This window comes from Hippoglossus hippoglossus, chromosome 17 (genome assembly GCF_009819705.1).
Source record: "Hippoglossus hippoglossus isolate fHipHip1 chromosome 17, fHipHip1.pri, whole genome shotgun sequence".
NCBI lineage: Eukaryota > Metazoa > Chordata > Actinopteri > Pleuronectiformes > Pleuronectidae > Hippoglossus > Hippoglossus hippoglossus.
This window is the reverse complement of record NC_047167.1, coordinates 5993361-6281718: the sequence shown is the minus strand read 5'-3', so window position 1 is coordinate 6281718 and position 288358 is coordinate 5993361. Positions and strand designations below refer to the sequence as shown.

General features: G+C 42.2%; 10 protein-coding genes and 1 long non-coding RNA gene across 16 annotated transcripts in view; 5 read left to right on the top strand and 6 right to left on the bottom strand.

The window, feature by feature from the left end:
• homeza (homeobox and leucine zipper encoding a) overlaps positions 1 to 4341 on the top strand; it is a 5099-nt gene extending 758 nt beyond the window's left edge. Inside the window, exons 2-3 of the mRNA XM_034614818.1 lie at positions 503 to 594; positions 986 to 4341. Coding sequence (XP_034470709.1) covers positions 1011 to 3011 — 2001 coding nt within the window. The 5' untranslated portion in view covers positions 503 to 594; positions 986 to 1010 and the 3' untranslated portion in view covers positions 3012 to 4341. The remainder of the gene's footprint in view (positions 1 to 502; positions 595 to 985) is intronic.
• LOC117778941 (RING finger protein 212B-like) overlaps positions 1 to 9689 on the bottom strand; it is a 10623-nt gene extending 934 nt beyond the window's left edge. The window contains exons 1-13 of one of the 2 annotated variants that reach the window (XM_034614868.1): positions 9580 to 9689; positions 8170 to 8277; positions 8032 to 8084; positions 7843 to 7917; positions 7567 to 7673; positions 7375 to 7477; positions 6780 to 6808; positions 6639 to 6679; positions 6537 to 6561; positions 6373 to 6439; positions 5828 to 5885; positions 5664 to 5694; positions 5241 to 5581 (exon numbers count right to left, since the gene is read on the bottom strand). In XM_034614868.1, coding sequence (XP_034470759.1) covers positions 5509 to 5581; positions 5664 to 5694; positions 5828 to 5885; positions 6373 to 6439; positions 6537 to 6561; positions 6639 to 6679; positions 6780 to 6808; positions 7375 to 7477; positions 7567 to 7673; positions 7843 to 7917; positions 8032 to 8084; positions 8170 to 8269 — 762 coding nt within the window. In that variant the 5' untranslated portion in view covers positions 8270 to 8277; positions 9580 to 9689 and the 3' untranslated portion in view covers positions 5241 to 5508. Of the gene's footprint in view, positions 1 to 5240; positions 5582 to 5663; positions 5695 to 5827; positions 5886 to 6372; positions 6440 to 6536; positions 6562 to 6638; positions 6680 to 6779; positions 6809 to 7374; positions 7478 to 7566; positions 7674 to 7842; positions 7918 to 8031; positions 8085 to 8169; positions 8278 to 9579 lie in introns of those variants that run through there. The other variant, XM_034614869.1, reaches the window with a different exon arrangement.
• Positions 9690 to 15180: 5491 nt separating this feature from the next.
• Positions 15181 to 17450, bottom strand: zp3f.2 (zona pellucida glycoprotein 3f, tandem duplicate 2). Its single transcript, XM_034614859.1, has 9 exons — positions 17256 to 17450; positions 16989 to 17173; positions 16802 to 16905; positions 16630 to 16721; positions 16362 to 16542; positions 16178 to 16283; positions 16008 to 16096; positions 15631 to 15722; positions 15181 to 15530 (listed from the first exon to the last, which is right to left on the bottom strand). Exons 1-9 carry the CDS (start codon positions 17332 to 17334, stop codon positions 15439 to 15441), a joined length of 1020 nt encoding a protein of 339 aa, XP_034470750.1. The 5' UTR covers positions 17335 to 17450; the 3' UTR covers positions 15181 to 15438.
• Positions 17451 to 18031: 581 nt separating this feature from the next.
• nedd8l (NEDD8 ubiquitin like modifier, like) lies at positions 18032 to 19457 on the top strand. The gene is made up of 4 exons (XM_034614874.1): positions 18032 to 18188; positions 18680 to 18727; positions 18836 to 18918; positions 19041 to 19457. The coding sequence occupies exons 1-4, from the start codon at positions 18171 to 18173 to the stop codon at positions 19165 to 19167; spliced, it is 276 nt and encodes a 91-aa protein (XP_034470765.1). The 5' UTR covers positions 18032 to 18170; the 3' UTR covers positions 19168 to 19457.
• Positions 19458 to 19528: 71 nt separating this feature from the next.
• Positions 19529 to 35215, bottom strand: ap1g2 (adaptor related protein complex 1 subunit gamma 2). The gene is made up of 22 exons (XM_034614809.1): positions 35049 to 35215; positions 34153 to 34355; positions 33552 to 33676; positions 32634 to 32775; positions 32186 to 32282; positions 32014 to 32090; positions 31821 to 31916; positions 31386 to 31466; positions 30521 to 30619; positions 30366 to 30421; positions 29605 to 29718; positions 28155 to 28295; positions 27682 to 27736; positions 27027 to 27149; positions 25786 to 25875; positions 24562 to 24689; positions 23927 to 24031; positions 23630 to 23777; positions 23056 to 23218; positions 22262 to 22413; positions 21047 to 21145; positions 19529 to 20911 (listed from the first exon to the last, which is right to left on the bottom strand). The coding sequence occupies exons 2-22, from the start codon at positions 34351 to 34353 to the stop codon at positions 20819 to 20821; spliced, it is 2385 nt and encodes a 794-aa protein (XP_034470700.1). The 5' UTR covers positions 34354 to 34355; positions 35049 to 35215; the 3' UTR covers positions 19529 to 20818.
• A 1885-nt stretch (positions 35216 to 37100) lies between these two features.
• slc7a8b (solute carrier family 7 member 8b) lies at positions 37101 to 49753 on the bottom strand. 2 transcript variants are annotated; one of them, XM_034614840.1, is made up of 12 exons: positions 49627 to 49753; positions 49015 to 49262; positions 45719 to 45923; positions 44252 to 44403; positions 42486 to 42611; positions 41165 to 41318; positions 40248 to 40371; positions 39940 to 40043; positions 39326 to 39422; positions 39081 to 39230; positions 37942 to 38119; positions 37101 to 37286 (listed from the first exon to the last, which is right to left on the bottom strand). In XM_034614840.1, the coding sequence occupies exons 2-12, from the start codon at positions 49196 to 49198 to the stop codon at positions 37177 to 37179; spliced, it is 1584 nt and encodes a 527-aa protein (XP_034470731.1). In that variant the 5' UTR covers positions 49199 to 49262; positions 49627 to 49753; the 3' UTR covers positions 37101 to 37176. The 2 variants fall into 2 exon arrangements, with proteins under 2 accessions (XP_034470731.1, XP_034470730.1); XM_034614839.1 differs by having other exon boundaries at positions 49520 to 49745.
• Positions 49754 to 50688: 935 nt separating this feature from the next.
• On the bottom strand, positions 50689 to 58788 carry prmt5 (protein arginine methyltransferase 5). 2 transcript variants are annotated; one of them, XM_034614822.1, is made up of 16 exons: positions 58615 to 58788; positions 58201 to 58322; positions 56080 to 56165; positions 55795 to 55929; positions 55560 to 55672; positions 55388 to 55437; positions 55108 to 55271; positions 54854 to 55015; positions 54694 to 54771; positions 53614 to 53672; positions 53378 to 53500; positions 52904 to 53079; positions 52466 to 52669; positions 51743 to 51853; positions 51595 to 51659; positions 50689 to 51435 (listed from the first exon to the last, which is right to left on the bottom strand). In XM_034614822.1, the coding sequence occupies exons 1-16, from the start codon at positions 58710 to 58712 to the stop codon at positions 51283 to 51285; spliced, it is 1899 nt and encodes a 632-aa protein (XP_034470713.1). In that variant the 5' UTR covers positions 58713 to 58788; the 3' UTR covers positions 50689 to 51282. The 2 variants fall into 2 exon arrangements, with proteins under 2 accessions (XP_034470713.1, XP_034470714.1); XM_034614823.1 differs by having other exon boundaries at positions 58201 to 58319.
• A 1166-nt stretch (positions 58789 to 59954) lies between these two features.
• On the top strand, positions 59955 to 60980 carry psmb11a (proteasome 20S subunit beta 11a). Its single transcript, XM_034613830.1, has 2 exons — positions 59955 to 60026; positions 60180 to 60980. The coding sequence occupies exons 1-2, from the start codon at positions 59955 to 59957 to the stop codon at positions 60978 to 60980; spliced, it is 873 nt and encodes a 290-aa protein (XP_034469721.1).
• Positions 60981 to 61212: 232 nt separating this feature from the next.
• Positions 61213 to 67790, top strand: psmb5 (proteasome 20S subunit beta 5). Its single transcript, XM_034614867.1, has 3 exons — positions 61213 to 61467; positions 63486 to 63792; positions 67144 to 67790. Exons 1-3 carry the CDS (start codon positions 61243 to 61245, stop codon positions 67425 to 67427), a joined length of 816 nt encoding a protein of 271 aa, XP_034470758.1. The 5' UTR covers positions 61213 to 61242; the 3' UTR covers positions 67428 to 67790.
• Positions 67791 to 111274: 43484 nt separating this feature from the next.
• Positions 111275 to 259860, top strand: LOC117778903. Of its 3 annotated transcripts, none has more exons than XM_034614794.1 (14): positions 111275 to 111412; positions 163456 to 165260; positions 183138 to 183432; positions 194605 to 194724; positions 199347 to 199514; positions 221826 to 222007; positions 235021 to 235277; positions 237698 to 237834; positions 241079 to 241200; positions 244903 to 245020; positions 249413 to 249733; positions 252562 to 252769; positions 254818 to 255298; positions 257277 to 259860. In XM_034614794.1, the coding sequence occupies exons 2-14, from the start codon at positions 163749 to 163751 to the stop codon at positions 258255 to 258257; spliced, it is 4902 nt and encodes a 1633-aa protein (XP_034470685.1). In that variant the 5' UTR covers positions 111275 to 111412; positions 163456 to 163748; the 3' UTR covers positions 258258 to 259860. The 3 variants fall into 3 exon arrangements, with proteins under 3 accessions (XP_034470685.1, XP_034470687.1, XP_034470686.1); XM_034614796.1 differs by lacking the exon at positions 257277 to 259860 and adding an exon at positions 256954 to 257255; XM_034614795.1 differs by lacking the exon at positions 111275 to 111412 and adding an exon at positions 133612 to 133730.
• LOC117778951 lies at positions 250202 to 262906 on the bottom strand. Its single transcript, XR_004616865.1, has 3 exons — positions 261308 to 262906; positions 256723 to 256728; positions 250202 to 250212 (listed from the first exon to the last, which is right to left on the bottom strand). It is a non-coding gene; the product is annotated as an uncharacterized LOC117778951 (long non-coding RNA).
• Between the last annotated feature and the right edge of the window lie 25452 nt (positions 262907 to 288358).

Here is a 288358-nt window from a genome sequence, read left to right as displayed (position 1 = left end):
ACAGTGATCTCAGAACTGTTAGCTGTGTTTGTGATGCACTTGAACATTTCTTGCGTGGCTCATGCGACCTTAATCGTCGGCCATGGTACAAACCTCCTGACTAAATACGCAATATTTCCTCTGCTACCACAAGTTAAGAAAAACAAACTCCAATATGTGGTACATAGTGGTTTGTAAAACTGAATTCAGTCCGTATTTACAATTAACTGACTCATATATTACCTCACGATTGTAATTGGACAAACATGTCAACAAAAATTGGTCAACAAAGTTAGTCTGAATCATAATTCCTTGTGTTTTGCCTTCTAACTGCTAAACTGACGATCTGTTGTCATATGATGAAGTGTTGGATAAACACCTGTTGCCTGAGAAAAAATGTTTTCATTTAGTTTCCAAACAACGCGTCTTAAGAAATATCTAATGCTAAATACTGATTAAGTTTGTAGATTGTCTCGACCTAGATTCGAGTATGACTAATGCAAATCATTTCCCCCTTCCACAGGTTTTTGTTGCCGTATCTGCCTTTGTGAAGAGGCTACACTTATCTTTTGGGGCCGAGTACTTGGAAGTGGAACAAAGCCCAACTGGGAAAGGGTGAGAAAGTAGACTGTGATGGATTTCTCGTAGATGCCCATTCCACACGCTCCCACCCTTTGTGACCAATTCCCCACTCCCACAAGACAAAAGTCAGTCACCACACTTTGGGGGAGGGGAACCCAGTCTGGACAGGGTATACGACTAGTTTCATTGGGAGTTCAGAATAGGAGTGCAAAGTAGGATGGGGGAGGGGAAACAGCTGTCAGATAATTGACTTTGAGAATGAATTAGAACAGAAAGTTCTAAAAACATCATAGTCTGTACTCTTGGTTCTAATCTTCAGAAGACTTTTTTTCTCCTTTCAGTTATCTGTGAGGTTAATACAGTTCAGACAAGCGAGAAAACATCAACAGCTAAATCAGTGTGTTTGTGTGTGTTGTTTTCGTAGGTGAGAGCCCGTTTTGATATCCCAGATGGCAACCTACAGTGAACATAATGGCAGAAATGGACTAATTGTGAGCATGAAGGAGTCTTTTGAAGGAAAAGTAACAAAGAAAGAATGTGAAGGAAAGTTTGAAGCTAAACGGGCTTCCAAGGATTTGTGCCACTCTGCCAGCTCAGCGGAAAGCAACACAAGTGGTGTGGCAAGTTTCACCACTAACCACAACTCTGTTGTGTGCCTGCCTCTGGTGTCGGAGGGACTAAAATTGGTATGGACACAGTCTGATCAGACCCGTGAACTTGACACAATCCCAGAGTTGGTCCAAGCCTTTAACTTATTTCCATATCCATCCTCCCATGAGGTTAACACACTGGCCCGGGTATGTGCCCTGCCACTGGACAAAGTCAAGGTGTGGTTTATGGTGCAGAGAATTAAATATGGTATCAGCTGGTCATCAGAGGAGATAGAAGAGACGCGGCGGAAGCTAGCAGTGCCTGAGCTTCATGATGATTCTACTGAAACAAACGAGGAAGCCAAAATAAAGAGCAAGAACAAGATAAGTGAGGAATTGGTAATTGAGGATAAGGATAGCGAAGAAGTGGAGGTTGCTCTCTCCAGCGCTACCCCCAAGAAGACAAAACCAAAGTGTGAGTCACCAGATTCATATAAACCAGCTAAACCCACCACCCCATGTTTCAGTTCCACCCTCCCCCCTCCTCAGGATTCATACTTCTATCGCTCACCAGCAGACCCGCCAGCAAGCACAGCAACTGACGTCTCCCTTGACCTTTCAGAGTCATCATCAAGACAGCACCGTCACGGCCGCTACAAAAAGTCCAAAGCTCAGCTCGCTGCTCTTCGAAAGAGCTTTCTGAGAGAGAACTGGCCTGCAGAGGCAGAGCTAAGACGTTTGCAGGAAGAAACTGGGCTGACCCGTAATGACATTCGTAAATGGTTCAGTGACAGCCGTTATCAGCTTAGAGTTGGCCGTGGAAGCCTGGCAGCAGCCCAGAGCTATTCTCAACACACTGCTGTGGGAGGTAAACATGATCAACAAACTCAACCTCTTCCACTTATTACTCAAAAGACTCCTCAGCCTAACAGCGTGAAGGTCAACGAGGCAACCCGTAACAGTGGAACAAGAAATGCACATTTCTTCCAGACCTTTTTGACAAACAGCCTGGAAGCATTTGGGGATAGAGGACCTGAGACAGAAGAGTGTGATGTTATGGAGGAGCTGTCTGGTGACGGGGACAGTGTCAAAGACGAGGGGCAAAGTGAAGAACAGCCCTTACAATTGACCAAGACCTGCAAGATTGAGACAGATATTCCACAGGAACCATCTGATGTATTAAAATCATCTCCCCACTCTTCCCCTTCTAGCAGCCCACCACCAACTAATAAACAACTTTCAAACAGTAGCAGCACATCAAAGAAGTCATCCCACCCAGCCAAAGCCAGTCCCTCACAAACACCCATGCACATCTCAGGGGCTTCTTCAACTACATCTTCGTCTCCTGCTCTCACTCCTGGTGGACGACCAAGAAAGACCAAGGAGCAATTGGATGTTTTAAAGCAGCACTTCTTGCGCTGCCAGTGGCCCAAGAGTGATGATTACACTGAACTTGTTAAGCTTACAGGTTTACCCCGAGCAGATGTAATTCAGTGGTTTGGTGACACACGGTATGCTGTTAAAAATGGCCAGCTGCGCTGGGTAAAGGGGGTCCGTGACCAGTTCTTGGCTGAACTTGCTGTCCAGCAGAGTGGCAGTGGTTTGACTAATGGAAGCAGCTCTGGGACATCTAATCGGGTTGGCGGTAGCCGCAAACGAAAATCTCAGGCAAATGTACCAAGTACAGGTACTCCTGATATCCAGCCATTGCTAGCATATTACCTTTCAACAGGCCCCCTACATGAAAAAGACCTTGACACACTATGCAAGAAATCAAGAATGAGCTACCAGCAAGTGCGAGATTGGTTTGCATCTCAGGATGCGGGGGAGACTGACCAGGAACAAAGTATTACTGATTGAGACACTGGAACCAGACATAAGAATCGGGCTGTGCGATATGACCAAAATCTCATGTCCCCATACGCATCTTTTCATATTCAGATAATATAACCCAGTAATGCAAATTTTAGATAAATGTAAAATAAATAGATTTTCTCCTCTTTGTACTTTGGCCCAACACTCGACCCGGGTGTTTTCGATTTGGCATTGTGTACCTTGGGTCAAGTTTTCGCACCAACTTTCAAAACCTGCTGCTTAAGCATATAAGTGTAGGCCATGTCTTTACAGATATAAGTTTTAACAGCAGTCCTAAGCTTCCATCTTTGCCATGTGGTGCATCATGGGTAAAAGCCTCTTGAGTCTGGGGTTTGTTTTAAGCACCCAACTGTACTTTTTCTCATCCGTAATTTCCTAGTGCTGTTGGACATTATTTTTGCGCAGGTGGTAAAAGAGGTTGTTGGTGTTGGAGTCTGTTTGTAAAGTTCTCTTTTCTGGTCTGTGTCAGACTTTTTATCCTTGTACAACTTTCATGCAACAGAAGTAGCACCTCTTTTAGGTATGAGCTCCTGGTTTTGTGGGTCTTTTCAGAATTGCTGTATTCTGTGCCACGTTCACATGTCCTGCCTGCATCCGTGCCATGTGAAAAAAAACAACATCCAAATAACAAAAAAAATACTGCTGTAAAGAGTGAATTACGGTGGAACGAAATAAACAATACTGGATAATGCAAAGAGACTTTTCTATTGTGACAGGTTATAAATCATCATATCACACAGCCCTACTTCAAAACATTTCTAAAAGTAGGTGGAGTGCTCCTCATGTCCTTTGCACCAACAAGCATAGTTATTACTTTGGTTTAAATTGCTTTAATTGGGGCAGTTTTGTAACATCCAGTCTTCCCAGTACAAGCCCTTGATGAGGTTTGTGTTTTTTATATATCCTGCATTTCCTGCTTATCCTAATATATTTGGACTGGAATTATAATTGCGCTGCCTGTGTTACTGTAAATAAGACAGTAAATTGTACACTGGTTTGCAATATTTTTTTAGCTTATCATTTTTGTTTAGATCTCACTACTTAAGATTTTTCTTAGTATGATATTGTAGCAGTATAATTTAAACTGGTTGTACTCTCGGTACCTGACTATAGCAGATAAGTAACTGCTCCAGAAATTGTCTGTGTTCATGAATTTGTTGACTGATCATTGTGTGTCATAATTCCTTCACAGCAGATAATTCCTTTTCTTTGAAAGCACACTGGACATGTACACTTTAAATCGATATCTTGCACTTTGGTTTCAGAGCCTGCTGCCATTATTTCCATTAAACTCAATTATTTCACAAAAGAATAATTCCTAACTTGAAAGTGTCATTTCTGATCCCTAAACAGGGAGAACTCTGATCATGTCTTAAAAATAACATTTCATCTAATTCTACTTAGGTCAACAGCATATTTTTGAAGAACATTCCTGATTCTCCCCTAGTCTGCTGTAATATTTGATTTACTAGTAGAATACTTTGCTTGTCATTTACATTTAGCAGTACTGAGAAAGAGGCAATTGCATTAATATCATACAGATAGAGTTGCCAACTTAATTATGATGTGCATTCACTGAGTCAGTCAGTATTTTTATATATCTTGTCTTAATAGGTCTAGGGCATGACTTTTAAAATAGACAAAGTAGATAACTCATGAGGGTCCACATACTTTGTAAGTAGCAAAAAGGCTTTAAATGCATATCTATTTCTGTCAACTCTGATTATGAATAACAGTACAAGCAAAATATATTTGGGGTATCAGTTCATGTATTTATTAGTTATTTCATACATTGCTGTGTGTTGCAAGAAGAAAAAACTCCCCACTCTTTAGTACTTCGGCTCACAAGTACGAGTCAGAGTTTAGTTCCATATAAAATGTCTCGACAGATGTTAGATGACCAGAATGTTGACAAAGCTGTGCATCATTGTATTGGTCGTGAAACGTTAACACAAGTGTTGTGGGGAAATGTCCATAACACTTAGTGTTTACCATGTATTTTGTACTGTTTAAAAAATCTCATTTGCACAATTGTGTCACTGGAAACCAGTAAAGGATTTGCCTTTATAATCATGTGTGTCAGCAATGTTTTTGTGTGTGTATTTGTGTGCTGTAGAGAATCCAATTGATTTATGACGGAGCAAAAATGTATGGGTGTATATTATGAGATGTGAGCAAAAAAAAGCGCTGAAATGATCTGCAGAGATGCCACTGAGAAAAATTGCTGCTTAAATTCACTGACAGAAAAAACAGATGAGAATGAATCAACGGACAAAATAAACATGGTTGTTTAATTCCTCAACAGAAGAGCCACCCATGTAAACATAATTATTAAATACATTCAACAGTGTCCAAGACATTGAATCACTTGTGCAGACAAGTTCTGGTCGAACACAAATCTCCGAACAAGACGTGAGAGTCCTGATGAACACAACAGCTAATGACTCCTAAACGGACACATGTTTGTCATAGTGACGTTTCATTAACGCCTGGGAGACTGTAATGAAAATCCATTCATAAACTGGAACTGGAAAACAGGAGTCTGGTGCAGAGTTCTGAGGAGGACAGAAAGTGACTCGTGACTCAGAAAATTCATGAGAAAAGTGTGCCACAAGTTCTTTGGAAAGTATTTCTTACCGTGTGGAAGTGCTGAAGGATGTAGGTGTTCCTATTTAAAATGGATAAGGGGGGGGATTTTGATTCAGGACAGAAGGCATTTAGTTGTGCATTCTATTATGCAAAGTGTATTTAGTTCAAACAAAGAGCTAAAGACACATAAGTGAGGGTATGACCACACTTACTGTGTACATGTTCATGAAGAGAACTGTTGCTGGAAATAGAAGTAGCTGATCCAGGAGTCTTACAAAAACAGAGAGAGGGACAGTTTTTAACTTGATTTTATATAAAAAAAGTTCTGCTCTAAAAGTCTGTATAATAGCTTTATATTCTATAATGTATTAAATAAATGCTCACAATGATCTCATCTATGAATGTATAATATAATAAGTGAATAATAACGAGTTCATTTCACTGACTTCATCAGAGGATGGAGTTCACTGTCTCTTTAGTTTCCTTTGATGTCAGACATCTTCATAACAACCAAGCAAACGTTATCCACTGAGGAAGACAGTGAGATGAGGTTGAAAGCTTTGATGAAAGCTACTAAGAGAACCTTGAGTGAGCTTTTGTCAAACTGTAACTATTATGTCCACAAGGGACTTCAAATGTTGCGTGGGAATTAAACATATACATTTACAAAATTGTTCTGTTGTCACTGTTTGAAAGCATGACATTTATTTACACCAATAAGAAATCACACAAGAGCCGATGTAAGTGGGAGGCTCACAGTGAGAGAGGAGAGACTGGGACCTCGGCCTCTGGTCCACCCCTGAGACTCTGCTGAGCCAAAGTGACTAAGAACCAGAAAACATGTTTGAGTTTAATAAGTCTCGTTCAATTCTCCTCTATAATGCAGAAATGTGATGAGCCAATAAAGAAAGAAATGCATACCTGTTGGCTCTTGACCGAGGTGTAACTAGTAAAAGAAAACTACATATGAAATTGACCAGTAGTAAAAACTGCTGAAACAATTTAAATTAAATCTTGGATTACCTGGGGAGGTGACAGCCACAGGGAGTGTCATCCTTTGAGTGCTGTATAAGAAGAGAATGAGTGAACTGTAATTTAAAATACTTCAACGCTATAATGCTTATTATCAAATATGACCATTCTGAAAGGTAAATTAGCCTTTACCCATCTGTATGAAATTGTCCTGGAGAAACCTGTGGCAAGCAGAAAGTATACAGTATAAATAAATCTGAGGTAACACCTTAACATTGACATTGTAAAGCTGCTTTCAGACATGCACTGAACTCCGGATAATCTCTGGACATTCTCTGGAGGTATGTTAGATAACAAATGTCGGAGTAAGAAGCTCGGGACTTTCTCTACAGCTCCTCCGACCAGCCCTCTAGAACAAAACTCAGCAGAATCTCCAAATTAGCCCACGTGAGAACACAGCAGGGTATCCTCCGCAGGATTCACAGTGAGCGAGTAGGCGTGTTGATAATGTTTCTAACATGGGAAAGATGCAAAACAAAACAATAAAAAATAAAGAATACAAATACATCAGGATGAAAAAAAGGAGCCATGCACTTAGAGGATACTGACGAAGATGTCAAGAGAGCTTTTGGTGATAAGGGCCAAGGCTGTAAAGTAAACACATGATCTCCGCAAACCCCAGAGAATGTCCGGACCCAATAGTGTTGCGAGATTTCATGTTCAAGTTCATTTCTGAAAACTGCCTAAGAAACATGAACTTTAATAAGTAGGATTATGGAACACTTACCCTCCTCTGAGAAAGTGGCTTCTTTAATTCGGCAGTTTCTCTTTTCAGCTCAGAAAGCTGCTTTTTCAAGGCAGCGTTCTCTCTTTTCAGCTCGGTCAGTTGCCTTGAGACAACAGACGTGGGATGGAAAGCGTTGTAATCTGAGTTTTATTTACACAGCAACAGAGGAACAGTAAGATATTTTGAAGTCACCTGTAGCCCTGCTCAGTGACCTCCTTCAGGCGCCTCTCCAATTCAACAGACTTGTGCTTGAAGTGCGTCGTGACTCTTTCCATCTGTGTCCACTGGAAATGAACAATCTGAGGAAGAAGAGGTCACTATCAACTCTTCTTTCATTTCTAAGGAATTACTGTAAATTGAATATAGCTAGTGGGTTATACTGTAAGATTCCCAAATGATCTTCAACATTTTGATGCGATATTGACATTTAAAGTGTAGCAATTCAAAAGTGGCACAGAGGAGACACACCTGTGATATGTGCTGCAGTCGTGACTGGATCAGCTTCGTTGGGTCCTTGAAAAACACCTTTTCCTGTGGCTTCATCTGAAATAGAAAGGTGTGCAGAGATACAGCGATGTGTCGGCTGTGTGGAATAAGATAATCCTCTGCTGGCAGCATTAGACAGTGACCTGCAGTGAATGTGTCAATCTCACCAACCTCATCAGTGATGGGCAGATAACTGCAGCTGGCCCCGCACACACTGCACTGCTCTGAGAGAAAAGAGGAACAAGAGATGATGTTAGATAATTATATATCATAAAATGTGGAAGAGCAGATGGAATATAACTGACTTACTAGATTTGATGCATGCCTCACAGGAGATGTGGCCACAGCTGGACACAGCAAACGACGACCCTTTCCTTGTGAAGCACTGGTTACAGTGGAACCAGTCCATTTTAAGCCCTGTGTGTTCAAAGGTCACAACACGCAAATGTCATTTTATTATATTAAAGATTTCACTATATGATGATACATGTGTGGACAAACCTGATTACATACTGTACTATTGTGTACTTATGGTCTAGGGTAACTTCCTGGTTTGTGATAATGCTATTGAAAAACCACATTTAAGATTATGGTCTGCTTCCAATTCCATGGGAACAGTTTAAGATAAGAAAAGAAAAAATAAGCCTTTATTAGCCCCACAAAAGTGAAGTTTTCCATATTTCAGCAGCAATGTGGATGAGAGTAGGTAACATCAGTAATAAAGTAATACATAAACATGCCATTAAAGTATAAGGACATATAAAATAGAGAATATATACAATGTAAACAGGATGGCACATAGAAGATATTAATATAGCACTTATTGAGTTATTGACTTATTGAAATTGCACAAATGTGTTGCTAGTTGAAATGAAATTAAACCCGAGTGAGTTTGTGCTGAAGACCCGTTCATACCATGAATTCCCCTCTACCCAAAGCCAGGTTCATAAGAAAATGTTTTTTCCCAGTTTAGTGTTTCAAGAGCTTGACTGGCCTGCACAGAGCACTGACCCTGTACAACACATTTTAGATTAACTAGGGCCCAGAACACGGCCTTGATCGAGCCTCATCAGCCAGGATCCGGACCCGACTTCACAAACGCTGCTGCGGGCGGATGAGTGGTGAGTGATAAATCTCCTGCCAGGTTCTAAACTCTTGTGCAAGCCTTGATCAGAAACCTTGAAGCTGTTGTATCAGCATACAAACCGTCTCCTATCACGAGACTTTCACTTGTCGTGGAAGGATCAGGTCAGATTCAGACTTCCACAGCGACGTCTCAGTTCCTTCAAAGGTCAGATCGAGCTTTAGCAGTGAGAGTGAACCTCATGTACATCACCACGGACCCTGGAAGCAGCTCCGCTCCATGTAAGGCTGTCATCAGATACTCAGACTGTGTTTCCTGCTATAATGTCAAACCAATGAATGATATATTCATCATATATAGACATAATGGTAGAGTGTGTGTGGAGTCTAGTTAAGTTATACTATGAGTTTATCACTGGAGAACACCCCCCCCCCCCCCCAGCAGTGAGACGTGATGACGTAGTCCATGACGCTACAGAAACTATTAGCCGCTAACTGTTAGCTAGCTAGCTAATTAGCTAAAGCTGCGTCAAAGTGGGGTCAGTGTCTGGATACTGACACACTGAAGGTAACGAGAGACGCTACACTTCAACATGGTGGCTGCTAAATGTCCGTTTCTCCTTCTTGTTACTTTACCTGCGACCTGCTCACAAAATATATTCAGCTGGTTCAGCTCTGCTCCCCTTTCTGCTCTGACCACAGACTGACGGGCAGAGGGCCGTCTGTGGGGGTTTGAACAAGTTACCGACAATACTCCACTAGATACACACGTTTAAAGAATGTGACTATTTAAAAACCCTACTATACCAAAGACAAGTCCACTATTAGAGACTATTCATAAGACTTATTTTAAAAAAGCCTACTAGTACTATATAAATAAACATACAAGATAAGCCTATACTATTGAAAATATAACACCACTTTTGAAAAGACAAGCCTACCATTTAAATACTGTAATATAAATGTACAATTGAAGAACTGAAAGCCTACCACTAAGATAACCAGTTAAGCCATCAAAATATAAGCTGCTGTTAAACAAATTAGGCTTTCAAAATTATGCTCACCATTACAGAAAGCCAATTTTTTTATTTATAAATTGATAAGTTTATTTTATTAATTTCAGCACTGGGAACTCATGAAACTCATTTCAACCCAGATCAATGTTCCTGGTTTTCACTTTAAAAAGATACTTTGATAGTTTATCCCTGAACATTTGATTGCATGCTCGCCATTTGTTTACTGCTCACAAATAAATTTAAAAAAAAAAAAAAAAAAAAAAAACTGTTTTAGGACACATGCTGCACAACAAGTCATGACCTGCACTTCAGGAGTTAAAGCTCCATTTCTTTGCCTCATCCACATTGTCAAAATATACTTTACATTAGTGGATGGATCAATCAAACTGGCAATTGAATGAGTTACACTGAGAGCCGGTGACATTTCACAGAGTGCATGTGTAGAAACTAATGAAGGCAGTATACAATTGTCCACTAGATTTAGTCCAGCCAATAAATTTATTGACTTTGTGGAAACAGAATAACCTTTGACTCTGTACTATTTGTTAGCCTTGGAAGAAATTACATTAAAAAAAGTGTAATATTTGATGACGATGTTTGTCAAGATTTACTGCAAATTGTGTAAAGGATACCAAATAGCTCACTAACAAGAACCAGTCCACCATGTAAACCACAGCCCTGGAATTAAGGTTAATTATTTGTTGAATGAAATGTCAATAAGGGTTTTAGAAAACTGAGGTCCTGGAACAATCTGTGCAACACAAGTAGTAAGTCAGTGCTTTTTAGGAAGTCAAAGTAGAGTGTATTTTGCCATTTGTCTGACACCATTATGGTGTTCCAACTCAAGTTTCCACACAGTTTCAAGAATTGTTGAGAAACTCTTAATAAATCTGTACCATTACACCCTGTAATGACAGCTTCAGTTTTACCCAGTGACAAACTTAACAGACATCAATACCCTTGGTTTGAGTGATAAATGATTTGAGCCTTGTTCAAGTTGAGTGGATAAATCTTTAATGGCAACAAATCTGAAATGCAAAGAGGCAACCAGGCAACAAGCTTTTCAAAGCTTGAAACAATAAAAACCAAGTCAGATTGTTGGAGCCAGTCCTTCAGATGGATTCATTTCTGGAGAAGGGAACAACAACAAAAAGTCTATGAATGCAGTCGTTGAGCACAAATACAGAATTTTGTATAGTAAAATAAAGTAGTGTCTCACAATGATGCCTCAGGGGTTCTCAGTGATGGTGAAAGGCCCGAGGACAGCTTTCTTTACCAGCCCACGCTTCCCTGTAACACAAACACCTTTGGACCATCAGTAAAATGAGACCAGTTTAAGCCAAACACTGCACAGATGGTTTACATACCAGAGGCTGTACTCCTCATCCTCCTGGACTTGCAGGTTGAGTCGCAGCAGTCACATAGGTTGCTATATGCAGGGTCATCCACAAGCTCCCAGCTGAACGGGGGAAAGTGTCTGGGATTAGTTACAATTTGACTTAAAGCCATCTAGTTTTAGGACTAGTTATACAAGTTTTACCCATGATTTTTTATGTAGTTGCAGGCCTTCTTTGTGTTGTCAAGCCCAACAGGATCCCAAGCCACAAGTTGGCAGTGCAGATACACCTGTTGAGTGCAGAGGAATGCATAAAGTGTATGTTCCAGTATTTACAGATTAAGCTAATATGTGAACGACCATGCACAGATATAGAATGAAGGTTTACCTCTTTTCCAATGGCAAACCTAAAGGCTTGAAGGGAAAGGTGGATCTCAGATGACCTTTGCCTTGGCTCGAATTTTGAACGGGAAGTCTTGCTGTCCACAAGACATCTGTATGGTTTAAAAAATATATATATATAAAAAATACATTGCTTCCAGTGTGTGAGCAGAAGAAGTCAGTAGGTCTGTGTTCATATTCAATACAACAAGTATTACCCCTTATTTGTGATTATTGGGTATAAATCACTTCCAGGATTCAGCTCTGGTGTGGCGGCTGCAACACATTCATCAAGAAGCAGCAGCAAGGGCTGATGGGAGTGTAGCTCCACGCTCGCCATGATGGGTATGAAGGAGCCCAGAGGAAAACTGGTGGATTCAGCAGGGCCTGAGAAATCGTCTAAAAGCATAAGGTAGAGGTGAGACAGAGTTAAAATGCTGCCGTTTCAAGTTGAGGTGATGAACTCACACCTACCATTCATTAGACCAATATGAAAAACCATCTCTCCTTCACCATATGTATTAAACACAGGTTCGTAGATGGGGGGATACCAGTCTTTAGGCCTGCACAAAATACACATTTATTGCATGAATCAGTTGAACGAAAGTAAAAAAAGTGATCAAATAGAGTCTTGATATTTAACACCCTGTGTGGAAGTTGCATGAATACACACCTCTCATATGAGCACACAACTGGGTGAGTGAAGGGGAGTATGTGGGAGTCCGGAGAGGAGATGTACATCAGGTCATTGCTGTAGATTAGATGATCCCCAGACACCTATGAGGAAGACATGTTACTTAAACTGCCAAAAGCATTTACTTAAAAAGCCCAGATTGAAATTTTCTACCCACCAGTCTCCTGAAGTTACAGTCATTGAAGCCCACATTGAAAACGGCCTCCCAGCCAGATAAGCTGGTGGGAATACAGTTACCGAGACGCAAGAGCGAGGGGTCGACCGGGTTTCTGCCCTCTCCCCACACCAGCATCACATAATCAGGCCTGCAGTCCAGCTTCATGTCTGTCGGGGAGACAAGAGAACAAATACAATCAGGTTTGTACACAAACAGCAAAGAAAGCTTCAATTATTTGTGATGCTATGTTACCTGCAGTAACCGGCATGGCAGCTACCAGGACGGCGAGCAGCACCCCTTGCCAAAATGAAGCCATCATGACTGAACACAGAGGATGGGTACTGTGGAAGCTTTTATTGGTTGTACTGGGAGACGCTCATCTAGTTTAACTTCTCTCACCTGGTGTGTGTTCACTACCTCAGGTGCAACCGCCTCACTCTCATTACAACAAGTCCCATTCATCGTGTTGTAGCTATTTACTTTCTATTAGGAACCAGAGAGCCTGACAGAACATTCTACAGCTACAGTAGATATAAGAATATAAACTGTATGACAATGCCCGTCATTTGTTGGAATTATCATCAATTAATTAATCAAATTTTATTTGTATAGCCCATATTCACAGTTTGTCTCATAGGACTTAACAAGGTGTGACATCCTCTGTCTTTAATTCTCAACAAGAGATAGGAAAAACTACCAAGAAAACACCTATTAAGAGGAGAAAAAACATAGAAACCTCAGAGAGTCACATGTGAGGGATCCCTCTCCCAGGACGGACAGACAGTAGAGGCTGCATGTAACTGAGAATATCAACAAAATTACAACATTGATTTGAAGAAAAAAATATTTGCATAATGGAAGTGTATTAATGTTTGAAGTATTTATACATGAGAAAATGTCTTAAAAACATGAAGGGAGCAGCAGTGACAATTGGAGTAATTGTCAGTAATGGTAGAATATGGGAGTAGGCACATTGTATATCAAGCAGTCTTGCTGTGATCAGTCCATGATCAGCTGCCACCACGATCATGATCCACCATCACAATTCATCACCACCATCCATGATCAGGATCCAGGATCATTATAGAAAAGTGTTAACCTACTCACACTTATCACCTTTCCTAACCACTATGCCTTGACCCCGATGGAAAACCTCATTCATTCAAGAAAGTTATTTTTTAAAGCACTTCATTAATGACGAAGATACCGACAGACTTTCAGTTGAAGTTTTTGTTAAACTGAATGACACGTCCTTAGAACAGATATTGTCAGTTTATACAGAGGAAACATTTAACCATCAGTAACAGGAGAAAATAATTGATTTTATTGGAATTAAAAACAAAACAAACAGGACTGAAATGTTAAAATAATATGAGTAATATACATGGAGAAAACAAGTGGAGAATTATTTCATTGCATTGCACAATGTGGGGTTGATGATACTTTATATTGATATATATTTGTACTAAAATCTTGTTCCGATGATGATACTGTGAACTATAAGTTTAACGTGCTTGCTGTTTAGCATGACCCATGTGACAGAGAAGAAATCAAGAGGTCAGATGTTCATGTGGGGATTCATATCAGTTCTGGATCATGTCGTGAGAATAAAACAGCTGTTATTTTCCCAAAATATATTAACGTGGCTCTGCCCAGGTGCGACTACAAGGTTGGTTCCCTTTGGTGTGGGTTGGTACTTTCTCCTTTCCTTTCCAAAAGGAAAGGTCGGTGTTTCCTCTGCTTAAGGAGATAAGATTCAAATTCAAACAGCTCTTATTATGGCAGCTGCTGAAATAATTCCAGGTCATTTCATCCAGTCGGGAAACTTCCTAAGCAAAATTTACTATTCTTCTGCACCTTCAGGCTCCCTACAAATTATAATTCTGACATGTTGAATTTTAAATTTAAAGTGCTTTTACGGAAGTTGCCTATTGCCTTTAGCTCTGTCTCCATTTACCCATGGTACTCGACTGCTGTTTTAATTCCTGTCTGAAACCTGATGAGTGTGAGCTGTGACAGTGCAGATGATAATCAGTCATACAAGGACTCATATCCTGTCCCAGAGCTAGTGAAAAAACAGATCAATTGCTCAACTTAAGTCTATATTGTGCATCATTCATCTTGAAATGGTGTGAACACTGTCAGCTTATCTTAAGTTTACAAGCTGTGACTTCTAACAGCACCATATTAACAACTTGTAATAGTGCAGCATGATACAAGGTTACATCTTAGGCAGACATGTGCAGCTATATGTCTTTATGGCTGGCATTTTATTTCAGCCAATTTCCCTGGAATTGTGTAACGACATTATGCATAACCTCTCATTAACCATCTCAGAACGTAAATCCACATCCTAAAGTGATCATTAAAACTCAAATTATAATCTGTTTAAAGTGTAAAGTGATGAAAAGCAGCAGTTTCCAGTGCATTGTACTGGTCTGGGCATCAGACCCCATGTATTAGCCAGAGATATTTGTAATTTTAGGTCAGGTTGCTTTTAAGGAACTGACCAGGACAACAGATGAAAATTATCTTATATAACTCAGTACAATTACAGCATTCTGTCCATTGATCAATGAGCCCTGTCAATATAAGAAATAAAAGTAGAATTTGCTGGTTTTGAATGGATAATGATGTGGCTGAAAAGATTGAATAAACAGCAGAATCAGGAGCTTAAACCAGTTTTATTGGACATCAGATGATGATCTATAAGATTTTGGAAAGTACTTCTGTAATTATTAGCAATTCTGAAAACATAAGTCAGGCCCATGTAAAGCTGATGACCTCATGCATGTCAGGAAGGAGGTCATCTGGTCTTGGCCTCCATTTTGTGCATAACCAGAGTCTTAGTTAATACTCATGTCCAGTGTTCATCAGTTTCAGGATCAAGACATGTGGGACACAGTTGGTTTTAATCCTTTACACCAAAGTCTTCCGACGATGGGTTTTGCTCCACGATGATCAGGGGTCCCAACACAGAATTGTGACTCTGGCTGTGTGATTCTGCAAAAAGAGAAAGAAAAAAAAAGGATGGCGGGTGGAATTAATGACTTCATGCAAGAAAGTTCTGTCTAAAAATAACTGAGCTGACATAAGACTATACCCCATTTACCTCCTCTTTTGGAACGGGACTTGCAGGTTGAATCGCAGCAGCTACAGAGGGAGCTCTGAAGCGGGTCATCGAGCAGCTCCCAGCTGAGGAAGGAGTAATCAGAGTGGGGTTTTCAAAATATAGGTGTTGATACAAGACAGAGACTAGAACCACCACTAGCCAAGGGTTAGGGTGCAGTGACTTAGTAGTTAAAGCACACAACTCCTCGTATTGCTTTTACATTTCTTTTGGTGTACACTTTAATAAAGGACAGTGGACAAAATAAGCTCATTTGTTCAGCTTTAGAGGCACCATTAGTTATTTTAAAGATTGGACAGGGAAGCTCCATAATAACCACAAACATAAGTGATAATTGATTTGATCATTACCTTTCACTGTCTTTTACATAATGACAGGTCTTCTTGGTCTCATTCAGATCTGCAGGGTCCCATACAACCAGTTTACAGTGGATGTACACCTGGGGAACACACAAGGAGTCGATAAGTTCTCGTTTATCAAACAAATATTCCCGACATAAGCTCCCAATTTACCCTCTCACCTCCTCTCCAAGACCAAACTTGAAGGACTGCAGGTAGAGGAGGAGAGCAGACGAGTGGTATCGAGGGAGGAACACAGAGTTTCCCCTCACGCTCCCCAAGAGACACCTGAGGAAATTTTAAATCTCAGATTAAAAACATAACTCATGTGATCACTGTGAACTCTAACTCGTATCTGCGTCCTACCCCTTGTTGGCAATGATTGGGTAAACCTGGCTGCCAGGGTGCAACTCTGGTGTAGTGGCTGCCACACACTCCTCCATTAGCAGCAGCAGAGGTTGATGGGACTTCTGCTCCACTGCTGCCCATATTGGCATGAAAGAGCCCAGAGGGATGACATTTGTCTTGGCTACACCTGTTAATTGCTCTGTTGGGTAAGGTAAAAAAAAACAAAAAATGCTCAAAATGCAGCTTTGAATGTGCTCGTGTTGTGTTTGGCAGTGTGAGAAGTCACCATTGAGGAGCGACATGTGGACGACCAGCTCGCCTTGACCTTCAGAAACACCTGATCCAGGCTGCAGGAATGTGGGAACCCACGACTTAGGTCTGAAACATAAGAGTAAAATTCCTCAGACAGTTCAGCATTAAAATGGATTTTAACCACCACCCCTTTTAAAGAAAACTACCTTTTATAAACACATTCGATGGGATATATCAAAGACGGAGTATATTTCTTCGCCTGTGGCCTGTAAGTCAGTTCATTTTTATAAATGAGGCGTTTTCCTTTCATCTGCAGAGAAAGAAAACTGGTTATATAAATTACAAAGAAGTGGCTATAAGTTTTGTTTTGTTAAAAGATCACATTTACTTTACCAGTTTCTTAAACTTGCAGTCAGCCAACTTATAGTTGAAGTGAACGTCCCCCTCCCCAGTGGGCAGAACATTGAGCTTAGAAGGCATGCAGCTCCCCAGGAAGAAACGAATGGCGTTCGGCACCAGCTCTGCACCGATCCTCCATGTGATTTTTACAGAGTCCTTTTCACAGACTACTTTGACATCTGCAAACAAATCCTTAAACTGTCAGTTCCCATCAATTAAACACTTGTACATACGGTTGGTAAATTTACGTCTGAAAAATACCTGCATTAGCGGCAGTGGCAAAAGCGGCAGTGGCAAAAGCAGCCACGATTATCACACCTAGGTACAGATGAGTCACCATGACTGAATGATCAGACGTAAAGTGGAACCAACACTGTTATATTGACTTCCTGTCTCATCAGCTGAATGCGCAACATCTGTGTAGTATCAGGACAACGCCTCCACTCATGCTGGACTGTCTGTGCATTGCGGAAATGTATTATATACTCTGACATTTATTTTGACAAGTCTCAAATGCACTTGTAAACAACATTTGTATTAAGTACATTTCCATTAAGTGCATCAAGTGCAGTTTGGATCTATTTGTACGTAAATGCTATTTTATATGTTTTAGAAGAAATTGTTGTACTTTTCACTCCACATTCAAAACAAAGTTCGATATTTAACTATTTAACAAAACATGATGCACCAGTCTGACTGCAACCTTAACATGCTGCTTGATAACTTATAATGAATGCATCGCTGCAAAAATCCGCTAAAGTCAGTCATTATTTGAACTCTCTGAAAGGGGCTGGTCTGATTGGAGCTGTTTTCTTATTCATCCAGTGACTTGGTAAGACAGAGATTTGAAATTGATACCAATCGTGTTTTTTTAAGTTTTGTATTAAACTGAATCTACTCACAGCTTATTTTTCCACTGCATGTATTATACTTTAAAAAAAATATATAATTTAATAATTTCTTTTATTAAATGGTATTTTGTTTTTGTTGTTTTTTTAGAATCTGAGCGGAACGTTTTTTCCTTGTTCCGCCGTGACGTCCGGAGCGTTCAGCGTGATACACAGGAAGTAAACTCGAGCCAGCCAGACAAGCGGGTTGTAATTCGCTAGTTCACGAAGTATTGTGATCGCGAAACTGTTCATATAATTTGGAATTGAAGTATATAACTTAATCAACATGCTGATCAAAGTAAAGGTGAGATAACGGGTTTATTTAATGTTGTACTTTTCGCACTGCTTTTGTTGAGTCGCTCGCTAACATCACTCACCGGTTCGCTAATTTACCTCAGGCCAGTTCTCCTCGTATTCCAGCTGCATCTTGTAAAATGTCAGCGAGTTTTATTTTCCAATGGTTTTTAGCTCTTACTTGCCGTCGTGTGTGTCGTTTGATATCTTGCTAATTTAAAAGTAAACCTCAGCAGGTCAGTTTATTCATGGGCCGGTGTTACAATCAAATCCCTTAACATTGTGTAAAGCTACAAGACAAAGCCTAACGGGCAGTTCTCCTGCCGACTGATGTTAGCACTGTAGGAAATACATCCATGAAGTGTTTGATCGACTGGAATAGAAACCTTCGAGTCGTTTGGGACAATGGACACCGCTCTAATCCCCATTTGGCTCACTTGAACGAGTGGATTGTTGTCTTTTGGACTCTTGTGTTGATGTGATCGTGTTGTTGTGTTTCAGACTCTCACTGGAAAAGAAATAGAGATCGACATTGAGCCCACAGACAAGGTGACATCATGGAATGCATTGTCTCCATAAGATAAACAGAAATCGGAATAATCTTAACCCGCACAGGTTTGCATCATGTGTAAATATCCTGTGTTTGTTTACGTCAAGGTGGAGAGAATTAAAGAAAGGGTAGAGGAGAAGGAAGGGATCCCCCCGCAGCAACAGAGACTTATCTACAGTGGAAAACAGATGTGAGCTCCTCCACTGTTTAATACATGGATCTTCCTTCGTAATGGATATCATCTTCTTTTTCATCCTCATATCTTCTCCTCTAAACAATCTCTTCCTCTCCCTTGTGTCATTTTGCCCTCAGGAACGATGAGAAGACGGCGGCAGACTACAAGATCCAGGGCGGCTCAGTGCTCCATCTCGTGCTGGCGCTAAGAGGAGGGTCGGCGGTCCACAGTCCCGGCTGCATACACCCATCCTCCTCGTCATGAGCCGCTGTTGTCACGGGGCCAGCCGAGGGCCAACAGTCGAGGTGTCCGTCTTAAACTGTGCTACGGCACAGAGATTTGAAATCCCACGTTCCCTGGCCGACGCAAACAAATAATCAAAAGAAGAAGAAGAAAAAACAACAACAAAAGACGTTCTAATCTCACTGAAAATGTTTTTTGTCAACCCACATTGGCTTTCTGAGTTTGACCCATTGATGCAGGCACCCATGCAGTACAAGAGACAGTGTGAGAACCCTGTGGTCTTTTTGCTTGTGAATAAATGTTGAAGTTAATTTAAGCTTTGTCATCGAATACACACACACACACACACACACACATTGACAAAGACACAGACACGGGTCACTGAGGATTCTGAAAACTTGTTTTCTTTTATAGAAAATGACATGAGACTGAAAATTCAAAGACAAATATAAACAGTTGATAGTATACTCCCGTACATTTTAGTTAAGGTAGATTGTGCTTAAATCACATTACAGCACCACTGCTTGTATCCAGTCTCCAGAGTGTTTTCAGAAGTTCTGTGATTGAGATGATTTATTTCAAATAACTCAGATAATACACTTTATCCATCTTATGTTTGACAGCTCAATTTTTTTTTTACTTCCACATCAAAGTATCATGTTAGAGATTTCCAATGTACATTTCTAATTGTACTTACACGCTTATCATCTCAAATATACATCTTATAAACCACATCATGACTGTTTCTCTTCTTGTATCACTTTACATAGTCTCCAGAAAATCAAACAATTCAATAAGGAGCCTCTGTAAACAATTGACAAGGAAACAATGGTCAGTAAAAACAAGTGTTGCTTGTGGGAATGATAGAAATGTTTATTTGACAATACTTCTTTTAAAACCATGTCTTAGCCTTCAAAATTAAATATGACATTTTATTTTTAGAAAACTTCCTTTCTTGAGAGGGCTCAAGGCACAGAGGAGAAAGGAAGAGGACACTCTGACACTGAGCAGTTCAGCTGAATAACACAAGACAAGTGAATTCCAAGACACATGGCTGTTTAAAGTCTTCAACCCTTCAGATTCAAATTCATGTCCCTGCATTTTCCAAATAAAATCAAGCGTTCTGGATAAAATAATTTCATATAAGTCGTAGTGGCTCGTTAGTTAGTGCTCAGCTGCTTTTCAGTTGCGTAAAGAAGGTCGAGGCAAATGAAGAAAAAGTGAGATCGCTTTGTAGTGGAGTATTAATGCAGTGATGTATGAGTAGAGTTGATCTAGTGGCTTAAACTGACAGAAGCCACATTAAAATAAAACCCTGGTTGAAACTTAAGTGGATATTTGTTTGGACAGTCACATAAAACTTCTTAGAAAATACTATAATTTTGTCATTTCCATGTTTTACCTGCATATTCCACAGCTCGTGTTAATAATCACATTTACACTTCAGCTCCAGGCGAGAGGAGAACTATGTGTTAACACGAGGCTGATTTCCTGTGAGAGAAAAAGTGTTTTTCAGCGCTAAAAACACCAGAAATAAAAAAGGTGGGTATTTGAGGAACAGCAGGTTGGACTGTGGAGTGGAGGGTTTTTACAGCAGACTGTCAGTGAGGCTGACGCCTGCTGACTCATCCACAGTCTGCTGTCATAGGCCAGTAGGACTGACTAACAGCTGTCAGAGGCCTGGGAAGGTGTCGACCTGGACGGTGTCCTGGAAGGCTGATCCGTGTCTGGTGTAAGATACGCGGATCCTCATCTTCAGGCTCACCTGGAGGAGGAAAGAAGGATTTGGATTCCATTATGTGAATGGGAGGCGAAGGTTCACCACTACTTCATTTGTGTATGTGTGACAGTGCCCTTAATGCGAGTTCTCCACTTGCGTCATCAACCACCACAGACCCACCTTGTTTGGGTTGTTGAGGATCACCAGCTGGGTCACCTTAGCTGCGCCTCGTGCAGGGAGAGAGTCCCCACTGGGGGCCTTCATGTGTAACTGGACACTCTGCAGGGAGATCAAATACAACTTTGAAGTCTAAAGCAGTGGACATGTTGTTGTTGTCCCCTCGACCACTGAGAACATGACACACAACAGGGCCGAGGCCAAGATGTGACACATGCTGAGCTCATGAGCTCAAATTCCCCTGAACAGTCCCACCCCATGAAGAAATGTTCGGCTTCACACCAAAACACTGCCCATTTAGTTGTTCAGTTATTATTTACCTTAATGTCATAAACCTACACAGAGATCTAAATGTAGATTCTCCCAGCTGCCAGAAATATATGGTGTTAAAGTACAAAATAATTTGAGCATATAATAATAATATAATTTCGATGTGTATTTCATATTCTTTTTAGTTTGAAAAGGTTTTTTGATGTAAAGAAACAGTAGGTTTCTATATTACACATATTATGGGGGCTCAGGAGGTGGGGCGGGTCCTCCACTAACCAGAGGGTTGGTGGTTCAATCCCAGTCCTGCCTATTCCACGTGCCAAAGTGTCCTTGGGAAAGATACTGAAGCTCAAATTACTCCTGAAGGCTGTGCCCCTAGTGTGTGTTTTACGTGTGATAGAGAAAGTGCTGCACATAGATGCACTGTATGAATGAGTGTGTGTGAATGGCTGAATGACAAAACTGTACTGTGAAGAGCAGTGAGTGGCCATCAAGACTAGAAGAGAACGCTATAAAAACCATAAAAAAGAATAGACAAAATATTCATTTATATTTTTGTTATTTGACATTTATATAGAGTGATTTGGTAAATGTTAGTCCCAGATACTCTATGTTCTCACTGGTAGCTACATCCCTGCCACAGAGCTTAAACTGGGGGCGACGGGAGAGGATGGAGTTGGAGTAAAAGCGTGTTGAAGGTTAGAGCTGTTTTTTTTTCCATCCACCAGACCAAACCATAAAAACCTGACCAGCCAACACAAATCTGTCAGCGCTCCCACTCACAATTGCCCAATACATTTTTCAGTCTGGTTATTTTGAGACTTTGCCTCTGCAGACGTTAATAGAAATCTTGCCTTTTTTCAGAATGACGTGTGGCTTCTTCATGATGAATACATGGTCTGACAGAGGATGTTTACTGAGCTGAGTGTCACTGGTGCTGAAACCAACCTTGGGTACAGCAGCTTGCAGGGTGAAGCTGCTGATGTCCGAGTCAGTGGAGTTGGAGGCTATGAGTGTGACTGTCAGACCTGACTCGGACTGTTTCTCACAATTGAGTGTCAAAGCGACGCCTTCTTTGTCATACACCGTCACTGTGGGAGCTGTGGGAATAAAAGACTGCATTTACTTTACTTGAATTTGAACAAAGAAAACACCAATAGAGAAATAGAGGGATATGATTTGAAGCAATACAATTTCAGTTTCTCTAGTTTAGTTTCCAAAATAACTTCCTCTTTCTCTCTTGAGCTACTTTCAGTCCAGATAGTTTCCTGACATTTGAGAGGGGCCAAAACTTTTCCTGCCAGCGCCCACGTAAAATGTCCGGAAAATGTTAGAGGGAGATCATGTGAGAATACAGCAGGAAAATATCCAGAACATTCACAGTGAGTGAGCGGGTGTGTCCATGACGTTTGTAAAATGTGACAGATGCAAAAACTGGAAGAATGCAAATATCCAAGAATGAAAGAGGAACCATAACAGATGACGATGTCAACTTGGAAAGACAACTCGAACGCCCATGTCAATGTGCTGTCATGACCTTACTCCTACATGCTCTACCCAGACGCCACCCCTTGCCTGAATTTTCCAGAAATCTTCCTGTTGCTGTGAACGCGTCTGACTCGAACAATCTCCTGCTGTGTTCTTCACATGTGAAGGGCAAACTACGTAAAATGTTGAGTTCATGTCTGAAAACAGCTTTTCATTCTCTAGCAACGTGTGTGGTGTTTGTGTGTCTATCGGACCTGGTGCCAGGGGCGTTGGCTCTAACCCTCCCAGTAGATCCAGCAGGTCTCCTCCTGCAGTGCTGGCGGTGTTGATGGACAGACCTGGTGCTGTGCTGCCCTGTGCTGGACTGGGCTGCAGAGGCTCCTCGGAGCCACCCAGCAGGTCCAAGAGATCACACACCTGAAGGGAGACACAGACAGAAAGAGAAATGAGTTTCTTCATCGGAGTCTCAACCAAAACAAGTTTGTAGAGAATAATATTGAAGTATAAATGTTAAGTAAAACTTAAATACGTCATTTACATTTCAACAATTATTCTCATAAAACCAGTGAAAATAAAGCTTTACACTGAACAGACCATCAACAGAATGGCCATTTGTATATACAGCCTGTGATACATACAACTCTAAAAACTAGAATGGCACTCAGTGGAGCACATACCTCCACCAAGGCCCAACAGTCACAGACAACTCAACCAAGCCAACCAACAACCAACCAAAGTCAAATACAGAGAAACAGGACTGGAAAGACTTTTCGCAAGCTCATCAGTAAAAATTGGACCAAATATGCATCTTTACTTATGGTGATGTACCTGGTTAGCAGGTTGTTGTTGCAGCAGTGGCTCTGCCTTCTTGACTGTAGCTGTCTGGATCTCCTTCATGGTTTCCCCCGCTGACTCTCCATTGGTATCACCCAAGGAGTTCTTTTCGATCACGGGCATCCTCTCCAGCACCGCTGCCCTGTGGAGAGACAAAGCATCTCAGCTTTTTACTGGTCAGAAAAGAACAACACCTGTAACCACAACATGCAGGAAGTCAAAACAACTCTACTTCAAGATTTGCTTTTAAAGAGTTGAAAAAGTGAATGTCTTCATGGAACCGTTGCATACCTCATGTGGTCATATTTTTTGAACAGAGCGTTGTATTCAACTGCCCTCTGCTGGAGCTCCACGTCTAAACAGCTGCCGTAGATGCTGACAATGCTTCTGATCCGACTGGAGAGGGTGGAGCGATAAAAAGAGAGAGAGGGAGTTAGGAGATGATTTTGAAATTGCTGCAGCTATTTAGAAGTCACGTCACAACTCACTGCTCAAGTTTTAAACCTAAGGCTCCTCAGAACTCTTCACTATCAATATCTGTTGGCGACCAGATGTCGATCAACATTATACATGGCACATTAGAGACACAGATGCACAAGAGCCTGAGAATGAGACTTCATAGAAACAATAAGCTAAAACTTAAGATATCAAAACGTAAAGTCTTGTACTATTAATATTGTACTAGTGCAGCATTTAGCCTTCACTGAAATGTTGTGCGATGTTGAAATGCAGGTTGACAAAATTGGAAAATATCAGTACTTAGGTTTTTTTTTTTCCTCCTCAATAATTGACCAGTGATTTTTTGAGTCTTTGCTTTTGACCAACAGAACTTTCTGTTTCTATTTCTTGTAAATAGCGACCTAAGTGGCCATGCTTTCAGTCGCATGCGTTCACTGTGTGTGTTGAGGGACACCAGTGTTTCTTACTCCACGTTGTCAGTGATGCGTGTGCTCAGTTTCATGGTGGCGGTGAGAGCAAAGCCTCTGGTTGCTGGGGAGGACATGTGGGACTGTAGAACTGTTTCCAAGGCATCCAGGGCATCGTCTTCAGTGACCTGATGAAGAGACGCGTCATGACTGGGTTTTGAAGCGGCTGTCACAATTTTATAAAACGGAAAATGATTACACAGATTATTTGCCAGTATTCATGCGGTAGCTACAAAGTACTACAGTAACACAATTCACTACACTTCCTGTATGATACCCAACACTTGTTTTTAGGGTTAAAAATTTAAAAGGGATTAAGAATTAATAAAGATTCTTGGGTAATTTCCCTGACTGATTTTTATTTGCTATTAAGAAAATGTCAGATGCTAAATTAAAGAAGACCAGCAGGGAGCTTGGGCTTGACTATACTTCTGTTATGTGTACAATTTTAAAAGTGAAAGAAAGGCTGTTTAACATTACTGGGTTAATAATCCTTTACTAATAAATACTAAAGGATTAATAATTCTTATCTTTATTCAAGAGCCTGGTCTTTCAGTTTGAGAGACTTATGATTTCTACTTTCAGATTTTGTAATGCTCTCACTCAGAACCCTGCGCTCTCAATCAAATATAACCTGCTTGTGCTTAGATTTCCTGCTCTCCAGCTTCAGCTCTTCTGCCCGTGCTCACGCTGCTTTTGTGCACGAGTCAAAATTCTAAAACCGAAAGATTCCGTGAGCAGACCATTCACGTCTGCACATTAGCGGTGTGAGCGTTAGGAGAAGAGCTGAATCGCAGGATATCTAAGCACAAGCTGTTATGTTTGAGTGCGGGCGCAGGGTTTTGGGTGAATCTGGGTGCAAAATCAATCAAAGTTCTGCTATCAAAGTGAGACACCATGCCATTGAATAAAGATAGGAAAAAAGAAACATAAACTTTCTGTTCCGTAATGGCAGTGTGGAAAAAGAACCAATATCATTGTGATCATTTATCTGCACTACACTTCCCAGAATTCACCTATAAATCAGACACTGCCACTGAAATGTGAGATCCTGCAATAATTGCAAACACAGCACTTTCTTTGTGCTGCATTGTGCTTTGTTTTGCATGGAGAAAACCTACAGTGATAACAACACCAGATACAAGATACAAATATAATGCTATCATGATTTAGCAATACAGTGGATCATTTGTGGATGAAGATAAATCATTTATATGGGCGTACCTGTACAGCCTCAGTCTCCTGACACTCTCCTTTCATCAGCAGGTCTCCATACTCTCCTATACACCAGCAGGCCACCTGCACCAGGGATGGCTGCACAGACCCACAGAGCAAACATGACTCACTACAGTCTATAGTTTTTGTATTACAGTCACAGTAAAATGTAAACATAAAATAATTGGTCAGGTTCCTGGTAAACTGGCTCACTGGTCAGCAGAGCAGTGTGCTGAATTGTCACTTTTGCCTGAACTCACAGGAGGTTAATGTTGGAAATGGTGTTAAAACTGCACCACACTGCACAGTCAGTACACGGCTCCTCGTCTGACTCGAGTCCAAAAATAAACCTCACTGCATCAGGCTTTTTTTTTGTTGAAAAGCTGAAAGCCAAGCTATTCTCACTGCCACAGAACCACAGCAGCTCTGTCTGCTCCAGGACTGACACACTTTTCTCTATGATGAAAATCTTCATGCATCACTTGAGTTTCTCTCTGATATTGACAATGGTAATTCTATTAAAATAATTGTGTGTGTGTGTGTGTGTGTGTGTGTGTGTGTGTGTGTGTGTGTGTGTGTGTGTGTGTGTGTGTGTGTGTGTGTGTGTGTGTGTGTGTGTGTGTGTATATAAACAATGGATGCAAATCCTGGACTAATTGTCCAAAATCTGTTCTGATGCTTCCTCTTGTGTCAGTTGTAGTCTCAAAAAATTTGGTCTGACAAATACCACAAGGTTCCTGTATTTTCTTTCTTAATTTTTTTCTATTATGCAGTTGTATTTCCTGTGGTTTGCTTTGTTTATTTTGCTTTCAAATCATTTCATAGTATGAGTTTTGTCAATTTTGTCATTTTACAGTTGGGTCCAAAGGCATGAGACCACATTACAATTCACATGAAAAGGAATGTCATTTTTTCAGTAGTTTATTCCACTTTGTTAAATATACAGATGTATTAAGTATGAGATAAAATAAAAACCTATTTTAATGGTTGATTTAAAGTTTCTTTTAAGCCTTGTAATCTTCTGTTAATGTTTTGCAGTTAACAGTACAGTTAAAATATTATATAATGAATCATTCTCATATTCATATTCATAATCATTCTCAAATGAATATCTCAAATATAGTGTATTATTTGTATGGATAGGATCAGTATGGAGTAACCCACAGACTTTATTCTTCAGTTACACTGGATGAATAAGCTGACCGATGCACAGATCTGTAAATTACTAATGGTCACACATGCACACACACCTGAGAGATGTCAGTGAGCAGGGCGCGGTAGAGCTTGTGGACAGTGTAACAGTGCAGCTCAGAGGTGTTGGTGATGAGCTGGATCAGGTTGGGCACAGTTTCATCTCTCACGTCGCCCCCTGCCTGACAGAGTGAGGAATCAGAGTTAAACACATGCACACAAACATGCACAATAAGTCCATTAGCTAGACAGCTGGAACAAGTATCAGGGTCGCCCTATATTTCCACCCAGACCCTATGACCTCACTTAGAGGGATATTTCCATAATACCACATCCCCAATATATATCTTTGTGCACAATTTACTCTCCATCATTTAGAGAGACCACTGAAAAGGATTAGTGTGAGCATTAGCTTGTACAGCAGTCATTAGCGTTTCATTTATTCTCTCTACTAGACGGAGGGTAAAATGAAAAGTAAGGATTTTAACATTGTGTAAAATGAGAAGCATTAGAAGAGGATAAAAAGCCTTTTCAGAACAGTGGGCGGTATATGTGAATGTTTGTACAGAAGGTGGAGGCCCCTGGTATCTGCACTGAGGCGTGACTTGTGACTTGTGACTGAGGCGTGACTTGACAGCAGCGGACAACGATAAAATAGTTGTGAGTGTTAGGCCCATGTCAGAGGCAGCAGGGTGAGTCTCAGTCTGTATTTACCGTGGTGAGGACATGCAGGATGGTGTCAATGTGCCAGCGCTGGGAGGGTGCATACCTGACAGAGACACACACACACAGCTAACTCAGTGGTGCTTGAGGGTGACTCAGAAACAAACACACACAATTGCATCTAGACCATACCACCGCTTGCACGCGCATACACACAAACAGGGAGGTGCATTAAGTGGTGGAGTGATATACAGCAGAAACACTGGAGGCTATTGATCATCACAGTGGCAGCTAAATGGACAGGGACCTCATTGAGAGTGGAGACAGACACAGTCAGATTTCCAGCCACACACACACTGTACATTTCAAGCACAGAGACTTTTTGTTGCAGCTTTTACACTTCACATTTATTATTAAATGCATCCACATGCACATGAATGTCTGTGTGCACGCATGCACAGATACAGTATGTGTACGTACTACAACCATGTATGTGCACATTTTTGTGTCGGGCAGTGTGTCACCTTTCAGCGGCGTTGAATATGCCGCTGGCAGCATGAGATTTTAGCTCTGGGGGACAGGAGGAGAGGAAGAGGAGCAGCTCCTTCATCATGGTGCGGATGTTGGTGGCTGACACAAGAGCTAAGGAGAGCTCCAATGCGCGGCTGGAGGGATGAGACGAGAGAAACAATCATGGAAATACAATGAATAAAAACTTGCCCCTTTTAAAATGACACCTGTAACTGTGAGTGTTGACAATTGAGACTGCTGTTTATTCTGTGTAGATACAGCAGAGGTCAGTGTGTTCTCTACTGACCAGGTGTGGGCATAACTGAGGAGCTCAGTGGGTACAGAACATAAGAGTGAGCATAAAGATGGACGACATGACAGCTCTCAGAAAGTGAAGCCAAAACACCTGGATCTCCGCCTGGTGGCTGACTGCAGTATAGGTCAGAAACCCTTCCCCCTACATGTTAGCAGAGGGGACATGGACAAAACTAAAAAAAAGATTGTTTCTTCTTATCACATTGATGTTTATTCAAGCATTTATTTTCCCATTAAATTTGCTTTTAATTAGTTATTTGATGCTATAAAAATGGGCTGAAATGTCACGATTGACAGCTGAGATTGACTCCTGATTGGTCAACTGCGTGTTTTGGCGGGACCTTGATACCGTGGCACTACTGCACAGACTCTGGCTCCCAATTACAACACCAGCGCAAGATGGCAGCGCCCATATCCGGGATATTTTGGTCATAAAGCATCAAATTGTCTCTTTTAGTCGGAGCATCAGACAATGTCCCAAACTGAAAATTACATACTTTTCCAGAGGTTCCCTACATTTAAAAAATGTAATGATGTCCACTTAAAGAAAATAACTGATCCCTGACCAGCTGTTAAATCTATATACTAATTCCAGACATCTCAGTCTGTATGTGAAACACATATCTCGAGAACTGTTCATCTTATGGGCTTCACACTTGGCATGTGTATTGTTAAGGGCCCAGGGAAGTGCAGTGACAAATTTGGTGCAAACAGGCAACCAGCGCTCTGTAGCAGCGTCACTTACCACGAAAGTGACGTTGTTGATCACGACAACAGCCCGTTCATGACGACAATGACTGATTCTCCAGTTCTTGGTTCTGAGTCAAGCTTCACTAAACTCGGAATAAACAGGTGAACAGCTCTTTGCGCAGCTGAGGTGGTGCAGCTTCCTGGTTCTGTCGACTGAGTCAGGCAGTCAGTCTTTACTTGCTACTTCTCAATTACTGCAGGTCACCTTTCCAGTTTCAAAGATAAAGCTGCAACCAGCATTACTACAGGCCCAGCAAACAGCCCATTCCAAACAGACATGATTAGAGCTGGCACTGCATCTATACAAATCTAAATCGTGTTAGAAGACCCACATTAGGTTATGACATTTGAAAAGCAGGACCTCAGAGAGTCATGTTTACTGAACGAGGTGAAAGTTACCGTTTTACAGAAGCGTCCTGGTCCTTCAGACAGTCCACTATGGTTCCTCTGTGGCGCTGCACAGCATTGTGATCTGTGCAAACGATCTTTTGAAGGGAGGTCATGGCGATGTACCTGGACACACATAATCAACAATGAAAATTACGATATTATATTTTGAATCTTCATGCTCTTCATCGGCTAACAATCGAGATTAATTCGCAGTGCTGTGCAGACTTATCTTCCTCAGCATTACCACATGAATTATTTATCCGACCACTTGAAAGGTCTCATGAGCTGATCAAGTATTTATGTGAGCACAGGAGAGATAGGATCTAGTGGAGCGGTTTGCAGGAATAACCCAGTCCTATTACTGCCACACAGAAACAGGGAGATTCAAGCTGACAGCAGGTAAAGACCAGATAGGCCCGACACATGGAGACAAACCTAAAGAAAATAGGAACATAATAAAACCCAAAGGAGCCGTAACAGTCCTCCTCACTGCCTGATGAAAACTGAAATGTCTCCAAGTTGAGAGATCAGCATAAAGGGACAGACAGCAGCCGCCTGCTCAGCTCTAGAGGAATGAGCTTGGATTGATGGCAGGAGGTTTCTCTCTGTGGCTGCAGAGAGTTTGGGGAGTTAGATGATTGGCCTTGAGCAAGAGAAAAGGTAAAATGACCACAAGCAATAAGAGAGGAAGGAGGGAGGGAAGGAGGAAGAGATGGAAAGGAGGAAGGAAAGGAGGAAGGAACGGAGGAAGGAAAGGAGGCGGCGCTGACCGAATGTTCCTGTCGTTGTTCAGGAGGAATCTTCCCAGGATGTTCACAGCCAGAACCTGTGACAAAACAGAATTGAAGCACAGGTTCATTAGATAACACTGTTCTCTGTGTATTAATGTGGTTAAACACGGTGAAAAGATTTGCTGGTGTCTCACCCTGAGGCCGCTCTCTGACTTGATGTCCAGCACAGTGAGAACAGTCTCATACAGCACAGCGTTGCCCACTGTCTTAGTGCTGTCAGTGTTGGTCGCCACCTGTACGACAAGTCACACACACGTCAATACAACAGTCGCCCAGTGTCTGTAACAGACCATTAAAGACCAGTGATACATTCATAACAACACATTTTTGCTTCTTGCAACCATCAACTGACAGAGGAGATTTTTTAATTTACTTTTTTTTTTTACTTTGTATAAATTCCACACAATTCATGATAAACCTTTTCAATAAAAAAAATACCATGTAACTGAGGAAGTGATTCAATTTATTTATTTATTTATTATTATTTTTTTTTTTTTTTTTATTTTTTAAAAAGGTCCAGTGTGTACCATTTAGATGTTTTCCCGAGTGTGTTTAATCTAAATTGTACGAATAGTTGTTTTCTTTACCCTAGAATGAACCCTTTATATTTACTTTGGGAGCCGGTCCTCTCTACGGTGGCCACCATGTTTTTTTACAGTAACCCAAAATGCATTTTGAGTTTTTATGACAACTGAAGGTTACCACAGGTTCTCTGTCATGTTTGGAAGGGGAGGGTGAAGTAAGGGAGTCTTCAGCTGCAACATGCAACTTCACCACGAGATGTCACTAAATTATACACACTGAACCTTTAACTTAGTGCTGGATAGTCAGCATGAGAATCATTACCATGGCTGACACCACACAAAAGCAACTACATAAATAGAAAGTTCAAAAAATATATTATAGTTCTTTGTTAGTGTTTTGGAGATTTTTTTTATCAGAATGTAAAGGTGTTGCAGGGCACACAGTTTAATTACAGACTCTGAGTGAATTATGGACCTGAGCGAGTAGGTCGTTCATGGCGTCACTGGCTACTTCATTGTTGCGTCCGAGGATTCTCAGCAACCTCAAGATTCGTACCTGAGGATGGAAGCCGGTGAGAGTCAACAGCTGGACTAAATTTTTTTCTAATCAACTTCAAATCAGCAAGAAAAGGAGGCAATAAGTGTGTATGTTTATAGCTGCTTTCAGACCGGCACTGAACTCTGGATAATCTCTTTATCCAAATCAGAGGCTTTGAAAATTTCTCAAGACAGCCCCCTGGTAAAAAGTCTAGATAATGTCAGAGTGAGCCCATGTGGGAATACACACATATTAGACAAATTAAACAAGAAAAGAAAATAGATAATACAAAATTATCATAATAATTTATGTCAGTAAATCCAACTCCGGACAGATATGATACTGTCTAAGAAATGAGTGAAAGTAACTGACCTGTAGGAAGGGATCACTGATTCCTGCCACATCGTGCTCCGGAGAGTAACCGGAAATGACCAGACCTTTCATGATCTGAACTAGATCTGGTACTATCTGAGAAACACACAGCAAAAAACTCATTGCAACACAGTGCACACTGAACTCAACAGATCTGTGTGTGAATGTGCGCGCACGTGTGTGTCCCGCGTACCTTCCTGAAGCGCTCGAGTGTCTCTTGATTGCGCTCACACAGCTCAGTGATGAGCACCACAGCACCATGTAACACACCTAGAGATACAGGAGGGAAAAAGTAAGAGAATACTTAGAGCTATACGTGTGTGACGGGGTTACTGATACGTCATATTTCATTAAGATCAACTGACCGTGGTTCTTCTCGACTAAGAGGGAGCGAGCGGCTGGAGCAAAAAGCTCCCCGAGTTCGTGGACTTTTCTCACGATGTGAACCGCACACAGAGCAGCCTGGAAGAAGAGGAGTGGAGCAAGTTATCAACACAAATATTTCTACAACACAGAGCAGATGACAATGGGGTCCAATTAGTTTTACTGCTGAATACAGACTAAAATCCATGTAAGACAGCATTTTTTTTAATACTATTAAAACGGACTGGAAACGTGGCACTATAGCTTTAAAAATAATTTCAGTTTTTCATTTCATGGTATTCATTTTTCAAAGAAAGTATCATTCATGCTAGGAAACATGTACTAATGAGAATATCACATCATTGGTTTGCTTAGTCATTCACAATAATGCTAGAGGTAATAATGAATAATTAATAAATAAACAGCAATTATCCCTGTCCAGGTCTCCACCTTCTTCTTGATATAGGAGTTGGAGGCTCGGAGCAGCCTTTCGATCTCTGGTGCCAGATCTCTGCACATCTCAGCAGAACCCATACAGGCCAGAGTGCACAGAGCCAGAGACTGTACGTACTGGTTACTGTGAGACAGGTCACTGGAACACACACACACACAAAAATGGGTTCAGCATTTTATGGAAATCACATGAGAATAGCCTCCATTTGATGTAGCATGTGACGTCCATTCGATCTTTTTTCTGATATACTGTGCCCCCATTGGACCTTCCCCTTTGTTAGATTACTGCATGTATATGCAATTACTGCATATAGTTATACATGATAATATATATCTTATACTATCAGTTGATAAATCAATATCATAAATTTAAAATCCCTAAAATCCACTATCGGTCTAAAATTTAAACCAAGTGCCCACCCACCGAGACATCACCCATTGGTTTATGAACTGGTGTTTTCAATAATATGGTATTCATGTGCTATTGCACCAAGTATCAGAGTTATTTTAGTTTTATTCCTCACATTGTTCTTCCTTATCAGAACCTGGTGCCTACATTGCCCACAATGATCGGAGTGTGTTGTGCTTGTATTGGCTGATGTAGCCTCAAACCAGGATGAGGAGCAGGTTATAGAGGTCTGACGTAAAACTCACTTTTCTTCATTTTTTAAAACTCAAATCGTCAGTCAAACAGACCCTGCCTCAGGTGATGTCACATGAGACTATTTGTCAGACTTTAAAAAGCTCCCTCTAGAGCTACAAAAGGTTGATACAGTTATGTCACCACATGTGCAGCAGTATTCCCCAGGATCTGTACATAAACTCTCAAATGCAGATGTAAAAATTAAGTGTTCCCTGAATTTTAAATGAGTAATAATCATTTGTTTAGACTTGTCCAGTTAGAGCCGTCCTTACTTCTTGATGGAGTTGGTGATGAGCAGGCTGGCGTCCTGCTTTTCGTCCAGCAGCATCATGGCTCCCAGGTACCCCACCCGCTTCTCACTGTAGCGGGGGCTGGCGATCATCCGAACGCACTCCATCTAACAAGGAGAGCAACAACGCCTTTACATGTGAAGCTACTAGAAAAAACAATAGTACCGATGTCCCTGAGGGGAATTCTCAGTCTGAGGTTAGCCTCAGCTCCAAAGCCGCAGCCTCGGAGATGGGAGCGAGTCAGTGACCCAGTTCCAGTGTCCGTCCCTGTGGACTCACAGACTTTGACATCAACTCCTAGAGCTGAAACTTAACCACAGTTCAGAGTGTTCTGATGACAGAGGAAAGACTGAGGCCGAAAGTACGTGTTTGAATGCACAGCGGCAACATTACTAGTGTAGTATGATTTTGCACGTGACATCCATTGTATACATTTTTGCTGAGCACACAGATGATGTCTGTAAGGGATCAACACTCAGGACATAGTCGGTTGTTGAACCCAGTCCCTCCAGCTGCCATGATGGTTTCTCGCCCTGCTAAACCCCATTAAACCCATGACGGGCATTAGAGAAAATCCCCTCACCTGACCAAAGTGAGCTGGGTAGCCCAGCATGTGCACGTAGAGCAGCTTGGCCAGGTTGTGCGATCGCGCCCCGCTGTCTGTCTGCCTGAACTGGGCCCGGATAGCGGCACACTCCCTCTGGATCACTCCCCGCTCCTCGCACTGGGTCCTGGCCGACCTGATGGCCCGGATCATCTCTTGGAGGGGTATGGATGGAGACATGGCTGCATGTGTGTGTGTGTGTGTGTGTGTGTGTGTGTGTGTGTGTGTGTGTGGGAGGAGGGGTGTATTTGGTGTGTGTGTGTGTGGGAGGAGGGGTGTATTTGGTGTGTGTGTGTGTGTGTGTGTGTGTGTGTGTGTGTGTGTGTGTGTGTGTGTGTGTGTGCGTATGGGAGGAGGAGTGTGTTTGGTATGTGTGTATGTGGTGTTGTGTGAGGAAATGTTAAAATATAACAACATATTAACAGAGAGGAACATACTGTATTGAGTCATACAGTGTTGTTGTTTCAGGCTCTAACGGTTAATACAATGTTGTTACTACACTGTAATAAAAACTGTCACTAAAACACACTACATGACAGTTTATATCTTTACAGCCACTAAAACTACATTTGCAGTCGTGTTAACAATGGCTGCTAATGGTGATTTACAGGGATCCAGCTGCCTTTATAGAGAGTTTACAACATATATATCCCTGTATACATCACCCACTGACACTACTGACACACTCACAGTGAGGAGCTGGCTAACAGGTTAGCAGGACACTCCCACACTGCGGGTCAGTGAGTGGAGCCAGAGGCTAACTGCTGGAGCCCGGCTAACCCTGCCGCTGCTGACACACCGGAGCTAATGAGCTAGCTGAGTTAGCACCGCACTGGGTTCACGGTGAGCGGTTCAATGTGAGAAATAAAACGTACCTATGTCGCTGAACAGAGTTCGTACAGTGTTTACAGAATCCGACCGGTTCTACCGACCCTCCTCCTCCTCACGACAGCAGTCAGTCCGCTGGAAACCACGATCCTGTGCTCACCGTCCATGTAGGGACCAAGCTTCCGTAAATAATCACACCACTTCCTGGTTGGATTTTCAAAATACAACCTGGTTCAAAAAATACTGCATTTGAAACATTTTGTATATTATTTGGATTACAATTACAATCTTTGAGGGATTTGGCATTATTGTTAATTGTTACATTTCCTTATTTTTTTGGGAAAACTACAAAGGTTATCAGACTAAATTCCTACAACAAAGCACCTAAGAAATGTTTTCATACATTATTTACACTTTACTATATAGATATGTAATGTACATTTCTTATTTTTCAACATTCTATTTATGTGTTATATGCCTGATACCTTGCTGCTGTAACACAGAAATGTCCCAGTGTGGGATCAATAAACTCCATCCATCCAACTACCCACCTACACACCTACCTACACACCTATTAGATCCATCCATCCATTCATCCACCTACCTACTTACCCACCTACCCATCCACATTAAAAAATAAATGTAATTGTTCAACTACATTTTCTCTGATATAAATTGTCCTACACAAATATTTGAATGCCGTTTTAAATTTTCCACACTGTGCGGACTAGAAGAGGCTTGAAATAATTTTTCAAACGCATTATGGGTCGTTAATGGTCCATCTAGTCAAAACGTAAGTAATGTCTCATGCATATGCTTCTACAAGGAATTGACTGGTTTAGGTATTTACACATAATTATGCAATTAAGAGGCAAAACTCAAAACATTTGAATGGACTAGAGTATTATTGGCCTTTATTTTGAAAGCATGATCCCCTTGTTTCCTCTCATATCAGCGTTACTGTGACGTGTTAACCCACCTAGACCTGTCATTCCTTCCTCTGACTTCCGCAATTTGATCGCTCACTTGTTCCTGTGCACCCACCCTTTCTACGTCGGGTGATCCAACAGGTGGATGAAACATTGATGAGGTGCAGCAGATACCACTGCATTGTGTAAACCCTGCAACACAACACTGTGGCACACGAAGACAACAGTGCACCACAATATTTAGAGTTACTTACTGTATATCAAAAATATGAGATAATCATACGATTGAAGAGAATAGATATGTTGTCACTATATGCTAAATATACATCAGCGATGCACTGCGGAGAAGTTTTGATAGAAAGAGCTTGAAAATAATCAACCGTCTTGTTATTCGTCTTAACACATGTGGCTTGTTTTCTTAATACTTAAGAAGAGCTGCAGGACTTTGGAAACACCAAGAACGTATTTTCACAGAACAACATTTATTTCAAACGAGTAAATGTAAAATAAACAGCCAGTGATCAGTCAGTAATAAACCTTCTCTCCCTAAAGCAAAACCTGTTTTCTGAGTCCAGATGTTTTATATTCATCGTTACCCAAATGGATTAAATGAATTGTTCTGATAAAAACAGTGAACATTTTGAAAAGAATCCTGGGTTTCACACCAAATTTGACTGGGTTCCTCCTTGACCGACACCACATCCTGCCACCAAGTTTCATTTCCATGTAATCTTACAGATATACAATCCAACCAACAAACAACTGAATGAGGGTCAAAATAACCGTACTGGCGGTAATAAAAACTATTATACCATCTCGAAATTTTCATTCGTGTTTCTGTAATGACTTGACAGCATAAACAACAGATAAGAGGAAGAATGACATGTGTACAACTTTGATCATGATGGGTTTATGAAGACACATTGAAATATTGGCTTTCTCTGGATCCCAGACTCACAAATCACAAACAGTACATCATTCAACACAAACAGAGGGGAAATTATTTAAATAAGACTATGAAAACAAAAGTTATTTCTGTTCTATGTGATATTTCATCGATGACGGGGTAATAAAGTCCAGTGCTGTAGAACATATTCAGTGTTAACATTTCCATTAAGTGACAAAGTACACTCGTCCTCCTAGGACTCTTCTTCCAGGCGTCTTGTTCCCCCCAACTTTAATCCACATATGAGTACAGAGAGGAAGTGTCTGTGCACATGTTCAATTAAGACATTTGAGGGTCTTATCAATCTTCCCCAACCCCGGCTTTATTTGGCGCTACATGGGGTTCCGGGTTCCCCCCCATGTCTGGATAGACCACTGAGCAGAGCTTTTGGCACAGAAGAGTCATTTTACCTGAAAACAAATGAGAGAACAGGGAAATCATTTTTAGATAAGATAATGGTTCTGTATCAAACAGGGACATTTTATTAATAGAGAAACGTTATTTAATGCCCAGTTGTATAAATATAGTATTCGTTTTGTTTTTCATTTTTGTGTCTGTCGCGTTTTAGAAACATTTACATGCCCACTCGCTCACAGTAAATTCTGCGAATGATCTACTGTTGTGTTTTCACAACGGCTCCTTGGGACATTCTCCGGAATTGGGCCCTTGACAGAGAAACTCCAGAGAAAGGAGCTTGTCACACGGACATTTTTGTTCTCATATACAGCCCCCCCAGGAGAATGTCAGGAGGTTCTCCGTAGTTCAGTTCCGTCTAGGACACAACAGTTAAACTGTAGGAACATAACAATTTCTGGTTGGCGTTTATTGCAATTGCTTCCGAAACTATCTCAGCCTAGTTAATTTCTGAAACGTTAAAGTGAAGTGTGAGCGCAGGCCAATAGGGGAGTGTGGAGGGAGGACAATACTCTGGCACATTACAAGGCAACTTGGCCTAGTGTGTCAATGTACATAACATCTATTACTACAACATTTGTTTGAATACACTCTGACAGAACTGCAGTTTCATAACCAAGTCACAAAAATACCATCATGATGCTGCCTTACCAATAATAGTATCAAAACACTGAGGCTTGTTTTCCCAGTAGACTCCAAAGAAATACACTGGGATGCCGGTCATCATGATGGCCAGTCCGATACCACAGACCAGAGGCTCAGAGTAGAGGGAGAAGACCAGCAGGAAGGCCCAGAACAGCAGGTAGATCACCGGCCAGACCAGGCTCACCTAGAAGAGGAGGAGGAGGAGGAGGAGGGATCAAACATTCATTCATCAGTTAAAATGCAGTTCAGTCAAATCAGATGTCAAGTTAAATTGATTCCTGTAGAGACACCAGGCTTAACATTGAACTCTAATGAATAATGTGGCATATTTTGCACCCTCTGTCTGTGCAGCCTGGTTGTCAACATTGACCCATAAGTAAAGAGCAATTATCCAATTAAAGGATTTGTGAAAATAAATTGCTCATAAAATCAAAGTTTAACCAGATCAGGTTTGGCCAAAATGAATAATCTTACACCCCGTTCAGACCTGGTATTACCAGACGTCCCGAATGATCCAATCACAAGAGGTCGGCACCAAGAGCACGTCACTCAAATCACATCCGGAGTCTGGGACACATTTGGCCAAATTTATCTTTGCTGTGTGAACGGAAATGCATCTTGGGCCTCATATGAATGACCAATTACTCAGCTGATGACATTTGACCCGCTACAGTTTCACAATGAATCAAAGTATTTTTAACCCTCTCAGCACCCACATGTTTGTTGCCTCAATATCAACGCATTTTTTGTTCCCCTTTTTGAATTGTTAAAATCTTTCTTCATAGCAGATCTACAGGTCATTGACTCACTCAGCCCCTTCTGACTTGATGGAAGTTAATACTTGGTTGGTACACAGCCTTAGAGCCTTTCTTTGCTGACAAGATCACATCACTTCTGCAGATTTGTCAGTTGCACTTTCAGAAATACTCAAGTTGGTCATTGCTCATTTTTTCTCATTTCATGTGTGAACATTAACTGAAGCCCCTGACCTGTGTCTGCATGGTTTTATACACTGCAGCCACATGATTGGTTGATTGTATAATTAGATGAATAAGCAGGCGTTCCTCACAGAGTGGTTGTAGTCCTCGTGAAAATGGTGTGCTGCCAATATGTCAGATTTAACCTGAGTTGTCAAAAGACTTTACCTTGATGGGTCGATACATGTCAGGCTGTTTGACGCGCAGCACAATCTGCCCAGCAACAGTGACGCCATAGAAGAGGTAGTTGATGAAGCCCACGTAGTTAATGAGTGTGTAAATGTCACTGGTGCACAACATCAGCAGAGATGAGGCCACCTGCATGTGGTGAGAGGAGGTGCATATTATTATGTGGTGCAAGGGCAAAGGTCACATAATGTAGTTTTGTCTAAAGCCAGTGCGGCAAGACTCACAGTGAACACCAAGGCTGGAATAGGAGTGCAGCGTGTGACATGAATCATGGCCAACAGACGTGGGAGATGGCCTTCCCTCGCTCCTGCAAAAAACAGCCTGGGAGACAGAACCGAAGACAATTAGATCCTGAGAGCAGAGCCAGATGGTGCTCGTGTAGCGTGCGCTCTCCCAAGCTGAGGGGCAAACTCCTCCACTGGCAGTGGGAAAGGGGTCAACAAGAGTTTCAGCTGCTCATACTGAACAAAAGGAGGTCTAGAAATGTAATAAAATATACTGTGTGGATACACCCCTAAGCAGGACTGCATACCACAAAAATCCCATCACAGTGCATTATGGTCTAAAGGCTCATATCTATGGTTTTTAGTGGTTTACTATATCGGTCAGGCTCTACCTTCTAGAGACAAACAATTTCCCACTCAGCCACTTTCCCTATAATCTGAAATCCAGCTTGTGACCCAAGAGATTACATGGCTGAAGCATTGTACTCCCGTTCAGCTCATTGTTCCCAACCTGCTTAACAGGTTTCACTGTGTGCATCTGAACTATATCAGCATTGGAATGAACCCACAAAGAGGCTCAGTGGTCACAGAAGCTGAAACAAGAAGTAACTGACCGCGACGACGTGAAGAGCGAGCCATTGACTCCCCCGAAGGTGGAGAGTGCCACGGAGATGGGCATGATCCATGACATCACTCCTAGCAATTTGTCTCCAAATGTCTGGGAGAAATATAAGGAGTAGAGAGAGAGAAGGGGAGGAGCATAAAACAGGTTCACAGTTAAAACACACTTAGTAACAGCGACCTATTGATTTCCAGACCAAGTGGAAAAGAATGAGAGTTAGAGGCATTATGCTAATACATGCAAACATGATCTACATGTGTAACAGCACGTTCACTCAGAGTAGAGTGACAGTTTTCTCACCACTGCTACAGCATTGGAGGCCAGCAGCTCCTGGGGGCTCATGGCTGTGATGTACGCTATGTTGGCAAAGACATAAACAAAAGTGACCACAGGGATAGAGATGAAGATGGCACGAGGCAGATTCCTGAGGAGAACACACAGGATAATGGTTAATGTACCATGAACCTTTATTTCTGCGACAGAAGTTTGAGGTTTCTATAGAAAAACATAATAACAAACCTTTGATTCAACATGTCAAACACAATTGGAAATAATTTGTTAAAATAGATGAATTTAAAAAAAAAAATGTAATAACTTGTAGTGACCTCTGTTATGATACTAGCTAAAAGTGGACAAAGTTTTAAAATGTTTTATCTTTAACACAACTTTCATCTAAATGTTGATGAATCAAATTGGTCAATCTAATTCTCACAATGTTTTAAATAATAAAATCCTGTATAAACTTCCACACATTTCCAACCTAATTAGGATCCTTTCTTTATAAAGATATTCAAAGTACATTTAGTAGTCAGATCCATGAACTCAGTCCCACTGCTTTTTTTTTTACCTTTATGCATCTGATGTAACAGTGGACCTTTTCACACATTCAGTGATCTACATGCACAGTTTAGAACAACTCAGACACAGGGAATCTTAGTGAGGGAATAAGCACAATCATTGAAACACAATTTTCCCCTCAAAGGTTAATGAGCTTTAACGTGTATTTGATGAGCTTTGATTGTGAATATTGTGACCCTCTCCCTGTATTTAGTACCTGTGAGCAGATTAGACATCAAATGTTTACTCCATCATTGCTTTCCTTGTTCTGCATGTTGTGTTAATGCGACTTACACTCCTCCCCCCATCATATTTTGTGCAAATAAATAAAACTTAATGATATGGGAAGCAAGGCAGCGTTTAAGAAGTGCTTGTGTTACTTGTATGGGTCGATCAGCTCCTCTGTGACGTAGTTGAGGAAGTTCCAGCCTCCATATGCAAACGAGCCTTGCAGGAAGGACAGAGCTATCAGACCGACATCGTAGTCACGGAAGGTCTCAAAGGCGTGAACTGGCTCCAACCAGTGATAGTGACCTGTCAATCAAAAAACAAGACAACAGATTCACTGAATTAAATCCGACTCGATGTGAACTGCTCTGCACCACCACAATCTGAGCAGCAGAGGGCACCAAACAATATCCAATGTTTGTTGTACAATAAATTTGCATAAAGTACTTACTAGTTATGAAAGGCTTTATTTTTTTATCCTAATAGAATTAGGTTGCAGTAAATTAGATAATGCATTTTTAAAGATATCTCATTCCTGTCAACTCTTATGCAAACATCATCCCGCTGCAGAGTGCAATTTAAACATTTTAAACCATATTTTCATTCAACATGATTTGAAAACCGTTCAGACCAGCAAATATTCTAACATTGTCACATAATAATATTAATATTAACATAGTAATACCAGATTTGGAAAAAGTCAAATCTCTGTAGAAGACATATTAATTAAACTACATTTCCAGCCTCAGTCCCGAAGGGATTGATGGGGCTAAGTGAGTGTGTGTGTGTGGATTATGAGTGGAGTGAAGCAGTACGTGGGACTGTAATCGCTTTCATGTTGGGATCATTAATCCTGTGAAAGCCACAAGGGGACTAAACTGTGATGGTAGCTGGAGCGTGGCTGCTTCAAAAACTGTTTTTCCCTCTTTTCTCTCTCATCATGTCTCAAGAGCTTTTTCCAATATGGAGTCAAGACAAGAAAAGAGGGATGATGAGAAGATGATTAACAAGAAATAAGATGAAAAAATTACATATTTATTATTAAATGCAAAATGGCTTCACCTTTTATTCAATGTAAATACTTTGATGATGCAGTCACCTACAGCAGTCGACTCTACTATCAGCGGTAAAGTTGTGAACATTTAGTAAAAGACACCGTATCGTCAATCAAATAAAAAAAAAAGTCACTGCTCTTACTTCTCATGCCTGTTGTCTCTTGTTCATAGTATTATGTGTAAGTAAGCAACTGGCTGCCTTTGGTTTAGATGAATGGTCACATGAGGTGCGTTTTCAGGTGTTATTATGGACAGAGATTGATACTGACACAGAGCTTAGACATTCGTGGGGACAGAGATCATTTTAGTTCTAAAACGCCGTTTTAAAATGAAAACGTATTAGTGTGGATGTAGATAAGAGAGCAAGATGGACAATGGACAGATGTTCAAAGAGCCACCAAAGAGGGAGGAATCCTACCTTTGCAAATTTGGACGATGCCCATTATGATGATGAGGCCCAGGGCCAGGAGCTTGCCAGTGGTGAAGACATCTTGTACACATGTGGCCCAGCGCACACTGTAGCAGTTCACCCAGGTCAAAAACACTGACAGCAGCAAGATACAATATAACATCAGGTTTTGAGGATGATATTTGTTTTCTAGTTCTTCCATTTACTTATGTTTAGTGTGCATCAGATTTTTTTGTCTGTATCATCCCCACATAACAAAGACGTGACCCTTAGATAAAGTGCAACAAAAAAAAGGTTAAAAGTTTGAGTATGTAGAGATTTCCAGAAAACATTAAAGAAAAAGAACACAATAAGCAAGAGTGTAGGCTTTAAGATAATGTAGCACGTAAAGGAAAATATTGGCAAATTAATAATATAAACGGGCTCATTTTTAAGAAAGAAATTTAGTTTTTGTCTCAAAACATCAAAATAGTTGTCCCTTAATGACAAATCTTAAGATAAAACTGATTTTTGAAGAGAGGATGTGATTTCAGTTTAAAATGAACGTGACTACGTGCTTAGTTCTGTCACACTCAAGATTAGTTTTGCCCTAGATATTTAAAATACCTTAAGCCATCTGGGCTCACTGGCAGATTATTTTAAGCCTTTGAGATCAACTTATGTTGAAGATCAGTTACAGAAATGTCAAACTGATCAGAAAAGCTCATATTTTGGTTGATATAAGAAAAAAAAAAAAAAAAAGTGTCCAGATTACACATTATCCAAAGATCAATAAAAGCCCCGACGTGAAGGATTTAGAATCTTCTCACTTAAAGTGTGTTGAACTTTTCATAGCAAGGTGGCAACAAGGCCAGTATTTGTATTGTGACCCTTTCTCTGGAATTCCTCTGAAACCTACCACAAATATTGCTTCGGCTGTTAGATTGTAACTTGTACATACACCAGCACCACTCACACAGCAGAGTTTTCACCAGCTCCTTCACTACCCATAATGCAACTCTGTGTGAAATTCACTGGCTTGTATATTTAGCTGAAATTATTTCATTTCAAACTGCAAAATTTTTTCCAAAATCTCAAGTTCAAGACAAATTATGTTATTTTTTAGCCTTGACAAAACTCCTCCACAAACACAAAAGACCTCTTATAAAACAGCTTAGGTTTGTGGTGAGTGCTGCGTTTGATGTAAACTCACCAAGCAACGTTGTTTTTACCACCTAACAATTAAATCTTAAACCTGTAAGTGTTTCTCCAACAAACTTGAGTGGTTTTCTATTAAATAACTGTGTGAAAATGGTTACAAACTAGAATGACACTAAGAGCAAATACTTCTGCCAAGGCCCAGGCCTAAATATCAGTCCCCTAAATATGCCAGGATTTTTTCATCAAAATCAAGGATATTTCATGGGAAATTGGTGAAAAGGTCAAACTTCTCTCACAATATTAAAGTAAATGAAAAATAGTTCATGGTAGATCTGATAATTTGTCCAGATCGGGCCAATGTCAAACAGCCAAGTTTCATGAAAACCCATTCAGTAGAGCTTGGGTAATCCTGCTAACAAGCCAACCAACCAACAGACAGGGGTGAAAACATAACCTCCTTGGAGGTAAAAAAAACAACAACAAAAAACTCTGGAAAATAAGCCTTAAATCTCTTAAATACGATGCCTGACATTATCTTTCAAAGGAAGTGCCTCAATGTTACTTCACGATCTGTCTCTGTCAGTGCACTGCCTCAACCAACAGCAGTTCAATCTTGAGTTTTATTTATCACTCACAGAGGCAGACTGCAGCCAGCAGACGGAGGCCGCTCTCTGGAGGGAGGCAGGAGGAGAAGAGAGGCTGCAGGATGTAGTTGGAGAAGGTGAGAGCGATCACGGCCTGGTTACTGGGGTAAATAACCAACACCGCAATCCACAGACGCAGAAACCTGAGCGACAACAAAGGGAGTCGGGGTTAATGGGACATGGAAACACATTTCTGTCACACACCAGTAAGCAAATACAACTGCACACACACCCCACAAGCAAAGCATTGTGTAAGACAAGAACTGCCCTCGTTATTGAACATGAAATGGAAAACAAAAGGGTATTCAGCATATCAGCTTAGTACATGACAGAAGTGCACTGGAGCATTGTTGTGACAGACAAGAGAAATGAGTGGATCTGGGTCAACGATGAAGCTGGACGCTTTAATGATATGGTGGGCATGACGGTGAGGGGTGGGAATGTGACAGGAGTTTACAGTAAAACTCTCATGAATTACAATAGGCTTGCTAAAACCTTGTAATCTGATAGATCACTCAGCATTTTACATACTTCCCTATTTTGAGAAAGTATACAAAAGCATGCACATCAAAACTTCATAAACACGGTGCTGGACTGAAGTGACAAAAACAATTTAAAATCAGAAGACAAAAATGACCTGAAGTCTGAAGAAGGGCCTGTGCCCGAAATGTCACCTATACCTGGGAGGTTAAATAAATTCGTTTGTGCGAGCATTAACTGGTGTGGTGATCTTCTGATTCCAGTTAATTATTTAAACCATCAACTTTTGGAGCAGATTCAAATCTGATGTGTTTAAGGGAGCAGATCCAGGGATTTATTTCTCTTTATCATTGCTAGAAGAGAGGGCATTTTCAACTTTATTGGGATCTACAGGAATGCTTTTTATGTTCATGTGAAATTTAGTGTGGCTTGATCGAATTTAAGGGAACTGTCGGGCTCTGGAGAGTAGAGAGTATGTGCTCTTCACTGTTTTTTGGTGTTATTCCCTTGGCAAAGGAGGTGATGATTTCACCCGTCATTTTTTGTTGGTTGGTTTACATGTTTGTTTTTAGCAAGAAAACATTAAAAAAAACAATTTGACTGATTTCCATGAAACAATTTTGGTGTGGATCTGGGTCAGGAGGCGGATCCAAGAATTTCTTTGTTCACCACTTTCTTCACCAACATTGGGACATTTTCACTAGAATCTGGTGCAGCTAGATTTGATACAAGGGGATTGCTGGGCCTTAGTGGAGGTTTTATTGTTAAGTACTTTGTTACTGTTTTGAAGTGTTGTAAAAAATTTAGAATAGCTTCTGAAGCAGATAAATATGAATCCCAGGTTAAAGTATGAGTTATATGATGCTTCAACGTCATATCTTTGCTGCAGTTATGCTTAGAGTCACCAAAGCCGAATTTTGTAAATCCTGCATATAAGAGCTTTGATCTTATCCTGATAATTAGACAGTTTCTTCTCACCCAGCCAGTCCTCCAAATATGTCTTTAACATAGGAGTAGTCTCCCCCAGACTTGGGGATGGTCACGCCTAATTCTGCATAGCAGAGAGCACCAATAGCTGTGATGACTCCAGTGGAGACCCACACGATCAGGGCAACACCCACTGAGCTGGCATTCTCCAGGACGCCCTTAGGACTCACAAAGATCCCAGATCCAATGATGTTTCCTGGGTGAGTCAAACAGACAGAGACAGATAAAGAACAACTCAGTAAGATACAGAAGCTCTGGAGATTGGTCAAAATCAGCATTTCAACTAACAAACAATAATGTGAGAACAAACCATCATTATCTATAAAGATAAACAGAAGATGTGTATTGTGTTCATGATACGCTCACCAACAGTGGGAGAAAAAAAATGAAAAGAATCCTTAGACCACTGAGGCTGAATGTAGACCATAAAATAAAAGCTGCAATTCTCAGTCACATGATGAAACATATCCTGTGATTCATGTTTGAAATTGGAAAACACAGGTTTTGTGAAGCACCCACACCATAATATGGGTGTTTGAGCAGTCAGAGCCTGCACTTTAACTGGCCAAACAAATCTCCCTTACAAGTTCACTTTAAAGAATGAAATGATAACCCCAGTTTATTCCCAGTATGTGCCCACCATGTCATGGCAGACATGGGCTGTGTTGAGGTCCCGATGTCTTGTTTTCTGAAGCCCCATAATAAGGAGACAAACATTAGATTTTGAGACAACGCAAAAATTGATTTAAGGGAGTGAATTTCTGATAAATATATTGACCAATATAAAAAAACTAATCCATCAGAGGTGGGGGACATTTTTCAACTGAGGGCCATTTCAATTTTTCAAACATCCTTGGAGGGCCACACTAAATGATTGAATAAACATCAAGGTTTATTCATCAAGGTTACCAAGGTTTATCTCCTTGCAATGAGTCCGTTTAAAAAGTTCTCACAGCAGTAGGTTTGGAAAATCCCCAGAACGCACACACAGTTCAATGACCTCAAGCAGAGTGGGGGTCGTTGTACGTAGCTTTGAGCTTGAAGTTGCTTTGCAGCTTCGGGATTTTGTGTTAAAAGTTGTCAGACACATCAGCTGCTTCTACATTAAAACGTCCTAAATATGTTCTCTTCCTTTTATTTAACTGTCATGACCTGAAATGGCTAAAGGAATTTCACAAACTCATCACATTCAGACGAAAAATGCTCCACAACAGCAACAAGGCATCTCCTTCAAATTCTTATCTGAATGATGTTTCAACTTCTTAGCCTGTAACTCAGTGGCCATAAAACTTGCCTGAAAACATTGCCTCTGTCAGAATATGGTCTTTTGAAAGCTACTTATTATGCACATAAACGCGACAGAGGATTGTCCACTTAATCCAAGATCATTTGTTCTCGTAACTCGTCCAGTTTCTTCTGCATGTTTCCAGGTGCAATGGTGCTAATGCTGATGAATTTGGCCTTTAAAAAGATAATCCATTATTCAATACATCGCAATGGGAGCCAACACCAAAATTAGTGTACAGCCGTTTCTTCTCAGTGATGCAGCACCACACTTAACCATTGTTTCTGATGGTGATGGAAATTGCAGTCTCAACAATGTTGGACACCCATTAGTGGGATTACTTTTTATTGAGTTTTTTTTCCTGCATGTGTAGGAGGCGGTAGGGACTGAGGAGGATTCATGACTGCCAACATTTGCCTGGAAACATGGTGGCGGCGTCTATGAAAGAGCACATGCAAGACGCAGGCTCAGCAATTCACGGAGAGAATGAGGATGAATGGAAAGTCGATAGGGGAGAGATTTCAGTCCGTACCACTTGGACTGCAGTACAAACAACTGATTTACAGCTAGATTCAGCTGCATTTTCTTTGAACACATGAAAATTCTTCTGCGTGTGTCACAATGGCAAACATTACTAGAAAGTGGACGGCATCTTAAATTAGACCTCGTTTTTGACATGTCACAAGGAAAAGCACAGGTGTGAACTATGGCCCAGAACTCCTCTTAAATTCAAACAAGCTGCACCAAATTTCCACCACATAGATAACAGTACCCTAAAATGCCTGTTTATTTGAATCAAGATTCATGAATTATTCTCTTGGAAAAACAAAAAATGTTGAAGAAAGTGAAAATAATGTTGGGGATCTGGCCCCTGATCTGGATTACGCTATAATTGAATGGGTTCTTCTCTGGCCCATACTGCATCCTTCCACAAAGTTTCGTGTAATCATGCTTACAAACAAACAAACATTCGAACCGACCAATAAACAAACAATGATGGCTGAATTCCATTCCTTCATTTTAGGGTCCCGGTGGTTAACATGCTAGGACACTTGAGCTGTGTCTCAGTTCAGGGGCTGCATCCTTCCGAGGACACGGCTTACAAAAGGAGACCTCATTCGTGCGCCGCCTAGACCACAAAGGCTGAATCGAATTGAGACAGTCTGGTCTCTAGAGGATTTCCGTGATCTTCGTCACCAGCTTTCCAAGCAACAGAGCTGAAGTTGGACACGACAATTACGTTATTTTCCCAACATGTGTACCGTGATGGGCATCTTGTCGCTCAACTCGTTGCTGGAGCCATTAACTCTTTGAAAAACGGTTCGTCACTAGAACGCAATGAATCCTGGAATAGGTTGGTCCAAGAAGGATCCACCTGTTGGAGTCTTTGTTTCTCAGGGGTGGAAGGACGAACTTGTCTGACGGATTTGAGGGAGCTTTCGAAATGGGACAGTCTAATCATGCTGCTGTGACGCAAGTCACGCAATTGGTCTTCAAATGCAGCCTCTGAAGGATGTGGCCCCTGAATTGGGACACAGCTTTGAACTGAATAGAGCCATCATTAATGTTCATCGGTGACACCTGAGCTTTTCCTACAAGGACTTGTCAACGTGTCTGCTAGGAGAGAAACATATTACTCTAAATAAAACACTTCTGAAAAAAACCAGCTTTCAAAAAACTGTTACAAACATTAGATTTGTTCTGGGTTATTTTTGATGCAATGACTCAAACATGACATGTAGGATAACAAGGTGTTCGTTGTTGACAGGAGCTTCTTAGGTTTAAGAGATGTGGTGGAGGAGAGAAGATGATTTCACCACAATAAATAAACCCATTAATAATTATGAGATTAATTGAATTAATCAAGTGCTACCAGTACATAGATCAAAAATTAAATGGGTTCTTAATACTATTTTCTTTTCTTAGATAAACTTGAGTTGAACTTGAAGTAGTGGTTGCTTCACTGCCATGGGGCGAACAGTTCATATATCGATGGACTTACCCACTATGATGCCACAGGCGCTGACCAGGCCGATCTGTTTCTTCAGAGCCACCCCCGAGCTTTCACCTGTGTCGTTGCCCTCAGCACACTGAGACCCGGACGGCTCCGGGTCAGCTGCTGCTCCTCCACCTCCTCCACCTCCTCCGCTGCTGCTGCTGCTCCTTTTCCTCGGATCCTCGCTCATCCTGCCCGGTGTGTCCCCCCCTCTGTGCTGCAGGGAACCGGGGCCGCGCCTCCTCTCCTGTTACCTACCGATACACGTGCCATTGTTTACAGAAAAATACAAGATTAAACAGCTGGAGGCGGTTTGCATCTTTCCACTCGGCTACAGTGAAGCTAAACCGAGCATCAACTCAGAGCGCACCTGCAGTTTTATATAGTGACCACACACACTTTAAAACCACTGTTAACACAACATAACACAATCATATCAAAAACACTAAATGTTAAAGTTTAGACTCACTGATTTAACTGGGAATTAAAGCCAGTTGTTGTGTAAACTTACCGACACGAACTTCTAATTAACTCATCACCGGCGGGAGCCTCGTGCATGCGCTTAGTTTCCCTGAATGAAACTTTATTGATAAAGTGCTCTGGAGCGGACCGACGCACCTCGTGAGCAGCAGCTGTGACTCGGTGGGAAGAGAAGCTCGCTGTTATGTGACGGTGGGTTTCATGTTGTGCCCTGACGCTCCTCTCCCGTGGCCCCGGCGAGCGAGACAACAAGAGAGCCACCAGCTGACCGGCGAGATATAGAAAAGATGGTTGTTTTCCACCAATCAGCGCAGCACGCCCGAGGGCCCCGCCCCCTGCAGCGAGGAGCAGACGTCTCTTTCATTGATAAATTAAAGGTACACATTGTGTGTGAGAGCAAGTTCACACTGGCCTCAATGGTAACACATTTTAAAATATATATAAAAAACTATACACGTCTTTTTATGAGGATATTAAACTTGAATACTGTATTTAAAATGATTTTTATATATACACTGATATATATATCCTATTTGGTTAGGTTAAATGTGATTTTAATGAGAATAACATATCTATTAGGTTGAATGTAGGTAGTGTGACATCACCTAATCCCCTTCACTCCTGCGTTCAGTGTGTATTGGACTTCAACATAACGTCCATGGCTAGCATCCCATTTTTAGTTCTAACAAATATTCTCCTCACAATGTCAACTAAACTACAACTAAAATTAAAACTAAACTTATAACAGCAGTATAAGCTTTAATACGGGAACTCCCCTACTCCCTGTGTGATCAGATTACTTTTGGACACTTATTTGACATTAAAATATCAAGAAAACAATAATTCATCCTTAAAAGTGTTACTGAAATGTCATGTATTGCACAAGCACTGGTTGTGTCTATCAACTGCAGTTTGACACATGCTAACAACTGGTCTTATCATGCTTAGCACGATGCCTGGTCTTATCATGTTTAACATAAGACCAGACAGGGTGTGTTTGATGGTAAACAGCGGTACAGAGTAGCTGAGAAGCACAGGTGAAGTGTGTCAAAGGGCGACATCTACTGGACAAAATACAACCCCAACTATTTAGGTTGTACTTCCATTTTAACAATATAATCTTGCTGTGTTGTCATTGGAAAATTATTCACAATTTTCTACTATTCCCGTTCCCATCCCAAGAACTTTCAGAGAGTTTCAAGAACATTACAGTGCTTTCTTTATTGACATGGTTCAAACATCAAGAAATAACAAAATAAAAAGGTATGAAGAGACAGTCCCGGAACAATGTGATGCGTGACCTGAATGGCAACCTTCTTCTGACCCAAGTGATGACAAAAAGGGTGTTTCTGATGCAGTATGGAATGTGAGTTGGATAAGGCATAGATAGGTTTGGATGGACTGAGAGTGTATGAGTGCATACACAGAACAGGAGAGGGGGGGGGAAAAAACACAGCATAACAAACCTCTGGCGGGGTGTTTAACCTAATTTCAACAAGCCACAGCAACAACTTTGTGTACAGGTGATAAGACGTGTCAGCTGAAGATAGCAATACTCAGAGAACACAGAAATAAAAATGTATGGTTTACCCAATCATTTATTTTCATTTCTAGCTCAAAGGTGCTACCAATGGTTGTTTTATGACCCAGACCAAACTGACTGAGGGCTCTCAGCTCAGGTCCAGGTTTTAACCGTGTGTATAAAAAGAACCAGGCCGACCAACTTAAACTGCCACAGAGTTGTACAGAAACACAAATGAGTATACGCTTGGTGAGGATGCTCGTTTGTCATCTTTACAGGCCGATGGTGTAGGAGCGTCCTGATGGGTTGTGGATGGCAGAGCAGGAGGGTTCAGTCACGGCCCATTCGTACCACACCTTCTTCCCGTTGTTGCAGCGCCAGAATCTCACTGTAACATCATCATCCCGGGCTACGGCGATGGGTTGCTATTGAAAGGAGAGGAGTACAGGAAAAATATTTCATTAACCTTTAAACATGTTTATCAGATTGTGCAGAAGACCTTCAAACATACAAGGGATATTTAGCATATTGTCCTATATTCTAAAATGAAATAAAAGTAAATGAATTAAGTGGCTGTAACTCACTTTGAGGGGGAAGAGGATGGGGAACCAGGAGAACATTCCAGGTGAATGAGTTTCTGGTTTTATACCTGAAACAAACAAAAATGAACAATATTATAATAAAAACCAATTGTAAACACAGAAGCCCTTCCTCTTTTTTAAGACGACTTACTGAGTGTGACATCTTTGTACAGTGTGGTTTCAAAGTAGCCAGCAAAGCCGTGAAGCACTGAGTTACACCCCACAGAGAATCTGAGGCACTGATACCGGTTATTGTTCATATCTGAAAGAAAGACAGGGGTCAACATATTCATATTGTATTATGGTCATGTGTGAAGTCTATACGTTTCTAAAGCTGTTTTCAGACATGGACAGACAACTCTGGAAAATGTCTCGAAAATTGGGTCTTGAATTTGCCTTTCACAGATGAAAGGCAACAGGAGATGGCTGTTTCAGACACTTTCAAAACAGCAAGAACATTTCTGGAACATTCAAACCGGGGGTGGCGCCTGGGAAGAGCATGCAGGAGGCAGAACATGATGTATAAATTCTGTTGTGGAAATCAACAGGTTTTGTTTACAGCTCATCAACTTCAGTGTTGGCCCTCATCTCCAAAAGCTCTCAAATCTGTTTGGACAAGTCTGTCCAATTTCAGTTTTGCATCCGTCGCATGTTAGAAACATCGCCCACTCACTCCCTGTGAATTTTCCGGACATTTTCCTGCAGTATTTTCACATGGACTCACATGTGATTAGGGGGTTGGCATGAAAAGTTCCGGAAAATGTCCTCAACAACTGACTTTACCTTCTCACATACAGCACGTCTGGAAAAGTCTTCAGTGCATGTCTGAAAGCAGCTAAAGTGAAAAATATAAGTGTGGTGTGTTTCTATCTACCTGATGTGGGGTGTCTGAAGGTGAAGCACGGTTTGGGTTCAGCCAACTGGTGGAAGTTATGGAGGCGCACTACGTAGGGCGTCTCAAAGTGGCACTCGGGGTCCTTGTCACGTTCCCGGCAGCTGCGTACTTCATTGTAAAGCTTGGAGGAGGACAGGGGAGCCAGGAAGGACGTGTAGGAGCAGGGGATGCTGACACCGCCGTCTGAAGGTGACATGAGGAGGTGAGCGTAAGGGGGAAAGAGATAGAGATTTGAGATGGAAGCGAGCATGGAAGGTAATGGAGGATGACAAATGCTATCAACATTGTTTGATGTGGCAAATATCCAAATGTGCTCTGCGTTCGATGACTCTGCAGCTACAACATATACATGGTTGATTTTCTATTAAAAAAAAAAACACACGTCAAGAGTCATATTAAACCACAACAGTGAATTACCTTTGAGAAAGTGCTGCGCTCCATCTAAGCACTCAGGGGAGAGTTCATTGTCGCCAAACGATCCAAGCAGCTCGCTGACAATGATGTCCGCTTTCTCAGGTGCTGCCCAATCTCGCATGTCACATGACACCACGGTCACCTGTTCACCCCACTCCTCAAAGCGCCAGTTCTCTAGCCTGAACAAGTAACAGTGAAAACTTTACGTTAAAACTGCAGGAAATTCCGTGAGGATTTAAAATGACAATCCACAAAATGGTATATAATCATATTTCTTTTTTTCCTTCCATGGCAGCTCATCAATCAATCACAAATGGATGTTTTTACACCATCATATTATTATCTGATCACAACATAATCCATTGCCATGCACAGCTGGTAAAAGTGTTTGTGTGTTATATTTTTCCTATGTAGGTGGTATACTTCCGTATTCAAAGACGTGTATATGGACATTAAGAGCAGTAATATTTTACTCACGTGACTACAGCGTTGGGATTTTTCTCCACAGCATACACCTTCAGCTTCCTGTCTGCCTGTCTGGCAGCTCGCAGGGACGCATTGACCAGCGGACCCCGACCTGCTCCTAATACCATCAAAACCCTGTGTGAAAAAGACAACATTAGAGAACACTGCGGCATGACATCTCTCACTATTGAAGCAAAAAGTTGTGGCACTTCACAAAATCATAGAAAGAGTTGCTTCTTTCCACTCACTGGATATTTGTGTCTTTCTGCTCCTCTGGAACTCTGTCAAGAAGACATTTATACACAGCCTGCAAAGACAAAGCAGATAGATCAATATGTTGCATGTCTATAAAGACAAAATTAATTATATACTCATTTTATCCTTTAAACTAAGTGGTGTGTATACTTTGCATTATATTGTCCTATACCATTTTATTTCCCCCATATCTAACCTGATTTAACACAAAAACATGTAAATGCAAATTCTAAAAGCAATATTCTAAAGCATTTATGCTGACTCCCTGTTCAGTGAAAAACTTAAACAATGACTGGCTGCAACTGCCATAAATCAAGAATGGTTAAATAAAGTAATGCTTCTGGGATTTTGTTCGGTTGCATATTTTTTTTGTAGTTTAATTATTTGGTGATTCTCCATCAGCAGTAGCTGAGAAGTGTCCGAAGCCTGTCAAACAATCTTCAATAAACCGACGGTCAGGACAGAAAACCAATCTGCCTTACGATGTTAAGATTTTCCCAAAGCTACACAGCAAGTTCGAAAGATTTTCTCTCGGTGAATGAACAAGCAGTGGTATTAAATGACTGCTGTAGATGCTGTATAAGTTCACCATATATGGAGGATTGTAGGTATATGGAATATAAATGGATGCTTTTGTGGTTCATAGTTTACTTAACCCAAGGAGGAAATAAACTCTGCTTCATCTCCAAGTATGTAGAGTACAGCATTAATTTGATGAACTGGAAGCATTTCATCAAACAATGTGAGATGAGACCTTGTAAACAGCAAATGTTCGTGTGAACTGGTCATAACATACAAAGAAAATTCATGGAGATCCTATGTAGCTCAATGACCAACACTGCTCTAAGTGTGGGTCTAAATCAGAGAGTATTCTACCTCAATGACAAGTTTAGGTTACTTCTGACTGAACACCGAGGATGTGCTACTTTAAGTGTATAGATGAAACAGTACTCTGGATATATGACGCTTGCATGACACAAACTCTTTGTGGATTGTCACTTTATCCTCTACAGATTTCCCAAACTGATAACATTTTCAGTAGGTGCCGTTACCCCATTGTCTAATAGTCTTACCTGTTGGTATTGGGAGTATTTAATAGGATCCTTCTCAAACACTTCATATGTCTGAGACTCCAGGTTGTCCATGAGGGGCTACAGGGAAGAGAAAAAAAACTCTATCATCATCTGTGTCAAAAAATTAAAATATTTCAGTTATATGAACACACTTGCTTACCTGGAGAGGAGACTGCAGGTAATCTTCGTAGCCCTTGGCGAAGAGCTCATACGCATTTGGTGCGGGTCGGTTCTGGTTGAGGAATTCCAGGTACTGCAGGTAAGATCTGAAATCCTTGTCAGTGTGCCGACTGGTGCCGGTGAAGATGAACTGGGCCTCCAACTGTGCAAAGAGATTGTTTTTATGAAAAACACTTCCACATTGGGCTGGTGATTCGTTTATTTTCTAAAAGACAACTTGTAATCATTATTTGCCTTGAAAAGACGGAAGATTATTCTCTGATGGGCTTTGGACAGAACAGGGAAGCCCTTCTTGTTAGTCAGGAAGATGCTGGTGGGAAGTATGGCAGCTTTGATGGGTTCCCCGAGCCACTTATCGACCACAGCCTCTGACGGCATGTCTGCTCCAACTTCAATAGCTTCAAGAATAGAATAAAGTCAAATTTCAGCAGCAGACATTACCACGGTTATTTTTGTGTTTTTTTTAATGCACCGACTTTGCCCTGGGCAGCTACTTCCCAGTGCACTCTCTTACCGAGACAGATCCTCTTGTTGTAATCACAAAGGGTTCTGATCGAGTGCCACCTAAAAAGAGCAGAGACGAGTAAACAAAAAGAATCAGGACAGGAATCAGGAAATCAATGACGGCTGTTTGAGCATGCAGAGGACACTCGGCTGCTCTGGAAATCGACTTTCGGGAAACTCACCAGCTCCAGGTCTTCTCATCAACACTTGACTCATCGGTGCAAGTGGTCGGTTCGTTCTCAATCAGGTCTTCCCGCATGTCCTCAGATGCCATTAGCGGCACACGTATCCAGAACTACTCAGACACAGAGGAAAGCAGTGGTTAACTGATGGCTTCAGCTTCCTGTCTTGCCTCTCTGTCACCTTAAGAGCATTCTACATGCGCATATGGAGTTTTGTTTAAACGGTGTGTCTTACATTTGAGGTGTGGTGTCCAGTTTGGATGTGGTTTAGCAGCAGACGGGCTAGGTTGGCATTACGAGGGCCCTTCAGAGGAATCATGAAGACAGGCAGACCCAGATAGGCTGAGAAGTTGAGCTCCTGTGTCAGAGCCTGGAGAGAAAACGTAGGAAAAAGACTGATGAGAGCATGAAGAGTATTAATTAAGAAGGACAAGAGACTGACTACCTCCAGTTCACTAGTACCACAATCTTCAAATCAGTAAAAAGGAAGAAAAAAAATTGTGCAAAGTGAGAGACTTACTGCCTCCGAGTTTCTGCGTTCTGTCTCGATTTCTGCATCTACGTCGATCCATTGAGAAAGCTTCCCAACAATAAGAGTGTTCCAATCTAGACAAAGCAGGGAGGGTATTTTTAAAAAGCACATTAACTGTCATAAGAGCATTTATTGTCAATCCCTTGAGTCAAAGATCTCACCTCATTATCTATTTTACTGGTCTCATATTTGACAAAATATGAAAATTTTTTGACATTTTGACTATAAGCTGAAATTGATTGGGGAATCCTTTAATAGTGATGTTTTTTATGAATCCCAAATGGGGAAAATACAGTGTTACAGCAGCCAAGTCACATCAATCATAAGAAATTAACTAAACCTGTCATTCATGCGATTGGCTGTTATCATGCGATTCCATTTTGGGGGGGTGGCTATGATACCTTCAAATTGATTGATTACTTGCACCCATGATCTTTTCTATGTAGCATAGGCCATTTACAAGAATGTACCAGAAAACGATGTGATTATATGAGCAAAGTTTTTAGCTTTTGATTTCTCATTTTGTAGGATTCTAGACATCACACATTAAATGTCTGTAAGTCTTGATAAATGTTGAAGTGTGTGCAGGACACCAGCAGGTTCGATGGGATTGGCTCCAGATTTTATCCAGCAGGAGGAAATAGAATATAGTCTTGAATAAATATATTAGAATGTTTTTGAATAAACTAAACCAAAACAACAATGTTGACTCGCTCAGACGCGTTCACAACAACACAATCTACAAAGCGTTGAGGTGAGCGATGGTGAAGCCGGCAGAAGGAGAATGTGACAGAAGCTGTTTTCAGACATGACCTGCTTTCAGTCAGCTTTTCAGTGTGGAGAATTGGGCCCGGACTTTACCCTCAGTTTGCTTTCCACACATGCACAACACAGCGGGAGGTTTTCTGCACCGACATGTTCACAACAGCAACAAATCCTCTACATTATTAAGGCAAGAGGTGGAGCAGCTGGGTGCAGCAGGCAGAGGCAGGAAATGACGTTTTAATTCTGCTGGGGAGATCACGTGATTTTCTTGACAACAAACAGACACTGGTGTCGGCTCTGATCACCACAAACTCTCTAGACAGCTTCGTTGGTGTCTTCTACATGACTGACACCGTTCTCCTTTTTGTGTCAGTTGCGTGCTAGAAGCGTCATCAACCCCCCCACTCGCTCGCTCTCGGTGTGGCCAACGGGGATCTCCGGCTGTGTTCTCACATGCGATTCTCCTGACTTTCTGCAGACTTTATACTAGGGGGCCAGGTGGAGAAAGTCTGCAGATAATCCAGGGGCTCCAACTGTGACATTTGCATTCACACATGCACCTCCTCCAGAGTGCGGAGAATCTCCAGAGTTCAGCGCATGTCTGAAAGCAGCAATATTAATTCTGCTGCAGAAATCACATGTTTCTCTTTACAGCGTTTTACCACCAGTGTTGGCCCTTATCACCAAAAACTATCTTCACATCTTCGGCTGTGTCTTCTACATGTGTGGCTGTGATTTTTCCACCTGAGATATTTGCATTCTCTTTTTTCCCCCCAGTTTGGCATCTGTTGCATGTTAGAACCATCAACACACCCACTCCCTCTCCGTGAATCCTCCAACAGATCTGCTGCTGAGTTCTCACATCGGCTCATTCTCCGGAGATTTTACTCGAGGGCTGAGAAACTCTGGATGAAGTCCAGGGCCTCTCAGAGTTCAGTGCAGGTCGGAAAGCATCTAGTCAACTGGTTCATTCCCTGACTGGGAAGACGCATCTAGGTGCTCTGTACCTCGGGACAGCAAGGCACTGAGGATTATATGTCCACATATACCGAACATGATGGAAAAAATGATCAGGCATAGAAAACAGGTGTATGTAAAACTGGTGCACGTGCTTATATGAGAGGGGAGTTAATCTGGGTCATTCAACAAGATCTGGAATCCAGGAGTAAATACTTATCACCTGACTTAATAACATTTTGAATATGATTATCATTGAGGCAACGTGATCAAACATCAATCCATGGTGCTACATGGGGCCTTTTGCAGCATGGAGGTGTGTGGAGTCTAGGCAGCGGGTAAAACAAGCTCAGGTCCCATTAGAGGATTGAGTGAGGACGGACTCACCTCTTCCACACAGCAACAGATCTGAGCGGGTCGGAGCACCGGCTCGGGATTTCGCGGGTTCGAGCTCATACTCTCTCCTGAACCTCGGGTGGAACAGGGGCATGCACAGGAAGTCAAACCTGCTCAAGATAGAAAAGAAAGCACGGGTTCTAATATAAATATGATTTGTAGCGTTAGCCGGGAAGGAGACATTCACATGTTAGCATTAGCTGTCCCCTCAGCTAGCTAGTTAGCTTTAGCAGAGTAGAGACACGGCACATCGGGGTCCAGCATCGTTGTGCTTGGGCACGTGTTGGTAATTCACCGGCTAGCTTAGCATCACCACACGCAGACATGGTGCTAACAAAGCTGCGCCTCGTCTCCTAACCTCACTTTCACCGCACGGCAACACACAGGCTGCATCACAATCCTCACCCAAGTTTGGCGACCACGGCTAAAGTGTCAGCTACCTCCGGCACACAGTTCAGATCTCTCCCGCAGGACAGCCTGCCTCCCGTGCTCCCGGACGCCATGATTGTAGCTGAATGACCGGGACCAACTAGTTGCGCCGCCTTTCGAGGAAACCTACGCCATCTTGGATCTGCGCAGACTAACGTATACCATTGGGTAGCAGAATGATTTAGAGCCAAAATGGCTTCACGAGAACGACAGTTACAGTGCCCTTGAATTATCGCGACAATTGATTATTTTCTATATCAATGTTTTTCAATTATTGTACAAAATATTCCTGAACAAACTTGTAATGGAGCATTTCAATAATGAAACAATAAATGACTGGTCAACAATATCTTCGGCTTGTAAATATTGAACTCAGCAGTGGATGACTTCATGTACTACTACTACTGCTACCACTAATACTACTATTATTAATATTAATAATAATAATAATAATTAAGCATTCTTCTTCTTCTTCTGTTCGGTTTATTGGCGGCTGGCGACCAACGACAAGGTGCATTCAAAAACGTTTACAAAGGATAAAAGTGATTAATGTCTAATGTCCAAAAGACTCACTAAAGATAAAAACTTTCATGGTCACATTAAAGAAAGTGAGAAATAAAACCTTTTCGAAACAATTTGAAAAATTGTTTGTGCTGTTTCCTCGCATGAATCATTTCCTCGGTCTCTCTGTGAAACTTTAGACATGTCTGCAGTGTGGAAAGCAGCTTCATTAGAAAATGAAAATCCTGCTGTTGGAGGCTGGTACCTTTCTTTGATAACTGATTGAAAATGATGGGAACGTGTATTTGTGCAGAAAGGTTTTTAAAAAAAAATAAATATATATATATATATATATATATGCTCGCCACTGCAAGACTTTAGACGTCGCTGCTGTGGGAATACACTGGAATGTGGAAAGCAGCTTCATCAGAAAATGAGAGCGCTGCTGATGGTTGTTAAACAACAAACTGAAAACGATGTGAAACATGTGCTTGCTCACAAAATTCACAAATTTGGCAGTAAGCATAAAATGGCGTCTGTGGATATCACTTTCACAGCAGGAAGGAGGATAAAATATCACTTATGTCGACCCAAATACTTATGGACACAGGCCTGCACATGTGTATATTTGTGCAAGCTGTGATATTTGGGAGGGATATAAAAGGGTCAGAACATCAATGTCTTTAAAGTTGACAGTAGATGAGAGGGGGAGAAGTTTTTCCAGGCCGGACTCTGGTTTAATCTGTGTTTAAAGAATACTTTTTGCCTGGCGATCACTCTACTTTTCTTAACAAGGAATCTCTCTGTATGCCATCATGGCTTTAGAAGATATTTGCAGTATCCAGGACAATCGCAAGTGGTTTTCGGCTTCTTCTGTGGAAGGTGCGGTCCATTCTTTTCATATGACTGACTATAACAGCTTCGGATTGAGGAGACTTGGGAATTGTGAGACAACATCTGAAACATCTGAGGCCCCACTACATTTTTTTATACCAAACTCTGCCCCTTTCAATCCCAGATCTTTGTTCCCGTCCAACCAGTCAGTGACCATCCGCAGGCCTTTCCCTCTGGCTCATGGAACAACGACCCTTGGTTTCATTTTCCAAGATGGCGTCATAGCTGCTGCAGACACACGTGCCAGTGCCGGGGGGCTTGTTGCAAGCCCGACTGTTAATAAGATTACCCCCATTCACTCCCACTTGGTGGCCACCTCCTCTGGTAGTGGCGCAGACTGCATGTTGTGGGAGCGACTTTTGACCAGAGAGCTCAGACTGTACCAGCTGCGGAACAGACGGCGCCTGTCGATACGTGGCACTGCTAAACTCTTATCATTCATGCTGCATCCCTTTAAAGGGACTGAAGTGTGTGTGGCCCTGACACTGTGTGGCTGGGACACGGGAGCAGGCAGCACTGACTGTGCCAGGAGGTCACAAGACTCATCCTGTCTGATGGATGACAGCTCCTCGGTTGCCGTTAGTAGCCAAGGTGATACTAACAGTGGCCCAAAGGTGATATATGTGTGCAGCGATGGAGCCCGACTGCAGGCGGATGTCATCTCTGTGGGCTCAGGTTCTCCGTATGCTTATGGAATCCTGGACAGCGGACTCAGGGGGAGCCTGAGCAAAGACGAGGCCATCTCCCTGGCAAGAGAGGCTGTGTTCAGAGCCACACACAGGGACGCCTACTCAGGAAACAACGTGGATCTCTTCCACATCACAGAGCAGGGATGGAAGCAGAGAGAGAGGGAGGAACTGAAAGATGAATATTATAGAGACATGAAAAGGAAGGCATTGACGGTGGAGGAAAGAAAGAGAGTGACAGGATTCAAAGTTCCTACATGAAACACAGTGTTGTGCGGGTGCAGAGGTGGGGGTCAGGGTAAAATTTGTAAATAATAGTGATGTATTTAGAGATAACATTACCGTCTTAAACTTCCATCTATCTATCTATCTATCTATCTATCTATCTATCTATCTATCTATCTATGATAAAGCTACAGTCCTCCACGGCTAGAGGGGGCGCTGTGTTCCTTTGACACCATGACTCGATAAGTCTTCCTTTCCTGACACGGCGGAAGCTGCTTGCTCACCAGACTTTTCAAAGATGGCTCTTGCTAGTGTGTTGAACAGTGATTGTGCGGATTTTTCTTTTGACAATGGTCAGCCTTTCGCGTTTGGATGTGGACCCGGATTCAGCGGCCCGGGTTGTGAGGCCCCTGCGGGAGACAGCCTGAGTTTTTCCGTCAGAAACCCGCTGTGCTCCGTGGAGGACGATGACGTCGAGAGGAAAATAGAGTTTCTGCATGGAACCACCACCTTAGCATTTAAAGTAAGTGAATGAGAACACAGCTGTAGCTGGGCCTACACGACTCTGACGAACCGAGGAGTCGTCAACGTAAACATCGGAAATAATTCCGACTTTAAACACCACGCTTATTTCGAGCTAACACGGGACCCGTCTGAAAGGTTAGCATGCTAGCATGGCTACAAACCGCTTTCTCATGTTCACATGTTCGCTTGGTGACGTCTGTGTTGGACGTTTCTGGTTCTCGGTGGGTGCAGCAGGTCATCACTGTTTGGGGCTCACAGCAATGGCAGCACTTAATCTGTACGAGCAACAAGTCCGCTGCTGTCGCGGTTCTGTCACTTTCTTTAGTTCCTGTTCAGTGCATGAGTGGGGACCAACAAGCTGTTAGTTAAGTCAACCCCCAGGTGCACACACGTCAACACAAAGGTTGACTTATGCTCCTCAAACTTAACACACTGATGGACAATATGCCCTCAATTTGTTTTTTACTACTTAATGCTTTATCAGTTTGAACTTTTACTGCTACAGGTGCTTCATGTTTTGCGGGATTACAATTAGATATGGTACAAAGGTGTCAAGCTTATCATATATCTGTAGAGACAGGCGACTGAGACATGTACATACATGTTTATTGATCAAATTTGTCATTTGGATCAAACCCTCATAAGGCTGTGTAATGTTTTTCACATGAGGAACTATTAGGTCAGATGTAAGTTCATATATTTAAGGATGATATTTCCTGGCAGGCTTTTAAAGCATATATGTTAGAAGGAGAATAGCCAATACAATTTCTAGTTATAATGTATTATGTTATGTGCTATTTGTTAATGTATTCACCTTATTATTATTTCAGATAACGTAGATGTAAAGTGTGAGTGCTCATATATGATGTTCTCAGTGTATTTAATGAACCAGACATGACATTTTGATGGAGAAAGACTGAATGTGTAGTTTCTTTAAAAACGGTTACATTTCAAGATCTTAACGCTTTCAAACCCCAGAAACCAATCAGTCATCTTAACTGTAACATACAGCAGTTAATTACACGCACACACAATGTGTGCTCCTTGAATAAAGTAGAAGACACTGAAGCTCTGATTAAAAATTAAAAGCAGAGAATTGGATCTCTGAAAATTTCAAGGTAAACCTCTTACTTGTGCCACATACGTATATTTGGAGAAGGGTTGATTTAAGGGAGTCCATGTGTGTTTACATTCTGTTAAACTGCATACTGTTATTTTACAACTTTCAAGAAGTCCCAGGAAAACACCAAAACCAACAATAGAATTCATGCCACAGACAAGATTGTGTAATGGCGTGATTTAACTTGTGCCTCTGTGCTATAGGACCGCATTGTTTTGAAAATGCACAAGAGTCATAATATTAATTTTGGGTGACACATCTAGTCTTTTATAATGAAAACAGCCATTCTAGCTGTCTCCTCTCAGTTTGTCACACTGAGCTGTGTAAACACTGAACACTGCTCCTGCTTTTTGTAATCATTTTGTTCTCTTCAGGGGATTTGTTGATTTAAAGAAAGGAAAAGATAAATAACGCCAACCTTATCCCTTAATCCCTGCGTGGGGTGGAGGCTGGTTCAATTTCCCCCTGCAGACATCTCCCTCGGACTCACTAAATCTGTTGTCTTCACTTTAGTAACGTACTGCTGAGGTGAATCCACTGAAAATCCACTGACAGAAGGTTTTGGAGGGAATAATACAAGTGTACTGTCTAACAGAAGTCTAATAGAAGTATCACCTCCTAACCAGTATCGCTCTGACAGAGATAACCTAATATTGCTTTCTGACAGTTGTACAGCAGCCGCACATCTGTTTTCTTTAAGGGAAGCGAACAGAGGCAGTAATTGCATCATGCAGACTTGCATTGATTTTTCAGTGACCCTAGGGTGTTAAAATAAAAAACTGTGCTTCCATATTTGGAAGACATGATCAGGTAATAACTTCTCAGTTGTATTGTGTTCCCCTCTTACTGTAATGAGCTCCACTAACGTCTTCCTCGCCTGCTTTCTCCTCTCTCAGTTCCAGCATGGTGTTATTGTTGCGGTGGATTCTCGGGCCACTGCGGGCGCTTACATCGCATCACAAACAGTGAAGAAGGTGATCGAGATCAACCCTTACCTGCTGGGCACCATGGCCGGAGGAGCCGCAGACTGTAGCTTCTGGGAACGTCTGCTTGCCCGCCAGTGCCGCATTTACGAGCTTCGCAACAAGGAGCGCATCTCGGTGGCAGCAGCCTCCAAGCTGCTCGCTAACATGGTGTACCAGTACAAGGGCATGGGACTCAGCATGGGAACCATGGTGTGTGGTTGGGACAAGAGAGGCCCAGGTAAATGCAACAGCTGACATGCATATCCAACCAACAGTTCTCAGTATGTACTAGGTATTTGTGTATTGTTCCAAATTGAGATTTCTATAAGGCATTACCTCGGATAACTTATACAGGATGATGACTATTCAGCTGTTTTTTCTTTCTTTATAAATGTTATTCTTATTTTCAAACTCAATAGGATCCTTTTTGTTTTTTCTTTTCTTAACAATACATCTATTCAGGGTTTGTTGTAGCATACTGGATTGGATTTGGAACATAAGACAACAGGGCTGCAATGATTAATCAATCTGTTTTGATAATTGATTAAACATTATAGCATTTTTTCAACTTATGATGGAATTTTCTAGGTCAAGCTTCTCAACATGAAGATTTTCTGCTTTTTAATTTTATTTGAGTGACATATAACTTCGATTTTGCGGTTCTGGTCATTCACAAGCAATGAACAAGTTTATCACCTAAAATCACTGCTGCTTAATCAACGGTGGAAATCATTGGCTGCAGCCCTGTTCTGCAATCAAACTTTTTGGATTGTCTTTTATGTTAAATATTTATGTATTTATTTATTGTATCGGTCAAGCTCTGTTTTTGTTGCAATGTAGCAACAGTCATTCTTTCCTTATTTGATGAATAATTTAAATACATTTTACAGCATTTAAATAAAATGTAATTATATTTTATGCATAGACCTAAATAATCCTGTGGATTTCCAGTTACATGTGCGGTATAGAAGTGGACCCACACTAGTAGCTCCCAGATTTGTCCACTAGGTGGTAGTGCAGCCTCTCTTATTTAAAGCTGTGGCTTTTGATGCCGTGCAGTGTGAGGCCGTACATCACAGAAGGTGTGCTTAAAGAGGCTGCCACAGTGACACAGTAATGGGAAATCGATGAGGCTGGGACTGCGGGCCAGCAACAGCACGGTGGGATGATGGACGTTGGGTCTCAGCCCTGGACAATTGGGTCGCATGCATAATGCCTGTACATCTACTGAGATCGATGCCTGCTTTGTCTGGAAAACAGAGAGGCCTGTGTGAACAATGATGGCCCTCTCTGTATGCCAACAAACGTAAATGACACGTGTTAAATCCTGGGAAATCAATTTGGGGAAATAATGATCCTTTTATAAGCTCAAGAGGTGTGGGAGCTTAGCCGTGGCCCCCACAATGCCAGTGATTGAATGGAGAGGTAAATGTCATGTAAATTAAATCAATCGTGATTAGGCGGGAAGCTCATTAGTCGGCTACAATCATGTCAGGAACGCTTATTCCCCTGATGGAGCGTCTTAAGCTGCGTGCACAATAAATCAAATAAAAGCCATGTTGAGGAGCTTGACAATATCATGTTATAACTTAAAATGTTGTGACACTTGTCATTAGGGTGCAGTTGATGCTAGATAGCTTTGAATTAGCTTTACATTGACTGAGAGAAGTGGCTGTATTCTGGGAAGCCCCCTCTGCCGCTCCCTGTAAGGACATGAAGTCTCCATAATAAAGAAATGGGATTAAATGAGATGTGGCCTCATGATAAAACAGTAAATTAATGTATGATATGACACCATGTGGCTTTACAGCCACTCCCAAGAGGATGGTGTGATGCGTGTCCCCCCCCTTCTGTTTAGCCTCTGTTTTTTTTATTTTTTCTATTCCCTCTTGATCCAGTGGTGATTTCTACTGGGAGGGACAGATGACGGACAGACACTGACCTGTTTGATGCTAACCACCCATCCGTCGCTTTGCTCCTCACTGAACCCTGAACGCTGTCAGTGGAGCCAGCTGCACAGGCTGCTGTTATAAAAAATAAAAGCCTCTTTAAGCACCTGTCATTTGATTGATGGAGTGGAAGGAGTCTGTCTTGGCTGCCACTGTTCCAACGCGCCTCCAGTCATTGAGCGTGCCCCCACTTATGCATCAGTAGTGCATCAGCCTTATGAATTTCCCGCCCCCCCTCCTCTTTTTTTGAATTGAAGCCTGCATATTTTTTGCATCTGCATTTGGCGCCGAGACCGTTAAGCGATATCACATTGGGCTCTACAAAAAGCCCAGGTGTGTTTGGAAAGGAATGGATGTGGGATGTGTTCTTTGGTTGCAGCTCCGCTTCTATACTTGGACCTCCTAAAGAGTCCTCATCCACCTCCGTCAACTGAGCTACTCGACACAAGAGGCTGCCTTTACAACTCTCTCTCCCTGCCTATTATATTTTTAACGAGTCCCCCAGTTTTCAAGAGGAACAGGCAGGTCTCAGAATGGCAAATTACCCCCGTGCATAGGCAAGGACTGGATGATTATCATGGCAAGCTAACGACAGGCTGAGGAAGCTGCAATTTGCCAGTTGAAAGTGATGGTGAGCTTCTCTTCTTTTCCAGAAAAGCAAGTGGCTCTCCATCCCTAATAGACCGTCACTAGTTTAGCAGAGGATCTGTGCACGCGGGGATGTGCAATCTGAGGGCATTTTGAAGTGTTTTTTAATGTGCGAGATGAGCGATGGCAGTGGATATTAGACAATTTTGTATGCATGTGTTCCTGTGTTTCTCAGCGCGAGTATCATTTTCACAGGTTTTCGCTTTGTGAGGCACTGTGAAAAACAGGCCTTTTCGCAGGCGTTCTTTTTTTTTTACCATCTGCAGGCTGGCTGTGGGCGAGCTCACACACAGGCTGGTGCTTGTCACCCGTTCCACGTCACTCTGGGATCAGGCCTCGCAAGTGTGTCATGGCGCGGAACAAAATGTCTCGCATGTGTCCATGAAGCGTGGTGTGGAGCAAACTGTCCCTCACAGGTCCGTCAGAGCATCGTGGGTCGGCAGTGCACATGGGATTACTTTGTGTGTGTGTGTGAGAGAAAGTGCTGTACTTGTCTGATGTCCACATGATGTGAGCACGCTGTAGTTTTTTCACCCTTACTCTGGAGGTGCGGTTACCTGCGTAGCTGGGATTGCAGGTCGATAGTTCATTTTTGGCGTATTTACAGGGATCAATAAGGTCTGGAGTTAGGCCCCTGGGCAGACACTGATGTGGCCCGTGCCTCGTCAGCAGGTTCCGTGGCCGGCTGTTTTACTTGAAGAGGATGCAGCTGTTCCGATCTGCCAGCCTTACTTCACTTGGAGAGGTTGCAGCTGTTCATATTCTCTCTCTTGAGGATGCGGTGTGCGTGTGTACTTGCTTAGAAGTTTGTTTGTGCGAGAGTGGCGATGTTAGATCCACCCACTCATCTCAGTTATCCTGACAAAGCTCAACACCTAAGTCAAGAGATCGAAGGATGCTTTCTGCAGCGACAATTCTCTTTACACATTTCTTCCTTCCTTCCTCCCCTTACCTTTCCACTCTCTGAAACAGCTTTCGTCCTTTCTCCTCAGGGCTGTACTACGTCGACTCAGAGGGAAACCGGGTGTGTGGCGACCTGTTCGCCGTGGGCTCGGGCTCCATGTACGCCTATGGCGTGATCGACAGCGGCCTCCGGCAAGACCTGACCGTGGAAGAGGCCTGCGAGCTAGGTCGCCGCGCCATTTACCAGGCCACGTATCGCGACGCCTACAGCGGAGGGCAGGTCAACCTGTACCACGTTCACAGCGAGGGCTGGACCAGGGTCTCCCAAGAAGACGTGCTCATGCTGCACCAGCAGTACAAAGACCAGAAATAATCAGGAATAGGGAGGGTTAGATAATTCTAGTGTCTACTGTTAAAGATGTTCTGAAATGTCAGTAGGGTTAACACATGAATAAAACGGTCTCATCTTCGGATTGATTTCAACTTGTATCACTTCTGCGACCTATTTTGACTTGTTGCTAGCTCAAAGCTTTATTTTGTACATTTTTAATTCTTTCAGTGAGCTCATTCCACGCCTAGTATGATTTGAGGGTCTGCAGAGAGGTGGCCGATGACTCAAACATGCTTTAATTCAGTGTGGGTGTAGTGTGGTGCTTGCCCTACATACATTTAATTTGGATCATACCCTGGGAAACTACATCTTTCTCAATAAACCTGTGATGTTCTTTTTCCAAGAGCCTTGTTTTTGTTATCTTATTATGAGCGCTGACTTTACCTTGAGGTCACATGATGGTGAATCACTGTATTTCTCTGAATTTACACTTTATGTAAATGCATGTACTCAACGCCTCATCCTGCTTTTGATGTAGTCGCTTTGCCTCTGTTGGTGTTTACATTTCAGTCAGCTGTTCCGCCAGCTGTTGGGATTTGGAGGTAGATGCAAAGCCTGTTTTGTCTCCTATATGTTCTGCGTTTATTAGCTGAGAGGAGCACTGTCTAAATAGCACTATTTAATTGCATAGCCCCAGCCTCAGTAATTGTGCCTCCTGAGTTGTAACAGTGTGTTTTCTTCCCCTCATTGATAATGTTCCCTTCCTCTGCTCGCATCGCACAAATTCGTCTTTTAATTGGAAGGAGAAATTTATTCTTTAATTCCTCCCGACACACTTAGCTCCCTCAATGCACACTGTTGTGTGCCACCCTGCCACGGTGTTTTACAATGTAACGACCCACGCTGGCAGTCTGCGCCCCTCCACTGGGCTTTATGGTTGGGAATAAACACTAATAAAGGGGATGGGGTAGACATCCGCAGCCAGCGCACCTTCAAACAATGGTTAAAAACTAGTTTCACAGGTGACTAGTTAGCAGATGGAATAGAAATAGGATTTCGATAAATGGAAATGAGCGGGTTTCTTCAGTGATGCTGGTAAATGAAGTGATGGGAATTACAGCATCAATAGAAGCAGATCCTGGTAGAGTGACTGTACATGTGCCTATAGACATACTAGATGTGGATAAAAGCATAAACAATTGAAAGGAACTTTAAAAAAAAAAAACACGTACCATCGTCCAGAGATTAAGGGGTTAAAAGGATTTATTTTTCACAGATGGATGGACTGTCTTACATCTTCAGAATAGTGGATAAAGGCTGCGTCCATTAAACATCCAACACACTACAGTGTCACTAAACCACAGTGGCGGAAAGGCACGTCTTGATTAAAATAAAGGCTGCTTTTAGAGCCTGCAATTTTACTCCATAATTGCTCAACTTAATATTTGAGCAGAAGCATAGCGGCGAATGTGTGAACATGGGGCAGATGTGTCCAGCTTAAAATTTGTACCACAACCAGAGACATACTGATTACACAGAGAGATCCATTGGCTGGGAAATGGATTGGCATCGTTTGTCTTTTAGTTTGTCGTTGGACTGGAGACCTGGCTTAAGTAATAATTATAATACATTTTAAATATGGTCTTGTCTCTGTGTTCCTTTTAAAACCCTGGCAGCTTGCATTTGAATGAAAAAAAAATATACCAACAACAGCTGATAAAGACATCAGAAACTCTTTTGAGGTGAAAGGCTCTAAATTGGACATGTTCCTTAAATGCAGAAAACAGGATTGAACCATATCTGCTGAAGCTCCGGCTGTGATCAAAGGATGGCACAGGGTGACTCATAATTTGTGTGGAGGTCAGAGGATGAGAGAGTGACTGAAGAATTTCAGAACACAGTAATTGTTCTGTCTGCACAGATGATAAGTATCTCGTTCTTATCACTTTAGTTGTGGGAGAAATTGTAAGGCAACCAGTCGTGGAGACGGTCTCGGAAGGATTTTTTTCTTCTCAGGAGATGCTTCAGGGTCACAGCCCGGACAAAGTTGTGTATCATCTTGGTGGGGTTTGTATATCCAATAACTTTCCCACTAAAATCATCCTCCAGACCAGGTCTCGTAATTCTTTCTCTCTAGCTACACCATGGGTTTTGACATCCATGGTGAAATGTGCTAAAACCACAGACTTTATGTAAAGATTGATGAATTTATAGTTCTGAATCACCCTCTGGTGGCTGGTTGTGGTTTCGGTCATAAACCATGGCCCGTCCATGTTAGATGTGACGTGAAAGAAACTAAAAAGTACATGTGAAATACATTATTTCCAAAGATGTTTTCTGTCATTTTAGGTAGTCCTTATCACACTGATGTATTCATTGCCTCCGCCAAAGAGGTTATGTTTTTATCTACCTTTGTCAGCAGTTACGCAAAAACTACTCAACCAATATCCGTGAATGTTTTTGACTTTAACATTGGGAGATAGGGTGTGTTTCACGATTTTTGTTGATTCTCAGTGAAAAATTCACAGATCTTGATGATGAAAATCTGACATGTTTAGTGGACTGATATTTATGAGTCTGTAAAAGTTGCTGCAGATACATACAAAAATATGGATCCAGTAAATTGAAATGGGGACTGGTGGACTTTGGTGGAGGTATGAACTCTACAGTGCCATTTTCACTAAGTGTGATTGTAACGAGTTAATTGATGATACGGACGCCATGATTGTAAGCAGAGACTGATTAATAATTGGTGGAGCTGCATTTGTGGGAGGGGCCTTGATTACGCGGCTCCACCCCTCGATCACCACAGTGCAGACTGAAGCTTTCCAAATAAATATGGCGGCGCCCTCAACCAGGAGACTTTGGCTTCATATTTGGGAAAAAACTAGAACATGGATGAGCATTTAGTCAGGTACGGACATTCATGTACTTTGCTGGATCGACTGAACCCCTCTGATGATCTTCTGCCATTATTTACCTCTGCTATTCTCACCTGTGAAAGTTGGTTGAGGGATTTGACTCGGACCAGGTAAGAACCCATTACATTTTGTCCTTCCAAGGCTTAGCTTTTTATCTTATATCTTAGTGTAAAAATATCCAACACATTCATGTTTATACAGTTGTGTGTACGGTTTTCTTTTTTTTTTTTCAAGACCTAGACAGACATGTAGGATTGTTTGGGCTTGGTGGGGCCGTGTGTTCTACGCTAGTTTAGCAAATATGCTAACATGCCAAACCGAGACAGTTGACATGCTAACATCATACTTTCTTAACCTCTACATGATATCCTGGTCATTGTGAGCATGTTAGCGTGCTGGTGTTAGCATTTAGCTCAAAGCTGCTTATACTCCGATTACTTTGACTTGCATGAAGCCAGTGTAACATCATGGCTGCTCTGAAGAGGGACTGTCTGAATGTCTGCACCTTTATCAGGTGTAGGATTCATCATGTGTTGCTTCTCTTTATGACAGCAGGCGTTTTAGTGTGGCTGTGCAGACACCTTTTTTACCTGGAGACGTGCTCAGAATACACAGAATTCTTTTGAAGCAGGTTGAATTCTTAAGCAGACCACGTTTGTAGAAATGATTTTGTTTATCGCTTTAGGTTTATAAAGCTGTAGTTGTTTGTATGAATGTACCTGTCTGCCCTTTTGGCCTGTGTAGTCATGTAGAGTAGAAACACTGTGTGTGTGTGTGTGTGTGTGTGTGTGAGTGTGAGAGAGACCTTGGCGTTGGACCAGCAGTCTGCGGGCAGTGCGGTGGACACAGTGGTCGGCCTGGTGCTGAGATTACAGGTTGTCAACAGGTATTTTCAGAGTAGATATTATTATCAGTAGCGGCCTTCAGAATATTTTCACAAAGCTTTATAATCAGGACAAGATGACACTAATGGGAGACATGACAAAAACGAAGAAGAAAATAGCTTTCTTTTTTTTGGGGGGGGTTCCTAAATTAGATGGAACGCTATGAAAAAGACCAGCTGGCGATATTTAAAGGTGCCAGCACAATGATTTTCACACTGTGAGAAAATAACCCTTGTGCCCACATGATGCCATCTGTCAGGTGATGTGATTTCCCTCCCAGACACCAGATCTTATCTGAACAGAGGTGCCCTGGCAATTATTTTTTTTGATTCTCACATATGAGGCGCTATTTCTCTCGATTTGATGCTCGGACTTTGTAATCACATCTTGAAAAGGAAAACGACACCCATGCACGTCTTTGGTGATTAAGTATCCAGCATCCATTGTTTATCACTGTTGATGCTTTAGCCCGACGGAAAAACAAATGAGAAGTCTATTTGGCCTGGGTAATGACTCCCGGCTGACTGCCTCTTGTCCACCCCGAAGGCTCTTCGGGTGTCATATAATCAGTACGCCCAAGTCTTAAAATGCGTGCCAGTTGTGAAAAACAACAAAGCTGGCGTGTAGATAATTGCCTTTGTGGGCCCTGCGCATCCCCGTCCTCGCTAGCGCAGGAGGCAGCTGCTGCCTCGCCTCGTTCCGGAGGTGCTGTTTTTCATCCCTCACGCTGACAGCCACACTCTTGTCATTCCCGCCGCGTGCTGGCCACGGCCGCCTCGCTCTACTCGAGACTGTTCTTTTTTTCTTTGCCCTCCGCCCCTTCTCCAGTAATGTTTTTGGCAATTGCCTTTTTTTTCTGACTCGATTAATTCAGTGACACGAATGACTACAACCCAGTAAAGTAAACAGTGCAGCCCTTGAGTTCTGTCCAATGTGAGTCAGTACTTGTCCGTTTCCCAGCAGGCACTTATAGGAGCTTCTGCCAACATTGCTATTGCACGCTTGATGATGATGATCATGAGGGTGATGGTAAGGATGAGGAGGATGATAGTCCCTTCTATTAGTGCAGACTGTGCCACAAGAGGCCTGAAGCAGTCGGCTGTTTATCCCTTGTCATGACACCTGACTGTATAAATGGGGCTTGTCTGTTTGTTTTATCGTCAACAGTGCCAGGCCTTGCCTCCCAGGCAAACAGAGACAGGGTCAGAGAGACTACAGCTAAAGATGTGGCAGTTAGAGCGATGGTGGCTGCCATGGTCACTCCACTTACTCCATGTGGCTTCTGGCTTTTTTTTATATTGCACTGCGTCCTTTAATACGTGGTGACTAAGTCCCTCGGGGTAGAGAAAAGTGAATTGCGGATCCTGTTGTTTCACAGTATCAATGGCCCTTTTTTCCGTCTTCTTGCTATTTTAGTGGCAGTTCAGTTCTGGTTATGTGAGCAGTTACATTTGTTTATGTGACGCACCATTACATGGTGTGTTTCTTCTTCTGACTGACCTTGTGTGAAAGCTGATATCCTATACCCTGCTTCTGTAGTCATTATCTGTTGAAATTTTGAATTGGAGATATGTGTGGACTTGGAAGCTGTCTTTCTTTTATGAATCATTGACGAGAACAGCATCTACTGTGTAAAACGCAGCTTTGGAATCCACATTATTTTCCCTCTGGATGTCTCTGCTTTACAATTCTGATAGAAGAGTACAGAACTACAGTGTGTTCTTTATTGGTTTGAAGTGTCACTCAGAGCTGCAGGCTCTCTGACAGAGTAGCCGGCCCCAGCGGAAGACCCGTCTCTAGAGGGACAACTCTGCCAGGCTTGAAGCCCCAACCACCTCCCACCAATCCATCCTGCTCTTGCACCTCACCACCTGCATGCGCCTTTTTGTGTTCCACACATTGACTCAATCCCCCCTACGGTGACCTCGGCCCGTCGTCCACTCCCCTCCGGCATGATCCTGCTCGGAACAATGCCACGTCCCTCCCTCTGACAGTACCGGCAGGGGAAATGGAGGCATTAATTACCCACCCCAGAGCTTGTTACCCAGGCTCAGCCCTCTCAGCTTTCTGGCTCTTCACTTACTACACAATTGTAATTCCGCCAGGGGGCAGGACGTGAGGGTAATAACAGAGGGTACCCATCCAAACGGACGATCACTCACTGATAGATGATCTGCTGGGCCGGACGTGACAGAACTGACGCGAAAGGAGGTTGGGAGTGACTCTGAAAGTGATTGACACGCAGCTTTGGCACCGGGATTATGTGTGAGAGAAATAATTTATGACTTTCTGTTCTGGAGCCGAGACAAATGCCAGAAATGAGTAATGACCTCTAAGAAGTTCGGCTTCTCTGATCGCAAACAATAGCCCAGTTTGTCACTGCTGTGGAAATGACAGAATTGATGGCATTATGAGAATGAGAAGCTAATGGACTAAATCATGGCAATGGCTGTTTAATTAAATATCAGGACCCTGCTATGAACAACATCTTAACATTTGAGACATTCTCACACTTAACAATGTCGTTCCTGTGGTACAAAGAAAAATAGGGTCCATTGTTCTTTCTTATGTTAACTGCCTCTTTCTTTGTATCCTTCACGATCTTGTCATCCTCTCCCCGTCCCTTTGTGTCGGTTTGAGTGCCAGGGTCTTGAGTGCCCAGCACTTGCGTCTTTGTGTTATTCAGTCTCTGATGTTTTCATCAGAGGAAAAATAATTGTTTATTTGTCTCTCCTCAAGCATTTACCCCTATTCATCATTTTTACCATAGCCCTCGGTTTCCCAACCATCCCTCTATCAGCAACTTTTCCTCACCCCCACCACCATGCATCTGCTTCCCTTCCATTTTCTCTTTCTCTCTGCCCCACCGCCTTCTGCCATCCACCCTCTCCTCCCGCTTCCTCTTTTCACCATTGTACACCCCCCATCTCACCCATTCCCCTCTTCCCTTTCTCAATATTCCCCCTCCTTGCCTTCCTTTGCTCAGGACCGATCTGCTCTCATTACACTGATGGCCCCTATGACTCAGTTGAATGGTGCACTCTCTCCCCGGTGCCTCTCCAAGGCCTTTCTCAGCAGCTTGGCTCTTTCTCTGTGGGCACAATGTCTGTGTGACACTTTCTCCTCAGCCTTCTGACCTCTCGAAGGCTGAGTAGAAATTGATCATCATATAGGTCGCAGGGAGATTTATGGACTGATGCACTCTCCAGGTGTAAATGTAGATGTAAGAGGTTAATGCGAACACTGAGAGTGAAGACTAATCAGGGGGGAGTATATGTTTACAGGCTGACATGTATGGGCGGATGTGGGAGTATTTAATACAGTGGATGGGTATTTTTGCTCATGTTTCTCACATCGAAATAGTCTATTTCAGATCTCAGACACAACACCTCCCCTTTGAACCTATCGCTCGAGCCAGCATTGAACACTGCCTGAACCACTACCACCTTCTTTTATTCATCCCTAATGGCGCATGTTTCACTCCCTCAGAATTACCTGCAGTACCTCTCTCTGGTCTACCTCCACTCTGACTGACTTTCACAACCACCACTGCATTTTGCTGAAATGCAAATGGTGCAGGCTCACTGTGATGCCGTGTCCCATTTCTTCCCTGTGCCCTCACCCTCGATACTTCCCCACGAATATATAGCAATACTGTGAGGTAACTGTACACCCCTCCCCCTCTTCTTTGAAACAATGTTTTATTCACAGGATAATTTCACCCCTTTACATTCACTGTTGCCCTCTTAGCTCCCCTCAAGTCACTCCTCTGATTTAGCATGGCACTCCTAGAACATTGTCTTGACTTGTGAGTGACAGTTGTAAACTAGAAGGGCTCTGAGTATGCACACGTGAAGGCTAATGCCCAGTCAAAGCAGTGTTTCCCATTCATTATCTACACTGTGGCGGCCCAAGGAATTCTTATTTGTCCTGCCACAGTTTCATCATGAACCAAACCTTTTTTTATACTTCTCATAATAACATAAGAGAACTTTCACTTGGTGTTTTGCTCCTTAGCTGCATTGTATAGCTGTGTGCAGCGCTATTTGCTGTGTGCTCGCTTGCGCTATTGTCCATAAAGTTTTTATCGCCCATGCAGGACATCAGATGCAGTTCTCTTTCTCTTTCACTCTTTAGTCTGTGTACCTGTTACTCACAATCTGTTGGGCGTGAGAGCGACCTTCGTGTGTGGGCAAGTACACCCCCGCTACCAACATAGATTAAATTAATTCTGTGGGAAATGCTGCAAAGAAAGTGAAAAGAATTCCTGGATCCAGACGTAATTGCAGTAGTTTTTGCGTGGTCCTGCTAAATAACAAATGCTAACACATTTTGAAAACACAACCTCCTTGGCGGAAGTAATCAAGTATCAAAACCAATTCAGCAGAAATGTTTTATTCCATATGTCCATTCCACTTCCCGGGGCCTACATTATCCACAACTCTACCGCAGATGGTCTGGTTTGTGTGTGAGCATGTTCTGCTTGTCACAGCTAATGAGGACTGATGAGGAGCGGACTGCAGAGACCTGGTGGGCTCACTTTCCTCTAACCCCACACCCTCAGATTTTAGTTTTTTTTAAACGTATTGTCTTCAGCCTCAGTGCTGACTCAAGTGACATCACATTTGTGAACCTCCCTCTGGAGCAATGACTGTATACAAAGATGCACGATGCGTCTGCCCTTCCCCCAGTTATCCAGAAAAGGCAAAATATCCTAGATGTTCTATTTGAAGCCAGAGTCTGTACCGTAGTTGTCATGGGATGGAGCTGAGGTCGCGAGGTCCTGCTGATCCACATGCTCGACAAATTCTGAGTTAATCTCAGCTGAAATTGAATGCTGTTTTTATAGCATCAAATAACTAATTAATACCAAACTTATAAAAATATTAACACCTGAACATACATCATTGTGATAAAATGCAGAAACCGTCTTTTAGAAAAATACTTTTTAGATGCCCCACCCATTAGCACGGAGGGGGCAGAAATTGTGACCTATACTCCAGCCAGGCAGCAGGTGGCGATAGAGAAGCTTCGGCTTCAATTTTTGAAGCTGTCATTTAATCCATCTTGCAGTCTATGCTGTAAAGTTAATGTATTCAGTGTTTTTCCGCATTTGCAGTAGTACTTTCCCATACCTGTATTCATACACTGATATATGAATTCATTGTAGAAAAAAGAATCCTCCACACTTCCTGACCCTATCATATACAGTATATTCAGTGTTGGCTTGTTCAAACTGAGTTAAATATTCAAACTCCAAGTTGTTATGCAATGTTCAATCAAATGGAATTATTCAAAATGTCTTGTGCGTCATTTTAAACACATCTCTTCAAAAGTCAAGCCTGTCATATTCAGTATATTTTAGTAGTTTGGTTTTCAAAGCAAGAATTTAAATTTGAACGATGCTTGTCTGCACACAGTGAATTTCTGAAGAGGTGGGTCAGGGGAGTTTTAAAGGTTAAGAGGGAAAAGCAAGAGTTGATTTTGGTTATGAATGATTCAATTTAATGTCATGTACTATTACGGGGTCAGCGAAAACAAAAAATCTCTACTAACTTAATCCTAGTGGTAGCTATGGAAGCAGATGCAGACGTTTTTCTGCTTACATTTTGAGAAATACCCTGTGGAATCTTATACTGCCAACCAACCATAACAAAGATGAATAAAATGTTGGTTGTTCAACTTGAAGCAATAAGAAAATGGTCCATCTCAGTTCTATTGAATTACCTGTTAACCTTACCCTGAAAAGCTCGCTTTGGAACTGTTTTCACTGAAGAAACAGTCCCAGTGAAAATACTGTATGCGTAGAAGAGGTAAAGTGGTCCATTGTACAGTTCAATAGGTGAACTGCCCACAGAGTCAAGGCTGGGGCAAACAAGATTACTTAAAACACAAAAGGCATCAAGACAAGTTGTAAAAGGAACATAAGATTATATAAAAACATTTAGATAGAAAAAAAAGATTATATGATTTAACAAAAGGCAGTGAAATAGAAACATCTTCAGCCTTGAGTTCTAGCCTGGTTCCTGACTGGTAGTAATTTGTCCTTATATCCAAAGACAATCACTTAAGTTTTACCTTTGTTGAACTGAAGACATTTCTGTCACTCAATGCACTTCCTCAGAGCTTCTTTTATTTATCATGGTCCCTTGGTGATATGGTCATGTATGTATAAAAGATTGTGTCATCAGCATCATTATTGTAACATTTTAGTTTTTCCATAATCTGAGTTTGTGGAAACATATTGAGCAGAAGAGGCCCAGAAATGGATCCTTGGGGAACTCCACATATCATTTTGTCCACTCAGATGTGTAATAATTACCTAAATACACAAAATTGCTCTGGTCCTAAAGATCTAAACCAGTTAAGTGCTCTACCTGAAAGTCCCACCCGGTTTCCAGTCACTCACCTAATATGCTGTGGTAGACTTTGTCTAATGCAGCACTAAGATCCAGTAACACTAAAGCCATTTTCAGACATGAACTCTGGAGGATGTCTGCAGAATTAGGTGTGGACTTTCTCCAGAGTTTGCCTTTCACACATGAAGAATGCCGCAGGAGATTCTCCTAGTGTTCAGGTGAGGGCTGCTGCAGCAGACAGAAGCAGTAGTATTTATTCTGCTGGGGATTACATTTTATTTTTACAATTTACAATTATTTTACGATTACAATCACCGTTGCCGGCTTTTATCAACAAAACCTCTCTTGACATCTCCGTCAGTGTCTTGTATGGCAAAGCTTTTTTTTATATCTTGAGTTTTGTGTTAGAAACGTCAACACACCCACGTACGATCTTGGTGAATCCTGTGGAAGATCTCATGCTGTTTTCTCACACCAAACTCCATTCACAAGTCTCTGGATTAAAAATGTCCCTTCTCAATGCACTTTTGTCGATCATAGTTCTGGTCGGAGCCTTTGAACTGTATTCACTTTTGTCAGTCTCTCCGTCCGTCTTGGAGGATGTTCAGCTGGGTGCGGCCGGGTTTATTGGGCTCAGCACAGCTGTGTTATCTATGGGGCCATTATTGTAGTGAGGTTTCGGCAAACAAAGGCTCTGCGCTCCGGCTGCGTTTATCGCTTTTCCGACCTAACTGCCCTCTGTGGTCTGACAAGCCGTAAATTTATCAAGCTCAGTGCCGCATAAATACCACTATTTTCCTGGTTTTATCCAAAGCAGGCTGAAAAAGCCACAGACACCCGGACACATCATCAAACTTAAAATCACTAGGTGCTACAGCCAGTGATATGAAGGCTACAGCTCCTGAAGACGTAGACAAATCTCCTCACATATTTGTAGATCGTAATGTCAATAGTTTTGCTACAATAATGGCCCCATACTCAGGTCAGCGGGGGAGTGAGGAGGGAGGACATCTGGCAGGGTAATACGGCACGGTACAAGGACACCGGACATGAAATGTGCGGCGAAGCAGCTGTGACAACCATCCTGCAGTGGCGGGTCAGTATGTTCGGTATCTCTGGTACTATACCTGATACATAGGTTCTGACTGCTCCCCTAGTTTTCTCAATTGTTTCTGAAAACTTTTTGCAGGTCCAGATGGATACAAATTGAGAGGCTACTGACGCAAGAAGATTTGTTAGCTTTTCAACTGTCGCAAAAAAGCTAGTGTGTAATTATTGCTTATAGTGATTACATCAGAGAAAAAGGTCACATTTATTATTTTTGAATTAAAATGTTTAGCATGCGGGTGAATCACAGCAAGATGGTTCTTAGTTCAAACCAGATGGCCAACTGGAGTCTTTCTGTGGAGTTTGCATACATGCGTGGGTTTTCTCTAGGTACTTCAGCTTTCTCCCACAGTAAAAAAACATGCAGCTTAGGTTAACTGGAGACTCTCAATTGCCCAAAGGTGAGAATGTTGTGTGAGTGGTTGATTTTCTTAATATGTTGGCCGTGCGAGATGCTGGCGACCTGGATAGAGCCTCTTGCTCAATGTCAGCTGGGATTGGCTCGTCAAAATTGCCCTTGTGGACCTGAAATAAATCCCCAGAATGCATCATAAAAGCAGTGAGAATTTGCATCGTTAAAAGCAGTAAGATTAGACTGGAAGTGACATTGCTACATTTCCTCTTCTACACCACCAACCTATCTTCAATATGAAATCAACAATGCAGAGCTTCCACAGTGAGAAAAAGAAGTAGCATAATAATAACAACAATAAAAACATATTTTGAAAGAGTTAAACCTCTCTATTTATAAGTAGAGTTTTTCTTATGAAAACAATATGCTTGTTGCATGATTTATTCACAGTTTGAAAGAGAATTGGGGACTGAGAAACTGGCTGTTATTTCGGCGAATGAACAAAAGATGTAAGAACTGTTCCATAAGGAATAATGCAATATCTTGAATAGGTCTTTTGGTTTGCTAAGGTAGATCAATTGGACAGAAGAAAAAAAAACTCCCACAACGAAGCAGCAGATAAGAGAGAATTCAATTAAATGACCCCTCACTAATGACATCTCTCATGTAAATTTTGCTGAACAAGAGCATCATTTCATGGTGTTTTCTTTTGTAAAATGAGGACTTTAGCAGTTACAGTATTTCAGCACTTGTTCATTTCTGTAATCGTGGCAACATTTGATATTTTTCTCATATGGGTAAACTGGGTTGACAATCTGGGATGTTGGCAGCTCTATGGTGTTGTTTAAAGAACACATGCAAGCAACTAAATTAACAGGTAAGTCTCATTCAGGCCTTGTCAACACTACTGCAGATTTATTTTTTTTTTTTAAATAATCTCCATCCACACGACCTTCGGTTTACAAATGACCTCTGTCTTGATGACAACACAAAACAAACACGCAAACAAGCATGTGGGGCCAGTAGGTGGCGATAAGGTCTACATCAACGATCTGTCAAATAACAGAGAAGAACATTGTGAGCACGGTCATTGGGCTTATTCGTTTGGCAACTGATATTTAGCTGCCATTTTTGGGGCATGCCCACTTCATCCTCTAGCACCTGGACTCCCCAGGAACGTATGCCAGGACACTGTTTATGGACTTCAGCTCTGCATTCAACACCATACTCCCTAATCTGCTCCAGGACAAGCTCTCACAGCTGAGCGTGCCTGACTCCATCTGCAGGTGGATCACCGACTTCCTGTCTGATACGAGGCAGCGTGACCAAAACCTCACGCCACAAAGTCACAGTTTCTTCCCGGCTGCTGCTGGCCTCATCAATAAGGCCTGGGACCGTTTAACTGAACTGCACTGATGTCCCTGCCTGTGACTGTGACGCTTAGACACCTTACAAACAACAATAACTGTACATTTTGCACAATCCCTCTTGCTTATAGTATTTAAAAAAATAATTGTATATAAAATTTGTTTCCTATTTTTATACTTTCTATATTTATACTGGCACAAATACACCACAGCGAATTCCTTGTATGTGTAAACTTTCTTGGCAATAAAACACGATTCTGATTCAGATTCTCTGTTTTACCGGAGATCTTAAAAATCTCGAGGGAGTTTGTACAAATCTCTCTTTTTGTAACTTAAATCACATTTTGCTTGTGAACTAGTATGTGTTTCTACGTATCTTTATTCAAGAGCATGATATATCAGTTTGAGAGCAGGACTTTTTGATTTCATGTTCAGATTTTGTCATGCTCTCACTCAAAACCCTGCGCTCTCACTCAAATATAGCCTGCATGTGCTTAGTTTTCCTACGCTCCAGCTTCAGCTCTTCTCACAATCATGCTGCATCTGTACGCATGTGAAATGTCTACTCTCTGATTTTTCCTCTGCTCTCTGATGTTTTTTCTCTGCACTTGGATTTGTTGTGCAACAAGTCTGTCGAAATTCCCCGGCCAATAGAATGCCAGGTGTAGTGATTTCAAGTGAAAATGTCCCCCTGGAGCTGCAGCGCAGGAAATCTAAGCACAAGCAGGGTATATTTGAGTAAGAGTAATGAAATGTAAGAAGACCCAGGGCTATGATGATAATATATATGCAAGCAAACTTAATTGTGATAGCTGCTACTGTGTTTTCAATAATTTGACAGCGCCCAAGGTGAACTTCAGGAAGCAAATGTGAGCTGCACAATTTGTATCTGTAATTCATCAATAATTTTTGTAACTACCTAACTCTTGGAGGACGCTGTAGATCACAAGAAACTGCAACATACTGTAGCTCTCTTTAGTGGCAGCCACTGTAAACCAGGGTGACTTTGAAATGAGGGGGGGTATTGGTACATATCCCATTACAGACTGATACCATACAGTGAAATGTACAATAACAGGGGCGGCCAACCATATGCCACGGAGAGCCAAACTTCTGCAGGTTTTCATTCCACCAGATCAACTCAGCATGCAACTTCACTGATGAGCTCTTCCCCTCCACCTAAAGGCTTCCTAATTAGTGTGTCTTTTGGATGCAATACAAACCTTCAGAGTGTTTTTGGCTAAACTTGTATGGCCTCAAATTGGGGTAAAGAAGAATTTGGGTTTGTAAAATGATGTTGACAGATAATCTCATATTTCGGGATCTTGGTCACTGAAAGTTTTCTACTCGTATACAAAGTTAAACTTGCCATGCAGATTCATTTAACAGGTTCACAAAGGTTAAGTTACAACAACAAACTTCAAAATCACTTTGGAAGATCACTTTCAGTTTTCCCGCAATTTGGGATTAACCCTGTGAGATATTGTCTCGTTGTTGAAGGGGTAAACGATCTGTATTTATATAGCAAAGATAAAAGTTACAACCTTAGACCAGACACCATCAAACGAGAAAAAAGTGAATCTATAAACAAATAAGAAATAAAGGCAATACAAGAAATCAATCAAATTTAAGATCATACATTTGTGCCACAATGTTTGGCAGTGTTGGAAATCATTTATTGTTTGTTTACTGTGATTCTCCTGGAGCTCGGCATCATCTCCAATATGTTTTTTTCTGCTGTGAGCAGCTCCCCCATTTCCTATCTATATGCATTTCATTGTGGAACTTTGTGGCCATTAGCAGCACCCTCAGAATGCGTGAGTGCAGATTTAATACTGTATGCATACTGATAAATTCCAATATAAATAATTTAGCCTTTTAGTGAGAAAGCAGAACAAACTCAAAACCGAACAGACAGAAAGAAGTGCTAAGTGTTATAGAATTGGGACACAGCTTATGACACAAATCATTCATTGATGTCTGTCCACTTCACAGCTTTAGAAACACAGCACTGTCATATTATCACTTTCAAGTCAATACATCAAACATGCTGGTTATTGATCAGAATTCATTAGTAGCACATTTACCTTGGATGACCCTGACCTGGATGACAGACAATCTCTGCAGGCATGCAACATTCTCTGTATATTTATCTGCGTTTTGATCACTAACGCCTGAGGGGAATCCTCTGCTGTAGGCTGCTTAATGCTCTGCTACAGTATGTTCACCAGCTTGTTCTCGACATTTTCTCTTTGCCATTTGGTGCTGGGCTATGACTTAAGATGACACTGAGCTGGGTCATGATTATCTGTTGGTTCCACACATTACACTGAGACATCTGAACCATTGTTAAAGTAAAAATATTGATTAGGGCGTCTTAAAGGTCCTTCATACAACATCTTTAGTTAAACACACCTTTCTAACAGTGGACATTTTAGCCTACACAGTCGTTTCAATTCCACTCGAGTGGCAACCCACCGTGATGTTGTCCATTAATTTGTGAACTGACACTTTGAAGCCTTGAGTGGGGTATTTTGTTCAGCGTCATCTTAGTTTTTTGAAAACAGAAGTAACCATATTTGGAGGAGCCGGGTGTGAGCCTGACTTCACTCCCACCTACACACTGACGTTATGAATCAAGTGAGAAGTCATTTTCTCATCGATTTCTACAGAAATTTACTTTTTTTTGCAACCGGTGGAGTCGCCCTCTGCTGGTCATTCAAGAGCACTTCCACATTGGCTTCACTTTCTGGACTTAGTGTCTACGTCTATTTTTATATTTAGTTTGATTCCACTGTAGAATGTGGTATAAGAGGTACAAACACAGCAAGGGGGAGTTATTCAGCAGCACAGATATTTATAGAGCTGAATCAATGTCTGTTTGCGTGGGTGCGTAGGAACAATTGGAAAGATGTTGACGCTGTTACACATCACGTCCAGGAACACAGCAAGCTTACGTCCTTTGCATGATGCCGGCTTCTTTGGTTCAGTGTAACCATGCCAAGGTAGCAGTAGTAGGGTTGTTTTTATAGGTTGGTGCTAGAGCTGGAACATCCAAAGCAGCAGCCATTCATGTTATTTCTTATGCCTCTGTACGACTCAACATGTCCACTGTAAAACGAGTCTGTCTGGGAAATCGCAGGTGAATTTATTACATTTATAGTAGCTGCATTCCAGTCAGGTGCACCAGCTCCAGGGTCCCAATACTGTACATGTTGACTCACTGCCAGAGGCTCCTTGTAACACATGACTGGAACTGAGCTGCCAATAATGTAATTAGTTCCACCTGTGATTCTCCGTGCGAGGACAAGTCAAATTATCAGCTCATGGATAACATTATCTTAGGAGAGGCCTGTAAACAATGTTCTTTGATATGTGGGTTTATTTCTTTTTTTTTCTCACCAGTCGACTGGAAATAAAGATAGATGACACAAAAGCTCCCTTAAAGGAAAGCCAAAGCATCTTTATTGCCACCTAGTGGCTAGCTGCAGTCATGGTTGTAACCCAGGTTATTTGTGGTAATATACACAGTCACAGATGTTCCTTAAATGCATCACCTCAAGCCATTGGTAGTCTCCGTAGCTTAGCAAAGTTCCTTAAATGCATCACCTGCAAACTATCAGCAGGTGCTGCAAAGCGGCTACACACAGGTAGCACACAGCTACAGAAACCCGCATGGTTCAAACATACATGGAAAAGTGAGGTTTGATCAGGAGAAGAGCAAATTAACTAATAATTTGCATAAAAGTTGAAGTAGGGCTGGCACTGGCGGTGTCGCCAGAGAGCTGAGAGTTATCGTCGGGGGAAATTCTGAATGACTAGGATTATCCTGGCTGGTTTTGTTAAAAAAACTATTTCTTTGTTCTTTGGTGACCCTCTTCATCTGCTGCCACTTCACCATCATGTTCGTGGATGCCTTGTTCCACGTGGATGCTAATGTGGACGTCAGTTCAAAGGGCGGTAGGAGGAACAATCACATGGAATTGCACTGAGGAGAATTACATTTTATTTGCTTTTTTTTATGGGTAATCTTGAAGCCCATCGGCTATCGTCAGATGATGAATTAGCCTCTGGGGTCAGCGGCCAATATTTTGGGGATTCTGGTGTAGACAGCAGATACTCGGGCCAAGAGTCAGTCTTCTGTTCCCTGTACACAACAACAGTCCGACCAGTTTCTTTTATCACGCAAGTCAAACACAAACACAAACACAAAACACAAACAGTAATACTTTTGTAGGTGTTTAAGGTCCAGACGACATTTTGGCTAATCTCTATTAACAGCTATCTGCATATGAATGCAGATAAATGTTGTATGTCCAAGTGTTCATCTTCCCAGTAAGTTTGGTGAGTTATTTCATTCTATGAAAAATCGGGTGAAATGTCATGATTGACAGCTTAGTCTGACACACGATTGATGTGTCTGCGGGACCTCGATACCACGGCTCCATCCCCTGAATGCTACTGAGCATACTCTGTCTTGGATGGCAAGATGGAAGTGTTTGTTTCTGGGATATTTTGGCTTCATTTCTGGATATTGGGAGGAAGTGGAGAAGCGTTGTCCATCTTAATTAACAATCTATGATATTGGACATGTTGACTCACTGCCAGTGGCTCATTGTAACACATGATGGACCTGAGCTGTCGTTAATGTGATTAGTTCCCTCAGTGCTTCTCTGCGTGAGAACAACGTTAGCTGTGAGCAGAGGCCTTTGATATCCTTTGATATGTGGGTTTATTGATTTTTTCCATGTAGTATTTTTATAGTTGCTGTTGCTTTATGGTCAAACTGAGAACACAACACAAAATTTATAGCTGTCCGAGACATCATAGGGAAATATCTGCTGTGGGTGTCTATTTCTCGGAACCATAGTACAGGCCCCTCTTTAGACTCAGCATCTTTCAGTGACGTTTACACAGGGAGAGACCTGTCATTAAGGACACAGAGATACCAATTACTCCACCAACAGTGGCCTCAGACTAGACTGTAAGAATCGGCATCAGCAAAAATCGTATGTAGTGTTTTGAGTAGTGGACTACGTCTCTGATGTTTCTTAAAAGCAGAAACTCTTGCTCTGGCAACACGTCATTATGAAATATCACGGGGCATTGCTTGATATTAGTATTACATTTTAATCTGAGGGTATCTAATTGGGGATTTTCCCTTCAGAGGGCAGATGTTAAAAGTCTTACTGTGCACTCTTTCCTCCACTTCCCGTCTGCTATTTCCTTGCCTTTTTTCTCCTGTTAAAACATATCAGAGTAAGCCCAGTCTTTGCTTTGCCTTTGCCTGTAATCCCTACAGTGCTTGTTACTACAATACCCTTCATCTAACTATTCAGTAGTGGGGTTTCTTATTACTTTGGGAGGGTCCTCCGGTACTGATGCGTGTTGTGGATATTTACCACTGCGTCTCTCTGCTGCTGTGCATTGTTGTGATTCAACACAACCTTGTAAAACTGTTCAGGTATATTTATACAGTGTCTCTTACGCAGTAAGCAGCACTGCTGCTGTCCTGGAACATAAAACATTAAAGTGTTTTTCTCACCTCTGAGTGTGGCAACACTTCTCTTTGTATACTTTTCCTTTCATAAATATATATATATATATATATATATATATATATATATATAAATATATATATATATATATAAATACAAACATTTTCTGTACTCATTATCCATTGTCAAATCATAGCCCTTTTATCTTCTCATTCTTTATCTTAATCTTTTGCTTGCTATTGAACCGTAAATGTAAGCTCTGTTGAAATAGAAAGGAGAGGGGAAAAAAGCTCACTCCACTTCTCATTGTCTGTCCCTCCTCTCGAGCTGCTAATGATATCAGTGATTTGCAGCTTTAAATTAAATTTGTTTGTTTGCTTGTTTTGCTTCTCACCTGAGTCTCGATAATCTCTCCTCCTCTGCCTGTGATATGGCGGCCCAGTTTCCACGCAGGCTTTCATCTTGGCTAATTGCCTCTGATGGCCTCTGTGGGGAATTTCAAGCGAGAGATGCTGCGGCACTCGCTAGACGCAGACGACGAGGAGTTAAACCGCGCCAGCGTGGGATTAATGAAGGGTTAAAGCAGCAGATGAGGAGAGGGGAAAAGGGCAGGAGGTTTGACAGGCTGTCGCCACGACCCAAGGCACTATCCCAGGCAACCGAGAGGGGTTGGTGGCAAACGCAGGGTTTACCATGGAGCATTATGATGCTTGTTAACATGTGGGATGTCTTTTGCTCACTTGTCTTCGCCTGTGGTGGTCGCTGTAATTTGTTTGTATCTGTTGGATGTTGTGCGAGGGTGTACATGTGCGGGGTAGCATCTGTGCATGCTGCCTTTGTACAAGTTGGACGGCATCTAGACCGCCGTTCCCTATTTTCCATGTGGTTACATCTTGTCTGTCAGGGGACGCGAGCTTCCACTTGAATACAGTTGGCCTGGTGCCCATAGCAACCCCTGTGACCTCTTTGTTCTTCTTCCTCACTCCCTCCCTTTCTTCATCCTCTGCATTGTTCAGCCACACCTGAAGTCTCCGAGGCGCAGGCCTCTTCTGCCAGGTGTGTCCTTAATACCAGCTGAGAGACATACAGATTTAAAGTGTGTGTGCCATCCACACAAACTCACATATATACAGGGAGTGAATGATTCTCATGCTATGCGTTGTTTTCTGTCCTTTATTGAATATTTGAACAAGCAGAACATCTAAGAACGTGTCCTGTCACTGCACCCTCTATTCCCTCTCCTCTGCCTCAGAAGTCTGTGATCACATTTGTGACACAACAGTTCTATCCCCAAACCAAATATCATTGTCTCCACATCTGACACCGGTGAAGGTTATGTAGGTGTATGAGGTTTTTTTGAAAATGTCAAAATTCTGTTTGTTTTCAAATTTGATGGCTTTTTTCTGTGCTTCTGCTTAGATATTCATATCAGGGCAAGGCAGCAGTGGTTTGCATGGTAAAATATCAGGCTGCCAGCTTGCCTCTCTGTCTGTCTGTCATTTTGCCCATCTGTGCGTCTGTGTCACTGTCCAGCATGCCTGTCAGACTGTCTACTTTGCCCTTTTTTCCCCCTTCTGTCGTTCTCTTAGTTGACTCTTGCCGCGTGTCTGAAGCAATCGCTCCCCTCCTCCTGCTCACGCTATTTGTCTCATGGATCGTTCGTGTGTGCTTACATGCGTTTGCTCCTCTCCGCTCGCATGGCGGGTTAGGATGTGTGTGTCTGCATGTTTGCACGTCAGTGTGTGTGTTTGTGTAAGGCTACGGCTCGTCCACCCGTCAGTCAAACGTCTCTTGACAGGGTATTAGCTATCTGTAAAGGCAAGGTCACGGTGACTCAGACATGCAGAGGCAGGTAGAGCTACCACTGAGCCTTCAAGGCAGCAGCGTGATGGAGGTAGGATTATGGGAGATGTCCTTTTTATTTCAACTTGAATCTGATATTTTTTTTTATTATTTATTGGCTTAGTAAATTTTTCAAGCTTGGGAAAATATCAGTAAAGGATTTCAAGTATGGCAAGAAACCAACAGTCAGACAATCAGACTGAGAAAACAAAGCTTGGGGTTTACATTCATGAGAGTTTACATGGTTCCATTGTACTTACTGTGTTTGAGTGCGAACATGTTTTCTATGCAATGACAGATAATTGCTTACACCTCTTGAAATGATGCTCACAACCATAGACTGTAAATAAAGACGGATGTCGTGCCTTCTCTTCTCCCACTATCCAGAAATGAACCCAAAATATCAGGGATACAAATGCTGCCATCTCGTGCTGATCATGTCCTTTGGAGCCAGAGTCTGGGGAGAAGCCATCAGGGAATTGAGTCGCAGTGTCGAGGTCCCATGATGTTAGCGCTCCACCAGTCGCAAGGCAGTCTCAGCTGTCAATTATTGATGAACTTAAACCAAACTTATTTGAACCATGAACACCTAAACATACATAATTGTTGTAAAAAGTACCTAAAATGACAGTAACTATCTTTGTGAAAAGATTATTGAAGGTTTTAGTTTGTGCCTTGTCACATCCACTAACATGGAAGGCAGGGTTTATGACCTATACTGCATCCCGCCATCAAAGGGGAATCAAGATGCTTTGGCTTCACTTTTGGGGAACAGGCATGTCGTCCATCTTTATATACTGTCTATGCTCGCAACCTGTCTGACCTTCTGCCACAGATGTTAGAGATGTTGCTGCATTCCCAGATCCCAGCATTATCAAATGGATTGAAACGATTTGAAAACCTATTTAAAAAATCCTTAAAATCAAGTAATCAATAGTCGATCAAAAGTTGGTGTAAACCCTGTATTCATGTTAACTGATGTTTTGATTGACTTGGACATAATTGCTAAAATATGTATAACAAGATCGTGTTAATTAATCAGAGGTGGAGAGCTGATTTTGTTACCTTTGGGCAGATCTATGCTAGCTGTTTCCCCAGGCTTTAAATCTTGATGCTAAGCTAAGCTAATCTGTGCTTGTCTCTAGCTCCGTTATCATTATCATCAATCTTTATTCATTAAACTCTAAACAAGAACTAGAAGACAAACTATTTTGCAGCGGCATACAGATAGCGTAGCCAATGCTATCCCACACATCACATGCAGATTTTTAACCAAGGAGGCAAAACACATTTTAGTCTGTAGTCAGACAAACACCTTCCGAATGCAGAGATTCTGTAACAGATGGTTGGTGTGTCGCAAACGCACCCAGACAAATTTGGCTACCTAAGCAGATGTGTGCACAAACACTAATGCACACACTCAAGGAAACACACTTTAAGAAGTGCCGTCTGAAATGGGTTTAAAACGTGCACAGAAACTGGCAACCAAGCAGATGCGGGCAAACACACGCAATCAGTGCAGGAGGGGAGCGAGTCACTCCCATGAGCGCACAGCGTCAGAGGGAAGTGAGGGTCCCTGTGTGTGTAGAACTTGGATCTCAACCACATGAAGCATAGAGCAGCGGGGGAGAGGGAGAGAGAGAGGGACGGAGGTGGAGAGTGTGGGAAAGGGAGGGGGAGCAGATGGGTCAGCCATCTGGTGGATGGAGGAAAAGCGACAGAGATGAAAAGAAGAGAGAGGGTGCACTGGAGAGAGAGAGAGATGGAGGGATGCTTGTGGAGGGGGGGGTTCATGGGAAATGTGTGTGTAAATGGAGAAGGAGTGTGTGTGTGTGTTGTGTTTGCGTGGGACTGTTTATGTGTGCAGCCGGGCTGGTTCAGATGAGACTCAGGTGCCAGTGGACAGTGCAGTTGAGTCGCTCTGGTTGCTGAATACATGACACACACACACACACACACACACACACACACACACACACACACACACACACACACACACACACACACACACACACACACACACACGGATGGTAAGTCAGAGCCTAAATTGACACCTAAATCTTACTTTCAAGTTGTCAATTACTTAACCCTCAGTAGTCACCAATCACGCCGAAGTGATCCAATCACATGACTGATTCAAGACGTGCTGTTTTGAACTACAGTCAAAAGTGCTGTTTCTAGCTGCTTTCAGACATGCACTGAAATCCTGATAATCTCCTGACAGTGTCCAGAGGGGCTGTTTGTGAGAAACACAAATGTCTCCAGAGATTCTACGGAGTTTCTCCTGCCAGCCACCTAGTGAAAACTCTGGGAAATGTCTGAATGAGCAGATCTTCTAAAACAGCAGGAGATCCTCCGCAGGATTCATGGCGAGCAAGTGGCCCTGTTGAATATCTCAGGGTGAGAAAGCGGAGCCACACGAGTAGAAGACAACAGAGAAGATGTCAAGTAATGTTGTAGAAAAATAACGAGATTCAAGAGCTTGTGCTGATCAGGGCTGACGCCGGAGTCAATGTGCTGTAAACAAAAACCTGTGATCTCTGCAATATAATTAAAATGTTGGGCCACTCCTCACCTGAACTCTCCAGATACGCTTCTGTTGTTGTGAAAGCGTCTGACCCTAAAATCTCCTGCTGCGTTGTTTAAATGTGAAAGGAAACCTCAAGACCCAATTTTCCATATATTTACAGAGTTCATGTCTGAAAATAGCTTCAGAAACAAGCACACCACACACATAACCATAATACAATATAAATATGTTGACCACTGTTTCTTTCTTTCAGATATGAACAATAACCCTTGTCAGTTCATTTTCTGAAAACAGCTTGTGCTTGTTGTGGTTTGGTGTTGATTGGCCAAGGAAAAGAGAAACGATAGTATAAATACAACAAATACTACAAAGAAACATTTTTAATCAGCTTTTCATGTGAAATAGGTGTATATATTACTAAATATTTAAGTTTTACAATTATATCTTCACATTTGCCTCCTGTATTTAAACCTTCCTTAAGCATTTTTGTGGTTTTCATAAGACGTAAAAACAAACTGCATTATTTCACCAATCAAATTTTATTTCTTGTGAGTTTTTGGGTCTAAGAGGTTGATTGTCTGTTCATACAGGCAATGTTTTGCTAAGAAAAGAAACCCAAACGATTGCATGGTAAACCTTTTTATTTGGAATATAAATGAAATATCAAAAGCATTAAAAAAACTGGCAAATAGCCCAGGACTTCTATTTCTTAGTTACATTACTTTCTATTATTGCATTCTATTCTTCCTACAGTTACCTCATAGCCTATTATATGTTATTTCTCTGTGTCACAGCTACATGGATGAGCCACACTGTTACGCTGGGTGACACATTCTTCATTACCGTGAACATGGGCACTGTAGTTTGGTATGAGTCAATCCCACATACACTGTCCTGCTGGGAACCAAATGTGTATTAATACACAAGCTGAAAATAGTTCCTAACAAATGCAGTACTTGCTTCTATTTGTGAGATATTGCAGTCACGAGCAGAGCCACGCACTGTAGTAAACCACCCACATTATCACATAATGTGCTGTGAATAAAACGGTATTAATTCTTAAACAGCAGTTCACTGTGGTTAGCCAAGGTTAATGTAGCTTAATGCTCCAGAAAAATAATTTATTTGAGTATATAATTGAAAGAAAATCCACAAGCATCAACTGACTTCAATAACCTCTTAGATTGATGGTGTTTTTTTCTCTGGCATAAACAGATATAAACAGCTTGATGAGATATAAATATAAAATCTTTTTTCATTCCCTACTAAGATTACATTTCATTTGAGCACACGGACTCATAAATACACACATTCAAATAAGCAGACACACGAGTAGATAATTAAACAGTTGCCTTGTGCTCCCTGTTTTTTCTACATTGCTAACACTTGACGTGTTTAAGTTTTAAACGTGACAAAGTGACAGTCCAAACATTTTCTCTAAGCATCACCAGGTGAGGAAGGTACTCATGATACAAATTGCTATTACTTGTGCCTTGCTGCTGCAGCTCCATCCCCTGATCACTGCTGCACAGACTCCCAATGCACAAGATGGCAGCGTGTGTACCCAGGAGGTTTTGGCTTCATGTCTGGATAGTGGTAGCAAGTTGTGATGCATCGTCCAACTTTATACTCAGTCTGTGTTTTGAACCAGCAAGGAGGTTCCCCACAAAACCCCAGAAGCCACTCTGCCCAGACTCTTTGAGGATTTCAGTGGCCACACACAGGTGAAGTGGCAAAAACTTACTGTACTTTTTGTAGTAATGATTTATGAGTAGGTTAGAAGGTTCAGCCTTATATCTGTGAAGAAACCTTGACAGAAAAAGTCCCCCCCCCCCAACAAAATGAAGTAAACACATTTTGTGCATAAATCTAAAAGGACTAAAATCTGCTCTGTTTTGTCCCAAGTGAGAAAAACAGCCAAAACCTAGATGTGGGTAGAATAAAATCCAGGAATTTACTCTTAAAAACAACACTCATTGCATCACTTCCCCAGATGATGCATTTTCATGGGAATTGAAAATAATTCCATTTTGACTTTGTGTAACATGTGTAAAATGAATTGAAACTGACCAGCAGAAGTGAGTAAAATGTGCCCCATCTGGCCCTGGAGTTAGCTCCTTCCAGAGAGGCACAGAGACCAGCAGATTGATGAAATCAGGCGGCCCACAGCTTGTGTCCAGGATCTTACACATAATGAGTATTCTGGATCAAGCCTCAACCCCAAATAAAGGAATAATAGTCATTTGAATCTTACTGTTTAAGTATTAAAGCTAGGGCTGGGCAATTAACAGAAAATGTATCAAAACTGACATTTATAACCTCTGACGGACTTAATCTTGCTCATCTCGGTTAATACTTTGCCCAATGTGTGCGTTTATTAACTGTCGGGGTTTCAGCTATGTTCATTTTGCAGCGGTGGCTTGTACCGTGCTGTATGACCCTGCTGCATGTCCTCTCTCCTCACTCCTCCACTGATCTGTGCTCACTTTACACGTTGATTTGCTGTAGGGCTTATGAGACACGTATTTAAACACAATCATAATCGAGTTTGAAATAATAATGATAGTGATTTTAAGTCATATCACCCCTGGACTGTCAAAGTTAGAAAAATGTGTCTCAAAGATGATTTCTATCATTTTAGATAGGTCATATCACACTGATTTGATGTGAAGTTTATTTTTATTTAGTATTTGAAGCTGTAAAAACTGGTGAAACAGCTGAGACTGACTCGCAATTGGTGAATTGGTTGGACCTCAATACCATGGCTACACACCACGATCGCTTCTGCACAGACTCTAGCTTCAAATAACGTCAAGAATGCAAGATGGGGGCAACCATAAACGGGATAGGAAGTGGAGACGCGTCATCCACCTTTATTTGCATTCTATGCTTTATACCAGCCTTGCTCCTTGCTCCCAGTGTCTGTACCTGTGGAGGCTGTGTTGCTGCCCCAATCATTTTCATATATCCATTTTACGATATTTAGAAAATTGTCAAAATAGACTGAAGTTATCCTGCCACCTGTTTGAGGCACTTCAGTCCAATATTGTTATTCATCATGCAACTCAATTTGCAGGGTTTCGCACACACATTTAATGATGAAACATTTATTGTTCAAATTTGCATCCCTGTAGAAGTGGGCCTGCTTAGCATTCTTTTCACTGTCTAAACACCTATAGAGCAGACAGACGGATATATAAGTGGTTGATTAGGGTCCTTTCATGGTTGACGTTTTTGAATACAAATCAGGATTCTGGACATGCTTATGTACAGCTCTCCAATCCTCTTGAAAAGCGTGTATATGGATTATCTGACCTTCCACAACGACTGCACCTTCGTCCTAGTGACATGCATATAAAACACTTGAAGTCCTGTCCTTTCTGTGAAACCCAGATGATTCCTAAATGTGAGCTAACTAATTTGGACATGACACAGCAGGTATATAAGGGAACTGGAAGGAGATTTTCTCCTCTTTTGAAGGAGGCTTTTCACTTTGTCAATCCCAAGCCCCAGCACCAATTAAGCATCCACATCCTGGACCAGTCTGCCCACTGAGCGCACAAGACAAAAATTTTGTAAATTAACTCCAGCAACCAGCTCCTGGCAAGACGACAAACAAGCTAACCTCTCAAACTGTCAAAGGAACGCAGCATTAACAGAATAGCACCTGTGTAGAATTACTGAATTTAAATTTTGTATCTGTCATATTACTTACAAAAGTAATCACTTTATTGACGCACATGACTCAAAGATGTGTGACTGTGTGTTATGTACAGAGCTAGAGGTGTTTGTGTGGAGATTAGACACATAAGATTGATTTTAAGCTTTAGAGGAAGGTGTAATTTTGAAAGTCAGGACCTCAATACAAATTTGACATGCCTTTTAAAGGATGTAGTTGCATATGCTTAATTATATGCAGACAAAAATACAAGCAAAAGGCATGACATGGAATGTTACACTGGCAGCATCAACTGTATAGTCAGATAAAGAACAGATAAGTGACGGGGCTGAAAAAAAACAACATAAAGGGGGAAGAAGATGGTTTGATGAGACAGAGAGAGAGCCAGACAGGACAAAAAGAAAGAGAGTCGAGGTGATGATGTAAAATACCAGAAAATGTCTGGTAGAGCTGAAAAGATCAAAGAAATCACACTCCCAAAAGCCTAGATGTCAGAAAATGGAGACCAATTTATTGTGGATGGCAGGAAGCCCGACTCCACCTGTAAATTACAGTCTGTCTGCCGGAGCAGTGCCGAAACAACACCGGCCGCTGATGAAAGAGAGCGCGAACATGATGGGAAATGACATTACACGGAGGAGCGACACCGATTCCACATTCCGTCCGCAACTCGGCACTGTGCTCGAGGACTTCGCTTTCATCACTGTATGAAATACACTAATGCTTTAATTATTGTTAATATGATCGCAGGTATATGGACAATTTATCATTGTTAGCTGTTCAGCCACTGCCAACTCAATTCTCTCGGTGGGCTGGGTGGGGTGAAAATTAACCACCATATAATTTGTTCAAACTTTATTTTCTCTCTGCTTGGATGCTTGATGATTACCATCATTACTGTGATTATCACTCACTTGGCTCTTGTTGTGTTTGTTATTCATGAGCACATATTTCCTTGCATTCACATCCCAAGTGATTGTGCAGATGTATAAAGGCTTTTTTCCTCTTTTTTATATTACAAGTCCTGTGATATTTATGCAGGTGTGTGTGTATGCTTTGTTGGATTGGATTTCCAGAGTGGTCGTTTTCCCTTTAGGGACGGATTGATGAAAAATCTTTATTTAACGCAGATCAGAAAGGGGAACACACAAAAGCCTTCTGTTGGCTGGCAGCTTGACATTGAGCCTGTACTTCTGAAGATGAAATGTGACAATGGATGTCGACATGTACACACACAGACACACACACACACTCAGATCATACATTTCCAGACATTTTCTGCATTAACAATGCATAGTGAGATATACTACAAAATTCACTTTGAAATTCTGATGAACTGTTCTTTTATTTAAAGTGGATGAAAAGAGATGCGGCTCTCAAGGTACTCAATATCCTTGTTTTGCTTAAATTGTATTTATCAGGGGTTTCTTTTGTCTCATGAAGTAGTCAGACAAGGATGATGTTTTATGTTTGTATTATATCTGTAATTTTAATTACCTCTTATTTTTAAATGGAAACATAACATAAGTCTTTTCAGATTGTTTTTCCCCTGCAAATTGAATCAAAACCAATAACTGAAATCTCTCATTAACAAAGGTGCTCAGACCCGTCAGTGCTTTGTTGAAGCACCTTTGGCAGCAATGTCAGCTGTGAGTCTGCGTGTTAATTTTAAAAATTAAAAATATGAGGAAAAAACAAGAATAAAATGATATATAAACGTAATGTTTGAAAGAATGTTTGTCAGTGAATGAGAACTAAACAATTTGAAAGACGAGCTAATGAATCATTGCTGAGTCTTTAACAACCTTCATCAGTTGAATCAGACACTGTTGCTAATTAATTTCCTACATTATTTATCTATATTTATTTATAAGAAAGACCTTGCAAACTTATGTGCACGTCACTGCTGATAAGCTGTTCTTGGAAGAAACTAAATTAATCTACAATCTACTGAGAATTAGACAAAGGCCCTTTCCCAGTTCCTCTCCCAGACCCCTAGATATGAAGATCCCTTCACTGGGAGTGTCCCCCTCTGAACGGAGCCACAAGGGAGAGGGCTAGAACATCTTCCCCCAAGAATTGGACACCACTCGCTACGTCATCAGCAGCCAACCAACGTTATTACAGTGACAAACAATATCAACTAACATTACTATATTAACAACCGCTATCAACCAACCTTATAATAGTGAGACATCTGAAAACTGCAGGACAGATGGGACAGATTGATCTATTGATCAATTTACAGCCAGTCGGTACGTTTACATCGTTTATTTCAATGTAACGTTAACTTCCCGTGGCAAATAACTAACTGTAACTAACTAACAATAGACTAACTGTACATATAGCACAATCCCTCCTCTTGTGCTTATAGTATTTTTTATATTTAATCTTTGTTTCCTTTTATATTTTTTATATTTATACTTGCACAAATACACCACAGCAAATTCCTTGAATGTGTAAACCTGCCTGGCAATAAAACCCGATGCTGATTACTGGCCCTCACAGAAAACGTTATAACACGAGTGGGGAAGCTTGACAAATTGTCAAGCAGCAAATTTAGCGGAGAATTTGGGTGAACTAGGAGATTTTTTGCAATTTTGACTTCTGCGACTTATCCGATATCTGATTTACACATTAATATTATACCTTCCTGCAATCCTTAGAGAGAGACAGGACAGCAAAAATTTTTTGACCAAACACATTTTCAACAGCTCAAAATATATTTGGTTGCTTGAATACATCACAACCATAATTTGATAATAGTTTATAAACAGATTTATATCCTTAACATTAATCTTGTCAGAATCCTATGTCACTGTCCTTTTCATGCAATTCCAAGGGGGTGCTTCTCATTGACACTTGCCCTGTGATGTGATTTCAGTCACATGATATTCATGCTTATCTGTAGTAAAAGTCCTGTTGACTAGACTTTGCTAGTACGTGAAATATACCGACTGGAGCTTAGGTGTCCCGAATAACCCAAGTTCACCCTACAGGACACAGGAGTAACAGACGTACTTGCCACTACCCCTACATCACATAGAGAAATGGGATAACACTACCACTTCACGGCCACGCACAAATCAAGGGGTCGGGCCAAGTGGTAGGGCTAAGGGATGAATTGGGACAGGGTCAAAGAATGAAACCATTGGGATACAGGCAGCATATGAAGGTTTATTAAAAAGCTACTATATCTCTCTAGTGCTGCGGATATGGAGGTAATGGTGACTCCTCTCAAACTTAACCTTGAAAATGAAGAGTATTTTAGTTAACAAGTGTGTGAATCTAGCTTCTGAATGACTCACTGCTCTACAGCGAACAGCACAGGTAGCTACAGTACTGCTAGTCAACAGTACTGATATGCAGCAGGAAGGATCTGATAGATCAGTTTAGAGAGAGTGTCAGTAAAATGTGTCTACTATGTCTTCAGTTTTGGTTGACTAGTATTAACAAAGATTGAATGAATCAAATTTGACTTAAACTATTGCACATTTTCATCAATGGACTTCAAATTAAAACAAAATCAGCCTCTGTAATTAGCACTGCAGTCACTACAAGCTTTATACACTGGGGTTGTGGCAATTTATTCTTCTTCCTGGCAAGCTTCAATCTGTGAACTGCCACCTTCAGGTCTTGCCACTTGTCGTCGTGTTGTCTAGACTGTATGCTCCGGGTCATTGTCAAGCTGATACATGAACCATCACCCCGGTACGGGTTGCAGGCACTCTTCATCATGTTCTCTTTAAGGACCTCTCTGTTTTTTGTTGCATTCAACTTTCCATCAGCTCCTTGTCCCTGCCACCTGGAAGCCTCCCCACAACATGATGCTATGTCCACCTAGTTTCACCGTGGGGATGGTAATAGCCAGGAGATGAACAATGCCTGGTGTTTACCAGACATAGTGTTTCCAGTACTGCAAAACTAGATTATTTATTGTCTTCTTAGGCCTAAGAATCATTTCCCCTGAGCTCTCAGAGTGATTTAAATGCTATTTGGCAAACTCCATGCAGACTTCCACATGCCTTTTACTTGAAGAGGCCTATGTCTATTCTCTCTACCATAAAGGCCTGATTGATGTAGTGCTGTTGAATCGGTCATCCTTCAAGCAGGTTCTCCAATTGACTTCTGAAGCTCTATCGGAGTGACTGTTGGGCTCTTGGTCACCTGCCTGACTAAGGTCCCCCCCCATTACCTGGTTTTGCTGAACAGCCAACTCTAGAAAATGTCCTGTTGTTTCAAACATTTTTCTATTTCACAGTTATCGAGGCCATTGGGCTCCTGAGAACACTCAAAGTTTTAGAAATGTTTAAGTTTTAAATCACATTACTAAAACAGGCCATTAATATACTCTGATCTGCATATGCTTTACTGCAATTTTACTGTGACGTCTACACAGAGTTCCCTAAACTTCATGGTTTGGTTTTTGTCCTGACACCTACTGTGAATTGTGCTACCTACACATACAGTAGGTGTGTGTTCTTCTAAACTACATGCCATTAGTTTAGTTTGCCACAGGGGATCTCCAATCAAGTTCAAGACACATCTCAATGATAATGTAAGCAAAGAGGATGCAGCTGAGTGTCACTGCAGTGGTCTAAACACTCGATGAGGGTTCATCGATCTAAATTTTAAGTGCTCATTGAATTATCGACCAGCATCTAGACTCTCCTTCCCACACACCTTTCTTTGGAATTGTAGAGACCCGTGTCCGCTACTTCCTGAAACCCCAAATCTTACAAGTTCAACCACTTGCAGTGATTGGCTGGGTATGTGCTGGTGAGAGGATCTGCAAAGTTTGAATACTTTTTCTATAAATTGTGGCTACATCCTCCTGGATCTCGTCGAAGTTCCTTGGCAAAAGCTGAACATAAGCAGGAATTGTTAAATCCTTCTGCATAAACAAAACCATTATTTCACAGAATTTCAAATGTTTTGCCTTCGCATTAGTGTCAGCTTTAGTTTTTTTACAGTCCTGAGTAGTGTATAATAAATCTCTTGATGCATGAGGCATGTGTCAATAAGCTGTACCAGGGTTAAAGTTCACCATCTTCCCTTTTTCATCTCCATCAGGCCAAAAAAGGAAAAAAAAACGGGCTCATGTTTATTTGACAGGGAACCTCTGCTGTTGCCTGTGGTCTGGGCAGTGGTCCTGGAAGCTAGGCTGTGAAGCCTTCTTTACCATGGGAGCTGTTTTGTGAGCTGGCCAGGAGACAGGCAACAGAAGCCACAGTCGCTGGCATGAGTCCTGCACAGGCACTGGTCTGGAGCTGCTGGAAGATGAAGGACAGGTGGCCTTAAAGGAGCCCAGCAACCGAGAAGTGAAGGCAATGCCAAGGTTTAGCAGATATTTGACAGCAGTGGATGAGTCCAGAAGAAAGAGAGAGAGATTCAATCTCTAAAAGTTACAATAAATCCTGAGCTGGAGATGCATAATGTCAGTTTAAAAACTAGGTTTCCTGGAATGTACAGTAACTATCAGCATTAACATGTCATTTATCAGCAATCGTCTTGTTTAATGGGGATGGGGCTTCTTTCCAACAACATTTTCAAAATCATTGCTTTATGGTATAGCTAAGTACACTCAGCAGACTCCTTATTAGATACCCAGTTCTGCAAGAAACCCTTTCTTAATGATTATAATGTTCAGTTCGTGTTGAAATAGTTTTTAGAGATGTTGATTTAACTTTATGATAACCGCCGTTAAACTGTATTCTATAAAACTTTAAGGTGCTTCTGTTTTTCAGTCTTCCCTCTCCGATATAGGTGGAGTAGAAACACCTGTCTGTTTATCCCAATACAATACACAACCACCACAAACTGCAGCCTCCGCAGTGTTTACCTCACACTGTTTAAACAGAAGCAGAACATTTTATTACAGGTTTTTATTGCAGGACTGTTGCATTAGACTGCATTATTTTGTGTACAATTAGCTCTCCGCAGAGTGTACACCTCTACCAAGGCAGAACAATTGCAGATTCAACATTTTCTTCCACCAGATCAGAATTCTTTTCAGGATATCCACCAAATTGTAGAAACTCAGATCTCAACACCGTAAATATGTCCGATTTTTTACATCAAGATCTGATCATTTAAGAGTATGTCGAAAATTGGCTTAACGTGCAGTGTTATGGAAAGGGATCTACCAGGTTGGGTGCAAATCAGTTCAGTACTTTTTGTGAATAACTGCTGATTAATAAACTAGAAGGGTGCACTGAGAGCTCCATGTCCAAGCAATGTTTCCCATTAATTATCTGCACTGGGGCAGTCTGCTATATTCAGATTTTTCCTGCCAAAGTTTCATAATGAACCAAAGGGTTTTTCTACACTTTTCATAATAACACAAGAGATCTTTAACTTGGTGTTTTACTCTGTAGTTGCATTTCATAGCTGTGTGCAGCGCTAATTTCCATGTCGTCTAAAGGTTTCACCATCCAACAGATGGTCAGACCTCAGCTGCAGTTATGCGCATGCAATACATTTCTCTCTTTCATGCGAGAACTTTTTCACTCTGTGTATCTGTAATTCGGAATCAGTTACCGCCTTAGTTTGAATTAATCTGTTCTAAATTCTTGAAAAAATTCCTGGATCTGCCCCCTGACCAAAATTGAATGGGTTCTTTCTTAGGCCATTTATCGCCCCTCCAGAAAATGTAATGGAAAGAGGTTGAGTAGTTTTTGCGTGATCCTGTTAACTAAGGAGGTGACTCATTGAAATATCTGATTGTGAGCTAGAGCAGATGAATTGACTCGCTGACAAGAGTCAGCTGAGAAAAGTGAGCTCTTTCTTTTAGACTGAGCAGCTCCTTGAGTATAGAGCACTTCTGGATAAGCTCCAGGTGTTAATAAAAGTTAAAGCTGTTTATTATTGTTAGTCGTTATTCACATGGAGAGATTTAATAGTGGGCTGACATCTTTAAATCTGTTTATGACACTAATATACCACCGTCCTACAGTAAGGTCCCAAAGGAAATGCGCCTAGCAACAGGACTCGGGAACAGTGCGTACCGAATGCCACCAGTTGTCTCACATTACTGAACACTCCATTAAAAACATCATTAAGTCACTTTGTTTCAGTAGGAAATTGAACAACCTTGAAACAAAGCTTATCTGAGCTGATGTGGTCATGAGCGGATTCAACGTAAAATGGATGAGAGGCAATAATTAGAATGAAAAGAAACAGAAAAAGACACCGCAGGTTCCCTTATACATAGGTCCCTCAGCAAATGAGCACTTTCCCCCCATTCAGTTTCAGTACAGGCTGCACATAATCAATTGTTGCAGGATTCAAATCATGACATAAAGCTTAAAGAAGAATTCTGATGGATTAGATTTCCTTGCATGCTCGATTGACGGAAGAGGATATTTAACCTGCCATAGAATCAACTTACAAGGCGAGTGACAAGATCTCTGTGCAGCCCCTTAAGGTGTTGGAAAATGTCCCGCTCGCTGTAGCGGCTTAAATTAGGCTGATTTAGACAGCAGCCATGGTGTTTCACCTGCTTTTTGTGCTCCGCTGGAGCTGCTGCTGCCGCTGATGGCAACATCTTCTGCTTGTAGGCTCAGATTGACTTTTGTTAGGTTATTTTGCATTTGTAGCTGGTGGGCAGCTATAGCATCTGGTTGCATTGGCATATCTGTTCTGCAGCATGCACGCTGCGATTTAATATGCTCACTGTCACTGCTTATATTCATCAAGCAATTATTTATGAAACTTATTGACCAAATAGGTGAAAGCTGTCCTGCTTTAATACCAACATAATGCTAATATGATTAGAAATTATTGATTTTTCCACTGCTGACTTTCAACACGTATGACTCATTAAACGTGTGTGTGTGTATGTCTGTCTGTCATTGTGTGTTTTATGGGTCTCCGTGAGTTTTATGTGCTTTTCTTTGTTCGTGAATATGTGTGTAATGTTCTCCAGGGGTTACGACAAATAGGCTTTTATTGCAAGGTATTATAGAAGCTGTAAAATGACATATGACAAAACCTTCCCACAACACACACACACATGCAATTGTAATTTATTGACCATGTTTAAGTAATCGTTGTCAGGGTACAACATAATGTCAATAATTTTGACCAGATATGATCAATTTTTGCACTGATAACTTTCAACATGTCTGACTTAGCAAACGTGTGTGTGTGTGTGTGTGTGTGTGTGTTCGGGACTTTTCTTAAATGAACAATATAATGTTCCACCGAGCAAATGGCTTTTGGCCAATATGCTCTCATCACTAGATATTATTGAAGTTAACGTAAACAGACACGCACACAAAGATGAAAGCATGGATCTAAAGACATATGCATATCGACTTTAATACTGTATGTGGCACATTAACCTTGACATTGTTTAATTTCTGCATATCATCGTTGTTTATGTCTTTTTGATGTCATTATTATTGAAATTATTATACACAGCATGAATTTGATTATTACTATATGATTATCATTATATACCGCATATTTAACAAAATTGTACAATTATAAAAGAGCTTCTGTGTGGTTTGTGGGTGTAAAGGAAGGAAAACAGCAAAAAAGACCTGACATTGCATCTGTGCTTCTTGCAGCTCAGACAAAAAAGGGGTCATTTAAGTTCCGTCTAACAGATGCTCACTATCACACCAAAATAATCCTGAGCAAGCACCGCTACACTACTTATACTACTGCTGTGTACTTGACATATTTGGTGCTTTTGATGATAGATTGTGAGGTTGCATGAATCCCATCAAGGTCTTGGTCAATTGATACACATTTTCACAGCTCATCCTAATATGTAAGTGTATGTTTTTTTTATATATATATCTTGTGTTTGTAGGAGGAAGGCTGGTGTCATAAATGCAATATTGGATGTAGGGCATTGTGCTATGTGTAAAATTAGGAGTTTTTTGTTTGTTTTTTGAGGGGGGGGGGGTATTGAATTAAAATATTGTTGGATGTTGAATTTGAATGATATCTGTGCACACTTGTGAAGAGGCTGCTGCTGTTATGTGTTTGTTCTTTCCGTTGAATGCTCAAGGCAAATTTCTCCTGAGGGAGACAATAAAGACTAATCCTAATCCTATCCTAAAATACAAAAGAGTAGACAGCTGGAATTAACTCATCACCCTTTAGGAATCAGAATTTCCTGTGTTTTGTTGTCCAAGGGTTGAATGATAATTTAGAATTGCAAAATACAGCAGAACAACGGAATTCAAATAATTACAGCAAGAATAAAATAAAAATATACCATACTGCTTGGTTGGCAAAGCTAAATATAAATTTTCCAGATGGAGAAATACTTTGAGATAAGTCAAAGCTTCCTTATTCACCAGGGAAAACAGCGAGAACAAATTGATGTGCAAATCAAACACGTTTTTTAACACGTTCTGCTTCCATGAATATCTTTTTCCAGTAGATAGATACGCAATTTATTTAAGTAATTATTTGACTCCAGAAGCTGTCGGCATTTGGCCAATACATGAATATTTGGATTTAAGCATTTCTTAGATGACCCTGACCACTCTGGCTGCATTTGGAATTCATTAGATGCCTGTGACTCTGATGCTGTTAAAAACAGAGCCAAACTTCGCTGAACACTGCAGTTATTAGCAAGCCAAAAAGAAAATCAATATTTCTATTTTCTGATACATGATCAAAATGTATTTGACAGGGTTTCAGGTCAATAGCCTTTATCAAATCTGAATCTAGTACCTCTACTGCTTATATAACCAAATCTCACTTTTCTCCATCAAATCCATTTTATTTATTTTTTTAATGACTAAAGTTAAAATAAGTAAAACTCATAGATTCAGCTGACACCTTAAATCATCTTTTGTTTGCAGACGAGGCATAAACACCTTCTTTTTTTAGTTCGCTACAACCTGAACATGAGACGAGCAGCACACAAAGAAGAGATGTTTCTTAAATTTGTATCTGACATGCTGAAATAACAGCTGTAGCCTACTTGTGTTTAATTTTTCATGCCTGGTCCAAATACCAGAGGTCCTGCTCCAGAACTGTTAAGTTGACGGGCTGTGGATGTTACGTGATCCTCTGATTGTTTCACTAGAGACAACTCCTCTGTCTCGGGCAAACACTCATTGGATGAGTCCAGACAGCACCTTTGGCCAACCAGGCATCGTTATGTTTTGGTATAATATACACCGAACACAAGAGTTGAGTTCTGAAAGGGTAAAGGTTTGGATGCGGTTCCATATTCCACTTTAGACTCATTAGAGTTTCATCAATCAAAATGTTAATACTGACAATAGAAAAATAAAGGCACATCCAATGTGAGAGAATTGACTTAGTTTAACACACAACTCTACCATTCCCCTTTTAAAGCATTTGAGCATCTTGTAGCTATTTTTGGGGGCTTTAGAGTCCACAACTTTAGTGTTTTGATTCATCAGCGTTGTGTCTAGATCAGCAACTGTACATAAAGATGGGCGTTGCATCTCCTCGTCCCACTATCCACAAATGAAGTCAAAATAGTGATCAGGGGATAGAGCCATGGTAGCGAGGTCCTGCCAATAAGCTCACCAAACCAATCATCAGTCTCAGCTGTCAATCATTACATTTCACCCTCTTTTTATAGTATCAAATAACAATTTTAATCAAAATCTAGTGGAAAAATAAGTACTTGAACATACATCAGTGTGATAAGCACCACCTAAAATGACAGAAACCATGTATTTTGACTTTTTAATTGGGTCCAAGTTCCGTCCACTAACATTGTGGAGGCAGGGTTATGACCTATACTGCAGTCAGAAACCAAGTGGTGATAAAGATGCTTTGGGTTTACTTTTAGGTAACAATCATTTGTCCATTTGTATACATACTTGTGCAGAGCCTGTTCTAAACCTGCCTGTTCGGAATGAGCTGTTTGTTTGGCCTGTGGGGGACGCAGGCTGCAGCTTTCTTTCTGAAACTGTAAAAGTGAACCTGCAGTAATTGTGCGGCAGCAAATAAAGACCTGCTGCTGTACTCAGGTCACAGAACCCTGAAGCTGCTGCACCGCTACTGCAAGAGCTGTTCACCAGTTTATTCAAAGTTTGGTGAAGCTTGACTCAGAACACTGAACCCAGAACTAGAGAATCAGTTGCCATTGCCGTTGTCGTGAACACGCTGTTGTGATTGACAATGGCACTTGTGTTGATAAGTCCCAGCCGCCACTGCTATATAGCGCTGGTGGCCTATTTATTTCAATTTTTTTAATATTGAACATATCACATGTCCAAACGCACGACACTTCCTTGGACCCTTGAACACTACACATGGCAAGTGTGAAGCCGCTAAGATGGATGGTTCTCTAGATATGCGAGCAGGACACACAAATAGAGATTTCTGGAATTATTTGATAGATATGGCGATGGGGGAGGTAACTCCAGTGGAAAAAGCTCTAATATTCACTGTACCCTTCAGAAACAAACTGCAGTCAGTTTAGTTACTGATTATAAGTGGATCATAAGTGGAGCTTAAAACAACCGTTAACTCAGTATTGATTGAAAAACAACAAAGAAAATATTGGACTTTTGTATGTGAGGGTAATTTTACACTTTAACACTTTATGTTGAAGGTTGACACATTTTTTATTGAATCCTTTGTCTTTTTTTGCTGATTTATTACACGAAAAGAGCAAATTGTACAAGGAAAGCTTTTAATTTCATGCCGATGCCGAACCTCTCTAACGCTGACAAATGTGGCTCGTAAGAGATTATGTAAACTCTAACTAATACAAGTTTCTATTTCTATACATGAATACAGTCTGCTGGCAAATATCAGTTTTGATAACATTTGGCTTCATGTAGATAAATACAACTGCCAGCTGGACTTAACAATCCCGCTACGTACAAATGTGACCAGCTGGGCCGCTAACACTCGGTATATCAGACACTTTACATCGCTCTTCTCTGAATATGTTCCACACAGGTCTGTGTGAAGGACAGAGGGACACATTCAGTGCAGCAGAGCAGCTCTCTGACAGACTTATTCTCCTCCATCCTCTTTTCCCCCGTCCATGTCCTTCTCTCTTTCTCTGGTCGTCAACAGCTCTTCAAAGGCTGAAATAATTTGCTGAAAGATTCTTTGCCAATTGGATGAATGACAGAGAGGAAAAAAGGAGGCGGAAAGAAAAGCTAAATAACAATGCCTCTGTATATGGTCATTTGCATTCAGACAATCACTCATGCTCTCTCCCTGGCACCAAGCCCTTGTCACATTCATACCTGGAGCCCTGCCACCGACGGACACACTACAGTCCATCCGGAGCTGTCTGCCCACGGTATTATTTGGAGTGCAGCAGCACTTTAAATGGTGAATGCCACACTCAAAAGAAAATGAAAAGCAAACGGGAAGGAAAGGAAGGGAAGGGAAAGAAAAGGAAAGGAAAGGAAAGAAAAGGAAGAGGACACATAAGTGAGCAGGGGAGAAAGAGAGAAAATGACAGTGCCTGAGGGAACAAACATCACCTCCTGTCTGGCTCTCTGACAGCAAGGAGCAGACAGGTGGAGAAAGGACAGAGCAGCCTGTGTGTGTGTGTGTGTGTGTGTGTGTGCGTGCGGTGAGGTGCGGCGTCGTTCCAGCCGAGAGAAGGGCATCTGTCCGTCTCTGCTCGACTCGGACTGTAGCGTGCGGCAGCTGTCCGCGTCTGTCTGAGTGCTGTGCTATTAAACACTGTACCTGGCCAGTGTCTCACTGTATCCCGAGTACCATCGTGCATCTGTCCTGCCGTCTGTTATCGTCATACTATCTGTCACCCTGCCTGTCTGTCCTCCTGTCCGTCTGTCTGTGAAGCTCTTGCAGTGAGCACACCTGCACACTATCTATCTACCCACCTGCTCGTCTATCTGATGCATCCAGAGCTGTTTTGCCCCCCCCTGTCACTCAACGTACCATCACTGCAGCCCTCTGTATGTGTTGGGCGTATTCCGGCCTGCCTCTGCGTTCCCTGTGGATCTTATATACTGATAGATGACTGGGAGATATACGAGGATCAAAGCTCCTTAGTTGCTGCAGGGAGCAAACCCCCCCACCTCATTCCCCAGCACATGGCAGTGGCCTTCAAAACAGCCTGCCACATACACACTAGACATACACACTCGCTGGCATGCACAACAATATAGTGTGAGGAAGAAGATTGAGAGGGCGGAGGATAAATCAAGTTGACACATGTTTTTGAACAAGGATGTACAGTATGTGTCAGGGGCTGTTTGATTTTTATGTTTTCTTTAGATCCCTATGGGGATGAACAGTAGCTGTGGCCTGATTAAGAGAACAGAAGAGAGCAATTAAGATTTTAAGCTGACACCAGCTTTATCTGATGGCCTTTCTGAGTTCAAACAACGCACCAAATAATTATCTCTGATACTGTCATTTAAATAAACATCACTTTCGTTTCTCTAACCCTGATTAACATGCCGCAAAAAAGATTCAGATAGAAAGGGAGTTATTTAAATTTTGAGTGAGATTTCTAATAAACATTAGAGACCATGTTATTACTTCCAATCATAGATAGCATCAATGGCCGTGGTGAAAAAGAAAAACCTGACACATATATGCTCAACAGTTGGAACTGTGGTATTTCTCTGGTAGAAAGTAGTTCCAGCCAAGTAATCTCCTCTCACTATGAACGGGTGTCGCCATGTGACTTGTTTCAAGTTAAAAGCCCTCTGAAGACCTGTGTAACTGTGACTTCATGATACTCCAGACATCACAGTGATTTTGCAGCAATGAGCAGCCACTGCTTAATGTTTATTGTGGACTGTTTGTTGTTGTGTATCACTCTAAGTCTAGTGTTGAGGGACACAGTGTTCCTGTTAATTTTCTTTAAGATCCTGTAAAATCTTAGTCCTAGGGCTCCCCTCGGTCATTTTATTCTTTTCAAATATCTTCATTGAGTTTTCATTGGGATTAGTGATAGACTGTAGGCAGCATCAGTTACAGAGTCCAAGACACATCCCTTATTGACACAACTTTAAATTCCCACCCACTACTTTGTGTAAGCCCCCCCCCCAAGGGAAAAAACTGTGATAGCTATGAAACCTGTAGTTACTGGATTTAAGTTCCCCTCACTTTTTGACTGTTTGTCATTAGACAAAGAAAACAGGGGTTGCAAAAACAAACCTAATGTCTAATGTGTGTCTTTGGCTGGCTCCCTGGGTCACATGACCCTGACCTTGTTAGCCAGCAGCAGTACTTTGAGCTAAAAGCTGACATTAGTATGCTGATATTCACCCAGTGACAAAGGTAACACAGGCCTTCTGTTGAATATTTATAATGTTTACTGTTCCTCCATCTTAATGTAGCCTGTTAGCATGGTAATGTCAGCTAGTACAGCTGACGTTTTAGGGAAATATCATTACTTTGTTGGTTTTCGGTCCTAAACCCCAAAAAATGTACAAATTTAAGATTTGACTTGATCTAGCTCTATGAAATGTCACATGTTCACCAAAGTAATAAGAATCCATCCTCGTCCTCGAATTTCTGTGAATGATATCATGGCTGATCCATTTGCCTAAAACTCTAAACTGCTAAAGTTAGGGTGGGATTCATCATCTGGGAACCGTGAATCTGTAGAGAAAATGTGCACCCCTCCTTCTAGCAGATGTCACGCTACAGTATTTCACTGAATAGGAGAAAACACTTAAAAAGTGAAGTCTGAGTCATTCACAAAATGTTGCACTGTACATCTGTAAATACAACAAACTATGTATTTAGTCCAAGTTGTCTCTTAACACTGTGCCTAAAAGCCTATTTTCTGGTACTGTGTACAATATACCCATCCTTGTTCTACTGCCGGGCCAACCGACTTTACCTGCCAAACACATGTACGGCAAAACCGACTCTCCAGTCTGTGGCATAGCACGGCACATCCAGGCCGACATGCACCCTGGACCGAGGAGGAGAAGAAGATGCAGCAATCAGTGTGCACACAATGTACCATACACAAACACACGCCTTTGTACATGTTAAATTTAATAACTTAGACACACGTTCAATACTAAAGAGAGATGCATACATTACTCTCTCTCTCTATTCCTCCTCTCCTCCTCACACTAGAAAAACCACACATTCTCTCGCCAGTGGATAAATCAGTGCTTTCATGCTCCGTTGTCTAGCTGGCCCTGTTCGGCTGTGTTTCTATAATAGAGAAGCAGCACTGCCTCTCTTTTACTATTCTAATGGCCACACATACACATTCTTCTTTCCCTCGGTGTCCCTGCTCTTCAAAGGGTTTCTGGGGGAGTCGGTCTACAAGTACACTGTAGGCTGAAGATATGGGACTTGCAGCACGTGTAATGACTGAGGAGGACGTATCAGCCTAATGAAAAATGTGTGTGCACATGTGTGTGGCTATGTGTGTGGAGATGATGATGTATAATTTGTTCTTAAGTGATAAGGATGGAGGTAATGGCTTTTTGAAATAGGACTGTGACGATGATCAAGATGGTCTGATTAATGCAAGTACAATACTGTTATCGCTGGCCTGCAATCAGATGATGACTTGGTGTTGATAATGATGATGCTAATGATGATGATGGTTCGTGTTAGAAAAAGATTGGTAATGATTCATGGGGACAGTGCTCTGAATTTAAAAAATCCATGGCTTTCCATTTGAAATGACTCACTTTGTCAATAATGGAATGTATTTTAACTTTAACCACCAAGACAGACATTTTCCCTTGATTTTTAACAAACATTCTGAATCCACTTTCTCCATCACTGAGAATGTGCAAAACCATTTTATAAAATATTCTAGATTGTGCATAGTTAAAATAGTTGATTTAACCAAAGAAAATCTTTTTTCGCCTGAAATCTTCTCTTGAACTGATCCATCAATTGGTGGAGGTGGATTTCGTGGCCCTAACAGCAATCGATTAATTATAATTGCAGGGTTGCTGGAGCCAATCCCTGCTGACAGTGGGTGCAAGGCAGGTTACAACCCAGACAGGTCGCCAGTCCATCAAAGGGCCAACATACAGAGACAAACAACAATTCACGCTCACACCTTTTACGGACAATTTTGTCTCCAATCAATATCCTTGGACTGTGGGAGGAAGCTGGAATAATCATATCGAGCGTATATGCTGAGACCATGCAAAGCCCACACAGAAACTCTCCGGCTGAATAGGGACAGGAACCAGGACAATACCAACCACTGCACCCCCATCCTGCCCTATTCCACATCCCTATAACCTAATCATTAGTTAAAATATGCCCATTCCGATGTCTTCACACTCAAAGCCATGCGTGTTGACCACAGATTTGATGGAGAATCCTTATGCAGATTGTTACACAATGTGCCATGTTGGTTGTTGCGCTCTGATTTACAAACCGCTTTCAGCCAAGTTTACTGTAGACTGTTTGGTCCTCTGTCTCAAAAAGATGCAGCAACACTGACGACTTCTGTGTGGTTTCAATTAGTTTGGAGGCGGCTCTGAGTAAACACCAGGTTTTCACAGTCTGTCCCTCCCGCTGCGAGAGTAATGGATTTATCCTGGAAAAACTATTGATGTAGTGCCTTTCTTTTTATGAGTGTATCACCTGCATCAGAACTCAGTCAGGTGAGGTTTCAGGGTGTTTATGCAAATTAAAAACTTAAAATTACAACAGGAACACTCAATTGCTTTCAAGGAAGGTGACATTCATAAAGACTTTATGCTTTTTAAGTGACACCTTAATTTAATGATTAATGCTTTAATGTACTAATTATTGATAGATCAGCTATACTATAAGCCATTAACACATTTTGGCCTTTCATATAGTGAGATTAATTTCTGTGTGTGTCTCATTAGGGATTGTGACTAATCAATAGAGCACTAGCAAATAATTATTACCATTAATTTAAGCCTTAGTCACATTTAGAAACCTGTGCCTCATTAGAAATCAGTATCAAGAGTTCTTTCCAATATTTCATGCAGTATTATGTGTTTCTGTCTCAACTTGTATACTACACGTCATCATATGGTGACACCTTTTTAATACAAATATTATGACTCATTTCATCTTATCATAACAGTATTTTATAACTGATATCATGAATTAATATTATATTTCTTAACCATGAATTCAGGCTTACGTTCCAACTCATTATGTACCACATGTATATTATATTAGATAGAGTTACGTATTGATTTGTGGATGCCATGATGATGATGATGATGATGATGATGATGAAGATTGTGGTGGTGTTGATTGAGGAGGTGGTGGTGATTATGATTGATGAGAGACATTTTGCGAATATTAATCACTTCCAAGAAAGAGAAAAACAGAAAGAGAGAGAGAGAAGGTCCTGAGATTTTCAATTCACGTTGTTATTGGATGAGAGAGATGAGAGTGTGAGAGAGGGAGAGAGATAGGGGGAGAGAGAGAGAGAGAGAGAGAGACGCTTTCACCGTTTGTCCTTCTCTCGCTCTCTCAGTTTTGTGACCTGCTGACGGGCAGCGCGGGGCGACGGACGGAAGAAACTTGAGTCAATCGCAGCGAGATCCGACATCCAGAGGTAAATCCAGACGGAATCTGACTCTAACACGTGTGTCATTGGGATCATGTATGATGTTTGTCATCCTCACAGCGGTCAGACCGACTGGAGATCAGACCCAGTTTCCCCCTTCGCTTGATATTTGGGAATTGCGTCTTCTCACTGTCTGCCTGCCTGCTCGCTCTTTGGCATCACCGCTTCTCATTCACCAAGAAACAATTCACGCTATAAATTGATATTACATTACATGGGATCCACTTCAATATCAATTTGTGCTTCCCTGTAATTGTTTTCAGGTAATTCAATGCGTGCGTTTGTTCTCCCGGCGGATACGGACTCCGCGCGTATTTGCGAGATCCCGACGCTTTTTTTTTTTTACTGGATTGTCCGTCCTTCTAAAAGTCGTTCTTGCAGCCTCATGTGAAATAACAGGTGTTATATCAGACACATCACGGTGGAGCCAGTGTCCTAATTAACACGGGGTTCCTCACTGGAAGCCCCCGTTCAGAGAGATGGAGGACCTGTCCGCTGGCACGCGCTTCTATGTGCTTCTATGCGTGGGGGGGATTTCACCTTAATAACTGTTGTATACACTGATTGATCCTCGTATCGATCCGTGTATCGATCCTGGCTGATTCATAGTCCGTGTTTTATTATGATGACTAGGTAAGGAGAGGAGGGTGCTGTCACTTTTTGCGCAAATTGGAAAGGGGCAATCATTTTTACGCATGCGAACCGATTCCTAACAGACGAGCGTGCGTGTGCGCACCGCTGTCTTGTCTGGAAGAGGCAGTTAACGGAGGTCGGTGGTGGTGGTGGTGGTGGTGGTGGTGGGGGGGCAGCGACTGACAGACTGTCACACGCCGAGCTCAGACACAGGCACCCCGGGGCAGATACATTCTACCTGCGCGCCGTCCGAATGCGCAACTTCTCCGCGGTTCAGCGCGTCTCTAATGAGGTTGATCGGCTGCGGGTCGCTGTAGAAAATCCGGCTTAATTGCGTCCATTTATAACGCGACCCTCTAAATCCCTGATAATAAGTATTTGGCTTCATATCCAGAGGTGTTAGTGATGCGCTTTGTGCCTGTGCAATTTAAAAAAAAAAAAAAAAAAAAACGCTGTGCACAATATGTGATAATGTTTGTGTTTTGTGTGACACCCCATAAGCATCCATTGCCCTTCTGGGAAATACATTTGCTGGGATTTATGACCTGCTTTCTCAGGTCCTATCGATTGTGGCAGCCGGCTGTGTACTATATCTTTTGTAAGAGCAAAGAAAAGTGGGTCTGCCATATCTATATATAATTTCTTGATGTTGTAGGGAGCGCAGCGAGCTTTTGATACAGTCCTCTGTGCAGCTGGGCCAATTCTCAAGTGGGAAGTCTGTGCTCTGGTAGACCCTTGTTGAACATACAGATACAAACTAATGCTCCACATGAATGCCTCACACATACCCACGGACGCGCGCATATGATGAGCCTTAAGCGACTAATGGCTCTGATCAGTGCGAGACATGTTTATGTATATGTGGAGAGCTCATGTATTATACATGACTGTAGCACCAGGGTACATGGGTAAAATCAGCTCAATGTCTGCGAACACCACGACTCTTATTTGTTTTTGTGTATGTGCATCTTTTATGATGTGTGTTTTTGTGCATATGTTTGTCTCTGCTTGTGTGTCTCTCACAGTGTGCGTCAGTGTCTTTGATTGCGGGAGCACTTTTCTGTAATTTTCTGCGGACGAGCCGTCCCCAGGGTTTTTTTTTCTTTTTTTCAAGGGAGAAAATAGGACGTGGGAAACTAGTGATTGGACACACGCTCTTTATGTGGTTAAGAGAGAGGGGGAGCAGAGTAATCTGTGTGTCAGCATTCAGTTAGTAATTGTTTACATCAGATATAACACTTGCATTTACGCAGATGGGCACCAGAGAGTGGTAGGGAGGTCCAAGAGAGAGCAGAGGAAGGGGTGGGGGAGGGAGTCAGGCGGAGACATCAAGGGAAGAGAGGAGTGGAGATGGAGAATAGGGGAGTAGATGAAAGGTGGACAGACCATGAGGACAGATTAGAAGTAAGCCTGTAAAATGAGTGGAGGGTAGGAGGAAAGTAGAGAGGGAGAGAAATGGGAGAGGTAGTGGAAGCTGGTCGCATTGAGTCAGTGACTTATGCAGGCGATAAAACTGCCTGAAGAATAGACGCTGGGAGGAGAGACAGTGTTGTTGTGACATGAGAGAGACATTAGTGGACATCAATGTGCATTGAGGCTGACAATAGAGGAAGGGGTCTGGGATAGATGGGACAGTATCCTTCCATCTATCCCGGGGGGGTCTTGGATAGATGGTGGGAGAGAGAGAAGGGAGGATTGAACAACACTGGCAGAGAAAAAAGGTTTATGTGTTCAAGAGAGAAGCAAGAGAGAAGAAGATGAAGTGAGGAACTGAATCCTTGAATTAAATTTTCTTTAACCATTTTCACCCACCAATCTTACATAACCTTGTTGGCCCTTCTGCCCGGAGTACCTTGTACTGGAAAAGAAAGACAGATTACTTACGATTACAGTTCCAGACTCCACCAGCATTCGTTCTTTAAAGACTCACTCAAACCCCATCAACCATGTGGCCCCCTGAAATTGTTGGAGACACCTCTTAACACGCTGATCCCCCTTCTATGGTCAGAAATAATGGCTTCACATCCACCCCCCGTGGGAAACACACACAGGGATCACGGTAAATGATCAGTGAGTCTCTATTTCCTTTTGATTCCCTCCTAATGAGAATGGGAGAACCCCTGAGATGCAGGCCCACAGGGGCTTCTGTCTTCCGATGGAGTGTGTGGCAGTAGACGGACGCGTACCATTCATTAGCTGACAGTTCAGTGAAATGAATCAAACAACATGGCCTCCTAGGGATCCTCACGGAGAACAAGGAAATAAATGCTTAGTGCTCAAGACATGAACATTCCCCAGGGCCCTTGCACACAGAGATAATGTAATGGCAGAATTCCCTTTTCCGATTGTTTCAAAGTGAAACAAGATGCTTCCAGGATCTAACATTGCCTCAGATCAGCCATGCGGTCCCCTCTTCTTGCTTTCCAGGCACAGGGAAACTGGAATGAGCTGTAAAAAAACCTTTCGGCAGAGTACTTTTCCTCTGGTGTCAGTCTTTTGAATGGGTGAGTGAAAAGCCTGTGACTCTGCAGTGACTTTTACGCAGAACTGAATCTCCACTTTATCATCTCCAATTACGTACTGAAGGAAAGGGACTGATGAGCAATTTTTCATCCATATATGTGACGCTTCCTTTTAAGCTCCATATAGATGTGAGGGATGATGTAGTATTCCTTTCCGTCAGTGCCCTTTGATGGTGGTCGTGCATCACAGGAGGTGAGGACATGATTACTGATGCTAACTTTTATAGAAGGGGGAATTCACCGAGGGTTTCACAGCGAGCATCTCCCAGGAAGTGTGGGATTTAACTTGAACATCCTTCACGCTTTTCCCCAATCGTCCCCCAGTGCAGCGTCGTGTCCCAAGTGTCCCCCGAATGGAGGTTAGAGCAGGACACGCTGACCCCAGGCTGAGCAGTGCTACGCCGAGACATGGAGCCGTTCACTCCCTGGTGGTGATGGAAGGAATGGAGGGGAGGGGAGCGGTCATTTAGAGGAAATGGCTATGTCTGGCGGTGCAGTGTTTTTCCTCTGTGGATGCCTGTGGGATGGTGCTGCAGAGTCTGTCACGGTCTGATTGTTCTCAGACCAACATCGCTGTTTACTCGCGTGCATGTGGTAATGCAGGCAGGTGGGGATGCATATAATGACACCCACACATTCTGAAGAAGCCGCACGTCATTCTGATCTTCCTCAATTCTCTCCCTTTGAAAAGAATTGAAAGTATGGAGGGGCATCCTTTATCTGCAGCCAGCAGGAGGTCTGTGGTACTGCCGGAGTGGACAGAATTTCAGAGTGAGATTTGGACTGGTGGAGGCAACTCCCAGCTCGGTGGTGGATGGCTCTTTGGAATGGATGGATGAATGAAGACGGCAGTGAAAGAAGTAGCGCAGCTCGCTCCACTGGAGACATTGTTATACAGAAAGAAGGGAGGCTTTTCTGGACTGTGTGTGTGTATTTACATTTATACCCCACTGTGTTGAAATGAGAAGGAGAGAGGGCAAGAGAGTCAGACATTGACAGGAACGAAAAAGCTTGTGTGTGTGTGTGTGTGTGTGTGTGTGTGTGTGTGTGTGTGTGTGTGTGTGTGTGTGTGTGTGTGTGTGTGTGTGTGTGTGTGTGTGTGTGTGTGTGTGTGTGTGTGTGTGTGTGTGTGTGTGTGTGTGTGTGTGTGTCTGCATTGGTGATATGGCTGCAGTAGTGCTGCGGTGAGCTGAAACTAATAATATTTCTCGCTATTTCTGATGGAAAGTTGAAGTTGAGCCAGGAATTGAGAGCTTGATAATGACACTGAGCATTTTCTTACAAGTCTTCAATGTTGGCAGATGTCAAATTTATGAAAGCGTAGGTGGAGGAAGAACACTGTGTTAATGGCAAAGCTCTCGGGCTCCTTGAAGTAAAATAAAATCAGCAACAAATAATGAACTAGAAAATCAGTATTGGGCAGAGATGCATTTACATAAGATATAAAAGATAATGTCCTAATTGTTTTCTCAGTATTGTCAGGATTACGATTTCATCCTCTGGAATTACATTTCAGTTAGTAATCCCAGTAGTACTCCATTACTTCAACAGTTTAGTGAGTTGACTCTATAGTTGCCGTCTCCGAGGGAGTTTGCTTGAGGGTTAATATCAACACAGTAGTGGAATGGGAAGTGGGAGAGGCCGCTGGCACAGAAGTGTTTCTCTCCACTGTGAATTCCAATTTCATTCTTTTCTTTCAACAATATCATTTTATATCCACAACATAGAAACACAAGTTAACTAAGGATAACTACAGATTCACTTCATCCGGACTATACGAGTACACAGTGGCATTAACAGTGGAATCATAAGATCGGTGATTCGATGTATCCTGCTGAAGTCGTAGTGTTCTTGGCCTGTGACATTTTTATGAACACAAGATTGTTCCTTGTACTTTTTAATCAATGAACCAGATATTTTCTAACAGTTGTTCATTATTTGAGTTTAGTGCCAATCCAAACTATAGAGGTGCTATAATTGTGAGTCATGTGATATCGTCTATGAGAAACATAAATATGACTGAATACGTCTGGAACCAGGGATGTCCAAAGCACTTCCTACCTCAAATATGTGAGTTTGCCATTTTGTATTGGTGTCCAAATGTTTAGGGACATTTTTCATACCCTATATAGTGCACTCATTGTTTCCCACAATGCATCGTGAAAAGTAGTGCACAACTGATGGTCACTAACCGAGCAATATAGACCATCATGTATTGCGCTCGTGGCAGAGCAGCACAAACAGGGATTAATCAATTTTTTTAACCTTAAAGTATTAATAGTAAGTGTAAAATAAACTAAATTGTGGGATAAATAGCTTTTGCTGTATGTACAGTATTTCAGTTAGCAATGTGTATGAGTAATTAAATACATTTTACAAGAAACTTGAACAAGTCTATCTTAAATTCATTCATGTCAAACTTTCAAAAGAGCTAGCGTAGCATTAATTCAGCCTTAACTTCTCAGCAGAAGCAATGTCAGACCCATCAGGCTGCACTCAAATGGGCCTTGTGGTTTATCTATTGATTTACGCTTACCTACGCTAGTACAGCGGATTGTAAGTACAGAAATCCATCACATTTAACTCAATCTAGACTCAAACCTTGTTAAATAAAATTGTAGGACTGCACAACAAAAAAACAGTTTACATCATCAAAGTATTTTGACAGGGAGTGTGATTGTAAGATGTGATCTCTAATTTCAGTGGGAATGATGATTGAATTTCATTTTCGCTAAACCTTTTTTTGATGATGTGATTGTTAAAGGGGTCTGCGCCATACAAGCGTGCTCCTTTACATCTGGACAATACGATTTGTAGGCATCCTTGGTATTTGTGTAGCACAACATTGGGCTTCAACAATATGTTGTGATACATTTTACATTTATCCAAAAAATTGCAGCTTCTTTTGTTTGGATATTGCACTGATCCCAAGAATTAAGCTTTCCCACAACATTTGTTGCAATCATGAGTCATGGTGGTGGGAGGACTAAGGTGTACAAGTGAAGAACAGATCAAAGTACAGGAATATCATCCTCACAGCCCAGCCAACATTAGCATTACATGTTAACGATAATGAGGGTGGAATACCCAAGTAGGGTCAAACCTCACTGAGCTGCTCTGAAACGTAGGAAGCTACAATTAGCGCTTTTAGCACAGGGAATCCATTATCATGATATTCGATGTTAAGTTTTATTTTCACAGTTTAGACATTTAGGCTTTGTGCAAAGTTTGGTTGCAAATCTTTAAAACACACGGTGGAATGGCAGTTTTAAATTTGACTCCTGTAATTTTCTTTTCAATTATTTGTTTTGATCTCTCTATTCAGGAGCACAAATCAAATTGAATGCACCAACTGTAGCTACTTAAATTAATTTATTATGGTTTAACAGAGATTAAGAGGACCTCCAAAAGGTGCCAATGATTGTTACCAGTAACTGATCATACTCAGGAAAGGAAAAAAAAAATTCTGAACAATTACTTGTGAATAATAAAATTTGATTGCACAGAAGGTGGCTTGTTTTTTGTGTGTGTTATTTATCACGTCGGTGTTATTGCTCATGGGTATCAAGGCCGCCAGTAATTCTTGTGCCTGAGGTGGGCTGGTGGTAATGTGCATCTGCACGGCTGCATGTGTCACATCTACTGCAGATGTGTCTGTGTGTGGGTATATGAGGGGCCATGACGGAAAGAAACCTACATGATAAGCTGCCACCTCTGACATAGGGGTCCTGTAGGAATTGAGTAAATCCTTTTGTAAATGTGCCTACTCCATGAAGATAATTGGCTTATTCCTGTGTTGAATAGAGGGTCCTACAGGACGCTGACTGGGCTTAGCAGGCCCCGTGTAGACAGTGTGTCTGGTCCTCTGTTTCTTAGGGACTTCGAGGCACATTACATACTGAATTACTGTATGACAATGATGAATTGAAAGCTGCAGAGCCGAGCCCAGAGTTCCTGTGCAGGAGATGACGTGCACAGGAGGCTGCCGGGGCACAAGTGTGATTCCCACGGGGCGCAGCTCTCCTTATATGTCTGTTGCAGCTTGATGTATGAACAGACGTTACACAGACAGGCTGGTTTAGGAACAATCTGCACATCCAAGACTTCAGACCTGCATACCCTGTGCCGCGTAAAGTTCCCAATTTCTACTGTAGTTTTCATGCTCAAGTCTACAAAATAGTTTCAGGCTTCTGTTGAGCTTGGATGTGGAGAAAGTGTTGCGTAGCCTTACCTAAATCATTATCCACACATCAAACGCCATCTGGGTTTCACACCGTCACTTTGAAGATTCCTTCCTCATCAGTCCTGTGCCTAAAGGAAACACGGCAGATAAATGTATGTGCGTGCACTTACATGCAAACTAGCTTGCATGTGGCTCCTTTTATGCCCATTTTAACCCCGTAGCTGCTCAGTCACCATACTAACAGCGGTTTCCTCTCTGTTTCTTGGCCTCTGGGCAACTGCTTAGTGATTTAACCGGCCCCAGCTGATCCAGCTGCCGGAGGAGGGGAATAAGGCACCAAAGTGCTCAAACCAGAAAATTTGAGATTCAGAGATGGATGAATTGTCAGCGGATTTGCAGCTGTCTGTGTTTTTGTGTGTGTGTGAGGGAAGCTAGAGAGCTAGCATAATTCTGGGACATGACCGAAAACTGTCTAGTTAGAGTGCATCAGGAAATGGATGAAAGGGAGAATTCCCTGCACGTGGTGCGAGGAGAGAGCTCGAGCTCAGAATCCTTCGTCTGTGTGTGTCCTGCTGCTAAGCTGAACTAAGACGACGGAGAGACAGTGACTATAATATCTTTTCAAACCAGTGCTCTGCCTCTATGAAAACACATCGGACATGCTGTGAGGTGAAATGGTTGAAAGGATCTTTTTAAAGGTTGACTTGTAATATTGAGTAGATGAATTGGCTGCACCTCAGTGACGGGTTTTTGAAGCCAAAAATACAGAAGCATAGGAGATTGCTCATGTTCATCTCAGTGTCAAATTACATCGATTAAAAACCCGATTTTTTTATTTGGTGTGATCGATTGAATCCCGTCACGTTTCAGAACGAGCTGCCTTCTGTGACTCTCCTGGAGTGTATCCTGGTGCACGTGCACGCGCGTCCAGGTGTGTGTGTGCATCTGCGCGTTTCCCAGCCTCTCCAGAATCGCAGGGCCGAGCGGCGGAGCATGAGGTTCATCAGTAGTGTAATTAATGTAGTGCGATTCAGTTGTCACGCGTGATATTCCAGCGCTGTGATCTACTTGAGAAGGCTTTTTGATGAATGGCCAATTAGAAGCAGCCTCCTCGTGCCTGGTGGCTGACTGATCTCTTTTTAATGGCACTCCTGTTACTTTGATAAAATAGAAAATGAATCATCGATACGCTGGCCCCCGAGGAACACAGAGAAAAGAAATTAATTGTAATTGGGTCTGTAGCAGCACTTTGGGGTCGAGGTTGAGCGTATTTACGTTAGGAGTGTGTGTGAGCACTTTTGTGGTAAATCCGGACAGCCCCAGTCTTACTCTGATGCACATGGCTGCTTTTCCAATACATTATATATAATTCACTGCTTATACTGTATATGTGCATTGTCTACACTGATCTACTAAAAGCACAGTATATGTGTTTGGCAGCTCAGCTGTGTGTACTCGCAGCGATTGAGTTGTCACAGATTTTTTGCGTTGTTTGTTGCTATTAAATAGCGTTTCAATTAGACCTGGCAAGTTTCCCTTCCGAAAAATCATACTTAAACTGAGCTGCTGTGTTTTTGATGCTTTAATCAAAACAAAAAAAATCTAATTTTACAAGCATAATCAATGCTACAGAAATGAAAGGACAAGAGGGAAAACAGCCTTAAGCATTCAAAGGAATACAACTCTTTTCTTCTTCCTTTGCCAGTTCCTTTAGGAGATGGCCAAGACAGTTGACCATGACACCCCCTCTCTGGCGACGGAGGGGGGTCGTTTGAACTGAAGCTGTGAAAACACACCGTATAACAATTTGAGCAAGCAGCTAGCCTCTTCAACCAAAGAGCCCACCAGGAGCTTTTTGGACCACCCAATGAGCAGCAAAGATATCTGCTATATACGCCTTGTGATTTTTTGCTACAGTGTTTCCCGTGGTCTCAGCTGCTGGAGATTTCTTCGGTTACCTAAGCAAACAGAAGAGGTTCTGGTTCAGGTTCACATGAGGTGATTAGTGCTGTCAAAATGTCACTGCATTCCCTGCAGATGTTATAATTCACTGCATTAAACTGTGGGAATGTTTCTTTTGTTCCTACCCGCCAGCACATACACTATGAGTCCTGGGACTCTCAGGATTCTGTGTACTGTCCCCCTCCTTTTCTCGCCTCTATCGCTCAATGTGACACGGCTTCTAGCTGAAATTGCGGAACAGGCCGTAGACTTTTCGTCACAATGCCTGCGTGCTCGGCAGGTTGGCACTTGTGGGGGAGGGAACAGAGGAAATCTTATTTTGTGGATTTAGACCTCATAAACATCATTATCATCTCCGTGACCTTGAGTTGCCGTGCCGTTCAGCGGCGACCCCAATTTTGTCAGGGAACCTTGAATGGTGATGCGCACAATCTCCCCGTGCCCATGGGGAAATCGAGTCAACTAAAAGGATTTTTTAAAGAGTATGTGGCCTGTCTCCATGTTTGTCATGTGTGTCTGCGGGGGTGTGTGCATGCATGTACGTGCGCTGACTCAGGAATCTTTCTCACCTGCTGCTGGGAACCGTCAGCATCTCTAAACAAAGTTTTCTGACTGTGCCTCTGCCAGTTTTAGACGGTGTAGAACATTAGTGTAACAACCCCCGCTCTTAGAATACAGATTTGTTCTTGAGTGCTCGCCAAATGGCCTCTATATTTTATGAGCCTTCTCTCTACTAACATACCGTCTTGAGACTAATTATCATGGTCGCACTCAAACACAAAGCTCGTTTATTATTGCATTGACATTACATTTGTTTTGGCTCGGCCTACATGGCAGGGACGTCACAGTGCTACGATGCAGGAAACATGTTTTGAGCTTGACGGAGCATGCTTTGGATGGAGAATGTGTTTCTTATTGCGTCGTACACAATGTTAGGCGGAAAGGTTGTTTGTTCTTTACAGTCTTGTCACTCGTCTCTCTTCAAGTGGACTGTAATTTTTCTTTCCCCCTGTTTTGTACGTGCACGGCTGCTGCACGCCAGGCGAGCTGCTCACTGGGGAGTCAAGCTCGATTCTTGGGAAGCAGTTTTCTGTTCCTAGTCCTGGCCTAGAAATGCCTTGATTCTTTTCATTATCATAATACAATACCCTCCCTGCCCACCCCCCAGCATATTGTATCTGTACAATGATTCCAGCTATTTTTATACATGCTGCAAGAAGATTAATGAAAGCCTGAATAATGTTGGTCTGATAAATGGAATAGATTCATGAAAAAGAAGTTTAAAAATTATAGATTTTTGTTTGTATTATTTCTTTTAGATTGAATAGTTATTATTCTTCAAATTAGTTTTGCGGAAAGCATTCAAACCCAATGTTGCAAAATGAAACACAGACTATCACAATGTTTAGGGATACATAACTGATCCTATTATCAAATAGCAATCGGTATTTTGTCAATCTAACAAATCTGCAATGATTCATTTAACAGGCCAACTTTTTTTCTGCCCAGGGTCAGGAAGGAAAATTCCAGGCTGGTTGCCAATCCATCGCATGGCTGTTCAATAGAGGCAGGGTTCAAATTATGATACTTTCAGTGGAGCCTCTGAAAATTTGGTTTTGGTTCAAATGCAGGGCATAAAAAAAGGCACTGTCAGGAAAACTAAAACCAAGAACACAAATCAATAAATGCAGAACAGCTTTGTTTAATATCGCTTCACACCTACATTTATAGCCCCTACTCTGCCATGGTGGACCGCCACAGGTATTTTCACTTCATTGGCTAAATCGAGCCGGTTCCTCTCAGACTCGAGACAGATTGAATCAACCACCTCCCCAGCCTGATTCCAGGCTTCAGTCACAGGCAATCACAGCCTGCTTCTCAGATTTGTTCAGAAAATAGATCAGGTGTTGTCTGCAGCAGAGTTTTTTCAGCAAGTTGGAGAAACAGTTGACAAATTTGGTAAGAACAAGGACTACATGTCCCTATGTAGCAAGGTAGCTACAAAGATATGTAAATCTACCTACTAAATTCCACAATCGTCTGTCAGTCTTTCTGTACGAGTAACCCGTGAACAAGCAAATGTGAACGTTAATAACGGAAATATTGTTTTTCTTCAGGAAAAACATTGACTCAAAAATCTTAATTGCAGATAAACCAGGTAGGATGAACACAAAGTTTTCTAGCTTGCCTCTGTTTGAGGAGGATTCACTAATGACAAGGAATAATTCTGGAGCATCAACACAGGACAAGAGAACAGTCCATAAAAAACAGTCAGGTTTACAAAGGGCACTACACTAGTAATTAAAAAAAAACTGTTATGCACTACTGAAGTTAGCATGATAATCAGCTAGCCCAGGCCTGTCCCGTTATATGATAACACTTTGTATCTGAAGAAGAAATAGTGAGTCACTGTATCATCCAGTCGTCTTAGTTCAACATGAGAATATGAAGAAGTCGTGCTACCAGGCAGAAGAAAGCCAGAATACTGAAGTGCTTTGTGGGGACAGGAATGCGCCAGAAGAACATAGAGCTGTTTTATCCCGACTGTGTAGGAGCAACAGAATTCTCCTGACCTTTTCAATCCAAGGAGCACATTTAAGCTAGTTTTTACACAGTATGTATTGTCAGAAAAAAATCATTTGAAGTTGTTGTTTAAATTAAATTAGAGTTCCTCTTTCTGGATTGTAATTAAAGAAGAGGTCCTAATTAAATATTTGTATTATTACATATTGAAAGACTTGCATTCATTTGTTTTCGAGGAGAACTTGGCTTTACTGCAGCTCCCGTTGCTTTAATATGGTGAATTATACATCATTTAATAGCCCACAGCAAACACAAATTCCACTTTCCTGCCACTGGAACAGATTGCCACACAGCTACTTGACATATCTCCTTATCTTCATGTAAATAAATCATAGATGTATCCAAACAAAGTAATTACCGCGTTATCTCATGTTTGATGACTGAGGTGTTTGCTCACCTGTTGCCGGTGGTTGTTCGTGTGGTGCTGTTCACTGCGACACTATCCACTCTGCCTTCTGTCCAAGTGTTTGTCATCTATTATCACAGGCTGTTATGATGACTATGCCGCTGACGTTCAGCTGACTCCCACAAATTGGTTCAAATGTTTTATGGCTACGAGTGTCTGGAAACTTTACAGATTCAATTTCTTTTCTCGATTGGGCAATCGAAACACCAGCAAACGCCTAATGATTGTTTTCTCTGCAAAAATACGACTCACTGGATGCACCCTCAACACACGGATTCGGTGATTCACAAGTATCAGCTCTGCTCTTCCACTGCTTGTCATGTGCTTTAATGTGTTTTGAGTGTGTCGGGCTGACATGTTTTCAATTGTGGAACCATTCCTGGTTTGTCCCAACAACACACACGCACTCTAACATATTCCTATTGTTCTGCTTTTGTCACCCTTTCTTTGCATGCGTCTGCACAGATACGCTGTGACACGCAATATGGAAAATGTCAGCAAAGATAAAAGAACGCATGCGAACAGATTCTCCTTCAATCTGTAGGTTCACACACACACACACACACACACGCACCCAACCCCCCAACCCCCAATTTCTTCCACACGTACTTGCAGAAGGAACAGCTGGAGATAGAGCTAATGTGTAGGGAGTGCGTGTGCAGGTTCTGGTGTGACACATCTGGGTAAAGCGATGCGAGGTGGTCGTGACAGATATGGGCTGAGTGAGAGCCTGTTCCTGTTGTGCTCTGTCATGCTGAGGTTTCCACATGCCTGCCTTCCACTTGATGCTCGCTGTTATGTTACCTGATGCTACTGTGTGCGCGCGTGTGTGTGTTGATACCGGCTCTTTAAAGTGCAAGTTGTCCGTGCAACGTGGCCTCGGAAATGTGCATGAGTGTGTGTAACAGTTGCCATGAAAGATGAGGCATGAGATTAAAAGGACACAACACAAGGACGGGAGAATAGAAACAGAGGTGGGAGCCGCTTTATGTCAATGTGCAAAGTGGACAACACGTTCAGTAGATGAATGAGAGCCTCAGTGACAGCAGTGCATCGGTATGTGACCATGGAGACGATATCAAGGCCTCAGCAAACAACAACAATTTCCATTTTCCCTTAAATTCCAATTTCTCTGTTTCTTTCCATGTGTTTCAAGGTTAGCCCACAAGTTATGCTTAGAGTATGTGTCAAAATTGGACATGTTTTGATTGGGTGTGTCTGTTTGTGCATGTGTGTGTAGGTGTGTGCATGGGCTCCCAGTGGGGATTGTATTTCGGTCGGTCAAGCCTGAAAGACAACAGCCCACCGTGCTAGTCACATCTATTATTGAGGGGATTGGAAATTGATCGTCTCAAACGGTGAATGTTACTCCGGCTTCCTGAGCACCACTGTTTCCTCTTTCTCCTCTCTCCGTCGCTGTCCTCCCCCACGTCATTTGTTCCCCATCCATCCCCTCTCACCGTCAGACTCCCCGCTGCCCTTGTTTTCAATGATCGTGTTACTTTTACCTTCTGTCCTCTCCGTCATGCCTCATCCTCCATGCCTGCCCCACTTCCTCCACAGCTATCTCTCCCCTCTTGGAAAGTTCTTAGAGACTCCTTTTTTAAAAGTCAAATTTTAGATGTTGACATCCACACTGTCTCAGTTTTTCAATTGCTGGCATTATGTGACTTGTTTTCTGGCAAGATCTTTCTTTTGTTGAGGTTGTTGTTCCTCAGTGTATCAACACACCCAAATCCTCTTCCCCCTCAGTCTTTCACGCTCCCCCCTGCCTCCCTGCGCTCTCTCCTCATCTCCCCCTTCTCTCCTCATCATCTCGAAAATCACGACTACAGATCACCTTTGATCACTCTCCCTTGGAACTCTTCATCGCAGAAAGTCAAGTGTTTTATCTTTGTTGTGTGACAATTCAACTCTGGAAAAGACCTCATGCTGCCTGCCAACACGGCTGTTTGTGCCCGCATGTGCGGCAGCGACGAAGAAAGGCTAATTTGAGCTCAATTCATCATCCCAAGATTGCCCTGCATTTATTGATAATTGCTTTTTTCCGTTAAAAGGGATGGTGTTTAAACCGTCACTCCTGTAAACATGAGAGATGCAGCTGTTGCCGCAATTAACTTCTCACTTTCCCTAATGAAAGGATTAATCCGCCAGCAAATCTCTCGGCTTCCTTTCAAATGCCAAGCCTCCATTCAGCTCGCTACCAGTGGAAGAAAGGTGGCCCGTGTCGAACAAAATGGGACTATCTATAACCAGAGCCAAAAGTCGCATTCATCAGCCCAGGCTGGTGTCATATCATCAGGGTCCTTTTAATGCAACCGAACAAGAGAGACCCTTAACCAACTGCTGTTTGATGATTTCCTGAGCGAAGCCTCCGCTAAGTGTCTGTTTTTACAGCCAAGCCTCTCTGCAGCGCCACATCCGCCACCCCGCGTTTTCCTCCCTCTCGATCCCTATCTCTGCGCTCAGCCCCCCGAAAACACGCCACTGCCTCTTGTCAGAATGGTTCAGAATGGACGACAGAGAGAGCTTTACTTTCCACAGACAGTTGAACGCAGAAAGTGAATAGCTGTCTCCTGTTGGAATAAGATGTGTCTGGGCAGCCAGTGCTGAATGACAGCCTGTTGAGAACTGAGCAGAGCTTAGGATAAATCTTTAAAGCCATTGATTGGCTTTATTGATCAGGGTTTTTTTTTGCCCTTTGCAACACGGGGACAGGGGGACAGGTATGGAGATGACCAGATAGATCAAATCCATGGCAAATGCCAATCATCCTTACTTTTCTGGTCTGGCTTGGTCATCGATCAGACAGAGCAAGTGCTCTTTATTTACTGTCAACATTTACTCAAGCTTGGTTTTTAGATGTTAGTTTAGATAGTCCGTCTATCTCGACTTGGCTAGAGTCCATTTTCATGTTGGCTTTTCACAAATGAATCGAATGCTTTCAACATGAAGTTTTAAGGACTGAAAACACTAGTATGAGTTCAGAAAAGGCTTTAAAATTGTGATGTATTTGTTGACTGACAGCTGCTTCCTACTATGGCATATAGACTGTATAAAGATGGACGATACGTCTCCTCTTCCTCCCACTATGTAGAAATGAAGCCAAAATATCATCATCATTAGGACCCAGAGTCTGCGCCGTGGGGGGATGAAACCACGCTAGTGAGGTCCTGTGAATGCACATGTATTCTTACAGGTATATAACACAACATTGCGGATACATTTGCTGCTGCAGATTCCATCACCACCCCACCCTCCTCCTTATGTGCTATATCTCGATATTTTTTATTTAACTGAGAATTAATGTACATATAAGTGTTCGGTAAGGGGGAATTAGCTGATCTTGCAGAATCCCCATTGCTCCTCTGATTCTTTGAGTGCCCCTTGAAAGAGGTGAGTATTTTCTGGCAAATCTAGCATTTCTATAAATGGCCAACTCTGGAGTAGGCTTGTCTGACTGCACTGCTTGTTTATGTAACAAAGAGTATAATAACATGCATTGAATAAATCTTTTCTGATGGAACAAAAGCTTGAAGTAATTGTTGGCATTATTATTCAAGAATGCCATTCAACCATTAATAATGACAAACGGGATCAAATAGAGTCAAAAAGGCATCTTTTACCATTTTAATATAGTCACAGTATAAATGTGGACACAACCACAACACACCCAATTTTTTTTATTTTCAGTTTCGTATTGTTAAAGGGAAAGTTTGCACATCTGCATCATGCACATATTACAATTGTAACCAGATGATCATGACATTTTGATGATGATAAATATATACGCAGCATAAAACAGATGGCTTATAAAATCACTATTTTGACGGTTTGCACCTAAGAGATGGATTTATCAGAAGTTTAGCTTTTGAATTCATGCAAACGTGTTCTCACATCTTCAGCAAACAATCCACTTGGAAGCAAATCTTTGATCCAGCATCCTTCTTGGGCTCCTCCCTAAAAGTTTGATGCGTCAATGCATCCGTCAAGATGCCGAGAAGACTCACAAAATATGAGTCACTTTATCTTTTTTTCACAGTACACAGAGCAGAGCAGCAGCATCAGTGTGGCAGCCTATACACTTTATAACCTAGTCTTGTCTTAAAATGACCAAATCACAAAGCTAACTGTGATGAAGGTCGAGCCAGTGACGGAAATGGAAGGCAGAGCAACGGCGACAGCGCCAAGCAGGGTACGCCAACTCATTCCTGTCCAGCGTGCCGGTGCTTTTAGCCTTTCTGTCCGGCTGTCAGCGCTGACAGCAGAGAGACACTGGGCAGAGCGGCAGAATTTCATAACTGTGCTCTGTGGCGAACTTATACTTTCTCTGACTGTGTGGAAATGGGATGTGAAGCCATCAATATCACCCGTGGCAACAGATTTTTTTTTACCAGCGAGTTTATATGAAAAAGAAACAAGGAACATATAGTCAAATGTTTCTATATGACAGCCAAATCTGATTTGATAAAACATTTTCTTTGTTGAAAAAACTAGATATGTGAAATTGACCCTGATCTGGTGATTTATCCCAGTGGAATGGGATTGACGGACTTCACACCAGCTTAGTGAACCCAAAGCAATCATGCATCTGTGTGCGTGGAAACTGCACCACACACGTTAGGTATGAACAAACCCTCAAAGATCTTGTTCATAAGTTTTATATGAGTCAGTTTTAAAAGGTGTTTAACCTCGTCCTGCTAAAATTACCTCTCTGAACTCGTTTATGTGTCTTCACCCAACTCCATATCCTTGGTTATTAGTGTATTGATTGTTTGTGAAAGCTCTGGCTAAAACAACCTTTATTGGTCAGACCTCAAATCATTGGTGTTAAGTGGCTGCTCTCTTGTGTAAGTAATTGTCTTTATGGCGATGGCAATTTGAATTCATTATTCCGTCTCGTTTGTTTTTCTATTTTAAGATCTGTATTTTTCCTAGTTTCCATTCAATTTGCATACATCAGTGAAACAGTCTGTGTCGTTTACCGCGGTACGCGTTACAGGTTACAACTCTGAGGCTGATTATCTACAAAGGCAGCCGCAGTGAAGAGGACTTTTATCTAAGACTAACACTGAGTTTTTATTTATGCATTTCTGTGGGTTTGTGTCTCGCGGACGGTTTGTTCTGCTCGGGCTAAATTATGTGATATTTTAAAGGAGGATTAGGAATCAGTCGCTGTGCAGATTCATAAACAGCCATTGTCTTGATCCTCGCCTTGCAGACCTCTTTATCTTTGTCATTATTAGTGTCTCTGTATCGCTACCTATTTCTCCCACAATCCCCCCCATTATAATCTCAATTTAGAGCTCCTTCGACCACAGCAGTAGCCAACTCATTTTTAAAGCCTCAGATTACACAACTGCCTCTCTCCGTATCTTAACCTCTTCATCTCGCACTCTCTAGCTCTCTCCTCACTAATCCAAGTATCTTATCTCTCAGCTTTGACTGTCTCCCAACTGTCCACCTAATTCTTTCTCTCTCTCCCTCCGTCTGTCTCCCTGACTGCCCCTCCTCCCGCTTCTTCCTTGACTTTGCCTTTGTGCTCTCCACATCACAACTCCTTCTCATATTTAGGGCCTCAGATTGAGTTTATTAGTATGACAGGCGATCATCAGCAGAAGCTACAAAGCATAATGGGCGCGAGCACGCACCCACGTGCACTCCAGCATCCGCGGTTCAGCAGAAAGTCATGCTGGCAGTGGGTGAACACACACACACACACACACACACACACACACACACACACACACACACACACACACACACACACACACACACACACACACACACACACTCTCTTTCACAGCTGAATGAGCATTCACTCCTTGCGTGTGCTGCGCTCGCTGTCTGTTAAGAAAGAGAGAAAGGAGAAAAAAGAGGCTGGCTCAGACCTCAGCAGAAATAAACTAATGAGTGTCTGATTAATTCATTAGCCTGAAACTTTATTGCTTGGCTGCTGGAGTCATAGCTGTTTACTTTTTTTATTATAGTACAACCCACCATGTACACACTCTCCTCTTGACTTTCTCTCTCTTGCTTGCTTTTCCGGTTCTTTTTCTCCACAGCCTGAGAAATAATAGCAGAAATGATGATATTTTGGGTGTGTGTGTGTGCTCTTTGGCTCTAGTTTGTTCCCATCTTCATCAAATCCTTTGTCCTACCAATAATCTCAGATCTGTCGTCTCCACTGGCTGACTGCTACGGAGGCAAAGACTATTCAAAAGTCGTATTTTGCAGAGCACGAGTCAAATGGCGACATATTCCCTCATGGCCCTTGGGAAATTCCGATTGATCTACTTGCTGATTGTTGATTAGCTGCTGAGTTCTTTCTTTAGTCATATATGAGAAAAACAAAGCACTTTTCCAAGCACGCTGGTTTGCCAAGGAGGTTGAGGAGCGAGATGAAAGTGCGACTGGCTGTCAGACAAGCTTTTCATTGCGAGGTTAGCTAAGTTGGCGCTCAAGAAAAGAGTAGAGCACCGATTTAAAGAGTCAAAATACGGAGGAGGAGAGAGAGATGGGATGAGAGGAGGGCAAGATGAAAAAAGAAAAAGAGAGCTGTGCTAAGTGAGAACCCTAACCTGTGGGGAGTGATAAGAGTTGGCAGATGGATAGAGTGATAAATAGACAGATGGGTAGTTAGATAGATGGAGGGGCCTGGTTTGCCGAGATGGAGCGGTCGGGAGAGATGATGGGCAGATGGGGTGCAGAGATACGGTCGAAGTCAGGCAAAACTTTCTCCCCGCGCAAGTGCTTTCGGGTTTGTTTCGACCGTCAGTCGGCCTTCTCTCTTGTCTTCCTCCGTCACTTACCCCTGCCACCTACTTTTCCTCCTCCCCTCTCCCCTTTCTCTCTCCCACTGTCTTTCGTCTCCGCCACCACTGCACTCACGGGATATTTTTAATAGAATTAGGCCGCTCTTGTTATCAGTGGAGCGGGTAGCCACAGAGTGAGGCGAGATTGAAACAGCGATTTCCAATTTAAGATTGTGTCACACACATCTCCCTGCGCCCAGATAGCATCAACGAATCACCGCCACCATCTCGCTCACTCACTTTGTCCCTCTTTTGCCTCCCTCTCTCCCCTCTCTTTCAGACATCTCTCACCGGATATTTTAGCCGCGGCCTGGCCTCCCGAACATGCAAGACTAACAGCTAAATGCATACATGCTCCCTCTCTGTCGCTCCGAATTCACTGGCTTCTCTTGACAGTTTATCTCCTTGTCTCTTTCACTCTCATCTGGGGGCACGTACAGAACACATCTCTCTTTCTCCTCCCGAGCGCTCAATTCACTTAGTACCTCCAAAAGTAGCTCCCGCTTTTCCCTCTTTTTTCTCTCGCTTTTTTTTTTTTTACACTCAGTGTTCGTGTCTTTCCCACTCCTCCCACACTTGTTCATTCCTCGTACCTCCACCTCTCCGTTCACTTTTTTCTCCACTGCCGTTATTTTTCATCTCTCCGCCCACACTGGCTCCACTTCCTCTGCCTGCCTTCACCAATTTCTGCCTCCCTTTCTCTTTTCATCTCGTCCGGTGTCACTCTCTCTATCCCCCGTGAATACTTCTCCTCCCTTCATCCTTCATCCTCTTGCTCCCTCTTCTCATCCTCTCTTCCCTGCTGCCTCAAGGCGTTGGATCCCTTTGACATGTCTTGTCAGGTCTTTGGATTTCTGTCTTACCTCTGGAGATATATAGTGTGTATTCAAGCATTACAGTCCTCGTTGCTCGTGGCCGAGTGTAAGCTGGCACTATTGCATTGTGTCTATGTTTGTGGGCATGTTTGGTAGTTTGTCAGGTCCTTCACTGGTTCCCATGGCCAGAGGGTCTTGTCTTTTCACCACGACGCCACAACTCCACATTTTGAAGTAACGCAACAGAAGCGCTGCCTTAACACGCACCCCTCTTTAATATCCTCTTCCATTAGCCAAAGCCAGCCAAGCAACCTTGATTCTCCCACTCCATTTTTTGAAGTTTATTCTTCTTCATGCCAGCATTTCTCTCATCACAATAACTGCCAAATCCACGATGTGTGAACGTTTCCCATCACACAATATCTCAACATCTATATGGAGATGCAAAATTTGACTAGTGCTCGCCAGTCTTTGACCCCTCCGAGAAGAAGTCAGTCTCTCTGTGCTCCACCTCCTCCTTCTTCTCCATCACAAATTGGATATAAACTTGTAAATCTTTCTGGACTTTTTCTGTTGTTGTGCTGAGGCTGGTAGTCATGGGAAGCACAGAATAAAAATGGAAAACAAGGACCAGTCTTAGGTTCTGCGCTGTCAAACAATCTTATACATAAAAGAACAGATCAATGAAGCATTGTATAGGCTTTTTGAATTATTCAAGTTTTCAGTATATAGGTCAATAGTTCAAAGAAACAGTGGCAAGCTACAAACATCGAAAGTGCAAGCATGAGCACACTGTGTACACCCACATGCTAGGATGTACATGTGCACATGCAGGTATGGAAACCATGAAAGTGAACTCCTTTCATTTGCTTAGTTACACTTTACACAGCTTGTGTTGAAGGCACTTTCATTGTCTCTAAAGCTTATCTCTGGATAATAAGAGTCGGAAACGGTATTTTAATGTCAGCTGTGATACGCCCACATGCACCTGCACATATGCCTCCCATGGGTCACAGTATGGCAGACGACTCGTAATATGATGTTTTCTGCATTTAGATTTCACTGCTGAGCTGGTTCAAATTTTAAGGGTGGAGCAAACACTTTGAGATGAAAACATGTTTTGCTTAATTGCATTTGGATATCCACTGACTATAGTACCTTTTTACCCTAAAGATTGCTGGAGGCATTTAATCAACGAGAGGGAGAGTTGAGAAACTGCAAGACAGAACTCTGCCCCCCCCCTTTGAAACTACTTTTTAAAATGAGTTTATATTTGTGACTACATTTGTGTCTGCTTGTATGTACCTGTATTACATACATACAAATACCTTTTTAGTATTTTTACACATTCAGTTTTTCAGTAATTTATAGGAGTTCATTAACAAGTGAACTCAGACATAAAGAAACAAAGCTTTTTTTTTTTTTAAATTAACTCATTAGCAAAATTTGTTGTTGTTGTTTACATTGGACTTATATAGATGTATCAGCCAGAAATGGTGGCTCTACAGTGATGTTGTGTTGACACAATATTTCAGCTACACATGGTGCATATAATACCTGACAGAAATTCCAGATGACTTTGCCTTGTAGCTAACACGGAGGATAACATTACATTTCATTTAGCTGACGCTTTTTTTGCAAAGCGACTTACATAAGTGCATTCAAGCATGAGGGTACAAACCCAGAACAACAAGAATCAAGAAAGTACAATTTTCTTCAAGAAAGCCAAACTACAAATGCTATATGTAAGTGCCATTTAAGTGCTGCTATTTTCTTTTAAATTCAACCAATTTACCTTTGGAACAGATCCAGATAAAAATGCAGATCCATTTTTTTTTTAACATGCCGTTTGTATCTTCTCAGTCTGAAGGAGATCTTTTAGCACATAGCTTTGCATAATGACTTAAGTTGTAGCTTACCCTCTCATCTTGCACTTTGCCCTTGAACTATTCTTTTCAGCATAAATTTCCATTTTCATGTTACTGAGTTATCTTGAAGATTATTTGGATTTGCAATCCCTTGGCAGGTTACAACACAAGTTACGACACCAAACAAACAGGATAGAACACCTTAATATGATCATCTACACACATACACACTCATATACTGAAGTGAGCTGTTCAACTATGGATGATGAGCTTATGGGAGTGATTTCATTACACCAGTCGTTTGTCCTCTGATATCTTATCCTCCACCTCTCCTTCTCTCTCTCCTCTTTCCCCCCTCCCACCACGACAATCCATTTCCCTCTGAAAGTGACACTTTAAAAGGTTGATAGCTCTCTAGCCAAGTCTCAGAGCCTTAGATCGATGCCTGGCGGAGAACAGCGTTGTTGTGCCGCGTGCGTCTCATGTCTCCAGACTTGGGAGTTGAAGTCGACACACCAGGTGAAGATTCTTTTTGATTTATTCCTACTACATGATTGCTGCGTCCCCGTAGATGGAAAATGGACGAGCAGTGACTTTTTGGGCTTTTTTCTGCCTGAAACCAGTCGGGGCCATGTTGTTTTTGTGGAAGACAGACAGGTCAGTGGGGACAGATAAAAGGATAAACGTGCGCTGACAGGAAAAAGCTAAAAGACTCACAAGTCTCATAAGAATTTATATAGCTACAGAAATATAGTTTGTTAATTGCAACAATTCATTTGTACAGTTGTAGTTAAAAAGAGGACAACACTTGTATTTGCTTCGCTTTAGTCAGAGAACTTCATCCGACTCTCTTCTTTCTCCTGCTGTTTCTTATTGCAACAGAACTCTTCCCTGAAACGTTATTTTGCAATCAGAGTGCTCATTCTGGTTCCTATAATTACTCTACCTCCTCTGCTCAGCTCACTGCTCCTGAACAAAGTTGCGGTGAAAATGGGAGCCATTTTCATCATGACAATGGCTTCTGAAGTGCGCAGCTGATTGTAAGGAGCTGGAGATGGGGAAGACATGCCGCGGATCCTTGCTGTGCTCAGTCTGAGGGCTGTGCATCTCTAACCAACCCTGTGGTTACCAGTGATCTATCCCTACCACCTGGCTGCGGTTCAGCCCCCGCTGAGCCCCCCCCAGAGGAAGAGAACCTCCAGCCCGGCTCTGCTGCTCCCCCTTCCCAAAAGCAGCGAGGGCTTGGCCCCCATATGCAGCCAGCCTGGCCTTCGGGGAGCTGAGAGCCGTGTTGCATGGATGGATAACTATCCAGCTACCTCGAGGTGCAGAGAGTGACATGGGAGAGGGGTAACAAAGCCCCCTGGAGCTATGGAAAAGGGAGTGTAGCCAGAGCACGCAGCCAAGCCTATTTTCACACCAGCTCCATACATCTCAGGCCTGTCAGACAAACAAACCATGGAATCGGGGACAAGAAGTAGGGAGAGAATCCAAAAAAAACCCAAACACATTTCCCCATTGAAGACACAAAGTCCCCATCTTTATTCTCACACACACACATGTAGAGTATCACCAACAGTGTAACGTGGCAGAGCCGAGATCATTTGTGTTAAGTGTATAAATATTCATCAGTCAGTGAGCAGCAGCACTGTGGAGGAGAAGCAGTAAGAGATCTCAGAGGAGAAACTCAGATTTCCTTTTTATATCCTCTGCTGTGAAACTGGATATTATTGTGTCAGAACATTTGCTCCTCTGCAGTTGAAAATGTCATCCCTGATACTATAGGTTAAATCTATAACCACCTCTTGCCATGAGGACTGTTCCTCGTGGACTTTGAGAGACCAAACTGGGGACTTTCTGAAGCCCCCTCTCTGTGCTGTTTCCCACAGGGCTGCGCGGGCAAAACGCAGGCTTTCGGTCTGCTTTCACACAGCTCGAATGATGCTCCACCTCCTGTCGGTGAGCCCCTGCAGGCGCTGGATTGCAACCCAGCGTGGCGGGCCTTGGGGCCTCTTCTTCTCTTCTCCTTCCCCTGAGCGCGCTTCCCTCGTATCTCTCCATCTCCCCAAGTCTTTATCGCGAAAACACAGCACACTACATTTTAATCGTGCCCCCGAATAGAAGACACTTTTCCAATTAATGGAACTGCCGTCGTAATGCACTGTGACTCCGTGTAGCCGCAATGCGCAATCGGCCCAATAAAGCCACCACCGCCGCTTGATGTATTACCACCTCACAAGTTTTGAATGTGAACAAGATGGTTTTTGAAATGGAGAAATCTGTGGTGAATGAAAGCCTATTGGTAAAGTGGGGAGAGTGAATGAGTAATGCTCCGGTGAAGCTGCTGAGTGGCCAACAGTGGGTGTCTGTGGTTGTACTGGGCAGCTCATGGACATGAATATATGGAATTGTATGAATGTGAAGCAGGGTATTACTAAAAAGCAGCATGCTCGCTCAGCAAAAAGCTGCCCCGGATAAATAACAAAGGGTCATAAACTGTTGTCATCACTCCAGATTGTGTCAAAATAAAATCAGAATGTATTGATAGGTCATTCGGTCACGCGGCAGACAGCCACTGTTATCCTCCCCTGCAGCGATATAGTTATTTACAACAAGTGAATGACTTTAAAGACAGTTTTGAGCTTCTGAGTTCCTGTGTTTATGGAGAAACTCTCCTTCACCGTAAACTGTGAAAGGGATTTTTGCAATAAATGGAGGCATTGCCTTGGTATCGGTGCTTTGTTTCAGGGATATATTTCCCAGTGTTTATTTATAACTCTGGGTTCATTCCAGCACAGACAGGGACCTATCGCTTATCCCAGAGACACAGCCCACAAACACAGAGGGAGACGTAGTGTTGTGTGTCGGTGCGTGTGTGTGTAAGTATATTTGGGCGAGAAGACTCCCTGAGTCATTTGTACTTGAGTGCAAATCCATGTGTGCACTGTTTTAAAGAGGGACATTCAATTTAATCCGCTTGTGTATGCATGCGCACACCCAGAAGAGCACAACATTCAGATGGCAGACAGTTTCGTTCTGTGGCTCTTTATGCAACTTCCCAGCTTGCCTCCTCGTGGCTTCATATATTAACTTGCCCTCACACTCCATCAATCAGATTGACACCAATCAGCGTGAGGCTGCTGCGCGGAACATGTTTATGAAACGAAAGAATTTTCTATTGCCTCACCAGTCTCAGAATTATGTTGAGCATTTAATACCTGGCTCTCCTTGAAGACGCACTCCTCCGAACGGAATTAGGAGGGAAATGGCTTCTCTGCCGCGCTGACAGGGAAGGCTGAACGGTCGTATTAACCAGAGGTAATTGAATGTAGAAGTAACAGTGCACAGTTCAGGGATTAACCCTTGCACCTGTGCTCTCTCAACTAAGGTGCGGTTAAAAAGGGATGGTGAAGTGCGGCTGCAGTGCGGCTGCCCCCCCTCCACGAGAATAAGTTGTTGTGCTGGTCTGGAAATATTTAGAGTTTGGGACCCGGGAGACCACTACAGTTCAACTCAGTTCACTGCTATTTATCATGAGTGACAGGTTGGGTGTGAAAAAAACTGAACACCTTCCTGCGTGAGCAATGGAGCTGTCTCATTACCCACAGTTAGGAAGCCAACTGGGTGCATACCCGAGCTCTTTACTGAAAAAGACAGAGACGAGCAGCGGCAATTCATCCTGTTTTCTTTTCAGCATATTTCACTCTTGTGGGAGGATTTTACTATCGTAGAAAGCAGGGTGGAGATGTGGAAGTAATAAAGAAGTGCAGTTGTAGGATTTAATCTTGCCTTATCCCTGATGATCCAGCAGTTTGTGCAGCAGTCTTCACTTGGATCCTTCTTTTACAACCATTCTTTTATTATGACAATGAATCTGACATGGAAAAGCAGAAATAACCTTATCATGCTAAGGTCAGGATCTTTTCAGCATTTCAATCTCCTTTTCTTTGTCTGCAAGTGAAATTGTCCCTCTCTTGTTGTGTGTGAGTGTGTGTGTGTTAGCTTTACGTCTTTGAGAGTTCTGCACGGGCGTTTACTCACCCCCTCCACGGCTTACACCGGCTTTCTGTCGATCTTTAAGACGACGAAACCTTCACTGAGCAGGAGTTCAGCCAATTCCTGGTCATCATTTAGCCTTAATCAAGGTTCTCAAGTGTTTTATGCCATGGGAAAACTGTTGTTGGCAACTATAAAAACAAAATAGATGCCGCCCTGTTTCTTTTCCCCCAGTTCTTTTATGGGAACAGCACCTACAGCACAAGTGACCAAAATGAGGATGAAAGAGCGGGAGAAAGAAGAGAAGTCAGAGGAGAGGAGAAATCGTGCGAGCGCAGAGAAGAACTGGAGCGCAGACAATCTGAGCACAAGCAGGGTATATTTGAGAATGAGCGCAGGGTTTTCAATGAGAGCATTACAAAATCTTAATGTAAAATCAATATGTCCTGCTCTCAAACTTAAAGACCGCAATCTCATATAAAGACAGGGAAAAAAAACATCTACTTTCCGCACCTGAATGGCAGAGTGTTGCCCTCGGAAGGTCGTATAGGGAGACGCATGTCGTCCTGATGGAGATGTCCATACCTTTAGCACAGGGGGTTGGTTTTAAGATGAGACAGGCCAGGATCATGTGAGCTGCGGTTAAGCAGAAAAAGAGGAGAATATACACACTGCACTAAAGGCAAAGGAAAGGTACGAGAGTCCACATTTACCCACTGAGATGCTGCGTAAATATTTGAGGTGACAAGGATGAAAACTGACGGCAAGGAGAGGGAAGAGAGAGCGGAGGTGGTACTGTGAATGAGAACAGAAATAAGAGAGTAATCTAATTGCTCCAAAGGGAATTTATCTTAACACAAGTGGGTTCAACAACACACATGGCAAAATCAACAAGACGAGAAAATGGCAGCAGGGAGAGAGTAGAAAGGAGCCAGGAAGTGGATGGAGGCGGCGCAGGGCGGGACGAGATAAAGAGAGACAAAGTAAGAGAGACAGATAGTAAGAGGACTAGTGTGTCTCCATTTCCACGGAACCACAAACCCAGCTATTTTCCACCAGTTACATTCATGTCAGTGTGTGTCCTGGATTCAAAATGCAACAACAGCCTTGAGGGGCCTTCATTCTCCTGCTACACACTCTACATCTCTGCCTGCCTGCCACTCCAGCAATCTCCACACACACGCACGCACATGTACACACGTACACACACACTTACGTACACTTGCATTCACGCACACACACACATATCCACCCACATGCGCAGACGCTGTGCATGCACATATCACACTCACGCATAATAATCTCATCACTCCCTCTAGCTTTGTCTCTTTTTTTCACCCACACACACTCACTCACACACCCACCTACCAACCAGCCAAACACATAACTACCCAGCATCCTCTCTTACACACACACACACACACACACACACACACACACACACACACACACACACACACACACACACACACACACACTAATTTCCGCTGTCACTCCCCTCCACTGTCTTCCAAAAACATTTCTCTCATTCTCCACTCCTCAGGCTCCTCATCCATCCATCCATCCACCCCCTACTTGTTTCATTCTGTCCGCACGCAAACACACACACACACACACACCCTTGTCCATTAGAGTGTGCACCGCAGTGCGTGTGTGCCCCCCATCCCCTCAGATGGTAATAATAAAGCCAGTGATTGCCAGAGATGGAGATGAGGAATGGTGCCTATTGATGATCGTGCCTGTGACAGCCTGGCAGCAAGCTAGACGGAGGGCTCTCATTATTAGTGGTAACAATAACAGCAACACTCAGGCCCTAATTGAATGAAAAAGGCCGCTGGCTGCCAGTCTCCCACTCAGGAGCAGTGTGGGAGAGTTGGAAATAAATAAAAAGGACGGACGGGGTGGGAGTGATGGCAAGGTAGCGAGGAATAAAGTGAAGAAAAAGAAACTGAAAAAAGAAAAATAGAGCAGAGGGGGGAGATGCATACAGTGAAGGATGGAGTGTAAATGCACAGAGGAGGAGAAAAAAACCGGGAGACATGAGGTGGAAAGTGTGAAAGGCAGTGGCCCAGAGAGTGCTCTGAGATGAGCGTGACGAGGCGCGAGAGAGGAGCATGGACAATTAGGACATTTTTATTGAGTGGAGAGATGAATAAATAATTGACAACATTCTGTTTGAGTGGGGAAGAAGGGAAGAAATGAGGACTGTAAAGCAGAGAATGAACTGGCAGAGAGCACAGAGCAGGAAACACAGGCCCAGGGAGAAGATAATGGAAGGGTTTTAGTTTTTTGGTTTATTCAGATCACACAAATAACTCAAAATGATCACTTTGTTACGAAGATAGTGGGTTTTATTTATTTAGGTTTGAGATATTTGAGATTGTGTGATTCTTTTTCTTTTTAGTTAAGTCGTATTTGGGCTCTTGATACTTAGACCAGGATGGGGATTCTACGAGGACGAGTTATGTATAAATACGTTCGTTGAAGTTTTGTCTCACAGTGTTCCGGGTAAGAGGCTTATTTCAGATGGAGAAAATAAGATACTTTACGGCAAACATTTTTTTGTTGGATTTGCTCTTTATGTTTTGAACCTAAAAAATAGGTATAAACAACACATACAAAAAAACATCTCTCTGATATAAGTGATCAAGTTGAGCTCCCTTCATTCTAGAAAGAAGCATGTCACGATTTATCCTCTCATGATCAGGTGCTACGCTCGATGTACTGGTGACGACTCACGGGGATATTTGGTTTACCACTGTAGAACCAGTAGTTGTGTGGCAACATGGAAAGACAATGAGATTTGAGAGCTTTTGTCGATTCAAGCTCAAATACAACCTCAACTTGTCCTGAGATCTGATTCCTTGAAACACATTCAGAGGTCACGTTCTTTTTGTTGTGTGAAAGCGAAAGGATCCTGGGCCACATGAAAGACCGCTACAATGAATAAAGTACATTTACTTCTCTCAGGGGCCATACGCTAATGTGTTTGTGGCGACCACCACAATATTTACTGTGACTGCCACATAATGGTTTCTTTTTTTCCCCTAAGGGTTAAAATCATATCACATAGCAGAGCTGCCCACAGCACATTGATTCATTGGGCCCTCCAGACTCTGCTCTCTCACTCTATCTCTCACTTGCACTGACACACACAAATACATAGACCAAGGATAGTTGAACTTTGGGAACAGAGATGACTTGTCTGTGTATTTAGGCAGGGGAAGGGAGATCCAATCACAATTAGTCACAGGAGAAAAATTCAAGACGCATATTAATACCAGGTGTGAACAGACAGTCCACTTGTGATCAGATCTCCCAGGATGGATGTTAGATCCAGGTCTGAACAGGGCATGACAGGAATTTAAGTCTACACCTTTTATGAAAAAAAACAAAAACATATTTGCACCGATGACTCTTGTTTCGTAACTTTGCAAAACATTCCCGATTAGTTGAGCAATAAATGTGAATGGTTCTTTCATTTTGGACTTTCTGCCTCTCCATTCCCAAGGTCAGCAACATGAAAACAGTTTGCTGTTGGTCAGTGGTGCAGAGTCACGTATCAAAGGCATACTTCACAAAAATTTACAGAGATTTACTTTGCACCTAAAAGCAAATCTATTGATCGTAGCAAAACCATGGGCGTGAATTGACTTTTTTGTAAAAATGTGTCATTTTGAACGCTGGTGTGTGACGGGGCCTTGGACTCTGTATCGCTCACCGACCAGGTAACAGTTTTGATAATAGCTGTTTCCTCTGCTGAAAGCAGTCCAAATAACAAACAGTTCACAGTGAGGTCTGAGGATTATCCAGACAAACAAGGACATAGTTCTCGGAAGACTCATAGATGGTGATATTTTTCTCAAAGCTCCACAAACACAACTCCCTTTACTTCCACTGTGTAGTGGGTGGAGGCTAAGATCTCTAAACCTTGGCACATGAAACCAAAGCTTTCCTCTTGACTAGATACAGCTTTTTTGGGGGATGGGATTTTGTTGAGGTAATTCTTAAAATAGAACATTTGTCGAGACAATGTTGATACACCTTCCCACTAATTCCACAAACGTCTTGTCTATTGTAAATTGCCAGTGGAAGTGCAGTGCAGAGGTTAGTATGATTTTGACACACGATACGTTCAGTAGTAGTAAGAACTGAATATACAGGCGACCAGCGCTCTGTAGTAGCTGGTGTGTGTTCGGGGGAGGCGTCTATGGATTAACTACAGCAGCAGATTCTTTTTTTAAATGTTCTATATCGGACTGACGCAGACATTCACGGTAGTGAAAGTTCTGATATCCATCCAACAACAACATTCATTGAGTCACTTCCTCTTCAGCAATTTGTCTTTAATTAAAAGCACAACATTGATTTCGTTGCTGAAATGCCTCATCTCCAGCTGAATTACAGAGCTTTTTTGTTTAAAGTTGTGAACTTGGGTCTGAAGATTGTGGCGATTGCTAAACAGACCTCTGAAAGAGCTGACATGCAATATATGACAAAATCATTCAAACATATATATAAACCACACGTGTTTCATTTTATATAAAACATTGGCTATAATATCTTCATTGTAGATAAACCAGGTAGGTTGAAAGTTTTTCTAAATTCACTCTGCACCATAGACTGTTTATAAAAAGCTCTGCACACAACATCCAGCACACAACTCTAAAATGTGACAGTATATCGTTGAACCATTTGAGGAGGACTCACTAGGACAAAGAATAATTCTAAAGTAGCTCCGGAGCATCAACGCAGGACAAGAAAACAGACTGCTTTCAAGTGCCATCAGCACACAGTGTATTGGGAGAAGTGCAGCTTCATGTCATTTTAGTGGAGGCATAAATCTGTGTCACAGTGTGCTCATAGCTCTTTTTATGAATTTGCGAGTCAACATTAGAGGGCAGCCAATCTGTGCCATGCCCCTTTTGACAGACTTAATTTAGCAGTGCAATGGCTCCACGTCCAAAGCTGCTAATCAAGTTGTCATGGTGCACGGCAAACATGCTAACAATGTGTCGAGACAGGTCCAGGGCTCACGCCAACGACATCATCACTCATGTTAATAAAGCGCAGTGCTTTTCGGTTGCCCTTTCTCTCTTTGCTGGTATTAAAAAGACAGGAAAAAAACATAACTGAGGGAAAATCAATTTTTGCATCTGCACCTTGTTTCTGCCTCATTGTGGGAAAAGGAATACATTAATCAGGGTCAAATCCTGCTCCGCTTGACGTGAAATAAATAAATTAATACATAAACAAGAAAAGAGGGGAGTTAGGAAGGAAATTGAAATGAGGTTGTAAGAAAGAGGGGGTGAGGAGAATAGGGCTCTGACGAAGCAATCTTGGAAAGGAGGAGAGCGCAGGCCAGAGGTAGGGGGTTGAATATTGATAAGGTAATGATAATGTCTGGAGCGGAAGAGAGGAATGAGAAAAAAAAACGAGAGAGAGTTGGAAAAAGACAGGTGCATGGCGCTGCACCTGAGGTGGCTCAGTGACACAGGGAAGCTCTCCGGTGGCGACAGCAGCAGCTGCCCTGAATTTTTTATGGCCAGCTGAGAGATGGCTGAGATGGCTGAGAGACACTGTGATATGTCTCACCCATGTTCCTGTGAGAGCAGCCTTTCATTAGCTCTCCCCTGACCCCGTGTGGGGGGGGGGGGGGGGGGGGCACGGAGACGGGAGTTGGTGAGAAATAAAAACTCCAAATTGTTTTGAGAAAGGGGGCCAAAAGAAAGTTAATACTGAGGAACTTGCGAGTGTATTTATGGGCCTCTGAAAAATAGAAGCCTTGGTGTTGGGAGCTATTATGATGGATCTTGGGTAATGGAGTTTTGATGGATGAGTGGTGTCTTGGCCTGTGCTGGGGTCTGAGTAGAGGGCGGACACAACTGACTCCACTGTATTGATATCTGACCACCAGAAATTACAGCATCCTTGCTTCTGGTTCTCTATACGCTCCGTGTTTAATTTGCTAAGTAAATTGTTTAGGTTTGTAATATCGAATATCCCATAACCCTTTATAAGTGCTGTAAAAACGACTGCAAACCCCTGAGAAAAGAAACCACAGAGGAAATCCTCTGAAATCCACATTTCTTATGATCTCAGACATCCAGAAATTCCCTTCTGGCCCCCCCTCCTTTAAAGGCTGCAATTACGCGAGGTAAAAATTATAATGTTTTCGTCTTTAGCCTCCCTTTGGTAAACATTGCCATGAGGATCAATTAACCAGCGGCTAATGAGCAAAGTGGGGGTCTGCCTCTATATTGCACCATTGTTCATTGGCGATTTTTAATTAATGGGTTTTGAAGTAAAAATCGCAAAAGTTTTTAATTGTTTTTCTTTTCGATTTGGGGATGGGGCGGATGGGGGGGGGGGCAAGATCAGAGTGTTAATTATAGAGTAGGGCTTTAAAGTGAGGAGGATTTAGACTTTTAATTAAAGAGAAATTTGATGCGACCAACAGACTGGAGTTCAATTGCCACCCAATCCCCTGTTATTCTCCCCTCAACGCTCTTCCTCCTCTTCCTGCATGTCTTCCCCTCTGTTCTGCAGCCTTCCATCTTCTGCCACTCATCTTGCTCCCCCCCACCCCCTGCATGGTGTTGATGTCTCCCTCCTTGCAGGGTGTTGCTATCAGAAGCCGGATTAGGGACTTTGAGAGCTCGGCTCTCAAATGGTGAAGATGAGGCCTTGGAGGGGAGGGAGGAAGGAGGGAGGAGGCGGACGATGACGAGTAGGGAGGGCAAGGGGGAATGGCTCCGTCACTCCATCGGATTTCCAAGATTGAATTAGTGAGCTTTAGACAAATCAGGGCCCTTTTGGACATGTTCGCAAAGTTTCTTCCTCCACCGCCCCCCTCTTCTCTCTCCGTCTCCCCTCTCGTAGCTTTGCTTCCCCCTCTTCCCTCTTTCTCTCCGTCTCCCCTCCTCCTCCTCCTCCTGGTCTGCTCTCCCTAAATAGCGCAAAAGATTGTTTTCATAGCAGTGATAAATTAGGCTGAAGTGATTAGCGTGGTGTGAAACGTGATTACATACTGTAGCTTTGCTGATTTGTTGAACAGATGCCCTCTACCAGCTAGACTTTGGTAGGTTACAGTGTTAAACTCAGTCTCGCCCACAGCTGGAGATCCCAGCAGACGTATGCAGGTTAATTGCTTTGATTGTGGATATAGCTCCTCCGCACCGCTGGGAACGCATCCTGCAGTCTATTTTTTTTATTGCGGTAGCTGTTCTTGAACCATGCACGCTATTCAAATACACGTGCGCATTACATAAATAAAAGAGACCTGAAAAATAGTACCAGCTGGTGAGCAGGAATGATGTGGGATGTTTCGGTGTTGAATCATGTTTGCCGTCAGTTTCAAATCCAACAATTGATGACAGGGTTGTTAAAATTAGACTATAAGGACGCGGTGTTCTGCAATCATCAGGATTAATAGGCTGACGCCGTATACTTCCATCACCGGCGTTAGGATGTGAGACAAAGTGTGGTTATTTATTGAGGAGCCACATCAGCGGGGATGAAATAACATGAAAGAATAATAACGGGAGGAATGGCTGACCTCCTGTTGTCTCACCCTTTCCGCCCGTGTTGCTGTGATTACGCCAATCACTGTCATTAGCATTCTCCGCAATTAATGTGATTTCTTATGCTTTGTCGCATGCATGCTAATGACTCGCACCCAGCTCCCGTCTTTACTTTCAGCAGCTCAAACTATCCGCAGCGCCCTCTCAATACTCATCTGGCACTGAATTAACCCGACTCCTCAAGCCGCTCCGCGTTAATACACAGTGTGCAGACGGCAAATCCACTCCTGATTAAAGCAACAACCTGATCCAGTGTTCATCTACACCTCAATCAGCCGTTATCAACTTTTGGCTCCGTGCGATTCTCACCTCTCATCCATCTTTCTTTTGCCTTAACTCTGCCTTCTCTATTTTTTTTCCAACGACGGAAAGGGCAGAAAAGAGGAAGAGGAGGAGGAGGTGGGATTATCAAACGTCAGTGTCTCCCCTCATCCCTCTATCTTTTTAACTTTGCTGCGTCTCATCATGTGTGCACCCTCCTTATCTGTTTATCCCACTCTCGCTAATCTTCATTCTTTTTTTCTTTTTTTTTTTACCCGCTACCCTGCCATGCTCTCTGCATTAATGCCTTTTGTTGCTTTTATCTGACTCTTAGCGTTTCCCACTCTCGTGTGTGCCACGGCTTTGCTCAAGGTTTCTCTTCATTTCTACATGAAGCATGTTCTTAAAAGAAAAAATAGAGTGCACAGGAACTAAGAGACACATTTTGCTTGCAGCAAGGTCTGGCATCAAGTATAACGGTCCGTGGGGACAAATTATAAGACAAACAGGATTTGGAATATTTATTTGAAGTAGAGAAACCTCTGTTGTGATTGTGATTTTATTACTGTACATATTAATTCCACAAACAGCAAAAGTATGCTTTGTTTTTAGTACCACAGTTCTACAGGCTGCCAATTTTTTTAAAGCTATTTTTTTAGCTTGGATGGTTTGTAAGATGGAGAATTAGGGTCACTCAAAAAGGAAAAAAAAGAAAAACCTAGTCTCGATATCGTGAGAATTAAGTCGTAATTTTAGGCAATATGTCATTTTAGAGGGGGGATATCAGAGGATCAGCCTGTCACCTGTCTTAAAATGAGGAACGTGGAGCATCTTATTAAGTTACACTTTTGTGAAGGTTTCATAAATAATGTTCGGAACATCAGCACCACATTTTCACAAGTTGCCGTATTTGTTCTAGCATCAGTTGTTGGGTCCAGTGGTCCTGATTAGTGGATTGAACTGTTTGTTCACTCTAATGGTATTTTAGTTTTATTAATGTTTTATTATTACTTCATGTCTGTGCTGTCTGTAAGATGTCCGTCAAACATATGCCTTTTTCTTAGCCTGCAAACCAAATCTATGGGTACAAATAAAGTAACCTGAACCTGGACCTAAGTATCTGGACTTTGAAATGATTGTGTAATGATAGAAATGAGTCTATTCTGAAGAAAGAATCACACTGATTTGGTGCTCGTTGAGGTTATTGTTGGTTACATTTACAAGCTATTTAAAAGTGTCATTGGTAATCAAGATCTATATGGAGCGGAACTCAATCGAAGACGGGTTCTTTCTGCTGCTAATTTCTTATATATAAAACACTATGATTTTTTCTTACTAAATTGCGACTTTATTATCGCAAAACCATGACTTTTTTCTAATTCATTTACAACTTTATTCTCAGAATATTAACGTTTTTTCATTAAATATCAGCTTTACTATCATGATATCATGATTTTTTATGTCATTAAATAACATCTTTATCTTGTAATATTATGACTCAATAAATTGTCATAATACTTTTAGCAGTTTGACTTTCCTCTCAGCTACAACTTTATTCTTGTAATATTATGACTTTCTTCTCGAAATCTCAGAATGTTTTTTCTTCATTATATCCCTAATACTCCATCACAGGTTTATCATGAAACAGATATTTTTGTCCCCCTTTGGTTGAACTGCAACGACTCTGGTGACGTCCTCACCTTTCACCAGCAGCATCTACAGATCAACATTTCAATTCGCCCAGAACTTGAATTTATGACCAAAAGCTGTTGACATCTCCTCAAGCTTCAGTGTTTAGCGGTAATTTGCTCATATTTACTGCTAATTATCATGCTAACGAGCTAAAATCAGACATTGAATACACGTTGTTAGCATGACATTAGTGTTTTGTCCATAGCACCGTTGTGTCAATTCCCACAGAGCTGCCAGTGTGGCGGGTGGGTCAGTTTTGTTCTAAACACAGCAGCTCATAGTTCAGCGATGAATGATGTTTCAGTGACTCTGTCAGTGCTAAGGTCACGACTGAAAAGTCATTTTTCTTTGGTTCCTTTTTTGTCCACTTGTAAACTTGAAGTATTTCTAGCCGTAACTACTTCTTTTGGTTTTTTCCATCCTGAAGGCTCACTCCACACAGGAACACATTCATCATGATTAAGCCGCCCTGATAATGAGAAATAGTGGAATTAATATTCATTTGTCTCACTCTCTCTCTCTCTCTCCCCCCGGGACTAAAAAATGTAAATACCACTCTAGTGTAGCATAGCGGCTTATGTATATGAGCTCAAAGTGCGTGGTGTTACTTTGAACATTGATTGAGTTTGTCAATCATGTAGCTCAGTGAATATGGACTTTATAATTGTTGTGTTTATTATTAAGACCTGGAAGTTAACACTTGTAGCCAAGGTGTTTTACTAATTAAGAAAAATATTTTTGGGGCCAGAAATGACTTTTATTGGCACAACTTTGAGCAAATAAGGAAACATATAAGGATTTTGAAAACTGCACCTAATTTTACTGGTGGTTGCTCATGCATTTCTTTTGTGGCTGCGCTTCTCCTGAGCTCAGTCTGTGCTTTTAAGTAAAATGTTCCACTGAGGGTTGGAAGTTGAAAACAACATCAGGTGTGTGTTGGACAAAATTTGTGTTCCCCCCCCCCCCCCCCCCCCCCCCCCAGACAGCTCTGAAATGGAGCGGGGCGGAAAATTACAACACGGAATCTCACATAATTTACTTCTAATCATATCGTGATTATGATGTTCTACATGGAACCGTAGATGTGGTGGTGAAAAGATATATTTTTGGATTTGTGAGGTGATGGGCTGAAGGGGACAGCTTCCACTCCCGGCCTTTAACTTTGCAGTTTATTAATTCCTCTCTGTGGTGCTGTAGCCTGCCAACATGGAACACTGCTGGGTGTGATAAGTGTTTTCTCTGCTTTGAAGGGTAGAGAGGGAGTCGGAGTGCAGTCCAGTACAACTGGCAAAACTCATCAACACAAAAGATGAAAAGGTTAAAAATGAAAAGCTGCCTTTTGATATAGGACACAATTGCTCATGTAATAAATGTGAGCTTTTCAATAGCATAGCTCTTGTGTTTTTATGGTGGATTGAAAGGAGTCTTGCATAGATGTGACCTTAAATTCAAGTGTTGTTATGCTTCTTGACTCCAGTGATTCTCTGATCGTGCTGAAATAGCACACCACTTTCAGGGACATTTTGCAAGTCACATCTGCGCATATTAAAGCTTCTTGCACGTCATTTAATACCTTCTCGGCCAGGGTTAACGTTGGGGGATGTTAGGGTTAGTCATCAGAGAAATAACTTGGTGTGAAATGACATGCAAAGCAAAACATTCCTATTAACAACAAGGAAAATGCCTCAAGGAAATTGGCGTGTTATTCATAAGCCATTTGGTGAGAGCAGCCTGTGGATAGCGGGTGTTAAAACATCTGTTTTCTCTCTGAGTCTGTACCCACTAAGGACAGTAAGCAGGTAAGGAAGAAGCTCAGGGTTAACAGGCTGGGTTGAATACAAAAGTCCCAAGAGCAATTTTGAGGAGATGGCGTGAAAAAAAAGAAAATCCAAGAGCGAGACGCGGAAATAGAAAGAGAAGGCAAGAGAGAGCGAGAGAGAGACGGGAGGGCAAAGCAGAAATGACCTCTGCAGTTTTGTTGATGACATGAAGCTGAATGAGGGGAGAGACCAGAGAGAAGAGGGAAGACGAACTGATGTAGACGAGGGATTAAGAAAGCAGCTGGCGAGGATGATTCAGAAGAGAGAGAGAAGTGGGAGTTAGGGGTGGGCATGTCTGAGGGGGTGTACAGGGGGAAGTAGAAGAAGGGGAGGTGCGAGAGATTGATGAGAGAGAGTGAGAAACTAATTCTCACTTCACTCTGGGCTGGAAGATTAAGGAAGATTATAGAGATAGAGTGAGGGAGGGAGTGAGATGGGGTGATAACTTCTACCACATGCCACGGAAAGATCATTGAATGCCTAATACCCAAAGAGAGAGATGGTGAGAGCAAGAGAGAGAGAGAGAGAGACAGAGAAAGGGAGATTATGAAACAGAACGAGATGTTAAAAAAAATCCGCACAGAGTGATTGCACAGGAAGAGGGAAGAGACAGAGAGCTGGAGTGACAAGAGGATGGATAGATAAAGACAGGAGCAAATCAGGCTCAGAGGGGTACTAATAGTAGTGATTCGTAAGCATATAAACGTCTTTTCTATTAGAGGCCATTTGTACCCATGCACAGTAATCCATGCCAAGGGAGTACGGATACAAAATCCAGGTCATCTATACACCTCTCCAGCACTCGCGTTCTCTGACTTCCCACTGGGATTCATTCTGTTTTATTGTGCAAGTCTGAGGGTATCGCTTACATTCTGTTCAATCGCAAAAGGGGAAACCTATTTTCCATTCCCTGCCACTGACATCTATTTATTCTCCCTCTTTGACTGTTGATATAAAATTTAAACAGACACACCTATAGGCTACCCTACATTTTCTTTTTTTAAGGGAGGAAGAGCTGATGGAAGGAATGCACAAAATGCACTTAGGCAAACGCGCGAACGTCATGCCGACGTATGGGTGCCTGCACGCACACATTCCCCTGTCTTTGACGAATGCATGTGCCCACACACTCGAGCACACGCCCGCTGCCATAGAAGTTTCTTTTTTGAAACGAGGAGGGAGAGAAAGAGAGGGAGAGCGCTGCAGTGGCAGACTCAATCCGTCATGCAGGATTACAGTGTGAGCTTCTCCACGGCCAGAGATGTGGTTTTTATGGGCGAAACACAGGGCTTTTCTAAACGCAGCGGCCCCTGCTATCCCTGCTCCACATTAGAGACAAAGGCAGAGAGTGGAGGAAGGTGGAGGGGATTCTCCCCCTGCGGTCTTCGCCGTCTGATGGCAACTATCTCCCACCTTGAAGCTGGGTAAAGGCTTTTCCAGGGGACAGGTTTGATGCACCCACCTATCAGCTTTCATAAGCTGGAGATGGGATCATTACTGCACCTACGCCAAAGGAACAAATGACCTTGGAAGGAGAGACAAGAAACTCACAGTTCCATTTCTTTCTGATGCAAGGTTTGGTGGGAGGCGATCGTGTGTGTTTGAAAAGATATTTCGGTTCATGTGTGTCTTCTGCTGTCAGTGTGTCTATAACAGAATTTATAGTCCCAGTGCTGGAGCGATGCCAGAACATCCCAAGCACTACACAGCATGAATGCACCCTGCAGAAAAAAATGATCGCCCTAAAAAAATACTTTGATCCCCTGCATCGTCCTGCAACACACCACAGACAAACGCTGCTTGGAAATCTTCCCTCAACATGCACCCACTGCCTTGTTGTATATCTTTGAACTAGCACAGAAGAAGTTCCCAATATAAACAATGCTGCCAAAAATACTATTGGAAAGTAATAAAAAGAAGGAATGATGATGCTGCTTGCTCCTGTAGCATAGGCCGAGTTTCAGCCAATCACTGCTCAGCTGAGAAGGAGACAACAGCTGAACGACTGGATGTTGCGCAACATGTTGCTGCATAAAGCAATTTCAAACATCCTTTATCCAATCCTCACCCAAGGTGACCCCGCACTCTAACCTGCCAGAGATAGTGACTTAAACATCCCACAATCTGCTCTGTCTCCCTGAGCTGCCGTAAAACAAACAAAGCAACAAACTGACCCAAATAGAGGTAGACAAAAGCGAAATTAATTTGAGATTGTGGCAACGCCATCAGAATTACAAAAATACACTGTCAGTTAGGATACAGAAGCAGGAGAGAACCTACGGAGCATTAACGTCATACAAAGAGAGGAGAGGGGAGGGGTGTGTATATACGCTAATGAAGCTGAGTCGAGGGGGATTAACAACTGTGACAGTACAGGCTTCCAGGCCCGCGTGGTCACACAACGTTCAACTCGCACACAGCGGCATGAACGCGGCAGGATGATAAGGGAACAGGACACAACAACATCCTTGGGATAGATGGTTCTGACAAAACTCTGATAAGGAGTCAGTAGATGATTGCAAGCAGAATATTGTGTGATATCTTTGATTTGGTGGAGCAGCGGGTCTGGTCAGAGCGGGTCAGGGGCCTGCTGGGGTCCTCAGGTGGGACCTAGGGGACTTAAGTGAAAATTATTATTCATTGCATGAGTCATAATGATGAATGTTCAATAAGTGTATCCAAACCTTTCTGGATGGTAAGTCCTCCGTACAATTCAATGTCTGTCTGGCACTTCTCGTCCTCAGAGAAAGCAAGTTTTCTCCTTTTCTACATTCTGAATACTTTTGTGGTCCCAACTCCCAGGCTGGGGAGCACTGCTGTGCTGTATATTCTGAATTGATGGGGTGGTTGGTGTAATGCCTTTCAGAAAGTTTGGTTTAAAAAAAGTTTTTCCAAACAGAAGCTATCTGACCCCATTGGGCCTCATTCACCAATCGTTCTTAGGAAGAAATTCCTTCTTAACACCCACTTACGCAGTTTACGAAGATTCTGATATTCACCAATGTTTTCTTAACTGGGATTTGTTCTTATGTAAGAGCAGAATCTAAGCCAACTGAAGAGCACTTATGCACACACTTCAGTTAGTCAGTGTTTGTTTTACCTTTAATTCTACAATGCAAGAATAAAGTGCATGGAAATGTTGAAGAGGAGAACACACACAGAATATTTTGTCTATACTGCAAACCATAACACTTTGTAAACACATGAACCTGTTGAAGAGGAGAATATTTAGCCACAAAAATAGTCACCCATCTTTAGGTTTCTTACACTGGTGTTTACATATTAATGTGTCACCTGTTCCATAGTTTTACAGCTACAACTTTTAGTTTAAATGTTCATTCCAAGTGTAGCCTGTTTATTCCTAAAACCGAGTTTATTTCTGTTCTAAGACGAGAGATGGCTCAGAAGATGCATCCCTACCGCACGGTGCGCGCCACACCCAGGGCTCAACTCAGTTGGATAGATACAGTAACCCAGCATTTTCTGTGGGTGCTATATCTGTAAACATCAGCCCATTGGCACTGTCACTGCGAACAAGCTGCCAAGAATGGGGCATGTGTGAAAGGAACGGGCTCATACAAAGTGCTTTCAGACCACGTCCAGAGTGTTTCTACCTGCTCTTAATGGCCACTGGGGTGTGATGAATTCAAGGAAGGGGGATAACAATGGCTGCTTTCCGTCAGTCTCTCCTTGAAAGCAGTCATGCAGCACAGATGCGGTCTTACTGATCAGATCTATAGCGTCCTCCATGCTTCTTGGGTGCATTCCACGAGACCACAGAGTTGCTAGTGTGGCTGTAGGGGCAAATGCATTAAATATGTTTAAGGAAAATTTGGCAAGTTTGTAGTCTTGACAAATGGAAATATACCAACAATCTTTTGACCTATAACCACATTTAGGTCATATATTGAAATCTCAACCAATCACTGTCTTTTGTCCTTTGCCTCATCCCTCAGGTAATATCGCAAACTGAACAAACACTCCTTATCTTATATATATATTATATTACACACCATTGGTCAAACATCTGGTGTTTGTCTGCAATTTGAATGGATACAATTGGCATTCCTTGACAAATGCATTAGACGGATTTGAATCGGTTCTGCAGTGATGGAAGCATGACTCCTGGCTGAAGGCGTTCTTCTTCTTCTTCTTCTTCTTCTTCTTCTTCTTCTTCTTCTTCTTCTTCTTCTTCTTCTTCTTCTTCTTCTTCTTTTTTTTTTGGCAGTCTAGACGGAGATGCTGCATCTTCTCCCGTGCCATGTTAATGCGCATATTGAACATCAGGGCATTGGTTTGTAAACAGCTATGAATGTTTGTGTACTTGTTTTTTACATCTTGGGAACAATGTGCAACAATTACAATTTTTTCTTTGCTATTTCGCAAAATGCAACACTGGCAAACTCCTCAACTGACAATGGGAAAGGGGTTAACAACTTTTTTAGTGGGTTTACCCATGTTTGAAAAAGAAGTCTAATCTTTGTGTGAGAGAAGTAGTGAAAACAAAAACCCTGAACACCTGCGGACAACACCTCAAGAGAAAGTTTTCAGTGCACAGCAGTGGGTTATTGATTCTGTCAGGCAGCCATTAAAAGTAAACCCGCTCCATCTTGCTGGTTTGCACTCATTGTCTGCCTCGATGGAAGCTAAACATTAAAAAGACCCGTAAATGTAAATTGAAAAAGAGAATCTGGTCAATTTAGGTGGAATATTGAGTGTCATCATTCACCCTCTTCCTTGGCCAATAGCCTTGGTGCTGTTCTACGATGTGCCGTCTCTCGCTAAAGCGATGCATCACATATTATCTCAGACAACCTTGGGTGTGTAGTGTTTATTCATCTCTGAAACGACCCTCCGCCACCTTGCCGGGTCCTCGCCACCAGCCTCTTGTCCAGCCACAGTGCTTCTCGATTGAAACAACCTTGAAAGTCAAACAACAGAGGTGGAGGGAAAGGGTGTCATGAGTTAAAGCTTAGACAAAAACATTTTCAAGTGCTGTGCAGTAAAGGACCTCTCTTTCCAATAAAGGAATACTTTTTGAACCTATGCTTTGTGGCTCTCTGAGAAGATAGGTGAGTGTACATGGAGTTCGTACCAATACGCTCCTTCAACAGGCCATTTTCTTGGAAAGTTCCTCCAACTGCTTGAATGAAAAATTCTGTCTTTTCTCATTATCTAACACACATCTGAATGGACACTTACACATGCTATTCACGCACGCACGCGGCATCGGGCAGACAATGTCCATCGCAACTCCTGAGGACTCTTGCTGAAATGTCAGCCAGTGTGTTGAAAGGATCAGTTTTTTGATGTTGCACATGCAGTCAGGCGGAAGGGGAAGAGAGACAGGAGGCTTGATGGGCATCAGGTGTAATTTCGGTAACTGCTTTGGCAGCTGATGACTCACTGTTCGGAAAAGGCAAACCGAGCACCTCCAGACATCGGCTCGAACCGGATGAGGTGCTCGACGCATAAACATGACCTTTCTGCTTGAAGATCATTGAAGCTGATCAGCTCCTAAAACTTGTCCGAAACAGCACAGGGCCCTGGAGGCAGAGAGACGTCAGATGTTGTTATCGTTCAGTGACAATAATAATTGGTGGTGTCCGCATGACGTAGCCAGACACAGGATCATCGGCCATGAATAGAATATTATCTTACATTTTGATATTGAAGGACTATTCCAAAGTCATACAAATAATGACAGACTCCATTTGAGATAGAATCAACCTTAGTGTCTTCTCCGAAATAGAAATGACCCTGACTAAATGTATTTAATATTAGCATAATGAGAGGAAACTTCTTTCGCTGACACACATGTTTTTCCACAGCTGAAGCAAATTGTTTCCCCTCTTATTACTTTTTAATGACTTGTTATATTGACTTTAGTTATGGACCAGTGATTTGTGTGTATGAGTATCTGACATGGAGTTGGAGCAAGTTGGACCAAGTCTGTTTTAGTCTGGGCTTGTTTGTGCTGTGACAGGGAGATACAATTATTTAATAATCCAGTTGGGGTTTTCAGCTCTAGCAGATGATCAGCCTCACTTCTGTGAAGTTGATGGCTGACAACACTCCCTGTAGAATTTACAGTTCCTGTCTCCCACATATCATCCCAATTTAATGTTTTTCTTTTTGTACTTTGCTGTTTTCACTTAAATTCCAACATTCACTTTTTTTGAGGATTTATTATTTCTGTTGCAGGAAAACATGAGAAAAAGGTTTTCTGTTGACGTTGACGTTTAGCATGACATGTGTTATACATTTACTCACTCATTAAAATGTTCTCTCTCAGCACTAAAAATAAATGTTTCTACCCACCAAGAAATTTATTTGGGTTTGATGTAAGAAGCAGAGATTTGAATGACAAATTCAAATAATTCACCAATGATTAATGTTACTGATGTCCCTGTTATCATCTGGAAGTCAATTTGTCAGCCTCCTAAATGTATCTACATTCACGTGTTTTCCTTTGCTTTTTAAAAAAAAAAATTGTAGCATTTGTTTTGGGTTAGAAGGGTCGTCAACACGCCCACTCGCTTGCGGTGAAACCTGCAGAGGATCTCTTGCTGTGTTCTCACATCGGCTCATTCAGACAGTTTTTATTGGCACACTGGCAGGACAAACTCAACAGAAAGTCTGGATTGTCTCACTTTGATATTTTCATTCTCAGATACTGCCCCTCCAGTGAATGTCCCGAGATTATCTGGAGTTCAGTGCATGATCTTACAGCAGCTTTAGTGAGGACACTTATTGGCATAATGCATTTGTTAGCCCCTAACATTAACCATCACAACTTAATGCCATATGGTCCCCTGCCCCTCACCCTTACCCTAACCGTCACTAACCTTTACTATTCCTAACCCTAACCATCCCAAACCTTAACCATTTCCTAACCCTAACCTCATACTGCAATATCTATTTTCTTTTTACGGGATATGTAGATCCTACCACTAGGACATTATGGAAGGGCAATTAAAGTAACCTTGTTTCCTGTGCTCCTCTTGACACACTAAGTGTCCCCTAATCCTAACCTAACCTAAACCTTATTACAACCGTAGCCCTAAAGCCAAGTCTTTCAAACAAACAACCTATTGAAAATGGGTCAGAAATGTCTTCACTTCCTCACAATGTCCTCATTAAGATCTTGGCTCAAAATGGTGCTCACAAAGATACCTGCACAAGTACACACACGCACACACGGCACTGATTTTGTCAAGTTTTGTAAGAACAATCCAATACCAGTGTAAATATTTCAGTATTACCTCAGGTCCTGTGAGGGTTTACTGAAGATAACCTGCAGCTCCACGTTGGATGTATCATAAAACACTAAACACACAGAGAGGGAAAGCCTTAAGGAGCGTGCACCAGACTGCACACATGTCTGTCTTGAGTGTGTTGAGATGTTGCCAACAAAATAACCAGGATAGGTTAGACAGATGTGTGGTGGGCAATTTCCTTTTCTAATATATTGGGAAGTTTGAATAAAAGTCGGAACATTGTTTATTTTTATATCACTATGTACAGCAGATGGAACAATAGTATAAATCTCTGCCTTCACAGCCATAATGCATAAACTGATATCCATAATTTATAGCTTTTGAATGATGAAAAGAATTTACCAGTAAATCACAGGCGTTCAGTGGGTCGACGCTGTCACAGTTGGTGTATTCACATGCTCTTAACCAGCGTACGACCACACACATCAGACCAGAGCTACTTGAACCTCTGCCAGGGCGGTAAAAAATGGACCACAAATGTTGTCCCTGTCATGACCTATTGGCACGTCTCCTGGAACTGTGATTCTCTGCACCATCTCCTGTCAAGATTTATTTGATCTTTATGGCAGCCCTCACAGTTTATATACTGTAGCTTAAGATAAAGCAGCAGCTGAGCAGATTGCATTCGCACTACATACAGAAGTACAGCTGCAAGTGGTTGCATCAGAATATATCCATGAATGAATTTACACATTCATAAAATAAAATAGGTTACACCATATGCAAAGTAGATTTATATCCAGTCGCTGCTATAGCAAACTGAGCAAACAAACTTAAGTTGGCTTGCTTATATGTTAGCAGTTTGAGTGAGGAGTAGAAGAGCTGAGGTCTGAACTAAGATTTATGTCATTGTTACATTGTATTCATCTGACCCAGTTAGTTTTGGTTTCACATTGAAATGTTGCGCAGTAAAGAATTTTGTATGACATACGTACATCCTGTTGTCATCACCAACGTAGGCTGTGTCTTCCTATATGTTTCACAATGATTGGTTTGTAGACTTCGGAATGTTGTCATGTTGGTGGGTGGTCTTTTCATTTGAGTGGAGGAAATCAATGAACTGGTTCTTATTCTTAATTGCGTTGTCACTGATATCATTCAGGTATTAATACCAGCAACATTAACTTCAGTTGCAATACTCGACAGTAGTGAAAATGCGTCAAATGAACATCCCTGTCGTTCAAAAGTTATACAGTTGGAGGTGAAAAGTGCAAGTAAATCCTTCGGGCTGCCTCTGCTACTTTTTCTTCTTCTGTTGTTTCATGCAGTCTCAACTTCCTGCAATTGGTTCAAAAGTCTGAACCATGGTTCAGTTCGATTCAGACTGAGACCGCCTCTTTTGGTCGATCTAAATGTTGGTCCTTTGGACTGAGGCCCCTTTCACCCCTTACAATACGCAAAAACTATGCACAATAAATCACAAAAACCAATAACAATTCGCCAGTGGACCGAATAGCATTAGCTGGGTTACCAAAGCTGAATAATTCCCACTCATGCTGTACAGCACAAATACAGCTAACTCTGAAAAGTTTAAACTAGGAAGTATAGGACTTCAGCCTCAAGTCACATCGACTTCTCAGTGCAAACCCTAAGGGAGAGATACAAACTTTTTTTAACCTGTTATTCAGGAGTGGTGTGCTACTTCTACGGTGATCTCATAGGTATAGAGTATTTCCAGTAAGTTGCAGCAGCAGCAGCAGCAGCAGCAGTACGTACATGGCCCCTGCTGTTCTGTCCGCGGCTGAGTGTGGACAGGCTTATGAAATGATTTATGAATATGTCGCCCTGTCCTGCATCTTATTGTAAAAAATGACGTTGAACAAGACTGTAGTTTAAATATCTGTCATATTTTCTCTTTTCAGTGCACTCACTCTGTGTTTTGAAATGCAGTGTTCTGACTCTTGCCACGAATGTAACCCCATTGATCTAGCTGAAAGCCAAGCAAATCCAAAGCCCCCTGTTGCCGCTCTGTTACACTGAGTCTTTTAAGTCTTAATCTCACCAATAGGCAAACAGCCACCCATAAGTGGACAAAATTTCACAGCCATGCAAAACTGTGAATTCATAACACTGTGTTTGTGCTGTAAAGCTGACACTGTTATGTTGTTTACCTGCCTCCGCTCATCCTCTACACACCTCCAGCCTCCGGGGAATTATCTCATGTCCATAGGCTGGTGCGGTACACCCTCCCGAGGGAGGTTAGCTCCTGCTGTCAGTATATCAGTAAGGCCTAGACAGAGACAAGGCTGGGGACACGGGCGAAGGAGGTATTCATACATTAACAGACCAGGGCTCCTGCTGTTTTTCACCTCCTCACACACTGACAGGTCCGCTTTTATCTGCCATGGTTCAAGGCGAGGACGGAGCTGCTTTACGGCGATTTGCACTTAAAAACTACCCAGTCGGTCCTCTGAGAAGCAGCCTGCCCCCCCCCTCCACCTGCTGCCCCTCTACACCACTGATCCCCTCCTCACACACATTCCTCCAAACTTCCCCTGCTTCTCCTCCTTCATCCCTCTCTGTTCTTCAGCTTGCCTTTGTTACTCCATGCATAATTCTTTTGGGGTGGCTGCTTTTTCTCTTGCCTCCTGGTGTGAGGGAGTGCTCCCTTTTTTTCTCTTTGACTTTCACCGTGTCCACAGAAGTAGTCCTCAGAGCTTTCTTTATTTTTCTTTGCAGCACAGATATAAGTGGTAGGAGGAGGACTTGTGTGTGTGCACAAGGATGTTTGAATGTGTCTTCATGAATGTGCGTTTGAGAGGGTGGCTGAATGTGGCATTGTGAGTCCAGGAATGTGTTTTTTTTTTTCGTTTTTATTTCTAACTGCATAAGTAAATAAATACTAGTTTTTTTCTGGAGAGTGTTTTGTCAACAGGGCTTGAAGTCACACAGCATACATGTGTTTGTTCATTGCCTGCGAGGAGGGTGTGTGTGGGCGCACCGCTGCTGCTGCTGCTGCGGCTGCTGTGGTGGCGCATTTCTCTGTGTGCGACAGGAGGGTTACTGGGAGAAAAAAGGGAAGATAGACAGCAAGCGAGGAGGTGAATCGTAATTAAAATTTTCTGTCTCGTTAAGTTGGGACAGCTCGCAATCGATGGTGAGGATTTGCCTCCAATCCTAACGATCCAAAAGCTCATTTGGGTTTTAGGTGGGATGGGACCAGTAAGGGGAAATGAATTAAGATATTTATGGCCCCAATTAATCAGTGCACAGAGAAACTTGCTGTAAGTGCCCAGAACTTACAAAGGAAGACAGTACCGTCGCAATCGCGTGGTTTAAACTGTTTGAGAATACACCTCAACTGTACATTTCATTAAACTAATTAGGAGGCAAGGGCTTCCTGGAGTCACTGTGTGCAGCACCCTGTCGTCTTTATTTACTCTACTCGAAATCGAGTTGCTGTATATAAAGGCCATGGGTGAAATCCCCGTCCTGATCTGTGGTGGTTTCACATAGATGAAAACAACATTTTTGCCGTATTACATTATACAAAACTCTAATGAGGAAATATGAGCTCCCTTGTGCTTCAAATTGGAGCACCCAATTATGTTCGCTTACTGCCGCACAGGCCCATGCACCCAGGGTAATGGCATTGCAATCGCTCTCCACAGAGGTGCACAGCATAATGTGAAAGGCTGCGACACAGATCAGTATGTTACATAAATCCTTAACTCTGCACCGAGTGAAACTTCTGCCGTGGAAACGGTGCACAAGATAAAAGCATGAAGAGGGAAAAAAACGATTTTTACTCCTGCTTTGCTGCTTTAACAAAACACCTCACATTGACAGAACCTCCCACACAAAAATGTAATAAATTTGTGCTCAGCTGGTGACAGTGCAGTGTTGATATTCTGCCCTGCATCCCTGCTCCTGCCCCAGGCTTGTTAACAAGGTGCCCGTGGCAATGATTGCCTGGCCATCAAACTCCCAGCTGATAAGTTCCTGTGGGAGAGAGTAGGGGCTCTGTCATTGAATTCACCCCAATCGCTTCCTCATGCTGTACGTTGGAGATAAGACGCAGCCAAATCCAGCCTTACATCCTCCATAACGGCCTCTGTAGCGTTTATTTACAACTTATTCTGTAAAAATCTGTCCGGCATTTTGCAGCTCGTCCCAGGTAACCACTGGGTTTGTAGCATTTTATCATTTGATGACTAGATTTATATGCACAATTATGGTGTTGTAGCCTGTCGTCAAGATGGTAGCCAGCAAGACACCTGTCACTTCCAATGTTGCAAGGCCGAGGATGGAGATTGGCTGATTGATTGAAGCATTCAAAGTGCACAGAGGGTGAGGGACACGGTGACAGGCTTGTGATTGACACAGATGAGCAAGCGACAGAGGAAAGGAGGATAGGAGTCAGCAGAGTAAAAAAGGACGGGATGCTAAAACAATAGCAAGTTAAAGAGAGGGGGATAGAGGGAGATTTAGGGGGATAGATAGGTAGAAGAAGAGACAGGTGGTGAGTGGGAGAGGTGGGAAAACAGAGAAGAGGGAGGGGAGGATAATCTTGTTTTTCTCCATTTTCAGTTCATCAGAAGGATTTGCTCAGAGAAAGTGAGGCTGTGAGAGAGAGAGAGAGAGTGCAAGAGAGAGAGAAAGAGAGAGAGAGAGAGAGAGAAAGAGAGAGGGAGAGAGAGAGAGAGAGAGAGAGAGCGAGAGCGCTTGAGAGAGAAAGCTGAAGATGTTGGAGAGAAATTGAGTAAAGAAAAAAGGGTAAAAACAGTATTCCAGGAGGAGCAACCCAAACTTCAGTCATGCCCCAGTGAGTGTGCTGACAGGGAGGGTCTGTATGCACCACAGCGGAGCAAGTGTCATACACCCAAACAGACCACATTGCACTGCACAGGACACGATGGAACTGCCACTGCTTAACCCATAAGACACACGTTTTACAAAAAATATTGCAAAATACTGTAAAAGGGAGTTTTCTCTCTCCACAGATGCCACTCTACCTGTAGGAACAATCTCATGATGTCTTCTGTATCTCCTTAGGGAGATCTGTAAAGTAAAATAAGTGGTTATGATGTCATCACTATGCTCAATGCTTCAAATTTATACCAAAATGCTTATTTTACACACTTGAAATGTGGAGTTTTGAAGATGTGGGAATTAAGTAGCCAGAGGCGGTGTATAACGAAAACACTCTTCTAAGTTGTAATGTGTTAAATTCACTGTTTCTGGAGCTTGAGCCATGCTAGGAACTAAAAGTCACAACACATTAGTCTTTCTGCTTCCGTTTTGGCTCCAGTCCTCCAGTGTTTTACGAACTGGATTTTATGGAATCAAACCCACATGCAGAGTTTCATAGTTTTGTTCACAGGAAAGTGTAACTTTAAAAGATACTCCATCAATTGTACTCATAAAGTTCAGCTCCCTTAATATAAAAATACTATTCTCAGTTGTACAATGTCCTCTGATTCTTTTTAGGGAGCTCTATAAAATAAAACAAGTACTGGGCTTAAAGTATCTGATTTATACCAACAAGCTTAATTTTACAGACACGTAACATGGAGTTTTAAAGAACCAGCTAGAAGGGGATGTCTAATGAAGAAAAGGCCTTTAAGTTGCATTGTGATAAATGTATGATCCACTGTCTCTGGAGCTTGAGCCATTCCAGGGACTAAAAGTAACAATACATTCGTCTTTGCTGCTTCTGCCTTGTCTCCAGTCCTCCAGTGTTTTAGAAACTGGTTTTTAAAGGGTACTCCACCAATTATACTCATAAAGTTCAGCTTACCTACCATTACAATACGTTTCTACCTGTAGACAGTAATAGTGTCGTCCATATCTATTTAGGGAGCTCTATAAAATAGAATAATGACTTAAAGCTGCAGATTTATACCAGCAAGCTTATTTTACTTGCAACACAGAGTTTTAAATATGGGGGAGTTCACCAGTCAGAGGGTGATTTCTAATGACAAAGTGCACAAGTTGCATTGTGGTAAATGAAGGATCCACTGTTTCTGAAGCCTCAGCCATGCTAGGGACGAAAGGTTACCATACATTAGTCTTTTCTGCTTCTATTGTAACTCCAGTCCTCCAGCGTTTAAAAAAAAAAAAATTGTTTTCTGAATCAAACACTGACATATACAAAAGGTTTGTATATATTGATGCAATCTGGCAAATAGTCAATTAATCCCTCAATCAAGTTTTATTTGGCTTTATTTGGTCCATATTCATAAATCACAATCCTCTGTCTATAACCTTCAACAAGGGTGAGCAAAAACTCAGTTATAGTAGTATATGTGGCCAGGAACATTGTATATGTAAACAATCTAGTTGTAATCATAATGCATAATGCATCAGCTGGATCTGTATCAACAAAGACCAAGGACTCCCGGGAGGAAGTCAAGTCAGTAACATCTGTTGATGAGACATAAATGGGATGAAGAGGGAGAGGAGGAAAGAGAAGCTCTATGTTTCATGTGGCCTACTCTTAAACAAAGGTCATATCATTGACTTGTCAGATGCATGAGCTGCTGTTACCGGGATGCCAATTAAAGTGATAGTTCACTGAGGAATGAAGTGTTTGAGTCCACAAAACACTTTAGGAGCCTCAGGAGCCAACAGTGTTGCAGCCAAAGTGACCTCTTCTTCAGACGTAATAAAACAACAGTAAAAAAGACAACATGCTACCATCATTTACACCATGTTTTCAGCCAAAAAGTCCACTACCGGAAGTGGCGATGCTAGTAGAAATAGCCACAGGAACGCGCACCCCGCGCGTGCCCTTGGGCGAGAGTGTGTGCGGTGTTCCAGTGTGCCCGAGGGTACGTGTACGCGCCTCCATTGAGAATATCAGAGGACATTTCGGTTAAAAACATGGTGTAAATGACGCCGTTTCGAGTTGAATATGAATGTCGGGGCTTACGGACACTGTGACACTGTCAACACTGTGTGCACCTGAGACTCCAGAAGTGTTTTTTGGACTCAAACACTTCACCCATTAAGAGTAGATGAGTGCATTTTAATTTGTCGGTGAACTATCCCTTTAAGTGTTCCTGATCTTGTCTCAAAACTAGCACACTGATTGATAGCTGACATTTTGTTTGTAGGATTCCCATTTGAGGCTTCAATGTTGAAAGTATGGAAATCAGACGTGTGCGAGGTGAAGATCCTCCTAGATAGCTCAAGGTGCTGTGTACAACAAAGTGCATCTGCATCTGTCTTGGTGATCAAAGAACAATATGAGTCCAGCTAATTAATCACACATCAAAGTGATGGGAAGCTAGTTTCACATTGTAGCTGATCCTTTTTTTCCACTGCAGTCAGAAATCCTTGACAGTTGTTCCCGCTAATAAATGCTCAGAGCGAGTTCTAATATTGTTATCCTATCTTTTCCCATGTAGAATAGTATGATGATAACTTTGTCCCCGTCTATCTAATAGATGTAAGAGAAAGCACTTGGGTCATTATGAAGGTATAAATGGATGTGTGTTCTGGGCCTAAAAAGCCCTCTGTGCTTGTGAAAATGTGATTGCTGCTCTGTTAAAGGTCCGTCCTGCCTGCTTGTCGGAGAGCTCTCCTACCTGTCTATGCTGCTCCACTTTTAATTAACGCAGTGCAATGATTAAAGTTTTAACTTAATTATCTTTATCTTTTCTCTCAGGGTGTTTAACCCTCTGTGGGGAACTAAATGAGACGCTTCGCAAGAGGAGTGGAGAAAAAAACGGCAGACAGAGGCTCAGCGAGATAGAGGAAGATATCAGGCGGTGTGGAAAAAAAACGGAAGGAGTGACTGACACCTGCCCTCCAGCTCCGTGTGAAGGGCACGGGATGGGCGAGTGAGAGGAGGTGCATGAGACGAGGGAGAAAACAAGGGAGAGAATGAAGATACCTGGAAAACAAGGCCTGCCTCACAGCAAACCTCACTTAAATTAGGACATCTCGCCACAAGACAAGATGGTTACAAGAAATCTCCTCCTGTTGGTTTTCCTGTGCCTGTGGGAGGGGCTTGCTGGGGGTTCCTCTGCCAGTAAGATTGTACGGAGAAGAGGAGTTGGCGGATTGCACGCAGTGAAGCTGGGGGAGAGCAGAGCTGCCGACCAACGGGATGCAAGCGTGGATGCAAATGCAATGCCCGTGGTGACTCTTAGAAACCTGATCAATCACGAGCAGACGGGTGATGTTGGATCTTTTTCTTATTCCAAAATGTTGCAGAATCACGCTGCTCCATCTGTTGCCAACAAGGAGAAGCAGGCCCTCAAGCCTAAGCGTGAGGTTGACTCTGTCTATAATAAAGAAGTGACTCCGCACACATTAGCAAATGACAAGGAGTTAAACCAGGATGTGAAGAAAGTTAGGAATAACACCAAGAATGCAGAGAAAACAGGGAGGTCAGAGAAAGCATTCACAATCCACCACAAACCAGATCTACACTCCAATAAAACCAGGTTTAAATCAGGCTCGAGATCCAGGGTCAGGCCTGATTTGAGTGTCCACACCACGGGTGTGCCACGAAAAGGATTCAGCGTAGATTCAAACCGAAAGCTGAACCTCACTGCTAGCTATGGCGTTCTGAAGCTGCTGTCTAAAGAAAACCTAGTCAGGATCGTCAATTCCCAAATGCAGAGCGCTCCCAGCTTGAGCTTTCCGAGCAAGGGCAGCCGGAGCAGGAAGAGAGATTTGATTGACGTTAATCACAGACAGTTAGAGGCTCAGAAAGTGGCAAGACAAGATATGGTTGTCACTCAGTCTCACACTGGATTTGATAATCAGACTGCATTTCCTTATGTAAGCCCAGTCACCACTCCAGATCTTAATCGAGACCCTGGTGCTGACATTCGTATTAATCCACTAAGTGAAGTCAAGCCAGCTTTAAGTAAAGAGCAGGACAACTTGGGATTGCAGGATTCAGATAATGGCGATAGCAAGAGCAAACACCTCCTGCGCATGCTGTCAACACCTCGCAGCGAGGTCAGTCTTAGCCCGGAGAAAGAACTAATGATCAGCCAAACGGAACCGCCTTTCACATCGACAAAATATCACCCACTGTACGTTCCCTCTGAAACAAATGATTCCCCTCCTTCTGTGCTGACAATGCAGCACTCGGGATTAAGGCTGGGGAACAGAGCGGCAGATTCCCATAGAGACCCATTAACAGAGTCAGTTCACCCTGCTCAAACAGAACTCAGCACAGCCCAGTACCCAGCAGATGAAGACAGCACGCTTGTCAACAGCAGTCATGTCCTAAGGCTCCACCCTTACAAGGCAAAAAACACTGGGACACAAGCTGCCGGTCCGAAAAATGGCCAAGGCCTCGTGTTTGAAGAAGCAGAGTCCGAGGTAAAAGAGGAAGTGCATGAGCGTATGGAGGGAAAGGGGTCTCGCTCTCGCAGCAGGAGGAGCTGGATCTGGAACCAGTTCTTTGTGATTGAAGAATACGCCGGGCCTGAACCTGTGCTCATCGGACGGGTAAGGAAAAAGAAACTTCATTCATCATTTACAAGGTCTCTGAACTATTTTATAAATGTTTTAGGATTATTTAAGACACTGTTTCAAGTTTTGTACATGGCTTATTTAACCTCAGGTCCTCCACTCAGGTACACATCCTCTACGAGATGTGGTTAGCATAATTTAACCCCACATTCACCCTCTGAGTTATAAACGTGCAATTGGAATTGATTTACATTTCTCCAGTATGATGTGATGGTTTCCAGTTAGCCGTAAAAACATCAATTAATCAATGGTGTACTGAGGCGCAAAAAGAGCCCAAGCTCCCGTCTGCCCAAGGGGCTGGTCGTGATCACTACCAATCTGGCCTCACCAATGGGAATTGACATATCCAGGAGAATTAATAGCTTTACTTTTTCCTTCTCCCATTGATCCTCCCCCAAGGCAGAAAGCAGTCTCTGTGTTCCCTCATTTCACTGTAGGTCAGACCTGTCAGCTCTCTTCCCTCATGGTCAGAGGTCCCACTAATGCTATTTCATTTGGACTGATTTACACTTGGTTTGACAGGATTTATCACCGCATTCTCCCTCAGCACAACGCGCTGGGTTGTAGTCCTATTGCTCTGCTAGGTCATTTATTAGAATCATTGACTGGGCCCGTCTAACCCCCGCGCTCAACTCCTCCCGCCTTTGAAAGAGTGAGCAGCCGAGCGTGGAAGAGGTCACGTCGACTGGACAGAAGGTGTTTCCGAGCCTCGCACTGTAATGGCCGCGCTCTCGGTCCTCAGCATGCGCCAACTGTCTCAGTACCCAGCTGCGGTAGATGAGCTAATTTATAAGTCTGTGCGGCCAGTTTGCTGAGCAAATGAATAGTAATGATCCCTGTGTGACTGCTGCAGGCTGCTGGAAGCCACCGAGGAGGACGTCGGTGTGTGCGAGCGCTCAAAGTTGGATTGGTGGTTATAGCTTCAGCTCAGTGGGAGGTGTCTCACACTCGACCGACAAAACGAGCAGAATTGCTTTGTTTTTTTTAAAGATTTTAATATCCAGGTGCAGGCAGATGGGCCGAGCTCTGCCGCCTCCACGTACAGCCTCCTAGAGAGTGTGGATGATTAGACAATTTTCAATTTGGATGTGTTTTTGCCTTTGCACTATAACCGATGATGATCTGAGGCGAGTACTATGAAGCTCTGTTAGTGGCCATGGAGAAGATGCACAAGCTAATGGTCCAGCTTACAGATGGCACTGCGTGTAAAGCCATTAGTGCCAATCTGCTGTGTCAAGCAGGTGTTTATGCCAGCACATTGTACGGCACTCAAGGAGGGAACAATGCCAGGACACACACACATGCCCATATGATAGTGCTGACACTTGGAGTGCACCCAGAAAGCTAGTGTGTGTGTGTGTGTGTGTGTGTGTGTGTGTGTGTGTGTGTGTGTGTGTGTGTGTGTGTGTGTGTGTGTGTGTGTGTGTGTGTGTGTGTGTGTGTGTGTGTGTGTGTGTGTGTGTGTGTGTGTGTGTGTTTTGTGTGTGTGTGTGTGTGCTGGGCTAGAGATGCAAATGATTAGTACCCTTCTGTATTAGATGGTGACGGCACACATGAATAATGCTCTTATAGATCTAAATACGCTTATGAATTTTTAATCCCCTGCTCTGCTCCAGTGTAGGCCAGCACTATAGGTAGAGAGAGATCAATGCGGACACGCTTCCCTGTTTTTTTCCACGTCCGGGGCCTGATTGTGCTTTAATAAATAGAGCTGTGATGGAGAGCATAAAGAAATTAACTGTACGGGCCAGAACAGCTCCACCTGCCAGATCCAACAGTGTCTCTCCTTCAGTCGATTATACTGCGTTGACGCACACATTCAGACACACAAACCACATCCATCTGAAGGTGAGATTCTGTGTTTGACTGTGGGTTCTGTGTTCTCATGCTGGGGTTTTTTTTTACGCACGCTCTCGGACAGTTTGGTCTGGATAAATCTCTGGTGAAGCTGCAAACAAGAGCCAAGACTCTAATCTGTGATGTCAAAGGGAGACAAAGGCTCTGCTGCAAAACTGCTACTGAATTATGGGCCAACTTTGTGGATACACAGTGGCAGCACCCAGTTTAATTTTCTAGGGATATTCAAAAGCACTCACTGTGATTTCAATCTGTCAGAGAAATGATCCAAAACAGCTAATTTCATAGGAAACTAGTGCACTTCCTGTTCCAAACCTGCCTTTTTGGAATGGACGGTTTGGCCTCTGTTCTTGCTCCGGAGCCACTGCAGAATAATTTCTTGTTATTATTGAGTCCTCCTCAAACAGTTTTACAATGAACTGTCACTTTGTATTGTTTGTGTGCTTTTTTTATACAGTTTATGCTGCAAAGTAAAGTTTATCTGCAGTGACGATTTTATGGTCAATGTTTGACATAGATTTGCTTTATTGCTGCTCATGTATGTGGCTTTTATATAAGTTGTAATGATAACGATGATAAATAATAACTTAGTAGACGGTGTTATTTTTTATTGCATGTTGGCTTTGTCAGAGGTCTGTTAAACAATTGATCTGCAGACAGGAGACACGCTTTCTTTTGCTATTGTTGCAGTGGTGAATGAAATGTCTTTATACTGTCAAACATTTTATTTACTGTGGTATCATGTTTTTGTAGAGTTGTTCCCGTTGAAATGTGAAAAAGGGCAACAGACGTTTCGAGTAGTGAAATTGTCTGACTCAGTTTTCTGCTTTCGATCAGCACTCTCTCTCCATGTCCCTCTTACAGTCACACACACACACACACACACACACACACACACACACACACACACACATGCGCGCACACACACACATGCACATACACACACATGCGCACACACACACACAGACTTGCAGATGATGCTGTGTTACTATATTTTATCACGCTGGAGTGTCTCTGCCCCATGATAATTGTGAATTTAATTGATGCTGTCACATGGTCTGTAATGGGGTTTCAAGTGATTGCAGAGGCAGTGTGAAAGAAACAGATTTTTCTTGAGGAGAAAAGGCGCCTCAGCAGAGCTGGGATTAAGAAAAAAAAAACACCCCTTTCTGATTAGCTTTTCATTCCTCCTCTCTCTTCTCTTGAAATGCAAACTCGCTGAGAGGGAGACAATGTGACATGTATCGTTGTTTCCTCTCTGTGAGGAAATTCCAGCATCTCCGTCCTGCCCTGTGTCACTTTTATATCACTTTACATGTATGAGCTACCCAGCAAGTGAACGTGCAGATGTTATTCACATGCAACAGGAAATGGACTTAGGCCATCATCACCATTAGCATATCATTATCATCAGCAGGAACATACATAATTCATAGCAAGTAAAAAATGCCTGTATTACACAATAAACATTAGTGTCACATTGCACTCACACCACAGCACAATATGAATAAGTCTAGATATTAATGTAAAACAGTAATTAGATACTAAATTATATTAACCAGTTCCCAGAGTAACGTATACTTTCTTATTATGAGGCATCAACATTCACTGCTGAAAACCACATTGCAAAATGATGGTAAAAGATTTCTCCAGCCTGAGGGCATTTAAAGATGTATAAATAACATGGTTATTGACCGTTCTGTTATTGATAAATCCCATGTCTACGTGCGGCGCCTCTGGGTGCAACGTGCGTGCGCATGTTATTACGAAAGTCGGCTGTGTGATGCAAGGACGAGAGAGAGGCTGTCACAGGAAGTTAAGAGCTGGTGTTTGAGAACGTGTACGTGTGCGTCGCACATTATGTTCTTCAAAGGCCTTTCCTCATTAGCTACAGGCCAGTGTTGGAAAGTTGCTAAATTAATTTACACAAGTGCAGTTTTTTGAGGTACAGTGCTTTTACTAGTATTTCTATTTTAGGTTACTATATACTTTTAGTCCTCTGCATTTATTTCAAAGTCATATTTACTATTTGCTTCACTATTATGTCAAAAATAATATACGATACATTTTAGTAGATTAAACTATTAAATAAATCCACTAATATATGCATTTTACATCAAAAAGCTGCTTACAATTGAATTTTACACTAATGTTATTTATATGATCTAGTCTAATACTCCTAAATGGGCCGTTGAGGATGCTGAGTATGGTACTAATCGTTCACAGGCTACTTTATAGAGGCACTCCACATGAATTTTACACATTTTACAGATCAAACAGTTGTAAAAACTCTACCGTGGCTATGGAGGACGAGTCTCAGAAAATAACTCAGCTGCAGCCTGAGACCTCAAATTTCATCAGAACGGTATAAACTTGGTTTGTGGAATGTGTGCGTTTAACCAGACTCTGGAAAGTTGCATTATGGGAAGTGTAGTATCCTGCATCCAGTGTTTTTGACCATACTAGTGTGACTGAACGTAAGGTAATTTAATTCTCTGTTACATGGATCCTGATGAATCAAAATAAATAATGTTCTTTAAATCTTGCTGCAGGCGTCTGTGGCTCAGGAGGGAGAGCCGGCCATCCACTAATCAGAGAGCTGTGCTGCCAGTGTAAGAATAGTTTGTGTGAGTGATTAACAATGCACTATGTATAGCAAGAGCTGTACGAATCTGTGTGTGGATTAATGTGATCTGTAATGTAAAGCAATTTGATTGATTAGAGAAGTGCTACATAAATGCAGTCCATTTACCATTAGCATAACTGTATGACTTTAGAAAATTAAGTTGTTTGATTACCCCTTTAAAGTTATAGCGTTAACATTTTAATAATATTATAGCCTAATGTTTGATGATATTTATGGCTGACTTTTATTCTGCAATGGGCAATTAAAGTATTTACTCAACATCATATGAAATTCATAAGAAACTTCTTATGCACACACACGATCAATCCACACATTCCTCATAGTGCATTTATCACAGCACGTGTTTTGAATAGAAAACCTCTGTGTCATGAGAAGTAAGGAGAGATGTTTGACATCTTCCAGTATATTTCTGACAATGTAGCCGTTCAAAGGGTTTTCCGCCCCAGTGATATTATTAAATATGATTCATATTAAGTATATGTATACATAATATATTGTATTTAATATAATTATCAATAAAAACAAATTTTCACCACAGGTCCCATTTAATAAAGCAGAGCTTTTATTCTACAATTGATGTACTTGTTCAAATGAATAGTTGCACTCCCACATTATTATTATTATTTATATAATATTGAAATGAATAATTCCCACTATTTTACACTAGTATTGCTACTTCTACTCAGGTGTAATCGTAGACAATGCTTCTCAAAGATGGTTTCTGTCATTTCAGGTAGTTCTTATCACACCGATGTATATTCAAGTGTTCATGTTTCTGCCTAGTTTGGTTTGAATAACATTTGTCTTCATTCTTTGTACAGTGGGAGGAAGAGGAGATGCATCGTCCATCTTTATATACAGTCAATGGGTTTAATACGTCAGCATATGCTTAGTCTTTTCCCCTGGCATGCGTGGAGACCGGCCTTTACCCAGGTTCTAGGAAAAACACTGACGTGCAGATTCAAAAGACATACTCGTGTCAAAAACTGGTAAAATCCACATTATGTACGTACACAAACACATCACAAAAGGAAAAATCTTGAAAGTCCTGCTAGCACTTGGATTAATGTGTCTTTTGTGAAACTGGAGGAAGGAGAGGGTAGAGAGGCGTAGAGCACACAGATAAAAACATAAAAATAAGAAGAATGTGTGACTCTGCCAATGAGAGGGCAGCACCAACTGTAAACACAAATGCCTGAAAAGGAACATCAATAATAATAAATAAAAAGTTTTTTGTGTGCTTCCACTCGCACTCTCCCTGTAGAAATCATTTAGCCTGTGGGTCCGAGCGCAGCAGGGGTGAGACAGCAATTAGAGAGTGACTGCAGTGATGTAGGGAGGGAGGAGAAGGGGGAGATAACAAGACAGGGGAGAATATGCAGGACAAAGAAGGGATGATGTCGAAGAAGAAACCGGAGAGAGGTTAAGACAGAAAAGGGGACGTTCAGTAAAGCGAGGGCAGCATTAATGGCAAGTGGATATGCAGAGTGGATGGGTAGTGAGAGTGGTTGAAAGGTTAATGGCTTACAACTGGCACAGAGGAAGAACGTGTGAGGCAGTTAAACGCAAAAGAGACGAGGAGAAGGAGTGAGAGATCACACACATTTCTAACGCTGACCTCACTGCCCGTAAAGGGCCTGGAGCGAAGTCGAAGACGGACCGGAGAGAGAAAGAGAGGGTTATGAAAAGAGGCAGCAGGGAATCCAGAGCATCGGCGCAGGGACGAGCAGCGTTTACATGGAGGGAAATACAATAGAGAAGGGGAAAGAAAGAGAATGGAGAGAAGCATTAAATACCACGTTACTGCAAGCCCCAGTGGAGGCCTGATTCAAATGTGTCTCTTTGCTGAGTGGGTGCAGGATCACATAGAGCAAATAATAGACAGGATGACTGAGGGAACAAGGCTGGAGGGGGAAAAGACGAGCATGACAGGAGGAGAATCTGTGGAGTCTATAGAATTCAAAGGAAATGCAGGCATCCAGTCTCTCCTTTACTTCCAATCTTACTGCTCTCTTTATACCCCACGTTTCATCCTGGGATATGTCGAACAAATCAGCAAAGTGAGCGTCTGAATTTAAATCACCATGCTCCTGTATGTGAGAGTGGCACTATTTGATCTCTGGGAGTATATGAACCTCTTACTTTGCATCTACACCATTTTAATCTTAATAGGAAACACATTTTGGAGGTAATCCTGAAACTGTGGGTTAGTCAGTGTGCAACCTTAACAACCTAGGGTACTGCAATAACATAAAATAAAGCACAAACTGCATTTGGAGTTGGTTTAGCACCTGAGGTTAATAAGTGAGAGATACAGTGTGTTTTAGCCAGAGAGCATTGACATTACATGGGGAATATGTGAAGTGAGGAGGCTTTGCAGGAGTTGGTATTCATGATTATGCATAGCCCAGTGTGAGCTCTGTGACCGCGACCTTGAGCTTATATTTATGCATTGGCCCGGACCATGCGCTCCACTTCTCCCTTTGGCCCTGGAGGAGCACGTGAGTCAGGGGCGAGAGGAGAGGGCGGAGGAGGCCAAAGAAGAGACTGAGGCACATTACAGAGACAGGTGGAGAGAGCGAGGGGGGAGAAGGAAAGGAGGCGAGGGCTGTGAGGTTAACTCACCCTTGGGCAGTGGAACAGATAATAGCAGCGTCACTGTTGCTAAATGTGTCTGATTTCAACTTAAAGCTAGTTGTTTACAGTGGATGAGCTCTGTGCTATATCAATATCATGAAGCTGACTGCGGCAGCTGAGTTAAATGTAACAGTGAGTGCTTCATTTCACCAAAATCCCAAGAGTTAGATCCCAAATCAAGACATGATCAATATCAAAGTACAAAATCAAACATGATAATATTTGCTTTAGTCAGTGTGTTGTACTCCCATGTTAACATGCTGATGTCAACTGGGTTGTTGGGTAAGCTTCAGAGATGTGAGCCTTCGTTTTCTTGGACCAGATTCCAGCACTAAAGGCAGCAACGTCGGTTAACCTAAATATGGTTTCTACTTAATGAGAACATGAAGTTTTACTCAAGAAAAAAAACATATAAGGACATGCCCTCTTTGGCAGAGCTGTACCTCTGGGCAAATAGTAGTAATAATAATAATGATAATAATAATGCAAAGTGATGCCCTGATCCCTCTGTCACGTGACATTCCAGCATCAACATATCTGTGTGACAGTGATGCGTTTAAAGATGGGAACAATTAACAACAAATAGTGTAACCAGTGAGATTCCATGTGAATAAAACATTCCTGCTTTCAAACAACGCTCAGCATGTCATGTCTGCATTATATCATAACAATATTTGTTAAAGGTAGCTGGCTGGCTGCATATAAGAGTCTAAACTTAGCTTCCTTCTGAAAAAGAAGCCTTCAACAGAGAGAGAAGGAGCAGAAGGGAGGCAGCCTGACATACTGCTGGATTCAGACAACCAGCACGTGAAGCCCTATGATAGAATTAATGTCATTTAATTGTGAGGCATGATAGCACACACACATTGAGCAAAGTATATGCTAACATATGCGAATAGGGCATTACGTCCAATGAAACAACAAAATATTTAAATTACCCGTGCTCTCTAAAATGACAAAGGCCCTGTTCAGATCTCGTATTATCATCCGTCCTGATGAGAACTGATCACAAGTGATCAATGCTAAGTACATCTGTTCACACCTGAATGTGTCTCCTGTGACCCTTTTGTGATCAGCTCTGACTTCACCACTCTATATGCAAATAAGCACCAACATCATTTATGTTCACGAAAACCAAATTATGTGTTTTTTCCCAGTCTGAGTATACAGATGTGTCCATTGTAAGTGGGTTCGTGTGTGTGTGTGTGTGTGTGTGTGTGTGTGTGTGTGTGTGTGTGTGTGTGTGTGTGTGTGTGTGTGTGTGTGTGTGTGTGTGTGTGTGTGTGTGTGTGTGTGTGTGTGTGTGTTTTGGCAAAAGCAAGAGAGAGAGACTGGAGTTAGGAGGGGCTGAATGAATCAATGTGTCGGTCGCAGCTCTACTATGGAAACATTTTTTACCCATCTAAAAAAAACCAAATGCTTATGTGGAGATGTTTTGACCTGGCCGCAACCAAATCAACATATGTTCACCAAGAAGCGCAAAAATACATTTGATTAATTGTTGATTAAAAACAGGTCCGCTGAGTAGATGGTTCTTCAATCGTCCCGGGACACATTTGTATTAACAAAGCCAAAAGAATGTGTCGTAGAGTTGTTTTCTGACCTTTGACAACGTAATTTGTCTGTGGCTTCCTAAACTTTTGCAAATTGCTTTTGGAAAATGCATCTGTTTTATGATGTGACAAGGCTTTGGTTAATGTTTGATTCAGTTTAGGCACAAAACTTAGGTTGACGTTTCTTTCCCACGTTCACAATACAAACGGTGCCTCTTTGGCTCTTGTCATTGAACTTGAACACAAACAAAATGTCTTGGTGCACTTTCTAAAATTAAAACTGCTGTCATTTTATTTGAAGGACAATCTCTAGATAGCACTAAACAGCAGCTATTAGCAGAAAAGGAAAGTTTAAAATTTTGATGGTAAAAGTTGAGGTCAACAAAGACTTGTTGACCTCGTGGCTATTGGCAGCAAAGCTCTGGAATATTTAATGCTTGAAACTTTGATTCATGGCAAGAACTGCATCAGCAACCTTTGGGTTATTTTGGCTGCTGTTGTTTACTCTAGCTTTGCAGTGAAAATATAGATATACTGTACCACAAACACTTGGTGTGGGTAGAAGTGAGAAGAAATGGAAAAGTCTCGGGAAAAGAGCAGTGCTTAGCGAGGGCAGGTCAGAAGAAGTGAGCAGGGTCAGGATGAGACGAGCAAGAGGGCAGGGGAGAGCAGAGTGTGAGGCGTGTGGGGGGGGGGGGGGGAGTAAGAGTAAGATGGGAGTGGAAGAGCAGCAGAGAAGGAAACAGAAGGGAAGGAGAGGAGGGAATCTTCTCTTCAGTTTGCTGACACAGGGAAAAGCACAGGTTAATTTTTGAATGCATCCTAGGAGGCGTGCCATTGCAAACACACACATATGGTGAGATGAGAGTACAGTATGTGCTCTACATCCCAAAAGTCTGTGTTACAATCTACACAGGTTTTGCAACAATACAACACTGCATGGTATATATATTTTAGTAACAGAATATAATTACTCCACAGCAGTTTTTTTCCCTTGAGTAACCATTCGATACATTTGTGAAAATCAGCCTTTGCGCAAAACATCAGTACTTTCAACCATGTAATAAAAACAATAGTAAACAGTACTTGAAATGTATTTCTTATTACAGCACACACTTCTGCCTTTACACACACACGTGAACACACAGACCTTTGGTTTTTTCCGATGGTAGGAACCATTCCTTTTGGCAGTGGCACGCATTGGCATATATGTGGGCGATTTGCCCTTTAAATGTACAGCAGTGAGTTAAGCCTCCAGTGGCCTTTTCCAAGCTCGTCTCCTTCGGCTAAAATATGATGTGAAGTATACACCACCAGAGCGGAGCACTGAAGCAATAAAACACAAACAATCATGCGACCAGCCACGCACGCAGGCACACACACAAGCCCGCTCTCATACATCTGCTGATTATGGTAATCAAAAGTGGGATTTGCATACTCTGAAGCTAAAAGCACAGTTTTGTCCTGAATAATGTATTGCGGAGGAAGGGAACAGTGGCAAGATGCACTGAACAGCTAATGGTGCTAAAGCAAAAGTCTAATAATGATGAATAATGAATGTTCTATTAGGACGTGTGTGTTTGTGTGTGTGTCTGTGTGTGTGTGTGTGTGTGTGTGAGACGGGGAAGGATTCCGCAATCTCTTTTTCTGGTGTGTTGAAGTGCAGACCACACAGCGTGGCCTCCAGAGACAGACTGAATTAGATCAAACAGGAACAGGGCAACATGTCCACACCACAAACGAATTAAAGAGGCAATCGACGCTAACCCAACTCCAATGCAGAATCGATGGCGGATCAATGCTAAACAATTAACCGCTGTTCCTCATGACATATTTAAACCGTGTCTCGCTGTAAGACAAACAGGCGGGAGACTGTTTTCAATACCGTCTTGACATTTTACTGTGAGTGCAGAACAAAAGGGAATTTCCCCACACACCCGCTGTGAGAATGGGTTGGATTGAAAGTTCAGACAGAATTTAAAACTTGTCACAGTAGAAAGGTCTGTCTTCTGAAGTCTCAACTGCTCCTCGGAGGCTGGCTGCATTCTGCCTCTGTTTCTGTTCCAGTGCCTCTGCATAAGTGGAAGGTGTATTTGTCATGTGCTCCTGCATTGATTAGAGTAGAGAGCCGGCTAGTTGAATGACAGCGTGGAAATTTGCATGCATGTGGAATAATATGTGTGTCACACCTGAGTGGAACACTCTCTGCATATTTTCTGTAACTCTGGCTGTTTAATGTGGTTTTAACAACTGCTTTTATCGTGGCAGGAGGTCGTTATTATCGTTATTGGAACTGCAGTGAAAGAATCTTAAAGGAAATTAAGAACTTGTTGCAAAGTTGTGTTATGATTTAGATTAAGTCATAACACCTTTATACTGTCAAAGGTAATCACTGTAAGTCTGACACGGCAAGAAAGCGGATTTTAGCTTAATGATCTAACCTACATTATTATGTCGTAAAATCACAAGTGTGTGTGCATCTGTAATGTTGGCAATAATACACGAGAAAACAGTGCACATCCTATGACCACAGTCAGTTAAAGTACGACAAAACCTGGTGGAAGGCTGTGGTATTTGTCGGGGAAGAACCCATTACATTTTGGTGTGAATTAGGAGCAGGGGGCGGATCCAGGATCCCCCCCCCCCTTTCTTTAACACTGCAAAATAAGGTGTTTTTCAACATTTTCCTTAATTTCCCAGGGAACAATTCATGAATCTTAATGAAATCAGTCATATTTAGGGAACTCATATTTGGACCTGTTCGACCTTGGAGGAGATGTGCTCTTCTGAGTGACATTCTAGTTACTGTTAGTGTCCTAAGTGACTTATCACAGACTGTACGTTAATATGTATATTCTATTTGATTCCCTTGAGTAATAAGCAATTCCTGGTTATGTGACGTGTAAAAGTTATGTATTTAACCTTTATGAAGTACTGTCAAATATCTGGTCACAACATCATCTGATATAATACGACTTTATTTCATTATGTGGAATTTGGTGGTTGTGTCATTATGGCTACATCATTTCTGAATATCTTGAGATAAAAAAATCCATTCATAGATACAAAGAAAGTAATTTGAAACAAGGAGTTGAATTAATACACTTCCAATGAATGCAGTCATCCTTTGCTAGTGCAATTTAGAAAGTTATTTTGTTATTGTACAGCAGGTGTATTTGAACCTACAAGAGCTGCTAAAAATTGTTTGTCTCCTGTAAATACATATTAGGGTTGGGCCATATTCTAAAATATTCCATCAGCCAAACCACAGCGGATTGTCGATAAAGATAAACGTACATGTGCACGCCTGGCGCATGCATACACAGGGGCACACGCCACTATCAGCAGATGCAAATTGTTCCACTGCAATGATGCCACCGGAGAATGAAAAGCCTGCCTTATCTGTGTGCACGTACTTGTTTGTGTTTACATGAGTGTAGGTGTGTCTCCTGAGCTCCAGATGGGGATCTATTGCTCTCCAGATGGGCGGCAGAGTGAAGACATCAGATGATGGCAGAGCTGATCACAGTCGGGCCGGAGTGTTGTTGACTTTAATTATTAGTCACTGTGTAGATGTTGGCCTCAGCTTTGTGCTGTGCTCTATTAAATGCCCCAAACTCCCTGGCTAGCTCTCAACTGTTTCTTCTCTCTCCAGGTCAGGCACCGCCGGCACTGAGAGTTACACACAGATACACACAGCCACACACAGACACACACAGACACACACAGACTCACACAGCCACACACAGACTCACACACTCTTAGTCACGCCTTGGCTCCCTCTACATTCTGTGCAAATGACTGTGCCAAGTGGAGGTTTAGCCAGGGCGGAAGGAGACCCAGAGTCATTACACCTCTGTTTTTAAAGTTACTCTGGCCAACACACACACACACACACACACACACACACACACACACACACACACACACACACACACACACACACACACACACCTGGAAGGACTGTTGTTACAGTGGTTATAGTGTAAGATGTACAGTACATGCACACAAACACACAGGCGCCCAAGCACTCGTTCCCCTCAAACAAAAGGATATCTCAGTGGTAGGTAAACTGGCCACAAGCAACAGTTTCATTTCAAACGTGCTCTCTGAACTCATACGGGCGCCGTCCCAAATTAATTCTTTCCACTGTTTTGTCTGACTGCCATATTTCTTCCGACGTCTCTCTGAGTTGGAGGTGCCTGCTCCAAATCGATTGGCTGACCCTCTCCCCTCCGCCCTGCTGGACTCGAGCTTGATGCGGGCTGATATGAAAGAGCTGGCACAGTCCCAGCCCCAGGCGATACCTCCACCCAGTCTTGTTGTGGAATTTGACTGGCCCGTGGGGCTCGCGCTTGGTCTGTAGGCCTCCGGTTCTTTTGAAGCTGCCACACCGAAGATGAATAGCTGCCCCTGCTCCGGGGGCTTCCAGGGGAGATGGGGGGGGGGTTCTCATACCTGCCCGGTGCCCTTGCAAACTCTCCCTGATATGTTTGGGGAATTCAACCTCAGTACCAATCGCAGGGCTCGGTGGTGCCCCAAATTTTACTCTATATGCCTTTTGGCACTTAACGTGAGCTGCCAGTCGATTTTGTTCACAGTTTGTGATTTTTCCTGCTGCATAACTTCGCTCCCTTTCAGCCTCACACAAGCACAGAGACCACACACACACAACCACACACACACATTTACACACATGTGAATTTGTGGGGGAAAACATCCACATTCATTAGACTAATGCAAAGCTGTGGGGAAAAAACACATTTTCCTGGTGTTTTTATGATTTATTGTGAAGCAGAAATGTGAAATTGTGCATATGGGGTATTAGTTATTTAAGTGATTTAGAGGTTGGCTGAGAGTCTTTTTCCTCCTCGCTTGATGATTTATGGTTATTGCAAAAATCTGAAATTGAGTATATGAATATAAGCATATTACCTTATGATATTATAAGTAATTGAACAGATTTAGGAGTCTGGGGAGGCTGGGTGTTGCATACACAAGAGGCGCCAGGGATGGAAATGGCATCTTATCAGGCTGAAATCATTCTCCAAGCAGAGGTGACACATCAGTAAATTTGGCTTTTGTGGCCAGTGGCTTCATATTGTTTGGCTCTTGATATATTTGATAGTATATCGGGGATATGAAAAGTAGGAGTTATGATATATCATATTATTCATGTTAAGCGGATGTGATATATGGCGTATTGTTGTGTAATGATATTGTTTGGATATTTTTGCACACTGACAGGTAGCTGAGAGATATTCCAAAGCTGGGCCACCACAGAAGCCATAAAATATCCATAGCTATTATATGTGGTGAAGTGCATTTTCCTTATTATACTTTCCTATAAATCTGGGAGGGACAGATAAGGGTGAGAGGTCAGCCTTAAATGGATTTGGTTTCCTCAGGCTGGGCTCTCCGGCTCCAGAATGACTCTGAGCAGTGCTTTCAATCAGCGCTGCCACCGCTCACTGTGGTAATGATGGCCGGGGCTTCATTAAGAAGCTCGTTAAGTCCCCTCGTTAAGCTGCAGGCCCGTTAAGACTTTGATTGTTAATGGCACTTCATTAAGGAGAGCGAGGAGCCGGGCTCCCGTGGTGGTCCTGACCAGCCGTGTTTTTGGCCAATTGGCCCCAGTTGGCCCGACAGATGATGACATGAAGCCCAAACTAAGTGTAGGTCACAATGTAAACACTTTTCAGTGAACTTGCATGAACCTGACTGCAACAATACACAGTTCGTTCGAGTAAGAAAACATGGAAACCAAACACAGGTGCAATGGGGAAAGGAAAGCAAATGGTTGGACCTCAGAAACACACTATCCAGAAATGAGGCCAAAACATGTTGGATACGAATGCTGCCATCTTGTTCATTTGTAGTAGTAAATTGGGGATCAAGCTGCGGTATCGAGATCCTGCCCATACACTCACTTCACCAATCTAAAGTCAATCTGTCAATTTTGACGTTGAGGTGTTGGTAGCATCAAATATATTAAAATCAAAGGGGAAAAAAAGCACTTCGACAAACATCAGCGTGATAAGAACTTCTTGACGGAAACCATCTTTAGAAAAAAGATTTTACGTTTACTTTGACCTTTTAGTTTGGTCCATGTCCCATCTGCCAGCATCTGCAAGGAGGCGGGATCTATGACCTACACTGCAGCCAGCCACCAGGGGGCAATTTAGAAGCTTTAGCTATGAGACAACAGCACAGGCTTGACTCTTACCTACACATGTAAAATAATACATATAAACAATCAAATCAGTTTGTTGGAGACCAAACTGGATTATGGAATCATGATATGAGTGCAGCTTGGCTGCAAGTTGCTAAGGTACTGTAGAAAAATGTAGATTTTCATATCAACATCGAGTAGTAAGTTTTGTATCTTTTACTACAGGGTTACACCTGAATGTTCACAATGCTGCCTCTACCATGTTTGTATCTCATACTAGTGTTCCGTGTAAGAGGTGCATGAATTTGACTTTACTATGACTATGAAGGGCTTATGAATGCATTGGGGCTGGGTAGTGAAATCTGACCATGAGTAGTCACTGGGGCAGGGTTTCTGGAGGAGTTTAAAAAGTAACAAAAAAAAGTCTAGAATTTAATAATCTGAATTTTAGGCCTTAAAAACGCTAAGATACATGAAAACATTAAGTGATATGTCTTGAAGTTGTTTTGGTAGGTCTTCAGTTGCTCTTTAAAGTTAATTATGGGAGAGTTAAAGTCAATCCAGGAGTCCAGTAATTATTCATATCTGTCCTACTTGACATTGGTCTTAAATGTCTTTCAATGCCCTAAAAAGTCTTAAATAACTTGTTGAAACCTTCAGAAACCCTGTGGAGACCGACTGAGTTTAGATCACCATGTCTACGAGGCATCACAGTGGTTATTCAAATACTATATGCTCTATATCATGAGTTTCAATCTACACAGCCAGGTCTTAATGGTGCCATACATAATAAGCCTTGTCAAGGTTCTGCTTGATGTCTGGTGGGTTGTCTTGGCTCAAAAGCAGGAAAGATAAAAGTGATGGATGTTTGGCATATTTACTCAGTGTTCAGGAAATATGGAGTCAGTCAGGCAACCAAATCCAAAAGGGAAGTGTAGGGAAGCAGACAGGTAAAATGAGACAGGGACAAAATGTCAATGTCAGAGGACAGTTGTTTGTGGGCAGATAATGTAGAGAGTTGCTGATTAGGTGGAATGAGGAGCAGGAGTACAGCTCTGGATAGTTTTCACAAGCCATTTTGACACGACGCAGCAGAGCTGTTTTTAGACACCATCTCAGGAGACCGTCCGCACAATTGGGTCATGTTCTTTCCCATATGAACGATGCAGCGGGAGATTCTCTGCTCAGAAATCTCGGGGCCGTTCAGGTGAGGGGTGATGCAGCAGACAGAGGCAGGACGCAGCGTATAAAGACTGTCGCGTCTGTTGCAGGTTAGAAACATCACCAGCCTACCCGCTCATTCGCATTGAATTCTCTGGAGGATCTCCTGCTGTTTTCTCACATTGGCTCATTGGGACATTTTACTCGGGGTTTGGCCACAGAAACTGAAACAGAAACAGTTTAGGGATATGTGTGCAAATTATGCAAGTAATGATGGAAGAATTTCGCTGCTATAATTTCAGGGTCTTTATATTGAGCATGCTGGATCACACACACTATCATGTCTTACTGGTTCACTTGAATAGAATGGAACTATATTCAATGTTATTTTCCTACTACATCAAATCAAAGTGTCTCTGTGAGAAAAAGGCTTGTACACAAAGAGCAGCGTTGGAGTATCACTATAAATGTGCTCAGGTTAGTTGTAGCACTGCTGATTAAAAGACAACAGTAAAGCCTTCAGTTCAGCAGCAGATTTGTGCACAATGCTCTCGCAGAACACCCTCTATGTTGGAGAGAGTGCTTTCACATTCTCAAGTTGCATTGTCATTTAAATGAAGACATCTTTTGAAGGTGAAGTGTTTAACTTTTGACTTTGTGCCGAACTGTTCACATACTTTTAACATTCAACTTCTCTGAACTTATGATTGCTTTCTTAGCCATAAACAACCTTGTCAACAGCCAGTTATCGTTTACCCCCTGGGAAGCTGGCGTATCCGTTCCATTTCCCCCCTTGAAAAATGGCCATCCTCAAAGTAAATGAACATTTCGATTCACAGTATCCATTCTCATTTCATTTAGCAAATGTGCTTAGCTGTTGCCACGCAACAATGCGCTCCTGAGTTAAGCCCCCATCCCCTCCTCAGCGGCTTCTCCGCTCTCCTCTTTCTCCATCTAAAGTCACAATGTCACACTTTCTTGCAAGTGGGGGCTAATTTAACACACTCTTCTTTTTGGTCACAGTTGCTATTCGATCCACGTAGGTGTGGGGGTAATGAGATTGAATCTTGTTGTGTGCTGGGCGCATCCCGCCGCTGCGTGTGTGTCTCATTGGGGACCGAGGACAGTGTGGAGCCCTGATATTACCTCTCCCTGCATGAGAGAACGCTGGTCGCTCTTCTGCTCTGCCGTCCCACCAGGCACTGATCCAATAAAGCACAACACAGGGCTGTGATCGATACGACATGTCCCACCGCCGCGCTCCCCTCCACTCTCCCTTATACGCACTTATTAGTTAGGGAATAATTGATTGGCCCCCTGTTCATTATTTCTTTGATTTGCTGCTTTCATTAAATAGCCAGGGAGCCGCATGTGCACAGACTAGTAAGCTCTCGCCGTCCACAGCTGCTGGGAAGTGAATAGAGGCTTTAAGATTGAGCGGGAGAGCATGTGTTAGGGATATCATTGAGATTAAGGAGATCCTGGTTCATAACATACTCATACTCTAGGAATAGAGAGAGGAGACCTGGTACAATAAGATGAAAGTGTGTGTGTGTGTGTGTGTGAGAGAGAGAGAGGTATTTTGAACATTTCTTTTGTCTGCCTCTGTTTAAATTCATTATGTCCAGGAGGCATGCAGAGGATAATCTGCTTGTTTTGTCTTCACAGTCTCGGGAAAGCAAACTTAATTTCTAACTGGTGTTTACTCTTGTCTTTCTTCCCCACCCTCTCTGTTCTTCTCTGTCCTCACCTTTCAATTTCCACACCATATTTCCTCCCATTTTGTCTCCCTTCCTCCCTCGTGTCACTCCTCCTCCCTCACCTAGCTCCACACTGACATGGACAGGAATGATGGACGCACAAAGTACGTCCTGCGAGGCGAGGGGGCGGGCTCGGTCTTTGTGATAGATGAGAAGACGGGTAACATCCACGTCACAAAGCCGCTGGACCGTGAGGAGAAGGACGAGTACCGTCTTGTCGCCACGGCCACGGACAGGCAGACCGACCGTGCCCTGGAGCCGTCGTCACAGTTTATAATTCGGGTGCAGGACATCAATGACAACCCGCCTTTGTTTGATGACGGCCCCTACAGCGCCACCGTGCCAGAGATGGCAAATATAGGTACGGGACCCTGGGTGGGCAGTGGGACGGTGGGTTTGGATTTTATTCAGGGGAAAGCAGCAGCAGATTATAAAGCCTGAAAGTGTTGTGTAATAAACAAAACTTAAAATGAACACATTGATTAAAATATATAAATGAACCAAAACATTTTGAATAATTTCACAACTGATGAATTTATTTGAACAAAATATGACTTTTCATTACATTGGAGTTGAGACCTTTGCCTGCCCACCTCACCTGACAGCCAATCACATGTTCCCACACCAAGCTAATCATCTAGGTGTGTGAGCTTGGATTTATGATTCTAAGGATGTTCTCAGAGAAAGACTGAAAAAATATATTTTTTAAAACAGATGCTGTGTCCAAAATCACACCATTGTTCATTAATTAATTTCTAATCATTGTAGTTTGAGATATGAAAACACTTACATGATAATAATCTGTTTCTGTCGTTATTGGAAATTTGGCAATCTGCAAAGCCATTTTCCAACATGTCCTGTGGAGGATCTCCGCAGTTTTCCTTTCACACATGCACAACACAGCGGGAGATTCTCTGCTCAGACGTGTTCACAACAACAACAAATCCTCCGCAGGATTCCGACGAGGGCTGGTTCAGCAGACAGACGCAGGATTTAACGTATGAATTCTGCTGACTTTGTTTACAGCACATCGGCGTCAGCTTTTATCATCACAAACTTTCTTGAAAGTCCACAGGAAGTCTGGAGGATCTCCGGAGTTCAGTGCCTCTCTGGAAGCAGCTATAGATTAACATGCTGTATTTAGCATTGGGAGCAGAAAAACTACTTTACTACTATGTGTTCATTTTTTAAGGCTGTATATATTGCACAAGTCTCACACTCATAATTCACTCAAATACAGTTATAGCAAATATAGGACATAGAGTAAATATTATATATTAAGTAGTTGTAGACATGTCCAAAGTGTTTTATTTTTGGAGGCAACAGTGCCCAGCTCTCTGGCAGCTGGACCAGAACCTATTGAGAGGCTGAGGGCAGATGTGATTTACACTAATGACAACCTCACTGTCATAAAAAGGGACATTATAATAATAAGTGTCTCAAGGACAAATGCCATTTTTGAAATTAAAACAGACTCTTGAATGAAATGCATTTTGAAACTACAGCAACAGAAACCACATTCAGATTCACTAGATCCAGATTTTTATTTGGAGCCCATGATGTTGAAGAAAGTTTGGTGCATAATTCAGAGCTGCACCAAAATGTAAGTCCCTCTTTCCTGACCCACGCCACATCCCTCCACCAGGTTTCATGGTAATCTGATCCAGTAGTGTTTGTGTAATCCTGCTAACTACACACAAACAAATACAAACAGAAACACAACCTCCATGAGGGATATAATAAAAGGTAATTCTCTTTAGTTTCAATGTAAGAATTATAACCCCCCCCCCCCCCCCAAAAAAACCTTTATAATTAAAATAATGTGGCTTTGTAATTTTAAATTTTTTGTATATATATGATTATTTTCTTCATAATGTGATTCAACCAAATCTTTTATTTTAAATGTATAATGCCCTTGTAACCACCAGAAGAGGAAGTAGAACTATTATCATCTGAGCTTTCTGCTGGGATCTGTGTCGTTGAGTCATCCACAGAAAACTGGATTTATCCCACTGATATAACATGTATAAATTGTTATTATAATACCAGACAGAAACATTTTTCATCATAGAAAGATTATTACGTTTAATCTTTAGAGCGGAAGACAACACGGATGTCTCCGTTCTTACAGTTTGAACATGTGCAAAGCTGAACATGAGTTAACATATCTACAATGCTGGATTTCGATTTTTTTCCCCCCAGGTTGCCCATTTTGTTTATGGGCCAAATTCAGCCTGTAGTCTTTATCACGTGTCACCTCTCATTTCTCAGACCTTTCATTCCTGTCCTGTCTGTGCTGCGATCAAATAACAAGAGCAAAAATGATGAAGATTAATCTCAATATCCAAGATTAGAACTTGATCTCAGTCTTGAACATGATTTGATTAAGCCGGTTATCGAAATCACATTCTGCAGACGAGCTCAGGCTGCAGCATTTTTACTGGTTTTTCATCCTAAGTCGCTGCTGTCAGGCTGGAAAAAGACAGATATCTCACATGTCCGCAGCTACAGAGAGTGTTTTCTGATTTGCCATGTCACAGTTCTGATTGTCTGAGTGTATTTCATGCAGCAGCTTTGAAATGGTAGTTTATATAACCTGCACAAAAAAGTCCCTTACACTGAGAAATGTGAAATATAGAGAAATAAAGAAATATCAGATATTGAAAGATAACTCATGGACTCCATTAATGCTGCAAATATAAAAGCTCTATTAGATTAAATGCAGTGTAAAGACTTATTATGAAAAGCACTTGAGGTGGGACATGGATACATTCTTGAAATACAATCAGCATGTTATGGCTACAGATGTCGAAGCTGCAGCATTACAGCCATTAGACATCACACCACCGCCATAACGTTAGTGCCTGCTGGGATCACACTGACATTTTGTACAGTATCTAATTAGCCTTCATCATATATAGATGGTTTTTTTTAATAGGGAAAAAACCTGATGCACTTTAGCAGGTTCAACTTGGAGAGTTTCCAGAGCACAAAATTGAGTGAGGGGCAGTTTATTCCTGCTTAACATGGAGTCTGAATCCTGCATCCAGCATCAAAACAACTTTACTGCGGCTGAAATGTTGAATTTTGATGGCGTGTTGGTTGTTATTCGTGCCACGTATTGCTCTGCTGTGGTCACAGCAAATGCACCAATCTCCATGATTTCACTTTTTTCATGTTCGAATGAATTTTTATCGCCGGATGCTTTCATGTGTCACTAAATATACCTTCTTTTCTGTCCAGTCCAACATGAAGTGACACTGAAAATTTGGATTATTTTTAATTTGTTTTTTTTAAAAAATAAATTTAGATAAAAAAGACATATTTATGTGATGAAAACTTTAAAGGACCTGAGGCTTCTTTTCTAAATCAGTCTTTCACGATGAGTTAAGGTTCTGAGATCAGATCAGAATATTTTCTGGCAAAAACAGTTTTAATTATTTCACATGACAGATTTCTGTTTCTCTCTCTGCTTTTTTATTGGTTGTAAGCAGATGGCTGCAAGGGACGTCACATACATAGTCTTTAGATGAGAGGATTATAACAACGAGGGGGCAAAAACAGAGCAGGTCATGTGATTCATTTAGTGACGCTCAAACAGATACATTGTTTTCCATAGTTTGACTTTCAGATCAATTGACTTTGACTTGGCTGGCAAACTAATTCTGTGAATTGAAAATCTGTGTCTGTTTAAAATGTCAAACTTTCAATTAATTTATTGAAAACTTCCAAATGCCAGTATCAATAGTGATGCAGAATGTGGTGTGAATGTATTTTTGGACTAATATGAATATACCCTCATTCATATATTGATTTTTATGCTCAGCCATTGTAACAGTGGATGTTTACTGGGAGAAATATGAATCATTACATACAGTAACTTTGATAGGTGAGGGCCTCCGGTCAACACTCTAACCTAAAGAGCGATGCTGCTTTACCCTATGTTGTTTGGAGCGGGTCTCCAGTGTGCGTCTCTGATGGAAAAAAGAAAAACCTTGTCCTCACACACAGTCAATGGAGATGTTGTCACTCTCTCTGATATTAATCTACTCCGGTCATGTACTTTAATGCACAGCTCAGGATTTAATAACATCTGAATGAGAACCTGGTGACAGACTGGATGGTTGTCTCGTCACTGTCAAATCTGATCGATACACACACACACACACACACACACACACACACACACACACACACACACACACACACACACACACACACACACGATATAAAGCAGATTAACTGACTTTTACAGTTTTTTTACACTAATATACAGTTTTACATTACATAATGATATATTACAATATGTTCTCACTTCTGATGTTGCTTATTTTCTATTACTATTTGTAGTTATTGAGAATATTAAACTTTTGAAGCTACGTTTTCAGAGCAACTATTTGAGATTGTGCATTTTATTCCCTCATTGCTAAATTATGACAAGCACGTAAAGACTGCAAACGATTATAACAAGCACGTTTTCATTTGCACAACATGCAGTCTACTTCCAAATTTTCTACTTGCTGTCAAATTTTGGAACTCACAGACAAAGGCCTTGTCAGCCGAATCTGTGTTGGATCAGCAGTCGCCTGTCGCTGTTTGTGACAACTCTTTACAGATGCGATTCATGAGGCAGTATAAAGTTTGGAGTCCAGACTGTACTAGGGGGTTTCCCCTGTGAAAGATAGTGTGTGTCCCTACGTCGCCTGTCAGTCATGTAGTGTGAACTTGGCAGGAGCTGCATGCAGATTTCCTCTCAAACTAAATGAGCCAAAATTCAGACTGGTAAGCTTGCAGTTAAATACTGTGGTGTTGTCAATTCCATTCTAATGAGTAAAACCAATATTGTATTCAAAACAAGCAGCATCTTGTTCCCCAAGCAATTAACAAATTATTGCACTTAATATCCTGTAATCAAATACAAACAGAGACTTACCCGCTCTAGGTGGAATGAACAAACATTTTAGTTATGTATGTCCTTATGATATCTTAATAAGAAGTATATTTGGACATTTCTGTGTTTCTCTTCAGGCGTTGCAAGTCAAAGCCACTTTGCAAACAGGCAGGTGCAAGTGGGAGGAAAGTGAAATATTCCCTCCTGCTCTGTTCCATCAGAGCTTTGTGTCCATGTAGCACGAGTCTGAATACAAGGACCTGGGGATTCCTGGGTGCCCTTTTCAGATTGCAACACCTAGTAATAGTTTCTGCAGGGCCTTCGGTGCAGTTGGAAGCTAAAAGTGGCACAAACCGAGGGCATATGTACTGCAATACTTTCTTTAAATGTAGGTCACATGCCTTGCCTCACCTTAACAGTGTCCAGTTAAAACCAGAATATCCAAATACCTGAATTAAAGTCAGAAGTACATTATAAGGTTTTTGTAAAAGTACATGAGTTCTCAAATGCACTTGGTCTCCACTTTCTCGTTGGGAGCGAGCAGGTCAGGCACTGCTGTTCAATTTTATTCCTCCTCATGGCATGAAATTGCGTCTCTGTTCATGGCGGCTCATACCGCATAGAGAGAATTTCATGGCTGGAGTTGGCGGATGTGCACGGTCGTGCACCGCCCGAAAACCCCAAAAATCTAAATGCAAATTAATGCAATTTAAATGCAATGCAGGCCGAATCTGTAATGGTTAGATTAATGGGGGATTTTTCAATAATACCGCTTGTAGGATGTATGAAGGCTTTCACTTTTCCTGATGAAATACCTGTAACAGCAGGAATGATGCACGACATATAATACCTTCCATCTTCAGTCTCTAGTTTAAGAGCAGCCTCTGCTAATGTCATTATAATATTATTATTATGATTATTATGATTATCATGATTATTATTATTATTAATAAAGGGAGATCTCAGGTTATGTAATCATGTAAATGGCACAAACATACTATTGTTATCTCAGTATTTGCAGCTGTGGCTTGACTGTGTGCTTATAAATATATATTAAAGAGATATTACTAACTGACAACTCTATATTTAATCACTTTAGCATGTTCACCTTGTGTCTGTGTGGGTTTTCTCTGGGTACTCTAGCTTCCTCCCACAGTCCAAACACATACAGATCGTGGTTAATTGGAGACTCTGAGACTCTGTTCAGACCTGTTATTAGCATCTATTCTGAGTGACCCCATCACAAGTGCTCAGCGCTCAGTGTAGGTCTGAATGTATCCAAATGCGTCCAGAGATCTGATCCCTCAGACGACATTCAGAGATTCTGTTGGAAGCACTTGGTCAGATTCCTTTCTCTGTGTGGACCACATAGGAAGGACCAACTACTCAGCTGATGGCCCTGATCTGCCACAGTATAAATGTATTTTCACACTTCTCATTGTCCATACGTTAATTTGCTTGTAGCCACTGCCACAATATCAACACTGATCACCACATACTGATTGATACTTTTATTAAATTGGTAAAGTCTTTCTTCATAGCGGCGCACATTCAGTCATTCAGCACCTCCTGACTCCGCTCACTCCCTTCTCTCTCTATCTCTCTCTCTCTCACTCACGTCGACACAGCACAGACACACAAAACAAATGACAGTCGTGGTTATTCGCATATACAGCGTAAATGAAGTTCCGATCACAAGTGGTCACAGGAGGCACATTCAGGACACATTTTAATACCAGGGGTGAACAGATGAATTTAAAGCTGACCACTGACAGATCTCTCAGGGCAGATGTTAATACTCGGTCTGAACAGGGTGTGAATGGTTGTGTGACTCTGTACGTTGGCCCTGCGATACCTCGGGTGAACCACACCTCTCACTCAATGTCAGCTGGGATTGGCTCCAGCTCACCCATGACCCTTAAAGGATAACCATTATAGATAATCGATGGATGGATGTTTGGACTTCAACATGTACAAATATCTATAAAAGACAAGGGGTTGACCAGATATTTACCTCAATGCCCTGAGAGGTTAATCAGCCCCCAATTAAAATCCAGACTGGCCAGACAGTTTGTTGCAGTTTATGTGTATCACGAGAACGAAAAACATTATCTGCCTATTAGCCGTGCTGTCGATTCATATTAGAGCGGTGTAGCCTGCGTTGCTGCTTTGGGACTCTGGGCTTTTTAGCGGCCTGGGGGAGCTGATGTGATCGGCCATAGGTGAAACCTGCCCTGGCTCCACACGTATACGTGCAAATAATCTCTTCCACCTAGCGTCGCGCTACGAAACCTAAATGAGTTGGTCACACACCCACCTGCCCTCGCACCCCAGTGTCAGGAAAAAAAATCGAACGATTTTGCGAGTTTGTGAAGCGATACTCCGTGAAATGCTTTTACTGAATTCGAAAAATTCTTCAAAATGAATAAATTCAGTCACTGTGACATTTATGGTAGAAAAGTAAAGTGGTTTTCTGGGGTAAACACCTTAAAATCCATCAAATGGATACATCGGGGGGGGGGGGATTCTAAATCTGAGGGAAGAGTTTTGATCTTCATGTTAAATTACAGTCTTGTTTCCTATTAGTCCTGATGTACAGCGGTGTCCGTATATTAGATATTATGTTCCTGGTAAACAACACAATTTATTGTATCGTGAAATCAGAGGGAGATTTGGGAGTAATTGCACACATTTATGACAAATTACCGTTTGTCCAACATAATAAGAACTTACAGATGGTTATAAAACACATTCATAAAAATCATTTCCTTTTCATTTTTACTTGAAATGTGGTGACAAAGTGTATGTCGCAGTCACACTAAGCTGATCATATTTCTCTGACTGCAGAACGATCGTGTACAGTTTGACAGGAGCACTCAGAGTGGGAGTGAAATAAGAGGTGAGGGCAGAGATCGGAGAAATTCTTTTGGCGCTCATATTGCAGAAAGATGTTGGAGTGACTGAGATTGTAATTCAGAGTGTGACTGCAGAGTGCCTGTAGGAAACAGTTTGTATGTACAAAAGTACTCTAATCTCCATTTAAACTCAGCTTCTCCACTCGAAAATGAGCTCGACTTTTAGGGCGCACTCTTGCCCTTTAAAAGTAAGGAGAACAGCTTTCAGGAAAACTTTTGAATTATGCCAGAAAAAGAAGGTATTATTTTACATAATTCCCCCACTAAACTGGTTAGTTTAGAGAAGCTCAGCAAATTTGGCTGAAGGTCCTTGGGCTCTACCTTTTTAAGTAACTTTTACCCTAAACATCAAACTTCCTTCTACATTGAATTGTTAAATTTAGATTCGAAAGATGACCCCTGCATGACGGCAGGGCAGGGCCAATGGAGAGAGGGGTGGGGGGTGACGGAGACAAGCTCTGTTTAGTAATCCTATCAGCTGCCCGATGAGTGTCCTCAAAGCAGCTCAGTCTTCGAGCTGTTCAGTCAATCACGGATTCAATATTTACCTGACAATTCAATATTTACCAAGAGGCTTTACAGCATACGTAAAGGAGATAGTTCTGCTGTGAGGATTCTATTAAAGGCTCGTAACATTAGGCATTTTAAGGGAACTGGTGGGGGGAGGGGCGGGGCGGGGGTCTCATCTGCAGCGATGAGACACTGATGCAAGGTGCACTGGAACTGAGCCAGTTCTGAAAGTGTTTTGAGTTGGTTTTAGTTCACTGTGTATAAATCTAATATCTTGGCAGATGTGTATCTGCATTTAAGGTTTAAAGTTTAATCTTCTCTCTCTCTCTCTCTCTCTCTCTCTCTCTCTCTCTCTCTCTCTCTCTCTCTCTCTCTCTCTTTATATGTGTATATATATATAGACAACTCTCTGTCTGTCTGTATTCTGAACTATATTCTTAATAGCACAGGGACGTGCAGTGCCAAAACTGGTGTGATTTGGAAACGCAACATGTTCAATAAAAATAATAAAATTGGAATAAACAAGCGACGTCTACGTCCTCAGATAAACTCCAGCAGCAGTCGTTGACTGCATCAAAATCACTGACTGATAATTTTGATAATTTGATTATTTCTATTTTGTCCCTGGTGCTGATCTCCATCAGCAACATTCATTGAATCTCTTCCTCTTTAGCTATTTGTCTTCACAGTAAAAGCACAAGGTGTGGTTTGTTGCTGCAATGCTTTATATCAAGCTGCAAAATAGAGCTTTTGTTTTGAAAAATTTTAGAACTTGGGTCTGAATATTGTTTATTGCTTAACTGTCATCTGAAATATCCGACATGCCATGTATGAACAAAATTGTACAGTAATGAAGCAAATTCACTTTCATTTTATTTAAAATATTGACTACAAACTCTTAATTGCAGATAAACCAGGTTGGACTAACACAAAGTATTCTTACTTCCTGAGCGACCAACTGTTTATAAAAAGCTCTGCACTCAACGTCCTGCACACAAACAATAACAAGTGACAGTATGTTGTAGAACTGTTTGAGGAGGACTCACTAATGACTAAAGCTCCAGAGTATTAACACAGGACAAGAAAACAATTCATTCCAAATGGGCACTGCACTAGTATGAATATACAGTCATATATATAAATATAAATCATATGTATTTTATGAATTTATGTAGCGTCTCCAGAGGACAGATGTCGTATGGTTCCGGATGGATGCGTGACAGTGTGGGTATTTGATCCTCGTGGAGTGTGACTGCCTGTATGGCACAGCTTACAGGCTGAATACCAATAGATTTGCCTTCGCCTTGCACCGAGCCAAACAGTTTGATTCCTGAGACTGATTATGTTTTACCGCTGTCAGAGGAAACATTTCAGCCTGTATCTACTTACAATATATTCTCTTGAACTTATCCACAGTATCTACAGTGAAAAAAGCCTAAAACAGAAATAGATTTAACAGCAGACACTTTGCAGTCTGTGAGTGAAACTGGTACGGTGAGCGAGTAAAAGAAGCGCTTTAACTGTATTTTTTTTATCTGGCTAGAAAATGTGGGAAATGCAGAAAGAAATCAAAACTGAAAATGGATTAAAAATAATGGCCAAACATCTGAAGATAGGTTTTAAACAAGCTGCCTACTTTCCATTTTAATTGGTCTCACTGTTTCTTACTGTGTCTCAGTCCCACATATAACATCAAGTATGTACTGTGCAATAATACTAGTAGTATACAGGGTTTTTTTCTCCCTGGTGAAAAGAATACAAAAAAAAATCTGTGTTCTTCAACATGAAATTCTGGATCACATGTGCCAACAGTTGTCAATCACTGCGAGCTTGCATTGCCACAGCAGATTACATTTCACAGAAAGATTCAAGATTCAATTTAAATTAGATTCTTGTTTTGTGAAATCTGCCTCGACAACCATCCACAGTGTTTTTCTTATTTTATTTCCTGCAGCTGTGAGCAGCTCCTTCATTGTAGGATACTAGAGCACAAACAACATAGTCACAAATCATACGTTTGTAATAATGTATACTAAGAAATTAGAATATAACTCTGGTTTATCTCTGGTTGATTTTGATTTTAGTTAATTGTTCTGAACGGATGGTGTAAAAAAAAAATACTCTTAGATTCAAAACTGCTGCAAACAAACGTGCTCAGGTCAGAACTCGGTACAGTCTTTAAAAAGAAAAATTGCAACCCAAGTCGTAATTAACGTGAATTATCCTTCACACACACACACACACACACACACGCACACACACGCACAGATGCACACATGCACAGATGCACACATGCACAGATGCACACATGCACACATGCACACTTTACTCTTTACTACTCCCTCTCAAACTCTCTCTGGCACAGTGTAGACTTTACCATCTGCCAATACCCCCCCCTGGTTCTTAACCACCTGTAATGAATCTGAAACCACATGATCCCATGCCCCCTCCTCTATCGTCAGACACACAAACACACACACACACTTTCTTTCCCATAGTGGTCCTGTCATGGCTTTGATCAGAAATAAAGTAGCAGCTGCTTCCACAAATCCCCTTCCTCAAGTGCTTTCTAGTCCCCGCTCCTGGAATAATCATTCCTCCCGTGCTTACGCATGAATATAGACACATCTGAATACGCCACATATGAAATGTGTTTGCTGTGTTTTATGAAACTATATTTTGCAATTTTTTGTCAGCAAATTCCCAAACTTGACCTGCCAATTGACACTGTGTGAGCCGTAGAGAAGAAAGATTTAAAGCAGTGCAAGGTAAAGGGAGAGAGGACCACTGTCGAGACAGACGGTTAGATTGAGAGAGAGAGGGCAAAAGGGAATTGGAGACGGAGATGAAGTGAAATGAAACGAGACAGAGGGAATCGGGGGGTAAGGAGAGGAAGGTGAGCAGCAGGATGGAGGAGGAAGAGTGTGCGTGTTGGGCGGGGGGGCGGGGGGGGGGACGATCGAGAATAAAGTATTTGTCACAGTGCCCTCGGAAATGAGATTGAAAAAGGAGTAGGAGAGGAGAGAGGAGGTCGCCCTGATATAAAGCTTTCTTATGCTCTTAAAGTGCTGCCGTATTCTGACTACTAAGCTTCAGCTCTACCTTGTTTTGACTTTGTCCTTCTCTTTTTTTTACCCTTTTCTCCCCCCTTTTCTCCCTCTTTTAAAAATGTTCCTCCCTCTCTTTTCCGTTCTTTCCTTGTGTGTCCACACTGCAGGCACGTCCATAATCCAGGTGACAGCGACAGATGCCGATGACCCGACTTATGGGAACAGCGCCAAGCTCGTGTACACACTGGTACAGGGACAACAGTACTTCTCAGTCGATCCCCAGACAGGTGAGTGTGTTCATTAATCTGTGAGTGAGTGTGTGTTAGTGTGTGTGTGAGTGTGAGTGTGTGTTTCCTTCATGACACACATGGGCGGAGAAATGTAAAGGATCCGCAGATGTTGGAAGGCAAGTACACACACGCTGCAGAAGAGCAAATATACTCAAGATGTTGAAGAGCAAACAAGTGAATTCATTTCTGACACACACATATGCACACACACAAAGCTGAACGTGTGTGTGTGTGTGTGTGTGTGTGTGTGTGTGTGTGTGTGTGTGTGTGTGTGTGTGTGTGTGTGTGTGTGTGTGTGTGTGTGTGTGTGTGTGTGTGTGTGTGTGTGTGCGTGCGTGCGTGCGTGCGTGCGTGCGTGCGTGCGTGGACGAGCACGATCAGAGACACGTGCACATAGAAGTGTGATCGTGCAAGCTCAGGTAGAGTTTAACATCCCCGAATGTGAGCTGCGTGCACAAATAAATCCCTGCTCGTTTTCATTCTTATTTCATGCACGCACGCACTCACGCACGCACGCACGCACGCACGCACGCACACACACACACACACACACTCAAACTAACACTCCTTGCCTGTGCATCCCCAGTTCTCTTGTCACACTTAGTCATCTGTCTTTCTTATTTCCCTTTTCCCTCTTTTGCCCCTCAAACACCCTCCTGTTAACACATACACACACACATGCACGCACACATACACACACAGGCAGACACACGTCTCCCAGTGCTCCCCCCTCCCCAGTTCTCCTCCAGTATGAGCTGTCAGAAATGTATTCATGCTGCCAGGGCACGTGTGCGCAGAACAAAAACCGAGCAGCAGCCTAATGTTATTATTTCTGGATGAAGCAAAAACAAAAAGACGGGTTCAAAGGGAGATGTCAGCAAAGGTTTGTGAACTCTTACACAGGACAGATTACAGAGGCCTCAGAGGACCTGTCTGCTGTGTGTGTTCTCACTATGCTTCTGTGTCACGCGTGTCACCTAAGGGCAGAGCGTTTTTTGTGTCGTGGAGGATGAGGAGGGGTGAGGAGCTTTTTATATTCAACCTTTTTTTTACAATGATTACTTTTTTAGCATCATACCTCGGAGTGAAATAATAACTCGGTTGATTCAGAAACGGAGTTCTAACTGTCTGGTGCTTTGAATGTTGTTTTGACTGACAGTGCGTACTGAAAGAAACTTGTGGCTGCTGAAGTTTTTGCATATAGGAGTCTGTATGACGGAGTAAATGAGAAAATTGAGATTTAAGTCGTAATATTATACGGATAAAGTCTGTTGCCTGCACTGAAAGAAGGAATGTGGAGCATCTTGTTAAGTTATACTAGTTTTCACAAAATATGATATCTTTTGGCTCATAACATCCACATTATCATGAGTATCAGGACTATTCTGAAGAAAGAACCACACCGACTTGCAGGTTACCTCTGATGTGCAGGAGGAAATGTTTGGCAGTGGTCTACTGTTTATCATTGGTTACATCTGTATGCAATTCAAAGAGGTTTCATGGTTTCACAATGAGATTGGTTCAAGATTTTGGATCCAGAAGGAGAGAAACTCCAGCAAGCACGGATTCTCCTTACTGCTTATTTCCTACCAAAAAGCTGTAAAATAATTAGTTATTTATTATTTTGGACTCCAGCAATAGTGCACCTCATTTCTTGTTATAGTGCTTCTTTATTCTTGTAATATTAGGACCTTTTTCTATTACGACAAAATTCTCTTAATATTTTTCTAATAGCATTATGACTATTCTCTTAATTTTCTCATAATATTACGACTTTATTTTTGTAAAATTACAACTCTTTTCTCAATATATTACGACTAAATTCTTTTAATATTACAACATTATTCTCGTAATACTCCGACTTTATTCTCATATTGCTATGAGTTTCTTCTCAGTTATGACTGTACATAAAATTAAGACTTTTTCTGTAATATTATAACTTTATGCTCTTAATATTATGCCCTTTTTTCTGTGCCTGCATGAGTGTTTATTTTGCCCACACGGGTCACAGGTGACCAATCCGTGTGTTTTGCTTTTGAATGTCAGTGTTAAGTAATTGAATTCATTGACATGTGAGGACCTCTGCAACAAGCGAAGAGAGCTGCGGCGCTTTTTGAAATGCTAATTGGGGAATATAAGCCTAATTCCACCCAGTGTGTATTAGCCGTGACACTGTGCTATTAGACGAGTTTAAGTATTCTGAACGTGTCCCCTCTCTTCTCCCCTCCTCTCTCCTCTCTCTTGCTCTATCTCCCTTCTCCAATCACCTTGTTTCTCGCCGGCTCAATCATCAAAGGTCTAATTCTAAATGTACACTCGGAGGCGAGTACATTCGCTCATATATTCTGAGTTTGTTTGCTTATGCATTCTGCTCAGACAGCGAGACACATTCCTGCTCCTTTCGTTTGCATTCAAAACGGCCCATGTTGAATGTGATTCACCTTGAGCTGCCAAGTCATCCAGGCCTGTGTTTTGGCTGACGCCGGGTGAGAGCAGCCAGCACTGGATGTGTAACATCCAATCATATGTAGCAGAATGAGGCCATTTACCCAGAGGAGGTGATCGATGTTGAGTGCGTCGTGTGCCGTTTAAAAGGTGTGAGACACAGATTGAGATTTTATGCTCTGTCAGCATGTGGCCGTGGTATGATTTATTCTTTCTGTGCAAGCTTCCTCATGCATCTGTGTTTGTATACGTGTGGCTTTGCGTATGAGTGTTTCTGCACAGCATTAATCCAACACTAAGTTATGTGTTGTGGTTGTGGATGTCAAATGGAAACTGAGTGTCTCTAAAGTGTCAGAAAAGCTGTCAGGTTGTTAGGAGAAGCAGCCTCGTCTTCAGCAGGATGCTGTCTGATATTTTCCCATAGGTTTGGAAAGGAAGACGAGAGATCTAAGAATAATCTGATCCATCAAGTGGAATAAAAACAATGTGATTAGTAAAAATGAAGCTTGATGACCTCTTACCTGCGATAATGATCAAGCAGCTGCTGACAACTCCGACGTGTTTATGGCACAACATACAGCCTAATTAGACAAATAAAGTAAATAACTGAAACTGTAGCCCTGTTACTACATTAAGATGAGTGCAGTACCTAATAGAAGTGGGCAATCCACTCTAATGAGACACATTTTATTAAAGGTTGTAACTAATGGATTCACCAATGGCTGCTAAATGATTTATTATGGCTTCATAAATCAGTAATTGTAACTCAGTCGATTTCAGGATTTAGACCAGGACTGAAGCTGATTGCCAGTGCTCTTCGGTGGCTGAATTGCGTGGATACATTTTTAAATGACCTTAAAAATATATTGAGCATTTCTGTTCTGTAACTTATGTAACAGCTGACGTATGCTGATGTATATTAGCTGATATATTGGTCCAGATAATGGCACCATTGCATTAGGAAGAAAAACTTCACTGTTTCCAAATTCTGAGATCCGCATGGATCCAGCCCAGCTCATTGTGTCTCTGTGGCTCTTTGATTAATCAATAATTCCGCTCTAATGAACTGTTTTAAATGACCTCCTAGAAAACAGCTGCAGAGCATCTGGACCAAATAATTCCATTGAATAATTTGATATGTAAGTGCAGGGTAAATGCCTTATTTGAAGCAAGAAACCTTCAGTCTTTCATTAATGATTTACTTTAGTCTTCAATGAAAGGTCCTCCTCTCATAATCGGTAGTCAAATCTGTAGCTATTAATGTTAAAAAGTCATTAATAAAAAATCATACTGTCTATTAAAATCAAGTCCACCACTTCATAGGATACCAGGTTATTCCAGATGCCACTGACTTACAAAGGTAAAGGTTTCACTTCATAATCAGCCCTCGGGTCTACAATTACATGTGTAAGTCATTATTAAATAATGATTGCTTTACAATAATCCATCAAGTCAAGAGTTCATAAAGGTGTGAATAAATGAGCTGTTCATTGCATTAATGATACGTTTAAAAGCTGAAGCTGAGAGAAAAATTAACACATGCTTGGTCCCAAACATTGTTTTAATTCACAAACCCTCTTAATTGTCCATAGGTGTGAATGGATGTGTTTCTCTGTATGTTTTTCTTTTGCAAGGCGACGTGTCCAGGCTGTACTCTGGCTCTCGCACAATGTCAGCTGGGATTGGCTCCAGCTCCTCTGCAGCTCCCTTACAGGATAAGTGGTATAGATAAACGATGGATGGATGACCCACTTATCAAAAGATCATTTATTAATCATCATTAAGGCCTTTAGTTGGGGCTTTTATACAGCTGGAGAGTGGTGGCTAAGAAGATCTGGGAAAGAGATATACTATCATGATATGAAAGTTATCGTGAGACCAGTCCTGTGGCATTAGAATAAACGTGTTGCTGTTAAAAATGAGTCGGACGAGATGCCAATGTGCTGGAAGCTTTTGTTCCAGAACAGAGCACAAGCCAGAAAATATGTTTTGGAATCCAGGAGCTTCAGTGCCTGGTAATAACTGAGTCATGAATTTTGATTAAAAAAACTTTTAGTCCTGCATAGATATTTTATGGTCATTTGCTGCAATCTCGCTAAGGTAAAAACTCTACTTTCCCTGCTTTAAATACCCAAGGGCCACTCTGATGACTCTTTGTATTGTCTGTTTTCCAGGTATTCTGCGTACAGCCGTGCCCGACATGGACAGGGAGACCCAGGACCAATTCCTGGTGGTGCTTCAGGCCAAGGACATGGGGGGTCATCTGGGCGGACTATCCGGGACCACCACCGTCACCGTCCACCTCACTGATGTCAACGATAATCCTCCACGGTTTACCCAGAGTGAGTTACTGCACCAAAAACCATGCAATCCCTGAGAGGCCACAGTGAATGAATGAGTAGTCGACAGGGAGGCAGGCAGCACAACATAATAGCAGGAAATGACAGTGGTTGAACACCCTGTACTTACTGCATGCACACATATGTGCAGTAATTGTATGTGCTGCCTCCCACATAACTCCCAGACACACGTGTATGCACATACTCACAGAGCAGGAGTCCAATGCTGTTTGCAAACACTTCTTTATGGCTCGAAGCACCAGATTGGTGAGGTTTCATCTCATTAGAACAATGCAGCATCAACTGAGCTGTCAATCACCGAGAAGTAACAGAGATAAACTTTTAATGACTTTGCTGTGTTTGACTTTATAACACTCCTTACATGGTAAACGCTGGGAGAAAACAAATAGGCTGCGTAACGGCATAAACATAGTGTTTGTTTTGCCCCAGAAGGCAGAGGAGTGCTCGGACCTCTTTGACCCACAGGTACTGTCAGGGTTTCCGTAGCAGCAGCAGCAGCTGCAGCAGTCGGGCGGAGGAGGCTCCTGCCTCATCAAGCATTCAGTCGTGGATTTCACTCGCCCGAGCGATGACAGATCAGATGCTGTACAGCAGCTATACGTTCAGATTACTGGGAATAATCCACAGCACTTCTAATCAGACCGACCTCATCAACTGTTTGATAACACTCAATTGAATGTCACTGTTTGTGATTATGAAGTGTGATTTTAGTGGGAAGGATGGATGGAAAAGGTCTACAACCCGCGTATGTAATGTTTGCGATGTTTATAAATTAAATTGGGCCTTACTCCAGTGCCTTAGCCTATTATTTCATATTAAAAAAAATAAGACCAGAAAGTAGAAATTTAAATTAAATCTGCTGAGGAACTCGTAATCAAGTTAGATTAGTGGATATTACTGTCCTACTTGGACATTACCCTACAAATCATCTTGTAGTTATCCAGAAGGAGGTCAGTGAGCTAGTTAGTGCCTCCATGTGCAGCACTGCTCTGGTTCTTCTGTGCAGGAGTGCACTGATGTCTTAGAGGCCAACATTAATCCATTCCCTCTACCTGTGCACCTTGAGAATTGGTATGTGTGTCCTTTATTACATTCAAAAGGACACGGCAGTTAGTTTTCCTGTGAATGATCAAGGGAACCAACTGGCCTCGATGGCCAGCGTTCTTGTCATCCATTATGTAATGTCATCCTTTGTCATTTCTCATCTCAGCATCTGTCGACTCCTCTGTGGTCATTGCTGACCGTCTCCCAATTAAAGTGAAGAAAGCTTAAGTTCGGATGTGTAGCTTTTTGTACAGTTATACTTCCTTTTAATTTTGAGAGAGGCTCAGAGGAAAGATAAGTTGCTTTTCCATTAAAGATGTCTTCAGAAAGTAAAGTAAAAATAGATGACAATTCTTCGGGATAATACAGTCGCTTGTTGTTGATCCCAGGGTTCAAACCAATCAGTTTCTCAGAAAAGTAAACTTCTAATTAAATGTGGTCTTTCAGTTCTCTGTTAGATGAAATTGAGCAAACATACTGGGTTATTTTGTCTGTGTTACATTGTTTATATTTGATGTTACATTAGTCCTGTCATGTGTCTACCTACCGTCGACATCAATTGGTTTGTAGAAAAGCTTGAGTCTGTTGTTTTCAATTCAGCTATTGTATTCGGACCCAGACTGCCCTTTTTGATCTGTTGGTCCGGAAGGTTTGTCCAAGGCACCTCTCACATCTGTTATTTAGCTTCAGACTAAACTGGAAACTCCTAAAGCCTCAGATCCTCGAGCAGGGAGTTCCAGAGCTGAGGGGCCTCGACTGCAAAAACCCGGTCAGCTTTGGTCTTGAGTCGGGACTCAGCAGCAGCCAGCCTGCTGGAGGATCTGAGGCTCCGGTCTCCATCATAGGGAAGCAGTAATTCAGCAATATATGAGGAGGCTGCACCATGAAGTGCTTTATGGGTGATCAATAAAATCTTAAGATCAATTCTAAAACTGACAGGTAACATGTGAAGAGAGCCTAAGTGATGTGAGGTTTTTTCATGGTTTTCTGATTTGGCCAGTTCGGTTATTTACTGCAGCTAGTTGTGGAGCTAAGTGCACATAGTTTTATGACAGAAAAAAAACTAAAGTTAGACCAAGTCATGTCTTAAAATGCTGCAATATGTGACTGATGATATTTCTGACAGCTTGGCACTTTAGCTGTTTGAGCTAGAATTGATGTCAGCTTCACAGTCTGACAGAACCGACAGGTTCACAACTCCCACAGGTCCCCAATCAGAGCTTTGAGCAAAGTTAGCTTTAAATGATCGCTACTAGGGGCTTGAGAACAGGTGAACCCAGACACAAACAGACATGGAGACAGGAATGAAGTAACATATTTATTGCAAAGCACAGGGGAAGATGTGGAGCAGGCAAGCTGAGAACCAGGAACTCAAGCAGCAACTTACTGACCGGGCTAGCAGGTCGAGAATGAGATCCGAGGGTGGCTGATTGCTCCAGGTTTCAGGGTTGACCAGACGAGGGGCGGGAGACAGGGGTCAGAGTCAGAACAGACAGGACCGCAAGGGAGACAGAGAACAGGATGAGCGCCGGGAAACTGGGGCAACAACAGCTGAATGCTGAAGAGCAAAACTGGTAACAAATGTGGCTCATAGCAGGAACACTGAAGGGAAACTGACTGAGTCCATGATCTGGCAGAGTGGAAGCGGCAGGGATGAGTATTTATAGAGGTCTTCATTATGTAACTGGCTGCAGCTGGTGGGGTTCTGCTCCGACTCCGACACACCTGTCACACACACACACACACACACACACACAGAGGGAGACTACAAGTAACAGGTACGAGAGACACAGAATTGGAGGTGGATGATGACATTTAAAGTTGCTCTAAAGTTACAAGTTACGCCGATACATGTGCTTGGCCAATCACGAGTCAGTCTCATCTGTCAATTATAAAGTTTCACCTTGTTTCCCTACCAAACTTGTCAGAAACATGAGCATTTGGACATGCATCATGCGTCACGACCTAAAGTGCATCTTTGAGAACATTTTCATAGGATGACTCAGTTGATGTTGACGTCTGTACTCACAGTTTGGTTTTAATTAGTTATTTGATGCTGTTAAAAAAAACGGGCTGAAACGCCATGATTGACAGGTGAGACATGCTGGTGATTGGTTGAACGTGTGAATCCGCCTGACCTCGACACCACGACTGCATCCCTAAATCACTCCTGCTCTGTGGGAAGAAGTGATGACACGTCAACCAGGCTTATTTACAGTATACGCGTTCAACATATTATTATAGCTTGTCCAAATCAATAATAGGAAACTCAAACATTCACCTTCCACAGCTTATTAAGACAGCGTTAATGTGTGTTATAAAAAGACACAAACTGTGAAAATCTTCTTTGAAAATCACACTTGGTTTGAACAAAAAAAATTATTAACTGCAGCAGATATTAAATTGTTCACATCTACATATATTGTAGGAAAAGAAAACTGTGAAATAAATGTAGCACATTACATTTGCAGTGAAATGAATTAAACTCAGCATCTGAGAGTTGCGGTAGCAGATGGACATGACGTACCACAGCAGAGTGGAGGTGGATTCATGAGTAGTCAGGAGTCCGGACGGACACAAGATGTGTGTCTGCGGTCCAGTCGACCACCGGCTTTAATTCCAAAATCGAACTAATGATGTCCTGGGGTAGGAGGTTTGTTGGTCGACTTGAACTCCCATCAAAGCTGCTGTTTTGGACGGGGCTGCGTTTGAGGACCAGGGGGCTTCTTGGGAGGAAATCAGAGCTCATTCTCAACTGTCTGGGTGATGAAGAGCCTCACGGTACCAGCAGCTGCCCAGAAAAGCTCACAGTCTACCGAAGCTCCCGGCTGTTGCCTCTCCTGGTCGTGATGATGAAGACTGATTGATGTTAGCCTACGCCCGCGGTGTGTGCGTGTGTGTGTGAACAGCGCACACAGTCCCACATTTGCCTTTTATATATCTGTGCGTTTCCCTGATCCTCTGCGTGTCTTTTTTTTCTGTGTTCCCTCAAACGCTCCCACTCATGCTCCCGTGCACTCACACAATCAAAGCCAGCCACCCTGCCGCTCGACTCAATTACAGACCCAGGCTTTTAAAAAGACACCCTCAAATCCGGCCCCAGCGTCTCCCAAGGTCAACACTGCTTATTCCTCGTGGCATTTACCAGAGGGAGAGGATTACGTTGGAGTGTATGAACCAGGTATCAGCCGTACATTAACGAGTAGAAAGGACAGGTCCAGCTTCGCGAGGTTGAACTTTTCACGGCGCTCGAATTTTCTCGCTGTGTGACGCATGATTCGAGGAACTAAGTGGGTTTGTTGTGTGTATGGTTCTGAAGGTGTCAGGGGATTTCTGAAGCCCGGAGGAGACAGTATAACAGAGGGCGAAGTAGGCTACCGTTCAAATAGGAGTTGTTTTTTGGTTAAATGATGAGTGGAGAATGTGGGAATATTTTCAGACGCGTCATTGGCAAACATCACGCTCCAGCCGCACTTTCCTTTGGGCCTCATTATGAAATGGCGTACACCGTGCTCCAAATGTATTTGGACAGCACCGTGCTTTTTGATGTTTTTTTTCCTCCACGTTCTGTGGTGCAAGAAAAGCTTTAATTTTATTTTCATCCATATCAAATGAACTTTTTAAAGGTAGCGGCGCGTTTTGAACACTTAAGGTGACAAATATGTAGACACACAGTCGATCATTTTTAGTATCTTGCTGCATATTATTCAGAGATTATTTGAAGCCTTTATCCCAGAAATATCATTGGACTCTTGATATTTTATTTCTGCGTTTGCATTAATACTGGACTGCATGTTTCTCAGTGGGCTTATTGTTTTCATGAGAACATGTCAGAAAGCGAGCAGATACATTTTTCTTGCCAACTGGTCCCTAAAATATGTAGCACACAAGGCAGACAGATGTAAAAGAAAAGTGCTAAAGGGGACTTTCTATTACCGTCTCATTCCACATCAACTCCTCGGCTGATTAAGCTCTTAATTATGGCTGTGCAGTGTGGAATACATGGTTGGCTAATTGTCTGAGAGTAAACAAGGGTGATAGGTACCGAATCACATCTCAAACTATCAGTTTCCTGTTACAAAGCTTCAGGGTAGGCGCAGTAGATAAACTAATCCATAGGGAAATTAAGATGATGGCGACCATCACAGCGCCGTATACGTTTGTAATCGGGCCATACTGTTGTTGTAAAGACGGATTTGAAATTCCATACCCTTGTAGTCATTTATTCAGACATGTTTTTCCATGTTTACTGTAGCTGAATAATTTATGGCTGCGTGCACTCCACAGCTGAATTCTCTCTGGGATAAAGTGAAATAGAGGCTAGAGCAACGGAAGTGTACCTAAAAATAAGATGACCATTTAACCCGTACAATTTTTTTTTAATTCTATCTAATCTGAAAACTGGGTTAATTAGGAGGATAACCTATGTCGAATACTTTGACACTTGAAAATATTGATTATTGATTATATTAGAAACTGGAGCAGTGCCACTTCTACACATGCCAGACAGACAGACAGACATTTCTGGAGTGTTAAGACGAAATGCTCATAACAATCTCTGTTTTGTCTCCTGTTTCTTTTTTGTGAATAATTGATGTAAATTCGAATGATAAGAACGATGCTTCTTTGATACACGCCGGTGCTACTTCAGAATTATTTCTTGTCATTAGTGAGTCAGTTCTACAATATACTTTCACTTTTTAATGGTACTTCCCTTCGTGAGATGTGATTCTTTATTGGTATTGAAATATCATTAAAAGCAACAATCATGGCATCCACCTTTACGCAGGACATTCTCTTTTCACGTCTTATTTACCCTAGCAAAATGAAACAAAGGTATTGCCTTGTATCCAGAGGCTCGTAACTTGTGCTATTTGGAAACTTTCTTGTTTGTTTGCCGTTTGAATTGCTACAACTCAGCTCGGTGACATGTTCGCAGATGGAGACGCAGGTGCCACTTCCCGTTTTTATGTGGATTCCAAACAACCTTGGCTTGCCAATGGTGCCACATAAAAAAGTTGAGGGAGCCATCGCTCTCCCAGTGGTTTGATGGATGTAAAGATAGATGGGCTGACAGATGACTACATAGGTAGCTCTGATAAGACCAGTGTCATTTTATGCACCAGGGAGATGAGACATAGAGAGAGGGGGGAAGAGATAGAGGGGGTAGTTGGGAGAGGACTTCATCATAAATATTACTAATTCATTTCCCCGGAGAGCAACTGTAACAGAGAGAGTGTATGGGAGGAGATAGAGACAGAGAAAGAGGAGGTGTGGACAAGGGAATGAGCATCTTCCTGTGTGTGCTGTGCTGTGCTTAAGAAAAGAAAAAGATGGCGTTGCAAGGAAAGGTGTGATAAAGTTGTCAGGGGAGTAAGACAAAGGGGAATAAGCAAAGAGGGAGTGGGTGAGAAGAGGAGATGAAGAAAGTGTGGAGGAAACCACAGAGAGGGGACAGGGAGACAAATGTACAAGAAAGGGGAGCGGAGGAGCAAATGAAACTCAGGCGGGATAATCGAGGTATTATGTCCTTTAGTGAGGAAAAGAAAAGAGGAGTGCACTCAACAAAGAGGGATGAGTGGGTGAGCTGAAAGAGTACTCACAGATTGGAATAACCTTGTGTGTGTGTGTGTGTGTGTGTTTTCATTTGTGGCGTGAGCTTCTTCTTCATCTGTTGGAATTCACCTGTGTGTTTATTTGTCTTTTTCTGCACACTTGCACGATCAGTAGACGTGGAGCCAACACACACACATGGACACACACTCCTGACTCCCACTCGCTCAGTGTGTACTCTTCACACACCCGGTACCCTCGTGTCCCTTATCGCACTCTCCCCCATCTGTTCCTGTTTTAAAACGGCCTCGGCGGACAATCATTTTTAGTCAGTGTGGCAGAAAGTGTCTGTGCTGAGAAATCCCACTTGTCAAACCATCCACTTTCACAGTCCGACTACAAAATACTGGAACCATTGTTAATGAACGTTTGTGTTTGCTGCCAAGGAATAATTTCCATTCCTGGGGTTAATCAGTTGCTTCATACTGTTCTTTAATAATGAATCATTTGTTATGCAATTTTCATGCAGAAAATGATGTTAATGGAACATGAGGAGTAAGTTGCCTGCTTTGTGTTCTCACAGTTCTTTCTATATAATAATGGCCGATTACATACCACAGAGAGTCTATATGTGTAACAAAATAGCCATCATCGCCAGAACAGCCACCAGCGCTGGGATCAGCTAACATCATTTTCTGTCACTTCCTCTTTAGCAGCCGCATCACATCCAATAAAATCCAGTGCATATTGAAAATGGCTTGTGTCCTCTTCAATAGGGCATCGATAATGAATTTAGTTAAATGGCATGACTAATGTCCATTTGCAGACTAGTAATGGGCTCATCAGAGTAGAGGGACACGTGCATGGGGCCAATCCGGGCCAGTGCGGCCGCCCACGTCCCGTCGTCCTGTCCAACGATCGCCACCCACGTGCCGAGGTCTCCCATTGTTTGGACTGGCACGATATAGAGACGTGAAGCCGGCACTCTTTAGAATGCATGAAAGCGAGTCCCGGGGGCAAGCGCACTAAAGCGTGAAGGAGGGAGGAGGGAGACAACAGGATGGAGGGGATAGAGATGGGGGGAAACAGAAAGAAAGCAGAGGAGTAAGGCTAATGGCTTTATGGTGACAGTGATAATCAGGCTCGCTGAAAATCACTTCATCTCACACAGAGCTGAAGGGATTGCTGGGAAATGGAACGGAGCAGGTTTTCAGTGTTGTGTTTCATTGCCCTGATGCAGACAGATGTATGTATGTTTATGTATGCAGGTGTAATTCTGTGCATGTGCACATAACATGAAAGAGGACGAGTTAAGGGCTGGTATCTGGCTTATTATTGACAGCTCTGGCAGATTCTATAGGTTTAAAAACATCCCTGGAGAAGTTCCTTGCACATCAACATACTGTATCATGTACAGTACATATAAAAAATCTGTATCTGCAGCTAGTGCAGGAGCAGGAGATAGCGCTGAGGCATGAAAAGTATTTCCTGAAATGGCTCCCTCATATCACAACGCACAATTAGGCCTGCTACATCAGTGCCTTTGCCCTGGAGTCAATAGTGGCACAGTACAGAGCTCTGCTTGGTTCCTTATCCTGCGTGGGTATGAATGCTGCTGCAGCCCACTAACTGTATTATTGTGTGTGTGTTGGTGTGTATTATGTCCAGCGGGTGCACGAGTGTTGAAGTAGCAGGGTCAGTCAGCCTCGTGGGTAGTGGCGCTTTGTCCTCCTCGCTGGCTCCCCCTTGTTCCCCTGCACATACACATGCACAAACAAATGAGGCTTTACTCGGAGGTTAGCGCTACATCAAATTGGCTGCTCCTGGAGGAATCCGCGGCCAGCGCTTCCCCTGACGAGCTTTTCTTCCACAATCCTGTGCAGCCAAAAGATCCTCCGAGGAGAGATTCATTGTGCAGTAATCACCCTATACAACACCGGGTTTTCAATAGACCTACATGTGGGCAATCCAGCCTTACGGAAGCCCAAGAGGGTCTTAAATTTTCTACACTCTGAGAATTTTCACTCTCAAAACTTTCCCCCACCATCACAGAGGGAGAAAAACAGGGAAATTTAAAACTTCATTAAATTGCCCAAACGGGGCCATTTTCTCTCCCTGTTTCTTTTTCTTTTCCTGGTATAAGCTCGGGCCTCTGTGGAAATTAGGTGAATCCATCACGCTCTCTCCGGCGTTGCCTGGGCCCTTTGCTTTTAGGGAACATACAGGAAAGGCAGGGAGAGTGGCTGCAAAAGAGTCTGTCTTGACAATTTTTTATTCTCTCACGTTACTTTTTCATCTCGCCTGGCAGTCTGCCCCCTCACGCAGAATAATAGGAGCTAAAGCCTTTCTCTTCTTTGCCAAGCCATCAGTGAGCCATGGAGCACCAAGGAAGAAGAAGTGATTTCCATGTTAATGGGAACCTCCCCAGGAGTGTCGAAACCTTTCTCTCCTTTCCTTCCATCACTCCTTCCTCGCTTCCTCTCTGCTTTGTGCCCACCTACCTTCAGCCGCTGTCGTGCCCGAGCACTCAATCCCTCTCACTGTTGTCTTGCAACGTTCCCTTACACCTCTCAGCCTCTGTTTACTTCTCCTTTCTTCTCCCTCTCCTCTCTCGCGCTCTCTTTCTCTCTGTCGAGCTTGATGAATGGAGTCGCTGGACTGTGAGCGGCACATCCTCAGCGGGGTGTGGTGGGCCATCGCTGGCTGTCGCACATCGCTGTGTGTCTTCTTTCAGTTAGCCTGCCTCTCGTGTTGGTACCCACGAGTGCAAATCTCCAGCCCATCAAAATGGATGCTTGGAAAGAACTTAGACAGAAACACAAACACTTTGTGAGAGTCTTTTAAAAATCCCTTATACCCTGCCACTGAGGAACTACACTGATGTGCACTTGGATGAGCATGAACATCCCCACCTAACCCCCTTTGAGGATCCCTGCTCAGCCGACTGAACAGGCTCCTGAGGTCTTTTCTGTCCCCTCCTGCCTCCACCACACTCTTGACCCTCTCCTCCTTTGCCTCTCAGACACAACTGGAAACGGGCCAGCATGTCATCTCACTCCAGATATTCTAAGTAGCTCCATCTACTATACAGTCTCTGTCAGAGAGGCGGCGGTGGGTATACTACTCTGCTGCAGGGGTGCGAAATGAATTGCCTCAGCCCTGTACTCTCATACCTTATACATAAAGGCTTGCAAGGCCAAACTGAGTGCTCCTCCGAAAACTTTCATCGCTCTTATAAATCATAAAAATACCTTTCTATATTGGATAAACACATGATCATTTTGCGAGCTGAGCGGGATGTGAGGTAAATTTTTAGGGGGATGCAGATGTGCAGATGCCAAGATGGACCTAAGAGGAATCTGAGGGTCACAGATAAGCAGGAGCTGCTCGTTGTAAGATGTGGAATCTTTTCATGATTTGCACTGAGAACCAGAAAAGGAAAGAAGGGATAGGAGAGTAGAGACTGGATGGAGATAGGGCCCGTGCTCAACGTTTAGAAACAAACTGTTGTCACATCTCCCAATGATTCATTATCGTACCGAAAGGAAAACATCTACTTGGTTTCGAGTAATTATGTCCATCCATAATTTTTCTGTAAATAGCGTTTTTTTTGTTTTCTCCGACAACACTGTCGAAGCTGTGCACCTGCACTGTCATTGTTTTTCCAACACTGTACAAAGTCTCCCGTGTGGTTTAGTACATTGCAACTGCTGCACTTGCAATTATGGGTTCAACTCTCACCAGGCTCATTTTGTCACAGCGCATGAATGCAAAGTACACTGATTTGCATAAAACACTCTAAAACTAGTTTACAGAAGTAATCTGTTACAGATAAACTGCTTAAATATATTCATAATGCAAATGATATATTTATCAACATCTGCCACCTTTATCAGCTGTTATTTTAAGCTTTGTAAAGTCACAACAGTTGCAATATAGTGTTGTGCAATAACCAGTTATCTGCTAGTTCTGTCTAATTTGTCTGAAGACCAATCACAGCTACTGCAATGTACTGTAGTTACTGTTTCTCTTCTCTTCTCCTCTCTTCTCTATTCTTCTCTTCTTAAATAATACAAATAATTGTTAAAGGTAGGGTTGGTAAAAAGCTTTTTATCTTATTGGTTGAAATCCTCTTCTTCACGTCCTGATAGTACGATGGCGAGATGTCTCACGCAAATGCAAACCCCACAAGACAACTGCAAAAGCCACAACTCGAATGTTAAAGCCACATCACGAATGCAAATGGAACACGCCGAGGAGACACACACGCTGAAGCAGAGATGATAGCCAGAAGATAGCAATCGAGTCACGGAAAAGTCGCCTGGTATCAGTTGTCAGTCAGTGCGCGTTCATGTGTTTTGGGGGGTAGCTTTGACAAGAGCCCTGTTAAAAGAGGGTGAGATGCATTGGTGGCACTTTTTCAAAGAGTAGCCTGCTCTTGCTAACTTTTTCGAGGATTACTTACCTAGCTTTAATTGGACAAAACTTCTCAAAGTTTAAAACATATTTAATCTCACTTTTTGGGCTGCGAGTAAAAGCATTTGATCAACTTTTCCACCACAATCACATAATGTTTGCAATCACTGTAAATCATCTTGTACAAACAAGCCTGAGAAAACATCTCATTTAGTTCTTGTTGGATTCTTTTTTCGGTTCTTCTCGTTCCAGCTTCTTCTTTCGAAACTCACTGTGTTGTCGCAAATTGATGGGATTTTTTTTTTCATTCTCCCTCTCAACAAGAAGCGTTTTCTCATCTCAGTGAATCCATGTCCTGATGTCTGCCGCCTGCCTTCAGGCTGGAACAACACCTTGTGTTAATTAAAGCCAACCTCCGGATTTTCCCCGCTCCGCACCAGCACATTTTGTGGGTAAAATTGAGCATTTGATTCCCTAAAAGACTTTGACTAATTTCCTCTGGCTCTAATGCTCTGTTGTAGTTGCAAAAGAGAAATAATGATTGTGGTGATAACCTAAACAATTAGGTAATAGGCAATAATTTCCAATAATTGTTATTCCCTAATTAAGTTTTACGTCTCCGGAGCGCAAATCAGAGATGGAGGAAATGAAATGAAGGGAGAAAGTAATTAAAATGGAGGTGGCTAATACCAGCGCGCTTTCTATCCTTTTATTTTCCCTTTCCCTCTGTTTCTCTTGCTCTGTATTAATATTTCATCTAAAGTTCAATGCTTTCTGCTTCACTAGACAGTAAAATCACTGCTGGAGACATTGCTCTCATTCACATCTCTCTCTCTCTTCTTCCCTCCCCTCTCTTTTCTGTTGTCACACTCAGCCCTTCTTCGTTCTCCCATTTCCTGTCCTTCCCTTGACCTCTCGTCGTGCATTTCTCTCTCGCAATTCTCGCAGGTGCACGGATGTCAAGATGCGAGTCTAGCTGGTTTTTAGCCAGCTGTAAACTCTCCTTTCCCTTCCCTTAGTCATACCAGTCAGCCATCCAGCCCACCAGCCCTTGTCATGGTATTTTAAGCTGCTTTCTGACATGCACTGGACTCCAGATAATCTCCAGACACTCTGAAGGGCTGTATGTGAGAACGCAAATGTCACAGTGTTCAGAGTTTTTCTGACTAGCCCCTTAATAAAAACTCTAGAGAATGTCTGAAGGAGCTGTTGTGTGAACACAGCAGGAGATCCTCCGCAGGATTCACCACTAGCGAGTGGGTGATTCTAGCACGCGGCAGATGTAAAAAACAAAAAAGAATACAAATATCTCTGGATGAAAGAGCAGAGTCATACACGTAGAAGACAGACAAAACTGATGAGATATGTTTGGGTGATAAGAGCTGACGCTGGTGTCAATGTGCTGTAAACAAGGACACGTGATCTCCGCCGCTGCAGGATTTATACGTTACATCCTTCCTCCGCCTGCTGCACCAGCGCTTACTTGAAAGATCCAGACCCAATTGTGCAGACATTCTCTGGAGTTCATGTCTGAAAATGGCATTTATAACCTTACAGCTGAATTTCATTTAAAAGGAATATAATTTGAGACTTTGCCGCTGCATAAAGCTCCATGACATTAGTTACTCATAGATACATGAGCTTTACTTTATCCTGCCCTGATTCAGGATTGACACGTGGTCGAGGAGTCGACATTGTTTAGCACTGTTTCCACTTAGGCACCTTGGTGCGCCCACGCCAGTATGCAAGCAGAGGCATTCATACACTAATGGACTAATGGATGCACGCACACACATACACTCAGGCACACCCCACCTTTTCCTCCTACTTCATATGGCATTAAAGCAGAGCTCAGTAATGGCTAATGGCCGACCTCTCTCTGCACAAGGCAAGTTAAACAGTAACATGCGTTGTTTTATGCTGCGTGGCCCGGAGCCGGAGAAGGAAAAGATCTACACTGTTTAATTGTTAACCCCATTAGTGCTGAGACACAAGGTGTCACTCTCACTTCCACTCTTGCCGCCTGGAGTTTAATTTAACCCTGTTGTGTCTTGGGAAGAATAAAGATTTTTTGCCTACAACAGCAGCTCTGCATTCCTCTCCCCGTCGCAGCCTCAGCTATCACTCCCCCTCTCTGTCTCTGACACTCGTGATCACGCTCTCCACGCCTTGATCCTCCCTTCCTGTCTCTCCGGACCTTTCCGTTAAGCCCTCTCGAGTGCGAGTGCCTGTGTGATGGACTCCCCTAAACGGATGCAAATTTTATTCAGGCTATTTTCAAAACCAGTGCGCTTTAGCCAGCTAGACATTTTTTTAATGACTCCCCTAACTCTATGCCTTCCAACACCACCAGCATCACAAGGAACTCACCGCCTCTGCTTCATCAGATAGGATGTGTCACATGCTCCTTTCCCCCCCACTCAATCCTCTCCTCCTCTCCTCTCTGAGTGATTTTACAACACAGGCCCCGGTCCACACTTATGTTCAAAAAGTGATTCTCTGCTGGTTCTTCACCCTCTGCACTTCTGTCTTTGCACCTTCTCTGTCCCTCTTGTGTTGCATCTTTCAGCTCACATTTATGGCTACATCCACTGTGGATGCAAAACTGTTTTCAAACTAAAATGTTGTAGTGAGTTTTAATCCCCATCCACACTAACACATCTCATAACGCATATCAAGTGACTGCTCATGAACACTGGGCAAGCACCTGCCGGTGTAAACAGGAATGCTCGAATAATAGCTTGTTTCTAGACATGAAAGCCAATAAAATTCAAGTAAAATGCTGAATTTAACAGCATAACAGCTGTTTGCAAAGACAACAGGGTCAGCAACTCTTGTAATTGATTTTGCGTTCTACACTGGTAGCCAAAGCTAATGGCGGTTGTTTTTTACTTAACGTCTTTGTATCTGCAAATCTAGACTAAAACATAGCACGCAAGCTTTCAGAATAAAACAGGACGGCATTTCCAAACTTCTCTGCTTTAGCGGCTCTAAAACTCCAGGTTGTGTGGACGAGAGGAGTATCCATAGCAAAGTTGAAAGTAGTATTAGTAGTGTGGATGTAGTCTGTTCACAGTCACCGCCTCCTAGATCAGTCCCAGTCCTCCTCCCCCTCTCCATCCAGCAGTTCTGTCATCGTAATACTTTTTCTGCACTTTTAAACCTGCGTTAAAGTACACCCTTCCTAATTAACTCCCACCACCCGTCCTTTCACTTCATTTCCAACTAATCCCCCCTGCCAACATGGCCCCATTCATCTGATCACAATAGTCCCTGACCAATTGTTACTGAACTTATTTGTCATGGGGAATCAGAACAGGCTGATATGGATGAAGTGAAAAAGACATGAAGAGGGTCTTTCTTGTCTGTGAAGTATCGCCCAAATACAGCTCAGGAGGGCTTTCCATCTTCTCTCCCTGGCACAATTATGGCCAGCCCAGTGGGGAGCACCTATATTAGTGAGACATGAAGCATTGAACCAGTGCGCCCATGCTGTTTCCTCACAGCCTGCTCTAATGGCTTTACCTGTGCGAACAAAGGCAGAGGACAGATCCCAGCCGCTCTCTATTTTTGTCCGATGTGTGATTTTTATCAGGGACCCGTGCTGCTTTTCAAGCTTCTCTATGTGCTGAACGAGCCGGGGATCTCTCCCTGCCACTCACCTTTTCACCACAGCCTCTTCCCCCCCATCACCTCCCCTCCTCCGTGCTGGATCCTCCTCTTTTTATTTCCCCCACCAGTCCATCACAGGTGGAAAAGATGTATGACTTGTGTTGCCAGCTGCTCTCCTGAGTGAGCAGAAAGCTGATAATGACTAGTTCTAGTCTACACTGCCAGCATCACACCCCCTTTGTCACTGTCCTCGTGAGCGCTTCCTGTGTGTGACAAGAGTGTATTAGAGAGGGAGAGGCTGGAGCATTTCACTCTACCTCTGTGTGTGTGTGTGTGTGTGTGTGTGTGTGTGTGTGTGTGTGTGTGTGTGTGTGTGTGTGTGTGTGTGTGTGTGTGTGTGTGTGTGTGTGTGTGTGTGTGTGTGAGAGAGAGCCCATGTCAGGGAGCTGCTGCGGCAGTGTAGGTGTGCGTTGTCCTGCGTCACCGCACAATAGCACAGATCGATAGAAACCACAGTCTCTGACTTGTAAATAACTTTCCTAATTTGCTGTCTCATTAGCAACAGGCCTGTTTATGTTCGAGTTGCCTTCGTCTCAGCCTTCTGCTGCGATGTCAGTCCCAGATGGTCGGCATGGTAGTCACATAAACTGGCATTTAGCATTGATTCATTGGCACACGGTGTCCTTTTCAGCGGGCAGACCCCTGCGGTACCACGTGGGCGTTGGTATACTCTGTCAGCAGCAGAATATATTTACTTCGAGAGTTGTTATATGACACACAACATAGTTTTATCACGTTATATCAGCCCAATTATGTATTCTTACAGCAGGTGTTACAACAAATTACCAATGGAGACATCCAGACATTACACCCAAATGTCTTAACCATGGGTGTTATTACGCTGCTATAACACCCTGCACTTTTCTATGTATGCGTTCCACCTGATCCGCAGGGATTTTCATTCAGGTACAAGAGCATCAGTGAGGTCAGACACTGATGGTTTTTGATAACACCCCTGGCTCACAGTCTGTGCTCTTATTCGTCCCCAAGGTGTTGGAAGGGGTTGAGGTCATGACTCTGTGCAGATCCGTCGAGTTCTTCTTCACCAAAGTGGGAAATCCATTACTTTACACTCTCGGGACCTGTTAAAACAGGAAATGGCCCTCACCTAACCAATAAGTTGGAAGCACTCTATAGTTCACGTTGTTATTACACAAAGACTTTCCTTCATTGGAACTAAGGAGCAAAATCGGCCAAAAGTATGTGGACATTATTTTCAATGTACTTTACTATCATTGCTGTTGGAGTAAAATCAGATTATGATTGAATATTCCAAAAACATCCACTCTTGATTCTATTTACAGATACCAGGGGTGGATCCAGGGGCAGGGCCAAGGGGGGCACTGGCCCCAGCTGAAATCTGATTAGCCCCTGAAGTACCCCTGTCGTGTCAGTAGTCTTTTTTTGTTTTAAATAAACTAGGCACTTACTATCAATACCAACGAAATGTCTATTTGTTAAAAAAAAAATTCCAAGCTTTTTTTACACAACGTACTTAAAACGGAATCATTTAAACATCTTTCAATGATGTGTGGCTTTGATCAAAGCTATAGAGCTTACAGTAAACAAGGAATGACTTAAATGTGCACATTACTAAATCAGTAGTTGTGTGTGTGGATATTGGACACATAATTTGCCCCTCTGTAAATGATGGCCCCTTTATGGCCCCTGATTTATAACATTCCTACATCTGCCACTGCCAGATAATAATTTGCTCCCTTCTAATACCTTCTAAGCAAATTTAGAAAGATAAACATGAAACAACCCTGTCTCTTAGGAAATATGTACATATTTGTTCTGCCAGTTACGTTAAAGTTGAGGCATACTGTATGTATTTGCTACATTTATACATTTATAACAAAGTTGTGCAGGACTGTGATGCCAGAGACCAGGGTTCACACTCTTGAGTCTTGAGAGTGGTTTGATTTAGGAAACATCAGCACCGTGGTCAAGGATAGGGAAAGATTATATTTATGGTTCAATGTTAATATTGTGAACTTGTCTTGTCTTGTGCTTCTAATCATTGTTGACTCTTAAATATTTAACCAAGTCGATGATCGTACTCTAACCTCAACCATGTGATGTGGATGCCTGAACCTAAGCATAAATATTTTATCATGCTTATATTTGCCACAAGGAGATATTGTATTGCAGGAGTGGATATTGTAGGAGAAAAAAAGAAACATCTTTTCAGTAAATATTTTGCAAAAAATATATTTTTATTAGACTCTAAGATTGCAGGCTTGAGCATTTCCCAACACAACAAGTCACATCTTGCCCAAGGAAACTTGGGCATGCCAACTGGAGAAGCCAGGGATCAAACCATTGATTCTCTCGAGCCTCAGCCAAACATTTTACTATACATTTATAAACTGTTTAATTACTTAGATCTACTGATCTATTACAGAATATATCCAAGATCTAGTAATGGCAACATGCATACATGCAGTACACAATGCACATTTAAATAAAATCCTTGTACAAGTTGACAGTACTGTCTTCAGTCAAAGGTTACATCCACACTACAATGTTTTAGTTTAAAACACGTCACTGTTGCTACGTTTACGCCTGGAGTCAACACTACTCCAGAGTTTTTGAGCGCCATTACTGGAGTTTGGAAACTGTAGCATGGATGGGCAAAAACGGACGATGTTGGCTCAGCCACCAGCATTCACTTCCTGATTGTTTTTACTAGTTGTAACACTACTACAAGCATTGAATGCAAAACACGGTGAACACTTAGTGTCAGTAACAGTTTCACCTCGTGATCGTTCGAAGAAGTGAATCCCTGGTCTCTTTTTCACCATTGTAGTTCCTCGTTCGCACATATCAAGCTTACATGAATGGTCATGTGATATGCGTTTTCAGGTGTTCTAGTATTGCCCCGGACTAGCATTGCCGTCAAGGTAAATTTGGGTTCAGTAAGTTGCCCAAAGACACTTTGGCATGTGGAATGAGGAGCCAGGGACTGAACCAGTGACATTCTGGTTCGTGAATGTCCCCCTATACCCCCCACCCCCACACAGCCTCCCCATATGTGTCCTACGTCACTTGGGCTTAACCAGCCTTAATCCTCAACCACTAAACCCTGTGTTTAAGTTGTAGCAATTTTCTATGCGTAGCATTTTGGAATGGTTTTGGGATGATTATGATAAAATGTAACCTGAGCACCACTGTGTTTCTCTCGTATTTGCTGTTGCATCTATTATGAAAATGTAATTTCTATAAGTCAGACTTGCATGAAAAGTTGCCTTCAAGCTTGAAATCATTTGCTCGTCATTGGGTTCATCAGGATGAAGAATACCGTTCGGTGTTTGTTATAACTCAAAGAATCTTATTTACGTTTCTAATGTAAAAATGTGTGCAAATTCAACGTTGTGTGATTAGGAGGGGGTCGTGAGTAATGAGCAATAACAACATTCATTCTGGTCGGAAGAGAGTGATGAACAAAGAGAAATGCATTCCTCTTTATGAATAACAGCGATCTGAGAGTTCATTTTATATCACACTATTCGTAAGTACGTTTTAGAGGTGGCACTGATACTGTTTTACCTTTAAGTGACCTTCAATCACTTTTTTAATTTAGTATATAAGGTGAAACCAGTCATTATATTACACATTATGCACTAGGAAACATTCCTTGATGGAGCACCTTGAGTAAACTGCTGGAGGAGGCAGTTGTTCACCAGGAGGTAAATGAAGTAAAGTAAGAAAAAAAGGAAGTGGGTAAAGAGCAGCACGGAGAGCAGCATATGGTACTGGAGCTAATTCATGGCCCTTTAGAGTCATGAGGCCAGCAGTGAGCTGAGTGCTGTGATTGTTACTGCTTGTAATGGTGTGGTGCAAGCTAGCAGCTAACAACTTATTTAACGATGGAAAACTTATTTCATTTTAATATCACTGGTGACATTGTGTCATTTGAACCCTATAATGTTATCTATATTAATGAGGTACTGCACTCTTAAATGTTTGTACATTTTATGACTATTCTGTACTGAAATACACTAATGCTGCTTTTAATATCACATTCATACCAAATTCAAATCTACATGTAAGGGTTGAACATGGCTCATAACCCCACCTAGTGTTTCAAACCGTCTTGGACCTTGCAGGGGTCATGCTTTCGTATAGAGTTAACCATAAGGGATGTCTTCATGTCATGATATATATATATATATATATATATATATATATATCAAAGTTAACTGCCTTTAATCAAAGTCGGGCCGCCAACACCAAAGGCTAGTGAGTGGGAATCTGAAAAGATGCGTTTCTCTTCATGTCACATACTGCCGTTTCGGAGAATGTCCGGAGACTATCAGGAGTTCAGTGCATGTCTGAAAGCTTCTCTAGGGGTGAAGTTACACTTTAATCATCAAGCAGAAATCTCCGCCGCTATTCCAGCAGCCACAGAAGGAGAGCACTAACACACAAATAATCAGATAGTTAGATTAGTGGAGTATTTTACAGGAGATAATTCCTCAATAGCACAGCAATTAACAAACACTAAATTGTGTAAATGAGGAGATCATAGCCGGTAAAATCATTTAACTATAAAAGTCTGTTTGTTGAAAAATATGTAGAAGTATCTGATTCACTGTGGTTTCATGTTGATCAAGAAAGAATTTTGTTCTAATCCCTTCAAATCCATCTTGGCTGTTCTGTTTTTAGAGTTGTCCTTGCAATTATTACCACAGCAATAACATGTTGTCTCATCAGTGGATAACTTCTGTTTGCCAGCTTAGAGAGAAATTATAAATGAGTTATTTTTTACTAATGTGGGGAACATTATATTTCCCTCTTTTGTTCATGGTCTCTTTGAAACACCACGAAATAGCTCATCGCCCAGATGGATATCTTCATTATGAGGAAGATTTCTTCAACAGTTAGCGCCTGCAGGAAAGTGTCCTCGTCCTGTATAGACAACGTCAATAACAGGAAGAAAACAGAATAGTTGTAAAACATGGTTAGTACTATGTTTACCCCTTTATGCATCAAGCATAAAATCCAGTTCTATGGCAGAAGCCAGGGTGAGTATTTTTGTCAGCATCTGATTAGTCTGGACAACCCTGTTTGAATCCCTTCTTCTAATAATACATAACCCATCATTCCCTGACTTCCTATAGAAGTATAATCAGGGATTTAGCCACTCTACCACTGAGAAGTATTTGTATTATTTCTGTCAAATTTTGGGGGGGGGGTTCAACAGCCTGTGGGTGTTTACTCTTTAGATTTAAACTCGCTCATGGTAGATTTGCTCTGCCAGTTTTAGTATTAGACTCTGTATATATAAAGAACAGTTCAGTGTTTCTCAAACAGGGTGGAATATTTTTAAGTCTGTTTTTGGTGTCTGGAGGGGTGGAGGGTTAGAATCGGGTGACTTGAACTCATGAAATCAGTATTTCCAAAATCCTAACCACTGGTTTTAAAAGAGACGGATTATGCTTTTTCTGTATTTTCTGTTATCCTCTAGTGTTTTATAGGTTTTTTGTGTAGGTAAAAGGTTACAAAGGTAAAAAGTATACAATAAAGAGATCTCCTCTCACCCACAGAACACTCTTCATGAATTTCCTGAAATGCACGCCTAGTAGGGCCATCACTTTTTCTCGAAATCAAGTAAATCAACTGATTTGATATGACTGGTGATTAGTTTGAATATATCAATAGATTTGTGCTTGTTAAAGTTCTACGGTGTACAACCCAAAATACATCCACACGCCGCTTCTCAGATGCTTTGGTGTCATGATTCCCTGCAGCTTTTCTTGTTCGCATTCTCCCTTTTCGAAGCTAAACAACATAAAATAACTAATTTCACTGGTCAATAGGTGAAGCTGATGAATTTCAAATAAAAGTGCAGGTTCTAATGCCTTGCAGCTAGTCTAGCACCAGGCCAGATAAAGCGGGAGCGGCAGATAAGGTCTAGACTGGAAGCAATTGACCGATGACATTGCAGGGGGCCACCATCAGAGCGGACTGGGCTGCAGCAATGGACAGTTTGAGAAAAGGGATGTGTTTTCTGAACATTAGACAATGTAAACCTTTTCAAATAGTAACCCAAATTAAATAACCTTTGAGCATAATAATAAAATAATTATGTTTCCTGCTTAAACTCAACTGAAACCTAGCTATGGGGTTGGTCGTTTATAAGCCACTGGCGAAATCATGTCTTGCCAATCGCAGTGCCAGAATAAACTGAGCAATTGGAAATGTTTTAAAGCGGTGACAACAAAACAGTTTCGTTATTTATAGGTTAGAAGATTTGTTGGAGAGAGGAGCCCCTGTGTGTTTTCATGAAAATTAGTATTTAGTCCTGGGGAAGCCTCTCGCTACAGATATCAGATACAGATATCAGCAGACTAAAAAAGACGACAATCAAACACCATGACTGATAACTTTGGTTGCCAGTGCCACTTTGATGTGTGAACTGTTATAACGGATCCGCAAAGAGAAATAACCTCACATTTTGTCTCGCTGTGATGTTGTCAGATTTACAAAATTCATCTGACTGTGTGCTGGCTCAGATACTGTCTGGTTGAAGTGCTGGCTATCTTTTATTCTGTCAGCCCAATGTGCTTGTTCGATGTTGTTCTCCCTCACATTTACAGGTCTATCTGATTCCTGTAGCTTTAGCCTAGCAGATAACAGCTCTGTTTGAATGAGGCTGTCTGTTTGCGTGTGTGTGTGTGTGTGTGTGTGTGTGTGTGTGTGTGTGTGTGTGTGTGTGTGTGTGTGTGTGTGTGTGTGTGTGTGTGTGTGTGTGTGTGTGTGTGTGTGTGTGTGTGTGTGTGTGTGTGTGTGTGTGTGTGTGAGCTGTGATATCTTACCTTTTCCCTCACTCAATTTCTATCTTTCCTATCATACTTAGTCTTGTCAGGGCTGCCGGTGGCCGCTCTGTGTGTGTGTGTGTGTGTGTTTGTGTTGGGAAAAAATAAACTCGTTGGTGGATATGTGTGTGTGTTTGTGTGGAGTTTGCTGTTGCACCATGTTGCGTGTGGTACTTTTCATCATCAGGTGAATCATAAGAGAAATGCACAATATGTTCCTATAGTACAAACTGCAAAGCCAGCAAAAACGATTCATAATGTGCCTCTTTAATGGCGGCGGGAATAAAAGTAAAAGCAACATGTTTAAACATGATGGCAGCACACATGAAAGGGTGTGTTATCTGGATTCATACTATAGGGATGGACGCCTGCAGGGACTTAAAAAAAAAATGTTGATGTTTGTGATGAGTAGGTAGCTCACATCATCAAGTTCAAATATTTTAAGGAAGAAGAAACAGCTTCTCATACTCTAATCTTTGCTTTCAGTTGAGTTACTTGTAACGACAGGTTTTTCTGGCCCTATCTTACCTTACTTTTAATAGCTGTGCACTCACACACAAGCTTTCTCGTCTTTAATCTCTCTCTCTCCTTCATCCTCTCAGTTCTGTTAAATTAAAGGCTCCTTATCTGAATGAATTATTGTAAATATTGGCTCTGCCCCAGTGGGGAACGGCTATTTAAAAACTGTTCAAAAGGCAAAATTAAATGTTTAACTTGACAACTATTGGCACAATGAATCATGAAGGCTTCTTCCCTAACGTGTGCTGTCGTTTGTCTCTCCCAGGTATGTGGTCCTTCTCCGTTTCTGAGCTCGCCATCCCTGGCGCTGAGATAGGCCGTATATCAGCCACTGATGCCGACCTCGGCGAGAATGCCAAGCTGGAGTATACCATCCTGGAGGGGGAGACCGGGGACACGTTCAACATCACCGGAGTGAACCAAGAGGCTGTCATCATGCTCAACAAGGTAAAGGGAGGGATGACAGAGGCGGAGGGATTGGCGGAGTGGGAAGGAGGGGCGGGAAGAGGAGGAGGAAGATGAGGACAGGGTCATTTGGATGTCATGAGAGATAATGGCAGAGAAGGAGAGGAAGACAGACAGGGGGAGGGAGGGAGGGGTGATAGAGCATAAATAGAAAGGTGCTGGTGTGTTTGGGTGAAGGGGAGAAGGGCAGGGCAGAGAGGATGGAGAGAACAGATGATGAGGGGGGAGGAGATGACATGGGTAATGTGGGCAGATGTTTTTGAAAGGGGTTTTGTTTTCGATGAGTCAAAGCAGATCTAATGTTGCTTCAGCCCATTAAACTAGAATAAACCTGGAAACGTATAAGACTTTACATGACTCATCTCTCCGCAGCCTTTCCTCTGAGAGTTTTAATACACATGATCTGTACTAATCTTATCGTTCTTCCTTGTCTGACTCAAATCAGATGAGAGTGTTTTTATCGGTTTCCGACAACTGAATTTCCTGCTTGATTCACCCGCCGTAAACCAGCCTCCTTCTTTCTTTTTTATCATCTTTTTCCATCTGTTTACAGCCAACAGAATGAAACATCCATTCACAACTCAGTCAAAGCATGACACATCCACATGCAAATGTTTGCGGTGGCTGAGTTGAGTCTAATTTGCACCAAAAAGAAAGAAATGTGACCACAGTTGAGCTGTTTTTGCTGCTGCCTTTCAGTAAAGATTTCCCATGCAGTGCACTTGCATGCACTGAAAGATCAATGAGGCTCCGCCATTCCATTCAGAGTTCAGCTGGTTAATAGTTCCCTTTAGTGTAATACTACATGAATTCAATTTCAAACGGCAATTCCCTAAGTGGCCTGTCACCCTGAATAACCACGTTCTTGTGTGTTGCAACGTGGGGGCGACGAGCGCTGACACCTGCTCATTACTGGCGTGACTTGTTGAACTACATACATGTCTGTCTCAGGCCTCACATGCACTCACATGTAATGGAGGCTTAATGAGGAGAAGGGCCACGTTTGGGAGGCATGTAAATGGACTGTAAATTTAGCATCACTGCACCACATTACCATAATTTACAGGCGTCTGCCTCGTGCGATATTCATTGGACTATAGAGTTCTTCTCTGGTATTTGCTCCATCATTGATGCAGGCTTTATAACGGCTACTGGCCAATCAGAGTAGACTGGGCAATCAGACAGTGGCTGGAAACAGGAGCTGCAGCATTGGAAAGTTTGAGGAAGGTGATACATTTTTTAAGAAATAACACAAATCAAAATGATGAACCCTGAAAATTTGCACAATATGTCTCTTTTGAAATAACTTAAAATTGGAAAGAATCCTGTGGAAAAAAATCCTGTGAAAAGCAAAAATATTCCAGGAGTTTCTGAAATGTTGCCATTTTCGAGATTCATTTTTTCCAGAGAGTCGGGACAATTTGCACAAAAATCTGTCAAAACATATTGCTATTTGTATTCATAAGAGTGTTATGGGTGTTCTCGTCAGTGTAGCCATACATAGTGGTGGGTTGCATGCAGTGTGTGTATGTATGTGTGTGTGAATTCATCACTGTGTCAGTTCTCATCCTCGGGTTGGTAGGATTCGTTAAAAACAATCCGCACCTGGAGGTGGTGTGTCTCTCTGTGTGTGTGTGTGTGTGTGTGTGTGTGGGTGTGTGTGTGTTGAGCAGGATTTCCAAGCCTGGTATGAGTTTCTTTGAAGAGCAGCAGGGATACAGTAAGAGATGCAAGAGGAAAGAAATTGAAGGTGAGGAAGAGGGGAAAGAGTAGGGATGAAGGAGAAGAGAGTAGATGGGAGAGTGTTAAAATGAGGTCCTGAGAGGCAGTGACAGCAGACAGTGCAGCATAACGAGGGAGTTACAGTATGAAGGAACCAGAGAGAGACATTTAGACGGAGGAGGGGAGTTGCAGAGGCAGCAAGTGCCGCAAAATCAGTGACAGCCAAAGAGAAAAAAATTAGCACAGGAGGAGACCGAGCTGCACCGGGAGGTAGAAATATTTACCCAGAGAGACATGCGGGGTACAATGAAATGAGATAAAATAAAGAAAAAGAAACTTGGAGATGGTGAGGGCGGCAGCACGGCAGCAACAAGTGGAGTGAAGAAGAGGGAGCAGTGAAGGCAGTGAGAAAGCCGAGCTACCTGCTGTGTGTAAAGAGAGAATCGATCCATTCAACATGTGTTGGGCGAGTCCGGAGGGAAAGCTATGTAATGTAAACACCCCCGCTCTGTGGTTTGAGCCACACAATACAAAAAATGCAATTAGTATTTCAGCGTGGCTCGCTTCATGCTGTTTTGGTTTGCTTTAATCCCTCAACAAAAGCACCAAGACAGACAAAGAGATAGATTAAACTATAGTTTGCTGCTACTGGTGAAATATTTTATACGACTGGAGACAGGATACATGTGGGTTCATTCTGAATGCTTCTAAGGAAAGTGTAGCATGTATTGAATATTCTCAATCACTGTCAAAGGGAATAGCTGAGCTTGTTTACTTCACATTAGGTTTCTTTACTTATTTCTCACTATCCAGTTGACTCATGTAATCACAAGAGGGATGCAAACCTGCTTGTTTGGAATGGGCTGTTCTCTTGGCCTGTGGTGCTAAGGAGCTACTTCAGATTCATAATGGACATTGTGTGCAAAGCTGGTTTATCTGCAGTGAAGATTTTATAGTCAATGTTTTTTATAGAATGAAACTGAATCAGCTTTATTGTTGTTCATGTGTATGGTTTAAATATACCTGTAGGGTTTAAGGATTTACTAAACTGTCCTTATTTTTTCATACATGGCATGTCGTGTACTACAGAGGTCTGTTGACTCATCAACACAATCTTCAGACCCAAGTTCACAACCTTTGGCCATAAAAGCTCTGTAATTCCGCTCAGAATAAAGCATTACAGCCACAAAACAAACTTTGAAGAACAGGAAGCGATTCTGTGAATGTTGTTGACATGGTGGAGGGCAGCTCCCTTTGCAGGTCAGTCCGTCTGTGCCTGTGTGTAAGTCGGATATGGTGAAATAAAAAATATATATATTATGATCTGGTCGTGAATTTGACCGACCGTTTGACCTAATTGCCAACCACTGCTGTAGTTTGTCAGAGGACGTAGAAGAAGACATGTTCAAGGCACGCTGCCCCACCCCCGCTGACTGCTACAGAGTGCTGGACGCCTGTTTATTCGAGTTTCATTAATCTTTAATGTATCACATGTCCAAATTGCAAAAAAATTCTTCACTGCACTTTCCCGGGTGTGTAGCTGATACGATGAACGGTTTGCGAGATATGCGATGCGCATACAGGCAAACAGATGTTGTTGGAATTAGTCGGTAGGTGATGTAATTTGTCTTTTTGTCATTGGCTTAAAATGGCACTAATATTCTTTATTGTGCTTACTTAAAATATCTAAGTCAATACAGTTTACTAAATCATACCCTATCCACTTAAGTCAGACTTACCTGTTTTACATTTACTGCTAAAGAACAAGTTAATATCACTTGCAATCTTTAAGTTGAAAATCTTGACTAAATTAAGTTATTATTATTATATTATTAGTAGATATAACGTAAACTTACCTTAAAAATATGAGTTATGTTTACTTTTAAGGCTATCTGTTTTCTGCTTTTTTTAAGTAAGTTCAACTGGGATTTTCAAACACAAAAATTAAGTGGTAAAAATGGATGTAGCCTTTCAGGGAAACTAATATGATTCGTTAGAGAGTTGCCACAACACTCATAGAAAGCATAAAATACACAAAGCTATCTCCCGCTTACAATTCAACAAAAATACACAACCAGGCATTTAATTTAAATTTTTTTTTTTTGGGCTGTTGCCATGTGTGCATATGTTCAGGTTGTGTCATTATTGACTCACATGCCCTGGTGTCCATTTTCCAGAGTCAGACTGCTTTCTATAACCGCGAAGATTTTTAACAGGGGAGCGCGATGATCTGTGCGCCCCCAGAGAAGGAGAAGGATTTCCGAGTGGAACAATTTGTGTTGCCACAGAGCTGGCCTTGACCCTGCTGGTCATCTCGCTGCTGTGGGCTGAATCTCTTTAAGCGCTGATCTGAGATGCTCTCTCTCTCTCCTCCCTCCCTCTCACACGCACACACGCACACACACACACACACACACACACACACACACACACACACACACACACACACAGAATGGAGACACACCTACGAAAGTAAGCAGCAATAAACCACATAGAGAGATATACCGAGGCAGACATCAATATTACACACTTGACCTTGCAGCTCCCTGTGTTTAAACTGTGTGGAAAGAGGGGAAACAGCTGCGGCGGTGCTCGACGTCTTTACCTCAGACGATGTGTCAGATGGGAGGTGGGATGGAGACTGCATGAGCTGGGGGAGGAGGGGGGGGGAGCTAATAGCAGATTAGGGATATATGGAGCCAAGAGATGGAGCTGGAGGAAGGAGTTTGAAGATGAAGTTAAATGAGACTGAGAGAGAATGCGTGATGACAAAATGGAGCCAGGAGGAGGAGGAAGGCGCATAGAGAGAACGAGACAGATGAAGACGAGGAAGAGTGTGGATGATGATGTGCTGATGGGCGGGAGGGAGGAAGAGCACACGGTAAAGCCCCCAAAAGGCGAGGGGTTAGGCGGGGACATGCAGGGAGAAAGCTGGGTCATTAAAAGCCTGCAAGACTGTGTGCCGACTGAAGCTGCCTGCTGCTTATCACTGCTTATTTACTGTCAGTCCCACAGAGACCCCCAGCAATAAAGAGATTTCCCTCCTTCCCCCATTCTCCCATCCACTATCACCCCCCTCCCTAATTCCCCCCGTCCCTCACCCCTTCACATCATCTGCTCCTGTCTCTCTGCATTTCATTACTCTCTCCCTCTCTCTCTGATCTCCCCACCCATGTCCAAATATGCAGGGTGAGACACACAAACATAAGCACGAGTACGCAAACACACACGCGCGCGCATGCACCCTATCTCACATTCGCTCCCTCGCCTCGTCCTCGCTCTGTTTTGTGTCTTGAGGCCATGTCAGACAGTGTGTGTTGTCTGCGGCTCTGACTCAGCTTAGGTCTGCCTCATTCACATTCACAGACGAAAAGATACATGGGAAGACACACACATATGCACACAAAATCAGCCCCATGTTGACACACAAATGGACTATTCATCCATTCATTTGAAATGAATTTCCTCTTTCTCGTTTGTTCTCTCTTTTATTCTATTCCTTTTGTTCCCTGGCCCTTTAGATCTGCACCACTCCAGTTATTTACTTATTACATATTGCCGTTAATGATTGTACATATTGCTGCTAATAGATTTTTGATACAGCATGTGAACAAGGCCACAGTGTAAGTAGCAGGTAATTGAGGAATTGGCATAACGCTCTCCTTCTTGACATTGCTCTGCAGCAGTGCCCCCTAATGGCCACGGGGTAACACCTAAAGCCAGTTGGAGCGTTCACTGGTGGCTGCTAGTTAAGGTTTCATTGATATCAATCAGCCAATCAAAACCTAATCAGCCGCTACAACGAGGAGCAATTAGAAGACAGAGAAAATGTAGTCCTCAGCTGATGGACACAGATACTTTACATGTTAATCAGACACGTGATGATTGAATAAACGCCTCATGTGTTTTGATTGTTTGAGCTTTTATAACAAATGGGGCAGCAAAAAGAAAGTTTCAAAACAAACCAGGACAAAGCTTCGATTTCACAGCGACTCGTTACACATGTAAGATGTCTTTAATAGCATGTATATAACAAAGTGGGATCAGGAGACGCAACGTTATGTCACAACACCATTAATGCGTATCCGGCGATATCCCGATTCAGGACGTTCCCTTTTGAGGTACTTTTTTTTGGGGGTGCTGTGAGCTGTGTAAGCCTGCTATTTGTGCAGCTTTCACTCCTCTTACCTGGGGGACAAGCAAGCTCGCACATGTGTCAGTTTGCCGTTATTATTTCCATATGCTCTCACTTAAAAACGGCTGGCTAATCCTCGGTCACACGCCAGCAGCGCGCCCAGGATTATCTGTGTTTGTTTTCACGCGGAGGAGAGATTGTACTAATCTCCTCTGAGGGAAAAAAAGAGAGAGAGAGAGATGGAGAGAGAAAAAGAGGAAGAGAGAGAGAGAGAGAGAGAGACCAATGTCTTGCAAATACATTGAGGAAAAGGAAGACACAGGACAGGCAGGAGACAAGAGACAAGTGACAGAGGGAAGTGGAAGCGGCAGAGGAAGAACAAAGTCAAAAGGGAGATTTAGACGAATCTTTGTTCTCCCATCTCTGTAGTTGTGCTTGTTGGCAGAAATGTCCAAAGCTGCGTTTGTCATCAGACAAATGTGATGTATGATCTTGATTTAGAATGCACAAAATCAAGAAAGATCTCAAGCTGCCAAGGACAGCGGGAAGCTGAGCACAGACGCGAGCATGTACGCCACAGACCACAAGGATGTGCACTTGATTTCATACACATTTGCAGAATATTTATTTTCCATCAATTACAGAAAAATCAGTGAGAAGCACCGTCTCTGTGCTTTGAAGCCTCACCCTGCAGTAATGTATACACACTGTAAAGCGTGCACATGCCCCCTCTTCCTCGGTCGAGCATGTACGCCTATGGGCTGGCCTCTTTGAACAGACATGTATTATGTATCGCCAGTCTAGCATGCAGGTTAGCTAATTCATTTCTGCTAACTGTGAAGCAAATTTAAAAGGGAAATTCTATAGAGTCATTTGAATTTAAAAAAGGACTGTGGGAGCTCTGCATCGCAGGACAGGAGCAAGTACAGCATGTGGGTGTGTGTGTAGGAGGAGGGCAACGTTAAATAGAGATAAGGGAGTTTGTATGTTTGTATGTACGTTCAGGGACTGCAGCCAATGATTATTCTCAATTCATCTGTGTTGTGCAATAGTAGGTAGACTGGATGTTGGCTAATTTTCAATAATCATAAAATATGATTATTAAAATAAATAAAATTATTTAATTAAAATAATAAAATAATTAATTAAAGATGATAGAGTTATCAATTAAGAATAATGAAATAATTAATGAAAAACAATAAAATTATCAATTAAGAATAATAAAAGTTATAATTATAATTCATCAAAGACGGGGCACCACCCTAGTATCAGGGACCAACAATCAGTCAATAAAGATCAGTCTCATAATCTGAAAAGTTCAATTAGAAATCTCAATATTTCCTATTAATGATTATATAATGAACAGTGAAGGTTTTAAGTTCGAGCACAGGCAGTCATAATCCAGCTGTATTCACATATATATATGCACAAAGAATCACAAAAATACCAGTACTTTAAATATAAAAGGGGGTTTATTTAAGATAATGACATCAATGTAACTCAATGACTATTATCACAGCAAACCCACTATATCAAAGATAAAACACCACAAGCATCTATTACAATCGTAACACATATGTAATGCCTCCAATGTGTCTACCCGGAGGCGAGTATGTGTGTGTGCGTGTGTCTGTGTGTCTGTGTGTGTGTGGGTGGGTGTGTGTGTGTATATGTACGGGGAAGATGGAGACAAGATGGCGTCTAAAGCCGTGGTGTCGGGTTACGAAATCAAAAATGGCGTACAAGTTACACGTGGTGTCGGGTTACGAAGTCCAAAATGGCGTACAAATTACACGTGGTGTCGGGTTACAAAATGGCGGTGCACCATGTGGTTTGACCACAAGGGAATGGTGGACAAAGGTTACTTTGATCTATCTCGTGGTTCAAAGCGCCGAATGGCGTCGAGATGCGATCGCACTATCTAGATTCTAGAATGTATATAAGACGTGAAGTGCGGGGATGCAGTTCGGACGTGCGTGCAGGCGGATTTAGGAGAGAAGAGAGAGAGGAAGGAGAAGATATACACTAATTTATCAGAGGAGATCTCAAACACCGCCAGAGACAGCTTTGCGGGGACTCTACCACTCGGTACCCAAGCGAACGAACTAAGATCCGTCCCGCTGTGTACCGATCTTTTAATAGGTTAGAATCTCCGTAAAGTCGGTCTGACGGTAACACAACGCGGTGACGTAGCCGGAAATGCCGAATACGTCACGACGCGCGGGCACAATGTGGACAAAAGTAGACACGGCGGTCTCACACAAATGTACGCTCAAATAGTAACACACTAATAATTAAACTAGTCTCTGCCCAGACATAAGCCTCTTACTTGTCGATGTTCCGCGGTTGGTTCGTGCGCGAGCGGCGCGTTCCGGGAAGACGAGTGGATTTGGTTCGTGGCCGTCGGAAACAGTGATCAGCTGCTTCGTGTGATGGCAGCGGGGCAAAGCTGCGGCCGGAAAGTGGAGAGAAATCGGTCTCGTTCTCCGTGGCGAAAAGTCTCAATGCCTTGGCGAATATAAACTTGCTCTTCTGCAGGGATGAATAGCGGCGGAGCAGCTATGATTTGTGGGAGCGGAGGAAAAGTCTGTGGATAACTCGGCCGGCGAGTATTCGACTTTTGCTGCGGTCCTTTCAGAGTAAAGTTCAAGTAAAAAAAATAAAAGGAGTTGAATGAACTTAAAGTAGAAAAAATATTTAAAAAACTACAAACGTTTGTGGTTGCTCCCTTAAGTGTCTGGATCATCTGGAGGGAACCTGGAGAGGTTCTGGTCCTATCTTCAGTGCACGGGGAAATGAGCACTGATTTGGGGGAGCTCTCGGTATTTATTACCTGAGATGTGTCCGGCCTCCCTCTTGGGGGGGCCGGGGGTTTTGTTGGCTCTCGGCCAATAGAAGGCCCAAGTTGACCTCGGGCCCCGGTCAAGACAACATGGCCGCTCTGTCGAATCTCTGGAGGGTTGTCTCCTGAGGGGGAGCAAAACTCTAGACAGGCCATGAAAAGCACATGCAGGCCTCGTTTACGATCCTTTGTCTAAGCTCGATCCCCAACATCTGTTAATCATGATTAGAAGATGAATGGTTTATGTCAGTAAAAGGTCAGAAAATGGTAGAACAGAATAATCAAATCCTCCCATTTGAAAAGCGGGAACCAGTGAAGTTTCTGCTTAATAAATTACTTAAATGTTTAATCAATGGACAAAAGTTGCTGTTGGTAAAAAAATTCTCAACCATCCAAGCAAATAATCAACTGTAGTTTAAGCACCTGCATACACAGCTTTTCAGAATTTGGCAGAAGATGTGTTGAAGAAAAGGTGGGTGACATTGTAAGAAGAGAGTGTCGATAAAGAGCAGCTTAACACTGAATTTACTTCACAAAGGAGGAATGAAGTTCTGCAAAGCTCCAACTGATCTGATCGGCAGCTGCTCTTTAATGAGTCAGGTAGAAGTACAAAAAAGATTGATACCAAAAGTCTGACCATCATGGAAGAATTATATTAAATCTGATACTTTAGTCAGTCCACTCACATGAGTACACTGTGTATGCAGTGCGTGAAATCCAACAGGGTAGTGTTGTCCTAAACTTATCAGAGGACAATAGCAACTTTTGACCGATTGTTGCTTAGCATAAATATGTGCCGGCTGCTTTTGCTCACTTGACTTGAAAATAACCATTTGCCTTCCTCAGCTTCCAGTTTTTACCCATATTTGTTGGCAGTAGGGATGCCACGTTGGGAAATTTTCCCACTGGGTAATAAACTGACATTTTACTGTTGGCTCAGTACAGTGTCTACCGAGTATGGTCCTTAACGTTAGATTTCACTGTGAGCAGCCTCACTCTTTTGCTGCACTTGAAGTTGTGTGCAGGGTTTAATTACCTGGACTCATAATAACATAAAAGATCTTTTAGAAGGTTTAAGAAGTTGTGTCCTGTTGCCTCATTGTAAAGTGTACAGCTCTCTCTCTCTCTGTCTCCTCATCGTCGTCATTGGACAACTCTCCTCTCATCATCCATTAATCTGTGCTGTGACTCTGTGCTGTGACTCTGCTGTAGAGCCTGACTACCCGACCCGAATCTAACAGGACACGGTGAGTCGTCTGCCTGGGTTTAGACAGAAAAATGAAAACACCTGTCGGGCTCGGGCTCGGGTCAGACATTAGAATTCGGCCTGAGTTATGCTGCTGCTGAAAAATGATACAGACGGTGTGGCCGGTGTGCACGTTATATAATCACTTTCTGCCTGAGCACTGTGGCGGCAGCCAGTGTTACCCGTGTTCAGGGATCTTATAATAACGACGGTGAAGTGTCCATAGTTTGACACTCACTAACGTTTTGACCAATTTGACTGCACCAGCCAGGTACTTATACTGCACTGCAGTTTAACATGTGTTTCAGTGGGAACGCACTCGAAATAACAAGTGTGTGTATTGAAGCACCTGATACCTGATGCATCTGTCTCCAGGTAATTTGATGTTATTCCCCAAAATGTTTTTACCAAACATATAGGGAGACAAACAGACCAACAGGTAGTGACACCAGGTCTTCTTCAGTGAACAGAATCAATGTAATCAATTTAAACGATACAACAACTGTATGTGACATTCTGCTCAGCAGTCGTTGTCTTGTACATAGTCCATAGAGGGCGCTAAATCACAAGCACTGGCCCCCAACTAAATTCACTTTTTTAGTTACTGCAACGTCAGAAAAATGCTCAAATGTAGTTATGTTGCTCTCGGTGTGTGTGCATGTGCAAGGTCAGCATGAGAAAGCAGAGCACGTGCGAGCAGCATTCACATCCTCACATCCGCACGAAAGCAGAAAAACCCACCGGGCCGCCGAGTGATAAGTGCTTCCTGTAAGGGCGGATGAGGGAGAAGGATGAATGTATGTGCTGTTGTTTGTCAGCACGCACACTTAAAAAAAGTAAAAAAAAGAAGATGGGTGGAGTAGGGGGACGGGTGATGGAGTGTATGAGGTAGGGAAGGAAGGCGAGTGGAGTGATGGAGTGCTGGGTGGAGGTAGGGTGGGGGGGTGATGAGTGTGTGCTCATAGTGTAAGTGACACCTCTCCTCCTCAGACAGATTGTCTCTCTCTCTCTCTGTAATAGGGACCACGTCAGAGAACGTTTTTTCCCTGTCAACCCGGCAAACCCCCCCGTCCCCGTCTGCGCTTGAACACGTAGTCTCCCAATCTCTGTATCTCCATCCCACTTGACTGTGCCTCCTGTGTATTTATTTTTCCCGCCGAGATATTCCCCCAAATTGGTCACATTTTCATGTCCTTCATTCGCCCTTTTTTCTCTGCATCATTTTTAATCAATCTTCACCTCTTTCTAAAACTGCAGATTTTCTGGGAAGCAGTTTACTTTGGTTGAGAGCTCAGGGAGAAGGAGGAGAAGAGAGGGGGAAATAGAAAAGGAGAGAAAAGGACGGGGGTGGGGGGCATGAGTGAGAGGATATCAATATTCCCACTGCTGCTGGGATCCTCAAAATGATTTTTTCTCTCCGTTTGTATCCAACAGCGAGTATTCTGCATAGCCAGGGAGCCTATTTATCCTCTGTCCAACACGGGTTTCTGTGCCAATCACACCGAGATGATTCATATGAACACTTACTTTGAGGACTCACACGTACTGACGGAGGATCTGAGGACCCACCGGCTCAAAAGAACCACTTACCACACACACACACACACACACACACACACACACACACACACACACACACACACACACACACACACACACACCCCTCTCAAACAGGTATTCTGAACCAGACCCACACATGTTGCTTTCACCAGATTTACTCAACAGCAGGTGTATGTCTGGGTGGGTGGGTGTCTGTGTGTGAGACAGTGGATGTAGAGTGTGTGATTACCTGCGTGTGCGCCTCTGCCCTCGCTAACAACCATTTCGGCAAACATGATCAGAGGCTTTCTCATTGCTTCAGAGCCGGCTCGCTGGCGACGTGCGGCGCACAATCACACGGACACCTCAGACAAATAGGCTTCATAACTTCTCTGTAACAAACAATCTCTGGGGCCTGAGCCCCTATCCCAAATGAAATCTCTTCTACCTGTGTAGATGCGAGGATACAAAGGTTTTTTTTTTAACGCTCCTCATAGCTAGGTGAGAGTCTCTATGGTGATAGTGGAGTTGCCATGGTGATAGAGATGGTGTAAAACATGGAGCGTGGTTTTGTTTTATATTATCAAAAGGTATTGTTTGTGGAACTGATTTGTCAGCAGAGTGCACAACCTGCCCTGCGACTGAACGCAAACTCAGGATCCGTACGTTTGTCCAAGTTTCACTCCCACAAGGTCTGAGATGGTAACTTTACACGCTACCTGCCAGGTACCCACCAACACAGGTCCAAGTGCGTCGTCAACGCTGCAGCACCGAACAATGCTGAAGCTTGATAAAGTGTTCAGTGCGACTATACCTGAAGCACCACCTGCTCACATCCATCTGTGCTGCGTGCGGAAAGAAGCGCTAATCTCATCCAACTCCCACGAATGCATCATCATCATCCAGCGTCCTGGCAGCAAAAACACTACAGCCACAAATCCCTCCAGTCTGAGAATCTCATAACCACCCCTGCATCAATGTCAAACCAAGGCCTCGACACGTTGTTTCTTCAGTGTCGGAGCTCTCGAGAAATCCTTTCAACTCTTTGAGCATCAGGAATCTCATTGGCAATGCTGTAACATCAACACCTCATGAATGTCTTTTCTCTTCTTCACACAAAACCTCACGCACAACAACTTTCAAAGTATCACTTCAAAAATCCCAACTTCACAACATTTATGGTAACCATGGTATTATTTACTCCGATTCCTCTGCTGATTTTAGATGTGACCATTCTCCAGCCTCTGAGAGCTGTTATCTTTTGGAATAATTCATTATTTGTCATCTCGCTGCTTTTGATATGTAATTTAGCAGTCATCTGTGGAAATTGCACTGTGAGAATTGGACTTAATGAAAGGATCTGATATTCATAACTGTGACATTTGAATAATCTCTTGCTAATAAAATGAGTCATCATTACTCATTTCACAGTAGGTGTATATTTAAGCCTTGACTGATTATAAACTTCAACATTACTCTAATTATTTTTCAAATATCATCCCCCTCCCCAGGCTGTTGACTACGAGAGCCGAAGCTCCTACTCTTTCTCTGTGGAGGTCCTGAACCCCATAGTGGACCCTCGCTTCCTGCGTCGAGGCCCCTTCAAGGACCGGGCCTCCATCAGGGTAGCAGTCCTGGACGCAGACGAGCCGCCGAAGTTCTCCCGGTCGAGATATCACATGGATGTTTCTGAGAACTGTCCGCCAGCCTGCACTGTGGGCCGGGTCAGCGCTGTAGACCCTGACACTGGACTCACCAATAATATCAGGTGAAGACTCTTTCTTCATATCAAATACTGATTAAAGTCTAGGTGCAAACGAGATGCAGAGAAAAAAGGGTTTAGGTTAAAAGATTCTTCAAATTGTAACATATGTTATACAGTATATATACAGATATATATATATATATATATAGATGTTTAAGGTGCAATAACTACATTTTATACCTGTCTATGGTGATTCATAATTACTGTTACTGATAAATATTTAGATACTTTTGCTCAGTGTTTGGACAATTACAAGGGAAAACACAGTATCTAATATTAAATTTGTATGAATGTTTTTCTCCAGCTCTCTTTCACATTTGATCCACGTCAGTAATTATGTCTTTTAATAAAATACATATAAACATAAATAATAATACATAAATATGTGATGACAGATAGATTATAAACATCTAATTATGCAAAGTCCACTGGAGTCAAAGTCCGTACAGACAGGAGTAACTGGACTAGTTAATATTTAGCAGACTTGTTTTATGTTCCTTTTTTCTGTCCATGATTCCATTCTTTGTGCAAAGCTAACCAGCTGCTGACTGTAGCTTAATAGTTAGCATACAGATCAAAGACTGTATAAAGATGGATGATATGCCAGCTCCCCAAAAGTGAAGCCAAAGATTCTCTTTAGCCCCCTGGTAGCTGGCTGCAGTATAGGTCATACACCCAACCTCCTCCATGTTAGTGGACGGGACATGGACCAAATACAGTATCTGTCAGCTTAGATAGTTCTCATCATACTGATATATGTCCATTTTCCTTATTTTATGTCATTAAAATGAGGTGAAACATCATGATTTAAAGCCAAGACTGACTCGCGGTTGGGCGCGTGGATGTCTTGGCGGGATCTCCACCGCTCCACCCCCTGCTACTGTGCAGACACAGGCTCCAAATGCACAAGATGGCAATGCTCCTATCTGGGATATTTTGGCTTCATTTCTGCATAGTGGGCGGAAGTGGAGGCGTGTCATCCATCTGTATATAAAGTCTATGGCACAGACCAATGACTGTATATAAAGATGGACAATGCATATACGCCTCCTCCCACTGTACAACAACGAGGCCACAATATTGCTGGTGAAATCCTTCTGAGCCAGGATCTGTGGGATAGTGTTTAGAGAGTGGTGCTACAGGATTGAGGTCCCACCAATGCAACTGCCCGACCAATCACAGCCTGTTGTCCATGTTGTCTAAATATACAAATCCACCCTTATCCAATTTGCATGATTTTGCACGATCTCATACATTATCTGAAGTCAAATTTCTTTCTTTCCATTTTGTTGATATAGTAGAGTCAAATGTTTTCACAGAAAGAATTTGGGATAGTGTCTTTTCTCACACCATGAATAATAAAATACTGTCTACTGACATAAAAAAAATCTATTTTCACCATGTTTTTAGGAATATAATGTTTTATAAATCAGGCTGTAAATTATATATGAACAGACCCCTAGAAGTGCAAGTGAAAAAGAGATTTCTGGCTTTTTTTGAGAAAATTGCCTTTATTTTTGTGCATTGTAATTGGAATCTACAAACAGACATAGTTGTGTAAACTAAAGACATAAATGTGTATTTAGGACATTTTCTTTTCATTAGTCTGCCTGAAGACACTGTATTGAGGCAAAATGCATTCTAGGCTATTTTTCGAGTCTTGCTTTTGTGTTCATTGTTTATTAAGTATGCTGTTTTTATCAATCAATACTTAATAAGAGTTTTTACTGCAAAATGGGAATCAAACATTTAATGATCCTGAGTTATAGTTCTGAGTTTATCTCGTTTTAGAAGATAGATCACACATCCTAGGTCCTAACATTTGTCAGCCTGGGATATGCCGTTTTTTTCAGATGGAAATGCAAACCCAGCTCTTCAACTAAAACAAACACGACACCGCAGATAAGCGCTAACCGAATAAATACAAACTAACCAAATGCCCACTCAGTGTTCCCCTGAGTCTGTTCTCAACAACACGAGCTTGTAGGTTTCAGGATTTCACTTGTGCTTGTGGTAGCTTTTGTCTCACATAGTTCAACAAGGGTGGCAAAAATCTGTCTGTAACAATCACAGAAACCATGCCCCAATTAGCGCCGGCAAGAGTGTGGAGAGGAATGATAGTTGGTATATTCTTGGAGATATTTAGATAATCAGTGGCACTTCAAAAGAGCTCCTATCAGCAGCGATAATCTCCCTATATTAATTCTTTGGCCATTTAAATGCAGAATTCCTTATCTCTCCCTCGCACATTTGCAATGTGTGCTTCTTTCACTCCGCACCCCGCTGCTACTTCTGCCGGCTTCTTCCCTTCCCCTTTTCTTTTTACACATCTCTCCTCATCTTCCTCAATTCACTATGTTCACCTTCCCTCTCTCTACATGTTTACCTTTTATCCTTGTTCCACCCTGTTTTCTCTCCTCCAGGTTCTCCATTGATCCACAGTCAGACCCAGAGGCTCTGTTTCGCATCACCCCAGACACCGGCCTCATCACCACGGCCACGGAGCTGGACCGAGAACGCGAGCACTGGCACAACATCACCGTCATCGCGACGCAGAGAGGTCAGAGGTCCCACTTTGTGCACCATATTAACACTGAGGCATCATCACACAGGTTCTTTTATTTAGAGCTCAAACTCCTCAATGAGACATTTCCCACCTCTGACACCTGAACCCACTGAGTTTAAACTGTGTATTGTCTGGTGTCTGAAAAGCACAGTATCCAGTGTGTGATGCGGTTCACTAAGCGGCTTAGCTCTCAAGTCATCAAGCCAGCCAGGGGAATGTTGTCTGGCGCCATAAATAGTCTGTTACAGCTCTTCCTGAGAATCAATTGATCTATATTGTGTGAGTTATCTGATGCTGCGAAAGATTTGTTCTCATAAGGATTTGAGTGGAAACAAGGAATTAAAGCAGCAAATCAAGGACAGGCTTTGCTTTACAGGCGCACTGTAATTGCAAAGGAGAGTAGTAAAGACCGTCAAGCAACGATACACAGTCATGGGTCCATTTAGAAGCTGTTATGGAGCTTTTCATCATGATCAGCGTAGATTGTTTTGTTAAGTTCTGTTTAGACTTTTGTGACCCTCTCAAGTAAAACCCTATAAGTCATGTGAATGATGTGGCTTTATAAGTGGACACCGGCAGCTGGGAGAAGGTGGCGACTCTGGCGAGCATATTCTACAGTGTCAGGATGAGAAATAAAACATTATTTATAGCATAATAATAACAGTAGTGCTACTTTATAATGTTGTTAATGTCTCCAAATCCCATGAAAAACTAAAACAGTGACTACTTACAGTGATAAGTACTTACTCGTGTTTGTCTAGCCTTGGTTTTTATCTCTGCCGTGTAAGGTGACTTTGAGTGCTCTGAAAGGTGCCTATAAATAAGATGTATTATTATTATTATTGTATATATATAACTTCTATGCATGGGGACATATACATTGCTTGGCACTGTTTTATTCCACCTGCTGATATTTTAATCTGTTTAGCATTTATTATTTATTTTGCCAATGGTAGCTGTTCACATACCAGTGTGCACACAGCAACAAACTTTTTTTGTGATCAATCATTTTTACTTTAGAACTGACAGAACATAACAAACGAAGAATAACAACAACAGTGCAGCACATAAAGCAGGAATTTTTGGTTCAAAGTAGCAATAATAACTGAAGATAAGAGGCAAATATTCTAATGCAAAATACAAATAACAGTGGCCTGAAAAGGAAAAAACGCAAATCCTCACAGTCCAACTATCTCCATTAATTTGCTGGCCTGCTCCAGGTCTAATATTACTGCATGGAGGAGTGTGGGAGGGGGGGGAATCCCTTCTCTTAAGGTGGTCCTGACCATGCCTGTGCAGTGGCAGGCTTGGCCTGGTGAAAATGCACAGGTGTGCACTCAACTGGTAGGACGCCATCCCACATTCACTAACATTGTTCTTGAACTTGGACCTGCAGTATTAATTCCAAAGCCCATTGGTTCCTCAATATTTAAAAAGGCTAAATAAAATCTTTAAACTGCTGGGCACAGGTTTTTTGCTCTGGGACTGGATTCATATTCGTGTGGTGCTCTTGTGAGTGTTTACAGCAGTGGGACAGTTTATGTGAGACTGACTTTGACAGTGCAGCACCATGGGTCACTGGTGTGGTTTTGGACAACACTGGAGGTCACTTGCGTAGATATATTGTTATTTTCTTGGGTCTGTCGATCATGGAAACTATTAAATATCACCAGATCACCTATTTTTAAACTGCCCTTCAGCTTGGATCGTGATTGGTTGACAAGGAAGGTCTTGGTTGTGTATTCAGACGCCCAAAACAATTTGTGTTTAACCTTACCTGACAGACACTTCTTATGGCTCTGCAAATTATGGCTCTCTGAGGTGAAAGTGGAAGTTGTGCGATGTTTTTTCAGCATCTGACTTTGACAACAAAGGTCACAGTGCATCTTATTTCCCACCGTTAAACTAAAATCATAATCTTTTATTCACTTGAACTAAGCTCAACTCATCTCAAAGGTGATATGTATCTCTGACGGTGCGGACACAGCCTCTTGCTAAGTTTGAATATCTGTTTCGTCAGGTGACAAACTAATATTTTGATGTTCTTCTCAGCCCTTATAAAAGTCCAACTGATTGGTGTAGAAGTGAAAGTATTGTTGGAGAATGCTGTGCAGTGCCCCCCCCCCCCCCCCCCCCCCCCCCCCCGTGCAATGCAGAGGAGTTGTTTTCTGTGCCAAGGCTCGCTCTGGACAGAGTTAATCTTTACGTGAAATCTACTCGGGGCTCCTCATGGCAGCAGTGTTTGCCGGGCTGTGGAGGCAGCGCAGTGAGTGCCTGTCTCCAATAATGAGCTCCATCTAATAAACAGACGTTGGAGGCTGTGTGGACACAAAGCACAGTAGGAGATCTGCCATGGCCACGGGCAGGTCAGCTCAACCAGTGGCATTACAGCAAGAGCTCGTTTTCAGCTTTTCAGGGATGGGAATCAGCCGCTGTCATCCATGACAGTGTTACCGCTCTAGTTTTCTGAACGTGGTGTGTGTGTGTGTGTGTGTGTGTGTGTGTGTGTGTGTGTGTGTGTGCTGCAGAAAGTGTCACCCAGGCTGTGTTGCAGGGTTGCCTGCTCAGATAAATGAGTGAGGATGTGCTGGTGAGCCCGGATTGTGTCCTTCGCAGGAGTAACCCGAAAACATAATCGTGAATGTTCAGCTCAGACTATGTCTCCATGCGTTTCAAGAGTGCCTGTGAGAACTTCATGTTCAAGTGTGTCTATATCCAAGTGAATGGGGTGGGCTCTGCCAATCCATTTAAACCGCACCCTTGTGTAGCTGCATGCAGACTGACTGCACTCTGTATCCCTCCTCTGCAACTCTCTTTCTCAGAAACACTCACTCACACACACACACACACACACTTGACTCTTGGCTAAGAATGTCCGTGTTTGATGTGGAAAAGTTTGCCTGCTATAGAGGTGTCAGTTGTTCTCCAGCTGGGAGCCTTTGAGATGCAACACAGGCCAAATGAATCCAAATGTATGCCTGTATATTTAGCCAGTTGTGTGCTCGCTAATATGATCTGAGTGCTGTTGAAGCTTTTGAACAAAGGCTGAAATGCTTGATCTCACCTAAGAGGACAATTTAATGGAATTAATGGAGGGTAAAAACTTGCACACTGGTGGGTTTGTTGGGAGGTGATTTGTATTCATATTGTTTTTTTATATAATTTCCCATGTAGCTGTGCAGTGTGCATCTTTAATCACTGTTGTTTTAGCATATTTCTCTCTGATGGGCCGTTTCAGACAATCCCAGCCAGGTGTCCAGAGTTCTGGTCGCAATAGAGACATTAGACCTGAATGACAACGCGCCGGAGCTGGACAGACAATACACGACAGCCATGTGTGACTCCTCCTCCATTGGGCAGGTCAGTATTATAACCTGTAACGTTTGTGTTTGATGTTGATGTTTACATGGACAGCAATGTTCTAACGAATTACCTTATTCTGAATAAGACGTTATTTCTATTATGATCTTGACATTAGTTGCAGATAGTAATTTTCCATCCATATTCCTGTTCACATGTTACAGAGCATAGTCTGATTATAAGTCATGTCAATATTCCACCCTCCTACTGGTTTACAATCAAACCCAGGGCAGATGTCGTCCAGCCTCTCATCCAGACACTGTTACTGCTATGCACTTAACTCTGGTATCAGCATGCGAAACATACAAACATTACAACTTACACCTAGCACTGTGGCCAGGCTTTAATGCCTTGAACAGTCAGGCTCCTGCCTACATGTGAGATCTGCTAACCCCCTATGAGCCTGATCGTTGCCTGTGATCTTACTGCAGGACCCTGTACTAACTGTTAAAATCACAACGTGTCACTAAAGGTGACCAGGCTTTTGCTGTGTTTCCCCTCAGCCATGGATCTCCCTGCCTGGAGATCTTAAGCAGGCAAACTGAGAATCTTAAAGCTCCTCTTTAGACACACTTTTATTGTATGGCTTATTCTTGTTATGGTTGTAACAATTTTTTTGTATTTTATCTTGTTACATTCTATATTTTGGACTTTCTTACATGAATTATCTGGTTTATTATAAAGCACTTTGTACCTTTGTTTTGAAAGGTGCTATTTTAATAGATGTTTTATTATTATTATTATCAGAAGATCGAAACTGACTCATGTCTATTTCACAAAATTATGTGAAAACTCCAATAGGTCATTATAATGAGATTATTATTATAATGAGATTAACATGTATACATGTCAACATAATGTCTTAACTTGATTATTGCTTATTCTTAGTATGATCTTATTCTGGTTAAGATAATGAGAAAACACTTTTACACGCCAGTGTCTTTTTCAGACTATTGTCTTAATCGGGTTAATATCAGAACATTGATGTATTTGTTTGCTTGAATAGTTGAAGAGATTTTAAACCCCTATGTGTAAGAAACAAATTTGGCATGAATCCAGGAAACAACATTTTGGTTTTGTCTTGGGGTGATAAGGAATGAGGTATTTTCAGTGCATGCAGGGAGTGCTTATTCTCTTGTGATTGGACAAGCAGATGTGCTGTCACATCTCAATAAAGGCACCTACAACAAACTCTGACCCCCATTTTACTGCTGCATCTGCATCAACCAGGAGAACAAAGACTTAAAAGAGGAACAATGGAGGACAGACAAAGAAATCCAGGCTCTCATGAATATTTGGGTCGACGCGGCACAGGCAGCTGGAGTCAGTCATTAGAAACAAAAAGGTGCACCAAATGATTTTACTGCCTCTGGCAGGAATTGTGGTATCAACATGCAGCCAAACAGTGGTGAGAAAACAGTAGGAAGCTGAATAAAGATGAGAGGAAATCATATTATATGCAGTGCAGCAAACTGAGAAATTATCAGGGGGTTTGATGTTTCGGACAACGTCTTGGGCCAGTGACCGACTTCAGCTGGCCCCAGTGGCTCCACCGTTTCAGTAACGTGAAAGAAAATCAATAATCCACAAGACATCTTTTATTATTGTCTGTCCAGCAAAGGTTTTCTCCACACACCAAACAAACAGCACATTCTGTGATCTGTGACTCAGTCTATGCTGTAACATCCATGTTTATGAAATACAATGTGATGGCAATGAAAACATTAGTACCACAGCCTCACAAGGCTCTTAAAAGTTTAGTTTATTGGAGGCCTTGAGTTATGGGTTGTTAAATTCCTCAACTGGAAAAGTGCTGTATGGTTTTTTTTTTTCTTTCTTTGACCATTCATTTCCCCATGATGCATACAGGGTGGTGGGGGTGGCACTGGACGGGATGACCAGCATGCATTGCCTCTTTTGACCATTGGATAAGGCATAAGTTGGGGTTGAAGTATGTTTTTAACCTTACAAGAAAGATCTTTGGACTGCAATGGATGACGTGTCTCCACTTCCTCCAGCATATCCAGTAATAAAGCTAAAATGTCCCAGATCCAAACGCTGCCATCTTGAGCAAAAGACCTCATTTGGAGCCAGAGTCCTTGAGTGATTGGAGTTGTGGTACTGAGGTCCCACCATTATTAATGCTTGACAAATCACAATTCAGCCTCAGCTGTCAATCATGACATTACACCCCATTTTTATTGCATCAAATAACTGATTAAAAACAACCTTACCAGAGAAAATGGGCACTTGAACAAACATCAGTGTGATAAGAACTACCCTATGAAAACTGTATTTGACGTGTACTTTGACTTTTTAATTTGACCCATGTTCCTTTCACTGACTTACGTGCTTGAACAAATCATATAATTACAACAAGGCCAATCAGGAAACATCGTTTGCCCTACAAGGAATTAGATGAGAGGTTCTTACTATCAGTCCTGAAAAGTCCAATTCATTTACTTCAAATAGTGACTGCTCCCATAAAGAAGCCCCGCGTGCTTCAAAGTTGCCTCCATTCAAATAAGGAAGCCTGGTATTCAAAGCTGTGCCCATTCAAGTAGGTGGAGAATATGGAGTGCAGTTGTACAAAGCTCCATCTATTCACATATGGCAGCGTGCAGCTACAGCTCGCCCATTCACAATGGAGGCAGGTGAATTTTCAATGACCTGTTATCACGACGCAGCAGCTATTCACATTGTAATTAAACTCAAGCCTCCTCTCAGACGGCCTCCGTCCTTCGTGCTTTATTTGTGTTCATCGTGGTGTTCTTACTTGATCCTATCTCCGTTATATAAATCCTTCACTCCATCTCTCCCTGGAAACCAGCCTTTGCTTTCTTTCTATCTGTTTGTTTTTTTTCCTCCATCTTCAGTATTCCACACTGGCTCCATCGCTATAATTTGGTGTCTTGGCCCATCTGTTGTTTTTGCTGGTGTTCTCATTGCTCCGCTTGTGTCTTTGTTGTTTTGCCACTAAATCTGTGATTCTATGGCAACGACGTTGATTTGTTTTTTTTCCCTGTGATGTTTGTGTTTGTGTATACTGCGAGTGTACGCAAGAGCGGGAGACAGTGCAAGAAAGAGCGATTATAATATCTCTTCAGCATGTTGGGGCTGGGTACGCGTGTCTCCCTGTGACAAGTCGTTAGGAAGAATATGCATTTGAATGCTCGCACGAGGCAACTGATAGCATAATGTGACTGTACATAACAAATCTGCTCAAAGCTCGAGAGACACTGACTAACTAAAGGAGAATGCAGCACCCTTCATCCTCACTGTCAGTCTGGTAACCGGCACTCGAAAGCGTTTCTAAAAGGACGGCTTGTGTAATGACGACTGGAGTTTTTCATTAAAAACAAATTACCCATCAGCTTAGGCAGAGGGAGATTTTCTCTCAGATTAATTTAACTACGATTGCTACCCCAGACTTGTGCAGATGCTATTACTAAATTGAAAGCCACACTGTGTTTGTTAAAGGCGGCTCACGTCAGACACTTATTTATGTGGTGCACAGTTCACTTGTGCCTCTATGCTGATAGCTCATTTTGATTCCTGCTAATGGTTTGCAGCTAAAAGCACTCTCCGTGTAAGTGTTCTTATTTTTCTCTTGTCTCTGTGCTTCCCACACCTCCACCCGCACATGTATATCCGTCCTCCCCTCACCTAATCTCCTCTTCTCTCTCTATCTTCTCGTTTCAGGTGGTGCAGGTGTTGCGGGCGATTGATAGAGATGAGGGAGGGAATGACAGCACCGTGTATTTCAGCATCCCTCCGGAGTCCAGCACCGCTCTCAACTTCAGTGTCAGGGACAGTGGTGGTAGGCACTCAATCTTCCCCCCCTCTGTATTTCTCTTAATTCCCCTCTTTTTTTTTTTTTCTTCTTTCTATTTTTTGTTCCCTTGGCAGGCGCACACTGTTTTTTCCCTACTTTTTTAAGGCTCTTAATCCCGCAATTTCTTTCCGCCTTTCTCTTTCCATCTTCGTCTTTTCTACCATTCTGTCTTTCCTTTACCCTCCTCAGAAACCCTCTCCCTCTCTGTCCACCTCCCACCTCCCTTTTTTCTGTCTCTGCCTCTCTCTTCCACCATCCATCTCCCAACTCTGGTGGCTCCATTGTTTTGCTTTGTTATTCTCCTCTCTTTTGTTCGTCCCTCTTGTTTGCCTTCCCATATCTTTTACATCCATCTTCTCCTCCCAGCTACCACATCTACTTACTGTTTGCATTGAAAAGCTTTTGAAGAAATCACTGCTGCTTCTTTTAATTCTCTTCAACCAAATTGAATTCAGCTACTTAGTATTTGTTCATGTGCTGTCTGTTTGTGGGCGACTTCCTGTGGCCCCTTTTCCTGCACAAATACACACATGTATTGTACACAGAGTGTAAGGAAAGCATTTATGTAAACAGTACAAACATCCCCCTTTCACACATGCTGAAGTTTTTAAAATTCAGATTATTATAATTCTAAGCATCAAATCCTTTGTGATAATAAAAAAATCCTTTGTGATAATAAAAAAATAAATAAACAACCACTCCAACACATATACTGAGCTAAAATCAGATCACAAATATATTGTATTTCACATCATATTCACCTTTTTTTGCACACAAAAACTAAATATTTGGACTAAAAGTATATTTTGCAGTTTTACATCCCCTGTTGAGTTTTCTTGTCAACTAGCACAGTAATGTCTGCAGTGTTTTTATACTAAAAGGCTGTGTGTGTGTGTGTGTGTGTGTGTGTGTGTGTGTGTGTGTGTGTGTGTGTGTGTGTGTGTGTGTGTGTGTGTGTGTGTGTGTGTGTGTGTGTGTGTGTGTGTGTGTGTGTGTGTGTGTGCTTGAAGACGATACATATTCTGAATAAAACATAAAACCTTGACAACAGTTTGTTGAGACCTCTAACCTGAATGTAGAGTAGGTCCCTGATTAAATCAGCTAAAAATGTTTATTTCTCTTGTTTGCTGTTGTGTTGCTTCATTTTATGGCAAATTAGAACCTACAACAACTGTCACTTCATGGAGGAGGGTGACACTGGGGGTGCTTTGCAGCTCTATAAAACATGTACATGTCAGGTTGTAATGCAAAATCAAAACATTGATTTGCATTACAAGAATAATAAATAAAAGGGCACATAACTCCATAGGATATTTTTAACATGTGTAGTTATACACACTTTGATCATGTATCTTCTCTAAACCTTATTTCACACTATAACATTTTCCTGTCACCGATGGGTTTTGTAAGTTGCCGACAAAAGCCCCCGAACATCACAGTCACCAACCAATGTGTCAACTCTTCAAAGACAAGATTAGAGGTTTGCCACACGGCCCCGACAATTCCAGCCAATTTAAAGGAGAGGAAGGGCTGAAGGTGGTAAAGGTTCATGTGGGGGTGATTTTTTACACTGCACATGTCTGTAATTGGGGAAATCAAGCAATAACCATGCCTGTGGGACAGGGTTACAAACATCGGAGCAGCTTACATTTACTGAAGAGTTTTTCTGTGTCATTCTGAGCAGGATGATAGAGAAGAGCAGGAGGATCAGTCGGGTTCACCGTGTCTTTTCACGATTACATGTGGGGACCAGTCAGAGTTTCGCCCTGACACCAGTCGGTAGTGTAGCATGAACGACTGCAAGACTCCTGATCACAAGACTTGTAGTGTGTAGTGTAGCAATCAGATGACTGAAAGTCGTGTAGTTTGAACTTGTAGTCTTAATATTTGAACTGGTGGACTTCATGTGTCATGTTATCTAGAGACGTCAGTGTCCCATATAATATACTGAGCTGTATTGATATACATATATTTATTGGACCCCTGTGGATCAAACTCTAAATACAATGTGATGTACATACAGTATTGCTACTTCATTAAGTAGATATGGTGAACATAGAGGTTGCTTATCTTCACATCCAGCAGACACGGGGCAACATTCACTTGAAAAAGTTTGGTTTCTGGCCACTTTATTGAGCCCAATATTAACTCTCAGTTTTAGATTTATTTTAGTTTCGACCGACCCCTGAGGGAAATATCTGCTAAACACTCTACTTTGTTTGCCAGCTAATTGCCAATTTTGTCTGCTTGCCATTTGGTGCTCTGCCTACTCTGCACAACTCACAGTAGGTTTAAACCATTCGTTAAAAGCAGTGATAGTGAACATAAAGAGTAAAAGAGAGTGAGAATAAAAGATGTGAATAAAAGGGCTCTTAATGCGAAACAATGATCTTAAAGACGATCAATACTTTGTAGAGCTGAGGGGAATATTGATTCATCCATCTCTGAAAAAACTGTCTTATTTCTAAATGATGAAAATGCTTCTCTGGTCACCAGGAACTGTCCGCTGTAAATATTTGTCTAGCTGTCACATTCAACAGCACTATCCACCTTCTGTTGTGGGCGGCTGATGATCTGAGTGCTCTTTTGGCTTTCGTAGGCATCCCACTGGTGACCAGCCCATTAATCGTTCCTAAACTTGACAAAAGCCTGAGGAGTGAACTTGCTCTGCTGGATCAGGGATCAGGGGGATAAAGTCAGTGACAGGACGAATCAAAGGCCTGTTTGATGTGTCATCCAGCACCAGAGCTCAGACAGAGAACACGTTCTGATCTCATGTGGACGACTTGTCTGACAAAAGCTCACTCAGAACAATTTGATCTGTATTTAAATTGCAGGAGATTTGCTTTGATAACTGAGCCACATTCTTACAAATGGGCTGATTGAATATTGTCCACATTATTTTCTGTCTACGCCTCAATCCATGATACAATGGCCTTCTTTTTCTGTGGCCTTGCACAGAAATGTCCCATACACACACTCCCTGGTTTAGGGACAAAAGTAAGAGGAGTCAGACCAACAGAGGCCATTAGTCGTTTTCTTTCTCTGCTCTCACTGAGTCCCTCGATGTCGAAAAATTGTGGCATCTTTAAAAAAACTAACTTGAAAGATGTGTGGGCTTAATATGTTCAGTTGTAGAAATAAATACAAACATGGTGGTGTGGCTGCTTCTGCTGTACCACCCCCTCTTCTTCTGTATAGGCTTAATTAGCACTGTCACTCAGGACAGGAGTCAGGTGTGAGCAGACATTTTTATGTTTGAAGTATATCAGACTTTATGTTTTCAGATTTTCTTGCCAACCAGGAGTTATAAATCATGAAGTCTAGCTGCAGGAGAGAGGAGGAGGATTCTATTTGGCCTAATTGAGACTCTCTTCTGCAGTTTCATCCTATTTGTTCAAATTATTGTCACTGTTATTCCGGACTGAGACACTGTAGCTCCAGTGGTGATATAAGTTCACAAATGAAATTACACAAGGCATGTGTGTTCTTCGTGGTCGAGGGAAGTGCAGTGTCGATATTTGAGTGATTTGGACACAAAATATGTTTAATATTAATACGATTTTAATAAACAGGCAACCAGCGCTCTGTAGCATTCAGTGGGGGGGTTGTGTGCCTTGAATCTTCTTCCACGTCGTTGGATAAACTACAGCAACGAGCAGCCTTCCGCCAATAATATCTGACCGTCCTGATCATTTCGATAATTAGTTTTTTATTTCACCATATCTGTTGACACTCTCCATCAAGACATCACTTCCTCTTTAGGAAGTTCTCTTTCGTCTTCATTTTTTTATTGCAGTAATGCTTTATAATGAGCTGTGTAACAAAGCTTTTACTTTTAAAAGTTGTAAATTTGGATCTGAAGATCATGTTGATTGCTTAACCGACCTTTGAAATAGCCCACATGAAATGTATGAAAACTAAGAGCAGTTAAGTAAATCATGTGTGTAAATCAACACACATGAACAGGAATAAAGAAAACTCAGTTTAATTTTAAAACATTTATTGCAGATAAATCAGGTAGGATGAACACAAAGTTTTCTAACTTAACCCATCACCATAGACTGTTTATAAAAAGCTCTGCACACAATCATCCAGCACATGAACTGTAAAGAGTGACATTATATTGTCTATTCTGAAGTAGCTGCAGAGCATCAACACAGACCAGGCAAACCTGGCCCGCCTCCTTCCTTTGTAGTGTAAACCAATCACCCACTGATTGGAATCACACATTTTCCCAAACATGAGCACGGTAATTTCGGGGCATTATTTCCAAATTGTATCATCCTGCGTCCATTCAGCACAGAAAATAAGTAAAATTGCAGCATGCAGTTAACAACAGATTAGTTATCTTCCTCCCTCTCTTCCTTCCTTCAGGCACCACAGCCAGCCTGGTGCTCCTCTCCCAGCTTCAGCCGCTGTCCCGCTCCCAGTCCTCCACCCTGACGCTCTTTGTGCCCCTGGTGCTGAGGGACGGCACGTCGGGTCTCACCAGCACCAGCACGGTCACCGTGTCCGTCTGCCCCTGCCTGAGAGGAGGATCTCGGGCTGGGGAGAAGGAGAAGAACAAACTGGTCGAGGGCGAGTGGGACTGGGAAAGAGAGGCGGTGTGTCTCCCCCAGCAGTCCACGCTGCCTTCCCCTGGCCTCAGTACTGCCGCCCTGCTGGCGATCCTGGCTTGTGTTGCTACACTACTGGGTAAATACTTTGACACAGTGATGAAATTGGGGATTATCATAACACATTAACAACAGTGAAAACGTAATAAAAAGTGTTGTCCCTTGAAAGACCCTTACATCATTTTTTTACTACGACACTTAGCATTGTGTATAGTATCCAGTAAAGTCATTCCATTAAGATTTACTGCCTGTAAAGGAGTTTAATGCTAATCTATAAATAAAAAGATCAGTAAATAGTGTTTAGGGCAGTTTATCCTCCACTACACCCCTGGAGGCTTAATCTGCATAGGAAAATAATGGAAGCAGCAGCGTAAATATTTCTCTTAGTCACAGCTGCTCAGCAGCGAGGTTTACTTTTCCTCCCAATTCTGGTCCAGTTATCTCCTCTGGCAAGGTCAGCATTAATCACTACTGAAACAACAATTGTGAGTGATTATCCGGGCCCTCTGGTTTTTGATAGCGGCATAATAAAATGTCACAGCCACCTCTGCAGAAACTCTCAAATGCTCAATTGGATAATGTCTAGGTGCTGAGACGGCTTTGGCTCGTGGCCAGCGTCATTGTCATTTCTATTCAGTCTGTTGGATCACTACTCATGCCTTATAGATGGGGAGCATTATCATTCTGCAGGAGACCAGCTCAATCAAGAAGGAAAAGCAACATGGCGTGAAGGTGATCACGCTGAGTAGCTTTTGGTGGAGTCTCGAATTTAGTCCTCTAAGTGAAAAGGGCATAAACTATTCCAGGAAACACATAAAACTTTTTAACAGCCGCCTCAATTTGTAGCTTCAAAAGTCGGCTCGATTTTTCTTCCAGTTTCTCTTATCTATATGAGGCCCGTGCTAATCCCAAACAGAATACTTGGGCCTTTTGCAAAAAGCCAAATGTTCCAACAGAAGCTCTGACAGTAGCTCCATCAGGATGCCATCTGGTTATTAAAAAGCCGTTTGGCGTATACATAAGGTTGGATTTGGATCATTTGCATTTCACGCCTTGTGAGGGAAGACTTAAATACACATAATGACATGTAGGTGAACCCTCAAATTGTTTAGAAAGATTAGAGATTTCCCACTGATTTTTAGGGATCATTGGATTAGTTCCATAGGAAATCAAATAATGCAACCTCCGACAAAAGACTGTAGATGGATTTACAGCAATAGCTTAACCACCTACTGTAAATCCATAGAGACAGACACAAGTACATACAGATGCACGGTATATGCACATGTTGAGAAAAAGGCAAGTAGATTCCAATTGGAGCCAGTATATGTGGATGTTTGTTTAAACCCCGTCTCCAAACAATGATTATCCAGACATAGCTTAACATGCGTGAGAAGGCGCCAGTGGTGGAGGAAGAACACAAATATATATTCAAGTAAAAGTACAAATAAAGAGACAGAAATATACACAAGTAAAAGTAAAAGTACTACATGAACTTCAATAAAAGTAATTGTGTAAGTATGAAAAATACAGGTATGTACAGATATTTACTGATATATGTACTACTAAAGGGCAGTAAAGAAGTAAATGTACTAAGTTCCCTCCCAACACTAGGCACAGCAGGTCTGTGAGGATTTGCTTTTCTCCACACGCTGAAACACTTTGCATTGAGCTCAAATTTGAGCTTTACTCTGGAATCTTTGTTGTTTGGAGGCTGGTGTTTTAAAACCAAACACAAGAGAAAGGGCTTCAGAAAGGAATAATACAGAGTGTTTATCTGCTCTGACATCAGTTGGAAACACGAGCGCAGATGTTTAACAAGCTTAGATCTGCATTCATAACCTAGAGTTGCTTCCAAAGTCAGAAAGAAACTTGGCATGGTCAATTATCCTTGGATCTGTTTTTATTTATCGACTCTGACTGAGCTCAAGGTACATTTTTGATCAAGTGATTTAAAAAACAATATATGTACATAACATTAGCTCAGGCTACTGACAGGTCCGTCAGGTTGGACTCTACATGAATGAATATTAACTGTTTAAATTTGCTTTCAGACACTGAATTGAGCTGTATGTGAAAATGCAAATGACTGAGTGAGAGGCTCAGGACAATGTTCGAATGAGCTCATGTGAGAACACAGCAGGAGATCCTCCGGGGATGTACTGTGAGGGAGTGGCCATGTTGATGACGTTTCTAACACATGACGGACACAAAACTGAAAAAAAACCCCCAAAAGAATACAAATATCTCAGGATGAAAAAGCAGTGCCACACTCATAGAGGACGAAGATGTAACAAGAGTCATCCTGCGCTATACCCCGTGTCTGAAATCTAACCCGGAGAATCTCCTGCTGCTTGTTCATGTCTGGAAATGGCCTCGGAGTGAAATATTTCCCCCATTTTATCTATGCGCTGAATCCTTGTTGAGTTTATTCATTTTAAATACTGCATAGCAAACCAAATGCATCTTTTCAGGTAGATTTTGATCCCATTTAGTCTTGTCAGACATCTGTTGAAGAGCTACCACAGCCGGGCTCTTTGTCCACAGCCCTGGGTCAAATGCAGCTCTCTGCTCTGGGAATACGGAATCATGGGAGAATAAAACGTCCATTTGCCTGGCTGGAGCTCAAAGTCAATTACAGAGTGGAGGCATGCAGCCTGCTGATATGATACACCAGCCCTCTGACCCACGGCCTCTTCTGTATTCGTTTTGTCTCTGTGTGTCTCACCTCTTTGTCTGTCTTATTCCTTTTCCCCTCCCCTTTCTCTCTCTCTCATTTTCCTCCTTCCCCTTTATTTCCCCTGTGACTTGTGCTCCCCCCATCACCTTCTTGTTCATCATTCTTTTTTATTCTTCCAATTTCTCTCCCATGCCTCAATATCCTATATTCCACCCCCCCTTCTGCAGCGGTGAGTGCCCTGTCATTGTCACTGCGCCGTCAGAAGCGTGACTCCCTGTCACCGCTGGAGGAGGACGACGTTCGGGAGAACATCATAACATATGACGACGAGGGCGGGGGAGAGGCCGACACGGCTGCTTTTGACATTGCGGCGCTGCAGAGTGCGCCGCACACCTCGCGCTCGCATGGCTATCGCACTCTAGACAGCAGGAACGTGTAAGTAGCGGCGGGAGCGTGTGGGGAGTTTGTTTATATGTGCTGATACATATATATAACAGTTAAATAACATCATAGTCTGCCTCTTATCACAGGAAGGAAACAAAATTAACCATTCAAAGTAAAAGCTTTCATCCCTGTCCAGCACTTAATTGATCCATTTAAGTAAGCGATTGGGCCTAAACTCCGAGGTCATAATCAGTCGCCGATGAAAACGATGAGACAGAAGGCTATCAGGCCTGGCAGTCCTGGGAGACCACTTTGTTGTGCTCTTTTTGTTAAAGCTTGTTTATGTTCTGCCACATCAGAGAGCCGTTTGCACCCACTTTGATGTTTCTGTGAAACATTGTTATTGCCTTTGGACTAATAATTAGCTCCGATGAATTCATGCAGGCCATATAGAGCGGCCATAAACAAGTACAAAGCCAGCCTTCAGTTTATCGAAAATTGCTTCTCGGGGTTTATGGAGGTGGTCACAACAACATGAGAAACCGTCCGAATCTAATGCAATCCAATGAAATATCCCTGCAATAAATACTACTACCTTTGTGAACCTTTGAATATTTCATTCCTGGTGACACTGTGTCACAGAGGAGACAATAGTTAAACTTCAGGGTAACTTTGAAGCTGTACTTTGTGGTGCTGGTGTGATCTTACGGAGACACATAAAGTTGTGTTTGCTTGTCATGAGGAGGAGCAGCAGTGGTTTACAATCCTCTGTCTGAGAAAGTAACCCTGAAGTTGCTGTCAGGCTTTTCTTGGTTTGGATTTGGAGACTAGAAAGTTTCAACAGTCCAGCTGCATTACAACAGTTTGTAATTTCATCCGCAATCTACAGAGCTAAAATCCTGGATAGCTCAGCCTTCACTGCATCGGTTTTTAAGATTTTGATTATGCTTCTGCCATGTTGTTTTTAGATGGTTTTCCAGTTGTCCATCTGTCCCACTTATTAATGAGATATCTCAGTAAGGCCTTGAGGGACATATAACATAATGTTGCTTTTGTTAATGCACAAATTTAGCAAAGAGAATCCTTTCAGATTGCGTACATATATATATATATAAATATATATTGAACCAGAGAAATCCCCAATTTTATTCAAGGTTATGTTTTGGTCACCTTTTTTCATGACTGTTTTACCCGTGGCTTTGCCCGTCTCTGCTCTAACTTCAGGGGCAAATTACGCATTATGAAGGAAAAACACACTTCTAGCCAGTTGGTTGTTTTGTCCTTCCACTCCCACTTTGTTGTGGTCACTCGTAATGGATCACAATGATTCATTGCCGTTTGCTGCTTGTCTTGTCACGAAACACACAGGGGACCCAAATGACCCAAGAGGATTACGGGAAGAGAATTGATGGGGAAGACAACAACCCCCATGATCTCATTTGCTTCATGATGTCATCAAACTACGTCTTTTGTCTTTTCTTTGATTAGGACACCCCTAGTGCCCAAAGTTACGGATTTCAATAGACTCTATGAGATTGGGTGCAAACATTCATCTGGACTCAAGGTTTAATTATGATAATATACACTTAAAAAACTTTAATTACATGTCATAAAAGTCTGTACTACATGTACTGCTTGAATCTGGACACACGTGGATCTAAAGTGCAATTTGACCGGTTGATGGAGGCATACAATCACAAGGTGATGATTGTAGTGTTTTATATTATTACATTGCATTACATATCATTTAGCTGATGCTTTTATACAAAGCGACTTACAATAATATTGTGTCTACAAATGTCTCTAAACTTGATAGTTGGTAAAGTGAAAACTAAATCACTGGATGGGCCCTTGTATGTTAGCCTGTCCATCTAAGTCAAAAATAACAGGAATACAGTACAATATGGATTTCATACTTTACAGAGCATCAACGCCTCTAAGCATGGTCTCAGAAATCAGAAAACGCTTGGTCACGGTTTCCATTCTGATCAACACCTGAGGCATTTATTTCCCCTCTTATGTCAGATACAGTAAAACAATGTTACAAAAATAAACCACTTACTAAAGTTAAATGGAGAATGTTGTCTTGTCTCTTTCAGACGTTACACACATCGTACCCAAGACAAAGCTCGCACCTACAGCTGGGCTCAGAATCCGGGTGTGGATCACAACTACACAGGACCAGTAGGACCCCTCTATGGTCGCCTCTGTTACAGCAGCCACACTTTACCTGTTCTCCGGCGCACGCCAGGCGGCACATTTGAACCAGGCCTGGCAGAGCTGGGATACCGCTTTCCTGGTGGCCAGCCAGACCACTCCCTGGTCATCCAGAACCAGGGGGCCATGGTGGGGGCGATGGAGTCTGGGGCAGTTTACATTACCCCCACGGACGGAAGCCGAATGGGGAGTTGCGCGGGAAGCCGTGAAGGGACCGCACCCCAGAGTGCAGTGAGCACGTCCGACGGAGGAACGCCAAGGACCAGTGACAGCCGTGACAGAGGGGGAGGGACAAGAACTGCAAGCAACTGCACGGAGGGGAGCAACGAGGAGAAAACGATCCACAGTCAAGACGGCGACTGGGTAAGGATTATAGAGACCCACTGAAGGGAGAGTTTTGGCATTGCACACAGCAAAAACATTTTTTTAGTCTGGTTCCATTCTCCTCAGCAGTTGTGTGGTAGCACCATCTTCATTTTCTGCCAGGTTTTGTTCCCAAATATGTTACATCAATGACAAGCATCCAATGGCATTTTGGTATAGCTAGCAATAATAATAACAACAAGAAGTATATTATTATATAGTATTTAAAATCTAAGACAGCAAATGATACAATACAGCACATTACATTACATCCTTTTAAATTAATGACAAAGGAAAAGGATAAAAGTGACCCTAGTAGGTAACAGTTATCCTGGTGCCAATAGAGCATAATAGTGACCAGCCACTGTCAGAGCTCTTGTTTTACGGAAGTAAAATTTACCATTAATTTTCTCCATTGATGTTTCAGGAGAGAGTTTTAAGTCTGGAACCAGGTCAACCAGCTACGATGGGAATCATGACCATTAAATATTTGATTCAGACGAAAAGGCAAAGGTAGAAGACTAATTATTTAAGAGTAAAGGAACCACACCCTATAATCCATTGTGACTGATCCCTTAATGACTTCCAGTGTTTCTACTTGATTTTAACCTTGTTGTAGTGATTTTCTCTTTTCGTGGTTGCTCTGTGGTAAACGTAACGTAGCACTGAACCAGCCGACAGTAGCAGGCGGGACTTTAGCGGTTGTGGTTAACATTTCCACGGTAACAGTGAGCTCTACTAATTGGAGACGTTGCTATTACACCTGAGGATTGTGGGTAGAGTAGTAGGTTTTTTTCTTAAAACGCATTTGATATCATACAGACTCATGACTTCTAGAGGAGCATATAAAAATATTATGACTCATAATGAAAATCTCTTTTCAGAAGAAGAATTGGATTTGTACTTCTGGAACCACATTGTTGAGCTCTATTTCACTGTAGAGAAAAATACAGGTTGACTTTTGGATTTTGTGCATTGATTGAAAGGGTGTAATTCTGCGCTGTCAGTTTCAGGAGCTTTTAGAAAGATAATGGGAAATTTAATCTAGTCATTATTCACATTGCTATGTACTCTTAGTGTGTAGATAGCTTGGGGGGAAATACTCAAGTTAATGATCTCCATCCTTCACTCTACACTGTGCAAATAATGCATACTACACATTAGGTGTAACACTGGCATTGAACTGATTCTGTACTCCAATGCATGGATGGATGGACAGCTAAATATTTCCGGATGGAGAAAAAGTGATAGATGTTCCATTTAATAATGAATTGAATAAATGACTTTATTATTAATAGATGATTGCACTGGAAACGCATTAAAGTTAAATGAATGAGTTAATTATTCAATAAAATAAGCAACCCAGTAAGTAAGATAGTAATTAAGCAAATATACAAAATTATAATATTACTTTTGCATTCAACCTGGTGCTCTATATTATTGCAGTGATTGCAACAGCATTATATTTTTAATCAGGCAGCAGAAATGTCCAGGATGCTGATTCAGACTTATCAGCACATTTTTTTCCTGCTGTTAACGATCTTTTGTGTTTTCTTTTATTTATTAGGCCATAGCAAGGCTATCTGGCCCTTTCTTTATTTAATTTTCAAATATTTTATCTCTCAATCACTTCCCCCTCCATCTCCCTCTCACAGTGCAGTGTTAGCTCATTCTAGAGCTCAATTAATATCTATGGCTTCTTCCAACTCTGCTTTTTTTCCAATCTGTTCTGCTCATTGTCTGCCTCTCCCTCCTTCCTCTCATCCTCTATCACCACCATCTCCTGCTTTTTGTCCATTCTGCCACGATCACATTCCCTTCATCTTTCTGTTTTTTGATGCCTTTTATTAAATTATCCCTATTGCTTGGGAACATTTTTTTCATTTTCATTTTGTTTTACTGTAACCAAACCTAACGGCACCACACCCACCCACGGCCCCAAACTGAAACCACTCATGCTCGCCTACGTTCCCTCCAGGTGCAGTCGGAGACGTTTCCCAGGGAGCATAATCTCGTCATGACCCGATCTGGCTCCGTGGTTGGCCAGGGTCACGGGGTGGGAGGCTGGATGAGCGACTCGGCTACACTCCCCCTGGCAGGACGCAGGGCTTCCCGTGCCGGCTTGTCCCCAAAACGCACAAGCTCCGGCCATGCTGAGTCTGACTCCAGCGGAGGAGGAGGAGGTGGTGGAGGAGGAGGAAGCGGAGATGGACAACAGCAACCTTTCAATGGACGCAACTATGCCACTGTGCTGCAGGGGGAGATGTCTGGACAGAGGGACTACCCTGGCACCTTGGGGAGGGGAGGCCTGGAGATGGGAAGCAACTTTGTGGTGGGAAGGCCAGACAGGGAGGGTGGAGGGATATCACTGGCCGGGACTCCACCTGTCTACCAGGAAGCACCTGGCTTTATAAGGGACTGGCGTGATCGGATGGGTCTGGGAGGGTACGTTTTGGGCAGAAGGGATATAACCCCACAGCTTTTGCCCTTTCCAGGGCATCCTCGAGGAGCGTATAGTGGTGTGATGGGCTTTGGGGGCGGTTGGGTTCCAGGGATGGAGGCAGTAAGAGATGCTCCAGGGCCCGGGGGTCCCTCCTTGGCACTGAGGGTGGGTGAGTTCCTACGACTGCGCCTTGCCCAGGTCACCTTTGACCCCTCACAGCCACCGTATGACTCGGTGCAGGTGTACGGCCTGGAGGGGACAGGGTCCAGGGCTGGATCCCTCAGCTCACTGGAGAGCGAGGGGGAGAAGGATGCAGAAAAGGAGGATTGGGGAGCGGGGCTGGATGAGTGGGGTCCCCAGTTCGAGAATTTAGCCCAGCTCTTCAAAGTAAGAGAAAAAGAGAAGGAAGAGAAAGTTGAAGAGTGTGTCAAGAAGGAGAATGAAATGAAAGAGGAGCCTGAGAAGAAAGAGAAAAAAGATAGAGGAGAGCAGGCTAGAGAGGAAGGGAAAGACTGAGGGGATGATAAAAATGAAACAAATAGGGCAAAGGGGGTAAGAGAGGAAGGGAGGAAATAGGAGGATGATGAAAAGGCAACCGGCGCTAGAATAATGTGAAGAGAAGTTAAAGGGGAGAAAGATGAAGAGGCAAAGAAATAAAAAGAGACGGAGAAAAATGAGCCTAGGGAGGATCGAGAATGCGAGGGCAGGGAGGGAGTGATTGATGTAATTTAAAGCAATAAGTGTTGAAACGTTGATATGGTTGAGCACAGATACTGAGACAATGCAGAGGCTGCTTGTGCTCGGGGCAGCAACAATTTGTTAAACGCTTCGGACAAAGAAAAACAACCCAAACATCCAGGACTCAATTTAATTCAACTCTCACGTATGGAATGAGAAACAGCCGGAAACATGGAGGAGACCGTTTCTCGTTGAACGCATGTATGTGTGTTGGTGTGCATGTGTGTCTGTGCGTAAGGAAAATCTGTGAAGGGATATAGACGTGTGAGCAAAAGTGGATAAATGCACTTGTATGCATGAGTGTATGTGTGTAATTTGAAGATGTTTAACAAAGACAGAGGAAGAGTGGCAGGGACAACTCCTCACGTCCAGAGACTATTTAACTACTGAGACTTACAATACCTATAAGCTGCAACATACGTTTTTGGGACAACGTGCAAAGAGTAAACATTTAACGAGAAAGTTTAGTAACTAGAACAACACACAGTGGATAAACTATATATATATATTTGAATAAAATGAATGGAATAAGAGAGCAGGATGTATAGAGATGGAAACGGACGGGGGAAGTGAGACGATTGTACAGAAACAGTTACTTTTTATTCCATCTGCGGTGGCAGAAAATTGAATTATTCAGCTCACTATTTCATTCCAAATGAAAATGATGAATCATTTAAATCCTGCAAAAGATTCTCCCTCCTCTCAGCCCACGAGGAAAACAGACATTGTGAGAAATTGGAATGATTTAGGGATGTGAACCCCCACCCCCCTGCGCGCCCCCACCACACCACACTCCTCTCACACAGTTTACTTTCCGTATCTATACAAAGACTCACATACAAACACAGACACATTTATAAATATAAGGCTTTGATTGTACGACAGTAAATTATAAAAGCATCCACATATATGGAGTAATGAGGACTCCATTATTCTTTATGGAAGGAGTAGACCCCCACCCCACCCCACCCCCCACATCGTAGTCCTCAAAAGTATGCATGAGTTATGAAAACACCAAAAAAAACGGCAGTCTCGCCTCATGTTTTGAACACTCATTCTGCCTAAAATGAAAAGTTCCACACGTTTGTAATGAAATTATAGGGGGAGCGACGCCGCAGTGACATCCCATGATAGGCTTCTTTTTTCTCGTTAAAGGTCAGGATGCAAATGAGCTGGAGTTTGCAGCTAGAAAGCACTTTTTATACTGTGTGATGTTCAGTAATAGATCATGAATCATGTCAAAGATTACAGTTGTTTTATAAGATGTCAGTTCAACAAGAAAAAAAACATACGATGTTTGACTGTGTGTAAAAACGTTTCAATTGTAAATACCACTGAATATTATTGCTAAAAGAGAATATATAAAATATGTAAAAAAAAACTAAACAAACACACTGTCGGGACTATCTGTATGTACGCTAGACTAGAAATTGATTCACGGAGCTGGACGCTGCAGCCTCCTGGACTGAAAACAAGAGCTTGTGCTTTTTTTAACATCTGTGTACTAAGTGAACAGGTTCAGGTTTGTTTTGTGGTAGCTCTCTTCTGAGATGGACAAGCCCCAGATTCAATTATACATGTGGCCTCTGGCGAAAGTTTGTTGTGTGAAATATTAGTTACAGGAAGCCTGTGAGCTCGTCCGTCCCAGTGAGAAACCAATTTGATGAAAATCCAGCGGAGTGAGGAGAAATTCCCCTACAAGGCATGCTGCAACAAAAAAAGAAATCCGTATTTCTCCCAAAGAAATTTGGATTATTATTCCGCTGAATTCAAATGAGAAATTGCAATGAGATTTCAGGACATTGCTGCTGGTAGTGTTGCATTGCCTGAGAGATATGGAACAAAGTTTTATAGATATTTACTTTTCTCTTTAGAAACACAATAACTGTGCGATTAAAAGGAAGATTTTTAAAATGTTTTGGCAAGTGAAATGTAATCTCTCGTACATTCCAGGCAGTGCAAATCAAAGGCAATGTTAATATTGCATTTTGCTCTGCCTTGACCTCTGGGCATAAAGGAATCTAACGTGCGTTGTGGAATAACAACAACCAGACAAATTGAGAAAGGAACTTTACCACAGAGCCTAAACCTGAATGTGGACAACTTTGATGTGCCATCGCAGAAAATGTCACTGTTTATCACTGGTTCACTGTAAAGTCACAAACATGATGTCTGGCTCGCTTTGCTTTTTTCGTCATCCTGTCAACACTCGGGATGACCAATCAGGAGGTCGGGCTGCTCTCTGGCAGAAGTCCAACCCATACACACACCTCTGTACCCTTTACAGCACCTGAGCCACACACGTGTCCATCTACAGTGCCACTGTGCAGGAGGGGGGGGGTGGTTTCAGGACCAATGTACAAATACTGCACAATAACTGGAGGAGAGTGGAGGTTGCAGAACCTGGGGGGGGGGGTTGTTTTTGGCTGATCATTAATAACTCAACACCCTTAAGCTACCAAAGCCTTCCATCACCTTTATGAGTGTCAGGACACAAGTGTTTTCAGACATGAACTCTGGAGAGGGTCCCGACCAATTGTGTTGCCTTTCACACATGAACAACGCAGCGGGAGATTCTCCGCTCAGCTGCGTCCCCAGAGACACAACGTTACGTGTACATTCTGCTGTGGAGATCATGTTTTTTTGTTTACAGCACGTCGACACCGGCGTCGGCCCTTGTCACAAAAAGATCTCTTGACATCTTGGCTGGTTTAATCTACGGATTTCATCTACTGGCTCCTCCTTTTCTTCCTCAGATATTTGTATTCTGTCGGGTTGGGTTTTTTATTTTGTTTCTGTGTCTGTCGTGTTAGAAACGTCATAAACACACAGAGAAGCACAGAGCAGCTCTGTCGGACATTTGCGTTCCCTCATCCAGCCCCTTCGGAGAATGTCAGGAGAATATCCTGAGTTCACTGCATGTCTGAGAGCAGCTACACAGGTTTTTAGATGCCTCGTATTTTACTCTGTGCCAACGTTGAAGTCTTGTTTTTCATAGTGTTTCCTATCATGTTTTTATTATTATTTCAGTTGTGATAACGTTGTACTCAGGGGGCTACTGTCCTCGCTGAGATCTGGGACATGGGAGCCGTCACGAAAAGATGTCCAGTGGAGCAAGACACACAAGTGTATAGATTTTAAACAAACCTGCAGGTCAGCCTGACTTATCAGGGAGGAAAAAACATAACAGATAAGAAATCCTGTCCATTATAAAAAGCTATCACAGTTTAGAGAACACCTGTCGAGTTAGAAAACTAAGACAGCTTGCTATCAGATTTATGATGCAGGCCACAAAGTAGCATAAAAGTTTGTAAATGAAACTGTATTTCTTCTCATCTGTACTTTATCTAAATATAAAACATATAAAAACAACGAGATGGAGCCTTAAGGCCCTTTTCCACTACGGTACAAGTACCTATCAGGTATTAGTTCATGTTCTCTTTTAGTTACTAACTTTTCCTCACAACCCATCCGATCCGGTCTCTGGTGTTTCTTGAAGACCAGAGTCATGATTAAACAGACTTATTAGAACTGATGTCCTGAATCTAAATTCCTCTGGTAAACCTACAATGACTGCCAAGCAACTTGGAACCATTTGTTATGAGAATAAGAACTGAAATAATGTGCTGCTTTGCCAAATCATTATGCTGACAGTGTTTTCCCTATAATTTATATGTAATGTGTCTCTGTCTCTAAACACAGAAATAACTATCCTTATTTTCATAACAACATTGCCAATTCTTTCGGGCAGCCGTCGCAGAAGCAATTACCGCGGTTCATCAATAAGTGACCTTTTCTTGCCTCACTAATTTTCCTGTTTATCCCACTGTCTTGATTGGCTGCAGGTGTTTCATCTCTGCTGATTGGTCTAATCCAGAGTTCTGCTCCAGCTGATTGGTCAAAAAATCAAAGTGAGGATTCTCCTGATTTGTCTCATTTCAGAGAGGTGGGGCGCTGCGGCAGCTAACCCACTTGACGGAGCTGATTATCGCACCTCCCGAGCCCCGGCAAAGTGGTTCAATCAGATCCGTGATTAGTTGAATCATTTGTTTTAAATAGAATCAATTCTCTGCGAGTCTCCGCAGCAGCTTTCCGGCTCCGGTCCGGTCCCCGAGCTGCAGCTCTGACGCATCTGGTGACAACACGCAAGTGGTCGTGCCATTCATCAAGAGACCTTTTAAACGAGAAAGATCGAGTCCCACTGACAGGACGAGAGTATCACCTTCATATCTAAATATACCGACATGTAGCTTGAAGGGTGCTGGGTGAGGGTCAGGAGTTAGTAGACCACCGCCTCCCTCTGGTTCTGCGCCTAGCCTTCATTGCTCCTGCACGATGTTGATACAATTCCACAAATTGCGTGCTGAACAAAGTGTATTTATTTCTGTTGTACTTTTTCTTTTTGTAAATTTGAATAAAAAAGGAACTATTTCAAAGAGATGAGTCAGGCCTGCTTCTGTGCTCTTTTCTGCAGTCTCCTGAATTTCTGGATAATCAGACTTCTGCTGCTTGCGTGTGCCTGATGTTTATGTGTGTGTGTGTGTGTGTGAGTATGTGTGTGTGTGCGTGTGTACTAGAGAAAGAGACAGAGCTATTAAGAGATGTGCTGCGCAGTGCATATAATTGTGTGTGCACCTTGTGTGTCTGGTGTGTAGGTGGGTTTGCCTTGTCAAATTGGCCCCTGGAAATTTCCAAACCACTGTGTGTGTGTGTGTGTGTGTGTGTGTGTGTGTGTGTGTGTGTGTGTGTGTGTGTGTGAATGCAGGTTGAAGGAACACCTTGTCCTGTGTGATCCAGCCCGATGGGGGGGGGATCTGAGGTCAGTAATAGAGGACGGACTGAGCGAGTTCTGCAGAGCAATTGCACTTTCAGACGGAGGGTGTGTGTGTGTGGGATTTTTTTTATCCAACTACATAAAAAAAAGATTTTGAACTCCAGAGCAGCAACAAACAGAGCAGACCTGACAGCTGCGACCGGATAAACACGAGGCCCCCTTTCACCCATCGCCGCAGCTCTCCTACGTTCTGCGGCGCCCGTCCTCGCTGAATGATGGATCAGGGTGGGATGCGCAGCGTTACTGTGTGACTGAATAGCTGTTTAAAAAGATTTATTACAATAATCAAATATGAAGGAGGGGATTATTTCTACATGATGGTTCAGAGAATGATCGTGTTAGCTGGGGCCCTGCTTGATTACAACGATAATACCCGCCTCAAGTTAAAGGAGGGAGAGAAACAGTGGGAGATGGGCGGGATAGGGGGAACCACATTAGCAGTTAATACGAGTCTGTTGCATTCCATTAAACTGCATTTGGGATCGTGTTGGAGCCAATTCTGCAGAGAGGAAAGTCCCTGTAATCATGAGACTCATGGGTGTCGTCGCCCCACTGTGGAAACACAACACGCGTCCGAAGAGGATGTGAAGCCAGTTGGAGGCGAAACAGAGATTAGACTTATTTTAACCCTCCACACTCTGCAGCACACGGCCAGCTAACACAACGCGCTTATCGGGACACAACTCCTATATGTGCGTTTCTCCCGCCTGCCCCGAGCATCAACACTGCAGTGCAGCATTCCACGTGAGATTTGCTGTCATGGCACTGTCAATAATTACAGCATGCATAATTGATCGTGGCTTAATGGCAGCGCTGGAGATAAAATGGGCACAGTCACACCTGGGAACGAACTCGCCGACACGCTGTACTGGAAAGCTGCACACGCACATTCAGTGTGCAGCTGCAGGACACACGAGTTTGTGTGTGTGTGTGTGTGTGTGTGTTCAAGTACATGAAGATTCCTCATTCTGTTTGAACCATGCTGACACATAGAAACCCTCTGGCTATTCAGCTCAGTGTGTGTGTTTGCAAATGAGTGAGTGAGTGTGCGAGTGTGTGCGTGTGTGTGTGTGTGCGTGTGTGCAGCTTTGCATTCCAACTACGTACAGGCTTTAAAGGCAGCTTCTAAACACAAGTAACGTCACAGGGACTGTGGTGAATTTCAACAGCTGTGAGACTCAAGGCCGGAGTAACTTTGTGGATGTGACGCGTTCTGTAGTTAAAACTCTAACAACCTTCTCAGTGGCTCTTACCTGCAGCTGTCCCTGTGTTTATTTCTTTTGACCCTCCCCCCCACACTCCAACTCTTCACCTCCTCTTGACTCTCCTCTTCTTCCTCTTCTTCTTCTTCTTCTCTCGACTCTCTCGCTCACGCGTTTCGCCCGGGACTCTCTCAGAGACCGCTGGCTCATTCCAAGTGGAAAATTAAATCTTCATTAACAATCTTAATTAGAGTTCGATCCCCCCCCCCCGTAGCGGTTGGACAGGGAATCCATAGTGCAGCAGGGGGAGGCCTGGAGCAGGAGTCGGTTTCGGGAGGTAGCGGCGGCGGCATAGGTGGTGGTGGTGGTGGTGGGGGTGGGGAGGGGCTGAGGGATTAGAGGGGGTAATTAGTGAATGGGAACTTCAGGGCAAATTACACAAGAGGTATTTACACTTCAGAGGCGCGGGGGGGGGGGGGGGGTGGATTGCACTTTGGCGAATGTGAGGCTCTCATTTCTGTGTTGTTGGCAAACTGGGTCTGAGGGGGAGGGAGGGCCTGAGAGGGGGGGGGGGGAGAGGGTGAGTCATTATTAGTCCAAAAATCTCCTCTGGAATTCTTCTTGTCTCGCTTCCTGGTGACACTTGTGGTGACATAATCCCGTATCATGCTCCCATAAGCATCGAGCATTTGCCTAATACCAGACAGTAATCATTCAAAAACACTGCTCAACATGCAGCCCGGAGCTCCTGCTCTCCTCCACAGTAACATTCTACTCAACACTATTTACTGTAACTGCTGTGTGCACGGGTTGATTGGAAAATAAAACAATCACTATGTGTTCCAGCACAATTAGAATATACTTTGTGTTCCTCAAACTAAAAGCAGTAGAGTCACTTTTCCTTGCAGAGCTTCCTTTCCCTTCCTTCATTGGTTGATGGTCTTTTCGCCAGGAGCTGATCCAGGGGTGGGGCCAGGGAGCACTCGCCCCAGCTGAATTCTGATTGGCCCCTAAATTGGCCCCTATCCTTTCAGTAGTCTTTTGTTTTTATTTTCTCATCAATCAACAGACAACAGACAGTCTTGAAAAAGTCATTATAGATTATAGAAACTGTATTTATAGAGTCTAGTGTTGTGTCCTGTTCTGAACCAAAGTGGAACCGTGTTGGTGCAGTGTCCGGCAGCCTGTCCATCACCATAGCGGTTAGGTTGTGCACCTCTTTCCAGAAGTGCTGTAGTTTTCTGCATTCCCTACACATGTGGATAATTGACCCTGAAGAGACGATACAGTGATCACATCTGGCAGATGAATTCAGTGAAGTGGGGTTAGGTACTTTCTGTTTATAAATGTATATTCTGTTCAGCAATTTTATTACAAGACAACGAGACCAAGCCTTTCTGTCCCGACCTTTTTTTATACCAACAATAATTAGATAGATAAATAAGAAGTTTTATTTTCCAAGAAGACTTTTAAAACCTAAGGAGCTAACAGTGATCTGACTTAAATGTGCACTTGATCAGGAACAGTGCATGGAGTTTGGACATAAAATCGTCCCCTCTGTGTAAACTGGTGCCCCTTTATGGCCCCTGATTAAAAAAAAATCCTAAATCCACCACTGCATTGCGCACTCTAGTTCTGCTGAAGTTAAATGTCCCATTAGAACCATCGAAATCCCTCGACTGTCGTCTTAGTGGAAGGAGGAGGAAGGAGACCAGGGGAGTTGAACTGGGCCAGGACCTGATCCTGTGACAGGAGGCCCCCTAAGAGAATTACATCGTATTGTCTTTATCCCTGCAGAACAGATTACTTGTTATGCTGTCCAACTGCTGACAACATACAGATACATGCGGCCGTGGAATATTTTTGTAAACGGTGAGGCCAGGAGATAGTGTCTGGACCTTTTGTTTTATTTATTTGCTGCGCACGGTTTCCTGGGAGCTGAGCTGGTCGACCGCTGCAAGCAGGGTGATCATATCTGTGGTAAAGATGCTGTGGCGTCTGAAGGCTCGAGAGAGAAGTCCGTGGGTGTGTGTTTGTGTGTGTGTGTGTGTGTTCTGGAAAGTGAAAGACTCTATTTACAAAGCTGATCATTAGAGACAAAAAGAAAAAGAGGACATGATAGCCAATTATAGACTCACAAACACTGAGACGGAGCGAGAGAGTTAAGTACGTTCATTAGCACTTTGAGTCAGATTGGTTAATTGTCCAATGAAGTGAGTGGAATAATAAGTTGAGGGGGATGTTACGCCTTTGGTGAAATGTTCACGGGGATTTATTCTCATCAGCTGTTGCCTCTTATTGTCCTGCACAGATCATGGAGAAATGTTAACAGCTGAGGGAAGCAGAAAAAAGCAGAGCCAGTGTATGGTTGACTGCCGGCGTGTGTGTGTGTGTGTGTGTGCGTGTGTGTGTGTGTGTGTGTGTGTGTGTGTGTGTGTGTGAGGTCATTAACAATTCCCCTGTCATCCGCTTCTCATCAGACAGAAGTCTTCTGTTCTAATTATTGCACTAGACTTTTGCCAAGTAAACGTATCTGTCCATCTGAGTGCACACAGCCCTGGCTCAGTTTGAAATATACTGTGTTTAATAGTGAAGGATGAGGAGGGAACTGCTGCCTGCTCGCTGGAGCGATTAATTTACATTTTTAGTTTTAAAGATGATCCATATGTAGACATTATAGATATATTGAACATTATTATATACCTACAAATTCCACAAATGTCCGTCTGTCCGTCTGTCTGTCTGTGTGTCTGTCCGTCTGTGTGTCTGTGGAAGGCATATCTCGAGAACCATTCATCTTCTCAGCTTCACACTTGGCGTGTGTATTGTTAATGGCCCAGGGACGTGCACTGTGCGATGTGGACACGTGATACTTTCAATATTAAAACAATTTTAGTAAACAGGCGACCAACGCTAAGTAGCAGTCAACAGGCAGTCTGTGGACCCAGATGAACATGTCTTCTTCTACGTCCTCGTATAAATTGCTTCTTTGCTCGGTACACATGCGTGAACAGTAATAAAATAGGTTTTCTAAACGTTGACTGTAAAATATTCACTGCAGATAGTTCTCTAACTTCGCTCTGCACACAATGTCCAGCGCACAAATGACGAGAAGTGACAGTTGGGTGAATTCGGGTAATCTGGGACATTGGGTAATGTGGGACACTGGAGCTCCAGTCGGTCTATTTCCTGTTCCAATCAAATCTAGTCGACAGGACTTTTACTATAAATTGGCATGGATATCATGTGACTGAAATCACATGGCTTCATGGGGGTGATGTCATAGAAAGGCCCCCCCTTTGAATTAAATGACAAGGACAATGACAATGTTAAGGATATACATCTGTCATAAATGAAACAATGTTCCTAATTGTTATCAAATTATGTTTGTGAGGTTTTCAAGCAACAAAATATGAGTTGTTGAAAATGTGTTTAAGTTTTTTTTTCCAAAAGGTTTGTTTAGTTGTCCCACCTTCTCAAACATGATTGATAAAGTGGGACATCCTGCTTTTGGTAATCTGGGACAGTCATTTAAATTCTCTAATGAGATAAATATGCATTTAAATACTTCCTGAAGTAAAATAAATAAAAGTAAACCAAAGAGAAGACAATGGTCTCTCACCTGCAAGGACTGTTTGTTCCCTGAGTCGCCCCAAAAGAAATTTACATTTTTTTATTGATTTTATAGTTTCTTTATTTACGCTGGGGTTCTTTATGGGAAAAAAATGATTTTTTACATGTAAGTGTGAATTGAGAAACTTTTATAAAAAATAAACATTTTATTATTCAGCTTTCTGTACTTTATTCATTATGCTTAAAATCAGTCAAATTGAGTTTGACCTGCATAAAACAAGGTGATTTAGGCTTTTTTAAAAGCATAATCCAAGTGTCCCAGATTACAAAGTGACGTGTCCCAGATTATCAACTTCAGGCACAATTTTCTCTTTTGGCACAAAAGACACTAAAAGCTGTGTCATGTCTCCTCTGAGTATGATATTTTCAACTTTTCTTCTGGTGTGGTTAGAAAACATTTTAAGGTTTACAGAAAGATATGATATGTTGATCTCATAAAACAAAATCAGAGTTAGTCACAGAAGTCAAAATTGCAATAAATGTCCCAGATTACCCAAATTCACAGTATATTGTAGAAATGTTTGAGGAGGATTCACTAATGACAAAGAATAACTCTGAAGTTCCTCCAGAGCATTAACTCAGGTCAAGAGAACAGTCCATAACAAGCAGACAGGTTTAGAACAGGAACTAGTGAATTTGAGATTTACCTTTTTTTCATTTATTACCAAAATCAAAGCAGGAGTTTGATGTGAGAGCTGCACATTTTGCTTTGTTGTCCATTTCATACAATTTCTGTCTTGATATTTTACATCAAATATTCTTTCATATTCATTTTCTGCCTATAATTATTTTTTTCTTTTATCTTGACTCATTTCTGCTCTGAGGCTTTAAAGGTGGAGATGAGGAAATAGGGCTTCCTGCTGTCGCGCCCTCTCTGGTGGTGATGTAATCTGCTGCCTATTACTTCACTTGTATTACTATTAATGCTCTATTATTGGGACTGAGCTTGTTCCGGGGCCTGTGCTTCTTTCTGTTTCTGCTGACGTCTTGGTTTTGCCTCCTGTGGGGCATTATGGTCAATACACCTCTGTAGATCACCTCCTGTTTTATTAGCTTCCATCAATCACATGACAACATAGACATGGGTCTTTTTAAATATTACAGATATGTTTGGGATCCAGACATCACAGCGATATTGCATGTATTGCACAGGAGCATTTTTCTTTAATTTATTTCACACAACAATATGTGACATAAAGGTTTCAATGGAAATGATATATTGAATGTTGAGGGAAAATGAATGGTTGAGTGAAGGTGTTTAGGTGAAGACGTGTCTAATAGGCTGATCTGGGAGGATGGAAACTGTGAGTGGGTTCCGTCTCAGGCATCAATCCACTCAAGCTTATTACGGAGATATGCAAGAGGAATGCAGCAAGTAAAAGGTCATGAGGGAGGCAGAGAAGAGAGGATGAAGGGCTTTTTCCTTTGTGTCTTTCTCTTCTTTTCTCCTTTCGTCTGGAAGGAAAAGGGTGGGGTGAAGAGTCTGAGACAAACAGAGTGTGATAGGTTGACCGGGTATATGTTTGACAGGAGATTGGAGGTGTGGTTGAGGCGTGGCCCCGCCCCCCCCCGAGCCTAAGTTAACCAGTTAACTTCATTTAATGCTGATAAGATCATTCCATTCCATTCCAACTGATTGCATGGCATATGTTGAACAATTTTCACATGTGATACAATTAATCGTAATCCAACTATTTACCAATCAATTATCTGTACGACTCGTCCTGTAAGGGTCAGGGGGGGTGGGGGGGTGGAGCCAACCCCAGCTGACATTGGGTAAGAGGCGGGGACAGGTCACCAGCATGTCCCAGAGTATTTGGAATGTGAGAGGAAGTACAAAATGGACACAGAACATGCACCCTCCACACAGAAGGCCCCCGGCCGGGATTCAAACCCTCTTGTTCTGCCACTGCACAGCCGTCCAGCTCTACACTGTGTATAGTAATGTGATGTCATATATTGTTCCTTTGTACAGTTTTATCCAGCCCTGCGGTGAAATTATTAAAGTGAAATATTTACTCTTTAGCCTCCATGACTTCTCCGCCTGCAGCGTCCATCAGATATAGATATTTTAGATGTGAGTTATTTCTCTGTAATTTCTCCAAAAATTGGCTGCACAGCATGAGAGCTGTGGCAAACAGATTGCAGAGTTTAAACAGGCCTGCACTTTGACTCTTTTATTTCTTAGAATTGAATCTGTTTCAGTTTTATTTGTATTCTCCTATCAACTTTTTAAATTTCTTTATAAATATGTATTTGTCCTCGTCTTGTGTTGCTTGTACATTTTCTCATGATGCCTGTTACATCTGATGTACAACACTTTGAATCACCTCACACCAAGCGGAGGCTGATCACCTGAGGATATAATCAGTACTCCACTATTCACTAATACATTCAAGATTTGAACTGTAATCAATAACAATAAATTATTCATGACACAGTTTTACAAATACAGGCACAGACAAGTTTGAGATACGAAAGGTTTTTAATAAAAATCTTCATTTAGTCTAGGTGGAGCTAATGTTAAGAGGATACCGTATATGCAGAAGGGCTGTCACTTTTTATTCCAAATGCAAACATTCATTTGAATGTGGGGGTGAAACGTTCATATTTAAACTGTAATGAACAGTTGGAATTAAAATAAAACGTAGATAAGTACATTCGACCATCTGAAGTAGTTCATGATCCTGCAGAGGGCGCTCTATCAGCTGGACCTACAAAAATGTAGGAGGCTAGCAAGCAAAGTGGATATATTTAAACAAATTGTAAGTCCTGTCAAATTCATTTGAACTTGAAATCGCTGGTGTAAATCTTGCATTTTGCAGATCGCATCTTCCTGCAGTGACAAAGACGTTCAATCCAGGGTGTGTGAGACCACCATGACATGACTGGGGCCATGAAACCCTTTTCAACCTGTGATTTAATGAAGTTTCCCCGTGTGCTTGTATGGTTTAGTTAAAAGACTTGGTTGACATTATAACAGGTCAAGTCTTGTATAAAGCAAAAACTTATTGAGGACTAATACTGAAAGTCACTGTTTTACAATCAAAGGTGTTTGAAAACATGTCTAACCAATGAATACATTTAAAAATATGTTTGAAATCAAATAAATAAATATGACATGGAGGATTTTGAAGGGGAAGAAGCCCATTAAGATTCTTTGTTTGCTTTAATTTTGCTTATCTGCTCTCACTGAGTCATGGAAGTTTATGTTTGATGATTGTGTTTGAGCTGTTTATGAAAAAAGATGGAATATTTTACAAGATGTTTTGAAGCAAAATGAAAAAATGGGGTAGGACTCGATTAGTATTCACATCTTCCTATTCCCTTTCAGGCATGATTTATTTATTTTTGACTTTTGCTTGTTTGCTGTGCTTTCTTACCTACTTGTATAGCTGTTTTTATTTTAAACATGTTTGAAATAAAAACCTAACCTAAGGGGTGTAGACCATGTCACACCTGCTGCTATAGGCATCCCGCTGTTTCTGGATCAACAGCACGGACAATAATGGACTGATTCAGGTCTGTTGTGTCCTTTTCACTCACTCTAAACACAACCTGTCCAGCAGCACCGACACACACAGGCCCGCCCGGCCACATGTGTGTCTGCTGCCACCTGCTGGAATAATAAACCTGCTCTATCTCTCCCTGCTTGCTCTCATTCTCAGGCTGTGCAGCTTAGTCCTCCATCCTCACAGGGAACAACCTTCACAGATCATTTGTTCATTGCAGAGCTGACGCACTTGTGCAGACTATCATCCAAATTCACACCGTTGATTTGATTAAAATTCTCCATTGTGTCTGACCTGCGTGTCTTTGGGATGTCAGAGAAAAAAACGTTTTAATCCCACAGTGAAAAAAGCCTGGGCTGAGGAATCAAACCTTCTTGTCTGAAGATTAACACACCAGGGGTGCAGGCTCCAGAACAACTCGTCTAAATGATGCACAGAATTTCAATGTCGGTCATGAGCTTGTTATAATGACGCATTCGCAGTAATCAAATAAGATGTGAAGGGAGGGATTAAGCCTGCATGATGCTTTCAGGAGTGATTGTGTTAACGGCACCTTCACTTGATTACAGAGATAACATGACTGAGCACTAGAAAACAAACCGTTGGCGTTACTGTGTCAGTAAAATTACATTTCTGAACTTATCGTGCCGCACGGTGACGTCTCGCTGAACAACAAGGTTCATAAAACTTGCACCGAGTTACTTCAGGAGATGTCAGGAAGTGGAAGAGCTGTAATCCTGCTCTGACAATGTTAAAGTAAAGGTATTACATTATGTGCATGACATCTCCAATATGACGGTTTGACCGGCTTTGTGTCAAACCTCTGATGAGCATGTCTGTCTGCAGACGTCCATGAATAAGATAATGTCATATTTATCCAAAGTACAAAACTATATTCATGACTTAATAACGTGTTTAATTTGTGACTGTCAGTGGGTGCGTTTTTTTAATGTTGCCATTATTGTGATTTTCTCTGTGGAACAAAAATTGCTATTTGTGGATCAGATCATATAAGGAAAGTACAGTGGCCCTGAAGGGTACATGAGGAATCACAAAACACAACAACATAGGAAATCACAACAACAAAAGGAAAACACAAGACACTGATAATCATTGATTAAATTATTTAATGTGAAGTAATACGTTTATTAGCTGTTACAGGAACTCAAACTTATCTCCAGGGATAAACTGTACTATCAAGAACCAATCATTACTTTTCTTATGAAGTATAAATATATATAATTGGAGAGCATGGGTTATAATCAGTACTTTGTGTTTTTCTCATTTAATTGTCTGTATGTGGACAGCATATCTTGAGAACCAGTCATCTAATGAGCTTCACACTTGGCATGTGTACGACAGCATGTTCATGACAACGGGGATGACAACTGATTCTGCACTGAACTTTGGACAAACAGGTGAACAGCTCTTTGTGCAGCAGAGGTGGTGCAGCTCCAGGGGTTCTGTGACCTGAGTCCAGCAGACGGTCTTTTGCTTTGCCGCAGTTTAATTACATCAGGTCACTTTTATGGTTCCAGAAAGAAAAGATGTAAGCAGCATCAGCAGGGAACCAAACAAACAGCCCGATCCAAACACACAGGTTTAAAAACAGGAACTGCACTTGTGATAATTAGATGTGTAATTTGGGAGTGATAGCAGATTGTAGCCCTGAGATCTCTCTGCCTCACATTTGGATCCCGGACCTTCAAAGCTTTCAACACTGTGCTGTTTTCTTCACACGCCGACTAAATGTGGCTTCAGAGACAAGCTGCTGAAACAAGGCCTTGGGCAGTTATAACCTTAAACTACACTGAGTTGTTGCAGACCTAAATCTGATTTCCCAAATATAATCAGTGAGTGTGACATTACAACAACAACAAAGCTGCAGGTCATAGTTTGTGGTTGTACTGTATGTGCTCTGCTTTTTTCCAAAACTGGCTGGAAACAGTTCAGGGTCTCCTCGAATGCCTCCCGGTCACAGATCATTCTCATTAATCCCATGTCCCTCAATCTGCAACACTCCAAACTTCTGCCTGCCTCTAACTTTTTAGCTTTAGCTCTCGCCACCATATCAAACCATTAGATTGAAGATTTGGTGCCAAATATCATAAACTGGGGTGTGCTGAGGTCACCTGCCACCATGTGAGGGTTCCTTGAGGCATTGAAGATCATGATTCTGAAAAGTTATTTATTTCACTGTTATATGTTTTAGCTTATATCCTCTCTGCTTGAAGATTGCATGAAAAACTAAACTTTTAGTAAAATGCTGCAAAGGTCTCTGCTGTGTGTGTGTGTTGTGTAATTGTCCGTGTTGGTAGACAGATTTGTAAATGCGTACAGGAAACATGTCTGCAGAATCTGAGTGAGTGCGTAATTAGATTTGGAAACCTGTAAAAAAAACCTGTAAATATTTAATGAGTGTTTTGAGATTTTGTAGATGCAGACAGATCTGCTCATGTGTGAAGAAAACATTGCGTACATGGATAAATCTGCACCTGCGTTCGCCGATCTGCCAAAGCGCAAATGATGCAGAGATCACATCGTAACGTGGCTTCTAAGTGGGACGCCTGTCTGAGGTGGAAATGATGACTTCCAGCTCGTGGAGCAAAACACGAAACAGCCATTTATATATTTGTTTGCATTTAAAGATGTATCTACATTTTCACAGATCCGTGCATGCATTTACAGATTTGTCTACACATTGAAAAATCTCAAAACATGCTTCGAGATTTTTCAACACTTGTGCAAATCTGATTATGCACACAGAGACTCCAATCACACATTTGCAGATCCCTGTTTGCATTTCCAAATCTCAGTATGCATTTGCAGTTTCTTTGACACATTTACAAATCGGATAGTACACACAGATTGAGATGCAGTTACCCAAATCATCACACACACACACACACACACACACACACACACACACACACTCACCCACACACTAACTCACACAAACACTCGAGCACACACACACACACAAACACGCGCACACACTCACACAATAATTAATGACCTTTACTGCAACTAGCCACCAGGTGGCGATAAACACACTTTGGCTTCACTTCAAGGGAGCCGTCTTTTCATCCATCTTGGGGGAAACATTTGATTTGTAAATTCATTTTAAATATTTGTCATTTTACTTCATCAAATATTTGCACTGGACATGAATTTCTTATCACATTTACAAAGATGAATTAGATACATTGAGATACGTTTGGAAGGAAGGGTTCATGTAAAATCAGTCAGTCAGTGATTAGCCCAGTCAAGTGTAGCAGCAGGTAATAATTCATTCTCTCATTAATTTTCTTTGGCCATCTGTTCCTTGTCTGGGGCAGGGAGCTGCAGTTATCCCAGCGTGCAGTAAAAGTGAGTCATGCTCAGGACCCACAATCTGGAACAAACTGGGAATTAGGGCAGTTCTGTGCGTTTGAACTCTTCTAACAAAACCGTGATTGAATCAGGCAACACATTGCGCTTTTCAGTTAAAGCTCAATGATGTACATTTCATCCACTTTGATTGTCTGCAGATCTGGATTTGCTTCATGAGCTTAAGAATTAAGCAGCGCTGCAGTGAGAACGTCATTTGATGTGTTAATGCCAAACAACACATTTGACTCTACTCCACTAGCAGCAGCCGGTCTCTGGACGCCACGAGACGTTGCAGCTGTTATCATTACAGCATGTCGATTTTAAAGCAGTTTAAATTATGTAATTCATCTGTTGTATTTGAGCAATTTTACTAAATCAGTTTGCTTCCCTCAGCGTTACTGTTCCTGTGCAGTTTATAAACTACGTGTTCTGTTGCTCTCCTTTCTCATGGTGATGGAAAGAAATCACCAGAATCCCAACAAAATACAAGAAGAGCCTGACACACATCATCTAAGATTTATTATGCACCATTTTAGTAGATAATTATAATCAGTAAGTGATTGCCAGTAAAAATGTATTAAGTAATTTACTGTACATTTAAATATAGCTATTTAAGGATTTATCCAAAAAACCTGTATAACTATAAAGGTATAACATTTTAATGTGAAGTCTCAATCAATAATTCTATTTCAATAATTTGCCTTTAAAAGAAAAACGGATGATTTCACATTAATATGAAAACGACACTACTATACTTTATGTAAACGGCATAAAACATATATTTCATGGTTTTGTGTCCGTTCGCTAATTTATAATTGTAATCACTTTCAGTCTCAGTTCACTTTTCCTTGGAAAACTTCATCAAGATTGAAGAATTGGGTTTTAATCCCCTACAAGCTCGTCAGTCAAGAGAATGAAGACGATCTGACAAACAGGAAATGAACCACACGTGGTAAAAATACAAGGACGTCAGTTTGGATAATTGAAAACAGGTCAATAGAAAAACTGGCGTTAAACTGAACAATAGCATTGGAGAAAAATGCATGAAAAGAAAAATTGATAAAAATAAAACAGGAAATAAAGTTATGTACAGTCCATAGTGTTCATGCAAGTCGTCACAGACACCCATAAAATATCCCTAAACACTGACATCTGAGAAAATAGACGGAGGAAAGATAAACAGGACATTTCTATAGAAGCCAGAGAAACAGCCATCCATTGGACAATGTATGTTTTCTGATTGGACATGACAGAAATCTCAAGATGGGAATATAAACTGCAGGGTTTTGTTGCAGTGAAAATGATCAGAGATTCTACTGTTTTTCTTTCACGGAGCATATTTGTGCCGGAGACCCCCGCCGGGATCTGCCCTTCAGGCAAGTCTGTTTCTCGCGGAGAGCTGAGTGCATGGTGGGGTTGTTCATGATGCTACTGGCTGGTCACGTTGAGACGGAGAAAGAGCTATAAGAGTATAACAAAGCTGTCATGCAACAACGAGGCCCATTTCTCAGTGTTTTATGTCAGTTTAGTTCATAGGCAGTGTAAAGAATCTTCCCCGGAGGTCAATAATCTGACACTCGAGTGAGGAAAGGTCAATCTCTGAACAATCACTAACTTCCTGTCCAACAAAGCATCCAATTCATACTCCTACTGCTCCCACTACCTCCTCCAACGCATCTCTCACAAAGCCCTCCATAATATTGACTGTATATAAAGATGGATGACGTCTCTCCACTTTCTCCCACTATCCATAAACGAAGCAGAAATATCCTGGATGTGAACACTGCCATCTTTCACATAAGGAGTCAGATTCTGCACTGTAGCTATTGTGGGACGGAGCCATGGTAGCAAGGTCCCGTCAATGCACACACTTGACCAGTTCATGCCTTTTTCGCATCCAAAATAAATAAATAGAACAATACTTACCAGTCCAACACTTGGAAAAACATTAGTGTGATTAGAACTATACTAAAATGACAGAAACCATCTTTGGGGGAATGTATTTGACATGTGCTGGGTCCATGTCCCATCCACTTACATGGAGGAGGTGGGATTAATGACCTATTCAGCAGCCAGCCACCAAGTGGAGATCGAGACTCTTTGGCTTCACTTTTTTTGGAGTCGCTATGTCGTCTAGTTTTATGTACAGTCACCACACGCCTTTGCACAGTCGCTCCCACAGCTGATTGGATGCCAGCCCTCTTATCCCAACCATTCAGAACCAAGCTCCGGGCCTGGCTGGTTGACAGGGATTCCTCCACTGCTGCTCCCTTCCTCTGGAACTCCTACAACACAAAGCAGTGCCAACATGTCAGCTTTTATCAGCTGTTATTGTCTGGTCTAAAGTCCCCCGCAGTTTTTTTGTACTTTTAGTGTCTTTTGTATTGCTGTCTTATTTTCTCTGTGAAAAACATCTTTGAGTGCTCTATGATAAAAAAAGATTTATTCATATTATTATTGTTTATTTTTTTAAGTCATGACTCTGACTTCTTCTAAATAAATTCATTCTGGGTGAGAACTGGTCTTGACATGAGTTCATATGCACTTAAAGTGGAATTTCCTCCGGGCTGTTTTAGACTTAATACACGATTAGTCATTTATTCGGGTCAAGAAATGCAGCACAGCCTTTTCTGAACCGAACACAGGAATGTTAGCAGAAGAACTTGCAGTTTAGGAGACAACATATCACCACCATTGTTTCTAACAGCAATACTGTTCTGCGACAGAGCCCATTTCCAAATAGCTGTACCTCTTGATATTTTGCAGTCCAAGCACAGATTGAACAGAAAGTCACTAATCGATCAGAGACTCCAGATCAAATTACTTTTCAATAACCAGAAGGCAACAAAACAAACAGAGCACGAATTGCTCTCCTTGGCTTAGTACAAGTGACAAATGTCCTTTCACTGTTTCCAGTCTATGATTTCAGCGAAACAGAGGGAAGGAGAAAAGGGAAAAAAAGAGGACATGAGAAGAAATTACTTATTGACAACACAAGACAGAATCTACCATCTTTTTAATAACCCTTGTTTTTCAAAGGTTGACCTCTCTCGAGGACACGGCTCCTGTCGACTTATCAATGCTGCACCTTCAATCACCTTCCAAAAAAAGAGAAACGTTATAGGGTCCTGATTTAAATTAGTTAAATCATTGGAACTAATATGAAAGTGTAAGTTAACCGATTACATCATCCTTTACATACGTATCTGTGTGTGATCATATGTGTCTGTGTAATCCTTCACTTAATTTTAGTCATCAGTAGACAGGGTAGTGTATCATGGTATTATAGAAGTCTATTAGAATAGTGTAAGCCAACTCAGGCAGTTCATATCACTGTCCTATAATGCAGAAGATATTAGCTATGTGCTAAATCTGTATTGGAAGAAAAGGAGCGAATTAAAGTCTAAGGTACTACAGGACAAAATATAATTCCAATGGTATGTACATCACAATTTAAATGGTTTATCCCCTGAGAGGACTACTTATGACTATTGTAGACAGGTGACATTTTTGCCTGAAACAGTACTGGAGTGTTGACAGTGTCCATAATGGAAAGGAATGAGTCTCCAGAGGATGAGCACCTTAGGACAACTGTACATTAAACTTAGGTTCATTTATGTGTAGAAGAAATGTTATATGTAAAGGTCAAAGGGAATGTCATTACAAGATATTTGTTTTTTAAGAGGATGCCAAAATCTTTAAGGACCCTTTGGGAGCCATGGAAATCTTACAAGCAAGACAGAAATAACTTAATTTTAACAACAATCACCTGCAGGCTCGTAATGTATAGTCGTACATTTTCATGCCAAACTGCTCATTAAGTTGATGGTTTTTCTTTTTTACAAAATAAAAAAAAATGTATAAAAATATAACATCGGAGACCCCCCAAACACTAGGACTGATTCTTTGGGGGCCGTGTCATTTCTCAGCAAAAGTCAAGGAAAGAACAAACAGTTTTGAGACACCCTCTCATACCCTAGTTATAGGGCTCCATGAATCATCCTCTGGGAGCCACGAACCTTTGGAGCAAAATTCATAGAAAATGTGTGTGTATGTATGTATGTATGTATGTATGTATGTATGTATGTATGTATGTATGGATGTATGTATGTATGTATGGATGGATGGATGGATGGATGGATGGATGGATGGATGTAGAGAAGTTTTTGACCTGGTCATACTACTAAATGAAATCCTCTGACGACCATGAATATCCTGTAGACAAGGCAGTAGAAGTTGCCTGGATTTAGGAGCTTAGCATGGATGTTGTGGTTCAGGTTATCTTGTAGTATTACCAACACATACTATTACTCTAACACGTGAACATTACAAAATGATTTTCTTTTTTAAAGAATAAAACATGATAAACAACTACATACTAATTGGGGAATCACAGCTAAAGTGCTCATTTTTGTGGACCATCTGGAACACAAGGATCACTGAGTGTTTCCTTTCAACCACTTTTAGAGGAAACGGCTTTAAGTATCTGCTTTTAAAGGATTCATTGTGGCCCTAATTATGTAGCGATTGCTCTTCTTTTATTCATCTGTGCCATTTCTTTATTTAAACTCTCTTAGTGCCCATCTATAATTTCCTTCTTTCCCGCCCTTAACTTTATTGACAGCTCTGTTTGCCTTTTGTTCACAGCAGCTATTAAAGAAGCAGCTGTGGTCTTTATTTTCCATCGGTGCATCAGCAGGGGACTGATGACAGTGATTGCAGAGAAAGGATTTGAGACAGCGACGTTATAAAACCTACTGAGTCTATAAGTCTGTCAACTTTATTAAATTGTTATCCTGAGGCCAAATGCTGTATCGTGTCTCAATCTTAATCTCACGTTTCTTTGTGCTGAAGTCTCTCACAGGCGCTTCACTTGACCCATTGTGGCGGCTGCTCGATGGGGAATTGAACCAAATCCCGAAAATGTAGAATGCAATTATTGTGGCTTGGAGTTGGGGAAAAACCAGAAGAATACAACCGGCTAATAGAATTAGATAAAAAGATGCCAACGCAAAGTCTGTTTAACATACAGAGGAGAACTTTATAGCCCTGTTCTATGAGGCCAGTATAAGCCATTTCATTGTGTGTGTGTGTGTGGGTTGTATTAATATTATTATAATACATGTAATCACTCTTTTATATATTAAGAAAACCAAACATTGTTTCTTAAACATCATTACATTGTGATACAGTCAATTAAAACGTACATGATGATTACTCAGTAACAGTAACAATTTAGTATAATATTATAATATAACAGTTATATCCTGCCTCCTCAATGACTACTTTAATACTGTATGTACTAAATTCAATTTTAAATGCAAGACTTTTGCTTGTAATTGAGTGTTTTTACTTTGTATTTCTGCACCTTAAAAACTGGACGAGGACGTCACTCTTCTTAATCTCTTGGAATATCACTCATTGAAATGGTCATGAGGCCATATTCAGTTTACTCGTCTTCATGTGGTCATAGAACAGAAACCAAACATTTATCTACATGAACGTAATTGATGCATCAGCTGCATGCTTGCATCATGTATTGACTGAATGACACCCACCGACTCACATGTTGTGACGTTCACACGTTCTCCTCCTTTCTCACAGAACAAAAGAGGCCAGGGGTACAAAATGCTGATTAGCAAGAAGAGATACTACAACATCCTGGACATAATCTGCGAAGGAACCTTCAGCAAAGTCGACAAGTGCCTGAATTTGTCCACAGAGAAGGATGTTGAAGTCAACTTTTTCAAAACTGACAAAAATAAATCACGAAAAGGTTTTTGTTACATGTTGTCTCATTATATAAATGAACTGCTGATTCAGTGCCATCCCTTGTCTATGTTCCCTCTCACAGATCCACATGCGGGAACTGCTGAGTGTTCTGGACCCAGTCAAAACCAATGTGATGCAATTCTCTGAAAAGTTCCAGCAGAGAGGACACACCTGTCTAGTGTTTGAAAACCTGAACTGGAGTCTGGACGAGCTTCTCAGAGACAGAGAGAGCAAGCCACTGTCAGTCAGTGAGATATGGCCAGGTAAACTCTATGGCCTTAAACAAAGAGTGTTTGATATATAAGTATTGGCAGTATACTCAGGATTTAGATATGAAACCATCTTAAATCATGTTCCTTGTGGATCTGTACACATCTCAACGCTGGTCAACAGTGCGTCTAATCTACATTTCTTTCTCTGTCCCTCCAGCTGCAGATGGCCTTAGAAGCCCTGAGAGGACTCAGGGGTCATCCACTGCGACTTGAAGCCAGATAATGTCATGCTGGTTAACCACCAGAACCAGCCATTCTGTGTCAAACTAATAGACTTCAGCTTGACGCTCAGGACCTCTGAAGTCGGACGAGGGATGGTGATGCAGCCTCTGGGTTACAGGTCCGTTCAATCTGCAAAGCTCATCTTTGGACATGTTTGTAGTTCAGTGTTTCGGCTGTAAATGATTGTTGTATCGGTTTTCAATAAACATGATGAATCTGACAGAAAGCAGATCGAACGATCATCTTTGTTTCAAATCCAGATTTACCCAGAGATCCAGGAGCCCAATGAGACGACAGATCGCAGAGCGTTCATCAACCTGCTGACACTTCTTCTGCAGATGGACCCTGAGCTGAGGATCACTTCTGCTGAGGCTCTGCAGCACCTGTTGTGTCCACGAGACACATGGAGGAGGAGCTGGACACCAGCTCGTAGTAAGTGACTGTGCGCATTTAAAAAGATGATCATCTGCAAGATGGGCGACTCGAAGGATGATATCCTGTTGATAAAGATGGTTGACTCTCACGAGGAAGTGTCTGATGATGAGGAAGTTCAGGCCGTAGTTCAGGTCTACAACTTCTCCTTGCTCCTATGAAGGCAGCACAAATCTGCATGAAGGAGCAGCAGCTGCTGGAGCTGTCAATCACGATGCCGTCAGTCGTGATCCGACTGAGGAGACGACGCCACCTGATGGGTCACCTGATGTCAGAGAGAGGAAGAGCCTGCTCAAAAGGATCAGAAGAAACTTTACAACCTTGATGAGACGGAGAAAGTCTGAGACAATTAGTCTTAACTGATAGAACTGATGTAAATAAACAAACGGACAAATCAATTTGAACGGCTTCCTGTGTGTGTTTTGGAGATAAACTATGATTCTTTAGTTGCCAATATGGTCTTAAACCTTTCATTCATTTACACTTATTGAACTGGTGTTCAATTAATCATATTTGTTTATACTCTGCTCTACCTTTGTCCCAGTGGGGTTATCTAGGATATTTTTTTGAATTTTGACTTCTGCTATTTATTCCAATATTTGTTTCACACATTAGATCACCGTATTATACCTTCCTGTAATCCTTAAGATGTTTTCACACCAGAAGGAAGAATGGAGATATTATAGTCAGAGGAGACATGACACAGGTTTTAGTGTTCTTTGTGCCAAAAAAGAAAAGTTGCCCTAAATTGATAATCTACAGGTCACTTTATTACTGACAATAATCCATCAATTCATTGACCTTCCATTATGCTACAAAGTGTTTATTCTAATCAATGCTGCAAATACCCTTATCTTTCTGATGTTCTCCTTTACACTTGACATCTATTGCACTTCTGTCCATCCTGGGAGAGGGATCCCTCACATGTGGCTCTCTCTGAGGTTTCTACCTTCTTTTTACCCCGTTAAAAGTTTTTTTTTAGTCGTTTTTCCTTACTTTTGTTGAGGGTTAAGGGCAGAGGATGTCACACCTTGTTAAAGCCCTATGAGACACATTGTGATTTGTGAATATGGGCTATACAAATAAAATTTGATTGATTGATTGATTGACTTTACAATCTGGGACACTTGTATTAGGCTTTTAAAAAAAAACTAAATTACCTTTAATTATGCATGTCAAGCTCAATATAATCAATTATCATTATGAAGAAAAATGTGCCCTCTTTCTTTTCATCAGCTATATAAAATTTATATTCTTCACAGAAATGTCATTAATTCATATGAACATGTAAAAGTAATATTCTTTCATAAAGAATCAACAGCAAGCAAAAATAGCAATAACAGATTTTTCATTCTATTGGGGCGACTCATGGAACAAACAGTCCTAGCAGGTGAGAGACCATCATCATCGATCAGCCCATTGTCTTCTCCACATGACGGTGAAACCAATGGCTGCAGACCACAGGACACTGAGCCTCCACCCTGCAGCACCTCACGCCATTTCACTGGCTCCCTCCTCATCGTTCCTTTTTACCAGCCTGTTTCTGAGTCTGCTTTTGGATCCACATATCAACTGAATCTAAAGGTTTGGTTTTAATTGGTTATTTGATGCGATAAAAAAAGGGGGGTGAAACGTCATGATGATTGACAGGTGAGACTGACTCATGATTGGTCGGCCACGAGTATCGTCTGGACCATGATCGTGACCTTCAAATGCACAAGATGGCAGAGTTCTTCGCTGTAATACTTTGGCTTCATTTCTGGATTGTGGGACTAAATGGACGTAGACGTGTTTGATTTCACCAAATTCTGCACGATGGTGATGATACTACATGATATTTTCTTCGTGGAACATTTGGAATAAAGGAGTTTGTTTGCAATATCTGCTCATCTTCCTCCCCCGTAACTTTCTGAACTTAGTGCCTTTGTTTTAACACTCATGCTTTTGCCTTTGATTTTCTTCCTGCACCAGTGTGTTTCCAGCCTATGTGATTACCCACCTGCTCCGCCCTGATGTGCATAACCCCCCCCACACACACACATAAACACACTGATGTTTGTATTTAGTCTCTGTGTCCCCTCCTCACTGTCTGTCACTTTGTCTGTTCAGTTTCGCTGTGTTTCCTCGTGCGTCTCCTCTTGTTCCCTTGTGTTTCACATCAGACTCTTTGAGTTGGGATTTTCGGTTTGCATCCTCCTGCCTGCCTGCCTGCCAGAGCCTCTGTTGGTCTATTTATATTTAAATATCTTCACCGCACCAACCTGCCTTTGTTGTGTAACTGCATTTGGGTCCTGAAATCCTTTAACCACAACAGGAACAAGGACAAACACATCCATAACATACATACAGATGACTTATTAAGGTGTTGGGCCACCACAAGCTGCCAGAACAGCTTCCGTGTGTCCTGGCATTGATTCTGCAAGTCTCTGAACTCGGCTGCAGGAATGAACATGAATGAAAGTTTGATGATATGGCAGAGAGCACCGTCAAACTATTGGGTTGAGATCTGGTGACTGAAGGCCACAGGATACGATTCACATTATTACAACCTTGATTTTTTTCTTTCATTTGTCTCACGTACTAGTTGTAATAGTCCACTATGGAGGTGGACATGGTAAATACTCTGATGACCAGTACTGCGACTACCACTGATCACACTCCCATGAATTCTGACCTTAAATCCATTAACATTTGCCCACTCTTCCACTTGAGCTCTTTTAAAGCCGTATGATGTTGAACTTAATGGAGCGTGCTTAACCGGGCAGTTCTTCAACTTTTACCCTCAGCTAATGCAAGCTTGGGCAGATGTGCTAAATTTGCCATCCTCTGTAAAAATGTAATGCTTGAATATTGACTTTTGAAGCCATTATAACCTCTCTATCTCCTGCCTCATTCTCTTTTTGTTTTTTTAGAGGACCTGAAGTATGCCAAGGACCATGAAGTAAAACATACTTTGCAGCATCTTCAAACTTTCTGTTGAAACCCACATGTTTCCTCAGACTCTTGAAGGACTTGAAATTATTTGAAAACACTGCAAAGGTGATAATGTGTGAGTCGAAGTTGAAGGATTCAATTGTGAAATTGTTTTTTAATAAAGCCTTCAGTTAGCAATTTCTTGGCGGATCAGACACTACCCAATTATTATTGTTATTATCACATTCCATTATAACAACCAGTGTGACAGACCTTAAACATGATGGCTACACAACTGTTCCTGGTCTCTCTCTCTCTTTTCTCCCTTCTCTTTCACCTCTATTCTCTTCCCCATTTTCTCTGCTCTCCCCAACCGGTTGAGGCAGATGGCCGCCCACGCTGAGTCGGCTCCTGGAGGTTTCTTCCAGTCAAAGAGGGAGTTTTTCTCTCCACAGTCGCCATGTGTTTGCTTGTTGTGGGAACTGTTGTACAAATAAAATGTAATTTAATTTAATTTAACGGTGACATATTAGTTATATAAGAGTGTGGCCTGATGGTGGGGATTTCAAGTGGGAGTGTGAATGTACACAACAGATTTCATGGCAATTGGTCAGTGGCTCAAAATATGTTGGTCACTGATAAAGAAAACACACAGAGATGGATGGAAATGATCAAATAAAGTTATAGCTACATATACGGTATGTCTGTAGCTGTGTAGCAATGCTCTGCAGTTATATCTGCAGGTTTCACTCACGCTGTGCTCTGCTGTGTGTGCACGTGAAGAAGCCTGCTCTCTGTCACCCACTGAACACGCCTGAGAGCTGAGATACAGTCGTACTATTGATTCTCTTCAAGGGAAAACAGCAAATGTTTGTCTGAAAATCAATAGATTTGTCACATTAATATGGAAGAACTGAAAGGTGAAGCTACAGGAAAAACATCACAAAGCAAAAACAAACAACAGTCTCCTCTCTCTCTCTCTCCTCTCTCTCTCTCTCTCTCTCTCTCTCTCTCTCTATCACTCACTCTGGCCACAGGAGGGTAAGATGCAGACGATTTTTCATTTCTCCATCCACTCTGAACATAGGCTACATACACTTTGTGTCACTATACAACCTACTTTGTTATTCTGGATACAACCTAATCTGACTTCCTGAATCCACACAGGAAAAGGAAAAAACATCCCCAGTGTCTCTCAAGGCAACAGGTTTCCAAAGATTTAAATAAAAAAAGATCCTGGAAACAAAAAGAATCTCTGTAACAGAGGTGCCTTTTTTCAGTGCGTGTCAAGGAATAATTTATCACTCTGGTGCCACGAGGGAGCAGCAGAAACAAGTTGAGAACACAACACTGACAAATCATCACATGGTGAATGAATAATATTATAGCTATGCTGCCATCATGTGACCTGTTAATGAGCTACACCCAGGAGAATGGAGCCGACTCCATCTGCTGTTAATTGAAGCTGTTTAGCTGAGTTTCAGGAGCAGGACCACAACTAAAACATGCCTCTTCCAGCGTTTTATAAAAAATACCCTGCTAACCCTCTACCCCTGCTCCATTCTCTGCAGCTCTTCTCCGTAGAGTCCCGACAGTGCCACGGAGGATTCCCACTTCGGAACTTCCGCACATTTCAACTAATACTCAAAAAACCTTTTGCCTCTCATACATCATTTCCATTCTTAAAGGCAAGGGGAGTCCACAGATACCCCCACTGGGAGACCAGCACCCTCGCTCCTCTTGTCTGGGATGGAGTGGAGATTGGAGGTTGACCTGGGCCGGCAGCTCCAAGACAGATCTGTAGCACCACACTGCGTCCTGTCATGGTGCTGTGGTCAGCTGGAATAAATGCTGTGCTGCTGGTGGAGCTGACTGTGCCATGGGAGGGGTTTGGAGGCAGCTGATGAAAAGAAAGAGGGCAAAAAATGCAGACCTGATTGCTGAGTGTAGGAAAGGCAGATGGAACACAGAACTCTGTCCGGTGGAGATCAGTAAAGTAAATTGATGTGATTCCAGGACGTTTCTCACAAAGGATTAAAGACCATTCAAACGTTTTGTATGTGAGGATCTGCCCCGTGAGCTCTGACAGCGTCTGTATCAAACCATCTTAAATTAAGTTCCAGGGGCAGAGACACCACACCGAACTCAAAGTGTTTGTTGAAATAAATAGTCAAAGCCTTGATGTGAGCGTCTAGCCAAAAATGTGTTAAAGTGAAGGCCTCGCTCCCCCTCCCACTCTGGCACAATGTCAAGTTCTGCCACGCAGACAATCTGAGACCTCAAAGATGCCTGAAGAAGGACAGTCAAGCCCTTTTGGCTTTGAGTCCAATCAATAGTCTTTTCAGTATTTCTGTGTGCAGCAGATCAATGGAGCCATGAAATAAAGGTCCAAAGAGTTCGGCTCATGCTCTTATCCACTTTCGGTCTTAAAGTGATTTTCGACTTTACCTCCAATAACTCACTAAATGTGCTATGGATATTTTCTTATCCTTATTTAATCCTTAAGGAATCAGACAAAATAAGTCCTTGTTACAGGGGAGCCATGAAAAAGCATGTACTCTTAGAGCATCTGGCTGCTGGAGATTTTCTCAAGCAGAGTCATTGCTGTGAAGGTCAGCAAAAATGGCCGCCTGTGGGGGACGCCCCAAAAATAGATTTGAGTCAAACCTTAGATTAAATTTAGGGAAATGCTGGGGTGATAGCAACAAAGGAACGAAGAACGAAGGATGTAAACGGTTTACATTTACTGTGTTACTGCACTTAAAGGTTCAGTGTGTAGAATTCAGTGACATCTAGTGGAGAATTTGCATGTTGCAGCAGAATACTCCTCACCTCACCCTCCCCTTCCAAACATGAGAGAGAACCTGTGGTAGCCTTCAATTGTCATAAAAACTCAAAAGATGTTTAGTTTGTCCAGTTTGAGCTACTGTAAAAAACATCTCCCGATGTAAATAAAAAGTATTTTAATATAAAGGGCCCATTCTAGGGTAATGAAAACAACAATTCTTACAATTTAAAAGATGACACACTAGTGAAGACATCACTTACTTTTTGTACCTTCTGGGTGGTAAAATTATGCAATATTGTAATCCTTTCCAATGAATATATATATATATATATATATATATATATATATATATATATATATATAGTATATATCAACCAATCAATCTCTCTCTATATGTATGTATGTATGTATGTATGTATGTATGTATGTATGTATGTATGTATGTATGTATGTATCTATGTATTATGTATGTGTTTGTTTGTACATTTATTTAACAAGACCATTACGTTTAAAAAATATATAAAACCAGTTGAAAAGATTTAAAACTACATACAGATGCACCAGTAATGATGTAAAATGTCACGAGAAACATTTTTGCTGCAGAAAGAATTATGATACTTTTGTAATTTGACATAGGTGAAATTTTGATTGTGTGACCTTTAAAGATGTTATTTTACATTGTGGAAGGAGTGGAAGGAGTTCCTTTTCTACCACTACAGTACATATTGACACAACTTAAGTGTTTAACAGCGACAGAATCACATCCATCCATATTAATCGTGCAGCTCAGAATATGTCACTGCAGAAAAACAGTCTTCTGTTTACAAGAATAATAAACTGTCCATGGATGGATGTTTACTGTGTTCAACCAGATGAGGGCAGTGTATCACAGCTCTGTTGCTCAGCCTGTGGGACGTGCGTTCAGCT

Coding starts and splice junctions, on each gene's coding strand:
- zp3f.2 (XM_034614859.1), bottom strand. CDS start 17,334: ATGGTGACTCATCTGTACCTAGGTGTGATAATCGTGGCTGCTTTTGCC. Junction 16,906..16,988: donor ACTGCAAGTTTAAGAAACTG/GTAAAGTAAATG, acceptor CTTTCTCTGCAG/ATGAAAGGAAAACGCCTCAT. Junction 16,097..16,177: donor AGTTTGGTCTTGGAGAGGAG/GTGAGAGGGTAA, acceptor TGTGTTCCCCAG/GTGTACATCCACTGTAAACT.
- nedd8l (XM_034614874.1), top strand. Junction 18,728..18,835: donor ACATTGAGCCCACAGACAAG/GTGACATCATGG, acceptor GTTTACGTCAAG/GTGGAGAGAATTAAAGAAAG. Junction 18,919..19,040: donor ATCTACAGTGGAAAACAGAT/GTGAGCTCCTCC, acceptor TTTTGCCCTCAG/GAACGATGAGAAGACGGCGG.
- ap1g2 (XM_034614809.1), bottom strand. CDS start 34,353: ATGTCTCCATCCATACCCCTCCAAGAGATGATCCGGGCCATCAGGTCG. Junction 31,467..31,820: donor TCAGTGATCCCTTCCTACAG/GTCAGTTACTTT, acceptor TTCCATCCTCAG/GTACGAATCTTGAGGTTGCT. Junction 29,719..30,365: donor AACAACGACAGGAACATTCG/GTCAGCGCCGCC, acceptor ATGTGTGTCCAG/GTACATCGCCATGACCTCCC.
- slc7a8b (XM_034614840.1), bottom strand. CDS start 49,198: ATGAGCGAGGATCCGAGGAAAAGGAGCAGCAGCAGCAGCGGAGGAGGT. Junction 45,924..49,014: donor CGCCTGTGGCATCATAGTGG/GTAAGTCCATCG, acceptor TGACTCACCCAG/GAAACATCATTGGATCTGGG. Junction 41,319..42,485: donor CATCGTCCAAATTTGCAAAG/GTAGGATTCCTC, acceptor TTTGATTGACAG/GTCACTATCACTGGTTGGAG.
- prmt5 (XM_034614822.1), bottom strand. CDS start 58,712: ATGGCGTCCGGGAGCACGGGAGGCAGGCTGTCCTGCGGGAGAGATCTG. Junction 55,930..56,079: donor AACGCAGAAACTCGGAGGCA/GTAAGTCTCTCA, acceptor TTTTCTCTCCAG/GCTCTGACACAGGAGCTCAA. Junction 51,854..52,465: donor CTTCAGACACCCCACATCAG/GTAGATAGAAAC, acceptor TCTTTCTTTCAG/ATATGAACAATAACCGGTAT.
- psmb11a (XM_034613830.1), top strand. CDS start 59,955: ATGGCTTTAGAAGATATTTGCAGTATCCAGGACAATCGCAAGTGGTTT. Junction 60,027..60,179: donor CTTCTTCTGTGGAAGGTGCG/GTCCATTCTTTT, acceptor CCGTCCAACCAG/TCAGTGACCATCCGCAGGCC.
- psmb5 (XM_034614867.1), top strand. CDS start 61,243: ATGGCTCTTGCTAGTGTGTTGAACAGTGATTGTGCGGATTTTTCTTTT. Junction 61,468..63,485: donor CCACCACCTTAGCATTTAAA/GTAAGTGAATGA, acceptor CTCCTCTCTCAG/TTCCAGCATGGTGTTATTGT. Junction 63,793..67,143: donor TTGGGACAAGAGAGGCCCAG/GTAAATGCAACA, acceptor CTTTCTCCTCAG/GGCTGTACTACGTCGACTCA.
- LOC117778903 (XM_034614794.1), top strand. CDS start 163,749: ATGGTTACAAGAAATCTCCTCCTGTTGGTTTTCCTGTGCCTGTGGGAG. Junction 237,835..241,078: donor CGTCATCGCGACGCAGAGAG/GTCAGAGGTCCC, acceptor GGGCCGTTTCAG/ACAATCCCAGCCAGGTGTCC. Junction 255,299..257,276: donor ACAGTCAAGACGGCGACTGG/GTAAGGATTATA, acceptor CGTTCCCTCCAG/GTGCAGTCGGAGACGTTTCC.